The following is a 229,560-nucleotide window of genomic DNA, read 5'->3' on the forward strand; positions in this document are numbered from 1 at the left end:
CCCTGTGCAATACTCTGCAATGCTCTGCCTTCCCTGCGCAATTACTCTGCAATACCCCCTGCGCAATAATCTGCAATACCCCCCGCGCAATACTCTGCAAAACCCCCGCGCAATACTCTGCAAAACCCCCGCGCAATACTCTGCAAAAACCCCGCGCAATACTCTGCAAAAACCCCGCGCAATACTCTGCAAAAACCCTGCGCAATACTCTGCAAAAACCCCGCGCGATACTCTGCAAAAACCCCGCGCGATACTCTGCAAAAACCCAGCGCGATACTCTGCAAAAACCCAGCGCGATACTCTGCAAAAACCCAGCGCGATACTCTGCAAAAACCCAGCGCGATACTCTGCAAAAACCCTGCGCAATACTCTGCAAAAACCCCGCGCAATACTCTGCAAAAACCCCGCGCGATACTCTGCAAAAACCCCGCGCGATACTCTGCAAAAACCCCGCGCGATACTCTGCAAAAACCCCGCGCGATACTCTGCAAAAACCCCGCGCGATACTCTGCAAAAACCCAGCGCGATACTCTGCAAAAACCCAGCGCGATACTCTGCAAAAACCCAGCGCGATACTCTGCAAAAACCCAGCGCGATACTCTGCAATACCCCCGCGCGATACTCTGCAATACCCCCGCGCGATACTCTGCAATACCCCCGCGCAATACTCTGCAATACCCCCGCGCAATACTCTGCAATACCCCCGCGCAATACTCTGCAATACCCCCGCGCAATACTCTGCAGTACCCCCTGCCAGTACTCTGCAGTACCCCTTGCGCAATACTCTGCAGTACCCCCGCACAATACTCTGAAATACCCCCCGCGCAATAGGTAACAGGTAAACAAACCGGCGTCATTTGATGACGCCGGTTCCTCCCTCCTCTCGCTGTACCGATCGGTACAGTGTGAGAGGAGAGCGCGGATGGCAGCAGCAGTGTGGGATGGATCTGTGACTATTGCAGTCACAGATCCATCCATCCCTGCTCAGCCATCCCTGCATTAACCCCTGCAATACTCTGCCTTCCCTGTGCAATACTCTGCAATGCTCTGCCTTCCCTGCGCAATTACTCTGCAATACCCCCTGCGCAATAATCTGCAATACCCCCCGCGCAATACTCTGCAAAACCCCCGCGCAATACTCTGCAAAACCCCCTGCGCAATACTCTGCAAAAACCCCGCGCAATACTCTGCAAAAACCCCGCGCAATACTCTGCAAAAACCCCGCGCGATACTCTGCAAAAACCCCGCGCGATACTCTGCAAAAACCCAGCGCGATACTCTGCAAAAACCCAGCGCGATACTCTGCAAAAACCCTGCGCGATACTCTGCAAAAACCCTGCGCGATACTCTGCAAAAACCCAGCGCGATACTCTGCAAAAACCCCGCGCGATACTCTGCAAAAACCCCGCGCGATACTCTGCAATACCCCTGCGCGATACTCTGCAATACCCCTGCGCGATACTCTGCAATACCCCTGCGCGATACTCTGCAATACCCCCGCGCAATACTCTGCAATACCCCCGCGCAATACTCTGCAATACCCCCGCGCAATACTCTGCAGTACCCCCTGCCAGTACTCTGCAGTACCCCCGCACAATACTCTGAAATACCCCCCGCGCAATACTCTGCAGTACCCCCCGCGCAATACTCTGCAATACCCCCCGCGCAATACTCTGCAATACCCCCCGCACAATACTCTGCAATACCCCCCACACAATACTCTGCAATACCCTCCACACAATACTCTGCAATACCCCCCACACAATACTCTGCAATACCCCCGCACCATACTCTGCAATACCCCCGCACCAATACTTTGCAATACCCCCCGCACAATACTCTGCAATACCCCCGCACAATACTCTGCAATACCCTCCGCACCATACTCTGAAATACCCTCCGCACCATACTCTGCAATACCCCCCACACAATACTCTGCAATACCCCCCACACAATACTCTGCAATACCCCCCACACAATACTCTGCAATACCCCCGCACCAATACTTTGCAATACCCCGGCCAATACTTTGCAATACCCCGGCCAATACTTTGCAATACCCCCGCACCATTACTTTGCAATACCCCTGCACCAATACTTTGCAATACCCCCGCACCAATACTCTGCAATACCCCGGCCAATACTTTGCAATACCCCGGCCAATACTTTGCAATACCCCCGCACCATTACTTTGCAATACCCCTGCACCATTACTTTGCAATACCCCTGCACCAATACTTTGCAATACCCCCGCACCAATACTCTGCAATACCCCGGCCAATACTCTGCAATACCCCAACACCAATACTCTGCAATACCCCAACACCAATACTTTGCAATACCCCGGCCAATACTCTGCAATACCCAGAAAATACTCTGGGGAAAAAAATGTGTTTTAACCACTTCCCGCCCACGTCATATGAGGTCCTTGACTTTGTGCAGGGATATCTAAATGATGGGTGCAGCTACAGGCATCATTCAGATATCATTTTTTTCAGCCAGCAATTCTCTACACCATAAGAACGATCATGGCGGCTGTTCCGCCTCTTGATCGTTCTTACGGGAGGCAAAAGTGGACGTCCCCACTCCCTTCGCCCTCCGGTTCTTCTTCTGACTCACCGCTGCGATCGAAGCCAGGATCGTTTTTTTTTTTTTGTTTTTTTTTCAGGCTTCCCAGCCTAGAGGTGAGATGTGGGGTCTTATTGACCCCACATCTCACTGTAAAGAGGACCTGTCATGCTATATTCCTATTACAAGGGATGTTTCCATTCCTTGTAATTGGAATAAAAGTGATCAAAACATTTATTTTTGGGGAAAAACGTGTCAAACTAAAATAAATAAAGTAAAATGAACAATAAAAATAAAAAATAAATATTTAAAGCGCCCCTGTTCCCGCGTGCTCGTATACAGAAGCGAATGTGCACGTAAGTCCCGCCCACATATGAAAACGGTGTTCAAACCACACATGTGGGGTATCGCTGCGAACGTTAGAGCGAGAGCAATCATTTTGGCCCCAGACCTCCTCTGTAACTAAAAACATGTAACCAGTAAAAACATTTAAAACGTTGCCTATGGGGATTTTTAAGTAGCGAAGTTTGGCGCCATTCCACAAGCGTGTGCAATATTGAAGGGTGACATGTTGGGTATCTATTTACTCGGCGTAACTTCATCTTTCATATTATGCAAAAACATTGGGCTAACTTTAATGTTTTTTTTTTTAAAAAGCACAAAACTGTTTTATTTCCCAAAAAAATGCGTTCGAAAAATTGCTGTGCAAATACCATGCGCGATAAAAAGTTGCAACGACCGCCATTGTATTCTCTAGGGTCTTTGCTAAAAAAGCATATATAATGTTTTGGGGTTCTATGTAATTTTCTAGCAAATAAATGATGATTTTTACATGTAGGAGAGAAATGTCAGAACTGGTCTGGGTGCTCCAGAATGCCTGATGGTGCTCCCTGCATGTTGGGCCTCTGTATGTGGCCACGCTGTGTAAAAGTCTCACACATGTGGTATCGCCATACTCGGGAGGAATAGCAGAATGTGTTTTGGGGTGTATTTTGTGGTATGAATATGCTGTGTGCGAGAAATAACCTGCTAATATGAAACTTTTGTGGAAAAAAAATTAAAATAAAAAAAACCTTGATTTTGCAAAGAATTGAGGGAAAAAATTACAACTTCAAAAAACTCACCATGCCTCTTTCTAAATACCTTGGAATGTCTTCTTTCCAAAAAGGGGTCATTTAGGGGGTATTTGTACTTTTCTGGCATGTTAGGGTCTCAAGAAATGAGAAAGGCCGTCAGTACTTCAGATGTGATCAAATTGATAAATTTTCAGTAATTGGTACCATAGCTTGTAGACCCTATAACTTTCACCCAGACTAAATAATAACCCAATTTTTTTTTTTTTAACCAAAGATATATGTAGCAGTATACATTTTAGGCCAAATTTATGAAGAAAAATTCATTTTTTGCAAAATTTTATAATAGAAATGAAAAAAAATTAATTTTTTTACAAAATTTTTGTTCTTTTTTCATTATTAGCGGAAAAAATAAAAACCGCAGAGGTGATCAAATACCACCAAAAGAAAGCTCTATTTGTGGGAAAAAAAGGACAAAAATTTCATTTGGTTACAGTGTTGTATGACTGAGTTATTGTCATTCAAAATGTGAGAGCACCGAAAGCTGAAAATTGGTCTGGTTATTAAGGGTGTTTAACTACTTGCCGTCGCCGCACCGTCATTTTACGTCCACAAGGTGGCTCTCCTAGGCGAGACCACGTAAATGGACGTCCTACCCTTTAGCCGCCACTAGGGGCGCACGCGCGCCGCCGGAGGCGCGCGCGCGCGCCCCCCGCTCGCCCCCGACTCCCGTGCGTGTGCCCGGCGGGCGCGATCGCCGCCGGGCACACGCGATCGCTCGGTACAGAGCGGGGAACGGGAGCTGTGTGTGTAAACACACAGCTCTCGTTCCTGTCAGCAGGGGAAATGCTGATTTTCTGTTCATACAATGTATGAACAGAAAATCAGTGTTTCCCCAAGTGAGGCCACCCCCCCCCCCACAGTAAGAACACACCCAGGCATACTTAACCCCTTCCCCGCCCCCTAGTGTTAACCCCTTCACTGCCAGTGGCATTTTTATAGTAATCTAATGCATTTTTATAGCACTGATCGCTATAAAAATGCCAATGGTCCCAAAAATGTGTCAAAAATGTCCGAAGTGTCCGCCATAATGTCGCAATACCGAAAAAAAAATCGCCGATCGCCGCCATTACTAGTAAAAAAAATATTAATAAAAATGCCATAAAAATACCCCCTATTTTGTAAACGCTATAACTTTTGCGCAAACCAATCAATAAACGCTTATTGCGATTTTTTTTACGAAAAATATGTAGAAGAATACGTATCGGCCTAAACTGAGGAAAAAAAATGTTTTTTTATATATTTTTGGGGGATATTTATTACAGCAAAAAGTAAAAAATATTCATTTTTTTCAAAATTGTCGTTCTATTTTTGTTTATAGCGCAAAAAATAAAAAACGCAGAGGTGATCAAATACCACCAAAAGAAAGCTCTATTTGTGGGAAAAAAAGGACGCCAATTTTGTTTGGGAGCCACGTCGCACGACCGCGCAATTGTCTGTTAAAGCGACGCAGTCCCGAATCGCAAAAAGTACTCTGGTCTTTGGGCAGCAATATGGTCCGGGGGGTAAGTGGTTAAGTGCCCAGTTGTCAAGTGGTTAAACACCTTGCCCGGTTTGGGGCCTATCGGATGCCCTGTTCAGTGTCTGTAGTGCTTCCCCCTCTCAATTTAGTAGGGCTCCTCCATCCACTGCCGGGGGAGATGAGCACTCAGGTGCTTTTACACCAGGGCATTTATACCCTGGAGGTACCCCCGTCTCCGGCAGTGGTGACTATATCCCCTTATTGCAACTGACAGATTTTTTGCCTGTCAGTCTATAAGATACTAGGGTCCCACATAACCATATAGAACTCCTTATTATCACATCTAGGAGTTCGTATGTGGTTTTATTTCCTTCCCTTTGGGGTGGAATTGTGCTGGGACACATTCGGCCCCTTTTCCTACTCCTGTATACATGTGAGCTGTTCCACCAGCCCTTTGGCTGCCTCGTTTCCTCCCAATGGGCATGTACCATGTCCTTTGTTTATTATTGCTTATCTTTGAGTGTGTCTTCTTGGGTGTGTCATGTGCGGCGGGGGCCGCCCCCTGTTGGTGGATACGGTTCCGTTCTGTGTCCGGCCATGATCCGTCGAATGGGCGCGTAAGGCGGCGTCACTAGAGACGCGCCGAACATTTGACTTCAGCCCGCACTCCCGGCGCGTCACAACCGAGCGACCTTCGTCGCACCTGATTGGTTGCGCCGTGGCCGCACGCCTCATTGGATGCAACTAGATATGCTCAGGTCCCAGCGGAATGACGCACTAGATGGGTGACGCCAAGCGTCGAGCTGGAATGCTGCGCTTCCTATTGGTTGCAGCACGGCCAGCTGACATAGGTGTCTGCATCGAATGCTCTACTCTCAGGCTCAGCTGATCTGGAGAAGGCAGGGACTATTGTGGTTAGGCTTTCCTCGCTAGTGATTTGATCACTAATGACAGCTGCTCTGTTACAAGGAGATCATTCATTTCACCTGGGGCTGCATCATCAATGGTAAGTTTATAAGGGAGTCAGAGGGGCTTGTCCAGCAATCATTTCCCTACCCTCCACTGTTGGAGAGGGAGGTCATTTTGGTCTCTGACCACCTTTTTCTTTTCTTATTTTTGATTTATTTTTCATCTCCACTTGGAATGCTGGTCTATCCATACTGAGCCTACTGATTAGGAGTGGTGAGTACTTTTTGGTGCTCTTTTGTTTCACTCTGTGTTTTGTTGCTGGGTATTGGTCTAATGACCCTTTGTGTTTATTTAAATTTTCCCTTAGTTGTGATACCTCATATCCATTCTTGGCTGCTGAGCCTACTGATTAGGAGTGGTGAGTACTTTTTGGTGCTCTTTTGTTTCACTCTGTGCTTTGTTGCTGGGTATTGGTCTAATGACCTTTTGTGTTTATTTAAATTTTCCCTTAGTTGTGATACCTCATATCCATTCTTGGCTGCTGACACTTTTTATGTGAATACGTTTGTTATTTCACACACCCCTCATGGTCTTGGAGCCCTCTGGGAGTGGGGGAGACCTATGGGCATTGAGCATACCATCTGACTTGGCCGCATTGGATCCGGCGCACACACGGGCTCTCTGGGGACGATCTGGACACTCCAAGCTTGGGAGAGGGTGAGTTTCCTTTTCCTCCCCCCTGCATGTTAAGCTTCCCATTTCCTCCCCTCTATTGTCCACATGCTGCAGTGTCTGTGTCTGGTAACAAGTATTTTCATTGTATATATGTATTTTCTTATATTTCATCTTTCAGAAAAACCTCACTGCTAATGTTCCCTGAAGAAGGATGTATTACTAAAAGCATTTGAAACGCGTTGGAAACGACCATCCATATACCCAGTTTTGTGCTGGGGTACATGATGATCTCATAGCAGCAGTTTTTTCCAATTTTTTATTTTAGATGTTGACATACTACTGTGAAGTGTTTATTCTTTGACTATTTTTGTAATACTATTTTGTAATAAATTTCTATATTTTTATGACCCAGTTGTCACCATACTTGTTGTTGCCCTAAAAGTCCCACCTCCTTTAGAGGTATCCATTTTTTGTATTGACATAGGGATGTTGGCAACATTATGGCTCTATACATGAGCTAAATCTTTTTCAATGTTTGGGCATTTGACTTTTATTCAGACTGAACTTTAAACTCATCTCTTGTGCAATATCTCCAAAAAACACTGACAAAAGAATGCTGGGAGGGGAGAGATGACTTTTATATGTTTGGGACTGGCACATTTTTAAAGCCGGTTATTGGCCATATTGATCACTTGACCGGAGTTCACGGGTCAGGCAAAGCATTATGAGAGTTCCATTTTGGTAGAGGGGCAAACGCGCCCATAAAATTGCTCTGTTGAATGGGAAACGTGCAAAGTTTGAAGTTCGCTGTGAACATCATCACTATACAGAACCAACGATTTTGAATCTATTATTTGTGCCTACTGTCACCTGTGTTTTGCCTTGTCTTGACATCTAGTGACTTCAGTAGTGTGTATATCCAGTAGCTCAAATAAAGAGGGTGAAGGGGCAGATGAGAAGAGATAGAAGAATTTTTGAACCATGAAACACAGCATTCCCATTGGCTCCAATGTATTTTGTCAACATCCCCCCCCCCCTCCCAACAAAAAAAAACCTGTTGGTTTCACTTATCTGTATTGCTCTTTACTATTAGAAGCATGAGATGCGCTTACACTCTGCAGCCCTTTGCCCAGCTGCTCTGTGCTCTGCCCATGACTTCATTGGCAGGCAATTGTGGCAATGTCCCCTCTGCTTCCTTTTACACATGCTCCTTGTGATCAGGAGCTTTCTGATCATGTGACTGCCTTGACAGTCAATCACTGCGGTCACATGACCTTAAGCTCCGCCCCGTCTCCTGGTATTCGCGCCGGCTTCAAGGGGTTAATGAAGCTTGGCAAATGCCATGTGTGTATTGATATCTCATACCTGCAATACATTCAAAACAAAGCAAAGCTAAATCTAAATAAAGGTGCTTCAAGCTAGCTTTGTCATAGACTTATATGGAGGCTTTGAAGATGCTTTGAAGTACCACTAAAGCAACATGGGGTATAATTTTTGAAGTGAAGATGAAGCAAAGCAATGAAAAAGCAAGGTGTAAACAGTACTGTAAGCTAACCATTTTATTTAGTGGCAGGGGCTTTGACTGGCATTTAGAGCTTTAGAAAAAGCACGTCCAAAGCCATGTTTTGAAGCAAGTGTAAACAAGCCCTTTGAATGACAACGGCACTGTACTCCAATAACATCCTCATTGTTGGGCAGTGGGTTGGCTCTGTCTGCTTAGCAGTCCCAGTGTTGGCCTACAGCCACACATCCCAACCTCAGGCTTCTTCCGCTGCTCAACAGGGGCACTATGAAATGGTATTTAAGCTTTAGAAGCCCATAGCTCTGGACTTGTGATAGCATTCTGCTACATAGTTCCTGACCCTTTCTGAGGGAGTTGCTGTCTTCCTTTCCCTGCCTTTTGTATTCATCTGTTACTGACCCTTTGCCTGAAATACGCACTACTGTCTTAGATTGCTGCCTGCCTTTTGACCTCAGGCTGTCTTGGATTACACTTCTCCTCGAATTGTGTCTTAATGATGCAAATCATCTGCTGCCTGCCCTGACCACCTCTGTCTTCTGGTTGTTTGTATGAATACTCTCCTAGTGTGCTATGCCTCATGTCAGATATTCCTCAAGTACTCTTTTTTTGTTACCTATGATTGGTCTCTTGTCCTAACAGGTCAGAAACTATGGCATTGTATAACAAGTTTTGAGGCAAATATGTACGGGTAGGCCTGCTTGTCCTAAAAGGAACAGGGGCTGCAACCCACCAGCTAAAGTTTCTGACCATGGAATTGGAGCATGTGTCATAAAACATATGGATGCTCAACTTAATGCTTATGTAGCACCCCCTTACTTTCAGTATGGGCACTACACCAGAGTTAGTGGGGAATGGGGGATTAGTTTACTCCCATTCACAATTTGTTGAAATTCGGGTTGTTGTCAATTCAGAACTGTCCTGTAGGTCAGTCTGCGCTCCAGGGGTGCCTTACCACCCCTGGGCGACAGTTGGCGCTAGAGGGGTCCTGACAGACCCACCTTCCCCCAGCAGCCAATCAGAGGAGGGGTTCCCTCGTTGGGCCTGCTGGGGGGGGTGTATCTGTGGCAACCGCCATTAGCTGTTCTGTTCTGTGTGGGGCCTGAGTTCCAGGTGCGGCATCAACCTTCAGGGTGCGTGCATCCACGGGCACCGCCACCGTGTCCTATTTGACCGAAGCTGCGCGCCATGCGGAGCTTCACTCTGACATTGAGAGGGGCCCCAGCGACTTTCTGGGTCCCAGACCTTCACTGAGAGGATCCTAAGCTGGGAGCTGTACGGTGGAGGAACGGCTCGGGGAGAACCTAGAGATAGAGGTTGTCCTAGACGAACCATCAGGGATGACAGGTACACTAAAGCTGTTAATTGGTGATGCTTATTTGAACTAACTGTGAGGATTAATTCTATTCAATCCCTTATACCTAAAATCAGTAATCCTGTGGCAGGAGCCTGTTCCTCCCAGTGATTTGCAAGCGACACTCCGGCTGCTAGGCCCGTGGTAACCGCCTGTCCGGGGGGGGTACCCACTGGAGTGGCGATAAGTTGAGCTAAATTATTGCCAAGAGCAGGCTTGCTCTCCTTCATATCCAAGGCCTGATACTAAAGTTCTCTCTATGCTCATCAACCTTTCTCTATTGTGTGCCATGTTAATGTTGGCCGTGTTGGGCTTTGGAATAAAGCATTGGAAACGTATTTGATGTCTGGACAATCACTCTTTATCCACACTCACAAGTATCACCCCTAGACAAAAATTAAGAGGGCAACTTAACACGCTGATCCCAAACTAATCAGTGACTCCTTCGGGGGTGAGCGCTACACTTAGTAATTGCACTGATGCTGCCTATCTTTCTTGGACTACACTGACAAGAACCCCCTAAAATGTTCCCGGCAGCCAGAGACCTTGTGATTTAGGCTGCCTATGTCTCAGGTCACATGGGGATTGGGGGGGGGGGGTGAGGAGGAAACGCTTTTTATTGGTCATATTTTTGACTGCAAATATATTGATTTATTTTCCTTAATCTCAATGGCGGTATTCCAGAGTGTGGCTCAGGGTTACATTTCAGTACCATTAGCGGTAACACTCAGGATTGCATCTCAGGATACTAGTGCAGGTTACTTACCTTGTCCCCAGGACCCTGCGATGTCCCCCTGCTGTGTCTGCAGGCTGTGTCCTCCGCCCGATGCCACTGTGTGCCAGGCTGCGTTTCCTGCGAGCGTTGCATGGGGGCGGAGACCAGCAGCGAATTCAAAAAGTACAAAATTCATAACACATACAGTACACTATAATCTTAGATTACATTACTGTATGAAATCATTTCAAATACATTTTGTCCCTAGTGCTTTGTCCAGTGCCCTGCATGCAGTTTTATATTATACAGTATATACTGTTGTTTCTGCCTGGAAACTTGAGATTGTCCATGGCAATCAAAAAGTGTCCCTTTACGTCAAAAGCGGTTTGAGACCAGCTAGAAAACAACGATAATAAATGAGAACACTTGCAGAATTGAGCGATAGTGAATCATAGGGCAATTCCTTTTATTATTATTATTATTATTATATTATTATTTTTTATAATTATTTATAATTATTTATTATTCTATAATTTATGATTTTGTGTTTTAAACGTTATCATACCCGGGATGTCTACTAGACTCTTGTTTGTACAGATTTAAGTGTGTTATCACTAAGAATTACAGGCCAAAAATACAAAACGCCAAATTTCTATGCAAAACAATGCATCGCTTTGAGATGCAAAAAGCTGACATAATCATACAACCAGGGTGGTTAACCACTTCAATACCAGGCACTTACGCCCCTTCCTGCCCAAGCCAATTTTCAACTTTCTGCGCTGTCGCTGTTTAAATGACAATTGCACGGTCATGCTACACTGTACCCAAACAGAATTTTTTTAATTTTGTTCCCCTAAATAGAGCTTTCTTTTGGTGGTATTTGATCGCCTCTGGGGTTTTTAATTTTTGCTATACAAATAAAAAAAGACAGAAAATTTTGAAAAAAATAAAAGTTTTTTTTTCTGTTATGTAAATAAGTAGTCTACTTCACTGATGGGCACGAATACGGCGCCACTGACGGGCACTGATAAGGCAGCACTGATGAGGCGGCACCAATGAGGTGGCACTGACGGGCACTGATATGCGGCACTGATGAGCACTGTTGGGTGGCACTTATATGCAGCACTGATGGGCATTGATAGGCGGCACTGATGGGCACTCATGGGTGGCACTGATTGGCACTGATAGGCGACACTGATGCCCCCTGTGCGGTGATCCAAGGGGGGGCTGCTCTGATAAACTATCAGCACATACCCCCCCTGTCAGGAGAGCAGCCGATCGGCTCTCCTCTACACGCGAGTGAGGAAAAGCCGATCAGCAGCTCTTCCTGTTTACATTGTGATCAGCCATGATTGGACACGGCTGATCATGTGGTAAAGAGCCTCCGCCGGAGGCTGACAGACTGACACACCGCATCACTGATCGGCGCGATGCATGCCCCCCCCCCCGGGCACGTGGCGACTGTCCTCCTGCAGGATGTCAATAGACGTCCAGTCAGGATACCGAAACCACTTCCTGGACGTCAATTTACTATTGACCAGGTGGGAAGTGGTTAAAGTAATATTAACAGGGATTGCTGAGTTGATGATACCACAAGGCAGTGTGGGCCACCGGGTCACATCACCGAGTTCCCCCTCCCATTAGTTTATTTAGCAAAGGAGCTGTCAAATGGCGGGAGCCAGCTTTGGGTGCGGACCTCTCTTTTTTGGGGTCTGGACTGGCGCGCTCAGCGTGATTGATGATAGATCTACACCTGGGGACTTTTCTTTTAAATAAATGACATTTCAAAAACGATGTCTGCCTTTTTATTTACTTTTTGAGCACTCTTTTGGGTGACTGAGTAGGGTACTCATTCACATGGGGGGCTGGGATCTGGGGGCCCCCTTGTTAAATGGGGCTTTCATATTTTAATAAGCCCCCTTGCCCGCAGACCCCCCCAGCCAATAGCCAGGTCTGTGGGGAAGAGGCCCCTGTTCCCATCAACATGGGGACAAGGAGATGTGGAGGGGGAGCCCCCCTGCCCCAAATCCCCCCATATTGATAGCATGTGGCCTGGTCAGGTTCAGGATGGGGGCTCATTATCCCCCCCCTTTCCTGACCTGCCAGTCTGCATGCTCAGATAAGGGCTGGTATGGATAGGGGGCACCCCTACACTGTTTACAATCAGTTGTCAGTAGGGAACCCCGCTGACAGCTGATGATTCATCGTTTGTTAAAGGTGTTGTAAAGGAATTTTTTTTCCACCTTAATGCAGTCTATGCATTAAGGTGAAAAAACATCTGCTGCTGACCCCCCCCCCCCCCCGAGCCCCCGTTTTACTTACCTGACCCCTCGAAAGTCCCGGCAGTCCCGATATCCTCTTCGCCGCTCAGCCTGGCCGCTGATTGGCTAGAGCGGATGGATTGAGAGCAGCGCAGCCATTGGCTGGCGCTGCTGTCAATCACATGCAGTGACGTGGCGCGTCGAAGGGCGGGGCCCGAGTGATACAGTGAGCGGCTATGGCCGCTCGCTGTATCATGGAAGCGTGCCCGCAAATAGTGACCACCATCCGAGCTCTCGCATGACTGTGGTTACTAATTGCGGGGAGGACCAGAGACAGCAGCCGAGGGACCTCAGAAGACATGAATCGGGGGCACTCTGTGCAAAACAAACTGCACAGTGGAGGTAAGTATAACATGTTTGTTATTTAAAAAAAATTATGTTTTTTCCTTTAACCTCCTTAGCGGTATCCCCGAGCGTGACTCGGTGTTTTTTCCATGCTAGGATCGGTATCCCGCTCGGGGTAGATGTGCAGGGCATGCAGCGGCGCGGCTTACCTTCTCGCAGCATCCACAGACAAAGTTACTTACCTTGTCCCTGGATCCTGCGATGCATCCCCGCTGTGTGAGCGAGCGGCGTCCTCGCTCGATTCACAGTGTCCCCGTGTGCCGCCGATCTCCGTTCCCTGCGACGTTACGATGCACAGGGGCGGAGAACGGCGCCAAATTCAAAAAAGTAAACAAACACATTACATACAGTATACTGCAATCTTATAGATTACAGTACTGTATGTAAAAAATACACACCCCCCTTGTCCCTAGTGATCTGCCCAGTGCCCTACATGTTCTTTTATATAATAAAAACTGTTCTTTCTGCCTGCAAACTGTAGATTGTCCATAGCAACCAAAAGTGTCCCTTTATGTCAAAAAAATAAATAAATAAATTATAAATTATAATCACTTGCAGAATTGTGCCATAGCGATTAGTGGGGAAATTCGTCATAAAAAAATAAAAGTAATGACAGCGACAATTCTGCAACTGAGCAAATTTCAGTGATTTTTAGTTGATTACATTATTGAATAATTTTGATTATAATTAAATTATTATTTGTTATAATTATTTATAATTATTTATTATATTATAATTTATAATTGAGTTTTTTTTTTTTTTAAATCATACCCGGGATGCCTACTAGACTCTTGTTTGGTCAGATTTAAATAAGTTATTCCTAAGAATTGCAGGCCTACAGTATAAAACGCCAAATTTCCTTGCAAAATAATTGTACCGCTTTTGGTATGTAATTCCAGACAGAATCATACCACCAGGGAGGTTAATGACCCTTTAAGGTTGTGTTGGTCGCCCGCTCCTTAACCAGCTATTTACTAATGGTTGTTAAATTACCACAAGCTTTCACTACTAAAATACTGCATCACTTCATAAAATACTGAATGCAGTATTCTTGTAGTGTTTTCTGTGAAAAGCCACATTTCTTTTCTTACAGTGGTAGATACTGCTTTGTGAATGGAGCCCATTGTCCTAATGATTTATATGTTGTGTGAAATTTTAATGCAGGTAAATATGCAGCGCTACATATAGTAAAGTGAAATGTGGAAAGAATACGCTTACCAGAACTGTTGGATACTCTAAAGCTAAGACACAGACCTCTCCAGATGGTCCCTATCACCCTTGAAATGGGTCTTACTTACCAGAACCGAGATGTCTTGTGGACTCCTATCGATGTCCTAGCCACTCTCATATTATGCAAGAAAAGAAACAAGAAGAAAAGCGCCTCTGAGTATTCTGTTTTTAAGATTGAAATGTATCCAGCACTTACATCATAATAATAATGGTGAAGTCCGGGAAGCTGGTGTAGACCTTGCTGGCAGTCAGTGGAGCCAGGATCGAGAGATGTGTGCATCTGAACCAGACTTCTGCAGCCGCTCAGAGCCGGGGTGAGCCGAGCGGCTGCAGAAGTCTGGTTCAGATGCACACATCTCTCGATCCTGGCTCCACTGACTGCCAGCAAGGTCTACACAAGCTTCCCGGACTTCACCATTATTATTATGATGTAAGTGCTGGATACATTTCAATCTTAAATATTAAAAACAGAATACTCAGAGGCGCTTTTCTTCTTGTTTCTTTTCTTGCATATTTTGAGCTGGCTTCGCTTCTGGAGAGCTGCCCTGAGCACCTGTAAACCATCTACACTGGTTGTATATAGCCACCAGCACTAGCCTAATGGCACTCTGCTTGGACTGAATCCTAATTGGACTTATTAATGTATGGACTATTAGACCATACACACAGCCGTTGTGGTTCTTATCCTATTTTTATCACTAATTATACAGAACCTTTCCTTATAATTGATTGTTTGTGCAGACACCCTGAGCGCTGTAATCCATTGTTATTTAGCCACTCTCATATGGTTGGGATATTAGTACTGGATCAACCTTCAGCTGAGGAATATTGGGCCCATTGTTTTTTTTCCCCCTGGTTGACACCATCCAGATACCAGTAAGGCATACTCAACACTCTTCAGGATTTCCGCTTACAGTTTGGTCCACTAGCCGGTTGGGATACCGCATGCTCGATCGATCCGTTATCGGGCCTAACAGTTCTGGTAAGCGTATTTTATCCATACCTTTGGCTTGAAGAATTGTCGCTGGAATGGTCCATTTAATCTTATGACATCTCTACTGTGTTATGTACATCCACTTATGATGGATACTTTCATTACATTGGATTTTTTGTGTGACTTGATCATCATTTCACGTGTGGACTGATTATAATTTGTTTCACTATCACACCCAGTTGGGTGTATACTGTTTAGTGTTTTTTCCACATTTCACTTTACTATATGTAGCGCTGCATTTTTACCTGCACTCTTTTTGAATTTTTGTCACATTCCTATGCAGCTGCTCCCCTTTTTCCTCTTTTTGGTTTGCTTGTGTTTTTTTGGGATAGCGCAATTATTATTCACATTTACATGTGAAATTCTAATGGCAGTGCCACTTTAAGGAAAAACTGAACTACTAGCCATATCAATTGCTGTACAGAGGAAACATTTTAACAATTTCAGCCCCGGACCATTTTGCTGGTCAATGACCGGGCCACTTTTTGGGACTCGACACTGCGTCGCTTTAACTAATAATTGCGCAGTCGTGCAACGTAGCTCCCAAACAAAAATGGCGTCCTTTTTTACCCACAAATAGAGCTTTCTTTTGGTGGTATTTGATCACCTCTGCGGTTTTTATTTTTTGCGCTATAAACAAAAATAGAGCGACAATTTTGAAAAAAAAAATATATTTTTAACGTTTTGCTATAATAAATATCCCCCAAAAACATATAAAAAAACTATTTTTTTTCCTCAGTTTAGGCCGATACGTATTCTTCTACATATTTTTCATAAAAAAAAAATCGCAATACACGTTTATTGATTGGTTTGACAAAGGTTATAGCGTCAACAAAATAGGGGATAGTTTTATAGCATTTTTATTAATATTTTTTTTTACTAGTAATGGCGGCAAACTGCGATTTTTTTTCGGTACTGTGACCTTATGGCGGACACTTCGGATACTTTTGACACATTTTTGGGACCATTGGCATTTTTATAGCGATCAGTGCTATAAAAATGCATTGATTACTGTAAAAATGTCACTGGCAGGGAAGGGGTTAACACTAGGGGGTGATCAAGGGGTTAATTATGTTCCCTCATTGTGTTCTAACTGAAGGGGGGGTGGGACTGACTAGGGGAAATGACAGATCGCTGTTCATACATTGTATGAACATGCGATCAGTCATTTCTCCCCCTGAAAGAACCGGGAGCTGTGTGTTTACACACACATCTCCCGATTCTCGCTCTGTAACGAGCGATCGCGGGTCCCCCGGCGGTGATCGCGCCCGCCGGGCACTCACATCGGCACCCTAGTGGCCGCAATGCAAAATCATGTTATATTACGTGATTTTGCGCAGCCGAGCCGACCTGCCGCCGTAAAACTACGGTGGGCGGTTGGCAAGCGGTTAATAATAAATATGCCATAACAAGACTGAATGATATAGGTGACTCTGTAATTAGAATGGCTTCAACTTGCTAGTCACAGTGTATATTATGTTTGGAAAATGATGTATTTATTAATACAAATCCACTAATACTTTTCTGTTTAACTTTCCATGAATTCAGTTCCAAGGACAACATTCAAATCAGTGAATCACTTCTATTTTTTTGGAATAAGAAAAAATTTCAGAGAGGTGGATAAAAAGAAATCAGACAGTGTTTGGCATGGTATTTGTTTTGTAAAATAGTAACACATGGTTCAGTGAATTCCTGTGAAATCCAAGAAAATTTTGAAGACATAATCTGCCAAACGACACCCAAAGGAGGTTTTGTTTCTTTCACTGAGAGGATATGGCTTGAAAATAAAAATTGTACAACAGGAACATAATAGAACTGTGGCCACGTAGTAGAATCATTTATGGAAGTGCACCATGGTTATGTTTTATTTACTGTTTTATACACTTCATTCACTTCCATTTCTAACTTCTGTCAAACTAGCAAACAGCTTGTAGGAAGTTCTAGAACAGGTGTTCAATTAGTTCTTTTGTAATAAAGTATGTGCAACCATATATTTGTTAATTTAGGCTTTTTAGACACTTATGCCCTGTACAACCCTGTGGATTTTTCCATCAGTTATCCGAAGAAACTGACTGATGATCAGTCGTGCCTACACACCATCAGTTAAAAAAACGATCGTGTCAGAACGCGGTGACGTAAAACACAACGTCGTGCAGAAAAAAATGAAGTTCAATGCTTCCAAGCATGCATTGACTTGATTCTGAGCATGCGTGGATTTTTAACCGATGAACGTGCCTACAGACGATCGTTTTTTTCTATAGGTTTTTTATCCATCAGATAATTTTAAAACAAGTTCCTAATTTTTTAACCAATGGATAAATAACCGATGGGGCCCGCACATGATCAGTTTAGTCTGATGAAAACGGTCCATCAGACTGTTTTCATTAGACAAACCGATCGTGTGTATGCTGCATACACAATATTAGATTTTCTGCAGATTTTTGTCTACAGATTTACCAAAACCATATTTTATGAGGTCCAAACGTAAGAGTTTTAATTTGTGTGCAATCAGGCAGGCCCTTTTACTACACTGTCTTTTACTGCCGGTATATAGACGATCTGCTATTTGTTGCATTGGATGGTGAGGCTGATCTCAACACTTGGCTTACATACTTCAATGACAATTCTTTGAATTTGAAGTTCACTGGTAATTTATGTGCCACCACCATAGATTTCCTAGATGTCAAATTAACGGGTACGGGCAATACGGTAGTAACTAGTTTACTTAGGAAAGCTACGGCTGGTAACGCGCCCTCTTGAGAGCCAATTCGGCACATCCAGGGCATACCATTAAAGAGGTACCATACGGTCAATTTCTAAGACTGAAACGTCTTTGTTGTGAACCAGAGAATTTTGAAAAAGAAGCTAAGGAAATGGCATCACGGTTTAAAAATAGGGGATACCCTAACAAAATTATTGATAGAGCCCTTTCAGCTGCTAGTGTCGTTTCAAGGTATAGCTTACTGTTATATTGCTATTACTGTTCTTGTTGGAATCTAACAGCCAGACCTTTCAGCAGCATACCGTTTTTTTCTACCCCGTTCAGTTCCGAGTTTTCCGAAATCAAACATACGGTGATTAAGTACCTCCCCATACTTTTCAATGACCCGATTTACAGCGAGATACTATCTAAGGGCATAAAATCGGTGTCCCGCAGGGCGCCCACTTTGGGAGGATCACTTTCACCTAGCCTAGCAAAAAGAAAAAAAGAAAGTCCTGATATGCTTCAAACAAAAGTTATTCCACAATAACAGAAACGTGAAGAAAAGCCTATGATGGCACCAATATCGCATGTGTCCCTTCACCAGAAGTACAAGCCGGCTTACCAAAACACAGGATAAATAAGCCTGGAAGTCAAACACACTCTGGACTGGAATAGGTCGTTAGGAAGATGGACGCGGGAAATCCGAACAAATCCAAAATCAATCTCCTCAATTTTGACAGCTGGAGGGTCGATGGAAGTAATCCAAACGAGTGGAAACGATCACCTGACTCACAGCACGTATCTCATACAGTACCGAGGGAAGAAATACTCACATAGCATAATATTGTATGCACAGAGTTTAATGTAAAAAGAATCAGATATACTTACAAAAGCATCTAAATAAAATCACGTATGAAAACAAACAGCCGGCCGGCAAGCAGACACCCGTCCTATGGGCGAAGACGTCAGCGTGTCAACTTCCCGACGATCGTTTTGTCTCACAAAGACGTCATCACAGGGGATCAGGTGACGCACTGACGCATCGCATATCAAGGAAACGACGGGAACCAGGCCTCAATGTGACTTTGAGACGACGGAACCACGACAATACGATCAAACAGATTCTCCAAATGAAAATAACCATAATGGAGAGCTGTGAGATATAAAATGAATAAAAAATAAATGAAGACCAGAGAATATGAAATTACTAACTAAAATATGATTACACAGGCTGGAACAAACCAGCATATGATACTCATAGAGAAAAAAACAGTGGAGGTGCAATTTTTTTCTTTATGAGTATCATATGCTGGTTTGTTCCAGCCTGTGTAATCATATTTTAGTTAGTAATTTCATATTCTCTGGTCTTCCCTCGGTACTGTACGAGATATCTGCTGTGAGTGAGGTCATCGTTTCCACTCGTTCGGATTACTTCCATCCACCCTCCAGCTGTCAAAATTGAGGAGATCGATTTTGGATCCGTTCGGATTTCCCGTGTCCATCTTCCCAACGACCTTTTCCAGTCCAGAGTGTGTTTGACTTCCAGGCTTATTTAGCCTGTGTTCTGGTAAGCCATCATAGGTTTTTCTTCACGTTTCTGTTATTGTGGAATCACTTTTGTTTGAAGCATATCAGGACTTTCTTTTTTCTTTTTGCTGCCATTTGGTTGTTGGCAATTGGACTTTTATACTATCTAATATAAAATCATATGGGTACATTTACACGTATGCACTTAGTGTGGTATTTATTTTGTTTATATTTAAGATAATTTCCACAGTTTTTATTTTCATGTTGGTTTACAGCGCAGTTTCCGTATTTTCTATTACCCTATGGTCGTTCTAGATCTGATTGGATGTCACATAGTTCATCATTTTTTAGTTCACACTTTCCGACCAGGGGATGTTTACTTATGTTTACCCTAAGGTGTTGGGGTTCACTTCATACATCTTCATATGTAAGAGTTCTGTTCTTTTTCCTTTTTTCTTTCTTTTTTTGTGGATATGACGGGACATATGCATTCACAACACACTCATCATAGTGCAAGGAGTTTGGTGTGGTGTTGTTGTTTTATTAATATGTAGGAGCTATTTGTCGCTATATATACATTTTGAACACCATGCATGATATGATCATCTTTTGTCTGGCCATACACTAGCATATACTGTAGCATATATTTCACATGATAGGTTTTCATGTAAGCATTGTGTATGTATACAGTGATTTTGTGATACTAGAATTGATATTGTGTATGTATGGTTTTATAAGTAAGCAGGTTACCAATGAATGCAATGTAGTTTTATCAATGTATGGGCTTGTGCTTAAGGCTGTAGTCCATTGCATGCTGTAACTGTTGGGCCCATTATATGCATGTGGTCGGGAAACACATCCCACACAGTAGCATAATTAGTCTTTACACATGCATACATCTATAATTGATTCAGGATGTCCTGCTTTCACTTTTTGAGACATCCGCGCACCTTTCAAGTTATAGATATAGGCACAGCACACTCAAAATTAAATTAAACTAAATTGAATGAAAAAAAAATTCATATAATGCTGATTTAACATCCTTTTTCTTGCAACTGAGGTTGTATACCTGCTACACCATACTAATTATAACTTACCATAATATTTTGTTCATTTTAAAGAGAAACAACTTTTTAATTTTATTAGAACATAATAATATTATTATTATTATTAATATCATTTTTTTTTATATTTATATTTATAATGTGAAAACCGAACAATGAATATTCAGCAATCATGGCAAAAATAACCAGATTGATTTCCATTTACAAGATATGGGTATTTTATATGTATACACAGAATATCATGAACACACGTATATCAATTATCACTATACATAGACCCATCGTGACTTCCATGGACCTATTACTGGACATTACGTATTATTGACTCCAGGGATTCGTGATGAGTCGTATTGATTAGATAGCACACTATTTAGTAGATAACACATTAATATTAATTAAAATGTAATAATTAAAATGTATTAACTAATATTTAATCGTATTATTAATTATTATCACACTGCACCAGTTTATAACCTATCGGGTCTTTTGGAAGACTCGTTTAGGTACTTTTTCTCTTAGCACTTTATCTTATTTTATTTATTTCATTTTTGTATTTATTTCTAAATCTAATAGTGTGTATGGGGCTTTGGATTTCGTACTATGCCTGCTGCTATCAGTGTGTAAAATACATAGGGTTATTCCTAGCCTTTTTGCTGCTGAGGCAAAGTTTGACATGGTGCCTCCTGTAGAAGGCATTATGACAGGTATTTATATAGCACCAACGATTTACGCAGCGCTTTATTGTACTTTAAAATCACTGCACAATTTATTTATTTTTTAACTTTTTTTAAACTGTGTGTATATATATATATATATATATATATATATATATATATATATATATATATATATATATATATATATATATATATATATATATATATATATATATATATATATATATATATATATGGATTTATCAAAATAAGATAAACACGGCCAAGAAGGTATTGTTCATTAGTAACATTATTTATGTATTTAATTAGATAATAACAACTTTATTTATTTATTTTATTTAAAGTGTGGTAACCAAACAGCAGCATATCATAAGGCAACATATTTTATATAGCAAGCACTAGGTAGATGTAGATCATTTAAAGCAGGGGTCTCAACTGGTGGCCTTCCAGCTGTTGCGAAACTATAAGTCCCATGAGGCATTGCAAGGCTGACAAACATGACTCCCACAGGCAGAAGCATAATGGGACTTGTAGTTTCGCAACAGTTGGATGCTTCCCCTGCAACAAAAATTTCATTTTTGGTAAGATACTCCCAATAGGACATCATGGCTAAAGGGATGATGGCCCAGAAGCTTTCCTTATTAGAGACCTGCGGTGCACAGCTGATATGAAACCACTCCCATCAGACTTACTAAGCACAGAGGCACAGAGGAACAAACTGTGATTTCTTCAGAATGACAAAAGGTAGGTAAAATCCTTGTAATGTATATCGATCACTCAGAGGGGAATGTTTTTTTTTTCTCAACAAAGGTGAAGTTATGCTTTGACACTGCTAGATATGTGTCATTCAGTGTAGGCCTCCATCACTCACCGATGCTGCCAATTAATCCCCTCACCCTCACACCCCCTGCAACCCTCTTGCAACACTGTTCACATGTGAAACTCTCTTCCAACACTACTCATCTCTGCACCCTTTGCCACCCTCTTCCAACACTGCTCATCTCTGCATCCACTGCCAACCTCTTCCAAAACTGCTCATCTCTGCATCCACTGTCACCCTCTTCCAACACTGCTCATCTCTGCATCCATTGGCCCCCTCTTCCAACACTGCTCAACCCTGCATCCACTGCCACCCTCTTACAACACTGCTCATCTCTGCATCCATTGGCCCCCTCTTCCAACACTGCTCATCTCTACATCCACTGTCACCCTCTTCCAACACTGCTCATCTCTGCATCCATTGGCCCCCTCTTCCAGCATTGCTCGACCCTGCATCCACTGTCACCCTCTTCCAAGACTGCTTATCTCTGCATCCATTGGCCCTCTCTTCCAATACTTCCCAACCCTGCATCCACTGTCACCCTCTTCCAACTCTGCTCATCTCTTCATCCATTGGCCCCCTCTTCCAACACTGCTCAACCCTGCATCCACTGTCACCCTCTTCCAACTCTGCTCATCTCTTCATCCATTGGCCCCCTCTTCCAACACTGCTCAACCCTGCATCCGCTGTCACCCTCTTCCAACACTGCTCATCTCTGCATCTATTGCCCCCCCTCTTCCAACACTACTAAACCCTGCATCCACTGTCACCCTCTTCCAACACTGCTCATCTCTGCATCCACTGTCACCCTCTTCCAACATTGCTCATCTCTGCACCCACTCTCACCCTCTTCTAACACTGCTCATCTCTGCATTCACTGTCACCCTCTTCCAATGCTGCTCATCTCTGCATCCACTGTCACCCTCTTCCAACGCTGCTCATCTCTGCATCCACTGTCACCCTCTTCCAACATTGCTCATCTCTGCATCCACTCTAACCCTCTTCTAACACTGCTCATCTCTGCATCCAATGTCACCCTCTTCCAACGCTGCTCATCTCTGCATCCACTGTCACCCTCTTCCAACATTGCTCATCTCTGCACCCTTATTCAAAAATTGATAACCTCCCCGGGCACCCTCTTCCAATGATGCTCACCTCTGCATCCCCTACCAGGAACTTCCAACACTGCTCATCTCTGCATCCCCTACTACCTTTCTACAATACTGCTGACCTCTGCACCCCCTGCAACCTTATTTTAGCACTGTTCACCTCTGCACCCCCCTCTGTACCCCCTGCCACCCACTTTTAAAATTGCTCACCTCTACACCACCTACTATTCTCTTCTAATGCTGCTGAGACTTTATCAAGCTGGTACCCATTTTAAGCAGCTGCAAGATCTCAGTTGAAATGAATGATCCACAATGATAGTAGAACTATGTTCATTCAATTTCCTAAAACATGCTAAAATATCTACTACAACAGCCATTTATATGTACTATCTATTCTCTTAGAGTTCCAAGAAGGGATAGAGCCAACAATAACCAGCAGGAATAGAGCCAGCAATAACAGTCTGACAGATATTCTAACCTTTTCCTTCTCTATCAACAACTAAAAAAGAGATACACTCTAAACAAATATATTGGTTACATCCCATGTTCTCTGCAAATTTAAATTGGAGTAAGTAATGATATTAAAGGCAGATGTGTTGCTTTATTAGAATGTTCGAGCACAGAGAAAAAAAAAAACACTGAAATGATGAAACTATGACTATTAAAAAAGAAAGAAAATATGGACAGAGCAGAAACAAATATATTTCCTCAGTCACAGCTTGCACACTGGATTGCAAGGTTTGTAACATATTGGAACAGAAAACAGTGTCATGGTCATGTCAGAATTAACCTGCTAGCATCTAATTCAGTTTTCACCTAGAACAACTGAGTTGTCCAAGAAAAATAATAATGTGTGCATTCAGATTAAGAATAAGTACAAGTTAGTTTCCACCAATGAAACTGAAATCAAGGTGCAAAGATAAGTGCAGGTATTAGAGATAAATTATAGGACAACTAAACTTTAAAAACATGTCATCAACTTTAAAAAATGCAGGTAAAAGCACAAATATTTTAAACGCTTTCTTCCTGTATTTTCGATTTCCATAAACCTATTTTTATTCACAAATGAGCATGCTAGAGAATGTTAACACTCCAGTAAGAGTAATTTTTCTATGTCTATGGTTCTGTCTTTGTGCCCAGGGAATGTGCACTTTATATTGTATTTTTTTTCAGCTACTTTTATAAGCTAATATTTTTATATAACAAAATATATGTTTAATATATTAAAAAAAGATCTTAGGCAACATACTCCAAAAATAAATGGCACAAACTCGGCTCAGAATTTAATAACTTGCTCTTTGTTCTGTTATGATGAATAATTTTATGTTTTAGCTTGAGTAAATCTCAATTAAAAGGCAGTATGTGATTAGATATATTTCTGTAGTGAACATTTTTAGAGCAAGCTTTGATTGCTTTATTTATCAATCACCAGATCCCTGCTGACTTTGACTAACAGGGTTGGAAGGTCCTAGCTGAACAGACCCGTGTTTGATTGGGAGAACACCATTGAAGTTTGCATTTTGAATCCGAACTCCATTTGGAGCCGAACATTTGATTTAGGTAAGGGGAAACAAAATGTAAAAGTTTTTGTTTATTGAAGTCGATTTTGGAGTGTGTCAATGAGCAACATACAGTAACATGTATGCAATTCTTTAAATAACATGTTTGGGGGACGCCTTAAAGCTGTTATAACTGTTGGCAACAACATCAATGACACCATACTCTGGCATTATATAAACTGCATATCTATTAATTTACCCTACTTTTACATAATTGTTTGGCTTACAGAAACAAAATATGATCAACTTCCAACCCCTTAAAAATTTGTAGTAGGTAGTTTTTGCCAAAAATATTTTTTGTGTAAAGTACATACAGTAAAACCTTGGACTGAGAGTAACTTGGTTTGATAGTGTTTTGCAAGACAAGCAACAAGTATTTATAAATGTTGACTTGATAAACAAGTGATGTCTTGATATACAAGTAGTGTCACATCACAACTAAGTATAAAAGAGAAGAGAGGAGCCTCTAAGTGTAGCAATATGGTTACATTTAATGAAGGTACAACATTTAGCAACTCACATGGTTGATGATTAACCCCCCTGGCGGTATTCCCGAGTCTGACTCGGGGTTAAATTTTTCTTCTGCGATCGGTAACTCCGAGTCAGACTCGGGCTCGCCTCGCAGAATCCACAGGCTTGGTTTACTTACCTTGTCCCTGGATCCAGCCATGCCACCGCACTGTGTGAGCGAGCGGGACCTTGCTCGATTCACACAGTGCCTCTGTGTGCCGCCGATCTCCGTTCCCTGCGACCTCACGACGCACGGGTGCGGAGAACGGCGCCAAATTCAAAAAGGTAAACAAACACCTTACATACAGTATACTGTAATCTTATAGATTACAGTACTGTATGTAAAAAATACACACCCCCCTTGTCCCTAGTGGTCTGCCCAGTGCCCTACATGTTCTTTTATATAATAAAAACGGTTCTTTCTCCCTGCAAACTGTAGATTGTCCATAGCAACCAAAAGTGTCCCTTTATGTCAAAAATGGTTTTAGAGCAGCTAGAAAACAGCGATAATAAATTATAATCACTTGCAGAATTGTGCGATAGCAATTTCTGGGGAAATTTGTCATCAAAAAAATAAAAGTAATGACAGCGACAAATCTGCAACTGAGCAAATTTCAGTGATTTTGAGTTGATTACATTATTGAATAATTTTTATTATAATTATATTATTATAATTATTTATAATTATTTATTATATTATAATTTATTATTTTGTTTTAAAAAATATGTCATACCCGGGATGCCTACTAGACTCTTGTTTGGTCAGATTTAAGTGAGTTATTCCTAAGAATTACAGGCCTACAGTATAAAACCCCAAATTTCCTTGCAAATAATGGTACCGCTTTCAGCACCTTTTTTCTGAAATAATCATACCGCCAGGGAGGTTAAAACAGGCTAAGTATGCAGGCATCCAGGGTAAAGCTGTCCACATAGACCATCCACCACACCACCATCCCTTCCACGCTGCGCTCCCGGCCATGATTTTTAGACTGTGTGTCTTTCTGCCCCATGCTGAAGAAGTCCCGCCCATAGGACGTAACGGGGATTGGGGGGAGGAGCCACATAGGACGTCACACGCGATCACCGCTGATCTTTTTACCTTTGCATGGATATGCTGCACGCCTTATCAGCTGGCACTCGCGGTTAGAGTGCCTTAGCATGTGAGTCGTTTTATATGTTTATTACCGCAATAAACTGTTAATACAGAGAGCACTAGATTTCCTTGCTTCTGTTCCTCTATGGTGGAGTACAACTGCAGGATTTGAGGTCATTTGTGATGCACACTGAGCCATCAAGCATCCATTTCACGTGTTCAATCAGGATCCCTGAGTTTTATGCCTTATGACCTTTCTAGGTCGAATATGTGAGGTGAGAGGCCATCATATGCACGGTGGAGGATATTTCTTTGGTCACTTATTTACCCGCACTGCATGCTGAGAATCAATTGAACCTTTCTTCACTTACACATGGGCTTTTTTGTTTCTGTTTATGGATTTGAGTTTTTTTGAGTTTTTTAGTGATTTTATTTATATATTTTTTGTGCTGCACTGCTTTATTGTATGATTTTTAGACTGACAACAGAGAGAGCCGTTGGTGTGGAGGATGGTCTTTGTGGACAGCTTTACCCCGGATGCCTGCATACTTAGATGTGCCTCTTTTAATCATTAACCATGTGAGTTGCTAAATGTACCTTCATTAACCCCTTCACGCCGATATACGTCAGCAAAATGGCATGGCTGCGCACAAGCACGTACAGGTACATCGCCATTAAGAGCCCAGCCGTGGGTCACGCGCAAGCTGATGGCGAGCTCGCGACCTGGTTCTGAGCTCCGTGACCGTGCCCTCGGGACCTGCGGACCCGATCACCACCGGTGTCCTGCGATCGGGTCACAGAGCTGAAGAATGGGGAGAGGTAAGTGTAAACAAACCTTTCCCCATTCTTCCTAGTGTGAGTGTCACTGATCGTCTGTTCCCTGTCATAGGGAACAACGATCAGTGACCTCACAAGCCACGCTCCCACACAGTAGTAATCACTCCCTAGGAAACACTTAACCCCTTCAGCGCCCCCTACAGGTTAACCCCTTCACTGCCAGTGTCATTTTCACAAATGACAATGGCCACAAAATAGTGTCAAAAGTGTCCGATGTGTCCGCCATAATGTCGCAGTCACGATAAAAATCGCTAATCACCGCCAATACTAGTAATAAATAATTATTAATAAAAATGCCATAAAACTATACCCTGTATTGTAGACGCTATAACTTTTGCGCAAACCAATCAATAAACGCTTATTGCGTTTTTCTTTACCAAAAATATGTAGAATACGTATTGTCCTAAACTGAGGAAAATGTATTTATTTTTTATATATTTTTGGGGGATATTTATTATAGCAAAAATTTAAAAATATAGTTTTTTTTTCAAAATTGATGCTCTATTTTTGTTTATAGCACAAAAAATAAAAACCGCAGGGGTGATCAAATAACACCAAAAGAAAGCTCTATTTGTGTGAAAAAAAGGACGTCAATTTTGTTTGGGAGCCATGTCGCACGACCGCGCAATTGTCAGTTAAAGCAATGCAGTGCCGAATCGCAAAAAGGGGCCTGGTCCTTTAGCTACAAAATGGTCCGGGGCTTAAGTGGTTAAATGTAACAATATTGCTACACTTAGAGGCACCTGTTTAACCTTTAATATTAAAAAATGTAATGTATTAAAATATAAAATTTAATTAAAAAAAGTAATTTGTTTCCAAAATAAGTGCGCTTGTAAGACCCCTGCGCAAATACGTTGTGACAAAAAGTATTGCAATGACTGCAATTTTTTTCTCTAGGGTGTTAGAAAAAAAATATAATGTTTGGGGGTTCTAAGTAATTTTATATAAAAAAATATGTTTTTAACTTGTAAACACCAAATCTCAGAAAGAGACTCGGTCCTTAAGTGGTTAAAGCGTTGCTTTTGGAAAGTAAAATTTACGTTGTTTGTCGCCGTTGCATGTGCATGCACAATTTTAAAGAGGTTTGGGTGAAAAAAACGTAGATGGGGTGCACCCCCCCTTTTTTGTTCAAGTCAGTTGATGGATGCACTACCTCCCTCTTGTACTAAGACATCAGCTGGAGGAGCATGACACAGCCTATGACTGGCAGAAATCTCCACACTCCTGTCAGCTAAGAACAGGAAACTGAGGCTACAATTCGTACAGGCTCACCAAAATTGGAGACTCGATTTCAGCTGCGACATTCAGATGGTAGGGTCAGAATTTGGTGTAAACAACATGAAAGCATGGATCCATTCTGCCTTGTATCAACGGTTCAGGCTGGTGGTGGTGGTGTAATGGTGTGGGGGATATTTTCTTGGCACACTTTGGGCCCCTTAGTACCAATTGAGCATTGTTTAAACTCCACAGCCTACCTGAGTATTGTTGCTGACCATGTCCATCCCTTTATAACTACAGTGTACCAATCTTCTGATGGATACTTCCAGCAGGATAATGCACCATGTCACAAAGCTCAAATCATCTCAAACTGGTTTCTTGAACATGACAATGAGTTCACTGTACTCCAATGGCTTCCAGTCAGCAGATCTCAATCCAATAGAGAACCTTTGGGATGTGGTGAAACGGGAGATTCACAGCCCACAAAGCTGTAGCAACTGTGTGATGTGATCATGTCAGTATGAATGTTTCCAACACCTTGTTGAATCTATGCCACAAAGAATTCAAGCATGGATCCTCAAACTTTGGCCCGCCAGCTGAACTACACATCCCATGGGGCATTGTACAACTCTGACTTTCACAGACATGACTAGGCATGATGGGAATTGTAGTTCCTGAACACCTGGAGGGTTATAGTTTGAAGACCCCTGAATTAAAGTGTTACTAAACCCACAACAGTAAAATGAGTCTGTATATACAGTAAAGCATGCTTGTTATACTTACTGTGGAACCTAAGGGAATAATCCTCTGCATTGTGTAAAAGGGCTGTTTGAGCCTGTATGCACAGATCCTCCTCTTCTTCCACTGACTCCAAAACATGTCTGGATAAGACAGAGTTACTGGAGTCAGGCTGCACATGCTCAGTTTGGTTTGTATTACTAAGAGAGTGTTTTCTTTCTTGGGAGAGTGCTTGTGATCAGCACAGGGACAATCAGCACTGTCCAGACAGAGGATCAGGGGTCCTGCATCCTGGTAGGGCAGCCAGTGCAGTGTGAAAACTCCCTTTTCAAGCTTTAACCAGGTTCTAATAGCAGTTACAAGACTGCTATAAACTGCTGATGAGAAAAGGTATTTAGTAGTTTATATTTACTAAAGTAATTGCATTTCCGTGTACTGTGGGATATAGTGAATGCAGGGTCCTGGGTTTAGTAACACCTTAGGCAGTTCTGAAGGCAAAAGGGGGTCCAACCCTGTACTGAGTGAGTGAGTAACTTGTATAGCACAACAAATGCAAACTAAATCACCTCAAGGCGCTTTTTGCATCCAGTGACGTCCTGTGTCTTCAGAAGAGGTTGGTCTTAAGTTTTTCTTTCTGAAGGCCCAATGGTTTTCTTCCACGCGGATGTCTGTGGGTAGAGCGTTCCATACTAGCAAGGTGTACTGAGTAAATACAGCTGGATACAACAAAAACTGTGTCTGTCTTTATTTAAGGCTGCAATGCAACAAAATGTGATTACTTTAAAGGGGAGTGATTCTTTTCTATACCCGCTGTGTGTGTGTGTGTATATACCTGTATACACACTGGGGTAGATTCAGGTACAGCTGCGCGCTCCTTACGGAGGCGCAGTGTACCCTTTTTACCCTGCGCCTACGCAAATTATTTGCGCTACGCTTCATTCATGAAGCAGTAGCCACGTAATTTGCGTGGGCGCTCTTCAAAAATGCCCTGCGTAAGGGCGCCTAATGTAAATGATCCCGTAGGGGGCGGGAATCATTTAAATTAGGTGCGTTCCCGCACCGAGCGTAGAGCGCATGCTCCGTCGGGAAACTTTCCTGACGTGCTTTGCTTTAAATGACGTCGCAAGGACGTCATTTGCTTCAAAGTGAACGTGAATGGCGTCCAGCTCCATTCACGATTCACTTACGCAAACTACGTAAATTTCAAACCTTGCGACGTGGGAACGACGGGTATCCTTAGCATTGGCTGCCCCTGCTTTTAGCATGTGCAGCCTTACGCGAAACCTGACGTACGCAAACGACGTAAACTGCGTATGCAGGGCTCGCGTAGGGTTGTGAATCGGCGTTAGTATGCAATTTGCATACTATACGCTGACCACAACGGGAACGCCCCCTAGCGGCCAACGTAAGAATGCAGCCTAAGATATGAGGGCATAAGAGCCTTATGCCACGCATATCTTAGGCTGCAGTCGGCGTAACAAGCTCTCTGAATCAGGAGAAGTAAGCAATTGCGCTGCGTAACTATGGTTACGCAGACGCAATTGCTCTCTGAATCTGGGCCACTGTATATAAGAATATCAGACTGAAAGATGCCATCCGTATAGACTTACAGAATGTTATAAAATGCTACCATGCATCAGAAGATAGGTCACAGAATTCCAATGATCCCTAACTAAGAATTATGTCATACATGCAGTAGTTTTAATTTCCCTACTTACAGAAATAATGATTGATTTTTTATTTTATTTTTTTATGTCTGAATAATACATACCCCATATACACAGACATAGGGCCAGATTCACGAATATCTGCGGCGGCGTAACGTATCCCCTTTACGTTACACCGCCGCAAGTTTTCAGCGCAAGTGCCTGATTCACCAAGCACTTGCGTATAAACTTACGGCGGTGTAACGTAAAGCCGTCCGGCGCAAGCCCGCCTAATTCAAATGGGGCGTGTACCATTTAAATTAGGCGCGTTCCCGCGCCGAACGTTCTGCACATGCTACGTGTGAAAATTTCCCGACGTGCTTTGCGTGAAATTACGGCGCCCCCAACGTATTTTTTGAACGGCGACGTGCGTTACGTCGTTTCGTATTCCCGGACGTCTTACGCAAAAAAAAAAATTTTAAATTTGACGCGGGAACGACGGCCATACTTTAACATGGCTGTTCTAAAGATAAGCCATGAAAAAGCAGGCCTAAGTTTGCGACGGGAAAAACCGACTAGCGACGACGTAAGAGATTGCGACGAACGCGCGTATCTTCGTGGATCGCCGTAATCAGATAATTTGCATACCCGACGCTGGAAAACGACGCAAACTCCACCCAGCGGCCACCGGAAAATTACACCTAGGATCCGAAGGCGTACGAAGCCGTACGCCTGTCGGATCTTAGCCAAAAGCCGTCGTATCTTTTTTGTGAATTACAAATAAAGATACGACGCTGCAAATTTGAAAATACGCCGGAGTATCAGTAGATACTCCGGCGTATTTCCTCTGTGAATCTGGCCCATAGTTTATAGAATGTACATGCACACAAGCTAACAGATTGCATAGTTTAGTTGACAAAATCTCAGTTACAAGTAAAGTATGTGATGATAAATAACTATTGCACTTACACACAGAGAGAGAAAGAAAACAGGTGCCATACTTGCTAACTACATTTTTAAAGGAAAATATTAGCATTCCTTATCAGTGAAGGAACTGTGAGTACATGGTTTTGATAGAGTGCTCTCACGCACACCTTTAAATCTAAAGTTCAAAGGAACAAGGTTACTACATTTCACATAATATAAATCTAATGTTCAAAACAGTCATTGGAAAACATCACTGAAAATTATTTGTGGCCCGTGGAAAAGTTCACCCTGTAAATCTATTTAATAATTAGCAGACATTGCCAGGGGGAGGAATGGGGATTGTCACATTCACCACAGATTGTTTTGCTACTGCACAGCTTGTGATTGCTGTTAGACAAATAGAGGAGTGTAGCTACTATGTAAATACACAGCACGTGTGCAGTAGTACGACGACAAGAGATTACTTTAAAATGGCTTCCTAATAGAAGGCTTAAAGAGACCCCTGTTACCAACTTAAAACATTACAGGTAAAACACAAAAAGATCAAGTATTTTATATTCTTAATTGCTGTGTTTTTCCTACCTGAAGATTATTTTTATCATTACTTCACGAGGAGTCAATTCCCTAGCCCAACTCACACCCCCCGCATGTCATAGCCCTCTCCTCTTCTAGGAATGTCTACTTGCTCTCTGTGCTGGCCAGGCTATTTTGCCCCTCCCCTCTTTATGTACCCTTTAATGTAGCTGCTGTGGGAAGAGCGAAGGATAACACTGTATAGTGTCACTTGAATGATGGCGCTTATTCTGCTGGGCCTGTTGACATCACATCTACAATATAGGGCAGCCCTCAAATTTTCCACTCGCCTACTCGCATTTTGCGAGTGGAAAATGCTGCCATGTACATTTCGATTTGAATGTCCTTTTTTGTCCACGCAACTGTAAGTGTTTTAAACTGTTGTTAAACGCCCCATGTTTTACGGTATTACGCTATGTGCCTCTCCTTTCCTATCTGCATATTGGGTATGGTTCGATTATCTGTGAGTCATCTCCAAGCTATTGATACCTTCCCTTGAGTGACGGCTTCATTGCATCCTGCTGGTTGAATACTCGGTTCCGCGCTGGTACATCCTTCATTTACACATTCAGCTTTATTGACACTCTGGGCATAGGCTCATTAGGGTTCAATACATCTGGTAAGCCTTCCTTTCTGGTGGTGGGTATCTCACAATTGCACGTTACGTTCAGTGGGAATCAGTGTTGATCTGGAACTTTCTCCACCCAGTTTCATCCATCCATCAAGTTTTCACTATACTACTTTATTTGGACTTTTTAATTCATATACACTTGTCACTTGGTGTTTTATATAGACAATCATTGTCTTCTTATCACATTATTTAGCGCTACTATTTTGTATGTTGTGTTTGTTGCTTTCCTTTGTTCACTGGATTGTTTGTAGCTGCTCACTGTTAGGATAGCGTGGATTTACTTTGTTTTTGGAAAATGAGGGCTGGCAAAGAGCTGGGCTGCCTGGGAGTAGGGGGGTGAGCACCGCCATCTGGGTTGATCGGGAGCCATTCTACCAGTGATCGCCAAAGGGAAAGAGTATGGAGGAAGAGGAGAGCCACAGGATAACAGAGCGTGGATAGCACACTGTAACAGCTTACATTACAATTTTCTCCGCTCTGCTCGCTGTCACACACAGCCCTGCCTCCTCCTGACCGGGAGACAGAATGCATCCCAGCATCGGACCCGTGTTTTGTCTATCACACGCTCTGGGTCAGGAGCAGGCAGGACTGTGTGTGACGGCGAGCAGAGCAGAGGCAATTGCAATGTAAGCTGTAACAGTGTGCTATCCGCGCTCTGTAATCCTGCGGCTCTCCTCTTCCTTCAGTCATGATCCAGCCGCCCTCTCTCTTCCCAGGTGAGGTTGCAATGGTGGGCAGAGTGTGGCTGCAATAGTGGCCAGTGGGCACAGTGTGGCTGTAATTTGCACAGTGAGGCTGCAATAGTGGGAACAGCGTTGCTGCAATTGTGGGCACAGTGTGGCTACAATGGTGGGCACAGTGTGGCTGCAATGGTGGGCACAGTGTGGCTGCAATGGTGGGCACAGAGAGGCTGCAATGGTGGGCACAGGTGAGCCTGCATTAATGAGCACAGGTGAGGCTTTGCTTAGGGGCACTGATAAATTTGTTGTTAATATTTATTTTTGTAACTTAATTCTGCATAAAACATTTAAGTGTTATTTCATGAGATAATTTAAAAAGGTTTGTTTAGGGGCAGGGCAGACTAGGGGTTGGGTGGGGCAACTGGTGGGGATTAATTCTTGAGGGCTGGCTAGTAGCTGAGGACTGGAAATTTTTAGCCCTAATATACATTACATATTTCAGAACTACAGGTCTATATTCACAAGGGAGGCTTTTACCAGAAAATGTAATGCATAAACTGCACTAATGTGCATAGTATTATAGGAAGTGTCGTTAAAGAGGAGTTCCACCCAAAAATTGAACTTCCTCTTATCCCACTCCTCTCCCCCTTACATGCCACATTTGGCATGTAATTTTTTTGGGGGGGGGGAGTGGGGGCTTCAGGAGAAGGGGACTTCCTGTCCCACTTCCTCCTTCCGCCGAGGGGCTGCAAAGGCGATACGTCATATCGCCTTTTGCCAGCCCCTCCCTGTAGGTGATCGCCTGGGACACGTGACAGGTCCCAGGCGATCGCCTGTCCAATCAAACAGCGCGGCGCCGGGCCGCTCGCGCATGCGCAGTGGGTGCCCGGCCGTGAAGCCAAAAGCTGTTATGGCCGGGTGCCCACAGTGACAATGAAGACGCCGGCCGGGGAGGGGGGGAGAGGAGCGGACCCCCGGCCGGCGCGTCGCTGGAACGCTGGAGCAGGTAAGTGTCAGTTTATTAAAAGCCAGCAGCTACACTTTTTGTAGCTGCTGACTTTTAATAAACTTAAAAAATGGGTGGAAAACCCCTTTAAACTTAAATTTTACAGTGACAGATCAAAGAACCACAGGCATCGTAGTCCACAGCAAGTAGTGTTGGCAATACTAATACCGCGTGCACACGATCATTTCACGATCATGAAAAAAACTACGTTTTTAAAAAATTTCATTTAAAATGATCGTGTGTGGGCTTCATTTTTTGGGTTCTGAAAAACAACAATTTATTTTTTTGAACATGCTGCATTTTTTAACAACGTTTTAAACTATGTCGTTTTTCGTGTTGTAAAAAATGATCGTGTGTGGGCTAAAACAACGTTAAAAACCCGTGCATTCTCAGAAGCAAGTTATGAGACGGGAGCGCTCGTTCTGGTAAAACTACCATTCGTAATGGAGTAAGCACATTCATCACGCTGTAACAGACAGAAAAGCCAGAATCGTCTTTTACTAACAGGAAATCAGCTAAAGCAGCCCCAAGGGTGGCGTCATCCACATGGACCTTCCCCTTTATAGTGCCGCTGTACGTGTTGTATGTCACCGCGCTTTGCTAGAGCATTATTTTTTAAACGATTGTGTGTGGGCAATGCCGGTTTAATGATGATGTTGGAAAAAAAACAATGTTTTTTCTATATGCCGAAAAACGTTTTTTTCTTTATGCCGAAAAATGATCGTGTGTACGCGGCATAAGAAGTCAAAAACCAAGCTAAACTCCCTAACCGGAAACACCACATTCTTTACCCTTAGGCCTTATACACACGACCGAGAAACTAGTCGTAAAAGAAACATCGTTTTCCTCGACGAGTTCCTTGTCAGGCTTGTCGAGAATCTTGTCAAGCTTTCTTTGCGTACACACTGTCAAGTCAAAATCTCGTCGTTCTCAAATGCAATGACGTACAACACGTACAACGGCACTATAAAGGGGAAGTTTGATTCCACTGGCGCCACCCTTGGGGCGGCTTTTACTAATCTCAAGTTACTGCGTGTTAAGTAAAAGTTTGGTGAGAGACGATTTGCGCTTTTCAGTCTGTTACAGCGTGACGAATGTGCTATCTCCATTACGAAGAGAACTTTTTTCTCGTCGAGATCCACAACAGTTTTCTCGACGAAAAACATACACACGACCGTTTTCCTCGGCAAAAAAGCTCTGCCACCAAGTTTCTTGATGGATTTTGTCCAGGAAAACAGTGTACGAGGCCTTACAGTTTCTCCTCATAAGCTTGATCACTTAGTGAACAACCAGAGTCTTCCGTTGAAATAGGGAGATGTCTCCTCCACCCTATCGAGCTACCCAGGAAATATCTTCTTTATGGTGCTGCCCATATATGGGACGGCCATAGAAGTACTACTCACATTGAGCCCTAAATTGCGGCACAATATGGATGTGCCCCGCGCAGACCGGGGATTCGAAAAGAGGGCAAGCAGTGTCAGCAGGATGGACCAAACACCTACCTGCATGACAAAACCTCCGCTCTCTGTGGGGTCTTTTTCCCCTGCAATAGATACAGCTGACTACACACTAACCATAGGATCGACCCATATAAAATGTGTATAATGAAGGCTAACGTAACCAGCAGATCCCAGTAATTAGTCCCCAACTGATGCTGGCTGCTGGTAATGTATATAACCCCTCCTCTATATTCCCTTAGTGCCTCAGTGTTTTGCCTGCTACCTCATATATGCTATCTCCTGCGATTGTCCCCTTCTGTTCCAGTACCCTGCAACCTCATATTTACTCACTTTGTTTCTAATCATAGTTCTGCCCCCCCCCCCCTGATTAGTTTTCCTTGTTTGTTCCTCACATCTCCTGTCCTACCCTGTTCATTTGTTCCAGCTCAAATTTGTATCTATTGTATTATATTTAGGCTGCTTGTTCGGTCACCTAGATCTAACAGTATGACCTGCCAGGTCACTGACGAGTCATAGAGGAACATTATTGTGGTCCCCTTCCTGATCAGTCTCCCTAGTTGTTCCTCACATCTCCTGTTTTACCCTGTTCATTCATGTTCCACCTCAAATTTGTATATATTTTATTATGGTTTGCTTGCTAATTATTATACACAACCTGGTCCCAGCTTCATTGTGTGCTACACACAGATCTGGTTACCCCTTGCTGTTGGTAGATACATGCACTTGGTATCCTAACAGCCACAAAGAGGGCCCAGTATGACTCATGAAAAAATATTATTCTGCGATACTGTATACCATCCATCAGGATGAGATGGAACCACCAAAATCAGCAGTTTGTTGGTTTCTATTAATAGCTTTGATCCTTCTCTGGGACTGGGCCACCACTGTAACCATATCACCACTATTAGAGGGGCAACTACTAGATCCTTGCTCAAGTTACAATTTTCCAGTATATGGATGAGCTTCACCAGGGGTCAAGTCCTGGGGAAAAAAGTGTGGGAACTCCCACCCAAGAACCACTCCCCCACCAAAAAAAATAAAAAATGATACGCTCACATGCATAATTACTAAACCGCATGTTTTTTCTAAATCCCGCAATAACTCGCGGCAGACCTCTGCAATGTCTCCTGGGAACAATGACAAAAGCTTCCAGGAGACATTGCGGCATCGAGGAAGTGACAGAATACCCGCACACTACCCGATGATGCCATATACAGGAAGCGGCCAGTAACATAAAGGATTACTAAGGTTCACCTGCTCCTGACAGTGACTCGAGCTGGGCATCGCCGCTTAGTGAAGGATTGTCTCGGGCGGCTCGGCTACTCTCGGCTGCTCTAGTCCTTCAAAGGGAACTGAGTTCCTGCTGTGAAAAAAGTGCAGGGACGCCGTTCCCACGCGTTCCCGCAGGACTTGAGCCCTGAGCTTCACCCACTCTTGGAAATACATTACTAGACTTGGGGGAAGACCTATCTCTTCAGCTTCTTCAACATCTTGGTGATGCTTGGCTAGTGGGTACTGTGACAGTGTATCTGCAGCCTGGTTGCTCTTTCTAGGTATATAATGCAAGGACAGTCAAATAGGATGCCCATCTCCTTGCAATGGAAGCATTTATGCACAACAGTACAGTTGACCTTCCTTCTAGTTTAACGGCTTAATCAGTTGTATGGTACCAAAGGAAGCCACCACTCAAGGCCCACATTCTGCAATTCTTGTGGATACAGATGCTGGCTGATGGAGCTCATCGATGTGGAATAAACAAGTCAGCTACACTCTAATGACATCAGCTTTCATTTAGCTTTATTGTTTCAGGAAAATAACACAAAAAGGTCTGTGCAGATGTAGCCTCACTCTGACATGTTTCACTTAAAAGTACTTAATTGTGGACAATCTTGTTAGCAATAAGGGGGCATTATTGCAAGAGTGGTAGGTTTACATAAAAAGTAATAAAAAAAAAAAAAAACAACAATTGAAACAGTTTCTTAATTATTTTATTTTACAATTCATTTTACATGTATAAACATTTGTCTATAAATTCAGATAGTGATTTCATTTAAACATGCTTACTTTACAACACTGAATTGTCAGAGTGCCTTACCAATCGCTTCATGTTATTTCATTGAGATGAATAATTTCTCAACTCAAACAATCAAGTCACATTCATCTCTGACAGCAGGGTTTATGGTATCATTTTTCTCCATGACTGTATGAATTATATGACAATTTCACATTCTTGTCATGGTTGATTAAAAATAATATATAACATTTCAAATAGTGCAATGCCATAAAAGGTGTAAATAGACAAGCAAAACAATTATATCTCACATGGTCAAACAGTAAAACAGATAAACATTAATCAAATACAAAAAGATAGATCACATATATCATATGATATTTATCAAAAAACTAGAGTATATAATTTAAATATTTACAATTGCTACAGTATTTAACAATTCAGGGGATGTGTACCGGTGTTCCATTTGTGCCCATTTCTGTTAGCTGTGGGGTAATGGAATTTGCCTGGCACAGCTTGCAGAGACCTTTGAAGGGAACATTATTTTGTACAATTCAAAGGTCTGTGGTAAGGACAAAAAAGCATGGTAACAGTAATCATTGGCAAAAGTTACAATGATTTGTATTTTGTACTACATCTTAGTATACTGATCAGCACCACTTCAGGTGTAGAGTAAAATCAAATCTCACTGGCAAAGAAAACCGGAGCAAAAGCACATTTTTTGATTGTAGGTACAAATTAAGTCTCTGTTCTATTTTTCACATTGAATAGAAGTTGTTCTTGCTACAAATTTTCTAAAATCACCCACTCCTTTATTAGGTTGATGTGTGTTAACAATGTCATTAAAAAAAAAAAAAAAACTACAACATATCTTTACTGCTGTTAAATGGGAAGGATAATATTCAAGTGCATTGTTTCTGCTGTATCTCCAATTGTATTCAAATTTTGATATATGGGCATTACTGTACATGGTTTATGTAGATTCAGTTCAGACTAAGCAAAGCTCTTTTGCTATGGGCTACAATACATTGAGGTATTTTATATGAAAACTCTGTTTGAACATTTTAACCTTTGAGTGACAGATTGTCACTGAAAAAGAATACTTGCAACTGAATGTAACAACCCATGTTGTGTAATTCTTCAGGGGATCTCCTGTCCCTTAGTAACAGTGCTACGTTCAGCCCCACTGAGTTTTCAGGACAGGCTTTTAATGCACAGTCAGGACCAGAACAAAAGCTAAGTTATGGGTTAGTAGCATTTCAAAATTATAAGAGATATGCAGGCGGGCCACAAACTGGTCGAATATTCAAACAGGCCACAAACTGGGCAGTTCCTGCACTTTATACAACATACAAAAAAAGGTTATTTATTGCTTTGCATTGCAGTACAAAATATGTAACTGTGCACACTTTAGAAGAAAAAAAAACATGGGCTTCAAAAAGTTAGTGTGCAGAAATCAGTTTGTTGGTTTTGGCACCAATAAACTGGTGCCAGGTAGTTCTCAGTGAGGCCGCGTACACACGGTTGAACAAAACCGATGAGAATGGACCGAGGTTCAGTTTCATCGGTCCAAACCGACGGTGTGTATAGCCCATCGGTCTGTTTTCCTTCGGTCCAAAATTTTAAAACATGCTTCAAAATCGAACCGATGGACCGCTGCCCGATCGGTCCAAACCGATGGTTAGTACAGAAAGCATCGGTTCAAAACCTGCGAATGCTCAGAATCAAGTCGACGCATGCTTGAAAGGATTGAACTTCGTTTTATTCAGCACGTCGTGTGTTTGACGTCACCGCGTTCTGACCCGGTCGGTTTTTGGAACGATGGTGTGTACGCACATCAGACCATCAGGCCACTTCAGCGGTGAACCGATGGAAATGGCCCCGTCGGACCATTCTCATCGGTTTGGAACGACTGTGTGTACGCGGCCTCAGAGGTTTTTGAAAAGCGAAACAATTTAAAAATGGAGAGTCCCAAAGCCACCCTGACCTCTAACTTCAATATGACCCTTTGACTTGGCCTAACATTTACCATTCCATTTAATCTAGTCATAAAATTTACCATACGCCCTAAGTTAACCCTAACACTAAGACCCCTTTCACACTGGAGCGGATTGCAGGCACTATAGCGTTAAAAATAGCACCTGCAATCCGCCCTTAAACAGCTGTCACATTCACTCCAGTGTGAAACCCCCGAGGGCCTTCACACTGGAGCGTTGTGCTAGCAGGACGGTAAAAGTCCTGCTAGCCGCATCTTTGGAGCGGAGAAGGAGCGGTGTGTTTACCTCTCCTTCACCGCTGCTGCCCATTGAAATCAATGGGGCAGCGTGGCTATAGTGCACACAATGCACTGCTTCAGCAGCGCATTGCAGGCGGTTTTAACCCTTTCGCAGCCGCTAGAGGGGGGTAAAACCACCCCCGCTATCGGCCGAAATGCACCGCAAATCCTCCCATAGCGTCAGCGGTAAAAATAGCAGAGTTTTAATGCCGACGCTATGAGCGGCTCAATGTGAAAGGGCTCTTAAAGAGGAAATTCAGTCCCTGTTATTTCTGCTACTCTGTGTACACATGGCCATTTGTGAATGTCTCATGCATGCACAGTTGTGTCAAAGGCCTCAGCCAGGTCTTTGGAACCTGCATAGACCTGTGGTAAATCTGCTCACACAATACAGATAACTGGGACCTTGATACGTGAAGTACCTCTGCACCTGCTGCAGGTCTCTGCTGGGTCTCTAAGCACATCTTTGCATGCACAGAATCCAAAGGCCTGCATGCCCCTCAGTAACACGGTTTCCTGAGATGTGTGACGTGGACATCTCAGGAGGCAGCAGGTAGCACTATGTCATTCTTGCCTAGCACTAAAAGGTCAGAAATCGTTTAAGACAAAAATGATGTAATTGTGGGATAGAGAGGGGAAAAGCCAAATGGAAATGAATTGCTTTAATGGGCGAGGGTCTGCTTTAACTTTTTTAATCCTGCATAACAATTAACCCACTTCTGATACATAACCCTTATCAACAACCTCTACCTAAAATGTATCTTTATCTTTTTCTATGATTAAAATAGATAGATCAATGTGACTGTTTGATAAACCTTCAAGGTCTAAAGCTAACACCAAAGGAATTCCCCTTAAGGCTTCTCGGTGTGTTGTTTGTTAGACTCAACATTGTCCTAATAGCCTTCTACCAGTCTAAAATTGAAATCACGTGAGACTCCAAACTCTTCTAGAGATCAATATTGCTCCAATTGCTTTAGGATTTTTTTTTCGTGTACTTAAACCCCTAAAATGCCCTAATGTTTTCCAGTTATAGATGTGTGGCTATCTGTAGAACTAATTTGGTCTCTTACTGGCTCAACCCTACTCAGTTTAAATATAAAATAGAAGGTATATTACACATTTTCCTTGCAGACTGAATAAGGGCAATATTTCACAAAGGCAAGAAGTCGCCCTTAAACACATAATATAAACAAGGCAACAAAATAGCTTATAGTTACATTGGACAGTGCAAGTTCTTAATCATTTTAACGATTTAAAGTATATCTAGAGTAAAAGCTGATCTTGTAAGTTTTGGATTGAGTCAGGAATTGTTAAGACCTATCATGTGTTTTCCCATTTTAAACAGCTGTAATAATAATAAAAAAAAGTCATTAGTAGATAGTCACATTCAATATAACTTGTTGATGAACTAGTGATGAAGACATTTTTAGAAATGTGGAAGCTACTTGCATAAGTAGCTAAACATCTTTAAAGGGGTTGTAAAGTCAGAAGGTTTTTCATCTTAATGCATCCTATGCATCAAGATAAAAAAGCCTTCTGTGTGTAGCAGCCTCCCTAACACTTATCTGAGGTCCCTCTCTGTCCAACGATGACCACGAGTGTCTCAGATGCCCAGATTCTCCTTCCTGATTGGCTGAGACACAGCAGTGACACCATTGGCTCCCGCTGATACCAAAGTCAGCTAGCCAATAAGGGGAAAAAGGGGGCAGGGCTGGGAAGGGGTTTCCATCTATGAATGGACACAGGGATCTGTGACTCAACTTGGGTGCCCCCATAGCAAGCTGCTTGCTGTGGGGGCACTGAACAGGAGGGAGGGGCCAGGATCACAGATGAGGAACCCGAGAAGAGGAGGATCCAGGATGCTCTGTGCAAATCCACTGCAACAGAGAAGTTAAGTATAACATGTTTGTTATTTTTATAGGGAAAAAAAGCCTTTACAATCACTTTAACATTACAGAACAAATCCAATTGAATAAATGACTACTGCTAGTTATATCATGACCTGGATAAATGAGAATCTTCACATTCACTGGAACATGACCTTTCCTATAACTTTCTGCCCCTGTGAAAATGGTCTTCAAGACAAATGCTGAAGGTGAATCTCCCTAGCAAGGATGCAGATATAAATAAAAAGTTGACAGGGGTTTAACTTTCTGCACTCTATCCAAAACTTGTAAAACACATTTTCATTGCTATAGCCAGTAAAAATCATACATTTCTTCTTTTACTTTTAATGGCTATTTTCCATATTGTAAAGAAAATATTTCTGGAGTCAGATTTTGGTTATAATATACTGTACAATAATCACAAAAAATCTTCAGCTTCCAGTTGCAACTTCCAGTATGCTGTACCTTCCTGGGGTTGGCATGTTACTCATGGCTGATATACAGATTCATTAGAATTGCTTATATTTTATGAAATTATTTATAATATGTTTAAAGCTGGCAACAAATGTATGCAATAAAGCAGAGAGCATTGCACAAAATGTAGTAAGCCATTATGCCCGATTCATAAAGCTTTAACACATAGATAATATTTATTTTGGCCCTGTGCTTGACCAACTCCCCCCTTTTTTATAGTTTCTTCCTCTTCCAATCTCTACCATGCCCACAGCCTCCTTACCACTACTCTCTTCAATAGTTCTCTTTCCCGTTGCCCTTCCTTACCCTAACTTCTCCCCTCTGCCCTGTACAACCCCCCCCCCTCCTATTCTTCACAGGCTCCTTATCATTTCATCTGATGGTATTTATCATATAAACAATTCCTAATGGCTTTGTATATCCTTGATCTAAATGACTTTCAATGTCGCTATGCATTACCATTTTGTGTAATTTGTACACCCTTCTCTACTGAAAATAAAAAATAAAGAATTGAAAAAATAAAAAATAAAATGTCTGACAGAGCCAGGTACATTGAAATTAGGGTTTAAAGTTGAGAAAAATGATAATCAAATATGTTTTTCACTGAAAGTAAATTGAAAACTGTTGTGAAATATTAGTTAATTAACACTTTTAAATTTCAATATATATTTGGGCAGACACTACCAAAGCACAAAAGGATATAGAACCTAAATGTGCATGCACACAACCTGATACATTCCCAGAAAACCACCAAAAGAGATACCTGCCTTTTCACAAGCTAACTGCAATAAAATTGCACATTTTGATTTACTTAGCGTGGGAAAAGGCAAGGGTGCCTGAAAGCTGTATGCGGCCATTTTTGTGTGAGCAAAAAGAGCTCTCTAGGCTGGAACCCATATAATTATATACAGTATATATCTCAAAACAACTACATTGACACCTTCCTATTTACAAAAAATCAAGGAAGTATGAGCCATTAAGGAAAAAGAATAGTTTTAAAGATATAAAGCTGGAAGATGGAATGATGTATTACAAACAGGCTTTGTATGAATGTCTCTCTCTATGTATATATATATATATATATATATATATATATATATATATAAACAGCAATTTAGATTTGTGCTATTGTTAGAGCGAAAAAGGAAAACCACAGATTCACACTTTTGTCTTCTGATGTGCTCCAAATTCTTCAAAGTGAATTCCCCGAGAAGTTGTAATTTTCATAACAGCTCCATTAGCTCCATCGTCTTCTATGAGACTCACCATTCCTTTGGCAATGAGGGATGGGCTGTTACAACAGAAAAAAAAAGCTGCATCTTAGTATACTCAGACAAATCAGCAATGTAATGAAAGTAGAAGGGATAACAGAATGTTTATTACGAATATATATAAATATCTTGCTTCTACCTATGATGTGTAAATCAAGTTTAGCATTCTTGACAAAAACTGCCAGTGAGAGAACTGTCTTCTGAATGTATTGTAATGGCCTGGTTTAATTAAAAAATGTTTGGAAAAGCTGACTGCTAGCTGATTGTGAAGCAGGATAGAATGTACTGTAAGTGTTTTCAATACTAAAATGAAATCAACTGTTAAAAATTATTAATGTATTGACAGCCACATATGAAAAAATAACTACCCTTCTGCCTTTAGTGCCTCCAGGAGACGTTAATCTTCATCAAGCCTTAACACAGTTCCACTAGTGCATTCTGGTGTGATTTTATTAATATTGACTACTCAAGTCATGAATAAGAGGGATACTTTTTTGCCCCAAAATGTGTTGGCTGTATTTGATTCTCTTAACCATTAAGGCTCTGTGTACACTAGCTCGAAAAACGCTAGATGAAAAACACTGATAATAACATTTAAGTTTTGGCTTGTAGTAGCGTTTTAGTAGCTTTTAGGAGCGTTAGTGTTTTATTAATGGTTTTACAGTACATGAAGAAAAAGAAAAAACCTCAAAAACAGCTGTTAGTAGCATTTTTTTCTTCGGAAAAACGCTCCCAAAAACATTATGCTCCAAAATGCTAAAGCTTGAAATGCTTATAGGAGAAAATAGTGTGCATGGACATATAGGATAACTCTATTAGTTTCTAGGAGCAGAAAAGCTACTACTGTGTTTCCCCCGAAAATAAAACCTAGTGTTATTTTCCAGGAGGGCTGCAATATAAGCCCTACCTCGAAAATAAGCCCTAGTTTAAAATGCTTGTAAAATCCTACAGTGGGGATCGAAAGTTTGGGCACCCCAGGTAAAAATTTGTATTAATGTGCATAACGAAGCCAAGGAAAGATGGAAAAATCTTCAAAAGGCATCAAATTACAGATTAGACATTCTTATAATATATCAAAACAAGTTAGATTTTATTTCCATCATTTACACTTTCAAAATTACAGAAAACAAAAAAATGGCGTCTGCAAAAGTTTGGTCACCCTGCAGAATTAATAGCATGCACTGCCCCCTTTGCAAAGCTGAGACCTGCCAGTGTCATGGATTGTTCTTAATCGTCATCTGGGAAGACCAGGTGATGTCAATCTCAAAGGTTTTAAATGCCCAGACTCATCTAACCTTGCCCAAACAATCAGCACCATGGGTTCTTCTAAGCAGTTGTCTAGAAAACTAAAACTGAAAATAGTTGATGCTCACAAAGCTAGAGAAGGCTATAAGAAGATAGCAAAGTATTTTCAGATGTCAATATCCTCTGTTCGGAATGTAATTAAGAAATGGCAGTCATCAGGAACAGTGAAAGTTAAAGCAAGATCTGAAAGACCAAGAAAAATATCAGACAGAACAGCTCGCAGAATTGTGAGAAAAGCTATTTAAAACCCACATTTGACTGCACGATCCCTCCAGAAAGATCTGGCAGACACTGGAGTTGTGGTATACTATTCCACTATAAAGAGATACTTGTACAAATATGGTCTTCATTGAAGAGTCATCAGAAGAAAACCTCTTCACCACAAAAATCAGGGTTTGAACTTTGCAAATGAACATATAGACAAGCCTGATGCATTTTGGAAACAAGTTCTGTGGACCGATGAGGTTAAAATAGAACTTTTTGGCCGGAATGAGCAAAGGTACGTTTGGAGAAGAAAGGGCACAGAATTTAATGAAAATAACCTCTGTCCAACTGTTAAGCATGGGGGTGGATCAATCATGCTTTAGGGTTGTATTGTAGCCAGTGGCACAGGGAACATTTCACGAGTAGAAGGAAAAATGGATTCAATAAAATTTCAGCAAATTTTGTATGATAACTTGATGCCATCTGTGAAAAAGCTGAAGTTAAAGAGAGGATGGCTTCTACAAATGGATAATGATCCTAAACACACCTCAAAATCCACGGGGTATTACATCAAGAGGCGTAAACTGAAGGTTTTGCCATGGCCTTCACAATCTCCTGACCTCAACATAATTGAAAATCTATGGATAGACCTTAAAAGAGCAGTGCATGACAAACAGCCCAGAAATCTCAAAGGACTGGAAGACTTTGTAAGGAAGAATGGGCAAAGATACCTCAAACAAGAATTGAAAGACTCTTGGCTGGCTACAAAAAGCGTTTACAAGCTGTGATACTTGCCAAAGGCACCACCAACACTCAGGCCCAATTTTACGCACCTGTGTGCCATTTTTAGCGGCAGAAGCCAATCCTGCATTTGCCAAGGATACCTGTGAGTTGTTATTGGAGTGAAGGCAACACCAACACCCAAGGCCACATTTTTATGCACCTTCTATCCAAAGTCTGCAAAAGACACCAGACTTTATGTAAAAAAAACACTTTTGTCTTCCACCACAAAAGGCATGCTCAATGTAGTTCAAAAGTCTGCCAAAAAGACACCGGAATTTATCCATAAAATCTCTAATATTGTTTTGAGTGCACTAAATTGTGGCCTCATCATACAAACTGGCTCCCCAAGCTGTTGTTTACAAAATAAAGAGAGCTTTCAGGGAAAATCTATTTAAATGTCATTTTTTTTCTTTACGTATATCAGTTTTGTTGCAGCAGGTTCCACACATGGTACAGATGCCACACATTACAGGCAGACTAAGGGGACCCCCCAGGCACTATATTTAAAGTTTTTTTTTTTTCATTTTTATTGTTTCACTTTAAGCACCAATAAAACCATTGCTCCTTTAAAAACTATATTAAAAAAAAATATTGCATTGATACATGTCCCCAAGTGCAGTAGCTGGCCCCCATACTCTTCTTATGGCCAATAACTTGCACATAAGCTTTCAAAATGGCCAACTTTGATTTTTCAATTCGGGTCTCATAGACTTGAATAAAATTGTGCCAAATACCTTCGTTATAGCGCCACTCTGTGCTTCTGTGACTCACTGGAACTCTCTTCCCCGCAATTATATTACAGAAACACACATATTATACATTATATACTACTGTAATAGAGTGGAATTATACAGTGGGGATCAAAAGTTTGGGCACCCCAGGTAAAAATGTGTATTAATGTGCATAACGAAGATTAGACATTCTTATAATATGTCAAAAAAAGTTAGATTTTATTTCCAGCATTTACACTTTCAAAATGACAGAAAACAAAAAAATGGCGTCTGCACCGTAAAATTCAAACCACCTTATTTCTGATGCTCCCAATATTGTGTTAATGATAATCTAGAGTGATTTCAATCACCAATCCTGCAAATCCCCCTATAAAATGTATGTGGGATGTTTGCAAATAATATTTTTGAAAACAGCAACTTTGTAGTATTTTAATGCAGCTTGTAAAACTAAACTAGCCATGCAAGTGGTAAAATTTAACTGACCTGCCAGCTTACAGCAACATACAAATCAAATCTAAAGGAGGCCCAAGGGAGGAAACAAGTGCTCTATGTGCCAAATAATGTAAAACAATATTCGCTATTTCAGCAGAGAGCTTGCCAAGTAAAGTATAAATAAGAAGGCCAGTATGGTGGCCTGAGTTTATGGGAGGAGCCCGGAGGGTATTTAAGCAGCCCACTCACACATGCTCTTTGTCGGTTCAGTGTGCAGTACTACACGTCACTGGGCCGACTCTTCCCAGCTCACCTCATATCCGTGAGTCTGCGCATTCAATCGCATTCGACATCGCAAGCGCTTTGCGGCTTCTCCCTTCATGGTCTTCGCCGGCGGTTCCCGCTTACTTCGCAGGTAGGATTCAAACCTTTTCGTATCTTGTGCAATCTTACAATTCGTTATGCTTCCTATCCTGCATCCCTTTTGGGAAAAAATCTGCTTCTGAGTTACTTTTGCTCATGTTCCAACATCATTTGGCTCAGGCGTAGTACATTTGTAACTTCCTTCTGCCAAACATACGATTCATTTGTAAATCCATTTGGAGATTGACATGTGTTTGTATGGGTTCTTTGGCAGATTGAGGTGCTAATTGGACTCACATGGTGCCTTGTCTGCACTTGATTAGCCTGGGGGGATGGGTGGTTGGTAGGTGTTCGGTTTCAAAGCAAGGGGTAGCATACACTCTACAACCAATTCGTATTAGATTCGTTCAATACTCCTTACTATCAATTCGTATCGGATTCATTTCATGCATTTTACAACCATTTTGTATCAGATACATTGCATACTTTCTACCGTTGTCATTCATTGTTTCCCCATGTCGTGTGTTTTAGTTCCCGCAGCGGAACTTAGGAATTGCTTGTTCCCGCAGTGGAGCTTACAAAGCATTGATACGCACTTCTCGTGTTCTATTTTCTACACCAAACCTTGTTGTTTTGCCCCATGCACGGCATCACGCTACACATTCCCGACATGTTTCACTCCAGCCACAGTCCGCCGCAAACTCACTCGCATGGCCCACTGTCGCAAGTAAGATTTACACATTCTTTATGTCCTATCAATTTGCTACCATTCGTTGTCTCCCATATCGTTCATTAGTGGCCCCTATGGGCGTTGTCCTTTTACCTTATACTGCTTGCTTAAGGTACAAACAAACCAGGTGTTTTTATCCTTTCTCAGTAACCCAATTCTTATTGATTGAGACCTTGCAACCATGCAAATCATCTCAGCAGTCTGATACCCTTGCTGAGACCCTTGCAACACATGACCATTACAAAATGCAAAAAAAAAAAAAAAAAAAAAAAACGCAAAAAAGGAAAAAAATATATAAAACGCAAAAAAAAAAAAAAAAACTATTGCCACCACGTAACCTCAGCCCAGCAACCTGACACCTGTTGAGACCGTTGCAACGATGCAAAATTCGTCTCCACAGCCTGACACCCTTGTTAAGACCCTTGCAAACGCAATACCGTCTTAGCAGCCCCACACTCATCGAGACTCTTGCAACCACACTAAATCGTCTCAGCAGCCGACACCCTTGTTAAGACCCTTGCAACACATGACCCTTACAAAACGGAAAAAAAAAAAAAAAAAAAAAACGCAAAAAAAAGATAAGCAGAAAGAAAAATAAAAGTGCAGAAAAAAAATAAAAATTGCCACCACACAATCTCAGCCCCGCAACCTGACACCTGTTGAGACCGTTGCAATGACGCAAAATTCGTCTTCGCAGCCTGACACCCTTGTTGAGACCCTTGCAAACGCAATACCGTCTCAGCAGCCCCACACTCATGGAGACTCTTGCAAGCACAGAAAATTGTCTCAGCAGCCTGACACCCTTGCAAACGCAATACCGTCTCAGCAGCCCCACACTCATGGAGACTCTTGCAAGCACGCAAAATTTGTCTCCGCAGCCTGACACCCTTGTTGAGACCCTTGCAAACGCAATACCGTGTCAGCAGCCCCACACTCATGGAGACTCTTGCAAGCACACAAAATTGTCTCAGCAGCCTGACACCCTTGTTAAGACCCTTGCAACACATGACCCTTACAAAACGCAAAAAAAAAAAAAAAAAATATATAAAAAAAAAAAAAAAAAAGCAGAAAAAAATTAATTGTCACCACACAATCTCAGCCCAGCAACCTGACACCCGTTGAGATCATTGCAGCCATGCAAAATCGTCTCAGCAGCCTCACACCATTGTTGAGATCCTTGCAAACGCAATACCGTCTCAGCAGCCCTACACTCATCAAGACTCTTGCAACCACACAATACCATCTCAGTAGCCTCACACCATTGTTGAGACCCATGCAAACGCAATACCGTCTCAGCAGCCCTACACTCATCAAGACCCTTGCAACCACACAATACCGTCTCAGCAGCCTTACACCATAGTTCAGACCCTTGCAAACGCAATACCGTCTCAGCAGCCCCACACTCATCAAGGCCCTTGCAACCACGGAATACTGTCTCAGCAGCCTCACACCATAGTTCAGACCCTTGCAAACGCAATACCATCTCAGCAGCCCCACACTCATCAAGGCCCTTGCAACCACGGAATACCGTCTCAGCAGCCTCACACCATAGTTCAGACCCTTGCAAACACAATACCGTCTCAGCAGCCCCACACTCATCAAGACTCTTGCAACCACGCAATACCGTCTCAGCAGCCTCACACCATTGTTGAGTCCCTTGCAAACACAATACCGTCTCAGCAGCGCCACACTCATCGAGACCCTTGCAACCACGCAATACTGTCTTGAGCAACCTCCCACTCGTCAAAGACCTTTGTGACCATACAGTCTCGCCCCAGCAACCTGGCATTCATTGAGACCCTTGCAGCCAGACAAATCATCTTTGGCCTCATGTACACTGCTGTTGGTAAAAAATAAAATAAAAAAAATGGGTTCAGACGGATGTTCAGAGGCATTCGAAACGCCAATGCCTGTAACAGCTTGTAAACACTGCCAGATGCGGTAACTCATGTTTACCAGCGTTTCATTCACAGTCGTTTTCATAAAAAAAATAAAAAAATAAAGGGGAATATTGTCTCAGCAACTTGACACTCATTTGAGACCCTTGCTAAATGTAATATCATCTCAGCTACCTCACACCCTTCTAGACCTTTGCAACCACACAATCTCATCTCAGCAACCTGACACCCGTTCAGACCTTTGCAGCCATACAAAGTCATCTTAGCAACCTGACACTCATTTGAGACCATTGCAAATGCAATATCGTCTCCGCAACCTGACACCCATTTAGACCCTTGCAGCCATACAAAGTTGTCTCAGCGGCCGACACTCATTTGAGACCATTGCAAAACGCAAGATCGTCTCAGCAACCCCTCACTTGTTGAGACCTGTGCAACCACACCATGCCATCTCAAAACAAACCTCATAATCATCGAGACCTTTGCAACCACACAATATCGTCTCAGCAAACCAGACTGAGACCCTTGCAACCACCAATACCATCAAACCTTCATACTCAAGGCCCCTGCCACCACACAATATCGTCCCAGCAACCTGACACACACTGACACCCTTGCAACCGCACAATATTGTCTGCAGTAGTATAAAACACGTAGCGGCACGCACCTACGTGCAAACCCGAATACAAACTAAACTTGCAAACACACCTCAGTGACAAACAATCAGCCACACAAACACACAGTGGCACCCAGTTGGCCATTCATCTTCAGTGGCACGCGGGCCACTCATCTTTTCTCAGTTTTTTCCCTGCGGTTAGTTCAGGTTTTCATCCAGCACCAGCAAGTGCACGTTGGCCTGCGAGTGCACGTTGGCCTGCGAGTGCATGTATATCGTCTTGTTGAGCACCTGTGTATTGTCTTGATTTTCTCACACCAATGCAAGATCCAGTCCAAGTTCTCAAACTAGACCAAGCATCAGTAGCAGACTTAGCTATGTGGGACAACTTCCCCACCTGATAGAACATCATTTCAATCTTCATCCCGGCAGTGTCAGCCGAGCCACCAAAGGCTTTTGCAGCCATTTTTAGGCCGCCACTGGTTCTCCAAAACTTGGCCCCCAGAAATTCTCTTAAATTTTTGCTTCACCCAGTCTTCATCACGCCTCGTGCTGCACCCCATCGTGGCAGCTGCCCAGGTCTGGGTCCACACTTGAACAGGACAGACACTGTTCTTCACCACAGACAATCAGGCCACAGCCGACATCATCAATTAAGATAGATCTAAGTCACTCCCCATCACTTCCTGCGCAGGCTCGCGCAGCTGTCACTCCGTCACCAGTTAATATCTTATGTAGACCTTTTCCAGGCAAATGCAAAAAGCAGCTGATGCGCTTTCCTATTCCAACCTTGGAATGGATGTTTTTTCCAGCAAGAGCCTGGAGCCGACCCAACAACTATCCCTGTCCCACCATGGACATTGCTGACGATGGACTGAAGTCGCATCTCGCCAACGCAATCCAACTTATTAACCACTCCTTGGCACGCAACACACTGAAGGCCTATCGCACTGCTTGGAACACTAATCGCAAATTTTTGGCCCCTTGCCCCGGAGCAGCAATAGGCAACGTTGGACACATCCTAGCCTTCATATCGTATTGCCACATGCAGCTGACCATTTCTCAATACTATCTCGCCATATCTAGATGACATCCAGCATTTCCTGTCCCTGCAGGACCCCAGTAAACCGTCAGTATTCTCGAGCCCATGCAGTCAAATCCCTCCTACAGGGCATACAGAAGCACTGTAGTCAGTGGCAAGCGCCTAGCTTTCAAGAGTCCCCTCTTTAGGGACATGTCTAAAATCCTTACTCGTTCCCTGTTTAGGGCTTTGCCCAGTCTAGTCACCCAACAGCCATCTACCAGGCCTTCTACGGTTCCCTACAACCTAGTGAATTTAGTCCGCGGCTCCGGCAGTCACACACTGCTCCGACGCCACCCGACTTGCTTTCGAACCACTACACTCTCACAGTCTGCAAACGCAACAAACAGGCCCCTGGGGTTGACATCAACCTGTTTCAGCCTGACGCCCAGTGACGGTGCTCAACCCACTACTGCTCCATCTACCCAGCCAATCTGAGGGTAGCTCGTTGCTACCCTTTCTAAACCAGCTCCCTGAGTGTCAGCCAGTGTGTCAAGCATGTCAGAATCCTCCTAAGTAACTTGTGCTTCAAACCCCAGTCAGTTCTCTGGACATTCTTTCCGAATTGGAGCAGCCTCAGTTGCCTCCCAACAGGGAGTACCAGACTACGTAATCAAGATACCAGGCTGATGGAAGTCTCCTTGTTTTGCCACATACATCCCAAATCCTCATGAAGGAATGGCACAAGCCTTTACCAAGCTGGCTCAATAAATACAAGAAATCAATATAAACTATTTCCCTATCTGAGTCTTTTGCCCCCTTTTCTTGGCATACTGACCAGACCACCAAGGCACACTTCAGGTCTATTTATGTTGTAAGTCTTGTCGCGTGTTTATGTGATCCACATCTCTCTCGGTTAGAGGGTAACGACCATAAATAAGAAGGCCAGTATGGTGGCCTGAGTTTATGGGAGGAGCCCGGAGGGTATTTAAGCAGCCCACTCACACATGCTCTTTGTCGGTTCAGTGTGCAGTACTACACGTCACTGGGCCGACTCTTCCCAGCTCACCTCATATCCGTGAGTCTGGGCATTCAATCGCATTCGACACCCTCCCGCCCTTCCCTTTTTCAGGGCACTTCTCAGCATGTCCTTCTTCAATTAACTACCCATTACTTACCTTGGGTATGCCCCCTTTTCTTGGCATACTGACCAGACCACCAAGGCACACTTCAGGTCTATTTATGTTGTAAGTCTTGTCGCGTGTTTATGTGATCCACATCTCTCTCGGTTAGAGGGTAACGACCATAAACAAAGATTAATACAACATGGACCAAGAAAAGCAAGTTGATTCTATAAACAGAAATTTTTAATGGTCATGATGTACTATGCTTAGCATTTTGGGATTGCACACTTTCTTTTGTTTAACAGCTATACCCATGTACCCATCCATGTTTCCCTGCATGTATGTACTGTACTTTTGTAATATATGGAAGTAGTTAAACTTTCCCCACACATGAATTATACGGGGGATTATAGTAATGTCAAGAGAGTTACAGTATATACATCTGCTGGAAGACCATCCCCCAAGGTCTTTTCTAAATAACTACCTAGTTGTTGGTCTGAATATGCCATTTTGAAGGGACTGTAAAATTGGTAGAATGTAAAATTGATAGAATGTGTCTACTACCGTATATCAGAAGTAAAAGAGACTAACCATACTCATACTTCACTTTCTATTGTCCCTTTTCACACTGATGGCTGCTGAGCCCATGCTATATCTTTCAATAAAATTTACTGCTTTATCTCCCTCTTCAAAAAATTCTGCTTCATAAAAAAATAATATAATATATTAAACGTCAGTTTTCTTTAAAGCTCTTTTTCCCACTAGATACCGTGCTGCTTCCCAATTCTTTAAAGAACTAGTAGAGGGATTTTTACTATGTTTTTCTTCTGCTCTTATCATTTGTTTTATCAGATTTCTCTCCCATTCTTTTATTTTCTTTAACAGCTGACATTTGTTTAACAAGTAGCCCTCAGAGATATATATGATGCAGATAACCATTGATTTATTTGGTTGTTATCCTTTCATGTATGTTAATATTTTTAAATGTTGTGACTAAAGTCAATAACTTTTACAATTTTCTTATGATTATTGGTACCTTAAAAGTCCTACTCTGCTTTTTTGAAACTACTACCTTTAGAATCCATCTCTTCCTAAATGCAAGTGGATTGTACCAGCCTAATATAATGTGATATAGCACCATTCATCATTAATAAAGTTGGGCTGAACACCACCGTTTCGAGCCAGAACTTTTGAATATTTCAAAAGTTCAGACCCGAACTCCGTACCCTATTCAAGTCTATGAGACCGGAACTTGAAAAATCAAAGTTGGCCATTTTGAAATCTTATGTGCAAGTTATTGGCCATAAGAAGAGTATGGGGGCCAGCTACTGCACTTGGGGACATGTATCAATGCAATATTTTTTTAAGATAGTTTTTAAAGGAGCAATGGTTTTATTGATGCTTAAAGTGAAACAATAAGAATGAAAAAAAAAAATCTTTAAATATAGTGCCTGGGGGGGGTCCCCTTAGTCTGCCTGTAATGTGTGGCATATGTACCATGTGTGGAACCTGCTGCAGCAAAACTGATATACATAAAGAAAAAAAAATGACATTTAAATAGATTTTCCCTGAAAGCTCTCTTTATTTTGTAAACAACGGCTTGGGGAGCCAGTTTGTATGATGAGGCCACAATTTAGTGCACTCAAAACAATATTAGAGATTTTATGGATAAATTCTGGTGTCTTTTTGGAAGACTTTTGAACTACAGTGAGCATGCCTTTTGTGGTGGAAGACAAATGTTTTTTTTACATAAAGTCTGGTGTCTTTTGCAGACTTTGGATAGAAGGTGCATAAACATGTGGCCTTGGGTGTTGGTGTTGCCTTCACTCCAATAACCCTTCACAGGTATCCTTGGCAAATGCAGGATTGGCTTCTGCCCCTAAAAATGGCACACATGTGCGTAAAATTGGACCTTGGGTGTTGGTGGTGCCTGCAACATGTAACTGCTCCCAGTTACTCTTGGAGGGCGCAGGACTGACACAGTGTTCAAAAAATTCAGCTGACTCCTTTGTGCATGATGATGGGGCTATGGCAGGAGTAGCTGTAGACAAGCAGGCAGAAGAGGCCGCTCTGGCAACTGCAGCGGATTGCGAACTAGTGTCAGCTTGGATGATAGAGGAGGACGGTTTACTATGCTGGACAGCATGGGCAACATAACTAAACAGAGAAAAACGTACCCTGCCTGAGGAAGGACCACGTCCACCTTTGCCTGTTGACAAGGACGCTGCTGGCCCCCTCATAGTGGCATGGGAACATCTGCCTCTCCTTGTTGGCCTCCCAGACATGATGGGGGGGCTTATGCTGGTCATGCGCATTAATCTACGGGATTTACTAAGCAGCTGCATCGCAGACCACAGCTATTAGGAAGACTTTTATTGCTGTCACAAGCTTTGGTCTATGCTACCCAAATTTAATAGATAGTGAGAAATGTATAATTAGATGCCATTTATTCAATGAAAAGTGGTGTTTGATGCTCTTTAAATTGAGCCAAACTGAGCTCTGCTCCACCTATTTCCACCCCAACACCACACTGCAAAAGGTTCCTGTGGGATGGGATTATGGGCACTAAGCCATAATTGGGCAAAGTCATCATGACTTTGTCCAATCATTGCTGACTGTGCTCGGTGTCCTGATTGGGAAAAGCCTTGCACCTGACCAGCAGTCAGGAGCATTGTTTCATCCAATTAGGGCCCTAGATTGCACTGTGCAGCGTGAACAGGTGCAGGTGAACACCCAGTCGAGCGCCCCGCAAATTCGATGTTTATGCCAAACTTTTGCTCGCCTCGAATGTTTAGCCGAAATCTACTCATTGACAACAAAAAATGCTCAAGCTTGGTCTTAAAAAGATAAGCATGGGTGGTCCCAAGGTGGGGACTTAAAAAAAAATTTGGCTGAGTGTAACATCATTGTGTGCAGTGGTTTGGTTCTCTGCATTAATCTCAGAGTATCGCTGGCTCCAATGGGGAGATAGATTTCACAGATTGAGTTTTAAAATGATTGTGAACCCTTCATTTTTTTAAAACAAACATGTATACTTACATGCTCTGTGCAATGGCTTTGTACAGAGAATCCCAGATGCTTCTCTTCTCTGGTCCCATCCATCACTCCTGGCTCCTCCCCCCCACCCATTGACCACCATAGAAAGCTGCTTGCTATGGGGACACTCAGGCAGGCTGGCTCCCAAGCCAGCTTTGTGTGTTCATAGACACACACAATGTGGTTCACCCTGCCTTGCTCCCTCCTCACTGACGGTGATTGAAAGCAGCAGGTACCAATGGCTTCTATTGCAGACTCTGACCCCATGACTAAGAGAGCCAAGAGGGCTGCTTCTCTCATGCACATTGCTGGATTGAGATTGGGCTCAAGCATAAGGGGGGCTGAGGAGCTGCATTCATAAGTTTTTTTTTAATCTTAAATACATACATGCCCTTTATCTTTTCATCAGAATACATGTGCTCCCACTGTGGAGACTCTCCAAATTTAGAGTTAGGGTCTATAGGATACAGGGAGCCTACAGCTTATGCATGTATTTGCAAATGTGGGCAACTAAACCCCTGTTTTGAATGCATACTGTTGGACAGGTTAATTTGGTTGGTCGCAGGCTGGTTGGTAATTTGAGCTTGGAAATTCTTTGGTTTTATTTGACATGCGTTTGACCTTCCAGTGCTCCTTGCTGTGAAGACCAATTATTAGTGTGGGCAGTGACCTTTTTTTGTATTGTTGACATATTGGTCAGGCAACGCACTGACACCTTTGCTGCCATTTTGCAATGTGCTGGGTGTCTAGTGTGTTCCTGCGCCTTTAAGGAGGGTTGGGCTCCCTCCAGTCATCTGCCCTTCACCTATCAATCAGAATACATGTGCTCCCACTGTGGAGACTCTCCAAATTTAGAGTTATGGTCTACATGATACAGGGTGCCTTGGCGGGGCCTGTAGTTTACGCATGTATTTGTAAATGTGTGCACCCAATCCCCTGTTTTTAACGCATACTGTTAGATAGGTTAATTTGGTTGGTCGCAGGCTGGTTGGTAAGTTGAGCTTGGAAATTCTTCGGTTTTATAAAAAAAACAAAAAAAACAATTAGCCTTTAGAACCACTTTAACAGCATGTACATTGTGTGCTGCTTCCGTCACATACCCAAAGGCAAACTACTCCAGTCTAGCCTCAACCTCCTTCCCCTTGTCTTTGGAAGTTTTCTGGCTGTTCAGCAACTTTTGATACTCCTACTGCTGTGTACACCTCTTCCCTTTTCTTTTCATCTCACCAAAAACTCACTCTCAGCTGAGAAAAAACGGTGCACCCAGAGGTTGGAGCCTTGACTTTGATGTAAAACCTTTGTGTACATTACAGGCTGCTTTAGTTACTCTTCTGTTGCATGTCCACATTGTCCTGCACTGAGAGCCTCCATACTGACAGCATGTCAAAATAATGCAAAGCCAGCATCCTGACATCAGTAGTGGCTACTAATGGAGCTGGAAAAAAAAAGTTCAGGCTCAGGGGGGAAGTCAAAGGTTATCATGTATAAATATGAACCATGGAAATCTGCTAATTAAATGATAGGTTACTTGCACTCATTTCTGCACTTACTCTAGTACACCAAATGATTTCATCATGTCCTTTATGTTATCCTTGTATTTAAAATATTCTCCCATATTTTCTTCTTTCTCGATAGATTCTAGAAGTGGAGTGTCTACAAAGGCTGGACAAACTGTATTTATTCGTACTCCATAGTTTCCAATAGATGCAAGTGCCTGTAGAGAAGAAAAAATAACAGGAATTGAGTTTGAAATCTACACTCTTACAATCTTACAATCTACAATCTTACCACTACTTATTAGGCTGCATTTTTTTAAATTGAAGTTGAATCAACTACAACTGTTTTCACCCATTCCTAGAAACATCTCCAGTTTCTATTCTCATCCCTTTCCAAGGAGGTCTCCAGCTTCTGTTACCAACAGTATCTAGCTTCTGTTCCTAGCCTACACCAAGGAGGTCTGCAGTTTGTATCCCTACCCCTCTTCAAGAAGGGCTCTAGTTTATATTTTTTCCAAGCAGGTCTCCAGTTTCTCTTTCCAACCATCTCTAATGCCGCATACACACGGTCTGAATTTCCGACAAGAAAAGTTTGATGTGAGCTTTTGGTCGGAAATTCCAATCGTGTGTAGTCTTCATCAGACTTTTTCTGTTGGAACTTCTGACAGCAAAAATTTGAGAGCTGGTTCTCAATTTTTTCCGACAAGAAAAGTTCTTGTCGGAAATTCCAATCGTCTGTATGCAATTCCGCCGCACAAAAAAACACGAATGCTCGGAATCAAGTCGAAGCATGCTCGGAAGCATTAAACTTCATTTTTCTCGGCTTGTCGTAGAGTTGTACGTCACCGTGTTCTTGACGGTTGGAATTTCGTGTGACTGTGTGTATGCAACACAAGTTTGAGCCAACATTCCGTCGGAAAAAAATCTATGGTTTTCTTGCCGGAATTTTCGATCGTGTGTACACGGCATAAGAAGGTCTACAGTTTTTGTACCCATCCATCTCCAAAAAGGCCCTCAGTTCCTGTCATCTTCCCTCTTCAAGTAGGTGTCCAGTTTTTGCTTTATCCATCTCCAAAGATGTTCTCAGTTCCTATTCCCATAGAGGTCATTTTAAAGGTATTATATATTCAACTGTAAACCGTCCTTACATTAGTTTATAATATTTTTAGGGAACACTGGAATGGGTAAGCTCTTCCTGATTGTACAAAGCTAGAAGGGACTTCAACCCTTCAGCTCCCATCTAAAACTGACATTTCAGTTTAAAGTTAAATTGTAAAACCTTTTAAAGCGGATGTCTGCTGAAAAAAAAATATTAAAAGCCATCAGCTACAAATACTGCAGCTGCTGACTTTTAATATTAGGACACTTACCTGTCCTGGAGCCCAGCGCCATCCGCAGCAATGGACGAGCGATCGCTCGTCACTCTGCTGCCCCCCGCCATCCTTGGTGAGGGAACCAGGAAGTGAAGCGCTCCAGGCTTCACTGCCCGGTTCCCTACAGTGCATGCACGAGTCGCGCTGCACCTGCCGATTGGCTACCACTGTGTACTGGGAGCCGAGTGTTCCCAGAACACTCGGGGGGGGGAGCTGACATCATGCCTGCAGTCTGCCTGAGACTGTGTGGCCGGAAGTGGGTGCAAATACCTGTCTTTAGACAGGTTTCTGCACCCCCTCCCCCCTGAAAGCTGTCAAATGTGACACCGGTGGAGGGGGAGGGTTCCGATCAGCGGGAGTTCCACTTTAGGGTGGAGCTCTGCTTTAAGCAATATAATATACAGGCATACAAATTATAAGCACATCTGTCAGACCAAAGGCAGCCTCAAGCTTGTCAAGAGGACTCTGCTGCAGAAAAAAATTAAACAAGAAATTGCAAAAAAACTGTAAATTAGGCTCACCAAAACAAGACTGCCTGAAATGCAACATTGTCATAAACTAAAATGGACAATATATGTTACAGGAACTAATATCATGATCATGCAAGACGAGTTACTTTAGCACTATAAGGTCTTTATTAGGTTAACACTGTGCAGGCAAATACATCTTCATACTGTATACTGACAGTAGCAAATTATATTTTTTTTCACTGGGTATTGATTGATAGCAGTGAAGCTAGTTCATATATTCAGTTCTTTATGGAACATATAGGCTAAAGTCAAAGGCCAAATGTTTTAATTTAAAAACAAACATGACTACTGAAGCACAACAAGGACCAAAGCCTTTTTAATATTTTTCTTGCGTGACACTACAAGATCAAAGAATTTCATAGGTACTAAAGTAACACTTTGGTTGTGCACATAAACCCTCGAGTCACAAATCAATGAAGGACAATACACCATACTGGCAGATCAGAAACCAGCTTTGGTTGGCTGTCTGAACTAAGTCGCTAAAGGCTGCATTTTGATTTGCCGTCATTAGGTGTATGTACTTCTGCCACCTTTTTTTACACCTCTGACTGCAAATCCTTAAAGCCATGTTTGCAAATCTTTAACATTGCAGTATTGGGGAGTTGGCATCTAGAACAAATGCAGGTTGGTTTTGCAGCTATTAAATGTAGCATATTTTACCATGCCATATAAAAGCTTACCATTGTAACTAAGGTCAGAGATATCTTTGTCAGTTCATACTGAAACATTCAGTGAGGTTGAAATACTAGGTACATTTGTTGAACAAGATTGGTATTCATTGGTGACTTATTTGCAAATCAAATGAGACTCTTTTTTTATTGAATCATTGGGTTCATGTTGTGAAATATGGTACTGGTACTGTCTAAAGTGAACTATGTATGTTCATCAGGGCCGCCATCAGGGGGGTACAGGCAGTACACCTGTAAGGGGCCCGGAGGTCCGGATGGCAACCCCCTTTAAAAAAAAAAATATATATATAATTTATTATTAAAGGGCCCAGAGGTCCCCAGGGCCCTGGATGGCAACCCCCCCTTTTTTTTTTATATAAATGTTTATTTTTATATATGTATTTTTTTTATTTATTTTTTATTAAAGGGCCCAATGGTTTATTTTTTTTATTTTTATTAAAGGACCCAGAGGTCCCGGATGGCAACACCCCTTTTTTTGTCATTTCTTTTCATAAAAAAAAAAATATATATATATTATAGGGCCCAGCGGTCCCCAGGGCCCCAGAAATATATATTTTTTATATATATTTTTTATTTATTTTTATTAAAGGGCCCAGAGGTCCCCAGGGCCCCGGATGGCTACCCCCTCTTTTTTTATATACATTTTTTTTTATTTCTTCTTATTGTAAAGGGGCCCCCCGCTACTCAATTTGTCGTGGCAGGCCCACCCCCCCTCGCTTCTCAATTTCAGGCGGCAGCACCCCACCCCCCCCGGGGGCCAATGCCTGAAGCTGTGTAAGGGGCCCCATAATTCCTGATGGCGGCCCTGATGTTCATGTATTATACAACAGTATACGTGTAAAAAAAATCTCACATTATACACTAATTTGCCTTGATCCTCCCATTAAGCATCTCAGATGTGCAGCAAGATTTTTCTTGCTCCAGATTTTTAAACATGTTCAAAATGTTTCTGCTGGTTTTTGATAAGCTAGTCATTGCCAGTGCAGATCTTTATAGGGACAGACATCCTATGATGCTAGGCTCATTGGCAGGCATTTCTTTTTTTAACCAAAGACAACACGTTATTAAAAGGCGATTAAACTGATATAACTAATTGGCTATTTTTTGGACATTGTTTCTTTTGTAGGTGCTGCATGAAGCTGTAGAAATCATTTGCATATGGATTTTATAACCAAGATTTATTACAAACAGCAGTGGTCTTGCTATTGTTTTTCTGTCAGGTTGCAACCGTGTATAAACATCAGAAGGGTAATTTGTAGGGAATTGATCTTTCCTCTGAGCTGTACCTTGTTTCCAGAGTTAATAACTTTTCTCTGCTTTTAAACACTGTAATCATTTACTTGTACTGTGAAAGTTCCATTTTATTTGGCACAAAGCATCTAAACACAGAACAAATTGTTCCTGCTGTCGACTTTATTTGCTCATTGAATGACAATGATCACATATCCAAATTAAAAAAAGGAAAAGACAGGACTGGAAAGCATCATTATTATTTCTTACATTATGAAAAGACTAGATAAGTCAGTGACATCAGGGTCACAAAGGCTCCTATTACTAAGCAACAAGCAGCTAAGAGATTGATAAAAATGATGTACTCTTTCATAACACTACAACTCAAAGCCCCCACATGTTCCAGTCATTTTGAGGCCAATCTTTATTTTGCCACTGTAAATCTCACATTTTACTTTATATGGAATTCGTAACCAGATTAGTAGTAGCCGGAAAGAAATCTGTTATTCAGGAAAGGCGTTTAGTAAATATATTATATATATATATATATATATATATATATATATATATATATATATATATATATATATATATATATATATATATATTTTTTTTTACTTCTGTGTTTTCATTATATGTATTTAAAGCATTTAGGCAAAATTGAGATATCCATGGAAAAACATAATTAGTATTTTTTTTTTTCCTCATAAAAGTAATTTATTTTTTAGAATTGCAAGTATCCATTTGAGAATCGATTAAGGTCTGGCAATTCTGAAATATCTCGATTGACATCTTGAAATATCTAATCAATCACTTTGATCCAAGGTATAACATTTTCTACTATACCTTGTTGTAAAAAAATTCTCATTTTAGAGTTAGTACACCAATGAAATGGTTGACTTAACACTAAAATTTGAGTATGGAGTTCCTTTTCATGGTATCCTACTACATCACAATTTTTCTTTAGCCATTGCAGAGAATAAATTGAGGCTATAGCAGGGGCGGACTGACAACTCATGGGGCCCCCGGGCAATAGAAAATTATAATTTTTTTTCTTCTTCTTTTTTTTATTTATTTTTTTCGTGTTGTTTTTTTTTTTTTTGGTTGGTTTGTTTTTGTTCTGTTTTTGTTTTTTGTTGTGCCGGCTTGATAAATAGGAAGGACGATGAAGATTATCTATACCGTCAGTATATCTAGAAAAGTATGTAAGAGGGTGCAATGAGTGAAGGCCTAATGTTGCACTTCCGGCGCCCAGTGGTAGTCAATTACCTCAACCGAAGTGGTGGAGATGTGATATATACTATTATAAAGTGATGGGACAATCCCCACAATAAAGGTGGAATTGCTCAATGTAGCAGCTATTTAAGTTAAATGGTGACCCATCTAAAGATATAGAAATAGGTTTATCAATAAATTGTGAACTGGTGTTCAAAAAGATAAAAAACAGCGCTTATGAGTGGGTAAGTGACCACTCAGTAATAAATAATCCCAAAGATCGGTGATGGTGTGATAGGTGATAGACTATGGTACAGGTGCACCGAACTACCAAGAAAATCACCTGAATGTGGAATACTCCCCCAATTGGGGTGCAGACTTACCACAGTAGAATAAATTCTATACTCAAACCATCAGATCAACAGGTACTGTATGGGGTTAACTTCTCAGACGGAGACACATGAAAGGCAAAAAAACACATACAAATTGCATAGTGTGATATTGCACAAAGTCCTGCTGATATAGGTAAACTAGTGGTTAATGCCCGTACAGTGTATCCAACGAAAATGAACATATAAACAAATGGTATCACCGCTATCGCCGACGTCTTCCAACCCCCAGGGGCCGCGCGTGTGCTGCGGGAATAATAAGGTGTTTTTCCTTGCTGTGGTTGGCGTCTGGTGGAACGCGGTGGAACGCACTGTTGTCTTCCTGTGTAGCGCTGTCTGTAGCCACGCCCTGACGCGTTTCGTCACTTCCGACTTCAACTGAGGGCGTCCTCAGTTGAAGTCGGAAGTGACGAAACGCGTCAGAGCGTGGCTACAGACAGCGCTACACAGGAAGACAACAGTGCGTTCCACCGCGTTCCACCAGACGCCAACCACAGCAAGGAAAAACACCTTATTATTCCCGCAGCACACGCGCGGCCCCTGGGGGTTGGAAGACGTCGGCGATAGCGGTGATACCATTTGTTTATATGTTCATTTTCGTTGGATACACTGTACGGGCATTAACCACTAGTTTACCTATATCAGCAGGACTTTGTTTGTGCAATATCACACTATGCAATTTGTATGTGTTTTTTTGCCTTTCATGTGTCTCCGTCTGAGAAGTTAACCCCATACAGTACCTGTTGATCTGATGGTTTGAGTATAGAATTTATTCTACTGTGGTAAGTCTGCACCCCAATTGGGGGAGTATTCCACATTCAGGTGATTTTCTTGGTAGTTCGGTGCACCTGTACCATAGTCTATCACCTATCACACCATCACCGATCTTTGGGATTATTTATTACTGAGTGGTCACTTACCCACTCATAAGCGCTGTTTTTTATCTTTTTGAACACCAGTTCACAATTTATTGATAAACATATCTAGAAAAGGAAAAAAATTGGAACTGAAATGCTCTGTAAATTCCTTCTATTGCAGAATCGATTTGAGATATGTTATATATGTAATACGTATGCAATTGAAGTATGTTTGTTTGTATAAAATCGATTAAAAAACAATAAAATATAGAATAAAAAAAAAAGAAGATTATGGGGCCCCCGGGCTTACAGATGGCCACCAAACCAGGAGGCATTACAGAGGTGGGGCAACTAAAATCTCAGGATTTTCACATCAAAAACGTGTCGGTTTTGGACAAAACAGGGACAGATGTAAAAAAAACACAGATTTTTTACATACTGTCCCTGGTTTTAATGAGCCTGGCAACCCTGATGGGGCCCCTTAGTGGCATGGGGCCCTCGGGCAGTGCCCGAGTGCTTCAATGGTCAGTCCACCCCTGGGCTATAGAAATATTTCCTAGCTTGAATCAAAACTAACTACTGTATTTATCTGTGTATAACATGCACAAGTGTATAACACGCACGCTAACTTTAAGAAGGAGGTTGCAGGAAAAAAAATCCACAGCTCCCTACACGGGGAACCAAAGACTCCCTGTACGGGACACAGACTCCCATTCATTATAAAGCCCCCCTGCACTCCCTGGAGGCCCCCGGTAAAGTTGAGAAAACATCACTGTCAGCCTTTTCTCATACACCGCTCCTCCTGTGTCACTGTTGTAAATCGAAGCTTCTAAAAACCTCAATTAACACCGCTCTTTCATGGACCAGGTCATGTGACTGCTCTCCTCTGCTGATTCATTGATGGTCACATGACCGCTCTCCTCCTCCAATCAAAGGCTACACTCGAGGAGGCAGAGCGGTAGGAGAAGAGGGGTGAGAAGAAGCGGTGTTAGTTGAGGTATTTAGAGGCTTTCATTTACATTGAGGGTGGCACAGGAGGAGCGGTGTATTAGAAAGGCAGTAACGTTTTCTTATATTTAAGGTATGCTGGCAGAGCTGTCCCAGGGCCAAGAGAGGCGGGGCAGCTGGCCTGACACCCCACCAATGGGTGGCACCCGGGGCGGACCGCCCCCCATTGGTAATAAAAAAAAATATTGGTGTATAAAACGCAGTTTACCGTCTATTTTCAGGGTAAAAAAGTGCATGTTATACGCCAGTATATACAGTAATAATAATTATATAGTTTAAGATGCTCTGAAGCAAAGGTATGCAGCTCATTGTAGTGAAGTACACTCTCTGGCCGCTATTTTAGGTAAAGCTTACTAGTATCGGGTTGGACCCCCCTTTTGCCTTCAGAACTGCCTTAATTATTTGTGGCATAGGTTTAACAAGGTGTTGGAAAAATTCCTCAGAGATTTTGGTCCGTATTGACATGATAACAGTTGCTGCAGATTTGTCAGCTGCACATCCATGATTTGAATCTCCTGTTCCACCACATCCCGACGGTGCTCCATTGGATTGAAATCTGGTGACTGTGAAGGCCATTGGAGTACAGTTAACTCATTGTCATGTTTAAGAAACCAGTTTGAGATAATTTGAGCTTTGCGACATGGTGCATTATCCTGCTGGAAGTAGCTGTCAGAAGATGGGTACATTGTAGTTATAAAGGGATGGACATGGCCAGCAACAAGATCAGGTAGGCCATGGCATTTAAATTATGTTCAATTGGTACCAAGGCGCCCAAACTGTGGCAAGAAAATATCCTACACACCATTACAACACCACCAGCCTGAACCATTGATACAAGGCAGGACGGATCCATGCTTTCCCCAGAAGTCACTCCGGGAGAGATGGTGGCGACAGAGGAGGGGAACATGGACTGCTGCGGGGGCTTCGATCTCAGGTAAGTAATTTATAATGAGCTAGTATGCTATGCATACTAGCTCATTATGCCTGTGTCTTGCCAGAGGGTTTACTTCCTCTTTAAATCCCTTTTCTTCTCCATTTTGATGCTCAGTTTGAACTTCAGCAAGCCTAGATGCCTTGAAGCCTCGTACACACACGATAGGTTAACCAGAGGACAACGGTCTGAAGGAGCATGTCTGAGCATGCATGGATTTTTAACCAATGGTTTTGCATACTAAACGATCGGTTTTGACCTATCGGTTAGCAATCCATCGGTTAAATTTTACAGCAAGTTGTCTTTTTTTTAACCAAAGTTTAAATAACCTATGGGGCCCACACACGATCGGTTTTGACCGATGAAAACGGTCCTTCAGACCGTTGTCCTCTGGTTAACCTATCGTTTGTACGAGGCCTAACACATTGAGTTGCTGCCATGTGATTGGCAATTTGTGTTACCAAGCAATTCAACAGGTGAACGTATATGCTCTATAGTCGCATTCTGAAGTATTCAGAACATTCAGAATGTTCAGGCAGAAGCAATTCTGGCCTCATCTTTTTTTCCAAGCTTCTGCTCTTGAAAATCATCTGCACAATCAATATTTATATGGGCTGGTGACATGAATTCATCAGCTTTAGATTTCTAATTTAGTGAGACCAATATTGCAGTAATAGATAAGTATGGAATGCATTGAAATAGAGACTGTTTTATATTTTTACAGCAGGCCATAATTTGTCGAAAACCAGTGACCTGGGGGCATTTGCCCCCTTGTCCCATTTAAAGCACTCTCCTATGTTCATTTGCATTGGATAATATATTTCCATCTGGAAGGAATTTAGTGAAAATATGTATTAACTTCTTGAGGCCCGCGCTATAGTCGAATGACGGCTACAGCGCGGACCTGAATATCCAACTGGACGTCGATTGACGTCCACCCCTTTGGGCGTTCCCCGCGCGCGCTCCAGAGCGGGGGAAACTCTGTGTTGGCTGTGTCCCTTGGACACAGCCAATTACAGATCGCCGCAAACGGCCAATCAGAGTGGCCGTTTGCGATGCGATCGGTGCGGCCAATGAGAGATGATCTCATATGTAAACATATGAGATCATCTCTCATTGCCGGCTCACACAGAGACAGCGTCCTGTCTCTGGAGAGGAGACCGATCTGTGTCCCTTGTACATAGGGACATAGATCGGTCACCTCCCCCAGTCACCCCCCTTCCCCCACAGTTAGAACACAATGCAGGGAATACATTTAACCCCTTCCTCACCCCCTAGTGTTAACCCCTTCAATGCCAGTCACATTTATACAGTAATTAGTGCATATTTATAGCACTGATCGCAGTATAAATGTGAATGGCGCCAAAAATGTGTCAAAAGTGTCCGATGTGTCTGCCATAACGTTGCAGTCCCAATAAAAATCGCAGATCGCCGCCATTTCTAGTAAAAAAATAAATAATAAAAAATAATAATTATGTCCCCTATTTTGTAGGCGCTATAACTTTTGCGCTTATTGCGATTTTTTTTTTTTTTTACCAAAAATATGTAGAAGAATACGTATCGACCTAAACTGAGAAAAAAAAGTTTTTTTTTTTAAATTGGCATATTTATTATAGCAACAAGTAAAAAATATTGTATTTTTTTTTTCAAAATTGACGCTCTTTTTTGTTTATAGCGCAAAAAATAAAAACCGCACAGGCGATCAAATACCACCAAAAGAAAGCTCTACTTGTGGGGAAAAAAGGACGTCAATTTTGTTTGGGAGCCACGTTGCACGACCGCGCAATTGTCAGTTAAAGCGACGCAGTGTCGGAAGCTGAAATTTCACCTGGGCAGGAGGGGGTATATGTGCCCAGTAAGCAAGTGGTTAAAATACATTAAAAATAAGCGTTCCACTATAATGCAAGTCTTATTGCATAGTTTATTTCAGCTACCACTTTGGAGGCACTGACTCATTTTGTTTTTGGTTACAAAAGATTGTTAGGTCTTGTTTAGCAGACGGATGATTTATACATACATGTGTTTTTCTGAATGTCTTCTAAACCACGAAAACAAAAACCACACAGTCTGTCATAACGTGTCAGAGATTTTATCCACATGTTCACAGCTACATTCCAAGCATTCATGTTAATCTCAAAATGAAAAAGTATTTGGAAGTAGTAAGGCATTTATGGCAACAAAATGCACAATATATGCGGATGAAGGCTAGTAAACCACTTCCATAACCATGTGATCATCACTGTCTTTGAATGATAATTTATATGCTATGGTATACTCACTGCTATTGATCTTGTGAATCCAATTACCCCGTGCTTTGAAGCAGAGTACACTGGTTGATAGGCAGCAGGTGTGAGCCCTGTGATAAAGATAATAAACATAATTTTAATCAATAACTCTCTACCAAGACATGTTTATTGGTCACACTCATGCAACTGGAATTCTTGGTTGAATTGTAATAACCTCACCTTAAAGCGGGGGTTCACCCAACAATTTTTTTTTTTAAATTACATCTAGCAGAGCCAGCATACTAAGGACATTACATTTCGGCAGGTCATTTTTTTTTTCTCTGTACATACCTTTATATCCTGATGTTGTCCAGGGCTTCCGGGTTCCGATGACTGCGGGACTGGGCGTTCCTATCCTTCCGTTCGATGATTGACGGCTTGTGAAACAGGTGACCTGTCGCACAACGCGCGTCACCAGATGTTGGGAAATAGCCGAGCTGCGAGTCGGCACTATACGGCGCCTGCGCAGTCGGCTCTACACGGCCGTATAGTGCGACTCGCAGCTCGGCTTTTTCCGGAAATCTGGTGACGCGCATTGTGCGACAGGTCACCTGTTTTACAAGCCGTCAATCATCGAACGGAAGGATAGGAACGCCCAGTCCCGCAGTCATCGGAACCCTGAGGCTGGGATAGGAACGCCCAGTCCCGGAGTCATCAGAACGCGGAAGCCCTGGACCAAATCAGGATATAAAGGTAAGTACAGAGAAAAAAAAATGCCGAAATGAAATGTCCTTATGCTGTCTCTAATGTAAAAAAAATAGTTTTTAGGGTGAACCTCCACTTTAAAGTTAAACTTCACTATCTCAATCAACACTGACTATTTTTAATCCTTATGCTGCTAGTATTAGTCAATTTATAGGAAAATAGATAAACATATTTATTTATTTTAGACTTTGTTTTTACAATTCTTAAGTTACTTTCTGGTTACCAGGCCTAGACAAATGTCTTACATCCCATGAGGGGCTTTCACAGCTATGCACACCCTCCTGCCTGCATGCATCAGCTAAGGGCAGAAGGATTCCAGGAAGTAAATGCTATATGAATCATCTTCCCTTACTCAAGTTGGCCACTTCCAGAAATGCTGGGGGGTGTTTTTCAAAATGATATCTTAGCAAAATAAAGCATGTAGACATAGATGGATGGGTAAGTTTGCTTTGAATATAAAAAAATGAAATAAATGGCGTGTTTGGTGTTCAGATGCAGTGTAATTTATTTTGGAGTTTACCTGAAAGTAATTATTGATATAATGCTCAAATTTTACTTTTCTGATGATACTTATTTGAGGAGCCAGTGATGTGTGGCCCTCTAAATAAAAGAATAGATGCTCTAGAAATGTGGTTATTTGTTGTCTGTGCAGACGGATGAATTTAAACGACTTACAGACATGCAATAACAGCGATCTGGGCTTTTTCTTCGTGAAGATCAGGTGATGATCTTGCATATATTGCATATATTAGAAGAACCCCAACAAGGTTGGTCACTATATAAGAGGAACAATTAATCAGATAGGTGGGAAAACCTATTACCCCCACCCCCCCTCTTCATTTACATGGACAGTCAGCTGCCCACCTTTGCCTATGGGCACCCTCTCACTAAGAGGGTGCAAGATCAAAGAACAACTAAACCTTTAAAAAAATTGTGGGAAGTAGAGTTTTTTTTTTAACAACCAGGATTGCTCTTTATTAAAATAATGGCATGGTACAATGACAGCAAACAACATGTCAATGCAAAACAACGTAGTGAGACATCAATAATTAAACAGAATATGCAGAGATGAAGAATAATGTGACAAAAATAATTTGACGACATTTGGCTGCTTGGGGCCAAATGTCACTTTTCCCCTCCCCTCCCTTCCCCCTCCCTTTCCCTTTCTCTTCCCTGTCCCTCCTCCACCCCACACACTCCACACACACCTGGTTTTTCCCCCCTCCCCCCCCCCCTTCCTTACACACCCCCCTTCTTCCCCTTTTACCCCTTGTCCAGACACTTCATGCACCACTTCACCAGTCCTCGCTGATCCTTCTTCCTTTCCCCCTTCTTCTTTCCTTTCTCCTTTACCCCTGTTTTTCCTCCCCTCTCTCCTTTCCTTTCCCATCCTTCCCTTGACATTATTATCCATTGTTTACCCTTATCCTCAATAATACCTGTTTCCCCCCCCCCCGTGTCTTCCTCCCCCTATTCTCCCTTCCCCTTCTTCCCTTTTCTTTTTTCCCCCCACCCTTTTCCTCTCTTCTCCTCTTTCCCTCCCTCCCCTCCCCTTTCCCCTTTTACGTTAATCCTAACCTTATTTATTTTAATTCCCAAACCCCCCCTCCCTCCCCCCATTTTCCCTTCTCCCCCCCCCCCCGCCTTTTTTCTTCCTCCCCCTAACAACCTCTCCCTTCCTCACCCCCCCTTTTCTTTCCCTCCCCCAATTTTCTTACCCCCCATCCCTCTCTTTCCTCTTTCTTTTCCCCCCCTTAACCTTCCCCCCCCTTTTTTCCGTCACCCACACACACTTCCTTCCACTCACTGGTGGCCCACACCTCAATAATTAACTGACCATTCCCTGTATATTTGATTTATTCTACTCCTCACCTTAATAGAGCCCGTCTAAATAAAATATCCCCCTCCACGCGCCACGGAAGGCCTATACCAGGCTCCACGTCTGATCATATGACCAACCTGGGTGAGTGCTCGGCTCCATTATATAACGCATTGTATTGAATTGCACACAATGTATACACATATTGTATATCCTGCTTGTTTATTTATATGTTTATGCATACTTTTTAGAAGAGAAAAGAATTTCCTCCTGAAGAAGCGGTAAATCACCGCGAAACCGGTCGAGGTCATCAATTCCTTACATTAAGACACAGTCTGTTTTTTGCTTTCTGTTGTGAAATGTGGGGTTTGTTCTTAAATTGTCTTTGTATTATACTTATTTTCTTTTTTGTTGAATAAATATTGATATTTTTTATCAGATTGTCTTTATCAGTGCCGCGAAAAGTCCCTTCCAAAATCCCTCCCCCTTCCCTCGACCTAAATACTGACACACATTGGCCCCAAGCAGCCAAATGTCGTCAAATTATTTTTGTCACATTATTCTTCATATCAAATGGGATGTAGGCACCTTGTTATTATTTGTATTTTTATTTTAAAAGAGGCGATACTCTCCCCTTTTTTCCTCAATTATCAATTGGGTGGATAACACACCCGTTTCTCATAAGCAGGGCTCCTCTTCCTTCCCCTTTCCCCTTCCCTTTCCCAAATTCCTGTCCCTTTACCCTGGAGCAGGACTCTGCTTACCCTTTGAGTGCCTCTAAATTCTAATTACCATACCCCATCACTCTGTAAAGTGATCGCTTGGCTATACTATTGAGTTTTTTGGCCTTTTGCCCAGACTGGATCTTCCTTCCCCCCCCCCCCCCCCCTCTCCTAATCTTATGATGGAGGTTCTCGGCACTGATTGGACTGGTTTCATGTCAACTATTCAAACATCTTGCCTTAATACGCATAAACTTGAAAATGATTTAAAAACGTATTTTTTGAAAATGTATGCTCTTCTTAAACGAAAGTCACACTTATATTGGCATATAGAATTTTTTAGGCGATATCTGTTGGAAAATATTTGCCCTATTGGGCTACGGGTACAAATTTTCCCTACCATAAAAGATCCTACACCTGAATTTAAAAAGAATTGGGAAAAGACCCTTTTGAACTGTAGCACTGAACTTATAAAAACTTTAGTGACACAATACACCCAAGATATGATAACCTTGGACAAAGAAATTGAAGGCATGAACATACAATCTTCACACTTAAACGGCAATCAAGTTTTCGCCGATAAGTGGAAAGAATTAAAACTACGTTTGGAAACCCTAAACAAAGACATTATCTGCCAAAAACAGACCAAGTTCAACAAAGACAAGACCGCCTATACTGAGGGATACGCCTATAAATGGGCCTCTGGCCCAACCGGTAGGAGAAACCCTAACCGCAATAGACACCCTGGCAATCCTAATACTGAAGTTGAGTCTGACTCATCAATTTCTTCAATGGCCTCCCAGACTAGTGGTACACGATTTCCGAGTACTCCAGGGACTATTTCCACCCGTAAGAGGTTGAGATATGGTGGAGCCACACCTCCCCAGCCACCCCTAACTAAAAAAGATAAAAAAGCCCTGAAAAGTACTCAAAAGCGTGTACCCACAGCAGGTGACCTAGTCGATACCAATCTACCCACAGAAAATCTAGCAATATCCACGTCATTACATGGTGCTATTCCCAAGGTATTGAATACTGCCCTAATGACCAACATATATACAAAAATCAGTGACGAGACTATTTTTTTAGACCTAAAAAAACAACAAGGAAACCTGGACACTTTCGTCCTAAAACCCACCCAAACCTTGCCAACTCCACTACAACCCACTCCCCTCAAAATAATCAATTGAATATTATCAATCTCACCCCCTATGCACTATCTGAGGATCAGTCTTCAGTCTTACAACTAGGGTTGGGCTTTTGCCCACTCGACCCCCTTAAAGTAACACACACAATTAAAGACTTGTACCTCTTTGCTCGTAATTTGACATATAAATTCATTTTTGATAATGATCGAACTCGTGTGAGGTTGGAGCATGAGCTCGCGGAGCGCACTAAGCAATTCACAGTGGCTGAGTTCCGTGCGCTCCGAGATCTCATGCTCCTTTACGATGAGAGTAACCCAGAAGAAATGGAGCCTTCTCCTGCTCCAGATTCCAGCCCATCCCAGGAGCCTCCATCCTTATGTCCTCCCCCTCTTTCCTCCCCCAAATTATTCCGCCTTCCGTCTAGGAAGTTTCCGGATTTAATGACCTGTCCCTCAATCTGGTCCTTCGTACAGGCCACAATACGTGACCTTAAACGTCAGGAATGGCAGAAGGCCACTCCAAACCTAACTGAGAATCAAACTAAAGCCCTGAAAACCTTACAAAAGAACCCCAAAATCGTGATCAAACAATCAGATAAGGGGGGGAACATTGTTTTGATGACACATTCATTCTATCAGGAGATGTGCCTATCCATATTAAACAACCACCATTGGTATTGTCGTATTTCCCCTACCCTTATTGACTCCTTCTCCCTCGAACTTAAGACAATTTGTTTTGAGGCCTACCATCAAGGCCTAATAGAGAAGGACACCCTTGAGTATCTTGTCCCTAAATTTCCTCGCCTTCCTACCTTCTATGCCCTCCCAAAAACCCACAAAAGTTTACAAAAGCCTCCTGGACGACCGATTGTCTCAGGCATCGACTCGCTTACAGACCACGCTAGTAGGTTTGTCGATGCCTTTCTTATGCCACATGTGACCAGTCTTCCGTCCTTTATCAGAGACACTTCGGATCTGTTAAGACACATTGAGGGAATCCAAGTCCCTCCTGACGCCCTGCTCGTGGCCTTGGATGTAGAGGCCTTGTACTCAAGCATCCCCCACGAGCAGGGCGTCAGGATGGCTGGCTCTTTCCTCTACGAACAGGAGAACACTTCCTGGCCTTTAGTGAATTTTGTTTTACAGTTGTTATTGTTTATTTTGACCAAAAATCATTTTATTTTTAATGACCAACTGTTTTTACAAACCCAGGGCGTGGCTATGGGCACCTCCTGTGCCCCAGCCTACGCAAACCTATGTCTAGGTGTGTGGGAACGTTTTTTGAATGCAAGTGAACTATACAGTAGATTCATGGACAAGATACTGGTGTGGTATCGATTCATAGACGACCTGTTCATTATTTGGACAGGTTCAAGTGAATCTTTACTTGAGTTTGTACAGACACTCAACATCAACGAGTTTAATTTAAAGTTTACGGTGGTGTTTGATGAAAGCCAGGTCCCCTTTTTGGACCTGACGGTCATCAAACAGGCTGACGGCACATTATATACCGATCTCTATAGAAAACCAACAGCGGGTAACACCCTTCTATATGCCTCCAGTGCCCACCCTAAACCTCTTATTCGAAGTATCCCATTCGCCCAATACTTACGGTTGCGGAGAAACTGTACGATATCAACAGACTTTAAAAGACAGGCGGACGAACTACGAGACCGCCTCCTTGCTCGTGGTTATACCCACACTAATTTAAAAAGGGCCTACAACAGGGCGTGCCTTCGACCTAGACACTCCCTGCTGTATGATCCCTCAAAAAATATAAAAAAACGCACACATGAGTCAGTATGATTCATTACAACGTACTCTGCACACCATAATGAATTGCGAATATATTGCAAGCTAATTGGCACATCCTCGCTGAAAATAATATTCTGAAAAAATATGTCAAACAACAACCTGAAATGGTGTTCCGCCGGGCCCACTCATTGCGCGACCGATTGACCAAGAGTCACTATACCACAGAACATACAACACATACATCACCCAGGGGCACCTATAAATGTGGCAATTGCCCAAGATGCCCGTGGGTAATGGAAGGTGAACACTTTTTGTTACCCAATGGTGAAGATTTTTACCCCCCCTTTTTTGCCAATTGTGGCACAAGGGGTATTGTTTATCTTATGATTTGTATCTGTGGAGCCTTTTATATAGGCAAGACTTTTAGAGAATTCCGGCAACGTATGGGTGATCACCTTTACGATTCAAATGTAGGGAAACTAACAACAGTAGGGCGTCACATTGGACTATACCACAGATATGATCTCTCTGTTGTAAGGTTTTTTATTTTGGAAATAATTCCACAACACCCACGGGGGGGAGACTGGAATAGGACCATTTTACAAAAAGAATGTCTGTGGATCGAGCATCTCGATGCCACGACATTCCCAGGATTAAATGAAATGAATTCCTACAAATCCTTTTTACGCTAACATCAATAATCCAATAATGGATCCTCTCCCAGTCTCCAAAACCCCCCCCCCTTTCCCCCCCCTTCCCTTGCCCCCTTCCCCCCTCTTTTCCTGATCCCTCATGTCCCTTCCCTTTACCCTCCAACCCCCCCTCCTCCTTTTTTTTTTTTTTTTTCCCCGCCCCCCTTCCCTCTCCCCCCCCTCCCCTTCTTCCTTGCCTTCCCTTGTTGATGTCCTAATTGCCATCCATCTTTAAATAGGTTGTGGCATCAATTTGGAGGCTTTATTTTGCCTCAATATATACACATATATGGACACTAAAGGGTAAATGTCTGATGCTACTCCAGCACCCCGTCTTGGCAATAATTAACCTTGAACTCTGAATCAATAGCCAAGCATTGTGGTGGACTAATCCCCCGCCATTTATATATATTCAGTACTGATTTTGTTTATTGCTGTCCATGCAATGTAAATGTCTATGTACTTTTTGTTTATAATACGGTGCGTTTTCTGGAGCTCTGACAGCCTGGTTGATTGATCGGGCCTCGGACCTGGTTCCTTCCCTTTGATTGGCGCGTGGAGTGTCGTCCCCGGCAGAGAGAACCAATTGGAGCTCTCTGCTTGCAGCCTATGACCTGGCGTCGTGCCAATGGGTCAGCAGCTGCACACCCATGCACTCATGTGCCGGGATTGGTGGGACGTTGGACGGCGGCGGCGTCGCAATTCGATGACGTCACGCGCCGCCCAGGGATGCTTACAAAAGCGGCTGACACAGCCGCTTCTGTGAGTTAGCACGGATGCTCTCCCTGGGGACACACGTGGACACTCTTGAGCCTAGGTGAGTAAGATTTATGCCTAATTACAAAGGCTCCTTTCCTACTGACCCTTTAATCATTTTTTATGGCTAAAAACTCCTTCCTTTGGACTCCTCAGTTGGATCGAGTGCCTAATGTTTGCCTTTACCTTGGCATTGTGAGATAGTACACACAAGGCTATTATTGTCCGGTTCTCTGTGCCCCAGTAATCTGCGTACCTTTGCTGCAGTCCTGGTAAGGACCCCTTGGGGAGTGTGTATTGTTGGTTGGTCACCCTGGTGATGGACTCTTCTAATTCACTGATGTGTCTGTTGATGGGCTTTTCCCATTCACCACCTTCCCATTTCCATGTATCCCTGTATATAACAATGCACTTCCTGTATATGCTGATGTTTTCCTATCAAAGTCACTAACTTTACGATCCTTACTAGCCCTCTCACTGCCCCCTCCATTCCCCCGTCCCTTCTCCCCCTCCTCCATCTCCCTTATCCAACACCCCCCCCCCTTTTTTCTCCTCTTAAACAAACCCCCACTTCCCTGTTCCCCCACTTTTCCCCTCCCCTCCCTTCCCCCTCCCTTTCCCTTTCTCTTCCCTGTCCCTCCTCCACCCCACACACTCCACACACACCTGTTTTTTCCCCCCTTTCCCCCCCCCTTCCTTACACACCCCCCTTCTTCCCCTTTTACCCCTTGTCCAGACACTTCATGCACCACTTCACCAGTCCTCGCTGATCCTTCTTCCTTTCCCCCTTCTTCTTTCCTTTCTCCTTTACCCCTGTTTTTCCTCCTCTCTCCTTTCCTTTCCCATCCTTCCCTTGACATTATTATCCATTGTTTACCCTTATCCTCAATAATACCTGTTTCTCCCCCCATGTCTTCCTCCCCCTATTCTCCCTTCCCCTTCTTCCCTTTTCTTTTTTCCCCCCACCCTTTTCCTCTCTTCTCCTCTTTCCCTCCCTCCCCTCCCCTTTCCCCTTTTACGTTAATCCTAACCTTATTTATTTTAATTCCCAAACCCCCCCTCCCTCCCCCCATTTTCCCTTCCCCCCCCCCCCCCGCCTTTTTTCTTCCTCCCCCTAACAACCTCTCCCTTCCTCACCCCCCCTTTTCTTTCCCTCCCCCAATTTTCTTACCCCCCATCCCTCTCTTTCCTCTTTCTTTTCCCCCCCTTAACCTTTCCCCCCCCCTTTTTTCCGTCACCCACACACACTTCCTTCCACTCACTGGTGACCCACACCTCAATAATTAACTGACCATTCCCTGTATATTTGATTTATTCTACTCCTCACCTTAATAGAGCCCGTCTAAATAAAATATCCCCCTCCACGCGCCACGGAAGGCCTATACCAGGCTCCACGTCTGATCATATGACCAACCTGGGTGAGTGCTCGGCTCCATTATATAACGCATTGTATTGAATTGCACACAATGTATACACATATTGTATATCCTGCTTGTTTATTTATATGTTTATGCATACTTTTTAGAAGAGAAAAGAATTTCCTCCTGAAGAAGCGGTAAATCACCGCGAAACCGGTCGAGGTCATCAATTCCTTACATTAAGACACAGTCTGTTTTTTGCTTTCTGTTGTGAAATGTGGGGTTTGTTCTTAAATTGTCTTTGTATTATACTTATTTTCTTTTTTGTTGAATAAATATTAATATTTTTTATCAGATTGTCTTTATCAGTGCCGCGAAAAGTCCCTTCCAAAATCCCTCCCCCCTTCCCTCGACCTAAATACTGACACACATTGGCCCCAAGCAGCCAAATGTCGTCAAATTATTTTTGTCACATTATTCTTCATATCAAATGGGATGTAGGCACCTTGTTATTCTTTGTATTTTTATTTTAAAAGAGGCGATACTCTCCCCTTTTTTCCAGAATATGCAGAGAGTTGAAAACAGGTTAAAGCAGCTTGCAGGGTACACAAGTAAATATTGTTGAGGGAGTTGAGAGAGTTATTAGTGCCATTTTCGGCACGATATTGATATATGTTTTTAATAAATTGATGTAATAAAGTACTTTGATTTTAACCATATCTATTTTGTAATGTCTATGGTGGTAACATGAAATTCCACATGGCCTCAAATATAATACACAAACTTGAACATACTTGCAAAACAGGAAACTCAAAGGCAATAAGTGAATCAGAGAGAGCTACAGGAAGATTCAATGCCCTTTGGTGGCAAGTAAGTTTAAGCCGTATGGTAGAAAACAGATAGCTGGTGAAATTTCAGGTTACAACAGAAGGACCTTAACCCTTCATGTTCAGCAGACAACTGCCCACAATAGATACAAGGTGCAGGCAAAATAAAGTAAGGAGTGCAGTCATCTCTGTGGAGGCAGTAATTCCAGCCAGGTTACAGCATCCTTAGGTGTAGCGAAGAAACATTCAGTCTTGCCATCAATTACACATAGTTTAGCTCGGAATAAAACACTGTATTTAATGCCCTTAGCTCACATGGCGGCCTTGACAGAGTCAAAGGACCGACGCAGTTTCTGGGTTTCCACGGTGTATTCTGGAAAAAGCAGCAGTTTGGTGTTGTGTTAAAGTAGATCTCCAGCTGGCTGCGCAGCCCGGAGGAGTTCATCCAGTGCCTAAAATGTAGTAGCCGCAGGATAAGCGTGGGGGTGGAAATTTCTCCGGACCAGGCTTAGGTGGCAAGGGACAACTCCTAAATGAGTCAGCCTGAGCTGTGTTTTTTTGTTTTGTTTTAAAGTTGCACCTTAAGATTAAGTGTCACTAAAACTATTTGTATCTGAAATAAGCACATATTAAAGTGATATGTATGGGAAAAAAAAACACAACCTTTTCTTTGGGAAAACCAAAAAAGGTTTCCTTATACTTCTGTGTGTTGACTTCTATCTGATACGTGCTAAAAAGTGTACTGGGGGCGCTATAAAGTAATATTTAGTTACACAACTAATCCTATAATATGCAACAACAAGTAAATTAATAAAAATGTGTCCTGTTGTACGTGATACATTAATCAATAAATCAACAATAAATAATAAAGTCCCATTTGTGCAAACAAAGATACAACATCAATGCTCAAATATCCTCTAGATGTATTTCTTGCTGTGATACAAAAACCGTCTCCGGTCGTGCAAACTTATTGATCTTCCACCACCTGGATAATTAGTACGACACCCAATGTGCACAAGTAGTAAATTGTGCTTACCAGACCTGGTTGACCTCTTTAGTGAAAAAGACTGTCAGCTGTGCTTGAGCAGGATAATACCTGCAGACATATAAATGGACTGGAGCATGTACGATACCTCACCCTCGGAATGTTGAGATTTTAGAACATGGAATACAAACAGAGAGCTTCTATAGTGCAACACTATTTTATTAAAATGGAATAAAAACAACAGCCAATTGGCTACTCACATAAAAAGTGCCCTTCCCCCGGCACTGGGGCTGCAACCTTTGATAAAAAACACTGGTTCTCCCACCTCCGTGGCGGTGTGCTTTCCACCAGCTGCTGACACTATCCAGACGATCGGGAAGTGACGTAGGACATAGTACACATGACCAGGTACCGCCGCCGACGTATGTTTCGTGTAGTTACGTTTTCAAGCATCCATGTTCTAAAATCTCAACATTCCGAGGGTGAGGTATCGTACATGCTCCAGTCCATTTATATGTCTGCAGGCATTATCCTGCTCAAGCGCATCTGACCGTCTTTTTCACTAAAGAGGTCAGCCAGGTCTGGTAAGCACAATTTACCTCTTGTGCACATTGGGTGTCGTACTAATTATCCAGGTGGTGGAAGATCAATAAGTTTGCACGACCGGAGACGGTTTTTGTATCACAGCAAGAAATATATCTAGAGGATATTCGAGCATTGATGTTGTATCTTTGTTTGCACAAATGGGAATTTATTATTTAATATTGATTTATTGATTCATCACGTACAACAGGACACATTTTTATTAATTTACTTGTTGTTGCATATTATAGGATTAATTGTGTAACTACATATTACTTTATAGCGCCTCCAGTACACCTTTTAGCACATTCCCCTCCCTATGTCACAGGTAAAAAGGTTTAAACAAGTAGAACTGTTCTCTGTTAAATTACTGCTAAGCTTTGCACATAAAAAAATTGGATGTACTGAAAAGTTGCCAATAGCGGTGGTTGTATAGTAGTGATTTGAAAAGCCACTTACTAAAATGATATTGTTTTAATCAGATTGGAGCTCCTCATTACAAAAACAGCTGTAGCAACATGCTATGTACTAAAGCATTACATATTCATTTGCACCTCTCATACTGTACTGATATCTTTACACTGAAATGTAATAATGGCTGAAGATAAGGATATTTTCCAGGCTCTAAAAAAATTGAGAGGAAGGAAAGGCGATTGAGTTTTCAATTTGCACTGGGGGCTCAGTGGAGGAAGTGTTGTTTCTAGCTGATAAGGCATAACCAGCATACTTAAGTTTTGAGCACTGTCGCTTTTCACTAGATATTTATATAGGATCACAAGAATGGTGTTATTTTATTTATTTCAGCGATGTGTTAGACTTCACAGTAACATGTTGGTAAGTGTCCCATGTTGGAATTTACTGTATAACTATCATGATTTTAAGATAACTGTATTTCTATCAATAATTTCAGCGAACGGATAACTTGAAAAAAATAAACTTTGCCCAAACAAAAAATAAGTTTAAATCTGAAACTGTATTCCATGCAAACAATTAAATGCACTGGTGAAATGCATATACATTACCAAAACTGTATCCTTGAAAACTTCAAAAATGTAGCCTGGTCTGATAAATATTGATTAAAGGCACAAAGATGGTAGGCTAGTCCTTGGATAAGATTTCAATAGAATGCCTTTGAGATGTGCTAGAGCAGGAGGTTCTCTGCATGAATTTGTAGCGGACAAATCTGCAGAAATTGTGTGATGCAATCATGTCAGCATGGACAAGAATCTCAAAGGAATGTCTGCGGAATGTGGAATCCATGCCGTGAAAAATTGAGGCTGTTTTGAGAGCAAAGGAAAGCCATACGCAGTAAAAACAAATATGTTCCTCATAAATTGCCCAATGAGTATATACACTGTAGAACTCTGTTACAGTTGGTTAATTGAAACATACAAGTGCATATCTGTAATAAATGTATGGGCATTATAATGTAGATTACCTGTGTAAGGAACTGGTGTGACCTGACTCTTATCTATGGCAGTTAGGCAATACAGATGAGTCACTTCCCTTCCCCTCTAGTCTGTTACTAGACAGTGAAGTAGTAGCAAAGATCTGAAAAGCTAATTAACTCTGTCTCCTAATTATGGCCTCCCCTCCTCTAATCTACCAGTTCTGTTGCAAAGGGGATTACAAAATCATGGTACTGAACTCACATGCAGGTACTTGCACGTATTGCATTAAAAAATAAATGTAATTATTTAACTTCTAAGGTTTTACTGGAAAGCATAAGTACATAGGATCAAAATATTTGCCATAACCAGCAATAAAATGTGATGTATTTTAATGAACACACAACAGAATTAATTTGTATTTATATATATCTATATATATCTATATATATCTATATCTATATATATCTATATATATATATATATATATATATATATATATATATATATATATATATATATATATATATATATATATATATATATATATAACTCAACGTGTGTGTGTATGTATGTACCGTATTTATCGGCGTATACCGCGCACTATTTTGCCCTGAAAATCAGGGCAAAATCGTGGGTGCGCGATATACGCCGATACCCGCTTTCCCGCCATGAGTTTGAATACTGCGCCCGCATATAGCGAGCGCAGTACACTCGTGAATCTTCGGCCAGTCTCGGCGCCTCTCGTACTGACGTCCTGACGTCCTGAGCGTACAGGACGTCAGTGCGAGAGGCGCCCGAGCCTGCCCGAAGATTCACGAGTGTACTGCGCTCGCTATATGCGGGCGCAGTATTCAAAGTCGTGGCGGGAAACGAGCGTGAGGACGCCGCCGAAGGACGCCGGACCCGCCGAAGATAGACACCGGACCCGCCGAAGATGGACACCGGACCCGCCGAAGATGGACACCGGACCCGCCGAAGATGGACACCGGACCCGCCGAAGATGGACGCCCGACCCGCCGAAGACGGACGCCGGACCCGCCGAAGAGGACACCCGAAGCCGCAGAAGGACGCCGGACCCGACGAGGCCGCAGATGGACGCCGCGCAAGACATCAAAACTGTAAGTACAAAAAGACAAAAAATCTTTTTTTCCCACAGGATTGGGGGCCACTTTGGGGGTGCGCGGTATACGCCAGAGCGCGTTATACCGCGATAAATACGGTATGTATGTTCCAGCATCACGTCCAAACGGCTAAAGATATTAACATGAAACTTGGCACACATGTTACTTATATGTCAGCAACAAACATAGGATAGGTGGTTTAACCCTTACCCACCCCCATTTGCCATGGTCGGGGTTTTTCTTTAAAGTCCCATTCAACTCTATAGGAAATACATGTTACTTCATGTTCCAGCATCACGTCCAAACAGCTAAAGATATTAACATGAAACTTGGCACACATGTTACTTATATGTCAGCAACAAACATAGGATAGGTGGTTTAACCCTTACCCACCCCCATTTGCCATGGTCGGGGTTTTCCTTTAAAGTCCCATTCAACTCTATGGGAAATACATGTTACTTCATAACTTCCAAACGGCTGTAGATATTTCGATAACACTTGGTCACATGTTACTTATATGTCCACTTAAACTATAGGATAGTTAATTTATCCCTTAACTACCCCCATTTGTGAGGGTCGGGGTTTTTGTTTAAAGTCCCATGCAAATCAATGGGAAATGTATGTTCCCACATAACTTCTGTACGCCTGGAGATATTTCAATAATACCTGGTACACATATTACTTATATGCCAAATAAAAATATATGACAGTTAAATTAACCCTTACCTACACCCTTATATAAAAGATGGGTATATTTATATTACTATGATTTTCCTCCCCAAAAGGTTAAGATAGGAAGACCGGGCAACGCCGGGTATTCAGCTAGTATATATATATATAATCTGCCTGGAGTGCAGCTTTACTTTAATATTACTAAATACTTGTGGCTGGAAAATCCACAGATTATTTAAGATAGTTGCCAAATTGTATTTATTCTTATCACTCCCTTGACTACTGAAGAATCTAAGGTCATTTGAAGCAGTTGGGGAAGCATTTGAATATAATTCAGGAAATGAGTAATACATACTGAAAATAATCTCCACAGCCAGCTGAGCCACCAAGAAATGTCATAGAAACTACTTGACCACAATTATAGCAAAACAAACATACTTAGAGGCTGGTAAATGTGCTTGTATTATCATTCTGATATAACTTTTACGCATCCCAAACATATAAAAATATAAATGGTCTCTGTCAGGCATTACATTTATGTTTTAAAAGTTACGCCTAGGGCTGCAACTAACGATTATTTTCATAATCTATTAGTTGGCCGATTATTGTTTTGATTAATCGTTGATATTAGCCTTTAAAAAAAAAAATATTGCATTTTTACATTTTTTTTAGGGCCAATTTGTTGTTGGGCAGATTAAAAAACACAAATTGCCGCAAAAACACATTATATGCTTTTCTGCAGCTTCTCCATTGAAGTATATTGAACCAAAAAAAAAGCACTGTTTTGCGTTAAAAAGTCCTGGCCCTTTCCAAATACGCAGCAGCCGAAAAAAAAATCATGGATGTGAATGTGTCCCATATGAAAACATGTAAATGAACTGTAGTGTGTTTCTGCAAAAAGCACCAAAAAACAGAGGTGTGAACCCGGCCTGAGATGTTTAGTAACATAATGGGGTTAAAAAAAACAAAAATGCACAAAAAGAGCAAATAATCGCTACTGTAAGGGGTTAATTTTTTTTACTGTGGGACAGTGAAAGTAATATTTACAGTAGCGATTTGCTTTTTTGTACTATAAAAGGCTAATTTTAGTTTTTTTTAACCCCATTATGTTACTGGCCGATTAATCGATTATGAAAATTGTAATCGATTAATTTCATAATCGATTAGTTGTCTATTAATCGATTAATTGTTTCGGCCCTCGTTACGCCATAATAATATTCCTTCTATGAAGACTGCATAAAGTATAAATAAGACCTAAATACGGTTCTTAGGCCGGGTACTCACGAGCAAACATGTACGGTGAAACCGGTCCGTCGGACCGTTTTCACCGTACATGCCTGCCAGAGGGCTTCTGTACGATGGTTGTACTAACCATCGTACAGAAGTCCGCGCGTAAACATTACGCGGGGCATGTCCACGTCGTCGCCGCGATGATGACGCGGCGATGACGCGGCGACGTGGGGGGGCCTGCCATTTAAAGGCTTCCACGCATGCGTGGAAGTCATTCGACGCATGCGAGGGACGGCGGGCGCTCGGACATGTACGGTAGGTCTGTACTGACGACCGTACATGTCCGAGCGGGCAGGATTCCAGCGGACGGTTTTAAAACACGTCCAGGAATATTTGTCTGCTGGGAAAAGGCCCGGCGGGCAAATGTTTGCTGGAATTCGGCCCGCTCGCGCCTACACACGACCGAATATGTATGCTGAAACTGGCCCGCGGACCAGTTTCAGCATACATGTTTGGTCGTGTGTACGGGGCCTTACACTACCATTTCTTGTGAAAGTCACTATTCAATAACTTGAATTAATCTGGTTGCAGAAAGCAAACAACAATGCAATTATTTCAAATCATGTTTTAACTATGCCTTACGTGACATTTAATGATTAAATACAAGGTAATAGGACTGTGGCAGAGCTACAAAGTATTTTGCTTATCTTGGCTAGATAACTGAGCCAACACAATCTTCAATATTTGGCGACCGTTGGCCTGGTGACTGACGAGCTGTTTTTTAGAAATAACAAAGCACAGGACTGCCGACTCAATAATATTTTCAGAATATTTTTTCTGGACAATAGATTTTAAAATCTGGGCCTAATTTTGTTGACATGCAAGACATGCATTATGACTAAACATTTCTTGCTAATTAATAAAATAGATAATTTCTCCTCCAGGTACCTACATCTTTGGTAAATCTAAAATGCTTTTGAACTTTTAAGCACTGTATTAGTAAAGTAAACTTTTAGGCACTTAGTTAATTACAAAATGGCAGCAGATGCTTTCTGCATATTTAAAATCATATTTATTTTTTATTTTTTTCTTGTGAAAAGCTAGTTTTCCTCCCTAAAATAACATCCCTACAATAGGCAGATTGTGTTCTGGAAAGCTGGGATTATAAATTGAAGACTGGCTATTATTACTTTGAACCTATTTAAATCCACCTCCATCTTCCTATTGGTGCATGTTGCACACCCCAAGTAAACATATCATTAGTACCAGGGGATGCATATGTAACTTTATGGCAGCATACACCTGCCTATTGCAAGAACACAGGGCCAAATCCACAGCCCCGCAGCGCAACGTAACTTAAGTGATTTAAGTTACACTGCCGCAAATTTCCTAAGTTAGGTATCGATCCACAACACACTTACCTGGAAATTTGCGGCGGTGTAACTCAAATCCGTCCGGCGCAAGGCGTGCCGGATCTAATGGGGCAAGTCCCATTTAAATTAGGCGCGCTCCCACGCCGGACGTACTGCGCATGCTCCGTCGGGTAACTTACCCGACGTGCATTGCGCTAACTGACGTCGCTCCGACGTCATTTGCTTAGACGGTAACGTAAATGGCGTCCAGCGACATTCACGGACGTCTTACGCAAACGACGTAGAGTTTGAATTTTCGACGCAGGAACGACGGCCATACTTAATAGGGCTTAGTCAAATAGGACTCAGCCCTATTTTTACCCGGCGTAACTCGACGTAAACAACGTAGCATTAGAGCGACGGGCCCGTCGGAGCGTTCGTGGATCGCCGTAAGTGTTCATTTGCATATTCTAGGCCGGCCGCAATGGCCTCGCCACCTAGCGGCCGGCCTAGAATTGCATCCTTAAGATCCGACAGTGTAATTCAATTACACATGTCGGATCTTCTGTCTATCTCTTGGAAACTGATTCTGTGGATCAGTTCCAAAGATAGAAACAGGGATACGACGGCGTATCAGTAGATACGCCGGCGTATCCCTTTTGTGGATTACCCCCATAGTTTTGATTTAGTGGAAATGAAATTATCTTATATTATTATTATTATTATTATTATTATATATTATCTTATAATCTTCTATAACTTCATACCTACAGTATATATTGACTGAAACACTTTTACATTTTAGGTCAATTGCATAAAATACTTTTTTTAAATTAGAAAAAAGGAGAAATTTTCACAGTCTCCATTTTTATAATTCTTAAAATTATCAATACCTGCCTTTCAGGTTATATCATGTGTGCCTATCACAGAAAGATCTAGACAGTTTTCCAAAACATGTAATATAACATACTGTATTAAAGATTACAACACACTTAAGTTGAAGTACCGTAATACCGATTTCTATATTTTATGTCCAGAGTCCTCTTTTTCAGTTAGTTATAAAGACTACAAGTATGTAAAAATAGTTATTCTGTGTGAAACAGAATCCATTTTAAGGATGTTAGTACAGAACTGGCCTTTCTTCTATAAACATTGTGGCTTGTGGACAGTTATAAGCAGCTCTGATTCAATGTGTTGTTAATCTATCAAGGGGAATGTTGCTTTGTGCAGTAAATTAACTAGCTGTGTTGTATATATTTGAGCATCTGCTGGACAACTGGTGCCAGAAAAACAAGGGAAGTTTTCAAAAGGAAACAGAAACATAGGGCCAAATTCTCAAAAACTCTGCGTAACTTAAATTTCAGCAGTTAAGTTACACTGACTTAAAATTTCTACCTAAGTACCTGATCGTCAAAGCACTTAGGTAGAAATTACACGCAGTGTAACTTAAGTGCCGCCGTCGTAAGGCGGTCCTCCTCTCCTGGGGGCGTTTAAAATTTAAATGAGGCGCGCTCCCGCGCCGGCCGTACTGCGCATGCGTGTGACGTCATTTTCCCGACGTGCAGCGCGCGAACGTAATTAACGTCGGTCGGCTTTGAGAATTTCGACAGGACACTAAAGTTGCGACGGGTGAAAAAAAAAGACGCGCCGGGAAAACAAATAATTATAAAAAAAAATGACAGCGTCGCTCAGCATGCATTCCTGAGAGGGTGAACTCCATGCCAATTTTCAAAGAAAAAACCGGCATGGGTTCCCCCCCCAGGAGCATACCAGGCCCTTAGGTCTGGTATGGGTTGTAAGGAGACCCCCCCACGCCGAAAAATTGACGTAGGGGGTCCCCCTACAATCCATACCAGACCCGTATCCAAAGCACGCTACCCGGCCGGCCAGGAATGGGAGTGGGGACGAGCGAGCGTCCCCCCCCCTCCTGAGCCGTGCCAGGCCGCATGCCCTCAACATGGGGGGGTTGGGTGCTCTGGGGCAGGGGGGCGCACTGCGGGCCCCCCCACCCCAGAGCACCCTGTCCCCATGTTGATGAGGACAGGACCTCTTCCCGACAACCCTTGCCATTGGTTGTCGGGGTCTGCGGGAGGGGACTTATCGGAATCTGGGAGTCCCCTTTAATAAGGGGGCCCCCAGATACCGGCCCCCCACCCTAAGTGAATGGATATGGGGTACATCGTACCCCTATCCATTCACCTGGAGGCAAAAAGTAAAATGTAGTAAACACACAACACAAGGCTTTTTAAAATATTTTATTATTCTGCTCCGGATGCCCCCCCTGTCTTCGTTATTAGCTCAATTACCAGGGGGGGCTTCTTCTTCCGCTCTCCGGGGGTCTTCTCCGCTCTCCGGGGGGGCTTCTCCGGACTCCGGGGGGGGCTTCTCCGGACTCCGGGGGTCTTCTTCCATCTTCTCCCCTCTTCCGCTCTTGACTCGGCGAACCCCGGTTCTTCTGCAGCTCTCCGGTGCCTTCTTCTTCAGCGCTGGCTGCCTGCTATGTTTGTGTGTTAGCTCGATTTCAAACAGGCAGCCGGCGCGGTCTTCTGTGGCGTCAGGGTCTTCTGGTCTTCTGTTCTTCCGATGTTGCCTCGTCGCCGGTTGTCGCTGTAATGATGGAAGCGCGCCTTGCATCCCATTTATATAGGCATCACCGTCCCATCATGCTCCGGTAGGTACCCACGTGGTGGGTGCACGTGGGTAGGCACCCACCACGTGGGTACCTACCGGAGCATGATGGGACGGTGATGCCTATATAAATGGGATGCAAGGCGCGCTTCCATCATTACAGCGACAACCGGCGACGAGGCAACATCGGAAGAACAGAAGACCAGAAGACCCTGACGCCACAGAAGACCGCGCCAGCTGCCTGTTTGAAATCGAGCTAACACACAAACATAGCAGGCAGCCAGCGCTGAAGAAGAAGGCACCAGAGAGCTGCAGAAGAACCGGGGTTCGCCGAGTCAAGAGCGGAAGAGGGGAGAAGATGGAAGAAGCCCCCCGGAGTCCGGAGAAGCCCCCCCGGAGAGCGGAGAAGACCCCCGGAGAGCGGAGAAGACCCCCGGAGAGCGGAAGAAGAAGCCCCCCCTGGTAATTGAGCTAATAACGAAGACAGGGGGGGCATCCGGAGCAGAATAATAAAATATTTTAAAAAGCCTTGTGTTGTGTGTTTACTACATTTTACTTTTTGCCTCCAGGTGAATGGATAGGGGTACGATGTACCCCATATCCATTCACTTAGGGTGGGGGGCCGGTATCTGGGGGCCCCCTTATTTGAGGGGACTCCCAGATTCCGATAAGCCTCCGCCCGCAGACCCCGACAACCAATGGCAAGGGTTGTCGGGAAGAGGTCCTGTCCTCATCAACATGGGGACAGGGTGCTCTGGGGTGGGGGGGCCCGCAGTGCGCCCCCCTGCCCCAGAGCACCCAACCCCCCCATGTTGAGGGCATGCGGCCTGGCACGGCTCAGGAGGGGGGGGGACGCTCGCTCGTCCCCACTCCCATTCCTGGCCGGCCGGGTAGCGTGCTTTGGATACGGGTCTGGTATGGATTGTAGGGGGACCCCCTACGTCAATTTTTCGGCGTGGGGGGGTCTCCTTACAACCCATACCAGACCTAAGGGCCTGGTATGCTCCTGGGGGGGGAACCCATGCCGGTTTTGAATTTAAAAATTGCCGTGGAGTTCTCCCTCAGGAATGCATACCAAATGCCGTCGCTGAAATGGGCCTTTACAAGGTTTGGCTAACTTTCCACATTGTAAACCCAGCCCTAATTTTGCGCCGGCAAATTCGGAACTTAGGCAGAAATCAAAGTGCTGAAATGCTTTGAAAATCTACTTAAGTCCTCATTTGCATACGCAAAGCTGGATTTCTATGAGAAATGCCCCCAGTGGCGGATGCGGTACTGCATCCTAAAATCTGACCGTGTAAGTGTCTTACACATGCCGGATTTTCTGCCTAACTTTGGAAAAAGCCTTTTGAGAATCGTTTCCAAAGTTAGGCACAGAGATACGCAGGCTGAACAGCAGTTAAGTCTGCGTATCTCTTTTGAGAATTTGGCCCATAATGGATAAGATGGATAAGAGTGATAAGTCAATGACTTGTTGCCCTGGGTGTTAAAATCAATCTTTGTGCCATTGTAAATTACACTATATACTGTATATATATATAATATTTTTTTTCCCCAGTCTCTTTTTTCTGAATTCTTTAAATTATCAATACCTGCCTTTCATGTTATATCATGTGTGCCTATCACAAAAAAGATCTAGACAGTTTTCCAATACATGTAATCCAACATAAAAAAAAACATTTTTTTATCTATCTATCTATCTATCTATCTATCTATCTATAATTATTTATATTTATTTAAGTCAAAAGCAAATTTGCTTAATAGATAGGTCACATAACAACAAGCCTTGAAAATGTCAACAATATCTATGGTTAAATTGTGATTATTGTCATTGAACCTCTTCACATGTGTCTACTGTTATCTATACAATGTTCACAAAGGTCTCAGTTTTCCATATGTCCCATTTCCCACTGGGCATGGAAGATACTTCATGAGCCTAGACATTCTCTCGAGAATTCAACAGTAATAAGTCCTAACAGCAGTTTGAATGCTATGGTTACTACGGATTCTTAGGCCCCTTTCACACATGCGGACCGTATGTCCGCTTTTTCATCCATCCGTTTACGGATGAAAAAGGGACATACATTGATCCCAATGAACAGACGGTCTGTGTTCATCCGATCCCCCCATAGGGGAGAGAAAAGATCTGATAGGGTGGTCCCTGCACAGTGTGCGGGGACCACCCTGTCATCTGCTGGCTCAGCGGAGCGATTCCCGTTGAGCAATCGGAGGTTCACGGGGCGGATCCGTCCCGCGTGAAAGGGCCCTTGAAGAATTGCTGTCAGTTCTCAGACTAGGAAAATGCCGGTTATTAAGACCAGTTTTGACCTGATGTACAGGGGTACACTAATACTGAAGAGTGGGCTGTGTCCATACTGGGAAGTTTTCATGTGACAGCTTCTCACACAGTGCTGTATCCCTGCCCCATTCAGCTGTCACCAGGAAGATCTCCTGGCTGAAACCTGAATACCTCAAAGGTACCAGGGATACATATGATGTCAATACCCAAATATGGCAATGCCCATATTTGGGGAAATAACTTGTCCCTGGTCTGTTTTACTACTGATTGACAGCACATGGCAGTGGGTGGATTCCAAAGACGCTATTGAACTAAATAGCAGATACAGATCAACCCACTGCTGTGCGATGTCAATCAAAAGTAAAGCAGGCACAGTTCCCCATAAGGCTCCGCCACTGCTGTGCGATGTCAATCAAAAGTAAAGCAGGCACAGTTCCCCTTAAGGCTCCGCCTTATTGACCACTGAAACTGCATCAGATAATTATCTGGCACTTTGAACCTTTTCCAGCCATTTATCATATTGTACAGACCACTCCCATTCGTTCTCTGTGGAGGTGCTCTGGATAACCTATACCACTGAACATCATGCATTATCTGCCTGGGGCCTATACAGAGTAAATCCTCTCCTCTCCAGCTGTCTCCTGGGATCCTCTAAAACATATCTTTATCTTGGGATTAATTAGCAAGATACATATTTTTATGTCCGAGGTCTGAATCCTTGTGTGGGCTGTCTCCTCTGTCCTAAGTGGTGAGAGATCAGGTGGCCAGGCGTTGTCGTCCTTTGCCCTTCAACCTATGGTGGATCCTCAACAAAAATGCTCCTTTTTGATTTTAAATGATGCAGTCTTTCACATTGTGAATTAGACCCATTGGGACTGTCTTCTTCTCATGTATAATCATAACATGTTAACAGACTGCATTCATTTCTTGTTTTAACGTTTCATACTCCTTTTACTTTTACAAAATACAATTGATATAAATTTTACACACAATATCTCACAAAAAGTGAGTACACCCCTCACATTTTTTTAAACTATTTTATTATATCTGTTCATGTGACAACGCTGAAGAAATTACACTTTGCTACAATGTAAAGTAGTGAGTGTACAGCTTGTATAGCAGTGTACATTTGATGTTCCCTCAAAATAACTCAACACACAGTCATTAATGTCTAAACCGTTGGCAACAAAAGTGAGTACACCACTAAGTGAAAATGTCCAAATTGGGCCCAAAGTGTCAATATTTTGTGTGGCCACCATAATTTTTCAGCACTGCCTTAACCCTCTGGGGCATGGAGATCACCAGAGCTTCACAGGTTGCCACTGGAGTCCTCTCCCACACCTCCATGACGACATCACAGAGCTGGTGGATGTTAGAGACCTTGCGCTCTCCCACCTTCCATTTGAGGATGCCCCACAGATGCTCAATAGGGTTTAGGTCTGGAGACATGCTTGGCCAGCCCATCACCTTTACCCTCAGCTTCTTTAGCAAGGCAGTGGTCATCTTGGACGTGTGTTTGGGGTCTTTATGTTGGAATACTGCCCTGCGCCCCAGTCTCCAAAAGAAAAGGGATCATGCTCTGCTTTAGTATGTTGGCATTCATGGTTCCCTCAATAAACTGTAGCTCCCCAGTGCTGGCGGCACTCATGAAGCCCCAGACCATAATACTCCCACCACCATGCTTTACTGTAGGCAAGACACACTTGTCTTTGTACTTCTCACCTGGTTGCCACCACACGCTTGACACCATCTGAACCAAATAGGTTTATCTTGGTCTCATCAGACCACAGTATATGGTTCCAGTAATCCATATCCTTAGTCTGCTTGTCTTCAGCAAACTGTTTGCAGGCTTTCTTGTGCATTATCTTTAGAAGAGGCTTTCTTCTGGGATGACAGCCATGCAGACCAATTTGATGCAGTGTGCGGCATATGGTCTGAGCACTGACAGGCTTACCACCCACCCCTTCAACCTCTGCAGCAATGCTGGCAGCACTCAAACATTTATTTCCCAAAGACAACCTCTGGATATGACGCTGACCACGTGCACTCAACTTCTTTGGTCAACCATGGTGATGCCTGTTCTCAGTGGAACCTGTCCTATTAAAACGATGTATGGTCTTGGCCACTGTGCTGCAGCTCAGTTTCAGGGTCTTGGCATTCTTCTTATAACCTAGGCTGTTTTTATGTAGAGTAACAATTCTTTTTTTCAAATTCTCAGAGTTCTTTGCCATGAGGTGCCATGTTGAACTTCCAGTGACCAGTATGAGAGAGTGAGAGCGATAACACCAAATTTAACACACCTGCTCCCCATTCACACCTGAAACCTTGTAACACTAATGAGTCACATGACACAGAGGAGAGAAACTCACTTAGGGGTGTACTCACTTTTGTTGCCAGAGGTTTAGACATTAATGGCTGTGTGTTGATTTATTTTGAGGGGACAGCAAATTTACACTGTTATGCAAGCTATAGAACAAGGAGGTTGGGACTTTAAATGACAGGGTGGGAGTACAAAAAGGAAAACATGTTTATTAACATGCAAAACAAAGTGTGATATACTCACAGAGTCATAGGGGCTGAGCATGTAAACATAGCAGTAGAGGACAATAAAGATACATGGTAATGTCAACCAGGAACTTCATGACATATGGGTATACATATGAACCATGGACACAGGGACATACAATGCCATCAAAAATTATTACAATACAGTATGAAAAACAACAAACAGCTTCCCATGAGTGGGGGATAAGCACACCAGTTTCCTTGAATGACACAATGCGATTAAAAGACCTGAGGTAGAAATTGTAGATAAAAGTGGCTATTGACTCAGATATGGAGTGGAGTGGCATCCTTGAATGGCCCGACGCGTTTCATGCAGTAGTGCACTCACCAGGGGCTGATGCTTCCAAATCTGGAGGGTTAGATAATATTTTAGTCTACAGTGGCTTAAGCATAGAATCAGGAGCATGATTGATGGTCCTAGACTTACATACCTAAACACAAACAGGGGTATAGAGCCAAGCATATAGTCAGCAGAGGAAGAGTGCCAGGGATCTGTATATAAATATATATGGATACATAGGGTGAGACAGCATGATCCAGACTGTAGTCCGGTGGTGACAAACCAAAAATAGCAAAAGAGTTTTACCTGGGTGTGGATTAACCCGGTGCTGAAGGTCCCTAAGTGGTATGGCATCATCCCATAGGTGTTGGACAGGCTGTATAAACGCAGCCTATAAATACCCCCTGATCCCAGCGTGCTGGCCGCTCATTGGTGCACACCGACGTCACGCTAGCTGGACACATGCTCGGAGGGCCTTTGGGCGGGGTGGACCTTGGGGCACTGGGCGGCTTCCACAGCGCATCGACGTCACACCCACGTGGTCCGCGTCTGACGTCAGTCTGATGTCATGATGCCGATCGCGGTGATTCCTCCTAGCCGTTCACAGCTGATGGGGGATCACCTGTGTCGGGGGCGGACCCCTTCGGCCCCGTCATAGGCCCTCCGAGCATGTGTCCGGCTAGCGTGACGTCGGTGTGCACCAATGAGCGGCCAGCACGCTGGGATCAGGGGGTATTTATAGGCTGCGTTTATACAGCCTGTCCAACACCTATGGGATGATGCCATACCACTTAGGGGCTTTCAGCACCGGGTTAATCCACACCCAGGTAAAACTCTTTTGCTATGTTTGGTTTTTCACCACCGGACTATAGTCTGGATCATGCTGTCTCACCCTATGTCTCTATATATATTTATATACAGATCCCTGGCACTCTTCCTCTGCTGACTATATGCTTGGCTCTATACCCCTGTTTGTGGCCATACGTCCACCTGATATTCTCCAGCCCTGCATCTCGGCTGCTCTTTGGCGCAGTCACCCCAGCTTCCGGGACTGACATCCCTTCCGTGACTACGGCTTAGCACTAGGCTCTCTCCCTTGATCCACACCATCGTTTAGGTATGTAAGTCTAGGACCATCAATCATGCTCCTGATTCTATGCTTAAGCCACTGTAGACTAAAATATTATCTAACCCTCCAGATTTGGAAGCATCAGCCCCTGATGAGTGCACTACTGCACGAAACGCGTCGGGCCATTCAAGGATGCCACTCCACTCCATATCTGAGTCAATAGCCACTTTTATCTACAATTTCTACCTCAGGTCTTTTAATCGCATTGTGTCATTCAAGGAAACGGGTGTGCTTATCCCCAACTCATGGGAAGCTGTTTGTTGTTTTTCATACTGTATTGTAATAATTTTTGATGGCATTGTATGTCCCTGTGTCCATGGTTCATATGTATACCCATATGTCATGAAGTTCCTGGTTGACATTACCATGTATCTTTATTGTCCTCTACTGCTATGTTTACATGCTCAGCCCCTATGACTCTGTGAGTATATCACACTTTGTTTTGCATGTTAATAAACATGTTTTCCTTTTTGTACTCCCACCCTGTCGTGAACTTCATTTAAAGTCCCAACCTCCTTGTTCTATATTTGTACTAGGGATGGAAGCACAGATATGTGCCTCACTCAAAGTCCCACCTATGCGTATGCATAGCCCCCCCTTTTCCATTCCCCTGTTATACAAGCTATACACTCACTACTTTACTTTGCAAAGTGTTATTTCTTCAGTGTTGTCACTTTTGTGAGATACTATTAGCGGACCTTCAGCTGTTGCAAAACTACAAGTCCCATCATGCCTCTGGCTCTGGGTGTCATGCTTGCGGCTGTCAGAGTCTTGCTATGCCTCATGGGACTTGTAGTTTTGCAACAGCTGGAGGTCCGCTAATTGCACATCCCTGCTATATATGTATCTTTTTTGCCCTTTAAATCCAATATAGAGGGTTTGGTTTTGTGTATGCAATTAGGCATGTGGGCATAACATTTTTCCATACCAACATATTTTCCTTGCTAAATGGAATTAAAAATAGTATCTGTGACACCCTTAATGAATTCTCCAGGTGTTATATTGAGAAATGCCTCCCATCTAAAAATGCCTCTGATGGGTCTGCAGCACTGCTTTACAGCACAAAATAGGCAATAAGTAGTCTTTTACAAACTCGTTAACATTGTCGCAGCAAATTAACGTATCATAAGTAAATCTCTGCAACTAGCTCTATGAAAAACTTGGCCTGTATCTGTATCTGAAACTGCTAAGTAGGCATAATAAAAAGGTATGTACAGTACATATGATGATCACTTCTACTGCTGAATACTTGATCAGCTGCTGGGGAGCAGACATTCCTCCACATCTGCTTTCTCGCAAATACTTAACCATTAGATATGACTACAGTAAAGGAATATCACTGCCAAAAGAAAGGGTCTTATGTGCCAGTTTTTGGTATTAGTAGCCAGGGACAGCTGTAAGGTTGCTTAGAACCCAAAATAAATGCAGGTGCATAATTCACCTTGTATGTTATTATAGGTTATATTATATAAAAATATATATTGTTCTACGGTAGTGTTGGCACTTTTGTATTTAGGAACAGCAAATACAGATTTACCATCTGCATGCACAGAATCAAAGGTTACTGAAATTCTACTGTACTACGTTCTATATTTTAAGGTTTACAAAAGGACAAACAGTATGCTGTATATTTACCCTGAATAGTATATAAACCCTAAGACTAAAATGATTTTATTTGGTACTTTTTGGTCTGTTAAAAAGAACACTGAGGCCCAGATTCTCAGAAGAGATACGACGGCGTATCTCCAGATACGCCGTCGTATCTCTGCGCCTGATTCTTAGAATCAGTTACGCATAGATATCTCTTAGATATCTGTTAGATCCAACAGGCGTAAGTCTCTTACGCCGTCGGATCGTAACTGCATTTTTACGATGGCCGCTAGGTGGCGCTTCCGTCGAATTCCACGTTGAGTATGCAAATTAGGTAGATACGCGAATTCCCGAACGTATGCCTGACCGACGCAGTAAAGTAACGCTGTTTACGTTAGGCTTTTCCCGGTGTATAGTTGCCCCTGCTATATGGTGGCATAAGTGCGGCGTAACAATGGCAGTTGGAAATAAAGTTAAAAACCCATAAAATGAAAACTATGCACCCACAACATAAATAAGCTACAATATACAATATATTTCTGTTCTTGTTTTAGATATGCTTTAAGGGGGTTGTAAAGGAAAAAAAAATGTTTCCCTAAATAGCTTCCTTTATATCATTAAAAGTATGTTTTCTCTGTAGACTTTAAAGGGATTGTAAAGGATTCCCCCCCCCCCCCTAAATAGCTTCCTTTACCTTAGTGCAGTCCTCCTTCACTTACCTCATCCTTCGATTTTGCTTTTAAATGTCCTTATTTCTTCTGAGAAATCCTCACTTCCTGTTCTTCTGTCTGTAACTCACCACCGTAATGGGAGGCTTTCTCCCTGGTGTGGAGAGAGCTTCTTGAGGGGGCGAGCAGGAGTGTCAGGACGCCCACTAACACACAGTTCCTTTCTCTATCTGTAAAGTAGAGAGTGTCCTGACATGCCTGCTTTAACCACTTAACGACCGCCACATATACATCGGCAGAATGGCACGGACAGGCAGAACGACGTGCCCGTACGTCCCTGCCTAGACGTGGGTCTGGGGTTTGATCGGGACCCCCCCGGTACATACGGCGGTCGTGTTAATTGTGCAGGAGCAATCCGGGATGAGGGGGCGGCTATTCGTTTCTAGCCGCCCCCTCGCGATCGCTCCCCGGAGCTGAAGAATGGGGAGAGCCGTAGGTAAACACAGCTTCCCCGTTCTTCACTGTGGCTCCGTCATCGATCGTGTCATCCCTTTTATAGGGAGACACAATAGATGACATCAGACCTACAGCCACACCCCCTTCAGCGCCCCCTGTGGTTAACTCCCAAACTGCAACTGTCATTTTCACAATAAACAATGCAATTGAAATGCATTTTTTGCTGTGAAAATGACAATGGTCCCAAAAATAATGTTGCAGTCACGAAAAAAAAAAATCGCTGATCGCCGCCATTAGTAGTAAAAAAAAAATAATAATAAAAATGCAATAAAACTATCCCCTATTTTGTAAACACTCTAAATTTTGCGCAAAACAATTGATAAACCCTTAATGCAATTTTTTTTTACAAAAATATGTAGAAGAATACGTATCGGCCTAAACTGAGGAAAAATTTTTTTTTTTTATATATTTTTGGGGGATATTTATTATAGAAAAAAGTAAAAAATATTGAATTTTTTTTTAAATTGTCGCTCTATTTTTGTTTATAGCACAAAAAATAAAAACCGCAGAGGTGATCAAATACCACCAAAAGAAAGCTCTATTTGTGGGAAGAAAAGGACGCAAATTTGTTTCGGTACAACATTGCATGACTGCGCAATTACCAGTTAAAGCAGCGCAGTGCCAAATTGTAAAAACACCTCTGGGCATTTAGCTGCACATTGGTCCGGGGCTTAAGTGGTTAAAGTCTACAGAGAAAACATACATTTAATGATATCCACGTCAGTTTATTATTTATATGAACATAGCAGAGAGTCTTTACTATTTAAAAATATAACGCAATGTAACAAAACGTACCATGCACATGGTATATATAAATAACCACATGCATTGTCCACTTGGAACAATGCCATACAGAGATAAAAAAAGGTCCTAATAATTACAGTCGCTTGTTAGTGATGTACAAAATATTTGTACAGAGGCTACACGCACATGGATATAAACACACAGCACAGCTGATTCCAACTATGACTAATTTAAACAAGTCCAGAATTAATAAGCTTAATGTGTTTTTCTGTATCTGCTGTAATTACAAAACATTGCATATGACATAGTCACATACACCAAATAATTAAGCTGACTTGGCTGGTAAACTCAAAGCCTTGGTATTTAGTAAAGAATGAACTTTGAAATGTACACAAGTAAAGTAATCCAAGAACGGTTATTGTTCAGAAAGGACTCGTGGACTTGTTCCAAACCAGGATGTAATATGGGAACTCACTCAGGTGCAAGTAGAATTTAACCCCTAGCTAAAAGATGAATCATCAGTTGAGCTCAGGACATTTCTGTAGACATAATGGGTACTAAAACAAAAGACTTGGCCGAAATCAGGAATCACTAACTATAGCAACCTAGCAATAATTTATCTATTGCACTGTAACACTGGAGCAGGGGTGTATATAGGTTTTGTGCTGCCCTAGGCCTGGTGAAACTTGTGCACCCCCTACTTTATATATGACGCACCCCTTCCTTTTTAAGACTCGTCCTGTCATTTTCATGGGATGAGGACAGAGGGACAGGGTAGGATGAGGACAGGGGAACAGGGTGGGATGAGGACAGGGTGGGATGAGCACAGGGGGACAGGGTGGGATGAGGACAGGGTGGGATGAGGACAGGGGGACAGGGTGGGATGAGGACAGGGTGGGATGAGCACAGGGGGACAGGATGGGATGAGGACAGGGGGACAGGGTGGGATGAGCACAGGGGAACAGAGTGGGATGAGCACAGGGGGACAGGTAGGATGAGGACAGGGTGGGATGAGGACAGGGGAACAGGGTGGGATGAGCACAGGGTGGGATGAGCACAGGGGGACAGGGTGGGATGAGGACAGGGGGACAGGGTGGGATGAGGACAGGGGGGACAGGGTGGGATGAGCACAGGGGGACAGGGTGGGATGAGCACAGAGTGGGATGAGCACAGGGTGGGATGGGGACAGGGGGACAGGGTGGGATGAGCACAGGGGGACAGGGTGGGATGAGGACAGGGGGACAGGGTGGGATGAGCACAGGGGAACAGGGTGGGATGAGCACAGGGGGACAGGTAGGATGAGGACAGGGTGGGATGAGGACAGGGGAACAGGGTGGGATGAGCACAGGGTGGGATGAGCACAGGGGGACAGGGTGGGATGAGGACAGGGGGACAGGGTGGGATGAGGACAGGGGGGACAGGGTGGGATGAGCACAGGGGGACAGGGTGGGATGGGGACAGGGGGACAGGGTGGGATGAGCACAGGGGGACAGGGTGGGATAAGGACAGGGCAGGGGACAGGGTGGGATGGGGACAGGGTGGGATGAGCACAGGGGGACAGGGTGGGATGAGCACAGGGGGACAGGGTGGGATGAGCACAGGGGGACAGGGAGGGGGACAGGGTGGCATGAGCACAGGGGGACAGGGTGGCATGAGCACATGGTGGGATGAGGACAGGGGGACAGGGTGGGATGAGCACAGGGGGACAGGGTGGGATGAGCACAGGGGGACAGGGTGGGATGAGCACAGGGGGACAGGGTGGGATGCGGAGGGGCACTTTTTCGCCGCCCCCCGCAAAGTGCCGCCCTAGGCCATAATACATCTCTGCACTGGAGTACTGTCCATGATCTTTTTTTTTAAAGGCACAAACATACAATTTTTCAGGACAAGCTTTTCGGGCTGTGTCCCCTTCTTCAAGGTCCCAGCAGTACTAATTCACTAAAGTTTTAGCAGAATGTTAAAAAAAAAAGAGAAAATGGAAAAACAAACACACACATGTACATGGCAATGGTAATACAATTAGAATAGTTAGTGAAATAAAGTCCTGTACACATGGACCGAATGTCGGGAGACAATAGGCAGTAACCCCGCCCCCCCCAAAAAAATGCCATTTTGGTTGTGTGTATGTCGGTCGGTCGGTCAGACCTGCATGCTGGAAAATCAGCTTTCGACCGACTCCTGATCAACGCTCTCAGCCAATGGCAGAGAGGGCTGATCGGAGTGGGGGAGATTGTTGAACTAGCCTCGCATGGTTAGTACATCGGCTGCAACCGGAGCGGACAGTTTTTTTTTGTGCAACCCACAGAGTTGCGTGAAAAAAAAAAAACAACTCTGGGTTCACACTATTGCGGTCACAGACATCTCATGTGATTTGCACCGCATTGCTGGGCAGATCACATACAATATCTGTGCGATGCAAATTCAGATTGTCAGAGGCGGCTCTCGGCTTTGTGTGGTGTTCGACAAATCTGAGACATGAGGCCCCATTCACATCCATAATGGGGAAAATAATTCAAGCAATAAAAATTAACTGTATAAATCGCATATATTAAGAGTTTTAAATTCTATGAACTATGAATTCACCGTTTATAGAATTTTCACTAACCAATTCTTTAGGCAAATTAGGCGGCCGTGAGGCCCCTGTGGTGGCGAGGCCTAAGGCGACCGCCTAATTTGCCTAATTAGAGAGCCGCCTCTGCAGATTGTATGGCTGAATTTGCATCACATTCGGACCAAAATGGTGCAGGACTTTTTTTTTTGATCCACACTGGAATCAGATCGCATGTTTACACCCATGCATTTTTTCACAGTTGGCACTGTGATCTGCGAACGGTCTAAGGGGTGTCATTACCTTTGTATTGACACCTGCAGTGGTTCACATAGGGAAGTGTGAACCACTGGAAAGTGACATGGATGAGGTACACAACATTACTGGAGGTGCAGATGTATGACCCTGTGATAGTGAACGTCCCTTTTGTGTGTGTGATACTCTTAGATGGATTGATTTGGTTGCACAGTTTGCAGGGTTTGCTGCCATTATTTGTGACTTCATAATCAGAATGAAGTTTCCTGATTAGTTTATGTCTGAGATTGGGTGGTTGTCTGAAAGCCAGTATTGTGTGTTGTTTAAATATTTATTTTAGAGAAAAAAAAGTACTCAATTATTTCTGTTGCAAGTGCACTAATACGCCTACAATCACCTATTTTCAAACTGACAAAGAAGAATTATAAAGAACGGTAGATTCTTATACTCTAAAGGTTCCTGCTCACTCTTATGAGAAAAATGGCTCTGCCACCATTCAACTAAAGCATGGGTCTCCAAAACCTCTAAACAAAAGGTCCAGCTTACTGTCCTTTAAGTTAAGAGGGGAGCCATACTGTGGCCATTGGGAGTATACAAATGCTACAATGTCAGTGGGAATAAACAATGTCCCATTGTTGGTGTCAGTGGGAGAAATAGCATCCCAACATTGGTGTCAGTGGAAGAAAATTTTGCCCCATCAGTGGTGTCATTAGAAGGAAATGTGCCCCATTGTTGGTGTCATTGTAAGGCATGCTGGCCCTTCATTGGCATCATTGGATGAAAATAGTGTCCCAAGGGCCAGATAAAGGCAAGCGAAGGGCCGTAGTTTGGAGGCCATAAAGCATTCACTGCATGGGCATGAGAGTTCAGTAAGGCTTAAAGCGGAGCTCCACCCTCAAATCAAACTATACGTCAATAGGTTAAAAATAATGTCATTAACCGAGTAAAAAAAAAAAAAATGTTTACATGCCTTAAATGCGGTGTTGCTAGGCAGAATCACCCTAGACAGAAGTATGTTTTTCTGTCAAGTAGGGGTGCTGGAACCTTTGTAAGCTTTTTATAGTTGTCTGTTCCTCAGGTGCAGATTTTTCCTCACTTCCTGTCTGGTAAAAGGCTGTCCCCAAAACAAAACATTAGGGGAAATCTCTCTAACAGGGCCCGAGATAGCAGTAAACCCTGAAAAGGGGTTCTAATCTTTTCCCATTCTATTCAAAACTAAAAAGAGGGGGATTGGGGAAATTGGGACTTTAAATGAAGCCATGACTGACAGCAAAATCACCACTGCAGCAAGAAGCAGCAATGATGCAAACAAGGAGGTGGGACTTTATATGAAGCCCATGGTGACAGAATGAATAGAGTGGTGGAAAAATAAATAATTAAATGATACAAAAAAACAGCCTTTCCGTGGGTTTCCGAGGTCAGCTGAGCTGTTCCCGATCATTTCCGAGGCTCTTCTCTGGCCACATGCGGTATTGCATGCCATTGAAGTCAATGTGGAACAAATTCATTTTGTTTCTATTGATTTCTATGGGGAAACTCGCTTTGATATGCGAGTGCTTTGGATTACGAGAATTCTCCTGGAACAGATTATGCTCGTAATCCAAGGTTCCACTGTACTAACAACAACCTACAAAGCCACCCACAACTATATCACTAAACTTTTCAAAATACCAAATCAAATCATCTCATCGCTCCTCCCAAGACCTCTTTGCTCCCTAGCTCCCTCATCGCTATCTCCCATGCTCACCTCCAGGACTTCTCCAGAGCTTATCTCATCCTTCAGAACTCCTTACCAAAATCTGTCTGACTATCTCCTACTCTATCCACCTTTGTACAATCCTCAACAGCCCATCTCCAAAGAGAAGTTTATCCTGCCTCTTCCTAACAACTGAACTTTTAATTTTCTTCATCAGATCATCCCTCACAATTTATTAATTTTTTTTATCACGTGACCCTCCCTTTTAGACGGTAAACTCTGCTGAGCAGGGCCCTAGTTATTCCCTTGACTTGAATCGTATCGTTACTACACTGTCTGCCTTCATCTTGTAAATCATTGCGCAATCTGTTAGTATTATGTTGTTGTTATTATTCAGGTCTTGTATAGCTCTATTTTACTTTTCATAGAAAATCAGGAAGAAAAAGTTAGGGAGTTAACCGGTTAAGACCCAGACCAATATGCAGGTTAAGGACCTTGCCCCTTTTTGCGATTCGGCACTGCGTAGCTTTAACTGACAATTGCATAATTTTTTTTTCCACAAATAGAGCTTTCTTTTGGTGGTATTTGATCACCTCTGCAGTTTTTATTTTTTGCGCTATAAACAAAAATAGAGCGACAATTTTGAAAACATTTTTTTTTTACTTTTTGCTATAATAAATATACCCAAAAAAGATATAAAAAATGTTTTTTTTCCTCAGTTTAGGACGATACGTATTTTCCTACCTATTTTTGGTAAAAAAAAAATTGCAATCAGCGTTTATCGATTGGTTTGCGCAAAATTTTTAGCGTTTACAAAATAGGGGATAGTTTTATGGCATTTTTATTAATATTTTTTTTTACTACTAATGGCGGCGATCAGCGGTTTTTTTTTGTGACTATGTCATTATGGCGGACACATCTGACACTTTTGACACATTTTTGGGACCATTGTCATTTTCACAGCGAAAAGTGCTATAAAAATGCACTGATTACTGTGGAAATGACAATGGCAGTGAAGGGGTTAACCACTAGGGGGTGCTGTAGGGGTTAAGTATGACCTCATGTGTGTTTCTAACTGTAGGGGGGCGGGGCTGGACGTGTGACGTCGGTGATCATCGTTCCCTATATCAGGGAACAGACGATCACTGACATTGCCACAGAGAAGAACGGGGAAGGTTTGTTTACACTCACCTCTCCCTGTTCTTCAGCTCCTGTGACCCGATCGCGGGACACCCTCGGCGATCGGGTCCGCGGGTCCTGAGGGTGTGGTCATGGAGCTTCGGACCGGGTCACAAGCTTGCGACCCACGGCTGGGCTCTTAAAGGGGATGTTGTCACAAACTACGGTGAACGAGAGTGAACTACAACTGCGGGTTAGGAAAGATTTCAATGCACTTCTCTATGTAATGTGATTATTCAGTAATGGGCCCCAGGCGTCACTCCATTCAGAGAACAGGAGTTTGGGGGTTCACTACATCATCTCTATCACATATAAGAATGTGTTGAGCTACTAAGGGTGGAGGTATTACAATACCTTCAATCCTTAGCATGAAAAAGTTAGAGCGAACATGTTCAATATTTTAGGGCGGAAGCCCGTATACATTTAACAACACATGTCAAGCACGTAGCATATGAGAATACTGTATGCAACTAGCATTTGCGTGGGAGAGGCAAGTATAGCTCAGTTGGTATGAGAATGTATGTCCCTTTAAGATATTGCAGAGCAGTCAGTTGAAGGCATAATAAGTAAACTCAAGCAGCAGGATACTATTAATAATACCAGATCCAAATACAGGTACTTTGTAAAGGCTATATATAAAAGCGGATAATTCTAGAGCAGTAATTTGTGACGTAGTGATGGTACTTTTCCGTTTGCAGAGGATGAGTTTTGTCCAATAAGCAGAGTATCGCAGCAGCAATGGGATTCTGTAGTGCAGGGTCTCCTGGAGGAAGATATCTTAGGATGTCCTCAGCAATGATAGTATGCATGGCAGCATGGATCCAGCTAAGGAATTAGCTTGGTTGTAGCAGGGATCCGGCGTGGCATGGTTTCCAGCTCAGGGATTGGGTGGTACCAGTAGTTTTGTAGCATGGCCAGCTACGGCTGACAATAATAGGACAGCGTGTACTATCCACACTGTCCTGGTTATATGTATGCATAAAGCACTGATTCGACTCGCACTTCCGCGTTCCACGCTGGAACGCACGTGGCACCGAGCGATGACGTCATTGCACGGTCGCTGTATGCGTTCCAGAGAGAGCGCCGATTACAGACGTATATATACGTCCATGTGCCCAGCTGTGCCATTCTGCCGACGTATATCATTGTGTGGCGGTCCTTAAGTGGTTAAGGAGAGAAAATGAATGAAGCAGACTGAGGGGGGCATCTCAAACCTAACAATCTAATTAATAGCAAATTTTACATTTTTAAATATGCTACAAAATGTTCTAAAATATTCTACATATGCTGGCCCTTCAACTAAAAAGAGTTTTAAAATAGATGCTCGAATTTAATTAAAGGACTATGAATTATGGTTCCAGACTTAAGAGAATAGATGGGTGATATGTTTATAACCTGGATAAATTATTGTAGCTTTACAAAGCAATGTATTCACTCAGGCTGAATGAGAAGACACACAAACAGATGGGGCAGTCCTTGTCTACCTTCACTGCAAATATCTTAAGTCACAAGCATAATTGGAAAGTGAGCACTATAATATAAGTCTCGATGTCCAAATGTTTGTAATTAAAAGATAAGCATGTGGATCCATTTGTCTTTCTTGATGGATTTTCAGTGGCATCATTTTAAATTTATGTGGCAATAAATTGTAGTGGAGTAATATTAGGTAGCAAATATATAGCTTTACTTTTCATAGATTCAAGCATTTACTCTTCTGAACATCCCACTTTATTAAAATAAAACGTGTTTCTGACTACATTTCCCTTAGTAAACTGACTGATGCCACGTACACACGACCGTTTTTAAGGTCATGGAAAAAAAAAGTTTTTGTCGACGTGATTCTTGTCAAGCCTGCCTTGCATACACACGATCGTGAAAAAAAAAAAAGCGTGATGACGTACAACCTGTACGACGGCACTATAAAGGGGAAGTTCCATTCGATTGACGACACCCATTGGCCTGATTATGCAAATTTCCCTTCTCATAACCTGCTTCTGAGCATGCACGTTTTTTTCCCAGTCGCCGCCATCTTGCAACACCCTACCTATGCCTAGGAAGCTACCGCGCATGCGTCAAAGTCATTTCGAGCATGTGCGGGTTTCCACGGCGACAGGTAAGTATACACACTCTTGGGTTTTTCGGTAGGAGAACATTGCCAAAAATCACAACGAGAAAATAGAGAGCAGGTTCTCTATTTTTCTCGTCGAGATTTTGGCCAGTTTTCTTGACGAGAAACCTGAAAGTCTCGTACACACGCACCGTTTACTCGGTTTAGCTCTGCCAGCAGTTTTCTTGCTGGTTCTTGCCGAGAAAACCGTGCGTGTGTACAAGGCTGACCACTTCAATACCAGGCACTTACACCCCTTCCTGCCCAAGCCAATTTTCAGTTTTCAGCGCTGTCACTGTTTAAATTACAATTGCGCGGTCATGCTGTACTGTACCCAAACATAATTTTTATCATTTTGTTCCCACAAATAGAGCTTTCTTTTGGTGGTATTTGATCACCTCTTTGCTGAACAAATAAAAAAAAAATTGTGTTTTTTTGTTTTGTTTGTTTCTGTTATAAAATTTAGTAAATAAGTAGGTTTTCTCCTTCACTGATGGGCACTGATAAGGCGGCACCGATAAGGTGGCACCAATGAGGTGGTACGTACCGACGATGGGCACTGGTAGGCGGCACAGATGGGCAATGGTAGACGGCACTGATGGGTGGCACTAATATGCAGCACTGATGGGCAATGGTAGGCGGCACTGATGGGTGGCACTAATATGCAGCACTGATGGGCATTGATAGGCAGCACTGATGGGCACAGATTCATGCACAGACATCTATTCAAATATCCCCCAAAGTCACCAAAAGTAGTGCAGGAACAATTTTTGGAAATCGATATGGCGCTGCAAAGTCAGCGTTGCACCGATTCGGACGGTGATGTTGCCTGAATAAGCGGAGATTTGACATGTCAAAATCGCATGTCAAAATGGCTCAATGTGAACATGGGCTCAATGTTAGAGAGTGCATTTTAGTTTAGTTGCTCACGTGTGGTTAGAAGGATTTTCATTAGCTGGTGGAAGACACTTTCTCTACAGTGACATATTTCAACTGTCAATTTAGCTGTTTAGCTAGAGTTTTGCCCTACAATTACCAGTAAATATGGGCTGATTACAAGAAAAAAGTGCTTCCCATTATCATTACAATCATTTGGAAAAAGGAGAATGACTAACACAGTAATCTTCCTCATGTATTGAATACTGCAACATGTAGCTGTATGTACTGTATTCTGTACATGTGAAAAAAAAAAACCTCTTCTACTATTATTGGCAATGTCATACCTGCTAGAGATGATATGTTGATTATGACACCTCCTTGACCTCCATTCTTCTTGTTCATGAGTTCTAGGCCAATATATGTTCCTCTAATAACCGAAATCTGAAATAGAAAATGTGGGAATGTAATTGCTATACATCCATCATAGATTCATTTCTAGTGCAATTTCCAGTACAGAACCTGCAATCAGAGACTGCCTACAGAGCACAGCAAGTTAAAAACTTTACTGATTGAAAACTAAGCCTCTAAAGACCTATAAGTGGAACATTACACATATATACAATAGCCCCTGGTAAGATGCCTATTAAGGTAGAAATAACCCATAGGATCTTTCACACCCTATTTCAAGAATAATGGTGTATGTGTGCATTATTTATGTACAGTTACTGAAATAGTACGGCACAGAATCAGTTGTTATAGCTTTTTATTGCCAAAATAAAGCTGACTTTGCTATGGTCCACCAAGAGTAAAAAATATGTACCATGATACTATACTGGCCCACTGCTGTATCCTTACAAAGTATATAGTAATAAATATAAATTATATATATATATATATATATATATATATATATATATATATATATATATATATTGTAAGATTGGGGAATCAGACTCCAATGGTAGGTGCGTTTTTCAGTCAGTACGCCAGTCCAGGAGTGAGTTTTTAAGGGCCCGGTAGCCCACTTTTATTTAAAAACATCAAAGTTCACAGATACAAAAGTAGCCCTTGCAAGGGGGTTCCATCATTCCTGTATCTTGGAAAAACATCAACAGTTCAGCCTCCCGGCTTTCACACTAGCCATCCGACTGTTTCAGGCCTTTAGCTTAGCGCCCCAAGTTCTGCTTCTCAGAACTACCAGTTTCAGAGATAAGCACACATCTAGCTTACGTCTTGCTGCTCCAATATTAATGACCTCTGCCTCCTGCAGAGATGCATCCACTCTGTGACTTCTCTCACAGAGCTTTGGGAGTCACCTGACTCCTAGCACAGACCTCCTGTCTGTGGGGTGGGGCCCTGAATGCTGTTCAGGTCAGACTTAAAAAGCCCAAAACACAGCTGACCCATTAACGTGTGTTTCTCTACAGAATTTGGCGTAAAGCAGCCATTTCTCCCACAGCAAAGGGTCCCAACCTCACTATATATATATATATATATATATATATATATATATACACACACATATACATACACTATATATATATATATATATATATATATATATATATATATATATACACTATATATATATATATATATACACTATATATATATATATATATACACTATATATATATATATATATATATATATATATATATATATATATATATATATATATACACTGTGTATATATATATATATATATATATATATATATACAGACACACATATATATTTATTTATTTATATTTCCAATAAAGTAACAAATTCTTTCAGTGATAATAGGGTTGTAATTAGGTATCAGGTCTTAAGCAGAATATACACTTTGTTTTTTGTTCTTTTGTTCAGCAGCAGGCTTAATGTAAAAACCTGATCTCCACATCAACACAAGCTTTCTCCTGCTGTGTCTTTGTATTCTGACAGGGGAGACCGGGGGACTCCCTCCCCACCCACCCACCAGGATACACAGATTAGCACTTGCAAGCAATAATCAAATGCTGGTTTTCTAGCCTAGCATGACCATTTGACAGAAGCTGGTTAGACCGGTCTCTGTTGAACAGATAGCGGCACACACAGTCCGAAATACAGCTAGTATTTTCAATCCATGTATACCCTGCTTTATACACAGGACTGTCTGCGACTCATTTTGCCTCACTTCCTGGTGAAAAAAAAACTGAATGTGTGGGAAAAAAATTTCAACAAAGCTTCACATAGCAGTAAAATCTGAAACAAAAAAAGTTTTGGATAGAAGTTTACTAAACTATAAAGAGCCATTTTACATCCCCTCAACATCTTCTCAACATCCCCTGAAGCACCCCCACCTGCCTCTACAGTTTAGCCACAAATGTACAATATATTCAGAGATAAATCAATTCTTAAACACATTAACCACTTGCCTACTGGCCACTTTTACCCCCTACCTGCCCAGGACAATTTTCAGCTCTCAGCGCTGGCATACTTTGCATGACAATTGCGCAGTCATGCTACACTGTACCCATATGAAATTGTTATTTCTTTCACAAAAATAGAGCTTTCTTTTGGTGGTATTTAACCACCACTAGGTTTTTTTTTTTTTGCTAAATAAACTAAAATACACTGAAAACTAGAAAAAAATAAAAGAAAGTTTGTCATGAAATTTTGCAAACAGGTAATTTTTCTCCTTCACTGATGTGCGCTGATGAGGCTGTACTGATGGGCACTGATAGGAAGCAATGATAAGTGACACAAATGAGGAGGCACTGATTAGCAGCACGGGCAGGCACTGTTGGGACTATACTGATAATCTGATGTGCCCTGATTATCAGTGCCGATGTCCCCTTTACACAAGCTGGTTATCGGCTCTCCTCTCGCTGTTAGCCTGATGAAAGGAAATGTTGTTAACCGTCTTGTGTTTACATTGATTACCACGTGATCAGCTGTGTCCAAAAGAGCCGCTTTACCCCGAACTGTGATCAACTGTGTTACGGCGCGATCATGGGAGTACATCATATGATGGCCTCCCAGAACTGTCTGGCTGCGCCGTAGCAGTCAATTCCACTCATCCTCTCCACCATAAATGCAATTTGTTTTTATGGGAGCGGATATCTATTTCTGACAGGTACCCAATTCCACTTCCGCTCTTCTGGCCTAGGCAAAAAGAGCAATAGTTTGATGTTATGGTCCTTAAAGCAGATATAAGATATTGCTACATTTATCTTTAATAGCTTGTGTGTTTAAATTACAATCATTTTTTTGTTTTTCACTATTTGTGCATTGTGGGTAGTGCAGCATCAAAACTTCACTCAATCACAACCACTTCAACTGCAGCAGGGAAAAATCTGGTCTCCTTTCTTGCCAGACAGAGCTTTGCTGTCTGATAAAGCTGAGTAAATCTCATGAATAGAGATGGAGAAATGCAATTCCTTTGGTGGGAATAACAATTCCTGTTTATGTATTTGATCTGTTTGCCTGGAGTTTAGCTTTACCATGACATGATCCTTTTAACATAAGGATAAGGATTCCTTTTCTGATTTGTTTGCTTTGTGAACTGAGTCTAATCCCACCACAGTTAGCACAACTGAGAGGATTAAATCATCTACATCAACACCTGTAGTACCTGTGAATTAGTATTAAAGTTTACTCATACCTACATATTAAAGTGGAGTTTCCATCCCAAATTTTTTTTTTCATTATTGTGCTCATTAGACGTAAAAAAGTAAAAAAAAAAAAAAAAAATTCTGCCTTTGAAACCACCTAGGATTCTGACATCATCTCCCTCTAATGCTCCTGGGAAATGTGTGTCATAATTTCCCAGGATGCAGTGCACTGTCCAATTATCACTCCCCATCCAAGACTTCCAGGAAGTAAGTGCTTGTAGGCTTCACAATGCCCACAAGCAAAATGACAACGGTGTAGACATAGTTTTATAAACTACCTTTTTTGAATATCTATGCAGATCGGCAACGGATTGTAAAATAGTAAGTGACCGGATTTATATTATAAAAACGCAGGATAAAAGGACATACATTTAAAAAATGCTAATTGTGGTTGGAACTCCGCTTTAAAGATAAAAAAAAAAAATATCTCGATGTCCAGGATGACAAACTCTGCAAGGTGGTTTTATTACACCTATATTCAGAATATTATTGTACACAAAAAAAAAAGACTATACTGCCCCCTCAAAAGCTAGCCAACAAATAACCCCATCTCCTGTGATCGGACTTAACATGCAGGATACAAAATATTCCTGGGAAGTTATCACTACTCACTAGTCATGTCTGTCACAGTCTGACAAACTTTGCAGAGAATTGACAATTCCTTACAAGTCTGAGCAGAGGTTTTTTTTTTTCAGTGTGGTATCTTTGTTGATACAGGGATTTACATATTTCAGCAACTTTCTTTCTTTTGGGAATGCTCTCTGTGTAGATGGTAACATTCCAAGGAAAAGAACACATACTGTACTTTACCGAGAACACAAGATGATTTATTTATCATATAACGCTTGGCATTTTAATCTAGAGGATATCCTTTCGGAACAAGATATAAAGCTGAGAAATTATTATTTCCAAATAAAATGTTACAGGGCTTTCATAATTTTTACTAAATCCGGTAAAGCTACAACTTTAATTTTCAATCATAACTTTAGTGACGCTATAATTGCTGCACAAACATGTTTTTTATACAACACAACTTTAATCCAATCCCAAGGTTGACTCTCTTCTATCCACAATACTGTACTGTCTGTCATACTAAAGTGGTTTGGCCAATCGGGTTCCATTAGAGCAGTGTTTCTCAACTCCAGTCCTCAAGGCGCCCCAACAGGTCATGTTTTCAGGCTTTCCATTATTTTGCACAGGGGATTTAATCAGTTTCACTGCCTTAGTAATTACCACAGCCATTTCATCTGAGGGAAATCCTGAAAACATGACCTGTTGGTGCGCCTTGAGGACTGGAATTGAGAAACACTGCATTAGAGGCTGCTAGCTAGATTCAGGTACAATGGAGCAAACTTGCGGCGGCGTAGCTTAGCGTGTTTAGGCTACGCCGCCGTAAGTCAGATAGGCAAGCACATGATTCACAATGTCCTTGCCTGCTATCTTACGGCGGCGTAGCCTAAAGCGGGCGGGCGTAAGGGCGCCTAATTCAAATGTGTTTGAGGGGGGCGTGTTTTATGTTAATGAGGCTTGACCTCACGTTTTTTACGTTTTTTCGAACTGCGCATGCGCCGGGCACCTACATTTCCCAGTGTGCATTGTGGCTACGTGCATTGCGGCGTAACTTTACACGGCCTATCTCTTACGCAAATGGCGTAAAAGTACTGCGTCGGCCGGGCGTACGTTCATGAATCGGCGTATCTCCTCATTTACATATTCTACGTCGACCGCAATGGAAGCGCCACCTAGCGGCCATCCAAAATATTGCAATCTAAGATAGGACGGCGCAAGCCGTCGTATCTTAGATATGTTTAAGCGTATCTCTGTTTGAGCATACGCTTAAACATAAGTCGGCGCAGATTCTGAGTTAGGTCGGCTTATCTACTGATAAGTCGGCCTAACTCTTACTGAATCTACCTATGCTTCACTCATTCATTAAGGCACACATGTTTGCGTTCTTCATAGGCAATTGGGTTAAATGCTACCTACGAGAAGATTTGGAAACTGATAAAGAAAAAAAGTGACCAGCTAGGTATAACCCCTCCCATTTCCAGCATTCTGAAGTTTTTTGCTGGTGTCCCAGGAGGATTGACATATTTTTCTACTGTGAAAAATATATATATTTTTTTTTTCAGGAAATTTTTCCCTTTTATCGAGACTTCATCTACAAGCTGCTGAGCTAAGCTCTTTATGCAGGATTGACTATCCCAGCAAAAGCTTGGAAAGCAGTACCTGGTCCCCACTGGACAAAAGATTGTGAGATTTGCCTGGAATATGACCCCAACACTTCATATTCCCGATATGAGCCTGCTGTACCATGTACTTTAATGAGAAAGTATCGTGTTCTCTTTGTAGTGCTTTCTTTATGTGAAATTTCTGGTGTTCCTACTAGTCCCCTTGCTTTCCTATTAAAAACTGACCACACTAAGCAGGAGTGCTTACCATGGTCAGTTCTTCATCTATGCTTGGAACTCAGCTTGCAGTCCTCCAATGATTAGAATTGTCCTGACACGCCCCCGCTGCACAGCCATTCACTGGAAATCTCAGTGTGCTGCCGCTTCTCCTCCTCCCAGCTCTTATGCCGCTGAGAACAAAGGGAATGTGATCACATAAAAAAGGGGGAAAGGGTATTTATAATGTATTTTTGTAAACAAAATACTAATGCGCTACCAAAAGTGTTCAACAAAATATACAATAATATTAATAAAGTGCTATAGTGAGGGCGTAAACAGCAGCTGACTTCTGTAGTGTATCCAGCACCCAGAAAATGTTATAAATATATTAAAGTAGTGCTAAATACTGGTTTAACAAAGTGCTATGTGAATAAAATTAGTGCAAATAAATCTAATGATAAAGTATTTTTATATCTATACAAAAAAATGTTTTGCCTTTCATTTCCATTTTTAAACTGAATGGCTTGTTTTACAAGGTGATCATTTACAATCACTTTAAGGCTCTGGGCTCTGCTTGTAACAGGCCCAGGGTTATGGTATGGGTATGACCCAGTGTCATTATTCTGTGTGGGACAATCATTGGGGGCTGCTATATCTTTTGGAATCATCAACCACTTCCAGCCAGTAGGACGTACCCATATGTCCTCAGGTTTCAGTGGTTCTACCGGGCCATGGCTGCAGCGGCAGTCAAGACTCAAGCATCTTTCTTTTTTTGGAAATGTGAAATAGTGCGCTTACCAAATACAATAACAATAAAAAAGAAGCAGCAAACTCAAAAATGTTATACAAACATAAATATCATAGGCAAAAGGTGGAGTTGCGCTAGAGAGTGAATATGCCTTCACAGGTCATATGAACATATGTGAAAAGACCATAAATATGAATAAAAATAGTCCAATAAGTGACAAAAAATATATAAAGTCCAACAATGTATCAAATCTGTGTAATTGCACACTGCTGCAAAGGTGAAAATAATAATAATCTGGCATCACCGCTCACTAGAAATGCTGACCCTTACCGAAATGAAAGATCCTGACGGATCAGAAAGTGCAAAATAGCCAAATCACATGAACTGCAAAGTGATCACGTGATCAAGTCTATCTTAGACGAAATGTCAGTGCCACCCATCAGGCCACCTACCAGTGCCCATTGTCGGTGCCTGTAAGTGCCCATCAGTGCCTGCTCATTGGTGCCGCCTTATCAGTGCCCGTCAGTGCCACCTTATTCATGCCTATCAGTGAAGGAGAAAACCTACTTATTTACAAAATTTTCTAACAGAAACAAACGCAAAACTTTTTTTTTTCAAAATTTTCGGTCTTTTTTTATTTGTTTAGCAAAAAATTAAAACCACCGAGGTGATCAAATAGCACCAAAAGAAAGCTCTATTTGTGGGAACAAAATAATGTTTGTGTACAGTGTAGCATGACCACGCAATTGTCATTTAAACAGCGACAGCGCTGAAAGCTGAAAATTGGCTTGGGCAGGAAGGGGTGTAAGTGCCTGGTATTGAAGTGATTAAAGAGCTGGGAATGAGCCCTATACACCTTGCCAGTGCAGGGGCTTGGTCTCCATATGTATCTCTTCTCCTGATAATCAATCTGGATCTCTCAGAGATTGGTTAACCTTGGAGCTCTGGACATGCCGAATGGTGGGTCATCCCATTAGGATTCAGTGAGCCAAAGCAGGAGTGACGCACAGAAATCATCAGGAAGGAACCAAAAGTCTTGTTGGAGCAAGAGACAGAAATAATTTTATCCTAGGCAGAACTCTATGTTTCAGCATTGTCTGCTGTTCACATTTAAGGTGCAGACAATCGGCCAACAGGCTAGCTCTAACAGGGCCTGGACCCTGGAGATTGGTCCCTACACCTGGGACACTGAATGTAGACCTCCTGGCCTCCAAGTTAAAAAAATATCTGGACAGGTTTGTCTCCAGATGCAGGGATCCTTTGGCAGAAGCAGTGGATGCATTGGTGGCCCTGGGAGATCAGTAAAGTCTGATCTATACCTTTCCTCCTACAAATATTTGTCTACAAAATTGGCATTCTGGTGACCATTATAGCTTTAAATGACTGACAGATTTCCTATTCCAATGATGAGTTTACCACCCTGTGCCATGGTCGCTGGCTTTACCAGCATGGCTGATGAAACCCAGGCCTTGGCAGACAGGGTATCTCTGATTTGGTCATTCCCACTTAATAGCTTAAAACAAATTTGCCCCAGAAAACACACCAATAGCAGAATCCTAATCTCTGGATTAGTATTTGGCCCTAAATACCCCCAATGGGCAAATCACAGCCCTTGTAATCTTATTCTAAAGACCTCTAGCCACCAATTCATTGATTAAGACCTTTGTACAAGGTGACTCTCATGTGGCTTCTCAACCCCATGTGACTCTGTGGTATTAGAATTTGGTTCTGCGGGCACTTCAAAAACTGCCTTTTGGATTTATGAGGGATATTTTCATTCTCATTCTCAAGATTGCATTCGTTGTTGAAATCACCTCTGTGAGACATGTGTCTAAGCTGGCAGCCTTGTCCCCTTTTCGGTCTTACACAGGATCAGAAAGGGTTCTCCCTTCCTCAGGTAGTTTTAGCCTTTTCACTCAACCAAAACATTATTTTTCCTTGTCGCTACAGTACATTACAGCAGCAGGAAATTTCTCTTAACTACCAGGATTTAGTTCTTGTTTGCAGGTGGTTAACTTTAAACCACTGCTTCCATTTGGAAGCCAAACTATATATTTGTAGAATGCCTGATGGTCCCCATAAAAGGGAACTAGCTTCTTGCTCCAAAATTTCTCTTTGGCTCATTACGATCATTATAACATCTTATGTTCTTAAGGACAAGGTTCCACCATTTCTTGCTTCTTGGACTTTTCAACATAACATATCTGTTATTCCACTTTGCAAGGCTGCCAACTGGTCCTCAGTTCACACACTCACCAAGTTTTACCAGGTTGATGTTGTGGCTTCAAATTATTCCATCCTTCCGGCAAGCTATTTGAGATGCAGGCTGCCCCCAGTTCTATTATTTTTTATGTGGACCTATTAGGCTGCGTACACACGGTCGTTCCAAACCGATGAGAATGGTCCGACGGGCCATTTCCATCGGTTCACCGCTGAAGTGGCCTGATGGTCTGATGTGCGTACACACCATCGTTCCAAAAAACGATCGGGTCAGAACGCGGTGACGTCAAACACACAACGTGCTGAATAAAACAAAGTTCAATGCTTCCAAGCATGCGTCGACTTGATTCTGAGCATGCATGGGTTTTGAACCGATGCTTTCTGTACTAACCATCGGTTTGGACCGATCGGGCAGCGGGCTATCAGTTCGATTTTAAAGCATGTTTTAAAATTTTGGACCGAAGGACAACAGACCGATGGGCTATACACACGGTCGGTTTGGACCGATAAAACTGAACCTCAGTCCATTCTCATCGGTTTTGTCCGACCGTGTGTACGCGGCCTTAGTGTTTTGTTACTGTTGCCCACCTCTCAGTTAGACTGGTTTTAGACATCTCAATGGATGTCTCTGAATTACACAAGAAAACAGGATTTTTGAACTTACCATAAAATCTATTTTTTGGCGTCCATTAAGGGACAAAAGATAGCTTATTTTCCCCTATTTACTATGGCAGCAGAAATAACTGGAAATGTAACATTCTAATGTAAATAAACAGCAGGTGCTGTAAATTATTAGCAAACAACTGAATATCAGCTTTAAATTCTTAGTTGTAGTTTTTGAAGATATTTGAGGATACATTGCTTCACAGTAAATGCAGCTAGACAAGTCAATGATGACTTGTTTTAAAATTGTTAGTTTACTGGGCTGCTCACCACAATCACTTGTAAACACAGAAGTCCGGTTTCTGTGTTTACAAATGACAGCTCTGCACTCTGTATGTAATGCAATGCTGGTATTTAATGCCCCTTTAAGACCCTCCTACTGTTCATGCAATTTGACTGACCACACTTACTATTTGATGTGATTTGGAGGGTGTGTGTGGGTGGAGGGGTTTTGGGGGGTCGTGGTTGAGTTTAAGCACCTATTGTTTGAGAATAAAAAGCCCTGAATATGTAAATATGTCTGCACACAGATACACAAAGGATTTCTAAATCAACACTGGGTAAAGGAAAGAGGAATATTTCTTTATTATTTTGGCAAGCGAGTGAAATAAAAAAGATGTCTGGGAAGGGAGTAAAAAAAGACATATGTAGATTCTGTACTGTCAAATAACACATAGAGAAATCAAGATATTTTTCCAATGTCTGAGCTTTCCTCCCCAAAAAAACAACACCAATTCCCACATTAATTGCTTTTATGAGAATTCAGAGGGGGCAGACCATGCATATAAGTAATTTCTTTCTGAACAATCAGTGATGTGAATAATTAGACATCTAATTTGACTGCAGTGGGACTTTGATAGGTTGATCTGGGAATCCCTTGTTTGCAGAATTATATTCACAGGATTCGTTTTCTCAGAAAATAAGTAATAAATGGTTTGTGGCAACCAGAGAATTTTACACAGAATTGCAAGTGTAAAAAACAAAAAGACATGGGCATGTCCCTTTTTTGTATTTGATTGTAAATGTTTAAAGTGGTTGTTAACCCACTAAGTACATTTTACACCATCCTCTGTTTAATCATATAATGTGGTCCTGTGTCTGTGCCTTATAAAAATAATGAAGCTATATACCCGATTTCACAGTGCTGATCTCCTCTCTCGGCCTGACAGCTGCAGTGGGCAGGGCCAATGATCCCCCCGCTGATGTCAGTCAGGAGGGAAGGAGGAGAGAGGTGGCTGGTCACGTAAGCGCCGATCGGCACTGTAAAATCGGGTATATAGCTTCATTTTTTTTTATAAGGCACAGACACAGGAGCACATTACATGATTAAAGGTGGTGTAAAACTGTTCGTAATTTCAGCCACAGGAAGGGGCGGGGAGCAGAGCGGCATTGACACAGATCTGACAGGTAGGGAGTGGAGGGAGGTGAGGATGGGGGAGAAGACAAAGGAGAGTACAGAGGACGACAGGAGAGAGCGGATGACAGAGGCACATAAACTGACTACGGTGTCAGGGCTCAGCAGCCATGATATAACGTGGTCGATTTACAAATAGGAGGGCATAGCCAGGTATTTCAGGTGATACAGGGGGCCAGATAACACAGCACAAGCACTGTATAAAATGCTTTAAAGTAACAGGACCTAAAAGAATTCCAATGCAAATACAATATTTTATTGCTTATTAGCGTTTTAGCCTGCTATAGGATATTGATTTGAAGCTATTACTATTTCTGTAAAAAGATGAAAGAATAGTCACACAAAAAGCTTCAAAAAGGTAAAAGGTGATTCCATTAACTTAATAGGGTTGATTTAAAAAAAAAAAAGAAGAAGAAACTGTTCACTTGGCAAGGCGAAGGCTCACACATAGCTTAAAAATAAGGTGAAAACAAACAATATTCACTTCAATCAGCCAATTATATGCTGGCAAAAAATCATCTTTTTTTTTAAATCTCACTTGCACATGATTTGGTAGTTAAAGTTAACTTCCAATTTACTATCATTCACTTTGCAAAGTAAATATACACTCGTAAAGCAAACATTTGTTTTGCCAAATGAACAACTTCTACTCCTTTAGTAAATAAACTCCAGTAAGTTTCAACCGGAAACAAAGTAATAGAAATGGAACAGGGGGTATAATTATGGTACAATGGTACAAAGTACCATTAATCTGTTGCTGCAAGTGCTGCTTGCAAATCTTCATCCTTCCTGTGGGGGTTGCAGTACTCCTGGAAGATATTTTCTTTTCCACATTTCCATGTTATCAATCATATACCCTGCTTTCTTCATGGGTCGGTATTATGTCATCTTTCACTCCCTTTTCAAGCTTGTACTGTTGATGTCCTTGGTCAAACATATAGACACCAGCTCCTCGATAAGATTTATGCACACGTTTATGACGAACAACATTTTGCGTAGTAACCGTAAAAGTACAAATAAGCATTACTAGATTACAGGAACATCTTTACAATTTGCTGTGATGCTGTATTTTTTTAATTAGTTTTAAAGAAATGTTCACAAAAACATACATAACTATTGCGTGCCCAAGTTGTAATCAAGGGAGGTAATCTCCCATTTACATCACATATAAAAAGGAGAAACCAAACAAAAACAGTCGACACCACCTGGTGCACATCTTCATGGTAGACACACCTCTTTTCAGTAAGTTCAGGTTAGAAAAGCTTAGGGGTCTGCAGCATGTGTAGGAAGTAAAGGTGTCAAATGGGAAATTTAAATCGTATAAAGATTGCCGTGGTCAGCAGCAGTAGTGGGAGTCATGTTATTAATGTCATAAATGTGGGCTGCAGGTCTACAGTTGGCCACATTAAATTGAAAGTGTGTCCATGGGTGCCACTGAAGTTGCATCCTGGGCAATTTTGCTTGCCGCTTTTATCAATTCATAGGGGCAGTGTACATGGACAAGGTCCACTATGTCTAAGATTGTTGGATTATGGGAGGATTTCCAGCATCTAGTAATGCTAAATCTTGCCACTAGTAAAATAGGAGTGGTATTTAGATTGAGTAATGCCAGTCCTGTGCAGGGAGAGATGGACATGTGGGAGATATCAGATAGGAGTTAGAAGGTTGAGGTCCAAAGTGAGTGTATCTTACTAAATATATGGACGATGTCCCCAGTGGATCTGCAGTTTCTCAAGCACATAAGGGAGTAATTGGCTCCAAACTTTGTGATTTTAACTGGGGTAAATAACAACGTAGGGAGATTTTGTGGCGAGTTCCCACAGAGAGGTGCAGCAAGTGGCTCTATATATTCAACTGAATGCTCTTAGCTACTGTAAACCAGTGTATGAAGATCCTAGATCAGATTACCATTGGACAAAGGGTTTGGATTTGACAAATGTACGTTTTTGCTGCAATATGGTGTAGAAAAGAAAAATGCCTTTTTGTGTGATAGACTTGTTATTTAGATATAGCCATGCAGGTTGAAGCAATTTACAGGGTAGTGCTTGATTATTAGAAAGGTAAATGGGCTATGCGTCGGTAACTGTAAAATTCGGAGTGGGCTACATGTGATTCTGCATTGAGGTTTTCAAGGGTTTTAATAGTGGAGTTGTCAAATTGGTTATTAATGTAATGTATGCATTTGTTGGTCCAGGGGGATATAAATATCAGGAGTTTAAGGGTATAGGACTGTGATTTTGGGTGATATTTTCTGCCAGGCTTGCATGGAAGCCAGCCTAGTTGGTGATAAACAAGAAGGTGTGGGCACTCCTAGTAGGATAGCCACGTGCCCAAATTTGAGTGTGGTATGAGAGCTGATTCTATGGGTCCCCATAAAAGTAGTGAAGTAGTGGGTGAGGGAAGAAACCATTATTTCAGTTTTGCTAGAATGGTGGCTGTGTAATAGTCACCAAATCCATGAGGCCTGATCCTCCAACCAATTTGTGTTTAATAAGGTGGGATTGTGATCAGTGAGGCCTCTTTCCTTGCCAGAGATATAGGTTATGTATGGATTTTAAGGAATTGCTCAGAGGGATAGGTATGGGAAGTGTAGGTATGGGAAGTGTCCTGTATAGATACGAGTTGTGGAATGAGCATAATCTTGGTTAAGGGCAAGGTTAAGCAATGAAATCAGGTGAAAGTTCTGCAGAGATGTTGGATGCTTCCTTGATAAGCTTTTGGTAATAATAAGATTTATGCAGGAAAATATGAAGAAGATGCTGTGTTATTATATAAGGTGCACCAATGTGGGATTAAGATAGATTGGAATGGTTTATAGCAGGGATATGCAATTAGTGGACCTCCAGCTGTTGCAAAACTGCAAGTCCCATCATGCCTCTGCATCTGGGTGTTATGTTTGTGGCTGTCAGAGTCTTGCTATGCCTCATGGGACTTGTAATTCTGCAACAGCTGGAGGTCCGCTAATTGCATATCCCTGGTTTATAGTATTCACCTGTCACTATCAGGAGATTTGCAATTGGCGAGATGGTTCATTTCTGTACTGATATTCCGTTGGGTGGAGGGTTCATTAAGAGATGCTAATTGGGTCTGGGAAAGGTGGGGGTTTATGTGTGTAAGAAATTATTCAGTTTCTGTTGGGTTTTTTCAAAGGATTCAAGAAATAAGAAGGTTCTTAGGGTTACGAGTTTAGATTTAAGGGAAGGGGAAGGGTGTGTCTTATTTTGATGTTTAATTTCTCTGATAGAGACAGTAATGCTGCGTACACACGATCGGTCAATCCGATGAGAACGGTCTGATGGACCGTTTTCATCAGACCAAACCGATCGTGTGTAGGCCCCATTGGTTATTTATCCATCGGTTAAAAAATGTGAAACTTGTTTTAAAATTAACCGATAGAAAAAAAAAAACGATCGTTTGTAGGCACGTCCATCGGTTAAAAATCAATGCAAATCGACGCATGCTTGGAAGCATTGAACTTTGTTTTTTTCAGCACGTCATTGTGTTTTACGTCACCGCGTTCTGACACAATCGTTTTTTTAACTGATGGTGTGTAGGCACGACTGACCATCAGTCAGCTTCATCGGTTAACTGATGGAAAAATCCATCAGACTGTTCTTATCGGATTGACCGATCGTGTGTACAGGGCATACGAGTATATCTAAATGTTGCATCCTATTTCTCTTTGTTCTAGTCCCTATTTGAATGGATAAACCTCTTATGAATGCCTTGTGGGCATTCCAGACTACAACCACGTCGTACACCGAGTCATTATTAGAGCAGAAAAATGCCATCAATTGTTTAAATAATGTGTCAGCATATTGGGGATTTTGTAAAAGAAAATTGTTAACGTGCCATACGTATGTGGCTGGGATTGAGGGCTAGTAAGAGTGATGCTGATAGGCGCATGGTCCAAACAGGTTATAGTGTGGATTGAAGAGGATTGCACATTTTGAAGCAACCACTTGTCAGTGAGAAAAAGGTCAATACGCGAATAGAAGTTGTGGTGAGAAAAGTACGAATAGTTTTTTTTTTTTATTGGCATGCTGGCACCACCACACATCATATAGATCCTGTGCTTACAAGAATAAATTTAGTGGAGATTCATAGCGCTTGGAACGGAATGAAGATCCCCTCTAGTTATAAGGTATCATGCTAAAGTTTCCACATACTAGTAGATGTCCCTTCTCAACAAAAGTGGAGTTACGTTTTAAAGCTGGGGTGCCCAACCTTTTGAAGCGCTAGGGTCAGTTAAGCGACTTGGTAACCGGTCGCGGGCCACAATAAACGGTGTGGGCGGATGGCAGGTCCATGTCTGCTCTGCATATGCAGAGTGGACACGGACACAGCCCACTATACTCTTTTTTAGCAGATCAGTTTTATCAACCAACGCAGCATACCTTTGGCTTTCCTGCACTTTGCAATAAACTTCTATTATATTCTGCATGTTTGGTACATTTTCAGAATGTGTTTGGCTCAGTGCAGGTAACCCGTAGGTGCGCTGCTCTGCATCTTTGGGTGAGTTTAAAAGCAGTCCAGTAACCACTGCAGAACAGATACGCCCATATATACACTGTGATTTTAGTAATAAACTGACCTTTAATAACAGTATTCTATCCAATCCCAGAGCAGGAGGTCGCAGACCACAACAGAGGACTCCGCAGGCCACCTGTAGCCCCCGGGCCACTGCTTGGGCACCCCTGCTTTAAAGAATAGATGTTGTAAAGCATTTTAATCTTCTGGGCTCTTTCATAAACAAGGAAGCAACTAGTAGTGACAATATACTCTGCAAAACAGCACTTGGTAGCTGGACAATGAAGTTCCTCAAAAAGTATTGAAAGATAAAGAAATAACATTCAAAGCGAAGATCAGACTAGTCCATGCATTCATTTTTTCAGTTGTCAATTATGGCTGTGAATGCTGGACACGACGGAAACAGGACAGTAAGGCCCCGTACACACGACCGAGTTTCTCGGCAGAATTCAGCCAGAAACTCAATCGGAGCCGTATTCTGCCGAGAAACCCGGTCGTATGTACACTTTTTGCCGAGGAAACCGACGAGGATATCGTCGGGCCAAATAGAGAACATGTTCTCTATTTCCTCGTTAGTCAATGAGGAAACTTGGCTCGCCGAGATCCTCGGCGGCTTCACAAGGAACTCGACGAGCAAAACGATGTATTTTGCCCGTCGAGTTTCTCGGACGTGTGTACGGGGCCTAAGATTATTGACTCATTTGAGCTTTGGTGCTGGAGAAGGACCATGTGTGCCATGGACAGCCAATAGAACTAACAGGTACATTTTTGAAGAGATCAAACTGGCTATGTCACTAGAAGCCAAAATGATAAAACAACAACTGTCCTATGTTGGTCACACTGTCAAAAGATAGAGATCATTGCAGAAGGAAATAATGATTTGGAAAATCAAAAGAACCAGGCAAAGATAGAGCACAGCTACTAGATGGTTGGACACACATAGCTAGATTCAGAGAGGTTTACGCCGGTGTATCAGTAGATACGCCGTCGTAACTCTGAATCTAAGCCGTCGTACATTTAAGTGTATTCTCAAATTGAGATATAGCCAGATTCAGAGACGTTTACGCCGGCGTATCAATGTTAAGTATGGACGTCGTTCCCGCGTCGAATTTTGAAATTTTTACGTTGTTTGCGTAAGTCGTCCGTGAATGGGGCTGGACGTAATTTACGTTCACGTCGAAACCAATACATCCTTGCGGCGTACTTTGGAGCAATGCACACTGGGATATGTCCACAGACGGCACATGCGCCGTTCAGTAAAAACGTCAATCACGTCGGGTCACGAGTCATTAACATAAAACACGCCCCCTGTTCCTCATTTGAATTAGGCGCGCTTAGGCCGGCCCATTTACGCTACGCCGCCGTAACTTAGGAGGCAAGTGCTTTGTGAATACAGCACTTGCCTCTCTAAATTATGGCAGGGTAGCTTATATGCGATACGCTACGCTGCCTCAAAGTTAAGCCAGTCTTTCTGAATCTGGCTAACTGACTACAGCTGTGGTAATGACACTGGAAGATCTCACCAGACTTGCACAAAATCAACTTCTCTTTAACTCTCTCATTCATCAATTTTCTAGAACTCAGACCCGAGTTGATGGCACTTAACTAATATTTGAACATTCATTGCTTTGTCACAGGTCACTTTAAGCAGAGGAAAAAAAAAAACAGGTGGCAATCGGATTTACCATTATCATTGTATTGTCTTCTTTCAAGTTATGTCTTATCCTTAGACTTAAACGAAAACCCTGAAATAATTAGCTTGTATAGAGAGTCACACATCTATGTCTCTGTACTGATACATCATGAACATTAATTATTTGATATTAGATTGCCTACCTTTTCCTCCCTTATCAGCTTAATAAAATGCAGTGTTTCTGAAGTTCTGAATAATGGTTTGGCCAGAACATCATCCCAGCTGATACCGACACAGATGTCAAAAATAATGAGATATGTGGGATTTATATTATGCTTTGTAGTGCTAACAAGGCAGTTCAAGGTAGTTTCACTTAATGAAATAGATCATAAATGCAAACTTGTTAACAAGAATCTTGACTGTAGAGTCTTTAAAGTGGAAATCCAGTCGAATACTACAGTAAGTATATCTAAACCTACTCCCACCCCCATTCCAAACCTATTTTAACTACCCTGTAAAGGAAAGAGGTATATACTTGTCTATGTTGAGGGTGCTGGTATCCTGCGCCTGCTTCAGTGTAGAGGTGGGACAGCTGACAATGGATGCCCCATAGTAAGCCTATAGGTGACGTTGCTGCATAGGCCCTGCTCTTTACTGAAGCCGACTACTGGAGAGATCATGTGTTTGGATCAGAGCGCCCTCAGCACAGGTAAGTATAGACATCTTTCCTTTACAAGGTAGCTAGAATAGGCTTAAAATGTGGAAAGGAGCAGGTTTAAGTGTAGTTAGAATTTGACTGGACTTCAACTTTACCTGTTCTTTCAGTTAATGACAGGTCAAAAATGTCTGGATTCATGTAATATAACATTTGTTAATTTGATATTGATAGCTGCCAAACAAAAAACAGCTATATTGTACGAGATTTAGACATGCTTACATTCTCTGAACACTTTTCTCTCTCTCCAATCCGTTGTGTACAGAGCCATCATTAAATGGCTGGATACACAGACACTGTACCTAGCTGATCCAAAAGTATGGCTTGTAATTGCTGTGATTGGTCATCACAGAGATCACATGGTATTGTTTACTGTGCAGCTCCCTCCCCTTCCCCTTAACACAGGGAAAGGAGAGAGATCAGTACTTGTAAATGGGCACAAAATGAAAGGAACAGCAGCTGAAGCTTCACATATTACCCCCCTACACATACAGTAATAGCCACAATACAGTCAATACAGTCCCTATTGACTAGTAGCATTAACCATTAATAACCTCCATTATTCTGCCCATCTGTACATTATCCCTTAAGCTCCATTCTTTCACTGCACGTGACCAGTACATTAACCCCATCACTACCTTCTTCATCTGTGTATGACCTGTACATTGCATGTATCTAGTGTACCTTTAGCAAGCTTTGTGATTAACTCCCTCAATACCAGCATGTTTCCTCATTTCCCAAAAAAATTCAAAGTATTTTGGCATTTTTATTTGAACAGAAAGTAAGGAAAAGCCGTTATTAAATACCACCAAAAGAAAGCTCTATCTGTTTAAAAAAAATTATACAAAAAGAATTTGAGTACAGCGTTTCACAACAGAGTAAAACTGTCTGAAGCCTGAAAAATAGCCTGGCAATGAAGGGGTATTATAGGCTGGTACAAAAGTTTTTAATACAACAAAAAAACATAAAAACATTTAAAAAGAGATTTTAGAGCATGCTTATCAGGACTATTGTGCACCGACAATAAATTCTTATTAATACAATTCTATCTGCCAGGTCCAAGGTTGGTAGAGCGAATTCAAAACTACTTTTGTGTGATCTTGCCACACCCTGTCAACAGATATCTTCTTTTAACCAACTTTTAGATCACTCACATATACTTAGAGATAAACTCCTACTCCCTGGTGCCCGCTCCAGTCACTTATTCTTTGTTGACTGTGAAGATGCAAAGAAGACACTTAGACCTTGTACACACGAGCAGACATGTCCGATGAAAACGGTCCGCCGACCGTTTTCATTGGACATGTCTGCTGTGAGCTTTTGGTCTGATGTGTGTACACACCATCAGACCAAAATCCCCGCGGACAGACAACGTGGTGACGTAGAAGACACCGACGTTCTCTGACATGGGATTTCAATGCTTCCACGCATGCGTCAAATCAATTTGACGCATGCGCGGGATTTCGGTCCGCTGGTTAGACGTACTAACCAGCAGACATGTCCGACGGACATGTTTCCAGCGGACAAGTTTCTTAGCAAGCTAAGAAACTTTTGTCCGCTGGAAACCTGTCCGCTAGGCCGGAAAAGTGTCCGCTAGGCCCTACACACAGTCGGACATGTCCGCGGAAACTGGTCCGCGGACCAGTTTCAGCGGACATGTTCGGTCGTGTGTACAAGGCCTTAAAGAAGAATGGCAGCACTGTAACTACAGTTCATATTGCCCCATGGCTACATTTTTATGGGTTATCCTGCGACATCTCATTGTGGCATCTGACAATGTTATTTGGAATTGATGTGTAATCCTAAGGTGTAGGTCTAGGCAAAACGTTATGTCCTAGCTTTGGATGAAGCAGTAGAACTCCCATCAGGTTTTTTTACTGCCATCTGGGACTCCTATTTCTAATAAGTGAATATTGAACAAAAACATTATCTATCTATCTATCTATCTATCTATCTATCTATCTATCTATATATAGATCTATATACCGCTGTGCTCATAAAAGTTTACATACCCTGGCAGAATTTATGATTTCTTGGCCATTTTTAAAGAATATGAATGATAACAAAAGAAAAAAATGTCTTCCACTCATGGTTAGTGTTTATGTGAAGCCATTTATTATCAATCAATTGTGTTTACTCTTTTTAAATCATAATGACAACAGAAACTAATCAAATGACCCTTATCAAAAGTTTACATACCCTGGTGATTTTCTCCTGATAATATGCACACAAGTTGACACACAGGAGTTTGAATGGCTATTAAAGGTAACCACCTGTGATCTGTTTGCTTGTAATTAGTGTGTGTGTATAAAAGGTCAATGAGTTTCTGAACTTGTGAAAGACCCTTGCATCTTTCATCCAGTGCTGCACTGGCATTTCTGGATTCTGAGTCATGGGGAAAACAAAAGAATTGTCAAAGGATCTGTGAGAAAAGGTAGTTGAACTGTATAAAACAGGAAAGGGATTTAAAAAGATATCAAAGGAATTGAGAAGGTCAATCAGCAGAGTTCAAACTCTAATTAAGAAGTTGAAACCAAACCACGGTCAGGTAGACCAACTAAAGGCTTATCATTAGAGATTGCTTTGTCTCTCTGAGCGCGGCCTGAAGTGTATGAAAATTTTTACCCCTTCCAAAGCAGACTATTTGCTAGGTCCTAACATCCGGAGCACCCTTGATATATATATATATTTTCTGCCATTCCTACTGTGAAACATGGAGATGGATCGCTGATATTTTGGGGATGTGTGAGCTACAAAGGCACAGGAAATTTTACCAAAATTGATGGCAAGATGAGTGTAGAATGTTATCAAAAGATACTGAAGTACAATTTGCATTCATCAGCCAGGAAGCTGCACATATGTACTTGGACATTTCGACATGACAATGATCCAAAACACAAGGCCAAATCGACCTGTCATTGGAGTGGCCATCTCAATCACCTGACCTCAATATCATTGAGCCAATTAGAGGAGATCTCAAACATGCAGTTCATGCAAGACAGCCCAAGAATTTACAGGAACTGGATGCTTTTTGTCAAGAGGAATTGGCAGCTTTACCATCAGAGAAGATAAAGAGCCTCATCCACAAATACCACAAAAGACTTCAAGCTGTCATTGATGTTAAAGGGAGCAATACAAGGTAAGAACTGGGTTATGTAAACTTGTGATCAGGGTCATTTGGATAGTTTCTGTTATAATTATGATTTAAAAAAGAGTAAAACGCAGTTGATTGATAATAAATGGCTTCAGCCAAACACTAACCATGAGTTAAAGAAAGGTTTTTGTGTTATCATTCATATTCTCTGAAAAATGGCCAAGAAATCATAAATTCTGCCAGGGTATGTAAACTTATAAGCACAACTGATTATATATATATATATATATATATATATATATATATATATATATATATATATATATATATTAGAGCTGCACAATTAATCGTTAAAGAATTGAGATCACAATTCTAACGCCTCCCGATCTTAACACACTATTTTCTCGATTCTGTGTAGAGAGTTCTATGCTGAAGCCTACAGCTGTCAAAAAAAAAACAGGCAGCATGTTAAGCGGAGATAAATAAAAACATTGTAACATTTCCTTCATGGTTGAGGACAGTTTAACCTAAAAAGGCCAAATCTTTTTCTGACACTTGCTGCTTACAAGTTAAAATCTGTATTTTTTGCAAGAAAATTACTTAGAACCCCCAAACATTATATATATATTTTTAGCAGAGACCATAGAGAACAAAATGGCAGTTGTTGCAAAATTTTATGTCACACTGTATTTGCACAGTGATCTTTCAAACGCATACACACACACACACACATACATACATACAGTACCTAACAAAAGTGAGTACACATTTTTGTAAATATTTTATTATATCTTTTCACGTGACAGCACTGAAGAAATGGCACTTTGCTACAATGTAAAGTAGTGAGTGTACAGCTTGTATAACTGTAAATTTGCTGTACCCACAAAATAACTCACACAGCAATTAATGTCTAAACCGATAGCAATAAAAGTGAGTACACCCTAAATGAATATGTCCAAATTGGGGCCAATCATCCGCTTTCTCTCCCTGGTGTCATGTGACTCATTAGTGTTACAAGATCTCAGGTGTGAATGGGGAGCAGGTGTGTTAAATTTGGTGTTATCACTCTCACCCTCTCATACTGGTCACTGGAAGTTCAACATGGCACCTCATGGCAAATAACTCTGAGGCCTCGTACACACAACCGTTTTCCTCGACAGAATCCATCAAGAAACTTGGTGGCAGAGCTTTTTTGCCGAGGAAAACGGTTGTGTATATGTTTTTCGTCAAGAAACCTGTCGAGGAACTCGACGAGAAAAAAAGAGAACAAGTTATCTTTTTCCTCGTCAGGAGTCTCAATTTCCTCATCGTGTTTCTCGTTGGGCTAGTTTACGACGAGGAACACGTTCGTGTGTATGCTTAGAAACCCACGCATGCTCAGAATAAACTATGAGACGGGAGTGCACCTTCGGTAAAAGTAGCATTCTTAATGGAGATAGCACATTTGTCACGCTGTAACAGACTGAAAAGCACGAACCGTCTCTCACCAAACTTTTACTTAACACGCAGTAACATGAGATTAGTAAAAGCAGTCCCAAGGGTGGCGCCAGTGGAATCAAACTTCCCCTTTATAGTGACGTCATACGCGTTGAACGTCACCGCGTTAGAGAATTTACGAGATTTTGACTTGACAGTGTGTACGCTAAGAAAGCTTGTCAAGATTCTCGATAAGCTTGACAAGGAACTCTTTGAGGAAAACGATGTTTCATTTACAACGAGTTCCTCGGTCGTGTGTATGAGGCCTGATGATCTGAAAAAAGAGAATGGTTGCTCTACATAAAGATGGCATAGGCTATAAGAAGATTGCCAAGACCCTGAAACTGAGCTGTAGCATGGTGGCCAAGACCATACAGCGATTTAACAGGACAGGTTCTACTCAGAACAGGCTTTGCCATGGTCAACCAAAAAAGTTGAGTGCACATGCTCAGCGTCATATGAAGAGGTTGTCTTTGGTAAATAGATGTATAAGTGCTGCCAGCATTACTGCAGAGGCTGAAGGGGTGGGGGGTCAGCCTGTCAGTGCTCAGACCATATGCCGCACACTGCATCAAATTGGTCTGCATATGCAGGCTGTCATCCCAGAAGGAAGCCTCTTCTAAATATGAGAAAAAAAGCCTGCAAACAGTTTGGTGAAGACAAGCAGACTAAGGATTACTGGAACCATGTCCAGTGGTCTGATGAGACCAAGATAAACTTATTTGGTTCAGATGGGGGTCAAGCGTGTATGGCGACAAGCAGGTCAAGAGTACAAAGACAAGTGCGTCTTGCCTACAGTCAAGCATGGTGGTGGGAGTGCGTCTGTGGCTGCATTGAGTGTTTCCGGCACTGAGGAGCTACAGCTCATTGAGGGAACCATGAATGCCAACATGTACTGTGACATACTAAAGCAAAGCATGATCCCCTCCCTTCGGAGACTGGGTCGCAGGGCAGTATTCCAACATAACGACCCTAAACATACCTTCAGACCTAAACCCTATTAAGCATCTGTGGGGCATCTTCAAATGGAAGGCAGTGGAGCTCAAGTTCTCTAACATCCATGTCTTCATAGAGGAGTGGAAGAGGACTCCAGTGGCAACCTGTGAAGCTCTGGTGAACTCCATGTCCAAGAGGGTTAAGGCAGTGCTGGAAAATAATGGTGGCCACACAAAATATTGACAATTTGGGCCCGATTCTGAAATTTTCACTTGGGGTGTACTCACTTTATTTGTCCGTGGTTTAGACATTAATGGCTGTATTGAGTTATTTTGAGGGGACAACAAATTTACACTGTTATACAAGCTGTACACTCACTACTTTACATTGTAGCAAAGTGTAATTTCTTCAGTGTTGTCACATGAAAAGGTATAATAAAATATTTACAAAAATGTGAGATACTGTACATACATACACACACATAATGTGTGGGTTTAATTTCATATTATTAAATACAGTAGTTGTTAGTGTTCCTATGCACAATGCCTCTATAACCCTAATTCACACTTCTTTAAACCGTAGCTTGGCTTTTTAGCTTAGTAGATACTCTGGAATGGTTTAGCCTCAAGAAGACTGTTAGGCATGCAGGGTTAATATAAGAGAGCCATGATGAACAGAAGTTCTGAAGGCAACACATTTACTCACAGATAGGGATGATCTGCGACTGACAAACACTCTTCCTGTGTGTCAGCTTTCCTAGAATGGAGAATTCAGAATAATGATACAGCACTAAATGTACACTAATTTGTTGTGTTTGTTGCCTCAACAATCTCCCTAGTAGGGCCCCCTCCAAAGCCGGGCCCTATAGCAACCACGTAGGCTGCTATGGCTACCGTAACACAACTAAAGGATTTGGTGAACAGTGTATCACTGAACAGCACACATTGAAATCCTATGCTTTAGAACTGTCCAGTTTTTTCAGCTGTAACCAAGCAGTAAGGCAGCTAATAGACATGGATGTAGCAACTGCAACTGCAACTGCATTTGAGCTTCTTGTGCTTAAAAAATAATAAACATCTGGATTACTAGAAGCTACAAATATGATTTAATAGTGCTGTGTTAGGGAGGATCCTGGGCAGCTAGGAATGTTTTCTGTTTATTATATGGAACTGGCACATTTACAGTGATTGAACCGTGATAGAAGTATTACACAGGCAGCCTGACATTGATGAATATTTTGTGTACATAGTGCAAATTCTGAAAAGATGTCTTGCAAGATAAGTGTTTTTCTGTAGAACTGCAAAATGTGCTTTGGACATACTCACAAATCTATCCATCTATCTATCTATCTATCTATCTATCTATCTATCTATCTATCTATCTATCTATCTATCTATCTATCTATCTATCTATCTATCTATCTGCTTTATCAAGGTTTCTCAAACTTTTTACCTTGGAGGAACCCTTGGCAAACAGTTTGAGATCACTGAATTTTTATTTATATTTTTACAGATCTACAGCTCACAGAACAATGGATTTGATCAGTGGACTGTAGATAATTATTGTGGAAATATAATTAAATGTCAGGTTTTCTCAACTGAAATTCCTCAGAATGCTAGGGTTCCATGAGAACTCCCAGGGGGTTCCGCTGCAAATCAACACTGTGGTGGAGGTATATTCACTCAATGTTGTCTTCAGTGAGTACTGTCAGTGCGCCTTGATACTCGATGCCTCCTCTGTAGCTGTGTGAACTCAGAGGGCAGTGCTGGGAGAAGTAGACAGAGCAGGAGCACCTCACTTAAAGGGGCTGTAAAGGTAAAAAAAAAAAATCCCTAAATGGCTTCCTTTACCTTAGTGCAGTCCTCCTTCACTTACCTCATTCTTCGATTTTGCAGATTTTGCATTTAAATGTCCTTATTTGATCTGAGAAATCCTCACTTCATGTTCTTCTGTCTGTAACTACACACCGTAATGCGAGGCTTTCTCCCTGGTGTGGAGAAAGCCTCTTGAGGGGGGAGGGGGCGAGCAGGAGTGTCAGGACGCCCACTAACACACAGCTCCTTTCTCTATCTGCAAATTAGAGAGCGTCCTGACACTCCTGCTCGCCTCCTCCCCCTCAAGAGGCTTTCTCCACACCAGGGAGAAAGCCTTGCATTAAGGTGTGTAAGTACAGACAGAAGAACAGGAAGTGAGGATTTCTCAGAAGAAATTCTGACTGTGTGTACGCGGCATTAGAAAGAGAAATTCCGTTTGTCCGACAGAGAAAAAAATATGAATGCTCGGAAACAATTTAAAGCATGGTCAGAAGCATTGAACTTTATTATTCCGTGTGTATGCAAGGCAGCTTGAGCAGAATTCCGTCGGAAAAACCCGTCAGAATTTATTCTGATGGCAAATCCGATTGTGTGTATGGGGCATTAGTATCTATGGCATATGTTTTCGATCTTTGTTTTATTTACACATTCTCAGATGTCCACTTAAAAAAATAATAGCATTTTGAAAATGCAGCTTTATGAGAAAATACAGAAATAAGTGATATGAAAGTGAGCCAGACTTCTTGACTTCCCTTTTTAGAAACACCCATTTATTCATGTGGACTGTTCACAGGGATTGCACAAGGGTTGCGGTCACAGAAAAGCAAAAACAAAACAAAAATTACCTTTTTATTTTTAGATCAGTGTTAGTTTAATAGGATTATTATTTTGTAAAGTTTTTTGAAAATAAGATTATTTTTGAATTGTATTGTTTTTTATATGTGACATTAAAAAAAACATATAAAATGAAAAAAGTTTAAATATTAATGATCGATAAAATAAAAAACAAAATAAATTCAGGAACATTGTTGAAGTAAGAAGAGGAAACAGCAGTTAAAAACTTAACTTGTCAGGTTGCTTTAACCCCTTGGCACCAGCCACGTGCAAATATGAGGCCTCACAGCGGGTGGGCCTTGGTGCCAAATGGCCACATATTTGCGTAATTTTTGTAAATACATCTGTGCCAAGAGCGCATGCCCTGTTCGCTCCTGGCATAGTTAACCGAAAACCCCTGATCATGTGACCGTTGTGACAGTCAATCACAGCAGTCACAAAACCAAACCCCACCCTGCCTCCTGGCATCCTAAACCTCTTAAAGGTCTGGGAGGTGTCGGTGCCAAGAGGTTAATGGACATCATCACTGACATCATCTGCAGATTGAAACTTATCCCTTTGATCTGCAAATTAATAAAACAGTGTGTGAATAGCTCCTGGGAGATATTGAAGTATAACAGTACTCACCTGCATACAATTACAAATCATTGTTTTAGAAGTGATTGACCACACAAAGCACTTTGCTGCATCAGATATTTATGACAGTAAATACTGGTGATTGGTTGGTAACCATTCTAATGCCCTGTACACACGATCGGTTCGTCTGATGAAAACGATCCGATGGACCGTTTTCATCGGACGAACCTATTGTGTTTGGGCCCCATAGTTTTTTTTCCCATCGGTGAAAAAAAATAGAACCTGTTTTAAAATTTTCTGATGGTTAAAAAACCGATAGGAAAAAACGATCGTCTGTGGGGAAATCCATCGGTCAAAAATCCACGAATGCTCAGAATCAAGTTGACGCATGGTTGGAAGCATTGAACTTCATTTTTCTCTGCACGCCGTTGTGTTTTACGTCACCGCGTTGGACACGATCGGATTTTTAACTGATGGTGTGTAGGCAAGACTGAAGAAAGTCAGCTTCATCGGATATCTGATGAAAAAATCCATGAGTCCGTTTTCATCAGATGAACCGATCGTGTGTACGTGGCATAAGAACTGTGACTGTCATAAGTCCAAACTTCTGTACCTGGACTTTTTCCCAGCTCAGCAGTCTCATGTAATATATATTTATCTAATTTTCAAACTAGCTTACATGTCTTTTTTTTGCTAGTTTTCTCAACATTACAATATCGCAATGAATGTTTACCCATAGGACTTTTAATGAATACCCCTGTTAAATAACAGTCACATATCAGTTTATCTCATTTACGCCCTAAAGCCTATTGTACCCATAACCTCTATAGAAGTGTTCCCCAAGCAATCGTTTAAAGCAAGAAATTCTAACCAAATTATATTTACTGCAAAGAGTTAGCAACTTTTAGCATTGGGTTTAATAAACTAGTATATGATCACTTTAAAATTATGTATTTTTTTTTTTTTTTTAGTTTTGTAGTTTTTAGCATGCTTGGTCATGGAAGGTAAAAAAAATAAAGTGCAACTCTTCAAATGAAAATCAATTCATTTAGATATTGATCCAACAACTATATCTGCATATGTAACTTACCAGATTCACTTCAATAGTTTTCTCCCAATCTTTCTCATTATTAACGCCTGCATTATTTATCAATATGTCCAGCCTTCCAAAATGTTCCACTGTTCTCTGAAAGGCATCTAAAATAAGAAAAAAAAAGTTAATATCAAAAGGTGCAACAAAATGTGAAAATTACTAAAAAGCTACTGAAAAGGGCAACACTGTTAACTTTCTTAATATATTGTAAGTATATCTCAGGTATGTCTACATTGCAGATCCAATGTGATGACAAACTGTATAAGGAGAAATTTATATTGTGTGGTGTATGTAAAAAAGGATATGCATAAGGAGGCATTATTTTCACTTTTAACTGTATGTTAAAAAAAAAACATGGAATTGAAATGATATGAAAATCAAAACTTTATCTGTAAAAACGTAACTTGACCCCCATCCATTCCCACAGAGCAGTCTTCCATGTCCTCAACATGCAGTGTCCCACAACTTATTTTAAACATAAAAGCTGGTGTTTACCAAGCACCCCCAGGTACTGGCAAAACACTTCCATGTCTGAGTCTAGAAGATTTGTTTTATTACATGAGTTTTTTTTTAAATAAATCTCTGTTGGTGTTTGAGTTTGTGACAGGTACTTCAACTTTTGTAAATTGCTTTTTCATTTCCATCTTGAGTACATTTAACATTGTCTTGTTGGAAGCGCAACTATATCGTACTTTTAAAAATATACACGCTTGCATCATTTGAAAAAAGTACAAAAGCCGCCCTTACTAATTACAAAAAAAGCTGCCATACGGAAGTATGCATGGGGACAGGGGGAGGAGATAAATACTTCAAGACTGGGGTGGGAATAAAAGGGATACGGTAAGTGCATATTGTTCAAAAATGCAATTATCCTTAAAAAAAAAGTTGTGAACTACAGTGAAATCTACGGGACTAATTTACCAATTTTAGCAAAGTATTTGCTCTTTATTTGACATAATTTTGATGATCCATGCCATGAGCCCTAATTACTGAATATGTTCAGGAGGAGAATATGCAGTTAAAATATTGTCTCTTGTATGAATGACGTATTAAAATATGAAGACATTGGAACTGGAATGTAAAAACCTTCCATAACTCCACATCCAACTTACTATAATGAATCTTTGTAAAATTCTTTCATACTGGGCTAAAGGTTCCAAGGTGAACATTCTCCTTTATATCGGAGATAGGGTTTTTCATAAAACCAGGAGGTTTTGGGAAAAATAGAAGATTCCTGAGGAATAACACATTTTTAACCTTCCTTTCACCACTTAACTGGTAAACAAGAGGGCATGTGGCTGATAATAAAGGGTATACGGCCATATCTCAACATATCAGTACACCTGCAGACTCATGACTCCTTTTTACAAGTGTATGTTGCTGTTCCTTGGATCAATCAGCCTGAATTAGCCTTATCTGTGTGCTAGAGAAGAAATTCAATTACCTAAAATGTTGAAGTACTAAATGGTTAGGGTTTGGTTACACATTGGCATGGTCAGATTATTCAGTGCCTAAGGCAGAAATGTTTTAAGGGGAAAACAGATGTCTATGTCATTAGTGTGTAACATTTTTTTCTTATGTAAACTCTGAAGCTACAGTGAAGAAAAGATTAGCGTTTAGTTAAAAAATGGGAAAATGTCCCCAGGCATGAATGCGGCTAGCAAGAATGCCTTAGTGAAACCATGACATTATATAGAATGGATGTATTATGTAATTAGCTATACTCAGGCTCTGTCATTTTAGTGCAGTTGCTAAGTAGCTCCAAACCTTTCAAGAACATGGGCATGGTCCCTACTAGAGTGCTTGCAACCTTTGTTTTTACACCTCTGATATGTGGATATATTTAAAATAATTCTGTTATCAAAGTGCATTAGAAAGTATTTGAATGTTAAGAATTTGAACTCATAGCGGTTTTACTAAAAAGGCTGTTATACCCTTCACTATTGCTATTTCTACATTTGTAACTTTTCTTCAAATTACATTTTTACTCTCTGCCTGCAAATCTTTTAAAATATTGTTGCATTGTTTGTCAAGTGATTTATACAGTAGCTACTTTATAAACCGAGTACATTGCACTGACATGGAGAAACACAGTAAAAATGCATAAAAACAAAGTATCAAAATAAATATGGAACCGTGGTTCAATGATAAAACAGCGCTAAGAAGTGTATAGCCCCAGGTAGGAGCTTAAATATAAAAACAAAGGTGGTGTGCTAGGTGATCAAGAAACAAGGCGTGAGTGCACCCTGTACCCTATTTAAAGATTCACCAAAGTAGTAATAATATTCCCATCTGGGATGCAGGCTTACCACAGCCTGTAAGAGGACTGGCTTGTTAATGTCAATCCTCTCAGGCACAACCTCCTTATGTTTTCAGAATCTGCCACAGGTCATTCCAATGGGGGCACATATAGGCAAAAGAAAATACTCAATAGCGAAGTAAGACTAAATAAATATCCCACACAATGCCAAGAAGACAGAGCCCCCTTAAGAAAATGCCCGTACAGAAAAACCAAAGTAAATGAACAAATAAGCAAGCCTGTAATGTTCTGCTGTCACCGCCGTCCACGAGCACCAGGGGCCGCACAAGTGTTTGTATCGCTGGCATCGCTGGTAACCGATGGTCAGCTTGTGGAGCGCAGAAAGACTTCCTGTTTTGCGCCGATGTAGCCCCGCCCGGTGACAGCAGAACATTACAGGCTTGCTTATTTGTTCATTTACTTTGGTTTTTCTGTACGGGCATTTTCTTAAGGGGGCTCTGTCTTCTTGGCATTGTGTGGGATATTTATTTAGTCTTACTTCACTATTGAGTATTTTCTTTTGCCTATATGTGCCCCCATTGGAATGACCTGTGGCAGATTCTGAAAACATAAAGAGGTTGTGCCTGAGAGGATTGACATTAACAAGCCAGTCCTCTTACAGGCTGTGGTAAGCCTGCATCCCAGATGGGAGTATTATTACTACTTTGGTGAATCTTTAAATAGGGTACAGGGTGCACTCACGCCTTGTTTCTTGATCACCTAGCACACCACCTTTGTTTTTATATTTAAGCTCCTACCTGGGGCTATACACTTCTTAGCGCTGTTTTATCATTGAACCACGGTTCCATATTTATTTTGATACTTTGTTTTTATAGCTTTATTGGGTTTCACCCATTTTAAAATAGCAGCTTTTTGGATCTTTTTATCAATTTTAATCACTATTGATAAATCCAACACCTATCCTTCACTTCTTTTTCTACACTTGGGATCAGGTAATCTATTGTCCGCTGGCGCCGGAAGTGCATTTTAGTCCCCTACCTGTCCAGTTTATGCACCTTTATCTTTAGTAAAAATGCATAGCCAATCACCTTCTTTCCTCACTTATTAGTACCTCTTAGCTGTTCCTGGTCTGTGACATCACACTGGATAAACATTGTCCTGTGACTTCCAAACTGCTCATCCAAGGAAGATTTGCATTCTTCACCAGCTATGTGGTTCAGGTCCACCATTACAAGCTGTATAAAGAGAAGATCACGTTAAAATAAAAATGTTAATTATAAAAAACAGGTGCAATAGGCATCAAGCTAACTTACTTGACATTGCTTTACATGCATCAGGATACCTCAGTATCTCTACTTTTGGATCTTTTTTTTTACATCCCACACGCAACAAAATTTCAATTACCAACTGTTGGGAGCTTTTTGTAACCTTATCTACACTGAACAGGACCTGTTTTAATCTTTAATGACTTTTGTCCTGAATACAGACAGCTATACCTTTCACAGGAATTTTATATTGAAGCCAAACTTTTGAGACCAACATCCAAACAAGTAGTTTTAATTTGACCACAGTAATGTTATTATGGCAACTCTACACTCTAATGCAGGGGTGCCCAACCTTTTGAAGAGCGAGGGGCACTTAAGCAACTTGGTAATCAGTCACGGGCCACAATGAGTGGAGCGGGCAGATGACAGGTCACAGCTACTCTATAGGTCCTCTGATCCGCCACAATGGAAGGGGATGAATTCCCTTTTGTTTTTCAGGTTAGAGGTAGGTGGGTATAAATGGATATCTGTCGCTCTATAGAGGTGAATTGAGGGTCCATTTGGTCAGGTTGGTCGTGTCAAAAGGGCCTAAGACTGCTTTCACACTGATATGCTGCAGTTTACCCACACTGCGGGTGCAGTGTAGTGCACCTGTGTCTATCCTATGGGTTAGCTGAACTTTTCCATAGACTCCACCTGTGGAAAAAGCCAGCGCTGTAGAGGAAACATTGGCTTATGGGGCTCTGCTCTGCAGCCACTTTCTTCCTCTAGCACCAGCTTCATTCACAACACTGATGCTGTGGTATGGCGGGTCGGCAACCTGCGATCTGTGCTTGCCAACCCGCCATTCCAGGGCAGAGTAGTCACGGTCCACCTCAGAGGGCTCCGCGGGCCACATGTGGCTCCCGGGCCACTGGTTGGCCACCCCTGCTCTAATGCATCCCTTTGTTTTGCCACTAACATGGAACTACAGTAGTAAACCACCTATACAAACATGTGAAAATATTTTTATATTCTCGTTGGTAACCTTGCCAATGTCTTCATAGACTTCTTTAGTTTAACAGGAAAATCCGCTACCTCATTGAGAATCCTATTTGAGCAGTGGCCTAGGTTTTAAATGCACATAACTACATGTGTTGTGCATGGGTTTTCATGTTAATGTGCCATTTGTTTGTAATTTTTTGAGAAAACAAAGTAAAAAAAAAAAAAAAAAAAAAAACCCTTAACATAATGATAGGTTGAAGTGTGTTGGTACGGTAGCACCCAAAATTGCATGCGTCATGCATACTTTCCAAGACCAGATGCAACAAGAACAAAATATTAGCCAACAGAACAAAGATATAAAAAGGTAAAAATCTTAAAGCAAGAAATACAAACACATTCCCAGTATGTTGTAATCATACTACATCTTTATAACACAAAAATATACCAAACGATTTGGAATGCATTATATTCATACAGACATTTTATCACTTGCCGACCATTTGCAGTAAATATATTATGAGCAGATGGCAGGTGCTTCTGGGTTTGAGGCCCGCATGTGTACGCCCCCTGCCGACCCATGCTGTGATTGGACACAGCACGAGTATGGCAGCGGATTTCAGCCAATGATTTCAACTGAAACCTGCCGATTGGCTGTGTCCAATCACACACAGAGTTCTGTGTTTACAAACACACAGAAATCTGTGTACAGAAAACAGTGTTTTGGCCATTTCTTCTCCCTGAAAAACAGGGAGGAAAAAAAAAACAGCTAGGTTAGTAAATAAAAGCAGCATACTTTTTTTAACCATAGACATGTAGCAGAATACATTTTGATCCAAATGTATGAGTAGCTAATAAAAAAGAAAGAAGAAATCAAAAATAAAAAACCCTGTACTGATCAAATTCCACAAAAAACGCTCTATTTATGTGAATAATATACATTTAATTTGCGTTGCATGACCACGTAATTGCAACTTAAAGTAGCACAGTGCTGAATAGCAAAAATGGTTTGGTTTGGTCATGAAGGGGCTATAGCCTTCTGGTGGTCAAATGGTTGACTTAAAGGGGTTGTAAAGGTACATGTTTTTTCACCTTAATGCATTCTATGCATTAAGGTGAAAAAACATCCGAGAATTATTTACTTACCTGACCCCTCGAAATTCCCGTTGAACATGCTGGCTTCTCGGCTCATTTATTGGTTGATTGATAGAAGCGCAGCCATTGGCTTCTGCTGCTGTCAATCAAATCAATGACACAGTGTGCCGGGGGGCAGGGCCAAGTGATACAGTCGGCGGCTGTAGCGGCCGGCTGTATCACAGAATGGGGGTTAGCTGATGCGGGGGGGAGCCGAGACAGCCACCAAGGTACTCCAGAAGACCAGGATCGGGGCCACCCTGTGCAAAACGAGCTGCACAGTGGAGGTAAGTATAACATGTTTGTTATTTTATTTTTTTAAATGGGAACCTTTAGTGTCCCTTTAAGATCACACATTTAAGTGATGTATTTCTTGCTTTAAGCAACTTTGTATGTTACTATTTTTTCCTGTGGGAACTAAAAAAGGCATTACCATAAAAAAAGTATAATGCTGCACTACTGTACATTTATCAATCAAAAATACAAGACCTGAGCAGGCACTTGCACTGATAAATCTATTTTCATTTTTGTGTACCGCCTATGGTGCGTGTGCCTCTTAAGGCTGCACCTTGAAGTTCTACCATCTCATTTTTTGTTTCCGTAATGGGCTAATTCTTCATTTTTTGCATGTTTCCATGCATTACTTACCCCCAGCTGTCACTATAAGCCCCATTTTATGTTCCAAGATGCCCTTGTACAGCCATTCAAAACCATATTTCCTGAACGGTGCCTGCATTTAGGACATATTTCTCTTTCATCCAAGAATATAATGTTTTAATTTAATTAGGTTATACTATATTGCGTGGGTACAAGCGGTTTATAACTGGTTCATTAGTCTGGATCACAGTGCTTATTTGGCTTTACAGCAATACAGGACAGGGGTTTCATGCTTGGAAGAGATCCACTATCACACCTGCTGTTACTTAAAAAATATTGATGCTAGGAATTTATGAATGCTGACAAGTGGACATAACTCTTTCAGCTAATGAAAATAACTTGCCTAGAAGCTGGATTCCTGGGCATCAACACAATTCTGTGTCTATTATTACTAGCCATAAAATATGTTGCTCAAATAACAGATTTGAAATCTTAAAAACACTTGCAATGGACACTAACATGAATAGCAAAAATACTGATGCTAAAATAATGCCGCGTACACACGATCGGTCAATCCGATGAGAACGGTCTGATGGACCGTTTTCATCAGACCAAACCGATCGTGTGTAGGCCCCGTTGGTTATTTACCCATCGGTTCAAAAATTTGAAACTTGTTTCAAAATTAAACGATGGATACCTAACCGATAGAAAAAAAAACGATCGTTTGTAGGCACGTCCATTGGTTAAAAATCCATGCATGCTCAGAATCTAAGTCGACGCATGCTTGGAAGCATTGAACTTCATTTTTTTCAGCACGTCGTTGTGTTTTACGTCACCGCGTTCTGACACAATCGTTTTTTTAACTGATGGTGTGTAGGCACGACTGATCATCAGTCAGCTTCATCGGTTAACTGATGGAAAAATCCATCAGACCGTTCTCATCAGATTGACCGATCGTGTGTACAGGACATCAGAAGCACAATGCTTCCACAATGCTATTTGCAGGAGTTATAGGAAGGCCAATAAAAATACTGAATGATAGAAAAGACAAATTATTTTATAGATGATCCATGTAGATTCTGGTAATCAGTCACTGGGCATACTTGGTCTCCTAAAGAAACCCTGCCGTGAATATGGGAGGTGCCATTGCTACATTGTTGGGAAGGTTGTGTGTCACCCTTATCCATATTTCAGTGTTTTACTGGTTTACTGACCTGGAACAAGCATTCAGCCAGTGACATATATGTGTATTGTCAAAGGTGACGTTTAGCCTAATTGTTAAAGGAAGGATGAAGATGACAGCCCTGGAATTTGTATCTTTAAAACAAAGACAGCAACTTCCTTATTTTTATCAGAAGAGATTGCATTAAAGAAGAACTGAGCATTATCACTTCACCTACATAGGTCACGTACTCAGGATATTGCACAAGTGTCTGAATAATGCTTAAACATTAGTTCAGAGTTCAGACCACTAAGAACTAATAAGAAAAGTGCCCATACACATTAGGCAGTCTATCAAGTGTCTGTCATGATGTGGACCTGACTTTCATTAAAAACAGAGACCAAAGTCTAAAGGGTTGTAAAATATGGTAATTTGCTTATTTGCGAGCTAACAAGCAAGAGCAATGAAGGCCTAGTTAAAATGTCCAACTCCCCTTATCATACTTATCATACTTTCAGCAACCTTTCAGAATTACACAGCCCTGAAGCAATGCAAGCCCGGCCCCACCATAAAACAATGACTTTGGCACATAGGGCTGGTTCTTGGAGGACAAAGCATGGTGATAGGCATGATGAGACATGTTGTTCCAAAGAATGTCATCACAAGACATGCTCAGTGTGCACTTCTGGGCAAAATATGGTGGGAATCACTGCTGAGTGATCAATAGACACTTGTATCCGAATCTCTGAATCACAAGCATAACAAATTTAAAATAATCTGAAATGGTAACGAAACAACAAATTCATGATTATTCATTCATTTTATTTCATTTAGATGGACAATGATGCAATAGTTTAGACCTTTTATTAAAGTAGTTGTAAACCCTTATGCCGCGTACACACGATCGGTCCATCCGATGAGAACGGACCGATGGGCCGTTTTCATCGGTGACCCGATGAAGCTGACTGATGGTCCGTCGTGCCTACACACCATTGGTTAAAAAAACGATCGTTTCAGAACGCGGTGACGTAAAACACAACGACGTGCTGAAAAAAACGAAGTTCAATGCTTGCAAGCATGCGTCGACTTGATTCTGAGCATGCGTGGATTTTTAACCGATGGTCGTGCCTACTAACAATCGGTTTTGTCCTATCGGTTAGGAATCCATTGGTTAAATTTAAAACAAGTTGGCTTTTTTTTAACCTATGGTTAAATAACCTATGGGGCCCACACACGATAGGTTTTGACCGATGAAAACAGTTAGTGAAGGCGATCCTGCCGTCACTAGTCGCTCCCGCTAGTCATCGCTGCTCCGGCCAGTAACAGCCATGGAGCAGCGATACCCGGAACTCACTCTGAGAGCGATGGCGGCGGTGGAGGAGGTGATCGAGGACCGCTTCGGGTGCTTCGATCTCAGGTAAGTAAGCTATGCATACTAGCTCATTATGCCTTTCTCTTGCAGGTTTTTTTTTTACCCCGGTTTTTTTAAAGAGGGTTTACTTCCTCTTTAATCTTTGAAGCATCTTAAATAATGTAGCGACAGAACGAATGATCTGAATTGATTCATAATTATAAAAAATATTTACTACATATGCTATGCATACTAGCTCATTATGCCTTTCTCTTGCAGGGTTATTTTCCCCCCGGATTTTATCATAACATATTGAATGAATCTAAAATTAAATTTCATTCCATTTGTTACTTAAATGTTCTTAAATGTTCTACAGGACAACTTCATGTCCCAATTGGTGGATTCCCCAACTAGAAGGAATGCATTGCTAGATCTATTAATTACAAATGATACGGATCTGATTGCAGATGTGGAAATATGGGACAACTTGGGAACTAGCAACCAGAGAATTATTACATTCTGCATAAATCATAGGAAAGGGAGACACGAGGGGAGTACAAGACCACCAAATTTTCTAAACTGTGCTCAATGCTGCAGGATATTAAGTGGGACCAAACACTTGAAACATTGAACATGAAGGAAAAATGGGAATGCTTAGGAACATATTAAATAAAAGTATCATGAGCGCATAACAAGGGGTAATACAGTACATATAGAAGAACAAAGGTTAAACCTGGGTGGCTAAACCAAAGCATAACATTTAATATTAAAGGACAAAAAAAAAGAGTGGTATACATGTGTATACTAAACCCCCCGTACAATGGATATAGGCAGTGATCGCTGCTATATCCACTGACGACCCCAAAGGTCCACCCGCACTCATCACTCCAAGGTGACAGTCCCCCCACCCCGAACTCACCCCTCCACGGTGACGGTCCCCCCCACCCCTCCATGGCTTCCTCATCTTCTCCTCCTTGCCAACCCAATTCGTCCTGATTGGCCAGGAGGAGAAGCCGGAAGACAATAGCGAATATTAATTTGCTGTTGTCACAAGTGGGTGGATTCAGGGTGCAATGCTCTGCACACTGAGTCCAACCCTTTTCAAGCCAATTTTTATTTTTTTTTATTTTTTTTACTAGTAATGGCGGCGATCAGCAATTTTTTGGGGACTGCGACATTGCGGTAGACAGATCGGACACTTTTGACACTTTTTTGGGACCATTGACATTTATACAGCGATCAGAGCTAAAAATAGCCACAAATTTCTGTATAAATGTCACTGGTAGGGAAGGGGTTAACACTAGGGGGCGATCGAGGGGTTAAATATCTTCCCTCAGTGTGTTCTAACTGTAGGGGGATGGGACTGCCTGGGGGGGAGGAGATCGATTGTTGTTCCTATATACTAGGAACACACGATCTGTCTCCTCTCCCCTGCCTGAACGGACACACACACATCCCCATTCTGGCTTTGTCAGGAGCGATCGCAGGTGCCTGGTAGAAATCGTGGCCGCCAGGCACGCGCATGAGCTCCTTAGTGACGTGGCTGGTGCGCGTGCTATGCCCTTTAAAGTGGCCGCCTACAGCTACGGCGATTGGCGCAAGGGAGCCATTTTGCCACCATCAAAAGATGGGGGGGGGGGTCGGCAAGAGGTTTAAGTACACCTGAAGCAGCACAGTGGCTGAGTGGTTAGCACTTCTTCCTGCCAGCACTAGGGTCATCGTTTCAAATCCCAACCATGGCACTACCTGCCTTGAGTCTACATGTTCTCCCTGTGCCTGCGTGGGTTTCCTCAAGGTACCCTGGTTGCAGGTAGGTCAATTGGCTCCTGTCTAAATTGGCCCTAGTGTGTGTGTGTGTTTGAATGCGAGTTAGGGATCATAGACTGTAAGCTCCTTAAGGGCAGGAACTGATGTGAATGTATATACTGTATATAAAGTGCTGCATAAATTGAAGGAGCTATATAAGTACCTGTAATAAATAAATATTATAGTGTATTTTTTCTGTCTTTGTATCATTGGGGAAATTTCCCTTCACTTCCTGTCCCAGTGACACAAGAAAGTTAGAGGAAAAAATCCAAAGTGAGGGAGATCCATTCTTAGACAAGTGTCCCTAAAACAAATGTAACCGCTGGTAGAATTCCCATTAGCCCTTGCCCTGTCCAAAAACTCAATATTTTGGATTTCCCCTTCATTTTTTTTTGTCTCGGTGACAATGGTCACCAGTACAAATAGGGGGGTTAATCCCCAAGTGGGGACAACAAGAAAACCTTGACAAAGGTTCTAACCCTGTCTCACTCTATTCAAGCCACCAATGTTGAAAACAGTGACCCTCTAGTTAAGCCTTGTACACACGATCAATTTTCAGATGACCGTTCTTCCGTTTTTTGTTGCATGCTAGTCTCATGTCAAAATTGAAGAAGTTACCCACCATACGAAAATTCTTATATGACAAAAATTACATTAGTGACGTAATGTGTTGAATTGTTTTACATTCTTTTGTTTCTGAGCATGCGTAGTCTTGCTCTTATGCTGCGTACACACGATCGAAAATTCCGACAAGAAAAGTCAGATGTAAGCTTTTGGTCGTAAATTCCGACCGTGTTTAAGCCAACATTCCGTGAGAATGTTCAAAAAATCCACGGTTTTCTTGTCAGAATTTCCGATCGTGTGTATGCAGCATTATGATTTTTTTGCGACAAAAACCATACTAATTAAACGAAAAGCAGATGTTAAGTTTAGGTACGTCAAAAATGTTATATAGTCTGCACATCCAGCTTTTGTCGGAAGAAAATCGGAATTGGTTGTTGAAAGCACCATACTAAGGATCTGAAAATCGCCACAAAATCGGACAAAGTTTTACTCTTGATTTTCGTATTGTGTGTACAGGCCTTAAGAAAGATGACAAATCATACAAACCGTAGGGTGTGAAAGATACATAATTCATGGCAACGTACCACATTCCTGACGTTCTGAAGCCTTTTTTTTTTTAATATCTGAAACTGGTGTAATTAGAAGTCCCCTTGCAACATGCATGGGTAAAGCACAGGAATTTCTGTTCCTGCTAACAAAAGTTAGGAACATCATCTTATACATTTGCCAATTTGCCAAACTCTGTTTTCTAGCTTTGTTATTACATGCAGTTAAGTCTAGCTTACTCTGCAGTCCACTTAAAAATTGAACATATGTCAACACTTTGCTTTTATCTCTTCATAAACTGTATTTGTGTTTGAGTTTTCCATTTTGCTGAGTTTTTACGTGTTGTTTTTGTATATTTCCTCATGTTAACAGATAGGCGCACATTCCTTCCTGGAGTTTAGTCTTGCCCTTGGGGCTAAACATTTTCTGTTTTTGTTTCTTCCAGATGTTACAGCAGATACGGTAGCATTTATTTACAGAAAATGTCAATGTTTGGAAATCTGGTAATGATGATACTTTGGTACTCAAAGCTAAAAACAATATACAGATATGCTACGAATGAGGTCATTGTGTACAGGCAGTTACTGAAGGTGTTAAAGGCAGGAAGACATACTGAGGTAAAAAGCAGGCAGATGCTGAGGTCAAAGCAAAGTACACAGAGATCTCAGGATTACTGCTGAGGTAATAAAGACATTTTAGTCGTAACAGTAAAGAGAGTGGCTGACGTTATAGTGTACTTGAATCAGAGGTTATTGCGTAGTAATGGTACACTTACAGAATCTGAAGTTGTTGAGAACTACAATGCGTAAGCAGAATCTCTAATTTGTACAAGCACAATCACTAAGTAGCTGATAAGGTCAATGCACATGAGACTGAAGGGAACAATGATGACGGTTTTGTACAGTAGTACATTGAGTGACAGGAAAAGGAGTTACACACACAGTAGCCAGAAAGATTAATGATACCAGTTTGGTGATCGGTAGTAAGCATGTTAAATTATTTCTGAATAGCTTTGCATGATAATTAAATCTGTCAGCACTGTGCTCAAGCTCTATAGGCTGGAACAGTGTTGGCCACTGCATGGGTGCCCTGAGTCAGCAGAGATCGCATGATTCATAAAATCCAATGCATTAATTATCTCTGCTTATTAACCATCCGCAAAATGATTCTCAAGACATCCTTTTTGAGCGACAAGCTTCGCACGTTTTGATTTTGCCATGATTTATCACCTGCCAATCGTGGTAAAAAATAAATAAATCGCACAGCGATTGGGGTGACATTAACAAGTACCGTATTTATCGGCCTACTGCGCGCCCCGGCGTATAGTGCGCACCCCCGAACTTAAAGAAAAATTCCTGGAAAAAAAAAATACTTACAGTTTGGATGCCCCTTGTCGGTGTCTTGCCCGTCGTCCATCGCTTCCTGCCCGTCGTCCATCGCGTCCATCGGTGGCCTCTTCCGGTCCGTCGCCCTTCTGCGGCCATCATGGTGTCCTCCCCGCTTCCCGTCCTGAGTTTGAACCACTGCGCCGGCATATACCGAGCGCAGTACACTCGGGTATAGTCGGGCAGGCTCGACTGTCGACTATACCCGAGTGTACTGCGCTCGGTATATGCCGGCGCAGTGGTTCAAACTCAGGACGGGAAGCGGGTATTGGCGTATATCGCGCACCCACGATTTTGCCCTGATTTTCAGGGCAAAAAAGTGCGCGGTATACGCCGATAAATACGGTAATAGCATTGCAATTTTGTCCTGCATTTTGTCGCGATTCGGGAATCATGAGACGGAATCGCGGCGATTCCAAACGCTTAAGTGTGAATGGAGTGTGAACAAAGCCTTAAAAGTAGAGTTTATCGGTCATGCATTTTCATTCAAAGCGGGGGTTCACCCGTACATAACACTTTTTACCCTTAGATGGATGCTCGTTTTGGAATCGGCTAGTTGTTTTAAAATATGAGCTGTACTTACCGTTTACGAGATGCATCTTTTCCGCCGCTTCCGGGTATGGGCTGCGGGACTGGGCGTTCCTATTTTGATTGACAGTCTTCCGAGAGGCTTCCGACGGTCGCATCCATCGCGTCCCGATTTTCCGAAAGAAGCAGAACGTCGGTGCGCAGGCGCGGTATAGAGCCGCACCGACGTTCGGCTTCTTTCGGCTACTAGTGACGCGATGGATGCGACCGTCGGAAGCCTCTCGGAAGACTGTCAATCAAGAAGGAACGCCCGCTCCCGAAGACCCATACCCGGAAGCGACGGAGAAGATGCATCTCGAAAACGGTAAGTACAGCTCATATTTTAAAACAACTAGCCGATTCCCCTAGACAAAACGAGCATCCAGCTATGGGGAAAAATTGTTTTATGGGTGAACTCCCGCTTTAAAGTGGCAAAGGTGTAATTAAACCTACAAGTAAGCCTTTAATAAAGTTTACCTGTAGGTAGAGTAAATATCTCCTAAAAGTGTACCATTTAGAAGAGATTTACTTTAGTCACTGGTGCATGCGCACTACGCTCTTAAAGGATGGATATGCCGTGCCATGCCATGCATGCATAGTGGTGATGTCATCGCAGCTCAGCCAATCAAACTTCCGGTGCCTGTGCCTCTGGAAGGAAGACCGGATGAGGATGGAAGCCTTGGCAGTGGTGACAGCGAGCTGCTGGAGAGCTTTGTTTTAGGGTAAGTCTGTCATAATGTGCTAGTATGCTATGCAAACTAGCACATTATGACATTATCCTGCTGGCGCTCATATTTTGTTTTGTTTTTGCAGATTACTACCGCTTTAATGTTCCCATAAGAACTGGTAATGGTCATGTTTACACTGCAGCATGCAAGAATACTGTAACTATAAACTGATGTCCACTAAGTTCAGCCTCTAACAACTCCTGCAGTTTTGAGCCAGAGAAGGGAAAAACAAACCACCTGTGCAAAAGTTGCCAACTGGGTCACTCAGGATAACAACAAAAAAATCCCTCAAGCTCACTGCTCAGTGAGCTCAGGCCCTGGATGAAAATATTGCTCCCTTAGCCTTTAGTAATTGTAACTCAGCAATTGTGAAAATTATGATACCAGCAATTAATGAATTGGCTTCAAGACTTTCAGCCACTTAAACAACGTTGCCTTATAAACAAATATTGTCTTATGTTTAAATGCATTTTGAGATTTTAATTGCTGCATTGCAGGTTCCTTCTTTCTCGCCTAGGTGAGAATGATGTTGTGGCCCCCCACTGCCTTCTGAGCAGTCTATGTAACACATCCAATTGGCAATTTGTGCTGATGGGCACATGTGCACTTACAGATAAGTCACAGATCTTTATTGGGTCCCAAAAACCAGGAAGAGACCTTCGCCATCTATGCGACAGAGATGGCATAGTGGGAAATGAAGGGCAGGACCAGTATATCAGGGGATTGAAATTCCTCTTTAAGATTTCATAGTACACTTGTCTCAAGTCACATAAAAGTTACTCTTAAAGGAGTTGTAAATAAAAAAAAATATGTTCACCTTAAAGTGGAGTTCCACCCATAAATATAACATTACATCAGTAGTTTAAAAAAAAAATTCATTAGTCCTTTAAGATGCCTTCAAAGTGTTGTTGATAGGCAGAATAGTTAATCTTCCCTCTTCCTGCACCTAGGTGCTTAAGCTTCCTAACCTACACCGCACAGACTCCTGGGAATGTAGTGGGTGTAACTTTCCAGGAGTCTGTGCACTCCCCAGTCTCAAAGAATCATGTGACTTGGACAGTACAGGTGCTGAAACCTGATCTGAAACCTATTACACTGCTTGTGCAGCACTGAGCATGTGCAAGATCTACAAGGCTGAAATCCAGGAAGTCATACAGTCTGGCTTCATGATGCCCACACTTAAGATGGCCCCAGTCAATTTCTATTTTATAAAGTGTCTAAATGCTGTAACAACCTAACAAAACGGACCTTAGTTTACATACTACTAGAATACATTAAGCTTGTGTATTACAGGGGTATTTATATTTAAAAAGTGAAATTGTGGCCGGAACTCCGCTTTAATGCAATCTATGCATTAAGGTAAAAAAACATTGAATGCTGCCGCCTCCTCCCCCCGAGCCCCCGTTATACTTACCTGACCCCTCGAAAGTCCCGCGCGACCCCGATATCCTCTTCGCCGCTCAGCCTGGCCGCTGACTGGCTAGAGCATATGGATTGAGAGCAGCGCGGATATTGGCTGGCACTGCTGTCAATCACATCCAGTGACGCGGCGCGCTGAGGGGCGGGGCCGAGTGATACAGTGAGCGGCTATGGCCGCTCGCTGTATCACGGGAGCGTGCCCGCAATTACTGACCACCATGCGAGCTCTCGCATGACTGTGGTGAGTAATTGCGGGGAGGACCAGAGACAGCCGCGAGGGACCCCAGAAGACGTGGGTCGGGACCACTCTGTGCAAAGTGAACTGCACAGTGGAGGTAAGTATAACATGTTTGTTATCTTAAATATAAAACATTTTTTCCTTTACTAACCCTTTAAATATGAGTCAATCTACAAAATAAAAAAGTAATAATGAAACTTTTGGGCTCATTGTACAGGAACAAATGCCAAGTTCTGCCACTCAAACAAACCAATCAGAATGTGCTTAGCTCAATCCAAAACAGTATACGAACGATACAGTGCCTTGAAAAAGTATATACGCACACCTTGAAATTTTCCACATTTTGTCATTTTTACAGCCAAAATCATAAATGTATTTAATTGGGATTTTATGTGATAGACCAAAACAAAGTGGCACATAATTGTAAGGTGGAAGGGACATAATAAATGGTTTTCGAAATCTTTTACAAGTGTGGCCTGCATTTGCATTCAGCCCCACCTTTCGCTGCAATTACATCTGCAAGTCTTTTTGGGTATGTCTCTACCAGCTTTGCACGTCTAGAGAGAGATTGTTCCCCATTCTGCTTTGCAAAAAAGCTCAAGCTCTATCAGATTGGATGGAGAGTTGAGAATTGAATTTTCAAGTCTTGCCACAGATTCTCAACTGGATTTAGGTCTGGACTTGACTGGGCTATTCTAACACATAAATATGCTTTGATCTAAACCATTCCATTGTGGCTCTGGCTGTATGTTTAGGTCGTTCTCCTGATGGAAGGTGAACCTCCGCCTCAGTCTCAAGTCTTTTGCAGACTCTAACAGGTTTTCTTCTAAGATTTCCCTGTATTTGGCTCCATCCATCTTCTTATCAACACTGACCAGCTTCCCTGTCCCTGCTGAAGATAAGTATCCCCATAACATGATGTTGCCACCACCATGTTTCACGGTGGGGATGGTGTGTTCAGGGTGATGGGCAGTGTTAGTATTCCGCCACACATAGCGTTTTACTTTTAGACCAAAAAGTAAAATGTTGGTCTCATCTGACCAGAGCACCTCCCACATGTTTGCTGTGTCCCCCGCATGGCTTCTCGCAAACTACAAATGACACTGCTCATGGCTTTCTTTTAAAAATTGCTTTTTTTTGCCACTCTTCAAAAAGACCAGAAATGTGGAGTGCACAACTAATAGTTGTCCTGTGGACAAATTCTCCCACCTGAGCTATGGATCTCTGCAACTCCAGAGTTACCATGGGCCTCTTGGCTGCTTCTCTGATTAATGCTCTCCTTGCCCGGCTTGTCAGTTTAGATGGACGGCCATGTCTTGATAGGTTTGCAGTTGTGCCATACTCTTTCCAGATGATGGATTGAACAGTGCTCCGTGAGATGTTCAAAGCTTGGGATATTTTTTTTTATAACCTAAACCTGATTTAAACTTCTCCACAACTGTATCCCTGACCTTTTTTGTTGTTTTCCTTGTCCTTCATGCTTTTTGTTCACCAAGGTTCTCTAACAAACCTCCAAGGGCTTCACAGAACAGCTGTGTATATATATATATATATATATATATATATATATATATATATATATATATATATATACACATATATATATATATATATATATATATACTGAGATTAAATTACAGACAGGAGGATGCTATTTACTAATTAGGTGACTTCTGAAGTCAATTGGTTCCACTAGATTTTAGTTAGGGGTATCAGAGAAAAGGGGGCTGAATACAAATGCACGCCACACTTTTGAGAAATGTATTTGTAAAAAATTTAGAAAATCATTAATCTTTTACTTTCCACTTCACAGTTATGTACCACTTTATGTTGGTCTATTAAAAAATATCTCCCAAAAATACATTTACTTTTTTGGTTGTAACGTGACAAAATGTTGAAAATTTCAAGAGGTATGAATACTTTTTCAACGCACTGTAAATCATGAATTACACACAATGCTGCAATTTGCACTTACTAAATATATGCTTGTAAGTACTGACAGATGGCAAATAGTTGATAATTACACAATTGCAGTATGAATTATTAAACTAGAAAGCAATTTCTGTGTTTTCTCACAGTCTGTTATGCGACACATTTAATCAATTACATATCAAAACAACCAATATGCCCAACTTCATTTAATAATGAGCCTCTAATTACACTTGTACAGGGGTAGAGGGGCTGCCTGAATTCATGATACTAAAGTTCACTAGAGGGAAGGAATGACTTCCTCTTTGTTCACAGTATAAAAGCTGAACAACTTCCATGTATCCATTGCTCACTAAAGGGTACATTCACAAAGACGTAAATGTAAAAACATCACTATGTTCATTCATCATTTTGTGGTGACGATGCAATTCTGTGGTGAATCTGTGCTTAGAAAATTGTGTTTCAAAGCTCTGTACACCAAGTATGGATAACTGCCCATTTGGCACTAAGTAGTGTGGTCCCCCTTGTACACACTTATTTCAGCACAGAGTACAAAAAACATTGTTATACTGAGAAAACAAAAAGTTATGCAAGGACACAGACAATTCTCTGGGCTGTTAACAAGTTGGAATCATTTCAATCACAAATTTCATTCATACACAATAAATGTTATTTCTAAGAAAAAAATCATATAAATCAACTTTAATGTTATCAAGTATAACTAAACAGAAAATTGTGTATACAGAAATAGACCCGAGAAATAAAGGGGAAAACAATTATAAAAATTATGTTAAAACAGATTAACCAAAGTTGCTAAAAACAAATCCGTTTTTTATATTTGCAATCCAAAGCTAACATTTTAGTAAAAATTAGTATTCACTCATTATATTTTGCTAAAAATTGAAATTTTTCATCAAACAAAAATTCATAAAACTCTTCAGCATTCAACACTTCTGGAAAATGTCACCTGCCTGTTTCCCCTGCTGTGTGTTGTGGCTCCATCCACTAATCAGTGGAGACATGAGAGTCAAAGAAACAGTGCTTGCTGGTCCGAGTTGGGCAGATTTCCCTTACTTCTCGCAGTACAGAAGAGGGCGCTATCATACTGGGACCACCTACAAAACAACAGTCCCAACTCATACCACCATAACGCCCTACTGGACAGTAAGGACCAGTCCAAGCCGTGTGACCTGCAACAACCCATCAACACCTTGTCTATCCCAAACACAACAATGCGGCCTGACAAAATCTCAAAGAAAAAACATAATAATTCCAAAGAAAAACATGTTGGAGAATGGAGATACGAAATAACAAACTCCAAAAAACTAACTGTTTACCAGTCACTGCAGAGAGACTACAAACTGGCCCTGTACCTGGAGGTACTACAAGACCCCAAAGACAGACAGACAATGAGCCTGTATAGACTGAGTGCCCACAGCCTGGAAATGGAATTAGGATGGCACAGACAGACCTACAAGCCCAGGGAGAGTAGACTGTGCCAGCAATGTGACTAGGGGGTCCCGGAGGGTGAGGACCACTTCCTGCTACTTTTCCCCAAGTACTCATCAGTAAGGGACACTCACTTCCAGAGACTCTCCTCTCTCATCCCAGACTTCAATTTTACAGAAGAGAAGAGGAAACTCCAATTTCTACTGGGAGAAGAGGAGCCAATGGTGAAGATAGCTGCCCAATATGTGACAGCGTGTCACAGACTGAGAGGGACATGGAAAACAAAGGACTTAAAAATCCTTTCACAGACTTATGTCCATTCCCCGTTATATTACCCCCCCCTCCCCTTTTTCTTATACAAACTCAACTGCTTTGGCAATGCAAACATGTATTTGATCCTGCCAATAAAGCTTATTTGAATTGAATTGAATTGAATTGAAAGTAACCACGACACACAGTGGGGACCACGGGCATCAGACGTTCACAGAAAGTTGAATGCTGAAGAGCCTTATAGAGAGACTGCAGCACTGGAAGGGAGGGGAGGTGGAAGACAAGGGCTGAGTATACTACCTCTTTAATTACAGGAAACTGGTTTGAGGAGTTTTTAGAATTAGAAAAATCTAACAGGTTTACTTTGAAATGCGGCATCTTGCACGATCATTTTAAAATATCCTTTAAACAAAGTTTTACAGTAATATGTCTTAAAATTCAGCATGTCGGGTTTTTTTTTGTAATGCAAGGAATTTTTTTTAATGAATTGCCTATTACAATCTTCCAACACTGTTGGTGAAAAAAATCATATGTTAAGACTTAACACATTCACTAGAACTAAACACATTTTAATATTATCTCTTTACTCTAAAATTCAGGGGTCTCCAAACTATGGCCCGAACTACAATTCTCATTATGCCTAGTAATGTCTGTGAATGTCAGAGTTTTACAATGCCTCATGGTATGTGTAGTTCTGCAACAGCTGGAGGGCCATCGTTTGGAGATCCCTGCTATAAATGGTCAGAAGCCAACCTGACCTGGCCCATAACATCTTAAGACAAACCTATCACCCCTTTACTTGGTGATAAACCCCACGGCTATCAAATACAAGAGCCTCTACAGCCCACTAAAGCCTGATTTACTGTAAGGCCCTGTACACACGCTCGAACATGTCCGATGAAAACGGTCCGCGGACCGTTTTCATGGGACATGTCTGCTAGGAGATTTTGGTCTGATGGTTGTACACACCATCAAACCAAAATCCCCGCGGACAGACAGCGTGGTGACGTGGCGGTGACGCCGCCACGTCCGCAAACCAGGAAGTAAAATGCTTTGAATCCATTCGGCGCACGCGGGAGATTTCGGTCCGCTGGTTAAGCGTACTAACCAGCGGACATGTCGGACGGACGGGTTTCCAGCAGATACGTTTTAAAGCATGCTTTAAAACTTTTGTCTGCTGAAAACCTGTCTGCTAGGCTGTACACACGGTCGGATCTGTCCGCTGAAACTGGTCTGCGGACCAGTTTCAGCAGACATATTCGATCGTGTGTACAGGGCCTAAAGGACAGAGCTTAAACTTGACTTGGGCTGATGTTGGGACCCCATGTACCTGCAGGCACCACAAGCTTGTAGGCAGCTATAGTGTGTTTGCAGTACTGAAAATATGAATGTGTTATGAAAAAATATAAGTAGATGAAGGTGTATTTGTAAAGAACTATGATACAAAAGAATTTTCTAGTAATTATAGTTAGATATCTCATACAACAGATGGTAAAATGAGACTTTGCTTTTTTGTTTTGTTTTTTGTTTTCAATAATTTTCAGTAGTTCATTGAAGGTCAATGACATTTAGGTAACTAGAAAGCATAGAACTATAGTACTTGCATTTGCAAAGCAAATTAACTTTGTTTCCAAAACCAGGGTGATTGAACTATTGAATTATAGTAAATAAGAAACTGTGCAAATCATTAATATTTTGTCTGTGAAGGTTCTCATTTATCCAGGTCATTGTACAGTATATCAAGTAGTGGTTAGTCACATTCAGCTAGACTTATTCTGTAAGGTTGGAGACGTTTCATAGCTTATCCAAGGCACTTCTTCAGTTCTAATGATTGTCAGGAAAATACTCCAAATCCACATTGATAACACATACACTTAACCAATTAAATTACCATTTTTATGACATTAGAACTGAAGAAGTGGCTTGAATAAGTGACAAAATATTTTCAACATTACAGAACAAGTCCAGTTGAATGTGACTGTAACGGAACCCCAAATGGGACAGGGGTTAAAGGCGTTTAAGATATTCCATTCCCGAACCCAAGACAGCTATCGACACTCCACAGTCAGGCAGACAAACCCCAATAACGAGACACCCAGCTCTGTCTGAGGTTCCACACGAACAGACCCTTTATTGAGAAAATCAGTTATATACAGTTATGATACTGCAGTCCAAATGAACAATGACCCAACTCCACCCACAACATCATACAATGGTTCAGAGTCAATTAGCACAAGCCATCCTAGATTCATTTACATCACACCAGACAGACAGATGGCTCGAGTTGATGACATTAACACCTAACCGTATGTTTCCCCACATTATGAATGAGTCACTTTTTCAATTAACCTGTTGAGTTCAGAATCAACAAACAGCAATAGTTCAAGATATTCTGGAATATATTGTGAATTACAGACCCATGTTAAAGCAATCCAAGATATATTCTGAATGTCCATTATTTCCTGGCTCATACTTTGTAAGAGCTTCTGGGTTCCACAGGCCCTTCCGTTACAGTGACTAACTACTGTTAGATATCATTACTATTTTCTTTGCTTGCTCTTACTGATAACATCAATATTTATGGATTGTTATACTTAGCTGTGGCTTATTTAATTTTTTTCATCTTAAGCCCTGTACACACAACTGAGATTCCCAGCGGTAAAAAGGCCGCCAGGAATCCCGGGGGGAAAACCAAGAACCTGCTCGGTAACCTTCCCCCTGTACACGCCAGAGGTTTTCCCGTCGGGCGTGTGTATGCTCCACCACAGGGAAATGCCGAAGACCGCCGGGAATCACGGCAGAAAAAAAGAGAACATGTTCTTATTTTTCCTGCCAGGATTCCCAGCGGTTTTTCTGTCGGGAAAACTGCTATGGAGCATAGACATGGCCAAGGAATCTTTGCACACCAAAACTAGAAAACAAAAACAAAAAAGTTTTACTGTGTCTTTAAGAGTGAATTCATATAAAGTATCACTATTCTTTAAGAGTGAATTCATATAAAGTATCACTATTCTTACTATAAAACCCAACAACAGGTTAAAAGAATTTGCATAACCTGGTAGGCGATATCACTATTTCAATAGTGTAACAAACCTAACTTCAAAGATACATTATGCAATCAGTAGGCAATCAGTAGGCAATCAGTAGGCAATACATCAAACAAAGTCCAAATAAGAACAAAAGGCTGTTAAATTCAGAAGAGTTCCAATACAACTCCATAATTATCCTATGTGTCCATGTACACATAGGCTTTTATCAGCGTTTTTTGGCACCGGCGTTTTCTGTTTTTTTAGTTATAAAAACACTAACTGAAAAACGCGGCTATATGGTTTAGTATTTTTAATAGGACTTGTATAGATGTCTTGACTCTGACTCTATACTTTTTTGTACTCCTGCTTTGTTTGAATGCCTTAACAGAGAACTAAGGGTTTCCTTTTTTTTTTCTTAATCCTAATCAGCTGATAGTATCTACAAATCTTTCCTGCCCTCTGAGAAGTGCACCATTGTTGTTGTTAAAATAGAGTTAATTACCTGTGGGAGGGTCAGACTTTATTGAAGTTTCATATCGACAATGAAAGTCTGGATCCACCCACCCTCTTCCTGATTGACATCTGCTCTGGGGTCTCTGCTCGCTCCCAAAACTAAACACAACACACAGCGCTGCTCTCTTCCCCCTCCACTCTCCCTACTCCCTGTTGCAGACAGAACGAGATAAGCACACATTTAGGAAAGTAGCAGACTTCAATGACTATAGAAGTCACTGGCAGTGCTCTGTATGTTATATTCTACTTTCCTGGTAAAATTAAAATGCAAAGAATACATTTTTAAAGTAAAATCCAACACTGGCTTTTGTTTGCATAGCCTAAATGACAGGATAAGGATGACATCAGTGGCAATGAGGATGACATCAGTGGCAGCGGTGATGGGGGGGGGACATCGATGACAGCAGTGGCAGTGGTGATGGGGGATAGAGATGACATCAGTGGGGATAGGGATGACATCAGTGGCAGTTGTGGTGGGGATAGGGATGACATCAGTGGCAGTGGTGGGGGGGGATCGGAATCACATCAGTGGCAGTGGTGATGGGGAGATCAGGATGACATCAGTGACGGTGGTGACGACATCAGTGGAGGTAGTGATTCGGGGGATAGGGGTGACATCAGTCCACTGCCATTAATGTCATCCCTATCCCCCCAACACTGCCACTGATGTAATCCCTATCCCCCTATCACCAATGCCTGATGGGAGGGGGGAATGGGATTAGTCAGAGGCAGCCGTGGTGATGGGGGGGGGTGGGATATGTGGCAGAGGGATGGTGGTGCTGGGGTGGGCTCAATGGCAGAGGAATGTGGGTAGGGGGTGGGATCAGTGACAGAGAGATGGTGATGGTGGGGTGGGATGGGATTAGTGACAGAGAGATGGTGATGGTGAGATCAGTGACTGAGGGATGGGATCAGTGACCGAGGGATGGTGGTGGGGGAATGGGATCGGTGACCGAGGGATGGTGGTGGGGGAATGGGATCGGTGACCGAGGGATGGTGGTGGGGGAATGGGATCGGTGACAGAGAGATGGTGATGGTGGGGTAGGATCAGTGACAGAGGGATGGTGATGGTGGGGTAGGATCAGTGACCGAGGGATGGTGGTGGGGGAATGGGATCGGTGACCGATGGATGGTGGTGGGGGGCTGAGATCAGTGACAGAGAGATGGTGATGGTGGGGTAGGATCAGTGACAGAGGGATGGTGGTGGTTGGGGGGGGGGGGATAGTGGCAGAGGGATGATTATTTATGTACAATAAAGGAGACTCTGGGGACATATCTGGGGGCTGAACAGTTATATTTCTCTTTAGCTAACAGGAAGTTGTCAGTTTACATCTCCTCTGCACAGCTGCTATGTACTGTACACAAGCATGCTCTATACACATAGCACTATTTTCTTTTCAGAAAGCAGACACATTTTTATTACCATAAAAATGTAAATAATGAATGCGCAAACCAGTGTAGCGTGTATTTAATGAGTAGCTGCCAACATGAAATAAGTGTTCCCACACAGTGACAATATATATAACAAATGATGTGGCGCTTCCTCAATACAATACAGTGCATATACTTCAATAAATGAATGGATATTCGTGCAAACAGTACATAATACTCAACTCTATATTGCAGATACTCAAATTAAGTGTCTGTTTCTGCATAAACAATTCCAATAAAATATATAAAGTGCTCCGTGCAAAACAACTTCAGTGCCAAAATTTATGTTCATCTAGTGATGTCACCATCCAAAGTGCACACATAGATAATGTTCAAATTTTTTCAAAGTGAAGAACTTGCACCATCCGTAATCATAGTGTGCCCCAGCCTCTCACCTCGGGTAAAGACCCCTACAGGTCTAGTCACACTTCTGGTATCACTCTTTAGGTGTCAGCAGCCGCAGGCTCCTTCTCCTTGAAACCCTCAGCAACCATAAGCTTCTCAATATACAGTATATAGGGAATTCCAATGGATACGTTATATGGTAGATCATCTCTGCAGCTACCATTGTGAGATTCATTTGTATTGCATGTGAGCCTATTAGTAATAGGCTATTAGTAATAGGCTATTACAGAGGAGCATGGAGGGGATGAGATATAAAGTATCCATATACAATGATGGCCAAATCTTACAAATATGGTTGGTTAGATCATTTGTGTGAAACGGGGAGCAGGGCCGGCCTTTGTGGGGTGCGAGCTGTGCGGCCGCACAGGGCGCCATGGGCAACAGGGGCGCCATGCGGCCATCACAGCTCGCAGAATGTAAGTTGCAGTCAGTTGCTCACATGATCACATGGGACCCAATGGTACCAATGTACCAGGCGGCACTTTCAGGGGGGTGGCAAATTGCACAACGTCTTGGGGGCGCCACAGGATTAGTGAAGATGGGGGGGGCGCCACAGGATTAGCTCGCACAGGGCGCCTGAACACCTAGGGCCGGCCCTGACGGGGAGCATTCATTAGAGAACCGTACACTCCTACTGAATGGGTCTTCAAATTCAGTTCCCCTCCTGGCTGTTCGGTATCTAAACAGATGTCTCTTGAAAAAAAGAATGTTGGCAGTGAACCGTATATAAGCCATTTATGAAAAGGTACAATCTAATGTCGCATACACACCATCGGATTTTCTGATGAAAAAAGTTTGATGGACTTGTTTCATCGGAAATTCCGATCGTGTGTGGGCCCCATCAGACTTTTTTTTCCATCGGAGTAAAAAAAGATAACATGCTCTTGCTCAGAATCAAGTCGACGCATGCTCGGAAGCATTAAACATTTTTCTCTGATCCTCGTAGTGTTTTACGTCACCGCGTTTTGGACGGTCGGAATTTAGTCTGACAGTGTGTATGCAAGACAGCTTGAATGGAATTCCGATTAAAAAATCCATCGGATTTTAGACCATCGGATATTCCGATCGTGTGTACGCAGCAAGACAGCCTGAATATGTCCACTAATAGGCCCATTTTATCTGACTGTTCATCTGGATAATGGTGAAACTCTCTCCCTCTTGTACACAATTTACTAATGCCCAAACACATTTTGTTTGAAAAAACGGAAACCAGCCCACAGAACTAAAACATGTTACGGCTTGTATCGTAGAAGCTCATTCGCCTTTATGTGATAAGTGTACTTATTCACTGCAGTGCATGTTGGTGAGCACCATCTATGTAGGATTTGACCCTCACATTATTCAATTATTATCCAACTAGATCCTGGGACTATCATAACTAAAAAAAAATGCACAAATGCTTCAAATAGTTGTCTATGGCCACCAGTAATAGTTTAGCAAGGTGTAGGTTAAACATATGTGGATTGTGAAATAATTATCGCTTTAAGCCAAGATCTTGTAATGACAGATTTTCTCTGTGCTTCTTCATGGTACATTTCTCATTAAGCTAATCTTTAAAGTATTATGTAACTTAATACCTCTCTTAAAGCAACATCAGAACAATTACAGTATTTATAGTGCAAAGGTCACTGGAGTTCAATAAACCACACCAATCATAGAACAATGGGGAAGAATTTATCAAAACTGGAGCAGCCAGAATCTTAAAGCGGTTGTAAACCGCATAAACTTTTTTTTTTTTTTTTTAAACCTGCAAGGCAAAAGGCATAATCGGCTAGTATGCACCACATACTAGCCAATTATGAAATACTTACCTCGGAACGAGGTGAACACCACTTACCTGGTCCACGCCGAGCAGGATGTCATCTTGCTCCGGCGTGTCTTCCGGGTATCGCCACTACAGCGCTGTGATTGGCTGGAGCGGCGATGACGTCACTCCCGCGCGTGCGCGCGGGAGATTTAAAATCGGCAGGGTCCGGCGGATGCCGGTCCTATCGCCGTGGATTTCCCCCTGCGCATGCGCCGCCCGCATTGCGAGGGGAATATCTCCTAAACCGTGCAGGTTTAGGAGATATTCTCCTTACCTACAGGTAAGCCTTATTATAGGCTTACCTGTAGGTAAAAGTCAAAATAGTGGGTTTACAACCACTTTAAAGCGGAGGTTCACCCTAAAAACATGTATATACCATTCCATCCAGCATATTGCCGACATGTACAGTATGCTGTTTTTTTCGCTGTATATACCGCCGTATAGCTATTTCCCCCCCCCCCCCCCGTCTTCCAGGTAGTGGATGCCGCGTGAGTGGGCGTTCCTATTCAGAGACTAAGTGATTGACGTGATGACAAAAGCTTCACCCCGGCGCATAATGCGCATCACCAGTTTCCGAAACTTTCGGAAACTGGTGACGCGCTTATGCGCCGGGTGGAAGCTTTTGTCATCACATCAATCACTTAGCCTCTGAATAGGAACGCCCACTCCCGCGGGATCCACTACCCGGAAGCCAGGGGGAAAAATAGCTATACGGCGGTATGTACAGCGAAAAAAACAAAAAACAAAACAGCATACTGTACATGTCGGCAGTATGCTGGATGGAATGGTATATACATGTTTTTAGGGTGAACCTCCGCTTTAACCAACTGTACAGGGCAACCAATCAGCTTTTTCAGCTTGTTCAATTAGGCCCCTTTCACATGTGCGGACCATATGTCCGCATTTTCATCCATCCGTTGCGGATGAAAACGGGACATACATTGGTCCCTATGTGATTGCGGGTGTCAGTGGATGACCATCCGCTGACACCCGTAATCACCCGCCTCCGCAAAGCTCCGATTTTTCGGGACGGACGAAAATCCTATTTTTCTTCCGTCTGGCGGATCGGATCGGGTGAACACGGACATAGGGGAGCGCGGAGGAAAGACAGGGCGGTCCCTGCACAGTGTGCGGGGACTGCCCTGTCAGCCAACGGCTCAGCGGGGATTTTACGGAGGATCCCAGCTGAGCTTTACGGACACACTGAGGCGGATCATTACTGATCCGCCCCGTGTGAAAGGGCCCTTAGGCTTTGAAAATAAAAGCTGATTGCTTATCATGCACAGCTGTTCCAGACTCTGCCTGCTCCAGTTTTGATATCTTCCCCTCAATGTATCATTCAGTGGTGCCGCTACACTTATATACCATATCTGATTCTTAGAATTATTTATTTTTCATTTATATTATTTATCTTACATTGCGCATAGTTTATTGTAGAGTTCAAAGTTTCATTCACATCAGTCCCTGTACCCCGTAGGGAAAACTGCCATGACAGATTTTGGCTGGGAAAACTGATCGTGTTTATGCTCCATGGCAGTTTTCCCGACAGAGAACATGTTTTCTTTTTCCTGACGCGATTCCCGGCTGTCTTTTTCCCGGCAGTTTCCCTATGGGAAACACTGCGGTGGAGCATAGACACGGCCAGGATTCCCGGCCAAAGCTCTCACCGCAGTTTTCCCAATGGGAAAACCTCTGGTGTGTACACAGGGAAAGTGACCAAGCAGGTTCTGGGTTTCCCCCGCGATTCCCGGCGGACTTTTTACTAGGAATCCGAGGCTTTATGTTTTTTTTTTTTATTATTATGAAATATTATTTTAAGCTGATGGAAAGCCAACTACTAGAAAATTAAAAACGAACGGTTTCCGTGCATTTTTTCAAACATGTTTCAGGGGCTCTTTTTGAAGTCTATTGAAGCCAAAAAACACTTAAAACGGAGTTCTGCCGAAAAAAAAAAATTAAAAGTTAGCAGCTACCGCGATGTCGGCACCCGAAGCCGATCTCTCACTCGGCTCTCGGTTGCTGCTGCCGCCATCTTCGGTAAGGGAACCAGGAAGTGGCTTCATTTCCTGGTTCCCTAGTACGCATGTGTGAGTCACGCAGTGCTATTCCACTGGTCCCTGCTGACTTTTGGGACCTGTGTGTCTCCCAAAAGACAGCGGGGGGGGGGGGGGTGGGAGTAGGTGCTGGACGTGGCATGGGTCACTGCGGTCACTGCGTGATCTGTGCCCGGAAGTAGGAGAAAATACGTGTATTGCACGGGTATCTGCTTCCTTCTCCCCCTGAAAGGTGCCAAATGTGACACCGGAGGGGCGGAGGATTCCAAAAAGCGGAAGTTCTATTTTTGGGTGGAACTCCGCTTTAAATCTAGAAGCTTGTGGCTCAAAGAACAATTAAAAACAATGGAATTTTGTATGATGAGCATTTTGAAGCTTCAAGATTGTAAATATAAAATGCTCAGGTGTAAATGGAGCAAAAAAGAGTCCACAATCCAAAAATAAAAAAATTAAAGCGGTAGTAAAGTCTGCTTTGTAATTTTCACCTACAGGTAAGCCTAATAAAGTTTACCTGTAGGTAAAATGAATATCTCCTAAACGTGCATCATTTATTCCCTAGTAATTAGCATACTAGCACATTATGCTATTATTTTGCAGGGACATTTTTTTTTCTTCATTGCAGCGGTTTACTACTTTAATGTGTTAGAAAGTATTATGTAACAAAGTGTGTTCCTTTATACGATTTGCCTATTGCTATGGCAATGTTAGTCAATTTGTTTGTGGAGCAAGTAGACTGGTTTTACGGTTATTCATCACTTCAGGACATTGTGATAACATCTCTTCTACAACCCAAGATACTAATAGCTGGATTCAGGTAGGGCGGCCTAATTTTGACCCGGCGTAGCGTATCGTATTTACGTTACGCCGCCGTAAGTCAGAGAGGCAAGTGCAGTATTCACAAAGCACTTGCCTCCTAAGTTACGGCGGCGTAGCGTAAATGGGCCGGCCTAATCGCGCCTAATTCAAATGAGGAACAGGGGGCGTGTTTTATGTAAATGATTCGTGACCTGACGTGATTGAGGTTTTTAACGAAAGGCGCATGCGCCGTCAGTGGACATATCCCAGTGTGCATTGCTCCAAAGTACGCCACAAGGACGTATTGGTTTCGACGTGAACGTAAATTACGTCCAGCCCCATTCACGGACGACTTACGCAAACAACGTAAAAATTTCAAAATTCAACGTGGGAACGACATCCATACTTAACATTGGCTAGGCCAGCTTTTTGTTCGACCACCTTTACGCTGGAAAAAGCCTTACGTAAACGCCGTAAAAAAATGCGCCGGGCGCGCGTACGTTTCTGAATCGCCGTATCTAGCACATTTGCATATTCTACGCCGAAATCAACAGAAGCACCACCTAGCGACCAGCGTAAATATGCACCCTAAGATACGACGGCGTAGGAGACTTACGCCGCTCGTATCTTAGCCTAATTTAAGCGTATCTGGTTTCCAGAATACGCTTAAATTTACGACGGCGTAGATTCAGAGTTACGACGGCGTATCTACTGATACGCCGGCGTAAACGTCTCTGAATCTAGCTATAATACTAATAGTACTAATACTTACAGCCATCTGTTAAAGTGGAAGGACTTGACTGTAAAAGCAGGTGCATAGCAAAGTGGAGGGGGTTAACGGGCATAGGGGGTGAGGTTTACTATTACTCAACTCTAAATGCCTTTAATTAAAAAAAATTATATAAAAAAAGTGTAATATCTACCCATTTTCCTATTAGCGTTATATTTTATTTTTTATTAAAGACAAGAGTCATACAGAATAAGCACCTACAGACTATGGCCCGGATTCACAAAGCACTTACGCCGACGTATCTCGTAAGTGTAACTATGCGCCGTCGTATCTGTGCGCCGTGCCCACAATCTGAGATACGCCTAAAAATAGGCTTCCTACAGCCGACGTAACTTGCCTACGCCGTCGTATTTTGGGCGCATATTTACGCTGGGCGCATTTTCCGCTCCCATTGATTTTCTATGCACATATGTAAATGAGGGAGATACGCCGATTCACGAACGTAGTTGCACCCGGCGCATAATATACGCGGTTTGCGTAAGACGTACGTCCGGCGTAAAGTTATTCCCCATATAGGAGGCGCAACTCATGCAAAGGTATGGACCAGGGAACAGAGCCGTCGTATTTTACGTTGTTTACGTAGTACGTAAATATGGCTAGGCGTAGGTTACGTTCACGTCGTAGGCAGTGATTCGACGTATCTTCGGCTCATGTTTCAACGCGATTCTGAGCATGCGCACTGGGATGCGGCCACGGGACGACGCATGCACCGTTTGTTTTAAGTACTTCTATGGTGCTTGGCCCATCATTTGCATGGGGTCAGGCCTCATTAGCATGGCTCACGCCCACTTCCACCTACGCTGGCTTACGCCGAGGAAACCCAGCGTAGATTTGAGAGCGAGTGGGAGCAAGTGCATTGTGAATACTGTGCTTGCCTCTCTGCGCTGCGTCGGCGTAGCGTATATTCGATACGCTACGCCGGCATAAATATGCACCGATGTATGTGAATCCGGGCCAATATGTAGTAATTTAATTGAATATTTTGACTTGATACAGCAGCATCGCTGACACCGGTTCTTTATTTACTAAGTGAAATTATCATTATATTGCTCATTCTGAACTTTAAACCTAAACGGAATAACTTTATAACTGGATGCCATTTGTTCGCTGTAAAACGTTTGCAAATGAAGCTACAGATTCAGATTTCCTTCTATTCATTATGCAGGCACTACTACACGTTTTGCTGTTATTCTAATGAAATCTGAAAAAATTTAGTCCAATTTATTAAACACAAAAATATACATTTAAAGAGGAGTTCCACCCAAATTTGGAACTTCCTCTTATCCCACTCCTCTCCCCCTTACATGCCACATTTGGCATGTAATTTTTTTGGGGGGGGAGTGGGGGCTTCAGCACGAGTGGGACTTCCTGTCCCACTTCCTCCTTCCTGTAGGCGACTAAGCTTAGTCGCCTTCAGGAAGTGGCTGCTGTAGGCGATCGCCTAGGACACGTCACAGGTCCTAGGCGATCTCCTGGCCAATTACAGGGCGCGGCGCCGGGCCGCGCCGCTCGCGCATGCGCAGTGCCGCGCTGCTCGCGCTCGCGCATGCGCAGTGGGTGCCCGGCCGTGAAGCCGAAAGCTGTCACGGCCGGGTGCCCACACTGAAGATGAAGACGCCGGCCGGGGAGGGGGGGAGAGGAGCGGAGCCCCGGCCGGCGCGTCGCTGGAGCGCTGGAGCAGGTAAGTGCCTGTTTATTAAAAGCCAGCAGCAACACTTTTGGTTGCTGCTGACTTTTAATAAACATACAAATGGCTGGAACTCCCCTTTAATATGTTGCAGCTTTTTTCCCTTATTTCCACCTGGAAATTCTGTAAACTTCTGTTAACGTCCCTGGGTCGTTACGCTCACTCACTCACCTGTATGGACAGGACAATAGTTCTCGGCCAGGCTGGACTTTAAACATGTCTACCTTTATTCATATCGATTACATGGGGGATGGAGAGATTAGCAGTTCACAGAATGGAGATAAGATTGGTTTAGTCTTCCAGATCACCTCACAAGAAGTTGAAAAGATATTGAATTTCTGATGAGATTAACCACCTAAGGACCAAGCCTCTTTCTGAGATTTGGTGTTTACAAGTTAAAAACTGTTTATTTTTGCTATAAAATTACTTAGAATCCCCAAACATTATCTTTTTTTATGCAATTAGTGGACCTCCAGCTGTTGCAGAACTACAAGTCCCATCATGCCTCTGCCTCTGGGTGTCATGCTTGTGGCTGTCAGAGTCTTGCTATGCCTCATGGGACTTGTAGTTCTGAAACAGCTGGAGGTCCGCTAATTGCATATCCCTGCCCTAGAGAATAAAATGGCGGTCATTGCAATACTTATTGTCACACAATATTTGTGCAGCGGTCTTACAGGCGTTTTTTGAATAAAAAAATAAGACAGCAGTAAAGTTAGCCCAATTTTTTTTATATTGTAAAAGATAATGTTATGCCAAGTAAATTGATACCCAACATGTCACGCTTCAAAGTTGCGCCCGCTCGTGGAATGGCGACTTTTACCCTTAAAAATCTCCATAGGCGACGTTTAAAAAAGTCTACAGGTTGCATATTTTGAGTTACAAAGGAGGTCTAGGGCTAGAATTATTGCTCTCGCTTTAATGCCGCGTACACACCATCACTTTATGTGATGAAAAAAAACGACACTTTCTGTGAAGTAAAAAATGACGTTTTTGAAACTTCAATTTTCAAAGACGAAGTTGCCTACACACCATCGTTTTCTCACAATGATCTTGCAAAGTGAGGTTACGTTCACCACGTTTTACCATTGAAGCTTGCTTCATAAGTAGCTTCTGGGCATGCGTGGATGAAAAAACGTCTTAGAAAACGACGTTTTTTGCTACACACGGTCAATTTCTGTGAAGTAAAAAGTGCACTTTTGAAAAACGACACATAAAATTGAAGCATGCTTCAATTTTTTTTGGTCGTTTTTTACAAGACATAAAACGACGTTTTCCCCCACACACAGTCAATTAAAGTGACGTTTTTAAAAACGTCATTTTTTTTCATCACATAAAGTGATGGTGTGTACGCGGCATAACAATCGTGGTGATACCTCACATGTGGGGTTTGAACACTGTTTTCATATGCGGGTGCTGCTCAGGTATCCGTTCGCTTCGGCTCGCAAGCTCGGCTGGACACGTTTAAAAAAAAAAAAAATTTCTTATTTATTTTACCTTTTATTTTAAAATTTTACACTGTTCTTTAAAAAAAAAAAAAGGGTCACTTTTATTCCTATTACAGGGAATGTAAACATAGAAAAAAAGCATGACAAGACCTCTTAAATATGAGATCTGGGATCAAAAAGGCCTCAGATCTCATATTTACACTAAAATGCAATAAAAATCTTTTTTTGATGTCATTAAAAAAAAGTCCCTTTAAGAGCATTGGGCGGAAGTGACGCTTTGACGTCGTTTCCGCCCTGCAATGGTATGGAGACGGGTGGGGGCCATCTTCACCTCACTCGCCTCCATCTCAGGCTAGGAAGAGGATCCGATCGCCTCCACTGCTACAGATGGCTCCAATAAGCTCCAATAAGCGGTGGAGGGCACCAGAGAGCGGCGGGAGTGATCTTGCGGCGAATCCGCCGCAGAGACCATTTTTATCTTAAAGTGGACCGCCCGCTCTTGAAGAGGATACCGGGGTTATGGTAGCTAGCTGCTACCATAACAGCGGTACTCCTCTTTAAAGTAGCGGCGTAAAACGACGGTGGTGGTCTGGAAGTGGTTAAGGGGTAGTTTCTCTATTTACTGAAAATGTGCTTAAAGCGGTTCTCCACCCTAAAGTGGAGTCCCGCTGATCGGAACCCTCCCCCCTCCGGTGTCACATTTGACACCTTTCAGGGGGAGGGGGGTGCAGATACCTGTCTAAAGACAGGTATTTGCACCCACTTCCGGCCCGGCATTCACGGGCAAAAGACAGGCATTCCGTCACATCCCGTCGCCCCCCCCCCCCGTTGTGTGCTGGGAACACTCGGCTCCCAGCACACAGCGGGAGCCAATCGGCGGGCGTGGCGCGACTCGCGCATGCGCCGTAGGGAACCGGGCAGTGAAGCCGCAGCGCTTCACTTCCTGGTTCCCTCAGCGTGGATGGCGGGGGGAGCAGCAGAGAGACGAGCGATCGCTCGTCCTCTGCTGCGATCGGCGCTGGACTCCAGGACAGGTAAGTGTCCTAATATTAAAAGTCAGCAGCTGCAGTATTTGTAGCTGCTGGCTTTTAATATTATTTTCCCGTGGCACATCCGCTTTAACCAGAAAAAAATACATAAGCTACAACATCTAGAGAATGTTATCTTTTAGGCCTCATGCATGTTGGCACCTTGGGCTGTGTGATGTAAACGTTGTGTGTTTTTTCCCACCCGGGAGCTACAGGTGCTGGGTACAGCTGCCCATAGAAATAAATGACTGTATGTATCTGTATGCCGGTGAATACCTTGCTTTGTGCATTGGTGCACAGTCATGTTGGAACAGGAAGTGACCATCCTCAAACTGTTCCCACAAAGTTGGGAGCATGAAATTATCCACAAGGTGTTGGTATGCTATTACCTTAAAGGGGTTGTAAACCTTCCTGTTTTTTCACCTTAATGCATCCTATGCACTAAGGAGGCAACTCATCACCACTGCGGATCAATCACATTTCTGAAGGGCGGCAAAGGCTGCCAAAAGTTTGAACAAACATCTATAAGAAGTCTTATTGTTCTGAATAGTTATATAGGACGCAGCAGAGTAGGGTGTATATTTTTATAAAAGTTTATGTTGAATTTCTCAATACCAAGTTAAAAATACTTGTGGGTGTCGGGGTGTGTGTATAGGAAAATAAAAACACAAAGCAGAAACGTGAAAAAACAGGGAAATGACAATGCAAATAAACAGATTAGAAACCTGGATAAGCTTGGATAGATACATACAGTTTACATATTATTAGGTACACCTGTTTAATTGCTTGGTAACACGAATTGCTAATCAGCCCATCACATGGCAGCAACTCAATGCATTTAGGCATCTAGATGTAGTGGGGACGACTTTCTGAAGTTCAAACTGAGCATCAGAATGGGGAAGAAAGGAGAATTAAGTGACTTTAAACATGGCATGGTTGTTGGTGCCAGACGGGCAGGTCTGAGTATTTCAAAAACTACTGATCTACTGGGATTTTCACACACACAACCATCTCTAAGGTTTACAGAGAATGGTCTGAAAAAAAGGTTTTCAGCACGTTTTTTGTGCTGAAAATGCCCCCCCTCGGCTTATACTTGAGTCACCTTTTTGCGACTGATCTCCCCAGATTTTGGGGACTTGGCACACATGTAGGCCCACTCTTCCTCTACAAGTGTGCAAAGTTTGTTGTCCAGGGGACCTACGGCTGGGGAGCACCGATTTTTCAAAACCGGGCACCCCTTCCATAGACTCCTATGTTAAACGTCAGTCTAGTCATGGACACAGTGAGGCATGGGCATAATGAGGCATGGACACAGTGAGGCATGGGCATAATGAGGCATGGACACAGTGAGGCATGGGTACAGTGAGGCATGGACACAGTGAGGCATGGACACAGTGAGGCATGGGCACAGTGAGGCATGGACACAGTGAGGCATGGGTACAGTGAGGCATGGGCACAGTGAGGCATGGGCACAGTGAGGCATGGGCACAGTGAGGCATGCACATGGACACATTGAGGCATGCAGATGGACACCCTAGGCTTATACTGGAGTCAATACGTTTTCCCACAAAATTAGGTGCCTCGGCTTATATTTGGGTCGGCTTATACTCGAGTATATACGGTATATATCCAGTGAGCGGCAGTTGTATGGACAAAAATGCCTGGTTGATGTCAGAGGAGAATGAATAAAGGGGGCACAATATGAGCCCACTTTCTTGGGACTGCGGCTCCCTCAGCCCTGCTAGGTAGGTAAGGGTTAAGGGTTTTAATGACAGCACCTGGCCTGCTAAGGAGCTCGGCAGGCCGGGTGGGATCAGCCAATAGGGTACGGTGGAAGCTGCTGGAAGAGCCTGGAGGCTATTTAAGGACCAGCAGCTTCCGGTGGTCTTCCTCTGGCCCTGTGGAAGCAAGCAGCACGGACTCCACGGACTCCTGCTTGAACGTCTTACCTGCCCAGATGGAAGATTTACTAAGGCAGCTCGTCGAGAAGGCAGGCGGAGCTGGAGGCGAAGCGTGGCTACGTCAATGCCTGTCGGCTGGGACGGAGAAGGAGGCGCGGCTTTGCGAGGAAGGAGAAGAAGGCGTGCCATGGGGCGGTGAGCTAATTTTGATGGACGGCTCTGTGCAGGTACCGCCCGCTCCCGCCCCATCCCCTCGTTCAAGACGCAGCTCCCCGCCGGAGAGAGCGAGTGCCCCGCCAGTGGCTGAAGCTGGGATATCAACGCAGCAGTCGGAGGACGAGGCCGGGGGCGTGGCGACCAGGAGCTCGGGTGGAAGAAAGAAGAAGCGTGCGGCTTCACAGTCCCCCGCGAAGAAGGGGGGTCGCCGGGGTCAAGCAGAGAAGACACCTCCACAGGTCAGCAGAGGTAGACAGCCGGCGGCGCAGGCCCTCAGGCAGCAACAAGGTCCACCACAGGCAGGCGCTCAGCACCCAGGGGCGCCACAACAGGCACCTGGTTTGCAAGGGAGACAGCAAGGCCCTGCAGCGCTGCTGGAGCAAGCGGCTCAGCAGCAGGGCATCCAGCCCCCAGCAGTGGGTGAGTTAAGCCAGCTATCTTTATTATCTGGGCTTGTGGGTTCATTGTCAGTACTGATCCAATCTTTAAATGCAAAAATACCTGTCAGTCAGAATGAAATCTTAACCCCTCACAACATATCAGGTAACACTGCTGTTAACCCCATTGTTGCCCCTGTGTTTCCTACTCAGTTAGCTACTGCTAGGGGTTCAGGCTCTGTTGAAAGTTGCAAGGAGACTCCTAAAGTCTGCGTACCAGAGAGGTTTATGAAAGAGGCATTGCCTTGTGAGGTGTCTCCTTTGGGTTACCATCTGAGCCTGGCTTTGAAAGAAAAGATCTGGAATGGAGATTATGTAGACTTGCTTTCATTACTACCTGCAAATAAGGAAGTGGCTGTCAGCAAGCGGGAAGAAAGAGAGGATGAGAGGCGCAGGTCAATACCTAGGTCTTTCAACAACTGGCTCCAGGCCTTTTGCATATTTGCAGGTGTGCTAGGAGAAAAACACCCGGAGCAGTGCGGTGGGCTTTTTCAGCATCTAGACCACGTGTTGGAAGCTTACAAAAATTTTGGCGGCATGGGTTGGTTCTTCTATGATGAGTCATACCGTCAAAAATTATCAATCCACCCGTCCCTTAGGTGGGGTATGAAAGATGTAGGCCTGTGGTTGAATTTGATGGCACCCATGAAGCCGCCAGCTCCTAGGCAGCCCCCAGGAGCTACTCCCGCAGCGGCTCTCAGAAAAGGCTGCTGTTTTGCTTTTAACGAGAGCCAATGCCGTTGGAACAGTGCTTGCAAGTATAGGCACGAATGCTCTATATGCGCTGGCGGGCATCCAGCGATAAAATGCTTTAAGAGAAATGCTGTGGCCGTCCCTTCGCAGGCGCAGCATATTTTTCCAAAAAGCCTGCACACCTGTGAGGCTGGAAAGTCTGCGCCCGTGGCTGGACAGGTACCCAGACAGGGAGAAGGCATGTTTACTTAAGGAAGGTTTTGATCAGGGTTTTCCGCTACCTGCTTTTTCAGGGGAAGGTTGCAGGCTAGCGGGTAATTTGAAGTCAGTCGAGCGTTTCCCTCAGGTGGTAAGGGACAAGCTGTGCAAAGAATTGAGAGAAGGTAGAATAGCGGGGCCTTTTGACCAACCCCCCTTTCGGAATTTTAGGGTCTCACCGTTAGGCGTAGTACCGAAGCGGGAACCTAACGAATATAGGATAATCCATCATTTGTCCTTTCCCAAAGGAGAATCGTTGAATGACGACATTGCGGAGGAGGTATGTAGAGTATCTTACGCCACTTTAGAAGATGCGATTTCAAGAATAAAGTTGCATGGTCCGGGGGCGCTACTGGCAAAGGCGGACATAAAGGCGGCCTTCAGGTTATTGCCAGTCTCGCCAAGAGCATTCGACTCTCTCAGTTTTTATTTTGAAGGGCAGTATTTTTTCGACAGATGCCTACCAATGGGGTGCTCGCTGTCATGCGCATATTTTGAGGCATTTGCAACTTTTCTTCACTGGGTTCTCAGTGTGCAGTCAGGAGTGGACAGCATAGTCCACTACCTGGACGATTTTCTGTTCATAGGACCGTCCGATTCCGTTCTATGCGCGGAGCTTTTGTTCAATTTTCAGTCGATGGCGCAAGATTTTGGTGTTCCGCTCGCGGAGGACAAAACGCGTCGGCCCGGTACGTCGCTCGATTTTTTGGGCATCGAATTGGACACCGAAAGCATGGAGTGCCGTTTGCCAATTGCGAAAGTACAAAAGTTGAAAGGTTTAATTGGGTCGGTGCTCCGGAAGAGAAAAGTGCGCCTGAAAGAGATGCAATCGTTGCTAGGCGTTCTGGCGTTTGCGTGCAGGATAATGCCGGTCGGCAGAGTTTTTTCTCGACGCTTGCATCTCTCCATTGCAGGAAAGAAATCGCCATTTGATCATATTAGGGTGACCACCCCTTTGAAAGAGGACCTTCTAGTGTGGGCAAGATTTTTGGATTGCTACAACGGCAGGTCTTTCTTCCAAGCAGATTTTGTCGTCGCCAGCGATTTTCGTTTGTTTACAGATGCAGCGGGTTCGAAAGGTTTCGGTGCAATATGGAAAACACACTGGTGTTGCGCAGTTTGGCCAGAATCTTGGGTGATTTCGGGAGCGACCAAAAACGTGGTCCTTTTGGAATTATTTCCAATATTAGTGGCTTTAGAGATATGGGGAACTGAATTTGCAAACAGGCGAATTCTAGTTGAGACAGACAATAAGGGGGTATTTTATGCTGTCAACTGCTTGTCATCGAAGTCGTTGCCAGTTATAAGGATCCTACGGCAAGTTGTTTTCAGATGCCTCAAATTCAACATCTGGCTGAAGGCCAAGTATGTCCCAGGGGTGTTGAATAATCTGGCCGATTCTCTGTCTCGCCTGCAGGAGGAGCGTTTTCGGAGTCTTTTTCCGGAGGCGGATGTGCTCGGTTTTCCTTGCCCGGCCTACCTGTGGGAGATGATCTAGAGGAAGTATCGGCGGCAATTACGAGGTCTCTGGCACCCAAAACATGGGCTTGTTACACTGCAGCCTGGAGCAGCTGGATAGCTTTTGCAGGCCAAGAGGGTCATGTGTTTAGTCAGCCTTCTGAGGGCACGATCTTAGCTTTTTTGTCAAATTTAATGCGGCAACAGTTGTCCTGCAGTCACATTACTAAGGTGTTGGCCGGCATTTCTTTCATTTCCGTTTATTAGGTTTGAAGCCGTGTTCTTATTATTTTACAGTAAAACAGGCCCTAAAGGGATACAGAAGATCCAATCCGGTGTCGGATGGGAGGAGACCAATCTCGCTGGAAATCCTAAAAGGGCTGTGTAAGGCTACAGAGGCGGTGTGTTTTTCGAGATACGAGGCACTACTTTTCAAGACAGCGTTTGTGCTGGCCTTTTTTGGTGCCTTCCGTGTTTCGGAACTGATACCGGCCAGCAAGAAAGGTGGTTCTGGTCTACGGCCAGAACAGGTGTTGGTGGAACAAGTTGGTGTGCGTATATGGCTACAGCACTCCAAGACGGACCAGGTTGGTAAAGGTAGATGGGTAAATTTAAAAATGCAGGATGAGTTGTCTATTTGCCCAGTAGCAGTGGTGAAACATTTCCTAAGTTTCAGACCACCCGGGGGGGAGTATTTTTTGGCTCATGTTGATTCTCTTCCCCTTACCAAATATCAATTTGACTCAATACTGAAGAGGTGTCTGGCTAAATTGGGTTTGGAGGATTTCAAATTTTCATCCCATTCTTTTAGGATCGGGGCAGCCTCGGAGGCCGCACGGTCCGGCGTCCCGGAAGGTGACATTAAAGCACTAGGTGGGTGGAGATCAAAATGTTTTCAGTTATATGTTCGCCCTAATTTGTTCGTTTAATTTTAGGTACCCAGCTCACAGTGTGGATTCTGGGGCACTCCTTTGTATATTGGGCTCAGAAAAGAGCGAATCAGCGTGTGTACTCGTCCAATTTGTCGTTACACCCGGACAATTTCAGTGTTTCATGGAGAGGTATAAAAGGTCTGCAATGGGCCCAATTGAATTTTCAACTATCTAAACTTTGTCAAATATGGCCACAGCCATCGGTGTTAGTAATCCATTTGGGTGGAAATGACTTAGGGAAAGTCAAAACTTTAGATTTAATTTTTGCAATAAAAAGTGATCTGCAGCGTTTCAGCTCAGCCTTCCCGGATACGATATTGGTATTCTCTGAGATAGTCCCTCGGCTCACATGGCTCTCCTCTGAGCAGAGGAGGGTCATGGAGAAAATGAGGAAGAGGGTTAACAGGGCGTTGGAGAAGTTCATGCCACAGCTAGGGGGCTTCTCCTATCGTCATGTGGATTTAGAGGGTGGCTACCCGGGTTTGTACAGGAGGGATGGGATCCATTTGTCGGAGGTTGGTTTGGACATTTTTAATTTAGGGTTACAGAATATGATTGAGAAGGCCGCGACGCTTGGGGGGGGCCGGGCTTGAGGGCAAGCCCGCCTGGTGGGGACGTTATTTGTAAATAAAAGAAAATTGTTGGAGTACTGCTCGAGTTTTCAGAACTGAGCAGGTTTTTTCAGCTACATGGTATATGATGATTTATGTTTGAACGATTTATTTAAAGTTATGGAAATTTATTGGTAAATCAATAAAGGTGTCGCGGCCAAATATTTTGCCACTTAAAGTTGTGTCAAGTGTACTAATTTTAGTTATATCCGGGTAGGTTTGGGCGGGTGGGGCCTGCAGTTCCATGAATAAAGGGGGCACAATATGAGCCCACTTTCTTGGGACTGCGGCTCCCTCAGCCCTGCTAGGTAGGTAAGGGTTAAGGGTTTTAATGACAGCACCTGGCCTGCTAAGGAGCTCGGCAGGCCGGGTGGGATCAGCCAATAGGGTACGGTGGAAGCTGCTGGAAGAGCCTGGAGGCTATTTAAGGACCAGCAGCTTCCGGTGGTCTTCCTCTGGCCCTGTGGAAGCAAGCAGCACGGACTCCCTCCCTCCCGCCCCAGTCGCGACTACTTTATGTGATGGGTCACCCTGGTATCCAGGGGGGACGTTATTTGTAAATAAAAGAAAATTGTTGGAGTACTGCTCGAGTTTTCAGAACTGAGCAGGTTTTTTCAGCTACATGGTATATGATGATTTATGTTTGAACGATTTATTTAAAGTTATGGAAATTTATTGGTAAATCAATAAAGGTGTCGCGGCCAAATATTTTGCCACTTAAAGTTGTGTCAAGTGTACTAATTTTAGTTATATCCGGGTAGGTTTGGGCGGGTGGGGCCTGCAGTTCCATGGACAGACTGGTTCAAGATGATATAAAAGCAACAGTAACTCAAATAACCACTTGTTACAACAAAGGTATGCAGAATACCATCTCTGAATGCGCAACACATCGAACCTTGAAGCAGATGTCTACTAAGAACAGGAAACTGAGGCTGCAATTCGCACAGACTCGATGTCCGCAGGGACACCCGCGATTGTCTCAGGAAGGAAGAACGGGGAAATGCTGATGTAACAGGACACCTAGTGACAGGACACTGATCACAGCTCCCTGTAATCGCGAGCGGTGATCAGTGTCGTGTCACACACAGCCCACCCCCCTACATTTAGAAGCACTCCCTAGGACATACTTAACCCCTTCTGCGCCCCCTACTGGTTAACCCATTCACTGCCAGTGTCATTTTTACAGTAATCGCTGTATCAATGACAATGGTCCCTATAAGGGCATCAAAAATGTCAGATGTGTCCGCCATAATGTCGCAGTCACAATAAAAATCGCCGATCGCCACCATTACTAGTAAAAAAATTATTATTAATAAAAATGCCATAAAACTATACCCTATTTTGTAGACGCTATAACGTTTGCGCAAACCAATCTATAAACGCTTATTGTTTTTTTTTACCAAAAATATGTAGAAGAATACGTATCAGCCTAAACTGAGAAAATTATATATTTTTGGGGGAAATTTATTATAGCAAAAAGTAAAATATATAGGCCCAGATTCTCAAAGGGCTTACGACGGCGCAACGCAATGTACGCCATCGTAAGTCCTAATCTGGGCCGTCGTATCTATGCGACTGATTCTTAGAATCAGTTACGCATAGATATCCATTAGATCCGACAGGCGTAAGGCTCTTACGCTGTCGGATCTTAAATGCAATTTTTTTTTTTTTTGCCAATAGGTGTCGCCTCCGTTGTTTTCTCCGTCGTGTATGCAAATTAGCAAAATACGCGAATTCCCGAATGTACGCGCGGTCGACGCAGTGAAGTTACGAGGTTTACGTTAGATTTGAGCGGCGTAAAGTTGCCCCTGCTATATGAGGGGCGACCAATGTTAAGTATGGTCCTCGGTCCCGCGTCGAAATTTAAAAATTTACGTCGTTTGCGTAAGTCATCCGTGAATGGGGCTGGACGCCATTTACGTTCACGTAGAAACCAATGACGTCCTTGCGACGTCATGTAGCGCAATGCACATCTGGAAATTTATGGATGGCGCATGCGCATTACGTTCGGCGTGGGAACGCGCCTAATTTAAATGCTCCACGCCCCCTACCCGGCTCATTTGAATTAGGCAGGCTTGCGCCGGGGGATTTACGCTACGCCGCCGCAACTTTACAGGCAAGTTCTTTGTGAAAAAAGCACTTGCCTGTAAAACTTGCGGCGCGTAACGTAAAGCAGATACGTTACGCCCGCACAGTTTTACGCCCAGATACAAGCTTTTTTTTCAAAATTATTGCTTTATCTTTGTTTATAGTGCAAAAAATAAAAACCGCAGAGGTGATCAAATACCACCAAAAGAAAGCTCTATTTGTGGGAGAAAAAGGACATCAATTTTGTTTGGGAGCCACGTCGCACGATCGCGCAATTGTCAGTTAACGCGGTGCAGTGCCGAATCGCAAACAGTGGCCTGGTCTTTGGCCAGCCAAATGGTCCGGGGCTTAAGTGGTTAAAAGGGATGGTCTGTACAGACAAAGTGCCCATCAACATACATCAGACTAGTGAAACTCATCAACTCCCAAAAATTAACATTACAAAGCCAACTCCAGTAATCCGAAAACCCCAAACAAACCATTATCAAACCACAGGAACAAACCCCAAACAAACCATTATCAAACCACAGGAACAAACCCCAAACAAACCATTATCAAACCACAGGAACAAACCCCAAACAAACCATTATCAAACCACAGGAACAGGCAACAAGCTCCTGAAATTGTTTTAATAATAGACTCATATGGGAAATACCCTAATACTAAACGGCTCTTCCCAGGAACAAGAGTCTCCAAAATTCACTGTTCAACAATTGAACAGGCAACAGGAGTCATCAACGATCCATATTTCACTAACCCCAAACATATCATCTTACACACAGGCACAAACATCCAGGAACAACAGGAAGTTATCGCAGACAAACTACCGCAACTAACCGAGACTGCACAACAAAAATTCCCACCGTCCAAAGTAGTGCTGTCCTCCCTTCTTCCAAAGAGGGACATACCAAACAACGTAATCAAACAAATCAACACAGCGCTGGCAGACAAAACCAGATCAAAGCATTCCATTCACCTAGCACAACACCATTCTATAATGCCCCGCCCCTCAACAAACAATAAACATCTGAACAAACAAGGGGTCAGCCACCTAGCAAGAAAATTCAAAGACACTGGGGTAGATTCAGGTAGTGCCGCGCACTTTTTACGGAGGCGCTGCGTTACGTTTTTATGCTGCGCCTCCATAAATTACTTGCGCTACGCTTGATTCAGGAAGCAGTAGCTCCGTAATTTGCGGAGGCGCTCCATAAAAATGGCCGGCGTAAGCGCGCGTAATTTAAATGATCCCGTAGGGGGCGTGGATCATTTAAATTAGGCGCGTTCCCGCGCCGAACGTAGTGCGCATGCTCCGTCGGGAAAATTTCCCGACGTGCATTGCGGCAAATGACGTCGCAAGGACGTCATTTGCTTCAAAGTGGATGTAAATGGCGTCCAGCGCCATTCACGATTCACTTACGCAAACGACGTAAAATTTAAAATTTGCGACGCGGGAACGACGGGTATACTTAGCATTGGCTGCCCCTGCTAATAGCAGGAGCAGCCTTACGCAGAACCCGGCGAACGCAAATGACGTAAAATGCGTACGCAGGGCTCGCGTAGGGTTGTGAATCGGCATTAGTATGCAATTTGCATACTATATGCTGACCACTACGGGAACGCCACCTAGCGGCCATCGTAAGAATGCAGCCTACGATACGACGGCATAAGAGCCTTATGCCAGTCATATCTTAGGCTGCAGTCGGCCTATCGAGCTCTCTGAATCAGGAGCAGTCGATACGCCGGCGCAACTAAGCAATCGCGCTGCGTAACTATGGTTACGCAGACGCAATTGCTTTCTGAATCTACCCCATTGTTCTTGAGAGAACTCACAACCCTGAACCTGACACAAACCATTCTCAGACAGACAGACACACTTAGACCCCTTTCACACGGTCGGACCGTTCGGGTCTAGGGTGACCACATTTCCAAACAACCATTCTGGGACACCCCCCTTTCCAAAAATCCCGAATCACAGCACAGTGATTGAACACAAGAGGCGGGATTTATGATTTCTCCAATCACAAGCAGGGGGCGGGGACTGTGCTCCTCCAGGCATTCCCGGCCGGGACAAGTACTGTCAGTAATTCCGGGACACTGTATTGTCCTGGAATGAAGGTGCCCGGGACAGACCTGCAAAATGGGGGACTGTCCCGGGCAATCCGGGACACATGGTCACCCTATTCAGGTCCGGCTGCTCCATACATCTCCACACACCTCTCCCAGTTCTTCAACTCCTGTGACCGATCACTGGACACCTGCGGCGATCAGGTCTGCTGGTCCCGCGGGCGCGGTCACGGAGCTTCGGACCGGGTCGCGAGCGCACCGCGGGCAGCGCGCTCGCGACCCCACGGCTTGGCTCTTAAAGGGTACAGGTACGTGCTTGTGCCTAACCGTGCCATTCTGCCAGCGTATATCCGCATAAAGGGGTCCTTAAGTGGTTAAACTCCCACATAGGCAGCAGTGTGATAGACTATGCCATCACAGATATGAACTCTGCACTCAATGGCTTTACAGGCACCCCACAAACACACCTGTCAGACCACAACCAACTACTGCTATATATTAAATCTTCAAACAAACCACCTCCAAAACTCCCCGGGCTTCTTTCTGCAACCTGCCACTATCATTGTAAATGGTCCAAAGAGTCTACCATAGAATACAGAGAGGTAACGAACAGACCTAAAATAAAAAGAAAAGCTTGAAAACTTCCAAAGCAATGACTATGAGGTAAGTCCACGAGGTGTGAACCAGGCAGCAAAGGATTTCCACCAATATACACCATTGCAGAAACAGCCCAGATGAGAAAAGTCAACTACAAGAAATCACCCAGCAAAGAATCCAATAAATGGTTTGACAAGGAATGCAAAGCGTTAGGGAACACCTTCCAATGACAAACACATAGACCCTGACAACACTGACCTAAGGATAGCCCATGTCACCCTACAGAAGAAATACAAACATACCCTTGGGCACTAACTATTAACTCAAGCAAAACAAAAATCATGGTCAAGAAAGAACACACAAGAAATGAAGAGCCCTTCCTTTACATTAAACAGCAGCATTCTTGATGAAACCTAAACATACCTTGGCCTAGAAATGAACAAATTAGGAAGTTTAAAGCGGGGGTTCACCCAATGATGTTTTTTTTTCTCATTTACCCTTAGATGGATGCTCGTTTTGTCTAGGGGAATCGGCTAGTTGTTTTAAAATATGAGCCGTACTTACCGTTTTCGAGATGCATCTTCTCCGCCGCTTCCGGGTATGGGTCTTCGGGAGCGGGCGTTCCTTCTTGATTGACAGTCTTCCGAGAGGCTTCCGACGGTCGCATCCATCGCGTCACGAGTAGCCGAAAGAAGCTGAACGTCGGTGCGGCTCTATACTGCGCCTGCGCACCGACGTTCGGCTTCTTTCGGAAAATCGTGACGCGATGGATGCGACCGTCGGAAGCCTCTCGGAAGACTGTCAATCAAAATAGGAACGCCCAGTCCCGCAGCCCATACCCGGAAGCGGCGAAGAAGATGCATCTCGTAAACAGTAAGTACAGCTCATATTTTAAAACAACTAGCCGATTCCCCTAGACAAAACGAGCATCCATCTAAGGGGAAAAATAGTTATGTATGGGTGAACCCCCGCTTTAAGCCAGCCATAGAGGCACTAAAAGACAAGGCATGCAGAGCCTTCTATGCCATCAGAAGACAACTGTACCACCTAAAACCATCAGTAGGAGTCTGGCTTAGAATCTTTGATAGCATTATCACCCCAATATTTATTTATGGCAGTGAAGTTTGGGGTCCTGTCACCTTCCCAGAACAATCCACAGACCAATCCAAATGGGACTCCAGCCTGCCAGAAATATTTCACTTGGAATTCTGAAAGCACCTCCTCCAAGTCCATCGGAGCACCTCCAACAGTGCTATTTGGTCCAAGTTGGGCAGATTTCCCTTACTTCTTGCAGTACAGAAAAGGGCACTATCATATTGGGACCACCTACAAAATAGCAGTCCCAACTCACACCACCATAGGGCCCTACTGACCAACAAGGACCACTCCAAGCCGTGTGGGCTGCAACAACTCATTAGTGCCTTGTCTATCCCTAAACCCCAACAATTTAGCCTGACAAAACCTCACATAAAAAAACATAATGGATGGTTTCAAAGAAAAATATGTTGGAGAATGGAGAAATTAAATAACAAACTCCAAGAAACTGCAGAGAGACTACAAACTGGTCCCATTCCTGGAGGTGCTACAAGACCCCAAAGACAGACCCTGAGCCTTTACAAACTCAGTGCCCACAACCTGACAAGCGAATAAGGATGGCACAGACATACCTACAAGCTAGGGGAGAGTAGACTGTGCCATCAATGAGACCAGGGGGTCCTGGAGGATCAGGACCACTTCCTGCTACATTGCCCCAATTACTCATCAATGAGGGACACTCACTTCCAGAGACTCTCCTCCCTCACCCCAGACTTTAATTCTATAGAATAGAAAACTCAAAATTCTACTGGGAGGAGCCAATGGTGAAAATAGCTGCCCAATAGGGGATAGCGTGTCACAGACTGAGAGGGACATGAAAAACGGCGGACTTAAAAATCCTTTACAGGGACTTACCCCCAATTCCCCTTTCTCATACAAACTCAACTGCTTTGGCAATGCTAAAATGTATTTGGTCCTGCCAATAAAGCTTCATTGAATTGAGAGAGAAGAGAGGGGAAGAGAAGAAAAAGAGAGAGTGAGTGAGCAAGAGAGAGACAGGGAAGAAAGAGAGAGAAAGAAGCGAGAAAGAGGGAGGGAGGGAGAAAGAAGGGGAGAGAAGAAAGAGAGAGAAGAAGAAGAAAGAAAGAGAGAGAGAGAGAAAGAAGAGAGAGATACGTAAGAGAGAGAGAGAGAGAGAGAGAGAGAAGTAAGAGAGAGAGAGAGAGAGGAAAGAGGGAGAGAGATAGAGAGAGAGGGGGGAAAGAGAGAGAAAGAAATAGAAAGAGAGAAATAGAGAGAAGAGTGAGAAGGAAGAGAGAGAGAGAGAGAAAGGGAAGAGAGAGAGAGAGAGAGAGAGAGAGAGAGAAAAGGAAGAGAGAGAGAGAGAGAGAGAGAGAGAGAGGAGAAAGAGAGTGAGGAGAAAGAGAGAAGAAAGAAGAAAGAGAGAGAAGAAAGAGAGAGGGAGAGAGAGAAGGAAGAAAGAGAGAGAGAGAGGGGAGAAGAAAAAGAGAAATAGGAGAGAGAGAGAGAGAGAAGAAAAGGAAGGAAGAGATAAGAAAGAAAGAAAGAAAGAAAGAAAGTAAGAAAGAAAGAAAGAAAGAGAGAAGAAGGAGAGAGAGAGGAAAGAGAGAGAGAAGAAAGAGAAGAAATAGAGAGAGAAGAAAGAGAAGAGAGAGAGAGAGAGAGCGCTATGGGGAGAGAGATAGGAGAAAGAGGGAAAGAGAGGAGAAGGGGGGAAGGAGATAAGAAAGAGGGAGAGAGAGAGAGCGAAGAGAGAGAGAGAGAGAGAGAGAGAGAGAGAGAGAGAGAGAGAGAGAGAGAGAGAGAGAGAGAGAGAGAGAGAGAGAGGAAAAGGAAGAAAGAGAGAAGAAAAAGAAGAAAGAGAGAAGAAACAGAAGAAAGAGAGAAGAAACAGAAGAAAGAGAGAGAGAGAGAGAGAGAGAGAGAAGAAAAGGAAGAGAGAGAGAGAGAGAGAGAGAGAGAGAGACAGAGAGAGAGAGAGACAGAGAGAGAGAGAGAGAAGAAAGAGAAAGGGAGAGAGACAGAGAGAGAGAAAGAGAGAGAGAGAGAGAGAGAGAGAGAGAGAGAGAGAGAGAAGAAAGAGAAAGGGAGAGAGACAGAGAGAGAGAGAGAGAGAGAGAGAGAGAGAGAGAGAGAAAGAGAGAGAGAGAGAGAGAGAGAGAGAGAGAGAGAGAGAGAGAGAGAGAGAGATAGAGAAAGAAAGAAAGAAAGAAAGAAAGAAAGAAAGAAAGAAAGAAAGAAAGAAAGAAAGAAAGAAAGACATTTGCACAAGTAGTAAGGAATACAGTGATGAATTGTTATTCAGGCGGTATGACATGTAATCCATGCGATATAAATGAGTTTCCATATAAAATAGAGATGTGATCCATGTCCCTGTGACTGTCATGCCTCCATAGATAAATATGGATCAGAGTTTAGGGATCGATGTTCGGTGATCTCTATGAACACAGCAATGATCGGCATGGATCGCTATGACAGACAGGTATTACAAAGCCTGCAGCTGACTCCGTCCATCAGGACTATTCTGTTAAGGGACCGAGTAGCAGCAGAATGAACATATAGGTGAACTTACATTGGCTCCCTTGTGTAGAAGTTCCTCCACCATGGCTCTCCCGATGCCCTGGGCAGCTCCAGTGACCAGTGCCACCTTCCCATTGGCATACATGTTGGTAGTGATAGTGGTAGTAGCGGTAGTAGTAGTGGTAGTAGTGCTCCGTACAGCGGTGCCTGTCCTCCTCCTCTCCTGGATTGTACTGTGTGCTCACTCTCCTCTCCTCTCCTCTGCTCTGCTCTCCTCCGATGTCTAGGAGTGGGCGGGCACAGGGCTGCTTCTAGGTAACCTGGATCCGTCTCCCTTACCTGCCCTTTAACTCTTTCCACTCATCTCTCCCCACTGCCACCTCCCTCTGGTTAGATCTCGTCTGTCCTCCTCTATTATATCAATCATCGCACATTATCTTCCATTTCCTCGGCTTCTGCTCAGGCTGATCTGTGATTCAGTCTCTGGTCTCCCCAATGATTATTTCAGCAATGACAGCAAAGACTGTTCCAACTTTACTGAGCACAGCAGTGCCAGGAGGATTGCAAAGATATTCACATTTCTAGAGCTTTCTCTTGATGGTGACTATGGGGGTTATTTACTAAAAGTAAATCCACTTTGCACTACAAAGTGCACACTACTACAAGTGCAAAGTGCACACTACTACAAGTGCAAAGTGCACACTACTACAAGTGCAAAGTGCACACTACTACAAGTGCAAAGTACACTTGAAATTACCCTGAAAGTGCACTTGGAAGTGCAGTCGCTGTAGATCTGAGGGGGACATGCAAGGAAAATAAAAAACAGCATTTTTGCTTTACATGATTGGATGATAAAATCAGCAGAGCTTCCCCTCATTTCAGATCTTCCCTTCAGATTTAAAGCGACTGCACTTCCAAGTGCACTTTGCACTTGTAGTTTGCACTTGTAGTACAAAGTGGATTTGCCTTTTGTAAATAAATGTATTGATCTACACCGATCAGCCATAACTTCATGACCAATGACAGATAATTGTGACATTAAAGTCTTGTTTCTCTTTCTTTTAATAACAACAATGTTAAACTGGCCAACTCTGTGTGATAGTGTTGCACAGAGCAGCCTCGATCCTCCTCTTCTGGGGTCCCCTGCGAATGATATGGCTCCTCCTGCCTTTGAGTACCCCCCTAACAAGGTTTTGCCACTACGGAAGCTGCGGTGGACTGTGCACTAGTCTTTGCTTGGATGACGGAGAATGAGGATGGTTTAGTATGCCTGTCCACCACCTCTTTTGCATACTGTAGCTGGACAACACAGGCAACATCACTAAATAGAGGAAATTATGTCTACCTTTGCCTGTGGGCACATACGCTGCTGCCCCCCTCACAATACCATGGGAACATCTGCCTCTCCTTGCTGTCCTCCCAGACATGATGGAGGGGAGTAGGGGATGCTTATTACCACAATGTAATAGAGTTTGGGAAATGTGTACTTGGATGCACTTTAATAAATGGAAAGTGGTGTTTGGTGCACTTTAACTTGAGTACCTATGACACAGACACACTCCACTGATGCACTACAATATACTGCAGTAAAACTGCACTAACACACCTCAATATACTGCAGTAAAAGTGCACTAACACACTTCAACATACTGCAGTAAACTGCACTGACACAATTCAATATACTGCAGTAAAACTGCACTAATGCACTTCAGTATACTTCAGTAAAACTGAACTAACACACCTCAATATACTGCAGTAAAAGTGCACAAATGCACTTCAATATACTGCTGTTAAACTGCACTGATACACCTCAATATACTGCAGTAAAAGTGCACTAACACCCTTCAATATACTGCAGTAAAACTGCACAAATGCACCTCAATATACTGCTGTAAAACTGAACTAACCCACTTAAACATACTGCAGTAAAACTGCATTGACACACCTCAATACACTGCAGTAAAACTGTACTAACACACCTCAATATTCTGCAGTAAAACTGAACTGACACTTTTCAATATACTGAGGTAAAAATGCACTAACACAATTAAATATACTGCAGTAAAAGTGCACTAATGCATTTCAGTATACTTCAGTAAAAACTGCACTAACACATCTCAATATACTGCAGTAAAAGTGCACTAACGCACTTCAATATACTACTGTAAAACTCCACTAACACACCTCAATATACTGCTGTAAAACTGAACTAACGCACTTCAACATACTGCAGTAAAACTGCACTGACACACCTCAATATACTGCATTAAAACTGCACTAATGCACTTCAGTATACTTGAATAAAACTGCACTAACACACCTCAATACACTGCAGTAAAACTGCACTAACTCACTTCAATATAGTGCACTGTTACTGCAGTAAAACATTTCAATATACTGCAGTAAAACTGCACTAACGCAATTAAATATACTTCAGTAAAACTGCACTAACGCACTTCAACATACTGCAGTAAACTGCACTGACACGCCCCAATATACTGCAGTAAAACTGCACTGACACACCTCAATATACTGCAGTAAAACTGCACGACCACACTTCAATATACTGCATTAAAAATGCACTAACACAATTCAATATACTACATTAAAACTGCACTAATGCACTTCAGTATACTTGAATAAAACTGCACTAACACACCTCAATATACTGCAGTAAAACTGCACTAATGAAATTTAATATACTGCAGTAAAACTGCACTAATGCACTGTGCCATACTGCAATAAAACGGCACTGACACACCTCAAAATACTGCAGTAAAACTGCACTAATGAGCTTAAATTTACTGCAATAAAAGTGCACTAACACACCTTAATATATTGCAGTAAAAGTTCACTAACGCCCTTCAATACACTGCAGTAAAACTGCACTTCAATATGCTAAAGTAAAACTGCACTAACACACTTCAATATACTGCTGTAAAACTGCACTGACACACCTCAAAACACAGCAGTAAAAGTGCACTAACTAATACTTCATTATACTGCAGTAAAACGACACTAACGCACTTCAATATACTGCATTAAAAGTGCACGAACACAATTCAATATACTGCAGCAAAACTGCACTAATGCACTTCAGTATGTTTGAGTAAAACTGCACTAACACACCTCACTATACTGCAGTAAAAGTGCACCAATGCACTTCAATATACTGCAGTAAAACTGCACTAACGCAATTCAATATACTGCAGTAAAAGTGCACTAACGCACTTCAATATACTTCAGTAAAAGTGCACTGGTGCACTTCACTATATTGCAGTAAAACTCCACTAACACACTTCAATATACTGCTGTAAAACTGTACTACCGCACTTCAATATACTGCAGTAAAACTGTACTGACACACCTCAAAATACTGCAGTAAAAGTGCACTAACAATTTTCATTATACTGCAGTAAAAGTGCACTGACGCACTTCAACATACTGCAATAAAAGTGTTATAATGCACTTCAGTATACTGCAGTACACTGCACAAACACACTTCAATATACTGCAGTAAAAATGCACTGATGCACTTCAATATACTACCGTAAAACTGCACTAACACACCTCAATATACTGCTGTAAAAGTGCACTAACACATTTCAGCATACTGAAGTAAAACTGCATTGACATACCTCAATATACTGCAGTAAAACTACACTAATGCACTTCAATATACTGCTGTAAACTGTACTGACGCCTCAATACACTGCAGTAAAATTGCACTAAAAGTGCACTAACGCACTTCAATTTACTGCATTAAAACTGTACTGACACACTTCAATATACTACAGTAAAAGCACACTTCAGTATACTTGAGTAAAAGTGCACTAATGCACGTTAATAAACTGCAGTAAAACTGCACCAACACAATTCAATATACTGCAGTAAAAGTGCATTAACACACTTCAATATACTGCAGTAAAACTGCACTGACACTTTAATTTACTGTATTAAAATTGTACTCACGCACTTCAATATACTACAGTAAAACTGCACTTCAGTATACTTGAGTAAAAGTGCACTAACGCACGTTAATAAACTGCAGTAAAAGTGCACCAACGCAATTCAATATACTGCAGTAAAACTGCACTAACACACTTCAATATATTGTAGTAAAAGTGCACTAACACACTTCAATATACTACAGTAAAAGTGCACTAACGCACTACAATTTACTGCATTAAAACTGTACTGACGCACTTCATTATACTACAGTAAAACTCCATTTCAGTATACTTGATTAAAAGTGCATTAACGCATGTTAATAAACTGCAGTAAAAGTGCACCAACGCAATTCAATATACTGCAGTAAAAGTGCCCTAACACACTTTAATATACTGCAGTTAAACTGCACTGACACACTTCAATATACTGCAGTAAAACTGCACAAACTCACTTTATTATACTGCAGTAAAACTGCACTAATGCACTTCAGTATACTTTAGTAAAAGTGCACTAAAGCAATTAAATATACTTCAGCAAAAGTGCACTAACACACTTCATTATACTACAGTAAAACTGCACTAGCACACTTCAATATACTGCAGTACACCTGCTCTGACACACTAAACTGACACTGCAGTAAAAATGAACGGTCACACTACACTCACGCTGTGCTATCACTATATTCACACTACACTGATACTTTACACACAATGGCCCGGATTCACGTAGCACTTACGCCGACGTATCTACAGATACGCCGCGTAAGTGTCAATGTGCGCCGTCGTATCTATGCGCCATGCCCATAGAACTAGATATGCCTGAAAATGGGCTCCCTCCGACCGACGTAACTTTCCTACGCCGGCGTATCTTGGGCGCATATTTACGCTGGCTGCCTCATTGCAAATATGCAAATGAGGGAGATACGCCGATTCACAAACGTACTTGCGCCCATCGCAGAAATATACGCCGTTTACGTAAGGCGTACGTCTGGCGTAAAGTTATTCCACATAAAGGAGGCGCATTCCCATGCAAAGGTATGGACCACGGAACAGCCGTCGTATTTTACGTTGTTTACGTAGTACTACGTGAATAGAGCTGGGCGTAGGTTACGTTCAGTGATTCGACGTATCTTAGGCATTCGTTCCGACGTGATTCTGAGCATGCGCACTGGGAAGCGTCTAAGAGACGGCGCATGCGCCGTTCGTTCGGCCCATCATTTGCATGGGGTCACGGTTCATTTAAATGGATCACGCCCACCTACTTTGAATTAGGCGGGCTTACGCTGAATAATTTACGTTACACTGGCGCATTGTAGGGAGCAAGTGCTTTTTGAATACTCTGCTTGCCTCTCTGTTACGTTGGCGTAGCACATATGAGATGCGCTACGCCAGCAGAAAGATGCGCCGATCTACGTGAATCCAGGCCAATAGATTCACAAAAGCACACTATAACACACTACTCGCTAGTAGCAATGAACAGAGCCCTGTTCTATCTATCTCCATGGCAACATCACATTGCAAATGGCTGCTCTGGGAAATAACCTTTTATAGTGTGGGGTGGGTCTGACAGTGCTTTGTGCCCTGATTGGGCAAAGCCTTTATCACTTCAGCCAATCAGGGCTTCCAATTCACTGTGCGGTGTGCTGTGAACTGTAGCGTTTGGCGTGCTGAACAAATGGTCGAATGCTCCGAAAATTTGGGTGTTCAGCAAATTTTCGGGCTAAACTTATTCTTCGGCTGAACCATTCGCCCAACACTAGTCTTTAGTAAATTCATCCCAATATGTTCACTATACTTTAGCAGCATAGAATTGAGTTCTTGAGTTCAAAATTAGAGTAAACCTGATAACCCACAAAATCAGCAACAATTAATGGCATTAGAAACACAGTAACAATCAATACTGCAATAACTCTTCTGTTAACAATAGGCTCTTTTAGTTTCATTTTAATTTGTCTCTGTGTAGTATTGGGGAAATTTGCCTTCACTTTTTGACCCCCAGACGTTACAGGTATATGGAGGAAATATACCAAAGTGAGGGGGGTTTTCACTCTAAAGCCTCGTACACACTGTCGGACATCAAACAAACTTTCCCTTGGATTTTTGTCCAAAGGGAGTTGTCCCGTCACACCCATAGCATACACACGCTCTGACTTTTTTGCAAACTTTTCTAAAACTTTCCCAACATCACATGTTTTTTCTGCTCTTTTCTGCTCTTTACCGCCACCCTTTGGTTAACTTCTGCTATTGTTGGTTGATTTTAACATTGGTTCTGAGCATGCGTATTTTCACTTTGTACAAAAGTCCGATGGCTTGCTGTACACACGGTCGGACTAGGCACCATTTGTCCGTTTGCAGACCGAACTTTTTGTCCGATGAAACCCAAAAAAGTTGGTCCGATGAAGCGTACACACGATCGGACAAATTTGAAAACTTGCAGATTTTGAAGTTTGTTGGCAAAAAGTCTGACCGTGTGTACGGGCCTTTAGACAGATGTCCCAACTGAAAGATTTCCCCATACCACTTTTTCTAGGGACAGCTCTAATTTTAGATTTCCCCTCATTTTCCTATATGGTCCCCAGCACAAATAGAGTGTTGCATTTTCCCAATAGTGAGGCAGACAATAAAAACTGTGTGACTAACAGTGGTCAATATGTTATAGAGGCGTAACTACGTTGTACAAGAAACCATGAAGGGCCATCCTGACCTCTGGTCCCGGGGGGCCCTTCCCTCCAGGCCCAAGGACCTTTATTCTTGTAATGGGGCTGTTTATTATTTATTTATTATTTATTATGGTCCCACAGTGGCCCCCTTCCTGTCATCTTGTCCCCCCCATGGTGGCAGAACACCAGGGTCCAGTTGCAAGTGCAACCACTGTGTTCCACCTGTATTTAGGTACTGCCATAATTGTTATAGATTTTACCTGCATATAGGACCTGCTCTCCCAGCATTGGGAACATTTTTAAACAGGATTTTACTGATAGGCTCAGTGAGTGGACCCTGAGCAGATCACCCATGACAGGAGAACCAGCATACCCATTGCCTACCCCAGGAATATTAGCCACAGTGGTGCAGGAGGAGAGCTCTGATAGTAACTGGCTCACTGGGGACACTGATAGAGGATGGAAGGTCAGACTGGCAGCATTGGGCTATCAGTGGTGGGGAGCGGTAGGGTGGAGAGCGGTAGGGTGGGGGGTTATCAGTACAAGTAGGGTCGGTGCAAGAATTTTTGCCTAGCAAAGGTGTATTTTGATTCTTGATGCCCTACCACCCCACAGTCCACCTGCCAACCCTCTCCCCTCCACAATGTAACCTCCCTCCTCTCCCCCACGTCCTCCCTTCCAACCCAACCCCCTCCCCCATCCTTGATCAAATCTCTCCCCCCCCATCCTGCCCAGCACAAATACTCTTCCCCCCATGCCAGCATACATACTCTACTCAGTTCTGTCACAAATCCTACTACCCAAATCCCCTCTCCCAGTCTAAAACTGTGGGTGTGGTCAGATTGCACCAACAGGGGGAGGGGCTTAAAGGGCCATATGCTTTAATGACTGTGCCACAAGCAAGTATATAACAGACAGTACAAACCCCAGTATACTCATTTTAAAAAACACTGTTCTATTCCATATCCTTTACTACACACAGCTAACCTTAAAGTGATAGTAGAATCTTGTTTTTTTTAAATAGTAAACATGGTATACTTTCCTGCTGTCTGCAGTGGTTTTGCACAGAGCAGCTTGGATCCTTCTCTTCTCGGGTCCCTCGCTGGCACCCCTGGCCCCTCCCTCTTTCTGGGTGCCCCCAGAAATGCTATGGGGGCACCCATGCAGGTGCACTCCTGAGCTGCAGGTCTGTGTGTCCACTAACACACGGAGCCATGGCTCAACTCCGCCCCCTTCATCTTCTCATTGGCTCACTGGCTTTGATTGACAGCTGTGTGAGCCAATGGCTGCTGCCAAAAGCCAATCAGGAGTGTGAGTCCCCAGACAACCATGGCTCTCGTGGACATCGCTGCATCGAGAGGGGATTCAGATAAGTATTAGGTGGGGTTGCTGCACATAGAAGTTTTTTATTTTTTAGAACGCATGAAGATTAAAAACCTTGTGCCTTTACAACCACTTTAACAAAGAATGTGCTGTACTTAGAATGCTGTAGTCAGGAGTAAAAAAATGAAAAACACAGTGCGGGAATTTGGCAAAATTGGTGCAGTCAGAATTTGGAACAGCTGCGCATGGCAAGTAATCAGCTTCTACCTTCATCTTGTTCAGCTTTGAAAATGAAAGCTATTAGCTCATTGGCTGCCATGCACAGCTGCTCAAAATTCTGTCTGCTCTAGTTTTGATTAATTCCCCTAAGGGCTCATTCAGACAGGTCCTGTATGCTGAGACACTTTTTGCTGCATCTTCACCTACCAGAGAGCTTCAACTATAGAAGTGGGTGCACAGATCCGAATGCAGACACTGCGTTTGGATACATGCATCCCTTCCTGCCTGCAGGTAAAATTTTGACATTCGACTATGTCCATGGAACTGCTGTATCCCAATTGACTTTGACTGGGCTGCCTGCATAGGGATGCACAGAACACCAAGTATCCCCGCGGTACACGGCCATCACACTGGGCATGGATGCATATGCTCCACGTGAATAAGGCCTAATTGTCATGTGGGTCAGATAGCAGGAAAGTCGAGATATTGAGTAATTTAAAGAGAAGTATGGGAATTTTAATTATGAATCATACTTACCTAGGTAGATGCTACATCTGTCCCCCGCCGGCTCTAAGGCTACGAACTGAGTAATCAAACAGCTGATCACTCAATGCTCCATAAACAGAGAGCTGGTGGCTGTCAGTCTCTGGCTCTCTGCTCTGCCCCCCCCCCAGTGCTCACTGAAACACTGGGCTGTTGAGGGGGCTGGAGCAACCGGCTAAGGCTCTCAGCAGCTCGCTAAGAGTCTGAGCTGGGTGCTGGTCCAGGCATCTATCACACGACCAGTCTCTCTGCTCCTGTTTGGCATTACTTGCGACAATTGATAAATGTCCTCCTCACCTCGTCCAGTATTTCCCTTGTACCCCCCTATCCAGGGGTCTTTGCCACACCAACCACCATTTCCTAGTAAATGGCCTCCTCTACACCCAACCCCCAGTCTAGGGCATCATTGCACTCCGCTCCTAGTCCAAGCCCTCCTCTACAGCCCACCCCAAGTTCAGAGCCTCTTCTGCACCCTGCTCTCTGAAGATAGGTTCTTTACCACATCAACCCCACTTTTCAGGTCCAGGACCTCCTCTACACTCCCCAGTTCAGGGCCTCCGGTGTACTCCCCTCATAGTCCAGGTCCTCCTCTAGATCCCCCAGTTCAGGGCCTCCTCTGCAGACCCTAGGCTAGGGCCTCCTGTGTACTCCCCACCTAGTCCAGGGTCTCATCTGCAATCCCATCCTAGTCCAGGGCCTCGTTTGCACTGCCCCTCTCCTAATCCAGGGTTTTTGCCACATCAACCCTTTTCTAGTCCAGATCTTTCTCTGCAACCCCCGCACTCCAGCACCTCCTCTGTGCCCCCCAGCCCAGGGCCTCCTCTGCACCTCCCCAACCCAGGGCCTCCTCTGCACCCCCCAGTCCAAGGCCTCCTCTGCACCCCCCAAGTCCAGGGCCTCTTCTGCACCCCCAGCCCAACACTTCCTCTGCATCTCCCAAGTCCAGGGTCTCCTGTGCAACCCCCCCCAGTCAGGATCCCCTCTGTACCCCCCAGCCCAGGGCCTTCTCCGCACCCCCCAAAATCCCAGGGCCTCCACTTCATCCTCCAGTCCAGGGCCTCTTCTGAACCCCTCAGTGCAGGAACTCCTCAGTACCCCCCCCTTAGCCCATTGCTTTCACTGCACCCCCCAGTCCAGGGCCTCCACTGCAACCCCTCAGCTCAGGGCCTCCTCTGCACCCTCTCCCTTAGACCAGGGCCTTCTTTGAAGCTTCCGCTTCTCTTGGATGCCTCATGCAGAAAAGACATAGGCTGTTTGGGCACTGGGCAGGACTAGGATGGAGACCTCACAGCACTCTGGGGGGGGGGTACCATTCCTACTGGGTGCCTCTGCTCCAGGGTGTCACTGTGGAGCAGAGGGATTCAGCGCTAGTGCACCTGTGCGGTTATCCTATTTAATTCTCCAGTAATTGGCAAACTGCAGCAGGCGCTGCCTATCCATTACACTTGACCGGGCTGCAATGACACCCTTAGAGCAGCAGTTCTCAGTGCGAGTGGAGGCAGCACCCCTGGTGATGCCCCCCTAAATGCGTCACCCCTGCCCCCCTACTTTCGGCCCTGGTACCATGCAATCCAGTTGCTGTGTGTTTGTGTGTTAGTGTGAGGCAGGAGGTGGGAGAAAGAGGGGAGAGGGGGATAGATGCGGCCTTTGCCATACAGAGTAATCGCAGTGCATGGGACCTGAAACACCCCGCACAAACTGCGAGCCAGTCACTGGAGCCAAGTGCCAGAAGTAAGTACTAGCTGTGCTGGAACTCACCCTCCTTGCGACTAGGGTTGCCACCTGTACGGGATTCACCTGGACAGTACGGGTTTTGAATCATGTGTCCGGGTCTCCTTCCGCCTTCTACACATGATTCAAACTGTACTGTGGCTTAGCTGGTGGAGGAACACGAGTAGTTAATGTTGTTAGGGGAAAGTTCTTATCCTTATACAGCAGTTCCGACAATCTAATCTGAGTCCCAATGTCCTCTTCTATACAGATATACTGAGTAATGTAATTGCCGAGATCAGCAGCACAAGGATTACTCTGCAGGGACTATTTGATGGCTTTCAGGCTCAGGCGGAGTAATCCTTGTGCTGCGGTTTTCGGCAATTACATTACTCAGTGCATCTGTATAGAAGAGGACATGGGGAGATTAGATTGTCAAACTGCTGAATAAAGATAAGAACTTTCCCCTAATGACATTAACTACTCGTGTTCCTCCCCCAGCAGAGCAGATCACAGAGAACACACAGAAGGATCACCACAGGAGGTAAGCACTTCTTGAGCCCGGGAGTTAAATGGAGTTCCTTCTCCTGGCCCCCCAGCAGACATTTTTTGGAATTTCTGCAGACAAGAGGTGACTCCACAGAATATACTGGCATGGCTAAACGGCTTCACCCAGGGTTCACACTTGTGCAAAAATGCGAGTTCAGCTATACAGTTGTATACAGTTCTATGACTGAACTCGCATTAGATTTGCAGGAAATAGTGCAGGGACTCCCCCCTCCCCCGCACTGGAATCGGATAGCATAGGTGTTCCCACCTATGCGTTCCGATTCCTATGCAAGTTCACAGTTCGCACTGCGATCTGTCAAACGTTGAGAAACGTTGAGAACGTTGAGAAAAGTTCTGCAAGCAGCATCTTTGGAGCAGCTTTTGGGCACTGAAAAAAATGCTCCAAAAACGCCCCTCTCCATTGAAATGAATTGCGCTGTAAAAATGCCTTGCCCTTTCACACTGAGGCACTGCAAAAACGCCCTAAACCGTTAGGGTCTTAGCGGTGCTTTACCAGCGTTTTTCGGGCGCTGGCAGTGTGAAAGGGCTCTGAAAGTACTCGGTCTTTCACATTGGGATTGCAGATGAGGCTTCTTTCAGGCGCTTTACAGGCTTTTTTTTTAACGCCCGAAAAAAAAATATTAAAAGTCAGCAGCTTCTAACACTGTAGCTGCTGACTTTTAATAAGGACACTTACCTGTCCTTGTCGCCAGTGATGTCGGCCCCCGCCGAGGACGATCCTTGATCCTAGCAGCTCCAGGCGCCGCCATCCACAGTAAGGGAAACAGGCAGTGAAGCCGTGCGGCTTCACTGCCCGTTTCCAACTGCTCATGCGCGGCGCTTTGTGAATGGGCCGGCTGCTTTCTGGGACACACACAGTTCCCAGAATGCAGTGCGCCCCATTCACAAGAAGAAACCGAGTGTAGGAGTAGGAAGAGAATCCACCGTGGAGGATAGCAACAGCTATTTCGGGTAAGTACAATTTTTTTTTCATTTTTTTTTTTTTTTTGGATTTTTTTTTTCAGGGTGGAACTCCACTTTAAAGGTAAAAATGTCATGCCTTTATAACTATGGTAAATACAAACTGTCTTGCATTATTTTATGCCTTTGTTCTATGAAAATACACATTATACACAGTTAGGAAGGACAAGCTCTCTTTTAAAGTGCCTGCATTATATTGACTTTATGCAAAACCATGAACTGAATTTGCAAAGGTATTTGCCTTTGTAATTGCACTTCCGTACAAGCATATTTGATGTTGATGTCAAAAAGGAGTGGAATGCAAGCAATATGCACAATTTTCCCTGTGACTTTAACAAATTCTCATGACATCAGTATATGGCTAATACCTAGGACACACAATGAGAAAATTGAAGCAATCATCGGACAATCGGATCATTAGTACAAATCTTTCGAGATCCGATCACAACAGTTCATGCAAAAATATCTGAGGTATCGTACGATAACGGGATGATTTTTGTGTAATTAGTATAGTATTCGTACAAAAATATTGTGTGACCAAGACCACAGATGCTTGATAATGAAAGAATACATTACAATACAATACAAGATATTACATCACTTTTGGAGTTGTATTTTGTCATACGAGAATTTTGATAACTTTAGTAATCGGTTTTCTATATGAGACTAGCATGCAATTTTTTTTTTAAAATGGACCATCATTCATCTAATATTCTCATTGGCCCGGATTCAGAAACAAGATACGCTGTCGTATTTTTGAGTGCGGGCCGTCGTATCTATGCGCCTGATTCAGAGAATCAGTTACGCATAGATAGCCCTAAGATCCGACTGGTTTAAGTGTCTTACACCGTCGTATCTTAGGCTGCATAATCACGCTGGCCGCTAGGTGGCGCTTCCGTATAGTTACGCAAGGAATATTCAAATTAGGTATTTATGCCGATTCAGAAACGTACGTCCCACCCGCGCATTTTTTTACGTCGTTTGCGTTAGGCTTTTTCCGGCGTAAAGTTACCCCTGCTATATGAGGGGTATGTGCGGCGTATCCTATGTTAAGTATGGCCGTTGTTCCTGCGTCGAATTTTGAAAATTTTATGTCGTCTGCGTAAGTCGTTCGTGAATAGGGCTTTGCGTAAGTTACGTTCACGTCTAAACCAATGAGGCTTTGCGGCGTAATTTCGAGCATGTGCATTGGGTTTCTTTCACGAACGGTGCATGCGCCGTTCACAAAAACGTAAAATACGCGGGGTCATGTTAAATTTAAATAAAACACGCCCGCAACATCCCCATTTGAATTAAGCGGGCTTACGCCGGCCCACATACGTTACGCCACCGTAACTTAGGGCGCAAGTTCTTTCTTAATACGGAACTTGCGCCCAAAGTTACAGCGGCGTAACATATCTAAGATACGTTACGCCGGGCAGATAGATACACCATTGTATCTGAATCCGGCCCACTGTGTGTAATTGGCATTAGGTCTTGTTTTTTTTTGACCAGCCAGTGAAAAAAATAAAACAACGGATTCCCCCATCCACGCAAGCGAGATGGATGGAGGAAATCCTTGCTGCAGTGCTATTGTATTCTGACCGTGGAATACACTGATCAGTGCTGAAGCTAATTGGCTGTAGCTACTGATTGAAAGAAAAAATTCCAACATTATGATTCAAAAGGAGGCGATTGTTAGATAAGCTCCACTACTACAGTGATCACCGTTTCCATGAAGGTTGGACGCTCAACATAGATGCCATTCAGAGAACACCTTACATTTTTCTCATCAAATGCAAAATGTTCTCTAATTGGAAAAGTTGGACATTGTGACATCACCTCCCCACTTCCCCACCTCATCCAAACAGAGGATGCTTTGCATTTGTTGAGAAAATGCAAAGTGTTCTCTGAATGACGTCTATGCTGAGTGAGTGACCTCCTGTGTTTACTAATCAACAGGGCAGCCGCTTGGCAGGGGACGTGGAAACCAACAGAAATGACTGTAATAATGGTGCCTACTACAATGGTTTTCAGCTTGCATGGGAATCTTCCAGATATGACACATACATACTTACATTGGTTCAAGGTGAACCAATGTAATTACGCGAAAATATCCATATTTAAGCTTCATCTTTTACACACTTCCTATCCAAGGGTGACAACTGTACTGAGTAGCATTGTCACCCTAGGAAAAGGAAGTGTGGGCAAGCAGATGAAAATGTTTTGTCATGGGCTTAGCATAAGGGGTCGCAGAGGTCACAATTGCGACCCCGCCCTTTGCTCCAGGGGGTCCATGCGGTCTCCCTGTCACTGTAACGGGCCAAGTCAGAGTTCAGGCCAGGAGAGCTTTTGGTGTCTTTTTTAAGTCCTGAGCAGAGAGCCGGAGCATAGCTAGCGGAGGGAGGATGAGATGGGAAATGTCAGTAATGAGGGCTGAACGAGCGAGCCAGGAGGAGGAGGAGGAGAGCACCATCTGGGAGTCACTGGTCAGATCCGTGCATACTGACACACACCACCTGCTGATGCTCACAACAACTGTTATTACCTACTGGGGGGAAAGGGGGGAATCATCTATCATGACCTGGTTGGGGGAAGGGGAGTGGTCATCTGTCATTACCTGGTGGAGGAAAGGAGGGGTCATCTATAATTACCTAGTGGAAGGAGGTGGGGGTATCTGTCATTACCTGGTGGGGGATCGGGGTCATCTGTCAATACCTGGTGGAGGGAAGGGTGGGGTCCTTTGTCATAACCCGGTGGGGAGAAGTGGGGGTCATTTGTCATTACCTGGTGGGGAGAAGTGGGGGTCCTTTGTCATTACCTGGTGGGGAGAAGTAGGGGTCATTTGTCATTACCTGGTGGGGAGAAGTGGGGGTCCTTTGTCATTACCTGGTGGGGAGAAGTGGGGGTCCTTTGTCATTACCTGGTGGGGAGAAGTGGGGGTCATTTGTCATTACCTGGTGGGGAGAAGTGGGGGTCCTTTGTCATTACCTGGTGGGGAGAAGTGGGGGTCCTTTGTCATTACCTGGTGGGGAGAAGTGGGGGTCCTTTGTCATTACCTGGTGGGGAGAAGTGTGGGTCATTTGTCATTACCTGGTGGGGAGAAGTGGGGGTCATTTGTCATTACTTGGTGGGGGGAGGTGGGGGTCATTTGTCATTACCTGGTGGGGGTCATATATCATTACCTGGTGGGGGGGAATGTATCATTACAAGGAGGGGGAATAAACTGTATTTACAGAAGGAAATAGTCATCTGTGATTACCTGAAGCGCGCGGGGGGGGGCATAAGGAAGGGGTAATGTGTCATTACCAGAAAGGGGGGGTGTCATGTCAACTTCCCCCAAAGTCCTGCACCTCCACATCACTGCAGCCTGGCCATGAGAGGGACAACTGGGTTCTGTTTGATGTATAATAGAAAGGTGTGATATCCCCAGTGGTGCACCCTCTGATCAGCCCCTGCCCAGCACAGTACAGTACCCTCCTCTCGCTCCTGCTCAGCCCCGCTCATGCACACTGTGGGGCAGGCAGGCCACATTCTGAGCTGTTGGGTGAAAGCGGTGGCTTTGTATGTGAATCTGGAAGTCAGAGGGTCCATCCAGCCCAGGCCAGGCCCTCCGAGTTTCCTCTTTTACATACAAGCCCACCACTTTCACCTGGCATCTCAGAGTGTGGCCTGCCTTCCCCAGTTTGTGTGCATGAGCAGCCAGCAGCAGGAGAGCGACAGCCATCATACAGCTACTGTATCTTAGCACACGGTAGAAGCAGTGGGTGGTAGTGGGGGACCCCAGGCCAACTTTTACATCGCGGTCCACAAGCTTCAAGTTACACCTCTGTGTTTTGTGGTCCAAGGAAACAGCAGGCAGCAATGCTAACTGATAATAGTCGAGAGGTAGAGAGCACAGAAAGTTATCAGCTCACATTATTTCTGTCTGGATGAACAGCTTTTTTTTATACAGGTATTTCTCATACAAAAAACACTTTAGTAGTATATTTAACAGACCAAAAGAAAGCATATAAGAGTAATTTATTGTTAGTAATCCTGCGGAAAAAAGTGTGGGAACTCCCACCCAAGATCCACTCCCCCACCAAAAAAAAAAAAAAATGATACGCTCATATGCATAATTACTAAACCGCATGTTTTTTTCTTTTTCGATCCACTGTACCTTAGTAATCCTTTATGTAACTGGCTGCTTCCTGTATATGGATTCATCGGGTAGTGTGCGGGTATTCCGTCACTTCCTCCGCAATGTCTCCTGGGAGCTTTTGTCATTGTTCCCAGGAGACATTGCGGAGGTCTGCTGCGAGTTATCGCGGGATTTAGAAATAACTTCTTTCTAAATCCCGCGATAACTCGCGGCAGACCTCCGCAATGTGAATGGCGCATGCACAGTAGGAAATGGGCAGTGCCTGTTTCCCTTAGTTAGGATGGCTGCCCCGTCACACGATCCGATAGACGGATCGGCCTTCGGGGGGCCAACATCGCGGGCTCCCTGGACAGGTAAGTGTCCTTATTAAAAGTCAGCAGCTACAGTGTTTGTAGCTGCTGACTTAAAAAAAAACAAAAAAGAACAATCGGCTGGAACACCGCTTTAAGAAACCAATAAAAAAATTTAAACTTCAAAACAAAAAACACCCACAGGCATTATCCACTGTTGCCCCCATGAGAAAAACTCACCCTATGAAGTGACATGGAGCCACCATTGGAGTGCATGCACACAGACATACAGGCCCGGATTCACATACATTGGCACATATTTATGCCGGCGTAGCGTATCTTTTTTAGGCAACGCCGGCGTAGCACAGAGCGCCAAGCACAGTATTCACAAAGCACTCGCCCCCAAATCTACGCTGGGTTTCCTTGGCGTAAACCAGCGTAGGTGGAAGTGGGTGTGAGCCATGCTAATGTGGCGTGACCCCATGTAAATGATGGACTGAGCGTCATAAAGATACGAATACCGTGCAGCGCATGCGCCGTCCCGTGGACGCAACACAGTGCGCATGCGCAGAATCACGTCGGAACTACTCCCTAAGATACGACGGATCACTGTCTACGACGTGAACGTAACCTACGCCCAGCCCTATTCACGTACTACTACGTAAACGACGTAAAATACGACGGCTGTTTCCTGGTCCGTACCTTTGCATGAGTTGCGCCTCATAGATGGGGAATTACTATACGCTGGAGGTAAGCCTTACGCAAACCACGTATATTATGCGCCGGGCGCAACTACGTTCGTGAATCGACGTATCTCCCTCATTTGCATATTTGCAATGAGGCGGCCAGCGTAAATATGCACCCACGATACGCCGGCGTAGGAAAGTTACGTCGGTCGGATGAAGCCTATTTTCAGGCGTATCTAGTTCTGTGGGCACGGCGCACAGATACGACGGCGCATACTTACACTTACTCGGCGTATATCGAGATGTCGGCGTAAGTGCTTTGTGAATCCGGGCCACAGTGACTACAAAGAGGCTGCAGGAGTTGGAGAAAAGGTAAAAAAAAATATTTTGATTAAAAAAAGACAAAGGTTTATGTTAGAGTGTCCTAGCAAACTAAATGTCTTTCACTTTAAGTGGTTCCAAAGGCAAATTATTTATTTATTTTTTATTTAAAATAATAAACATGGCTTATAATAATAAACATACAGTATACTTACACGCTCTGTGTGATGGTATTGTCCCTTTTCTCTTCTTTTGGGTTCCCTTAATGATTCTCTATGCTCCTCCTCTTCTGTGTGTGCCCCCAATAGCAGGCTTTGTCTATCCATAGACTGTGTGTCGATGTATAGGCACAGCCTGCTATGGGGGCACACACAGAAGAGGATGATTTGACTAACTAATAGCCAATAACTCATGCTGTTCTCAGTGAAGCCTGTGAGAGCAAAAAAAAAAGGGGAGAGAAGACCTGCAGCCGAGCGCAGCGTTGGATTGACAGAAGACTTAGGCAAGAGTTTAGGGGGGGGATTGGAAGATTTGCCCCCTTAATGACCAGGCCATTTTTTTTGCTATACGGCACTGCATCGCTTTTACTGACAATTGTATGGTCGTGCGCCGATGTACTCAAATAAAATGTATGTCCTTTTCCCCCCCACAAATAGAGCTTTCTTTTGATAACCTCTGCGGTTTTTATTTTTTGCGCTATAAACAAAAAAGACTGACAATTTTGAAAAAAAAAATACAATATTTTTTACTTTTTGCTAAAATAAATATCCCCCCAAAAAAGTAAAAACTAAAACTAAATTCTTCATCAGTTTAGGCCATAATTTATTTTTCTACATATTTTTGGTAAAAAAAAAAAAAAATGCAATAAGTGTATATTGATTGGTTTGTGCAAAAGCAGCAGACAGATCGGACACTTTTGACACTTTTTTGGGACCATTGACATTTATACAGTGATCAGGGCTATAAAAATGCACTGATTACTGTATAAATGTCACTGGCAGGGAAGGGATTAACACTAGGGGGCAATAAAGGGGTTAAATGTGTTCCCTGGGAGGTGTTTCTAACTGTGGGGGGAGGGGACTGACTGGAAGTGCAGAGAGATCGCTGTTCCTAATCACTAGGAACAGAAAATCACTCTGTACTTTGCTGTCAGAACGGAGATCTGATTGTTTAGATTGACAGATCCCCATTCTGGCCCTCTGTGGAGTGATCGCAGGTGGCCGGGGGACACCGGCTATGTGTATCGGCTCCCCCGCCGGGAACGAGCCCACCTGCCACCGTATAATGAAGGCAGCTGGTCGGCAAGTGATTAAAAAACACTTGTAGCTTCAGGATCACAAGACTCGTCACAATTTTTTTGCAACACATTGCACAGAGCATTTCCATCTGTTCTTTTTGGTGAGCCATAGCACAAAATTTATGTACATGTACATGTTTAATTGGGAAACTGTGTGGCAAATGAGGTTTAATGTTGATAAATAGGGATGCGCCGAACACCCCCCCCCCCCTGTTTGATTCGCACCATAATGTATAAATACATAAGTGGTCCATATAGTGAATTTAGTGTAGAGTTATTCACTTTCAGGTCAATATAGCGGACAAGGGAGCACTCTTTATGTCTTAGGCCTCTTTCACACGGAGCGGACCGTTTTTGTGTCTGCTCCGTGTGTGTCCGTCGGCTCAGCGGGGATAATCCGTAATCCCCGCTGAGCTGTCGGCGGACAGGGCGGTCCCCATACACTGTGCAGAGACCGCCCTGTCTTTCCTCTGCTCTCCCCTATGGGGAATCGGATGAAGACGGACAGACAGTCCGTCTTCATCTGATCCGTTCCGCCGGACGGAAGAAAAATAGGGTTTTCTTCCGTCCGAAAAACCGGATCCGCTAACGGACGTGATCCCATAGGGACGTGATCCCATAAACGGACTTGTAATAAACGGATGAACGGTCCGCTAATGTGAAAGGGGCCTAAAGGAAAAGAGATTTAACCTTCACATACGGAAAGGCTTCTTCCCTTAAAGAGCTGAAAATGTGGAACAGACTACATCAAGAACTAGTTCTGGCCAACTCAGTAGATTGTTTTAAAAATTTGCTGGATGCATTTCTAAATGTACAAAATATAACTGTATACTAATTTTTAGAGGTAATAACACCAAGGGTTGTTAATTCAGAGAATATCTTGAGGCCCCGTACACACGACCGAGTTTCTCGGCAGAATTCAGCCAGAAACTCGATCGGAGCTGGATTCTGGCGAGAAACTCGGTCGTGTGTACACTTCTCAGCGAGGAAGCCGACGAGGAACTCGTCGGGCCAAATAGAGAACATGTTCTCTATTTCCTCGTTGTTCAATGAGGAAAGTTGGCCCGCCGAGATCCTCGGCGGCTTCAACACTGAACTCGACAAGGAACTCGATGTGTTTGGCACGTCGAGTTCCTCGGACGTGTGTACGGGGCCTCATTGCCTCCTGGGGGATCAGGAAGGATATTTTTTTCTCCCCACTGGAGCAAATTGGATCATGCTTTATTAATTATGTTTTCTTTTTCCGGATCAACTGTGGGTATAGGATGGTAAATAGTGGCAAAAAAGACAGACACTGAAGATAGGGAGAACAAAGACACATAGGATCATGGATTATAAGAAAAAAAAGAGATGACAATGGAATCTAATCGTGGATAGGCAACAGAGTATGATGAGCATATAGATAGAGAACAGAGTATGATGAGCATATAGATATGGAAGAGAGTATGATGAGCAAGATCTGTTCATAGACCATTGGAATAATAGCTAAATTGGGTCTGAGCATGGGTCGTGGTCAGAGGGGAGATAAGTTAAATTTGATTGTTGTTGAGAGGTGGAACAGATGGAGAAGTAATCATATTCCCTTGGGAGAAGATGGAGGACACAACATGGAAATGGACTGGAGGGTGAAGAAGTAATAGGCAGAGTGGGAGAGGATTATGGATTTCTGGAAGGGGATATGTATGAAATATAATTTCCCCTATGGGGCAGTTAATACCCATTTTCCTAATTTCTAACATAGTGATGGATCTACTTTCATAACACATCTGACAAGGAGTAGGACTTATGCCGCGTACACACGATCATTTTTTAGCATGAAAAAAACATTGTTTTTAAAAAACGTAATTTAAAATGATCGTGTGTGGGCTTCACATCATTTTTCAGGTTCTGAAAAACGACAAAAAAAAAAAATTATGTTTTTCGGGTTGTAAAAAATAATCGTGTGTGGGCTAAAACAACGAAAAAACCCTGCGCATGCTCAGAAGCAAGTTATGAGATGGGAGCGCTCGTTCTGGTAAAACCACCATTCATAATGGAGTAAGCACATTCATCACGCTGTAATAGACAAAAAAACGCAAGTTGTCTTTTACTAACACGGAATCAGCTAAAGCAGCCCATAGGCAAATGGAACTTCCCCTTTAAAATGCCGTCGTACGTGTTGTAGGTCACCGCGCTTTGCTAGATAATTTTTTAAAAGCGATGGTGTGTGGGCAACGTCATTTTAATGATGAAGTTGGGAAAACGTTGTTTTTTGGACATGCTGAAAAACAACGTTTTCTTTCATGCTGAAAAATGATCGTGTGTACGCGGCATTAGACTAACGCCTCATACACACGCTTGGTTTACTCGGCAAGAAAACTGCTGGCAGAGCTTTCGGACTCCATCGCTACGGAGTCCGCCGGCTCAGCGGGAGATCTCTCCGCTGACCTCCACTGAGCCGGCATATGACAAGTCCCTCTCTGCTCACTAAGCGGGGAGGGGATTGTGCAGCGCCTATGTCTCCTATGGGGAGATCTGATGAAAACAAAAAGCATGTCCATTTTCATCAGACCTCACTCGATCCGATCCGCCATGGACGGATGGGGACGTATCGCCATCCGTCCGATTTTGGCGGATTGGATCGGGTTTGGATGTCAGCGGACATGTCTCCGCTGACATCCGATGCTCCATAGGACTGCATGGAGCGGCCGTTCAGGTCCCCGTCAAAACTGACAGGCGGACCTGAACGGTCCGATCGTGTGAAAGGGGCCTTGCAGTGTTTAGTGGGAAGGGGCAGACAAATTATATAAATTGATTATGTATTTTATATCTGTTTGGGAGCTTGTCACATTTGGAGTTAGCATGGCATTGTGAAGAATGATGTAAAGACAGTATACTCACCGGCCACTTTATTAGTTACACCTTGCTGGTACCGGGTTGGACCCCCTTTTACCTTCAGAACGGCCTTAATGCTTTATGGCACTGATTCAACAAGGTGTTGGAAATTTTAGTCCATATTTATATGATAGTTAACACAGTTGCTGCAGATGGTATTCTACATACCTTGGTTGAGTGGTTATTTGAGTTACTGTTGCCTTTCTATTATTTCAAACCAGTCTGCCCATTCTTCGCTTATCTCTGTCATCAACAAGGCATTTTCGTCCACACAACTGGAAAATTTCTCTTTTTCTGAACATTCTCTGTAAACACTAATAGGTAGATTCATGTGGAGTTAGGCCGACTTATCAGTAGATAAGTCGACCTAACTCAGAACCTACGCCGACTTATGTTTAAGCGTATGCTCAAACAGAGATACGCTTAAACATATCTAAGATACGACGGCTTGCGCCGTCCTATCTTAGATTGCAATATTTTGGAATGCCGCTAGGTGGCGCTTCCATTGCGGTCGGCGTAGAATATGTAAATGAGGGGATACGCCGATTCACGAACGTAAGAGATAGGCCGCGTAAAGTTAGAGCTAGGCCCTAGTGGAATAGTAATGTTAAGTATGGCCGCCGTTCCCGCCGCGAAATTCGAAATTTTTACGTCGTTTGCGTAAGTCGTCCGCAAATCGGGATTTACGTCGTTTACGTCCACGTCGAAATCAATAGGCCCGTGCGGCGTACTTAGCCGCAATGCACAATGGGAAATGTAGGCACCCGGCGCATACACAGTAACAAAAGAACGTCAAAAACATAAGGTCAAGCCTTATTACCATTAAACACGCCCCCCTAACACAGATTTGAATTTGGTGCCCTTATGCCCGGCCCGCTTTAGGCTACGCCGCCGTATATTAGCAGGCAAGTACATTGAGAATCATTACTTGCCTAGCTAACTTACGGCGGCGTAGCCTAAACACGCTAAGCTACGCCGCCGTAACTTTATTCCATTGTACCTGAATCTACCTACAAAGATGGTTGTGCGTGAAAATCCCTGTAGATCAGCAGTTTTTGAAATACTCAGACCAGCCCGACTGGCACCAACAACCACGCCACGTTCAAAGTCACTTAAATCCCCTTTCTTCCCCATTCTGATGCTCAGTTTGAACTTCAGAAAGTACTCTTTACCAAATCATGATCCCTAAATGCATTGAGTTTCTGCCATGTGATGGGCTGATTAGCAATTTGTGTTACCAAGCAATTAAGCAGGTGCACCTTATATATCAGATATACACACACTCAGTTATATGTTTTTTACTTTGTTTTTTGAAGTAGACATTAAAATGAAACAAAGAAGAACAGAAAAAAACTAGGGACAGAAATAATAAAATGACATGAAGCAAAATGAATTGGAATATTGCTGTTTCTGATTATTAGTTATTCCATTCTATTATCTATTCGGAGTAACATGATTGTGAACTTAAATTGTTGCGTGTCAGGAATTACAGGTCAACACCCTGTAATAATATAGGCGTTTTCTATTCTGAAACGGTAAACATTCGTTCCTACTATCATTTGTTTGTAGCATTATAAATAGATTTTTCTAAACTAGAATGGTAATTGTTTTTATGTAATAAAGTAGCTTGAACTGCATAGATCATGACTTATCATTATTTCCTGGTCTTTAGGGCACATAAAAAGGGTCCATCCCAACTGACTCAATTATTGCAAAATGTTTAATTGACATTAAATGCTCAGTACAGCATAATCTTTCACATCAAGCTAGTTATTACAGCTCTTATAGTCATAGGCTTTCATCATACTGTACCTGTAATACTGGAAACACATATACATGGCTCATCTATCAACTGCCCACGTTTAAAAAGAGTTTATACTCCACAAAAAGATTTTTTTTATAATCAAGCAAGAATGTAAAGTAACTTTTTTCACCACATTTTAATGTCGCTGGTACTTTTGCATGTTGCTTATTTTTAATGACAATTCTGGCGGTGAGAGTCCTTTGTCATAATCTTGCACATTGATATTGATATGAAAGGTTAATGCATGGAGGAACTTCATTATGAGGAAAGACTACAAAAATGAAACATATTCTCCCTGAAAAAGACACTCTTAAAGGGTCACTAAAGGAAAAACATTTTTTTAGCTGAAATGACTGTTTACAGGGTATAGAGACATAATAGTTAACTTTTAAAAATGATTAAAAATAGATAAAAACCAATCATACAATGTGCCTGCAGTTTAGTTTAGTTTTTGCTGTTGTTTCCTGGTTCTCTGATGTACATAGAGCCAACAGAGGGCAGTCAGCCAATAGAGAGCAGTGATACTTTGTCTAAAACTCCTCAGCACCAATCCAGTTTCGTTTTACACACAGTAATCACACCTCCTTGATTAGTGACCACAGTGAGAAATCTCCCAGTACTGTGGTGATCAGGAAACAGACAACCAGGAAGTGTCCAGAACAGAGAGGAATTACAGCAACATCAAAGCAAAAACGAACAATGAGGACATGAAACCAGGACTGCAGTAAGGTAAAGGAAGCTATTTAGCTAAAAAAAAAATCCTTTAGTGACCCTTTAGGAGGGGATATGATAACAAATATTTCAATGTTGATAGTAGTGTTAGGAGAAAACTTTTTTACTCTTTTTCTGTGTTGTTTTATACTTGACATCAGTGGTCCAGACCCTCCCTCCCTTTTTTTCTTCTGGGGGGGGGGTTTGGGTGGGGATTTTTAAGTGTGTCCTTATTTGAGTGCCTGTATATTGATGCACTTGTTAGTTTGGCTCTGAGGAGGGGGGGGAGGGGGGGGGAATTCCATCTCACGTCTAGCGAGATGGAATTTCTAGCATACACATGCTGCACTGTATGGCAACTTGTGCCCTATGCTCTTTTAATAGTTGCACTTTTGTGAGTATTCATTTTTTATTCATGTTATTCACTCAAATACAAATTTGGTACTGCACTGGGTGCTTCCATTTTGGATTCCCCTATCCATGGAGGGTTGCATCCACCAAGCATTTGGATTTGTTGCTTAGTCCTATCCAACAGTTGAGGACCTCTTAGCCCTGAAAGTGATTGTTTTGTGCTGTACAGAGATTTTTTTTAACCTAAAGCCTCTAAAGAAGACACATGGCTGCACAATGAAGTTGGACATGAAATGATTGGCCCTGGAAGCAGATAGTTGGCAGTACACAGGGCTGACAGTCTCCTGCACCACTGGGGTTCTAGGAACACAGAGAGACAAAGACATGAAAGACTATAGCAACATGGGAAAATAGGAGCACTGAAAGCTCACTATTAGGGCCAGAGCCACAAACAAGATACGACAACGTATCTACTGATACGCCGTCGTATCTCTGTTTCTAACTATGCGACTGATTCATAGAATCAGTTACGCATAGCTAGCCCTAAGATCCGACAGGTGTAATTGAATTACACTGTCGGATCTTAAGGATGCAATTCTAAGCCGGCCGCTAGGTGGCGAGGCCATTGCGGCCGGCGTAGAATATGCAAGTGAAGATTTACGGCGATCCCCGAACATCCCGAACGGCCCGTCGATCTAAATCTACGTAGTTTCCGTCGGGTTACGCCGCGTAAAACTAGGGCTGAGCCCTAGTTCTCTTAAGCCATGTTAAGTATGGCCGTCGTTCCCGCGTCGAAATTTAAACATCAACGTCGTTTGCGTAAGACGTCCGTGAATGGCGCTGGACGCAATTTACGTTGCCGTCTAAGCAAATGACGTCGGTGCGAGGTCAGTTAGCGCAATGCACGTCGGGTAATTTACCCAACGGAGCATGCGCAGTACGTCCGGCGCGGGAGCGCGCCTAATTTAAATGGGACTTGCCCCATTCTATTTGGCCCGCCTTGCGCCGGACAGATTTAAGTTACACCGCTGCAAATTTCCAGGTAAGTGCTTTGTGGATCGGGCACTAACTTGGACAATTTGCGGCAGTGTAACTTAAATGGGAAAAGTTAAGTTACGCCCGCTATTTGTGGATCTGGCCCTTAGTTCCTAGGCACATAGGAATGCTAGCAGCTCACATAGCATATAAAAGGAACACGGGTACAGGAATGTAGGAAGGCTAGAACCCATGGGGAAGCTGAGATGCAAAGTAAACATGTGCAATTAGTTTCGGTCCGAACACAAATTTACATTTTTGGTTATCCTGAGATTCGAATGTATCCGAATCTCTGAATGAAATAGTAACAAATCGTAACACATTTCGTTGAAATCTGTTAAAATCTGTTTTGTTTATTTGTTTTCTAATGAAGTCCAACTTTATAGAATAATTAGAATTCGGATCAGTCGAAAACCGATTCACCGATTCAAATTCTGGGTGAAGAAATAGCTAGTTGTTAGGCAGCATGCCGGGAAGCCAGCCACTCGCCTCTTTAACAACCATGTGACATAATTTGTCAGCTGGCTTCCCCACTGACAGATGAATGGAAAGAAAACAATACCGGAAATGCAGTCCCCCCTCCCAGTCCATACTAGGCCCTTATTTAGGCATGCAGCCTGGCTAGTCAGAAAAGCAGAGGGGACGAGCAGGGTCCCCCCCACCTGAACTATACCAGACCACATGCCCTCAACATGGGGGGTACTTTAAGGTGGATGGGGGCTCTGCCACACTCCTCTCCTGGCAAAACTGCCCACTGTCATACCCTCCACACTCCTCTCCTGTACATACTGCCCACTGTCATACCATCCACACTTCTCTCCTTTACATACTGCACACTATCCTACCGTGCACACTCCTCTCCTGTACATACTGCCAATTTTGGCAGTACATTTTCGATTTTGGTTTTAAGCCTCGTACACACAGGCCAGATTCTCGTCAGGAAAAAACCCTCGTTTTTCCTGACGATATTCTTGGCAAGAAACTCTTGCCGCCCGAGTGTACAGACACTCCTTTCAAAAGAACCGCGGTTCTTTTGAAAGGCAAGAACGCGGTGACGTCATCGCATACGACGAGCATGCGCTCGTCAAATTTGATTCCGTCCCCGCCATCTTGTTGCACCCTACCTATGCCTAGGAAGCTACCGCACATGCGTCAAAGTAATTTTTGAGCATTCGCGGGTTTCCACGGCGACAGGTAAGTATACACACCCCCGGGTTTCTCAGCAGGTAAACACTGCCCAGAATCACGACGTGAAAATAGAGAGCAGGTTCTCTATTTTTCTCGTTGAGATTTTAGGCAGTTTTCTTGACGAGAAACCTGAAAGCCTCGTACACATGCTCGGTATACTCGGCAAGAAAGCTCTGCCAGCAGTTTTCTTGCTGGTTCTTGCCGAGTAAACCAAGCGTGTGTACGAGGCTTTAGTCTAATGCCGCGTACAGACGGTCGTTTTTTGTGATGAAAAAAAACGACGTTTTAAAAAACGTCATTTAAAATGATCGTGTGTGGGCAAAACGTTGTTTTATGTCTTCAAAAAAACGACCAAAAAAAAATTCGAACATGCTCGAATTTTTTGTGTCGTTTTTCAAAACGTCATTTTTGTTTCACAGAAATTGACCGTGTGTAGCAAAAAACGACGTTTAAAACGACGTTTTTTTTTTTTTGTCAAATTAGTTTATTGGGTTTAAAGTAAAGAGAAAACAGTAGATACAATTGACAATAAAAGATTACAGAAAAATAAAAATGGTATCATGTAATAAGAGAGTATTTGAAACATAGACAAATCCAATAAATATTTGTAGATCCTATGAGGAATATTAAAGGAATCATTAAAGCAGGTTATAGTCAAACCAATCATGTTAGTCTATTGCATTTGAACTCATATAAAATATTATAGAATATTGTGATATAAATGGAACCGGATATAATTATGATATGAACTATAGCTATGGAGCAATTGTAATTTTAGCAATGAATCGGTTCAAAAACTGTCCGAAATAGGGGGAGAAGGATCTTATTCATGTTAAGTATTAAAACAATAGGAGCAAAATTAGATATCATATTTACATATTCACATTTACCATTTTATATAATGAGATAGCTTGAGCTATATATTTGAAGAAGTGAGAGATAAAAGAAAGAAAAAGGACAGAATGTGGAGTATAAAAAGTGGAAAGTGATGAAAACAATAGGATAGGAAAGGCAGTACAGGATAGAGGAAAGGCTCCGGGATCGTTACATAATAGAGATAGTAATAATATAGAGGGACTGTATCCAGAATGTTACTGGCTTACAATATCCTACCAAGGTCTCAATAGAGAATCATCTGGGTTAGATGAGATAGTATAGGTCACCCATGGGTTCCATATTGTTTCATATATGTAAAACGACGTTTTTAAACCCGCGCATGCCCAGAAGCTAGTAATGAAGTGAGCTTCAATGGAAAAAAGTGGTGAAACGTAACCTCGCTTTGCTAGAGCATTGTGAAAAAACGATGGTGTGTAGGCAACATCGTTTTTGAAAATGATGTTTCAAAAACGTCGTTTTATTTCATGATTTAAAACGTCGTTTTTTTTCATCACAAAAAACGACCGTCTGTATGCGGCATTAGTCTTAGGACTAAAATGCCATTTTAGTTTTAGTCCCATTTTAGTCATCATATTTTAGTCGACTAAAATCTCCAGTACATTTTAGTCAAATAAAATCATTTTAGTCAACGAAAATCGAATGTGCACAGTACACAGCCCCCCACCCTCTGCACAATACACAGCCCCCACCCTTTCCACAGGACACAGCCCCCCACACTCTGCATAATAGCATAATACACAGCCCCCACACTCTGCACAATACACAGCCCCCCACCCTCTGCACAATACACAGCCCCCTCTGCACAATACACAGCCCCCCACCCTCTGCACAATACACAGCCCCCCTGCACTCCCAGGAGACCCCCAGTCCCCTGGGACAGCACTACTAGCATACTCTAAATTTAAGAATAAATCACTGCCATGCCTTTCTCATACACAGCTCTTCCTCCGTCACTCTCATTGTAGATCAAAGTCTCTAATTATCTCAAGAGCTCCGTTCTTTGACCTGGTCACATGACTGCTCTTCTCTGACGTTTTATGGATGGTCAAGTGACCACTCTCCTCCTCCAATCTAAAGCAAAACTCAGAACAGCACCGGGCCCATAATGCTCTTAATCCGGCCCTGGGTGCAGCAATGTCCAAAGCTCTCAGTCCTGTGCAATAGCCAGATAAAAGGAGACATTCACTAAGTGGGAATACAGGTACCATCTTAGCTACAGGTAATGGTTTAGACTTGGTGGAGCAATAGTTAACAGATAAGCTTTACAGTTGATCTGTGACAGCCTACTCCATTTGGCAGAATTCTGCATCTGCCTCAGGATTCCAGTGGAGAATAGTGTTGAGCAGAATATGCCATATTCGATTTCGCGATATATCTCGAATATATATTCGAATATTCGAGATATATTCGCTAAATTCGAATATTCGTGATATTTTATCGAAATTAATTGATTGCGATTTTTCGCTATTGCGAATGCGAAAATAATTGCGATTTTTTAATAACTACGGTAGGAGCGCTCTGATTGGCTTAGAATATTCGTGATATTTTATCGAAATATCGCAACATGCGAATGCGATATTTATTGCGGAATTTCGAGATATGCTGGAGGAGCGCTCTGATTGGCTTAGAATATTCGTGATATTTTATCGAAATATCGCAACATGCGAATGCGATATTTATTGCGGAATTTCGAGATATGCTTGAGGAGTTCTCTGATTGGCTCAGAATATTCGTGATATTTTATCGAAATATCGCAACATGCGAATGCGATATTTATTGCGGAATTTCGAGATATGCTTGAGGAGTTCTCTGATTGGCTTAGAATATTCGTGATATTTTATCGAAATATCGCAACATGCGAATGCGATATTTATTGCGCAATTTCGAGATATGCTGGAGGAGCGCTCTGATTGGCTCAGAATATTCCTGATATTTTATCGAAATATCGCAACATGCGAATGCGAAATTGATTGCAGATATTTCGAAAACTGCTGTAGCAGCACTCTGAAATCGAATATGTATGATATTTTAACCGAAATACATATTGCGATTGCGATTTTTCGATCGCGCATGCGCAATTGCGCGAACAACACGCGACCATTTCCTGGAGCCTTGCCAGTTTCCAACTTATGATCGCAGCGCAATATTACAGCAACATGGTTGGAAGCAATTTCACTAAGTCTGAGGAAAAGTTGCTGATTTGTGTAAGTATTTTGACCACTGTTATTTCATCATCTTCAACTGCATTTAAGTCTAGTTTAAAAGTTAGTATATATGATCAGATATTAGTATTTAACCAAAAATGTGTCTCCTGCTTTTACAAAACTACAAGTCCCAGCCCAGCCCAGCATTTTAGTCTATTTTAAAAGTTAGTATATATGATCATATATTAGTATTTCACAAAAAATGTGTCTCCTGCTTTTACAAAACTACAAGTCCCAGCCCAGCCCAGCATTTTAGTCTAGTTTAAAAGTTAGTATATATGATCATATATTAGTATTTCACAAAAAATGTGTCTCCTGCTTTTACAAAACTACAAGTCCCAGCATGCCTGGACAGCTGCAGACACCCTGGTTGGCAAATGTGTATTTAGGCACTTTTCCTTGTTATTTAGCATAATGAATTTAAAAATTTTTTGGACATAGGACGTATGCGAATGTCCTGACTTCAGTGTCCTCAAGGCCCAAGGACGTTCGAATACATATTGCCCTTTAGATGTTGCAGAACTACAACTTCCAGCATGCCTGGGAATGCTGGCACTTCTAGTATTGTAAGTTCTGCAGGCCCCCATTTTTCAGGCCTTTATGCACGGGTCTCTAAACTGTGGCACCCTAGATGCAGCAAAAGTAAAATTCTTAGCATGCACTGACAGACCGTGGCTGATGGGAGTAGTAGTTTTGCAACAGCTGGAGGTGGACTGGTCTTGAAACCCAGAGTTAGGTAACAAACCCGTAGTGTTTTGCAACCATTCTGCCTCCAGCTGGTTATTTTCTGTTGAAAAGCATGTGGCGTGCAAAACACAACCCAAAAACTCCACCCGGTGCAAGGAAAAATTTGCATACACCTAAAGAGTGACATCACAAAAAACTGCGACGGTTGCATACGTCAGTGGTCCTCCGAAAAGGTCCCGTCTCTGACCCCCCGGGGCGTTAGGCTCCTAGGCTCCTGACAGGGAAAAGAGTTACTGTGGTCCATACAGCCGAAGCCATATGGACCCATCTCGGTCCAAGCAGCGCAATCAACACGCGAACAACACGCGACCATTTCCTGGAGCCTTGCCAGTTTCCAACTTATGATCGCAGCGCAATCACACAGCAACATGGTTGGAAGCAATTTCACTAAGTCTGAGGAAAAGTTGCTGATTTGTGTAAGTATTTTGACCACTGTTATTTCATCATCTTCAACTGCATTTAAGTCTAGTTTAAAAGTTAGTATATATGATCAGATATTAGTATTTAACCAAAAATGTGTCTCCTGCTTTTACAAAACTACAAGTCCCAGCCCAGCCCAGCATTTTAGTCTAGTTTAAAAGTTAGTATATATGATCATATATTAGTATTTCACAAAAAATGTGTCTCCTGCTTTTACAAAACTACAAGTCCCAGCATGCCTGGACAGCTGCAGACACCCTGGTTGGCAAATGTGTATTTAGGCACTTTTCCTTGTTATTTAGCATAATGAATTTAAAAAATTTTTGGACATAGGACGTATGCGAACGTCCTGACTTCAGTGTCCTCAAGGCCCAAGGACGTTCGAATACATATTGCCCTTTAGATGTTGCAGAACTACAACTTCCAGCATGCCTGGGAATGCTGGCACTTCTAGTATTGTAAGTTCTGCAGGCCCCCATTTTTCAGGCCTTTATGCACGGGTCTCTAAACTGTGGCACCCTAGATGCAGCAAAAGTAAAATTCTTAGCATGCACTGACAGACCGTGGCTGATGGGAGTAGTAGTTTTGCAACAGCTGGAGGTGGACTGGTCTTGAAACCCAGAGTTAAGTAACAAACACGTAGTGTTTTGCAACCATTCTGCCTCCAGCTGTTTTTTTCCTGTTGAAAAGCCTGTGGCGTGCAAAACACAACCCAAAAACTCCACCCGGATGCAGTGAAAAATGTGCACACACCTAAAGAGTGACATCACAAAAAACTGCGACGGGTACATACGTCAGTGGTCCTCCGAAAAAGGTCCCGTCTCTGACCCCCCGGGGCGTTAGGCTCCTGACAGGGAAAAGAGTTAGCAACGCATATCTCCCCTATACGTGTATCCTGTGTTGTTAATAATATATTCATAATTATGCAAATGATAATGGCTGCTATATTTATGCAAAAAAGGTGGCGACCGAAATGGCAGGATATAAAATCTTTCATGTTACCCCTGTCATTGATTAATAAGGCGAGAATGCTTCCAATTGTTGAATAGCATACATTTACGTCATATATCCATAAGGCTGTCAACAGAAGTATTACAATATACTTTGTTCTTCATCTTGCAGAAGTTCCTGGAAACAGGATACGATGAGCTGCGGAGGCAGCCAGAGAAAAGGGCTGTGGTCAGCGCCCTAATCGCTGACTTTGGCGGCCAACATGACCACAAGGCAATTGTTAAGAAGTGGTCTGACCTGAAGAGGCGCCAAATGGTTCAGGTCAGACGTCTTCGGGCTAAATATCATCCAGGTAAGTTATTGTTGACAGTTATGTTTTTTTTTTAAAAAGTGTATTTTGTGCGTGAACTCGAAAGAGAGAGGAGCCGGCCTGCAGGAGTTGGGAGGCCTCCCCCAGAGGCAATCTGCCACCTTTCTCCATGCCCCGGTTGGCAATGGCGGGTGTGAGGGGGTCCTCCCAACCCAACCTCGCATAGCACACCCACCAGGGGCGGGGCTGAGACCACCAAACTCAATTCACAGGTAGCTGAGAGCGGGATCCGAACCCCTAGCTGCAGAGGTGAATCACTTGTCAGTGCAGTGGCAATCGTGTGGAGCCACCGCAGCTCCTTTGGTGACAGTTATGTAAGGTCATATGTAATTCATGTAAGGTCAGATGTTGTTAACCAAGATGCCATGTTGTGCTAACATATATCACCACCGGCCAAGGTATTCATAGTACTGTTGAAAAAAGACATGGGACAGCAGACAGGAACACAGAAGTTATGTGGGAACATAATTTTCCCATTGCTTTGCATGGGACTTTAAAGAAAAACCCCGACCATGGCAAGTGGGGGTGGGTAAGGTTTAAACCACCTATCCTATGTTTGTGGCTGACATATAAGTAACCTGTGTGCCAAGTTTCATATAAATATCTTTAGCCGTTTGTACGTGATGCTGGAACATACATACATACATACATACATACATACATACATTTATGCACACACACACGTTGAGTTTTATATATATAGATTACCACTAAATTCCTGTGTTAGGAGTGGGGTTGTTATAGTAATCCCGTGTGCTCCATCAGGCCCTTTTTTTAACATGAGATGGTCTGAACAAAACAAAGGAGACAAAAACAGCTCATTTTAACATGGTTGCATCCCAGCTCACGCTCAGTCCCCTGTAGTGCCCACAAGACCCTTTAATATAACATTGTCCCATTGGTTAACTGTCTATATAAATCAATTTGTATTCATATACAATACAGCAGAGTACACAGAATTTGCATACGTCATTAGAAAACATTTTTATAATATATGAACATTGTGTTATTATAGGAGCTCCAATGCCAGTTATCCGCGCCAAGCGCAGAAGGCGCCAGGCCGATGAGGAGGAGGAGGAGGATGCGGCAGAGGAGGATGCGGCAGAGGAGGAGATGGATGAAGAGGAGCAGCCAGGGCCCTCCCACTCCCCAACCCCAGCTCCTGCTGAGGAGCAAGCTGAGGAGCTTCCCCCCCCCACCACCCCAACTTCTCAAGCAGAAGAGCAGGAGGAAGAGAGCGGTCCTGTGAGCCTCGTTCAGGAAGGTAAATATGTGCACAATGATTAATAACATTTCAACAATAAAATGTAGATATAAAAATGGACAACATATAAAGCGCACCTGTCAGATTGTAGAACCATAATATGGTATTGATGCTAGAAGTATACAGGTAGTGCATAATTATTAGGCAAGTTGTATTTTTGAGGATTCATTTTATTATTGAACAACAACCATGTTCTCAATGAACCCCAAAAACTCATTAATATCAAAGCTGAATTTTTTTGGAAGTATTTTTTAGTTTGTTTTTAGTGTTAGTTATTTTCGGGGGATATCTGTGTGTGCAGGTGACTACTATTACTGTGCAGAATTTTTAGGCAACTTAACCAAAAAATAAATATATACCCATTTATTTTTAAAAGTGAAACCAATATAACATCTCAACATTCACAAATACACATTTCTGACATTTAAAAACAAAACTAAAACAAATCAGTGACCAATATAGCCACCTTTCTTTGCAAGGACACTCGAAAGCCTGACATCCATGGATTCTGTCAGTGTTTTGATCTGTTCACCATCAACATTGCGTGCAGCAGCAACCACAGCCTCCCAGACACTGTTCAGAGAGGTGTACTGTTTTCCCTCCTTGTAAATCCCACATTTGATGATGGACCACAGGTTCTCAATGGGGTTCAGATCAGGTGAACAAGGAGGCCATGTCATTACTTTTTTTTATTTAATACCCTTTCTTGCCAGCCACGCTGTGGAGTACTTTGACACGTGTGATGGAGCATTGTCCTGCATGAAAATCATGTTTTTCTTGAAGGATGGTGACTTTTTCCTGTACCACTGCTTGAAGAAGGTCTCTTCCATAATCTGGCAGTAGGACTGGGAATTGAGCTTGACTCCATCCTCAATCCGAAAAGGCCCCACAAGCTCATCTTTGATGATACCAGCCCAAACCAGTACTCCACCACCACCTTGCTGGCGTCTGAGTCGGACTGGAGCTCCCTGCACTTTACCAATCCAGCCACGGGCTCTTCCATCTGGCCCATCAAGACTCACTCTCATTTCAGCAGTCCATAAAACCTTAGAAAAATCTTTCTTGAGATATTTATTGGCACAGTCTTGACGTTGCAGCTTGTGTGTCTTGTTCAGTGGTCATCGTCTTTCAGCCTTTCTTACCTTGGCCATGTCTCTGGGTATTGCACACCTTGTGCTTTTGGGCACCCCAGTGATGTTGCAGCTCTGAAATATGGCCAATCTTGTGGCAAGTGGCATCTTGGCAGCTGCACGCTTAACTTTTCTCAGTTCATGGGCAGTTATTTTGCACCTTTGTTTTTCCACACGCTTCTTTTGTTTGATGATCACGCTTCAGAAGCTTTGCAACTTTAAGAGTGCTGCATCCCTCTGCTAGATATCTCTCTATTTTGGACTTTTCAGAGTCTGTCAAATCCTTTTTTGGCCCATTTTGACAAATAAAAGGAAATTGACTAATAATTATGCACACCTGATATAGAGTGTTGATGTCATTAGACCACACACCTTCTCATTACAGAGTTGTACATTACCTAATATGCCTAATCTGTAGTAGGCTTTCGAGCCTATACAACTTGGAGTAAGACAACATGCATAAAGAGGGTGATGTGGTCCAAATACTCATTTGCCTAATAATTCTGCACTCCCGGGATGTGTTAGACACATAACAAGTGTATACACATGATAATGATTGATTAATAAGCAAAAAAAAATTTTTATTTATTTGGTAACGTTATTTTAAATCCAAATTTTTTTTTTATTATATCCTAACAGTATCAGGAAAGATGAGGAGGCAGACCGCGCTCATAAAGACAACCCACCAGAGGATCCAGGCAAATCAGCGCCAGATCCGCTACCTTATTCAGCAAAATGTGCTGCTGGAGCAGCAGCAATTAAAAAATATAGAGAAGCTGGAGCGCCTTCAGAAGCTCAATCAGAGTTATATCTGAAATTATGTTTTTATTAATAAATATTATTTTTTGGAAATGTTTAATTTCTTTTTGAGATAGATTTGTAGGTTTTTCAACACATCTAACTTAACATCAAACAAATCAACATCAACACATTTAACTTCATAATAAGCAAAAACATTTTATACTATTATTTTATTTAACAGTAACCTAGGACAAACTAAAGCACACGACACAGACACGACGAACACAAAATAAACAGTTGAAAAATGAACATAACAAAAGCAACAATATATATATATATACAAAGAGAGAGAGAGGGAGAGCAAGAAAGAGAGAGAATGCAGATGAGCTCTTGCAGACAGCCCAATGGTTGCAGTATAAATGCCGCAAAACAGTGTTTAACATAAGGTTCATTGTTATAGTTACACTTGCTGTTTAGATCCGGTCTGGTAGCTTGTAGCGGAGGCTGTTGGTGGATCCGCTGTGCCAGAGAGGTCATGAAGCTTTACTCAGCATGGAGGCAGCAGCAGGAGTATTAAAATATAATATAACTAGACAATGCATTTCCTGAGGAAAATGCGAGTGGGAATGCTGAATAGCTTAATTGGTGAGCCCCTTGCCAAAGACATTCACCATAACCACTACACTATCTTTAGGACACACAGCTTCTTTCTCTATCTGCAAAGTATAGCGTATGCTGACTTCCTGGTCGCCCCTCCCCCCTCAATAGGTTTCCCCTCCCCCCCAGGTCAGTGAGGAGGAATATTGCACTGAGGTCAGGAAAGTGATTTATAGAAAGAAATAACATTACAAACGCTTTTAATTCACAGATCTAATACATGATTTAAGCCTCCAAACAAAGCTTAATAAATCCTCAAACGTACATGCAATTGATACAACGACTACACCGTTTGAAATACACGGCCCTTGTAAACGCATCGATATGAAATTTATGTAGATAAACTTAAAAATGTGGCCATGTCTGCGATTTAGAAAAGAGCGTCTTTGTGAGTTCTGCAGCAACATTTTTTAGATAATTTAACATGAGAGTCTATGAGACATAATTTCTGGCTGTTGCTCCAATAACTAAAACTAAAATACGTATCGCAGACTTGATCACATTGCCATAAACCAGACAAGCATAGCTACGTTTTGATATAAAAATTGTGTATGAAAAGTAGATCTTGTGGGCGTGAGAACAATTTGTTTCCCCTTTTTGTAAAGATATTTTTAATTACAAAGATCTAGAATGTTAAGGTCACATGACAGACTCTAAATCCCCTCCATAGGATTACATTATAACCTATCGCATTTTTGTGAAAAATTCGCAAAACGTAAATTGCGTTTTCACCAAAAAATTGTAAACGATAACGATCTGAAAAGTCATAGCCGGATAGCTAAATATTTTGTGACCGCTTTACAGTTTTTTCAGTGTCTGTAAGTGAAAGTATGAAGTAGCTGAAACTTTTGGCAGGGCATGTGAATTCAAAGGGGAAAAGGATGTTCTCATTGACTTCATTGTTAAAAAAACGGTCTTAAAAGCAAAAAATTTATAAAAGAGTAAAAAGTAGGAAAAAACTTGAACAAGTCCCATCATTTGCTGAAAGAGACGAACATTTTTACAGTTGAATGGTCTCAATAGCTGAAAGTATGCCGAAGTTACGCAGAACCAAAAAACGTAAGGAATAATAAGATTACTAAATTTACGGATATCAATACTGGAAATGTTTATTAAAGCATTCACACTAATTAAGATTAATACATTTACGGGTATCCATACTAGGAATGCTTATTAAAGCATTCCCACTAAGTATCACACAGGCATGATTTACAAGCAGTAGTGGTAATAGTAATACATAGCATAAAAACACTTGGGGAATACTTTACAGCATCAGTAGTGGTCATAGTAGTCAATAGTGTACCAAAAAATTGGGACACAGGTGTCTTGACTGAGCTGTAATAGTAGTAGTAGACATTGACAATACAGTGTCAAATCACTCGGGCAAGAGGTGCCATGATGAACAGCAGTCTTAATAAGAGTATATAGGGTGTGAAATAACTGCTGACATAGGTGTCTTGACTGGGCAGCAGAAGCAGCAGTAGTAGTATTAACAGTAGTAGTTGATACAGAGTCATATCACATGGGCAGGAGGTGCCATGATGAACAGCAGTAGGAATAGGAGTATATAGAGTGTCAAATAACTGCTGACATAGGTGTCTTGACTGGGCAGCAGCAGCAGAAGCAGCAGTAGTATTAACAGTAGTAGTTGATACAGAGTCATATCACATGGGCAGGAGGTGCCATGATGAACAGCAGTAGGAATAGGAGTATATAGAGTGTCAAATAACTGCTGACATAGGTGTCTTGACTGGGCAGCAGCAGCAGCAGAAGCAGCAGCAGTAGTATTAACAGTAGTAGTTGATACAGAGTCATATCACATGGGCAGGAGGTGCCATGATGAACAGCAGTAGGAATAAGAGTATATAGAGTGTCAAATAACTGCTGACATAGGTGTCTTGACTGGGCAGCAGCAGCAGAAGCAGCAGTAGTATTAACAGTAGTAGTTGATACAGAGTCATATCACATGGGCAGGAGGTGCCATCATGAACAGCAGTAGGAATAGGAGTATATAGAGTGTCAAATAACTGCTGACATAGGTGTCTTGACTGGGCAGCAGCAGCAGAAGCAGCAGTAGTATTAACAGTAGTAGTTGATACAGAGTCATATCACATGGGCAGGAGGTGCCATCATGAACAGCAGTAGGAATAGGAGTATATAGAGTGTCAAATAACTGCTGACATAGGTGTCTTGACTGGGCAGCAGCAGCAGAAGCAGCAGTAGTATTAACAGTAGTAGTTGATACAGAGTCATATCACATGGGCAGGAGGTGCCATGATGAACAGCAGTAGGAATAAGAGTATATAGAGTGTTAAACAACTGCTGACATAGGTGTATTGACTGGGCGGCAGCAGCAGCTGAAGCAGCAGTAGTAGTATTAACAGTAGTAGTTGATACAGAGTCATATCACATGGGCAGGAGTTGCCATGAAGTACAGCAGTCTTAATAAGAGTATATAGAGTGTTAAACAACTGCTGACATAGGTGTATTGACTGGGCGGCAGCAGCAGCAGAAGCAGCAGTAGTAGTATTAACAGTAGTAGTTGATACAGAGTCATATCACATGGGCTGGAGTTGCCATGATGTACAGCAGTCTTAATAAGAGTATATAGAGTGTGAAATAACTGCTGACATAGGTGTATTGACTGGGCGGCAGCAGCAGCAGAAGCAGCAGTAGTAGTATTAACAGTAGTAGTTGATACAGAGTCATATCACATGGGCAGGAGTTGCCATGAAGTACAGCAGTCTTAATAAGAGTATATAGAGTGTTAAACAACTGCTGACATAGGTGTATTGACTGGGCGGCAGCAGCAGCTGAAGCAGCAGTAGTAGTATTAACAGTAGTAGTTGATACAGAGTCATATCACATGGGCAGGAGTTGCCATGATGTACAGCAGTCTTTATAAGAGTATATAGAGTGTGAAATAACTGCTGACATAGGTGTATTGACTGGGCGGCAGCAGCAGCAGAAGCAGCAGTAGTAGTATTAACAGTAGTAGTTGATACAGAGTCATATCACATGGGCAGGAGGTGCCATCATGAACAGCAGTAGGAATAGGAGTATATAGAGTGTCAAATAACTGCTGACATAGGTGTCTTGACTGGGCAGCAGCAGCAGAAGCAGCAGTAGTATTAACAGTAGTAGTTGATACAGAGTCATATCACATGGGCAGGAGGTGCCATCATGAACAGCAGTAGGAATAGGAGTATATAGAGTGTCAAATAACTGCTGACATAGGTGTCTTGACTGGGCAGCAGCAGCAGAAGCAGCAGTAGTATTAACAGTAGTAGTTGATACAGAGTCATATCACATGGGCAGGAGGTGCCATGATGAACAGCAGTAGGAATAAGAGTATATAGAGTGTTAAACAACTGCTGACATAGGTGTCTTGACTGGGCGGCAGCAGCAGCTGAAGCAGCAGTAGTAGTATTAACAGTAGTAGTTGATACAGAGTCATATCACATGGGCAGGAGTTGCCATGAAGTACAGCAGTCTTAATAAGAGTATATAGAGTGTTAAACAACTGCTGACATAGGTGTATTGACAGGGCGGCAGCAGCAGTAGCTGAAGCAGCAGTAGTAGTATTAACAGTAGTAGTTGATACAGAGTCATATCACATGGGCAGGAGTTGCCATGATGTACAGCAGTCTTAATAAGAGTATATAGGGTGTGAAATAACTTCTGACATAATTGTCTTGACTGATCCAAAGGAGTCATGGGAGAAAATCATGTGGTCAGATGAGACTATAATATAATTTTTTGATCATAATTTCACTAACCGTGTTCGGAGGAAGAATAATGATGAGTACCATGCCAAGAACGCCATCCCTAATGTGAAGCATGGGGGTGGTAGCATCATGCTTTGGTGGTGTTTTTCTGCACATGGGACAGGGTGACTGCACTGTATTAAGGAGAGGATGACCGGGGCCATGTATTGCAAGATTTTGGGCAACAACCTCCTTCCCTGAGTTAGAGCTTTGAAGATGGGTCGAGGCTGGGTCTTCCAACATGAGAATGACCCAAAGCACACAGCCAGGATAACCAAGGATTGGCTCTGTAAGGAGCATATCAAGGTTCTGGCGTGGCCTAGCCAGTCTCCAGACCTAAACCCAATAGAGAATCTTTGGAGGGAGCTCAAACTCCGTGTTTCTCAGCGATAGCCCAGAAACATGACTGATGTAGAGAAGATCTGTGTGGAGGAGTGGGCCAAAATCCCTCCTCCAGTGTGTGCAAAGCTGGTGTAAAACTACAAGAAATGTTTGACCGCTGTAATTGCAAAGAAAGCCTACTGTACCAAATATTAACATTGATTTTCTCTGATGTTGAAATAGTTATATTCAGCACTGTAAATACATCAGGTCCGGGGCTTCATCAGGGAATGCATGGCAAGGGACCCTTCAGCGCCCTGAACCGACGACGGGTGCCAGAAAGTCACCGCCGATCCAGGACTCATTCATCTTTATGAATGTGAGTCTGTCCACGGAGTCTGTGGACAGACGGGTCCTCTTGTCCGTGACCACCCCACCTGCCGCGCTGAATGTCCGCTCAGATAGTACGCTGGAGGGGGGGCAAGACAATAACTCCAGCGCATACTGAGCGAGCTCGCGGCAGGTGTCCAATCTGGCAACCCAGTACTCCATGGGGTCGTCGGTGCTCATACTGTCAGAAGCACCGACGGACGCCATGTAGTCTGCCACCATGTGGGCCAGCCGCTGGTGGTGACTGCTGCTGCTGCTGCTGGTGGTGGTACTGGGTCGCTCGGTTTGGAAGAACATCCTCATCTCTTCCATTAGGTCCCCTGCTCGGCTGCAGCTGGGTGCAGCCACCTGCTGGGTGAGATGAGGGGGGACAACTGGAGGCCGGGGAGTTGCCTGCTCCAACCGTCTGACAATGGCTGCCTGCAGTTCCTCCATCCGGTGCTGCCTCCGGCTGGCTGGGATGAACTGCTCCAGTTTCCCCTTGCACCTGGGATCCAAAAGGGTGGCCATCCAGAAATCATCCCTCGTCTTGATGGTCTTAACCCGGGGGTCCCTCCTGAGGCATCTCAGCATGTGGGCAGCCATGGGGAAGAGCACAGCCCGCTGTGACTCCTCAATGCTGGCCAGGTGAATGAGGTGCGACTCTTCATCCCTGAGGCGCTGCTGGTCAAACTCAGACATGCCCAACCCCCGGACTATCGGTGCCCCCAACACCGGCTCTCCCTCCTGACCAGGCCCTGACTCCGGGACGACACCAGCAACCACCTCCTCCTCCTCTTCATCATCATCCTCCTCCTCCTCCTCCTCCTCCTGGTCCTGGCCCTGGTCTCGGTGGAGCATTGCTGACTCCTCCTGCTCCACCAAGGCACTCTCCCCAGCCTCGAGCAGGCGATCTAGTGTCCTCTCCAGCATGAACAGTATTGGCAGCACGCTATTGAGGCCAATTTGCTCACTGCTGACCATCTTGGTCGCCTGCTCGAAGGAGGACAACACTTGGCAGACCTGGTTTATCTGCCCCCACTGCGCACAGGCGATGAAAGGGAGTTGTGGTGAAGCCCTCTCAGTGCCTAGTTCCATCAGGTACTCCCTCACCGCCCTTTGCTGCTCCCACAACCTCTTCAGCATGTGGAGGGTGGAGTTCCACCGCGTCACACTGTCCACAATCAGCCTGTGAAGGGGCAGATTGTACTTCCGCTGCAATTTGGACAGGGACGCGGTAGCGGTTGGGGAGCGCCTGAAGTGGCTGGCAATCCTACGCGCCTTTGCCACAATGTCACTCAACCCTGGATAAGTGCGCAGGAACTTCTGCACCACCAGGTTGAGGACATGTGCCAGACAGGGCACGTGCGTCAGACTGCCAGCATGGAGGGCGGCGAGTAGGTTGCTGCCGTTATCGCAGACAACCATACCTGGCTGGAGCCTTCGGGGTGTCAGCCACTTCTGGACCTGAGCTTGAAGTGCTTTCAGCACTTCTTCTGCAGTGTGTCTCCGGTCCCCTAAACTAACAAGCTGGAGCACGGCCTGACAGCGCACGTGCCCCACACTTGAGTAGCTACGGGGGCGCTTGCTGGGAGGCTCAGCAGCTGCGGAGACAGTGGCTTGAGGGAGACCAGCAGTTCTCCCCTGGACACCCCGGGGCGGCACCACAAGATCGGTTGCCGACGATCCCTCACCGACGCCTCGGAGGGAAACCCAATGGGCCGTGAAGCTGATGTAGCGTCCCTGCCCATGCCTGCTGGTCCAGCCATCCATTGTCAGATGAACCCTGTCGCTGACAGCGTGATCCAGCGACAGGGTTACATTCTGCACAATGTGCTGGTGTAGGGCAGGGACACCAGTCCTGGCAAAGAAATGGCGGCTGGGGACACGCCATTGGGGTTGGGCCTGCTCCAACATCTGCCTGAAGGGGTTGCTGTCAACTATGTTGAAGGGCAGCAGATGTTGGGCAATAACCCTTGCCAGGAGCCCATTGAGGGAACGCACACGTCGGTCTCCAGGGGGGAAGGGAGTGGTGCGGTCAAAGGCGTCTGAAATCGACGCCTGGCGCCGGACGGCAGTGCGGGACACAGACGTGGAGGGTGCTGTGGAAGTAGAGGTCTGGCTGCCGGTACCAGTACCTCTACTAGAGGGAGCGGGGGGGCATGACCTGCTGGAAACAGATGAAGATGTGGCAGGGGCTGCTGTACCCTGCTCACTTGTGGTGGTGGCGCTGCTACCACCACCACGCTTCATCTCGTCATACAACGCCCAGTGGTTTATCCTCAGGTGCTGGTTCAGGGCTGTGGTACCCACCCGAGCCAAACACTTCCCTCTCTTCACCCTCACTTTACAAATCCGGCAGATGGCCACGGTAGGGTTGTCTGCCACCAGGGTAAAGAAATTCCAGACAGGTGACTTCAGCACCGCCCTCCTGTCAGATGGGGTGACGCTTACTTGCACCTGCTGGGATTCGGTGCGCACAGGTGGAGCTGCCTGCTGCTGCTGCTGCTGCTGCTGCTCCTCCTCCTGACACCTCCTGCTGCCATCACCAGTGGAGACCCTGACGATGGTCTCCCTGGTGGTGACCTGGCGCACCGTTTCACCAGGGTGCCTACCTTCCCCGTCGTCACTGACGTAGTGAGCCGACGCGTCAGATGGCAACCATGATGGGTCACCCTCTTCGCCCCCAGAGATGTCAGACCAAGGGCTGAGATGTGTTGGTCTGAGGGAACCACGTGACATGGAGCCTCTAGCCTGGCTCCGCTGTCCCCTCACCCACGCCTGGGTCTGACTAGGTGCTGCTGTTTCCTGCACCAAAACAGCAGCACCAGTTTGAAGGGATGTCTCTGGGATACTGCCAGCAGGTATCCCATCCTCCTCATCCATCCCTTCAAAAAGGTCCTGACCATCAGGACAGAGCTGGAGGTCTGCCTGATGCATGGCCTCCCCCAAGAGATCCCTATCACTGTCGCTGTCGAACAGTAAGATGCTGGACTCTTGGGGGCTGGGGGGGGGTAGTACAGGCAACGGTGTAATGGTGGTACTACTGTGAGTCGGGACCGACGACTCAGTGGCACTGCTGTGCCCCATGTAGTCCACCACTACTTGAGCCTGAGATGGCAATATCGGGCGGCTGCCCGATGGGAAGAACTCCCGGATCAGGCGTACTCCCCTTGCACCCGATCCTCTACCACTAGTAGGGGCACGAGAGGTACCCCGTGCTGGCAGCGATCCAGCACTGGGAGTAACTCCCCTACCCCTGCTGCCACGGCCACGGATGCCGCTCCTTATTGCTGATATGTGTGTGGGGGGGGTAAACTTTATTGGGGGGGGAAAATGTGAACAAAATGTGTTTTTGTGTTTTTTTTACAAGACAGGCACGCAGACAAAGACGTACACAGACAGCTACTAAACTATAAGAAAAGTAGTACACCAGACAAGGACTACAAAATTAAAGAAAAAAAAAAAAAGCACTAAACAAACACTAACTTTTTTTTTTTTTTTTTTTTTTAAACACAAAACACAGACACTAAACACACACTAAGCTAAGCTAGATGAAATAAATGTACACTAACAGTGTGTACACTTACTACACAAAATTTAACTAAACTGAACACAAAACTTAGCTTTTATAAAAGCTCTTTAGGGAAAACTAAACAAAATTTGAACTGAGATGCCTATCAAATATCACTGAACAGCGAACCTGCAAGATCTAACAGTAACACAAGATGAACAAAACTTAGCTTTTAGAAAAGCTCTTTTATAAAGCTCAGCAAAATGTGTTCTGAAATCTCTTGCAAATATAACTGAACAGGGAGGATTGCAGGATCAAACAGTAACACAAATGAAAAAAACAGCACAAAACAGCACAAAACGTAGCTTTGAAAAAAGCTCTTGGGTCTATTGCTTTGAAAAAAGCAGTTGATATACTGGAAAAGATCCACTGGAATCACTAAATAGCAATGCTGGTGATGATCTAAATCAATCAAGAACAAAGACACAGGAAACCAGGAACACAGAAACAGCCTCCACACTCTATAGCCAGCTTCTGAATCTGCAATGAAATGGTGCTGGGAGTGAGCTTATATAATGTCCATGCAGGCAGGTTCCTATTGGTTGCTAACCTGTGACGAGTGTGGAAGGAGAACTCTGATTGGCTCTGATGCAAAAGGGCGGAGCAAATAATCGCGCAATATTCCTATTGCCGAATATTCGCATTGCGAATATTCGGCAATATAAAATGATCGCTTCAGCTACTCGGCCCAATGGCTCTAATCATACCAGCAATGCTTTCAGACGTCTATGGAGATCACTAGGATGTGATCTGTTTTAAAAATGAAACTGTAAAAATCGCTCTGATGCGGAAGATCGGGGCGAGGAAAATAATCGCGCGATATTGCGTTTGCCGAATAATCGCATTGCGATCTTTCTGGAAAATTCAATGAACGCTTCAGCTACTCGGCCCAGGGTCTCTAATGATACCAGCAATGCTTTTAGACGTCGATGGAGATATCTAGGATGTGATCTGATTAAAAAAAAAAATTGTAAAAAATCGAATATTCGGAATTGCGAATATTCACCGCGAATTTCGAAATATAGCGCGATTTCTCGAATATGCTATATTCGAGTCGAATATTCGCAATGCGAATATTCGTGAGCAACACTAGTGGAGAATGACAGGGGAGAATATTTGCTTTGCGAGATCTGTAAAGGGGTGGGCAAGCTGTAAAAGTTGGGGACACTTTTCCTATAATATTCCACAAGGAAGGATTGTACTTGTTTTTTATTGCAGGATTGGAGCATTTTTGGATGGTTTCCATCTTATTCAACTAGTGTTTGATGCATCTGCCTACCACATACCCAAATAGCAAGCCTTCTCTAGTCTAATTGCACTTTTCTAAGGGTTTACAATAAACCCCAACTTCCAAAGGACATCCGGGACTAATTTGACCTTCTTTAAATGACTTTCTCAGTCCTGGCTAAATATGACAATGTTGTCTAGGTAACCCCATGAAAATTATTCATAGAGTTTCAGAATTTTGTCAATGGTTCTCAGAAAGGTGACAGAGGCCCCATAGAACCCAATTAACATTTTGGCATAGTGTAACAACCCCTTCAGCATAGAAAAGCGATCTTTAGCCTCTTTAGAAAATGGGATCTGTCAGTAATCTTAAAACTGAGAGTGGCGATGTAGCAGGCTGGACCTAATCTTTCAATCAATTTGTCGACCTGAGGCATTGTATAGGATTACAGCCGGCAGACTGCATTTAATAAAAAAACAAAATTATTATTATCATTACAGATCCACCAATTTCCATTTGACTAGGACTATAGGGCTTGACCAATTAACCACTTAGCGACCGCCGATATACGTCGATATACGTTGGCACAATGACAGCGGTGGGCAAATGGACGTACCTGGACGTCCCCTTTAGGAAGCCGCGTGGCCGCCGTGCTCTCTATGACCATGCCCGAGGACCCTGTGCACTCGATTTTTTGCCGG

General features: G+C 43.0%; 1 protein-coding gene and 1 long non-coding RNA gene across 3 annotated transcripts; one reads left to right on the forward strand and one right to left on the reverse strand.

Annotated features, from left to right (window-relative positions):
• The first annotated feature begins 5,899 nt into the window (after positions 1-5,899).
• Positions 5,900-7,154, forward strand: LOC120925002. The gene is made up of 3 exons (XR_005746513.1): positions 5,900-6,345; positions 6,585-6,789; positions 6,926-7,154. It is a non-coding gene; the product is annotated as an uncharacterized LOC120925002 (long non-coding RNA).
• A 35,018-nt stretch (positions 7,155-42,172) lies between these two features.
• HPGD (15-hydroxyprostaglandin dehydrogenase) lies at positions 42,173-183,861 on the reverse strand. Of its 2 annotated transcripts, none has more exons than XM_040333565.1 (8): positions 183,657-183,861; positions 137,510-137,633; positions 134,136-134,242; positions 106,709-106,805; positions 68,162-68,238; positions 57,715-57,878; positions 43,758-43,941; positions 42,173-43,665 (listed from the first exon to the last, which is right to left on the reverse strand). In XM_040333565.1, exons 1-7 carry the CDS (start codon positions 183,747-183,749, stop codon positions 43,809-43,811), a joined length of 795 nt encoding a protein of 264 aa, XP_040189499.1. In that variant the 5' UTR covers positions 183,750-183,861; the 3' UTR covers positions 42,173-43,665; positions 43,758-43,808. The 2 variants fall into 2 exon arrangements, with proteins under 2 accessions (XP_040189499.1, XP_040189490.1); XM_040333556.1 differs by having other exon boundaries at positions 42,173-43,676; positions 43,743-43,941.
• Between the last annotated feature and the right edge of the window lie 45,699 nt (positions 183,862-229,560).

This window comes from Rana temporaria, chromosome 1 (genome assembly GCF_905171775.1).
Source record: "Rana temporaria chromosome 1, aRanTem1.1, whole genome shotgun sequence".
NCBI lineage: Eukaryota > Metazoa > Chordata > Amphibia > Anura > Ranidae > Rana > Rana temporaria.

What these genes read in the sequence shown, in the direction of transcription:
- HPGD (XM_040333565.1), bottom strand. Translation starts at nt 183,749, where the DNA reads ATGTATGCCAATGGGAAGGTGGCACTGGTCACTGGAGCTGCCCAGGGC. An exon ending in AGACCAGGAACAGCTAAGAG is followed by an intron (nt 134,243 to 137,509) that starts GTACTAATAAGT and finishes TTCTTATTTTAG; the next exon opens with ATGCCTTTCAGAGAACAGTG. An exon ending in GATTCACAAGATCAATAGCA is followed by an intron (nt 57,879 to 68,161) that starts GTGAGTATACCA and finishes TCTTCTCTACAG; the next exon opens with GCACTTGCATCTATTGGAAA.